Source organism: Alligator mississippiensis, chromosome 16 (genome assembly GCF_030867095.1).
Source record: "Alligator mississippiensis isolate rAllMis1 chromosome 16, rAllMis1, whole genome shotgun sequence".
Lineage (NCBI taxonomy): Eukaryota > Metazoa > Chordata > Crocodylia > Alligatoridae > Alligator > Alligator mississippiensis.
Window position 1 is genome coordinate 7,164,002 of NC_081839.1, and position 251,104 is coordinate 7,415,105.

Consider the following 251,104-nt stretch of genomic DNA (forward strand, 5'->3'; position numbering starts at 1 on the left):
GCTGCTTATGGTGTCTTGCATTTGGGGGAAACTGAGGCACAGAGGAGCCTAGCTTGTGTTCCTAGGGCAGGAAGGCAGGCAGGCTCCCTCCCCCACCCTGCACTCACCACTAGGTTATATTCATTCAACCTGCCACTTGTGTCTCTTGTGTGGTCATCCACAAGGGAATTGCCCTCTCATGCCGCCTTGGCTCCACCTAGGCCAACAGTAGCCATATTGGAGGAGACACTTACAACCAAGTTGTGCCCAGCCACGCAGTGTGGTGTAGGTAGGACTGAGCTGTGCTTGGTTGGGACCCAGTCACGTTCCCACCTTGCACTTCTGTCTTCCTCATACACAGTTGCTTGGAGCAGGAATGGTCTCTGCTCTCTGTTTGTACAGCACCTGGCGCCATGACTGGGCTCCAAGATGGATTGATAACAGCACAAGGTCAGCTTCAAGCCGGCGTTTCAACTGTTGTTTGGTCCCGTGGACACTGCCAGGCACGCTGCCTCGGTAAGTCTCTGCTCCGCCGTGGCACCAGCTCCAGTTGAGTTCAGTTGCTTGATGAAATTAGATCGGTGTGGAGGAGGGAGGGCTTGTGAAAGGCACTTGTTCCCCTTCAGAACGTGCCGGCTCCTTTCCATGTGTCAGCTTTGGATTAGCCGCTCCAGCTCATTCCCCCAGCCCTGTGCAAAAGGGAGCTATAAACCCCTTAGATAGAATCACCTGACTCCCCCCTCCTTGCTATATGAAAAGCACTGGGGCCCCAGGGAGCTGGTCCATCTCCGCCTCCCTCTCTTCCCCATTCCCCAAGGCCTGGAGCTGTTCCACTCCCATGTTCAAAGGGTTACTTCCCAGGGCCGTCCTTATGGATTTCCATCCGGACCCTCTTTTGCACAAAGCAGCTCCCCCTCCCTGCCAGATCAGAGCATGCATTTCAGTTTCCAGATCGAGAATGACCTCATAAAGCTTTTCCCTTTCTGCCATATTATACCAGATTAGGGTTCCCAGGAGAAAAGGCTTGGCTGCTACCCAGAATAATATGGGATCCTGCTCTATTATGGGATTAATGCCAGGGGTAGAGCGAGGAGGAGAGAGCTCCTCCTGCTCCTGTAAAACTGAGCGGGGCTGCTTGCCTTGGGAGAGGGGGACTGCAGCCTGCAGACGTGTGTCCCACAATGGACACCCTTGCCCTTGGAGCGAAGGGCATCTCCTTCTGGAGCTTTTGGTGGAGGAACAAGGAGCTGCTCCAAAGCGTGTCCGGGTCTGCACCCAGAGAGGGAGCAGTTGCTGGCTGGGGGTTACGCAGATTTGCTGGGAACTCCTATGCAGTGCGTCTGCAGGGCATGAACGGGTTTGGCTTTTCCTTGAGCTGTGGATCCAAGCCAGCGGCTGGGATGCGAGCTGGACTACCTGTGCGAAAGGAGTAATCCACTCTGCTGCAACTCGTAGGAGGCTGGTACCGTCCCTGGGGCAGCGGCAGGGGAAGACGTGTCCGTGTGCACTTAGCCAGCGTGTTCCTGGTGCATTCTGGGATTCCCCGGGGACTTGTCACAGCCGCTCAGTCCTGTCTGGGGCACTGAACTGTGATGGTGGGGGGAAGGGGGAGCCAGCTGGCCTTGTTCAGCTTGCTGCCCTGCTGGAGGGCTGGACCCCATCCCTTGGCTTGGAGCTTAGTACAAGGTCTTGCCCCAGGTGGAGAAAGCAATATTGCAAAGCAGTCGGAGGGCTGGGGGTGGTATACGTAGGGAACGCAAGGGGTTTACCCCTTCCCGCAAGGAAGCAGTCGGGGCTCTGTTTCCAGGGGAGTTTTCCTTTCCCAGGATGTCACATTTAGCTGTGGCTCTGTGGGCACAAACCGCAGGATAGAAGTCGACCTCTGATCTGGATTGTAACAGCCCTTCGTGGCCCTCTGAGACGGGGGGTCATTGTGCTAGTCACTGGGACAGACACTGTATAAACCGGTTTGACCCAAATCAGTTAAGGCTGATACTACATTCAACCAGGTTTATCTCAAACCATTTTCAAACTAGTTTACGTGCACTGAACGTCTGTTCTATTACACGTTTAAAGCAGTTTCTGATCACTTAAACCAGTTTACGTGTAGTGTCTGTCCCTAGCCTGTGTGCACAGAGATCTGTGTGCCACCCTCTGTCCGACAGACACCTCCCACCCCAAGGAGCCTTGTCCTTGTCGACAGGCTGGACAAAGGGCAGGGGACGACCCAGGTGAAATGATTCCTCCAGGTCACCTTGCAGGTCAGGGACAGAGCTGGACTCAAGCCATCCATGCCGATTCCCAGCCCGATGTCCTGGCCTCCAAACCGCCCCTACCACAGAGCTCTGAATGCAGGGGTATCTAGGGCAGGGCTCAGACAGCAGCTTGCCTTTAACAGCAGAAAAGCATCTCCCAAGAGGTCTCTCCAGCCATTAATTAGGGTAGCTGGGCACGGGGCTGAGAGGGAAATTGCCTTGCTGCTGCTGCCCATGGTAGCCAGTTGAATGATTAGGGAAGTTTGGGGATGTGGACCCTTGTGGCATAAAACCAGCAAATCCAGCATCCAGTGGGCAGTGCTGGAGAGGCCAGATAGGGTCACGCAAAGGTTCAGTCCTGGATTGATAGAGAAGAATACAACCCCCACCTCCCCGGGGTGCAACACCTTTGGTGGAGGACCACGTGCAGCGAATTAAAAAGAGGGGAGCCCTCCACCAGGCCTTGGAGTATAGTTTTAGGAGTCGGGACATTGGTTCACATAAGCTAGATCCAGCCGGCATCCTGCAAAAGTTGCACTGGAGGGAACACACAACACTGAGCACAGCCAAAACCTGGGGTACAGGCCGGGCTATGATTCCACAGCCAAATCTGAGTAGGTGCCAATCCTATCGGCTCTGTCTGCCTCAGTTTCCCCCACTGAGAAATGGGCGAGGCATTGGGCTAGCTCACCAGCCCGAGAAGCACCGATGCTATTGCAGGCTCTTGCCTCAGTGCTGGAGCTGATTGGAAACTTTCCCGCAAGAGTTTTTTTTCCTTGGAATTTGCTGATTTCCTCAAGATGCCGATCAACCCATCTCTGCAGATTTCAGTCCTGTTCCTCTGGAGCCCTGGGGGGTGTTCTGCGGGAAACGCATCCCTTGTCCTGCCAGCTTCCCCACCAGGCTCCCCTGCCGCCCAGACTTGGTGGCTCCGAGGCAGTCCCTCCGAGGCTGCCCCAGCCCCGGGGCTCCAGCCCCTGTTACAGCAAATATCCAAACTGTCAGCTTTTGTTCCAAATCAGAACAACCCAAACGTCAGCGCAGCACGAGCCCTCGGCAGGCTGGAGGCTCCCCCCGGCCCCTGCTTCATGCCAAGCCTGATTTATTGGTTAAACAGGGAATTTGGGCCAGAGACCAAAATAAAGTTGTTCCTCCACCCAACATGGCTCCATTCCTAAAGGCATTTCCCTCCCCTCTCTCAGCCCCTGCTCCAGCCCCTCACTGGCCTGGAGGCTCCTACTCCATGCCTTCCTCGCTTCTCAGGCTATCTGCTCTGCTATCATCACCCAGCAGAAGGCTTTTTCCCCTGCTGTGGAAGAGAGGCAGCAGTTCTCCCTCTCCGCTAAGCTCTGGCTGATGTTCAGAGTGAGCAAGTGCTTCTCTGACCCTCCCCTCCCCAGTACATCCACTGGGAGGCAGCTGACTGAGGGAAGATGGTCCCAGTCTCACCTAGGACTACCCAGCACCCCTGACAGGTGATACTGCTTCTGCTCTGCAGCTCATCCCCATGACTTCTCTTGCCGTTGTCCCTTTAAATTCCTCTGCCCCTTTGCTTTTTCTGACTCTGGCACTCTTGCACGCTGGTTTCTGGCTGCTGATCCATTGAGTTGGTTGTGTGATATTGTCACCAGAGAAGCAGTAAGGGTAGGGCTCCGGGGCTGTTGTACCGTCCTCTCCATTCTACAGATGGAGACGCTGCAGCAGAGAGGGAGCGAGCCATTTACCCACCGCTCCACAGGCAATTTGGGCCAGTGCTGGGAATTGAGCCCGTGTCTCCCGTGATCTGGACTAGACCTTAAAACACCCTCTGTCCGTCTATGCAGAGAACCAGAAATGTTGCCAACAGGAGAAATCATTTGTGCCCTGTCTGGGCTTCCTAATTTAATCCTGCTGGCCCTCTCCAGCCTGAACTCTGACCTGGAGGTGCAATCAAACACGCACCCTACTAGGCTTTCGTTCTCTAAGGAAACCGAAACAAGCCCCCCAAATCCAAACCCAGGCCTGCTCCTTCCCTGGCAGCTAGTACCACCACCTGCCCTTGGGGTGATGCCATGGCAGACAGACAGGTTGACTGAGATCTTGGAGGTGGGGCCAGCACCATTAACATCTGGAGCCAAAAAGCGATGATTGACGTAGCGACAGGAATTATTTCACTGCTGAGTGCTGTAGCAGGAAGCTTCAGCCCTCCTGGGATTGTGGACGGAGCCTGAGCTGCTCCTGCTTCACTTCCTCGGTATTTAATGCTACAATTAATGCACTGCAGACTCCTGCAAGAGTCCCCCCTCCCTCCCCCTTAATGGCAGTGCTGCCTGTAGGAAGATGCTGATGCCAGCGGCATGGGGGCATTTGGGGCCAAAGACAAGGTGCCTACCTCTGCCCTCAGCAAACATGCATTTTTTTTTTAATGCCCACCCAACCATTGGTTTGTAAAGGTTTTCTCTTAAACATACAATAAAACTGTGGGAATCTTAGTACATCTGCCTTGCAAGGACACTGGGCTGAGCTGACTTAGCTCAGATTTATACCTGTGCCTTTGAGGGCTCTCGTGCTTTCAGACCCGATGTGTATTCCACTCTGTCATCCTTTCCGGTACACAGAATCCTTGCCCAGTCACGTAAAATGCATCTCCAGCTGGATCGCTGTGCTACGCACATGCACTCAAGAATAGCTCTGTCATTATGTGTGATCACGATTATTATATTGTTCCGAAGACTAAAAATAACATCAGCTGCTCTCTCCTGCTGCTGCTCCATCCTTCTTCGGAGTATTTTGGCTCTGGGTGTCCTCAGCTGCAGAGTGCTCATATGTGTGCCCTCAGGCAGGCATCGGGCAGAAGGGCAGCTAGCCAGGACTGTTGGCCTGCTGCCTGGAGGTGATATGGAAATAGACCCAGCCTGTCATTTCTTCCATCTACCGCGTGCATGATTGGAAACACTGAAGGTGGTACCACGGATCCGAAGAGCCAGCTCGCCGCAGAGCTAGCAGCAGGAGAGAGTCCCGCTATGCCAGCGGCTCTGGCATGTGTCTCCTTCTCTGCGGATCCGGATGCAGCCAGGCCCATATATTAGAACGGCACAAGTTGGATGCTAACCTATGCAGACAGTTCAATGTACATGGTATTGCAGCACGAAAACACACCGATGATTTCTGAGAGCCCTGCAGGTCAGGGTTAGCAGTCTATGTGAGCTCTTTACATCTAAAATTTAAAAAAAAACAGTGCTCTACACCCTTCAAGGGCTTTAATTGATAGGCAACAGTGAAGCAAGGTTCACAGCATCAGCACTCGTTGATTTTTTGGGCCACTGACAGCACAGTCCAGCCTTGTGCTTTTCTTAACATTTTTAAACCCCCAACTCTTGTGCTACTGCGAACCCTAGGAAGTAACTAGAGTCCCAGGGCAAGCTGCCTGAGGCTTTTGGATGCACTGGGAGATTGGATCCCATCATTACAGAACAAGGGGGACCAACTTTTCAGGCCGCTCAGAGAAGTGCAGAGATGTTTTGCATTTCAGCCTCAGAGGACAGTGGAAATAATCCAATTGCTCCTTGTCAAGTTTCCTTATGCTGGAGTCCTGCGTCATGTCTCTGAAGGCAGGGAGAGTCCCCTGGATTCCCTCAGCTGAGTTTCCTGCACTTTCTTCCTCCGGAAGAAGCAGGAAGCGTAGCCCCCAGAGATCTGCGTGGCCGGCCTGTGCCTTCACCCTAGCACAGAGTACCCCCAGGGCACTGGCACAACACTGCCTGGCATTCACCTGTCACCCGCTGACCCCAGTGCTCTGCTCAAGCCTGGGTGCTCTAGGTTGCATGAACCCTCTGGTTTTCGAGTAGGACAGGCTATGCAGCACACCATGCTTCAGCTTTGCCCCCCTCTTGCACACAGACCTTGGGACACACGGAAGAGGTAAGGGGGTGATTCCTCCAAGGCAGCTGATCCTCCCCCTTCCCTTTGGGTCAGGGAGATTCATGCGCTGCCCGGCTCTGTCCGGACTTGGACTCTGGCCTCTCCCCCATTTCCTTAGGTGAAGTCAGTACCTTATCCCCATGTCCCAGATGGGAAAATCGAAGCCCATAGAGGTGAAATGTCTTGCCCCAGGTGATGCTGTGAGTCTGTGGCAGATCTGGGAAGGGAGCTCATGAGTCCTGTCTCCTGGTGGTTGCTCTAAGCCAAGCAGCCGGGATTCCCACATTCGCCAACAGCGGATTTGATCAGCTGGCATTGATCAAAAAGGCTTGATCAGCTGCTCTCAGGGGAGGGGATTCCTGGGGCTGCTGCAGGAAAGAAGAACTCCCTTTTCACACAGAGCAATGGACCATGCCATCTCCCCCTAACAAAGTGCCACCAGCTGGGGAGCTTTACAATTCTGAGTCAAATCCAGCACAGGAAGGATGTCCAGGTTTCACCCGAAGCACAGGCAGCTCCCTTACTTAAGGAATATAGGAGCACATGCCTGGGAGGAGCTAAGCAGGCCACCAGGCTCCATCCCTTTACCCTCACACTTAAACTTCAGTGCTTTGCTGGATCAAGTCTCTCAGGAGCCCACTACTCTATGGGAAGAGGTGTCCCACACCTGGCCCTGCCACTGCCTCCAGTATGAAGGGACCCGTCTGCCTGCCTTTGTGACCCTGACTCCAGACAGGCAGCAGCTACTGGCAGAAACAGTGGAAGCAGAGTGGCTCTGGCTGAGCCAGAAGCTCCTCTTTGCAGCTTTTCTTTCGCCATGAGCAGCCTCCTCCTCCTCCCTGGCAGCCAGAGGGATGTTTGGATTGTTTCCTTCTGGCTTGGATGGGTGTGGAAATGAGTCTCTGCCCCACGCACTGGGCAAAGCATTCAGCCTGCCTGCTCGAGCTGCAGATGAGAGGTGAAAATGGCCTTGGCTTTCAAAGCCAGGTGCCTAAATCTGTTTGGCAGCCCAAGTTGGAAAGCTAGCTAAGGGAAGCTCTTGCAAGACCATTCTAATCTTCTGCACCTGGATTTGATCACATAGGCCAGAGGCAGCTGTAAGAGAGGAGCAGCTTGAGACTGGGGGGATGGAGAGGGCCTAGGACAGGTTGGGCAAAATGTGGACCGGGGGCCGGATGTGGCCCGCCGCCCATTCTATCTGGCCCGCGGGGCCCCTAAAAAATTTAGAAAGTTATTATTTATCTGCCCCTGGCTGCCTGTCATGCGGCCCTCGATGGCTTGCCAAAACTTAGTATGCGGCCCTCCGCCCAAAATAATTGCCCGCCCCTAGCCTAGGAGCTTGTCTGACAGCTCGCTGCTCTCTCTTCCCTTTAAACCCCTTTCTTAGAGCCTTGGCTATACTAGACAAATGTCCCCACTTAACTGAATCAATTTAAAATTACCCTGTTAAACCAGTTCAGACCTCAAATGGGGTTGTGCCTAAACCAGTTAACCCTTGTTTAAAACAGCATAACTCAATTTGCCCCTATTACTTTGCCCCTTACTCAGAGCTTCCACTGAGGCCTGTGGAGGAGCAGCTGATAATGGCCATGGGATTGCAAGCAGGGCTTTGCAGTTCTTCAATGCCCAGCAGTCCACGCCTGCTGGTTTTCACACTCACTCACTCCCTGGAGTTGACACCCAGCACCTGTGCAGAGAGATGGGATGCCCTGGGCTTAAAATGTAATAGCTGAGCATTGGTGATACGAGCAGTCTTTTATCTCTATCTCAACAACTCTACTGCAGCCCACTGACGGAGGATTCCTGTCCTCTGACGACACTGAAAATAAATATGGAAGCCTTTGTTCAGGTCCCCTTGGGACCACTTTTTCCTTCCCAGGCAGCTGGGCAGGCTCAGCAGAAGGGTTGAGGGCTGAACTCATGCTCCCAGAAGTAAAGGTTCCTTAGCTGGCCTGGGACATGGTAGTAAGGCAATATACCATATCTGGGAGATAGGCCGACTAGCCAGGGAATAGCCTGAGGACAGCTTGCCCTGCTGCCAGCTAAGGACAGATCAGCTTTCATCCCAAGGAACAGTAATGTGCAGGAGAGCCTGAACCCTACGTGCCCACCAGTTCCATAACAGCATTGCTGCTTCAACAGACTGAAGTCTCCAGAGGCTCTGTGCAATCCCTGGGCTCCTCCACGCACCCTTCAGCACTCAACTACCTCAGGCCAGACCATCAGCTGGTGTAAAAGAGGGTAGATCTGTTCAGTTGGATGCTGTTCCTGCAGCCCTGGATCTGGCCTTTTCACTCCCCATGCTGTGCTTTGTCACTGGGCTGCAGCACTTTGCTCTGGGCCACGCATGCGAATCTCTCCCTGCTGTTTGCCACTGACTTCTTTGTGGTTACTCCTGACTTGCATCAGCATGGGCAAGCGCAGCATCAGGCCCAAATGAGCAGGGTCCTGGAGGGAGGATCTCACCAGGTTCTCCTTCTGAATTTGCAGTCGAACGCATGGATCTCAGATCAGCCTCCTCCATCATCTACAGACACACCAACGATTCCCCTATTTACTGTCATACTCCTATGGAGAGACAGCCACTGCCAACAGTTGCTGATGCCAGAGGAAGGGGGAAATGGGGGTGTAGGCTGATTGTGCATAATGAAAGTCACATTCCTGCCAAGAAAGAGCAAGTGCCCCTGTTTAAACACAAAGGAGGAGGCCAGGCCCCTAGCAGAGGGGGAGGGGGGCAGTGAGTGCCATTGGGGTGGCTGGAGCATTTCTCCCCCTCCTAGCTTGGCTGATTAAGGCTGCTTCTGCAGAGCTGTGTGTGCCCGAGGGGGATTTGCTGCCTGGCATTACTGTCAGGGGAAGATGCTGTCATGTGCAGGAGTCAGGGCTGCTCTGTCCTCCCATTTAATAAGGGGATTGTGTGAAAGGGGATCAGCTAAGACAAAGGAGCTGCACAAGGCTCAGCAGAAAAAAAGCCCTCAGTGGCTGTAAGGAGAGAGCAGCCGTGGAGCTGCCAGATTCAGAGTCGCTCGCTGCACAGCTGAGAGCAACACGAAGTCAACTGTGTCCTGCACAGCCCTGCAGTGAATGGGTCCCTTGTACCATGTCCAACTCAATGGGCCACATCCCCCCACCCCCCGCCAGCTCTGCTGATGCATTTTGTTCCTAAGAGACAGCCATCCTAGCCCGACACCTCCGTCCTCCCCCCATGATGCCAACCCTTCTTCTATCATACCGCTCTGCTGAAGTGTCTTCTCCCCAGCCTACAGCCCCCTGCTCCACACAGCCTGGCTGATACACCTCAGTCCTGATCCCCAGCCCTCCTTCACTAGCCCGGTCACTGGGTTTGCAGATGGATCTGGGTCGCAGCCTGCAGCACCCCTGGCTATTCTGGTCTGGACCCACCCCAGCTCTGATCTCTGACACCCCTGCCAGGCCCCCAGTTCACCAGCTAGCCCTGATGTCTCTGGATCAAACACTTCGCATGTTGCTTGGAGCTGTGTGGACACAAGATGTTCTTATAACCATGCTGGAAAGGTCTCATTAGTGTGACTCACAAGGGACCCCCAGTTGCAAAATAGGGAAACTGAGGCAGGGATCCCTACACGGCACTGAGCGCCTTTCAGGGAGCAGCCACTGATTTGCTGCATCTTCTATCTGGCGGGGAGCTCCCCGCTGTGCAGGGCCTGGACAGGGGACAGCTCTCAGCCCCTCCACTGGTGCAGGATCCATCCCCTGAACAGCACCAGTGTGGCAGGGAGCTTGCCCTCTCCTTGCAATTTGGGACAGCAGTGCCATCTCGTGGCCAAGAGGCAGCAAGAGGGGAAAAGTGGAAGTTTCAAGATGGCTGCTTTGGGGGCCAGCGTTTGGGGGGGCGGGGGTTACTGCTGATTCATTCACCTTCCAGCGAGTAGTAAATCTGAAAGAGACGGTATTTTGGAGCCTGCGACTATTTGTGAATTTGGTCAGGTCTAGTCACCAATTTCAGCCCGAACCCGAGACGTTTCCCAGAGTCACGTGGCTTCTTTCAACAGGTGTAAAACAAGCCTTTGCTGTGGTTTTCTAAAATGCATGTTTGGTTTCTGTATTGCTCAATGTTTAATCCTCGAATAGGAAACCAAACTGTTTAATGGCGGGTCAGACCAACTGCTTTGGGGGACCCAAAACTAACGCATGTTTTTGACCAGAAGTCTGTTTGCCCCGAATCAAAAGATGCTTCTTCTTTTGTTAGGCCACTGAATCAAAACATGCCTTATTCACCAGCCACCGAAGCCACCGGGCTCTCTCCGAATGACGTTGCGGCCTGGTGCCCTCCGTATTGCATGGGCTGTCTGATGGAGCCCTGTCCCGTTTCACTTGTATGCTCGGACCTGCATCATCTGATCAGACTAGCAGACTTGGATTTAGGACTCCTGGGTTCGACTCCTGGCTCTGCCACTGCTTCACACGACCTTGGGTAAAGTCACCGCCACCCTCTTGGTTGTTGGCGTAAAAGCTGACATCTGCTTCCAAGACATTTTGAGGCCCTCAGCAAGGATGAGCTGGGGCCATCCATTCCTGCCCCAATGTTTGGTCACCTAATGCTGCTTTGCTTTGGTGTCCCCTCACCTGGTCCTTGCTGCTGTGAGGCCCAGCTGGGGCTGTGCTGGCTCCAAGAACCCTGTTCTCCCAGTGTTAGCCTCTTCCAGCTACCAGGCCATGAACTTCAGGAAGACAGACCTTGTCTTGCAGAGACACGGCAGGTAAAAAACCCCTGCTGAAGTGACCTCCCTATGGTCACCCAGCATGTCCGTGCCAGGGCTAGGACTGGAGCCTGGAGGTCCCCTGTGCACTTAACTCTGGTGGACACCAGCTTCTCCTGTCATTGCAGCACTATCAGTTAAGGTGGGACCCATGGAAATGGTGGGAGCCCATTTAGGTTCTCACGCTGGTGCCTATCACCACAGCCGCTAGCAATAGAGAAGGATGAACGCTTCCAGTGCCCCAGGCCAAGATGAATCACTACCTTTCCCCACCAAGCTGCTGATTTTCAGGGCAGGAAGCAAAATAACTGGGCCAAAAATAGTGTTTGCTGGTGTGAGTCAGTATAGGTCTAAAGGAGTCAGTCGTATTGTGTTGATGTGTGCAAGTGTGGGTTGGGTTGTTGCCTCCGCTGCCCCTTTCATGCTGGCAAGAGTCAATGGTGCAGACACCAGCAGACTGGCAGCTACTCAAACACATGGTAAATGTGTGGAGCAGAGAGTCTGAGGAGCTGTGAAGTGCTGGGGAGTGGGAGTGGGGGGTCCTGAGAGCCAGAGAGCGTGGGGGGAAGCGGAGAGCTGGAGGGTGGGTGTGCATTTGCGACGGGATACTGCTAGCACCCCTCTCAAATCACCACCTGAATGCTCCCCGGGTGCCCTGCTCTAGTTATGCTACTGCCAGGGAGTTTGAGCCCCTGTCTCCCATGATGACTCTGTCTGTGCACACAGGGTCCCAGATTAGTCCAATCCATTCAGTCAGTGAAACACATGGCCAGAGCCATTTTAAACCCTTCTGTGTGCCCATTTCCTCTTTCAGCAGTCACCTGTCACCCCTGGTGCTACTGCCCCAGGTCTCACCTCAGTTTCTTTCAAACACAGGAATCCTTAATTGCACTAACATGTGGTTGGGAAGTGAAAAATGACCCTGGAAGTGGGCTCCAGAGGGGTTAACCTGCTGCTGCCATAGCTCTGGTTGGGGACTCTCCCTTAAGGACAATTTGGAGTGAGGATTTAAGACCAGGACAGGGAGCACATGTGTTTTCAATCATTATAACAGTCCAAGGCCCTGGAATGCACTAATACCCACAGTCTGGGGTCGACTGTGATGCCTCGCAGGTGACAGCTGCATCTAGCCCACAGTGCTTTGAAACAGGAGAGATGAGCCTGCCATTTTAATGCAGAAAGCTATTAGCCAGCAAAATATTAGACATTTACTTGCTGGAGAAGAAAAAGAGAAGCCTGAAACTCTGCTGTCTCATACTGTATGCATGGGAGCGAGTGAGTGTGAAACTGCCAGATCAGCATGTGATATTTTACACCTTTTTCTTGGTGTAAGTGATGACACAATATGAAGACGGCAGAATCAGGCCCTGCCTATTTCCCTCTACCCCTGATGTGTCTGAGACTGGTTCCCTCTGCTCTCTGGAAAATGCTCGCAGGAAATTCTTACGCCAGGTTATTGCAGGGGCTGCAGCGGATGCCAGAGAAAGCTTATCCAGTGCCAGCCCCTTCGCTGAGGGCTGCAGGACAAAATTGAGATGGCTTGCTCAGTCACATCTGCCTCTCAAGCTGTACCAGAAAGCAAGCCAGCATTGCTTTGTTTTTTACAGAAATCCCCGCTAGAGGGCAGATGTACAATCCCACATCCACCCTAGGTGATGATTGATGAGGAATTTGTCAATGGAAAAGCTACCTGTAGTAGTATGCGCCATGTAGTACAGGTCATGATACAAGTATCTTCAAAATATAGATCCTGGGCTTTGGTATGGCTTCATCTCTTTTATGTGGCCCCTTTCCTCCCTCTCCATTCAAACCTGGCTGAGCAGAGACTTTTAGGAAGTTCTCTGCCTGCAATAAAGACCTTTGGCTAAAACAAACCTGACCTTGAGCTGTCGGGGTTGAGGTGAACGGTTGCAGGTTAGGACTGAGGGGCCAAGGGCTAGAATATGGGGGGGAGTCTGTACAGGGTGAGGGTCCCAGACTGGTGTCAGATATTGAGTATTAAAGGAAGAATCTTCTAAGTCTGAGTATCTGGAGCTTCAGGGCTCGGTGAAGAGCCGTGGCACCTTCTGCCTCTTGCTCACTGCCCTGCATGCAGCTTCAGCTTCCAGTGGAAAGTGTGAAACAAGGGCAGTCACACTGCTCGAGGACATCTGTCCACTGTCACTCCTGGTTGGGGCATTAGGCTCCAGTGGGAAGCTGGCCTTCACTGCAGATTCCAGACTCCCTGCTTGTTACATGGGGAAGAAATGGATACCATTGTTTAGTTTGTCCCCCAAAGCTGCAGACTGCTTCTTTGGACACATTCCCTCCTGCTCGCTGCACCTGTGCTAGCAGAAAATGTTGGTCTGGGCTCTGGGGTCAACAGGTTAGGGCATTACAGGGCTCTGAAGGACATCAAACCAAAAGTGGGCCCTACACCCACAGGTGGCTCTGAACCAGATCTGCCAGGAACGGCCGAGAGGAGAAACCCCCAGACCACTGCTGAGGTCCCTGCAGCAAGTCACTGCAACCAGGACAGGGAATGATGGGCCTTTATTGTGCAATAAGAGAAACAATAAGTGGGGTCAGGATTCCCATCTGGCCCTGATCTCTCTGTGCAGGGGCTCAAATGCTGTTTTTAAGTAATGAGCTGTCCCGAAATCCCACTTCACCTTGAAACCCTATGATGTCATAGCCCAGCAAGGAAGGGCTGCCAGGGCTCAACCTGACAATGGGGAGTTTGCCTCTTCTATGGCTATGTTAAAGAAAAACTGAGTTTCTTGCAGCTTGATCTGATAGAAAAGCTTCTTCAGCCTGGTTGCTCTGTGAACTGCTGTTCCAACCCACATCCTGGAGGCCTCTGAAGAAAGCAAGCGCTGGATGCGGGCGCCCACCTGCTCAGCTTACTGTCCTGCTGGGGCTGATTTACTGACCACCACTGGTGGAAGTCAAAAAAAAGATGGTTCACTTATAGCCCAGTTCTTGGACCCACTAAGAAATGCAGCACAAAATGACTTCAAGGTAGCTGGAAATCTTTGGTAGGCACTTCTATCTGCTGGTGAAAATCTGGGTGTGGACAGTAGTGATGGGTCCTGTGCTGGTATGTGATGACTGTGAAGCTTATGCAGAGCTGGGCCTACTCCCAAAAGTTAAAATACAAAATTTTGGTGACAATTGCATAGTGCAAGAGGATGTAAGTTTGTAGCTGCACCTTCTGAAAAGAAATAATGAGGCATCACTTCCAGCTTACCTTACTATACCTATGATGATTTTAAGTTGGCTCCTATGTGTCTGGTATGTGACTGTGTGAAATGTCTCTCCTTGATTAATGATTATAGTGAATGATTTCTTTTTACAATTAACTCGTGTTTATGTGCAGGAAGAGACATTCTCCATGGGGTTTTGATAGGTGTCTCCTCCTGATTTACTATTGCTTTGCCTCAGTGGTTCCCCTGAACTTCCAAGAACAACTCCTCGAAACGTTGTGTTTTTTCTGATCATTAAATCAATTTCTTGATATGTTCCAGCTCAGTAGAGATGGATAACCTCCTATTACTGAGGAAGGTAGTTCAATCAAAATTGGGACTTTCTGATAACCGATAATGAACAGTTTGAGTAACAGGATTTTCCTGTTAATTATTGCTCGGGTTTCTTTCTTGATTTACGCAAGTACAGGAATGCTTTGAAGATGCTGAGCAAAAGGGTATAAAAGAAGAACGAAGCAGATAACAGGGCACACTTGAAAAATGAGAAATCATTCTGACAAGAACCGCTACTGCGCCCGGCTGATCTTCTGGTGAACAGATCCATGCCTTGAGACGCTGACAAGACTGAGGTTGCCTCTTTGCCTGTATGGGTGAGATACTACCACTTTTACAGCTAAATATACTGGACTGTGCTTTGCTTTAGGTTCATTATTTGGGGAATAGTTGTAGTAAATAAAGCCTTTCCATTGTTTATCGAATGAGTTGTCATGTCAATCCTTTATACGCTAGTCCTGAATCCCATCTCATGACTTAACATATGGCAGTGATCGGACATGGGAAGTGGAAGAAGCCAAATGTAGAGGCAGACCTCCGCTGTGCCACCTCCTGCAGTTCTTGGAGGCCAGATGGCTTTGGGTCTGCCAAGGCCAGGCATCTCTTTTAAGCCGCTCCCTCTCCTCTACAAATCACTTTGAGGGAGAAATCTGTCATGTTCCATGAATTGCTGTCATCTACTGGCTTGTTTTCCTCTACATGCCCCATCCAAGGGGCTGTCATCCTGCTTCATTGCTGTTCTAGGCTGAAGTGGCTTGTGCCTTTCCTTAGTTCTCAACACAAGACTGGACAGTCCTGGGTCTGTCATACTCCATTCGAAATGGAGCTTGTGCCAGCAGGGAGTTGGTTTGAAGACAGTATGGTCTACTCTGGCCTCTCCCTCTTCAGAACATCCCATCTTCCGGGCAGAGACTCAGCCTTGAACTGAAAGAGTGGAGGCTCATGCAGCCCTTTGGTGTCTCCTTGGCTATAGCAGCTTTGCAAGAGCAAAGCAATTCAATTAGCAGTGAGTTTAGCTCATTGCTCTGTTGTGCACACTTTGAAAGTGAGATATGAGATCATGAAGCAATATTCCTAGAGTGACTCAGTGAGTCAGCAGCAGAAGTGGGAATAGGACCCACGAGTCCTGACTCCCAGTTACATGCTGTAACTACTGGAGAAGCCTGCCTGCGGGAGCTGGGAGCAGCACAGGCTTCTCTGACTCCCCATCCCACGCTGTAATCAATGAAGACCTAATTTTGGCGGTAGCCCAGCAAACAAAATGCTGAGCAGCATAAAAATCTGGCTGCTTGTTTTAGTGTCTGTATGGCAGCCACACGTCTTTGAAATTCTGGTGCTGAGCACTTGAAAATCTGCCCACCCACACCCCTGATTTCTGCTGGTAAAGTCACAAAGGCTGTCTCACGATGATTGAGGAGCACAGTGCCAGATGCATGAACCTCTCCACTGCAACTTGACCTTGGGCCTGAATTATACAATTGGGATGCTGAATTATACAATTCTTTACCCATATTTTCCTCTTACACCTTTCATTAGGTGACTTTTAATCCTTTCACCTGCAAAAAAACCTGTCCCTCTGAGATATGTCAACATTTCTTCCACTCTGCAAACAAACTCATGCTGCTGTAGAGTGTGACCTCCCCTCCTGACAAAGCCCTTTTCAAACCACAGGCCCTTGTTCTCTCTTTCAAAGCTCAGTTCCCTCATATTGGCTGGGACGGGGGTGACGTTATTTATAACAAGGAATCAGTTTTGTAAAGGTCATCTCTGTGTGTACTGGAGCGAAGGAGTCCTGGAACAGCTTAGCAAGTGATTGTTTGTTCAGAGAAATTAAACTGCACCCTGGCACCCTTTTCCTTATGTAAATGATCCTTCCCCACCCAAGATAAGGGCTTGTATAGCTTTCTTCAAAAATTCAGCCTGCTCCAGTGAGTAATGGTTGAAGAAGTAGGCTGTCCGGAGGAACAAAATGCTTTCAACATGTTTGTTCCTTACTAATATGTACTGAGCCATATTCAGATCTCATTTACACTGGTGTAGGGTTGGAGTATCTTGGAGAGGTAAGTCTTTGCTTCTGTCCCCTTGATGATGAGAACCTATTGCACAGTCTCTTGCAGACCAGCAAATCTGTGTCTATTCCTGTACGACTCATAAAAATGGAGATGGGCTTAGCCATGCAACAACCCAAAGGGGTCAGTTCTTTCTCTGCTGTTAGGCACTGTGGCTCATGCACATCTGTCCCTTTGTGGTTCTACCTCGTGGTCTCCAGGCCTCAGTTTCCTCATGTGCAGGAGATGACTATTCCCCAGTTTATAGCAGAGTTAGATAAAACGAAAGTAGCTGATGGTAGTTGAGAGTTTGGGGGCAGCAGACCATAGGGATGCAGATATACCAGGGGTGGGCAAAATATGGCCCGGAGGCTGGATCCGGCCCACCGGGCCATTCTATCCGGCCCCAGGGGACCCTAAAAAATTTAGCAAATGTAATATTTATTTGCTCCTGGCTGCCTGTCAAAGATGACAGAAGTCTGGGGCAGCAGGACACAAAGGAAGCCGGCAGCAGGACCCAGCAGCAAGGCCCATCTAGCTCTGCCCCACAACCAGAAGCCCCTGCCTAGCGCAGGACTCTGGCCTGAGACTGTGGGGCTGTTCCTGCTTCCTTGTGCTGGAGAGGGAAATGTGGCCCTTGACACATTGCCAAAACTTGGCAAGTGGCCCTCCGCACAAAATAATTGCCCGCCCCTGAGATAGACCATTGCCAAGCAGCAGGCAAGTTCAGTATGACCTACATCACCCCAGGTCTCATGGCAAACAATTACCAAGCCATCTGTGTGAAGCAGAGAGACAAGGGGGGTTTACCTATCACCCCTGTCAGACAGACGTCACTCAGTCCAACCACAGGCAAATCCTCAGGAACAAAACGAAAGAAGTCTCAAAAGCTGGCCTACCTTCCATAGAGAATTGCTTTGCTCAAGGAGAGGCTCCGTCAGACAGCAGCCACTCAAAACAGCAGCAGTCCCACACCTGTCATGCCTTTCTTCAGGGGGACTCTGACTGACAGTTCCTGGGCCCAGCTGTAGGTCTGCTCTCCTCAGCCAAGCACTATTTCCTCTTTTAACCCTTCTATCCAAGCCTGACACCTGTGTAACAGCAGCATGTCTACCTGAGCCCTCAGGAGTTAATGAAACTCTCTTTGGTTAGTGCTAGGTTCCATCACCTCTTCTCTTCTAGTTTGCATATTGCGCTCCTCACTGTAATACCCGAGCACCTTCCAGTACTGGGTAAACTGTGAGACTAACATCTGCCACGTGTCAACTGCCTCAGAGAGTTGGACACTCACTGTTCCTAGAAGCAGCAGACTTTTAGAAATTAACCATGTCATGGTGATCATACAACACATTTTTCAATAGGGCCTATCAAAGGAATTAGGCACTGGACCAGCAAAGCACTTAAGGATGTGTGCATCTCTAAGCAGGGGAGCAATCCTATTGTCTGCCATGGGTCTGCTTGCATTGCCAAAGTTGCTCACATGTTTAAGTGGTTTGTTGGATGACAGCCCTAATGCAGCTTTTGTGGAAGATCACATTTTAACCTTCAATCCTAATATTGCTGCTTTCATGTTCTTTCTTGCACATCAGGTTACGTGGGGATATCAATTTACATAACTGATAAAGTCATCCGGTCCATTTTAAGCTAGACTGGAGAAAGGTCCAGATAGAAAAGTATAGAGAATCATTTTGAACTGGATGAACAGAGGGATTATATGGGACTATGGGTCAAAACATGGGGAAAACTATAGCAGAAGCTATATCTATTCCCCTCCCTTCCCCACTTCTAAATCAAAATAGCAACATTTGAAATATTGCAAACCAATCCAATTGAGACCTCATCAGCCTTTTCTTACGTGAATTTCTTATTTCTAATTTATCTGATCCTTTGTTTTAATAAATCATATATGAGTTATTTGCTCAAATCACTTAGTTAACTGAGTGGTAATGTCAGAGTGATGTTATATGTGTGATAGTCCAAGCAATATGCAAGAGGCCAGGATAATTTGCCTCTTGCCTTTAACTGAGCGTTATTTATTTATTTGTTAAAGACTGGTGTTTAATTTAAATTAAAGCTAAGATCCAATCTGATCTTCCAGGTGGAATTTTCATACTACATACACAATATAAGATACGGCCTTGAACCAAAAGATGGAGGCCATATGTTCCTGAACTTGGGGAAAAAACTGGATTGGGATCTAAATTCACTAACTCAGGCCCATCTCTATCAGAAAATTAATGATTTATAATTGTCATACTTTCGATGTTCCCATTATCCTGAGAAATAGAAAACCAGAACTCATTATGCATTTGGTATTTTTTTCCGTTGAGTTATAACTGCAAGACTCAGAGTCTTCCTACAAATGTTGAATTGCTCATACTGGAGCCTGTAACTGAAATATGAAGAGGATGGGACGGAGGTGGGAGGAGATACTGTACTGGCATTAATGCCTTGCATTTATCTCCAGAGAACGCTTGCTAAAAAGTTATGTCGGCAAAATCAGAAGGTGACATTATTTATAACGTAACATCGGTGCTAACATTAGATGGGTACAACGTGATCCAGAGCTGTGAAGGTGAAGGTCCTTGGATGTTGACAAATAACAATGATTACAGTTAGGATTAGGGTTTTAATTAAGGCTGTTCCCAAGCAGATTTTAAGCCCTCCAAAGTTTGGAGATGGAGGGCTCTAAGATTTTGGTTCTGGCTCAGATCTTTAGAATGGGCTGAAGCAAATAGGAAAGTCCATGGCCCAATTCTTACAGGAACCAAATCCCCTAGGTACTCAAAGTTTGGGGCGTTTGAAACCCAGATTGAGTTCTGCACCTAAATTGTGTAGTCTGCAGTTTATATGTTTAATTGTGATCTACACAACCAAAGAAACACTGGGTTCATTTTATCCCCAACATTGTTAAATATTAGGAATAGCAGGAACGGATTTTTGGGGCTGGTATCTTTCACTGGACCAGCTGCACGGTTAGCGCAGACTTAGAAACCCCTTTTAATGCAATGCATTCTTCTTCAGGTCACGTTCTTCAGGAATGTGAATTCTGACTTTCCTCAAGCAATGGTTCTCTGCATTTTCGAACTTGAGCCACCCCTCACTGGACTTGAAGCACCCCGCTATAACTTTTGTGAATTGAGTGAATTTAAAAAACTAATTTACAGATTACAGGGCTTACTTCCTTGCAGAGGGATCTGGCAGTGAGGATGGGTGGGGATCATCCAGGCAGCAACAAGCCTGAGCCTGTGCTTATCTACTTAATTATCTGCTTATCTCCTAACACCTCACTTATCTCCTCACACCTCACAGCACCCTTTAAAACATCTAGTAGCACCTGGTTGAGAAGCACCATCCTAGAGGATTCACTACAGATTCTCTGCCAACCAAGAGCCTTCACAATCCTCCAAGGCTTGTTTCTCACCCATTCAAATAAATATGAGTTTTTCTTTTGACTTGAAAGGGGGCAAGAGTAATCCTTTACTGGGAGAGGGGTTGTCAAATATACAGCCCATGGGACCGCAGGTCCATCTAACCCAGTCTCCTGTATCAACAGCAGCAAAGAAGAGATGCTGAAAGTGAAATGTAAACTCCATTGCTATACAGGAAATAAGCAGAATTCAACTCCCCATCTGACACCTCCAGGGAAGAAACCTGCTGGAGCTTTGTCCTTGCCTAACCTGCATATTCACAGAGCAACTTTTAAAAAAAGGGTCTTTGAAAGCCAGGGGAACCACACCACCCTTTACCCCCCCTGTGCAACATGAAGTTTCTTTTCTACCTGGGAGAACTTTTACCCTCTGCCTGATGAAGGATGTTTGGACCCGAAAGCTTGCAAAGAATTTTTTTTTGCTGCTATTTAGTTGGTCTAATAAAAGATATCACCTTTAGCCCAAGAGTTTTGTCTGCGTCTGACTACAGGTTTTTCCTATTGTTCCTCTCTCAGTTGCAGCTTCCAGCATTTAGAGTCTAGGAAGTTATGATTCAGAGGTCATACCCCCTCAATAGCAACTAATACCCCTTTCCTCCAAGAACGCACCCAAGTCCACGTAGAATCTGGCTCAATAGTCAACTTCCACCACATCTGGTGGCAATGGGTTCCCCCCTTTAATGACACGCTGGGTGGAAAAAATTCTGCCTTGTGTTTATTTTAAATGGACTGCTTCCTCTTCTGTGCTGTGATTCTTTGTTCTTGTCTTGGGAGAGAATCAATTTTAAATCCATATGAACTTTCTCTTCACTGTTATGTTTGCGCATTGATTATTCTTCTTTATTCAGCACTGGTAAGGCCATATCTGGAGTCCTGCACCCAGTTTTAGGCCCCCCACTGCAAAAAGGATGTGGACAAATTGGAGAGTCCAGTAGAGGGTAGCAAAAATGTTTTGGGGGCTGGGGCACATGACTTGTGAGCAGAGGCTGAGGGAACTGGGCTTATTTAGCCTGGAGAAGAGAAGACTGAGGGGGGATTTAATAGCAGCTTTCACCTCCCTGAAGGGGAGGTCCAACTTGGATGGAGCTGGACTGTTCTCAGTGGGGGCAGATGACCGAATAAGGAGCAATGGGCTCAAGTTGCAGCGAGGGAGATTTAGTTTGGATATTAGGAAAAACTCTCACCCTAGGAAAGTGAAACACCAAAGGGGGAGGTGGCAGAGTCTCCATCCTTGGAGATTTTGAAGACCCAGCTAGACAAAGCCTTGTCTGGGGTGATGCAGTTGGGACTGGTCCTGCTTTGGGCTGGGGGTTGGACTAGATGCGACCCCCTGACGTCTTTTTCTGCTCTTTTTCTGTGATTCCAGGTTGAGAAGCCAATGTTGCCCAAGCTTTTCCTCAGATGACCCCATTTATGACCCCCCTTACTCCCAACCCACAGCCCCATCTGCTGATGTTGCCACCGAATTCAGGGTTGTGAACCCCAGTTTGGGAACTTTTCTGGTTTCTTTTTAAGAATGTTTTCATATTCCAATCCAAATCAAGTCCAAATCCGTGAGGCAGTCCAGAGCCATAAGTGGCCCTACTACTAGCAAACATCCTCCACTCCCACCTGGGGCTTCATGTATTTCCAAAATCTTTTGGCGAGCGTCCTACATGCAGGCCCTAGCCTGGTGGTTCAGATGCCCCCAAGTTTCGCCTGCTCTCAGCCATATGGCCACAGGAGCAAGCAAAGAAGCCACTGTTGTAAGCCCCTCATGCCCCTTCCAGCGTCTCTTTTCCCAAGGGAACAGACCGAGCCCTGCCCTGCCTGTCTCTCCTCAGGAACCCCTGGGCAGCGCTCCTTTTCTGTGGGGCCCAGCCCCGTGCTGGGGAGGACGCGCTCCAGGCGCACGTCTGCACGGTGTCACTGCCCCGGGGTTGCAGCTTCGCGCCACAACCCTGGTGTCACGTGAGCAAACCCCCCCCCCCAGCCACGTAAGCCGGGGCGTTCCTCCAAGCGATCACGTGCCACCTCCCGCGGGCGCCGGCGGCCACGTGACATGGAAGCCAGATTCCCCAGGGGGCGGGGCTACGGGGCAGAGGGAACAGTGACGCCTGCCTTCGTGGAAAAGGGGCGGGGCTATAGGACGTAGGGGCGGGGCTAGAGGGCGCAGGGGATGGAGGCCGGCTAAAAGGCTGCCGGGGCAAGGGCGGAGTGGGTGTGGCTAGGGCTGAGGGGCGGGGCCGAGGCTTCAGCTGACCGGCCGCCATTTTGTTGGGCTTCGGAGGCCGAGCGGAGCCTGCAGCTAGACACCGCGCTTCCCGCCGCCGCCTCCTGCCTCTCCTCCGCCCCGCGGGCTCGGGCCGTCCGGCGGCGCCCGGGATGTGAGCGCCCCGCCCGCAGACACCCGGCAGCAGCAGCAGCAACCCCCGGCCGGGCCCGGCTCCGGCTCCCCCCGCCCGAGCGCAGGCCCCGGCGCCGCCGCGATGGCGTTGAAGATGGTGAAGGGCAGCATCGACCGCATGTTCGACAAGAACCTGCAGGACCTGGTGCGCGGCATCCGCAACCACAAGGAGGACGAGGTGAGCCGGGGCCGGGGCCGACTCCGGCCCCTCTGCAGCCCGTGTCTGGAGGCCTCAGCCCCCCCCTCCGGCGGGTGCGGGAAAGGGGATGTTGGCGGGGAAGATGCAGGCCGCGCTGGAAAGGAGGAAGGCAGCAGAAGGCCGTGGTGAGGGGGAGCCTCGTCCCCGGGAGACCCCCGGGACCGCGCGTGGGGGGCAGGTGGACGCCTGAGGGAAATGGGTTCAGGTGTAATTGAACTGCTTCCGTCGTATCCCCTCGCCGCGCTCCCCCGGGTCTCCGTCCGTCCGTCCGTCGGTTGATTTAAGGTGAAAAGGACTTGGATGTCACCACTCGATATTTTCTGGTCGATTATTGATGAGCCGTCTGGGGCGGGGGGGAGCCTGATGGAAAGCCAAGAACGAGGCACGGAGGACGGGCTTATCGGAGAAGAAAATGGTCCGGTCGAATTGTGGGGGTCGGGATGCGGAGGAAGCCGCTGGAGTCCAGACGTAGCTTTAGAAAGTTTCTTGTGAAGCGTTTCCCTGAGTGATGGCGCGTGAACGAGCGTCTAGCCGGGGAGCTCGGGATGTCCCGGAGCGGCGGGAGGAAGGCAGAAGTGTTTCGTTGTAACATCAGGATAGAATGAAATCTCAAGGTGGTCTCGGCTGTGGGAAAGCTGTCGCTTACACGCAGTCAAATCATAGGTTGTGTTCGTAAGTCGTATGTTTCGGTTGGGAAAACTACAGCTGGGTTGTGTAGGATATTGTTACCTCGCTGCCGCTGTCAGGATGAAAGGCGGTATACCTCTCCGTAAACGTTTGACTTTCAGATAGCTTCAGACTTGATTGTCACACGCTGATATGTTACAGTGTGTGACGGTGTCTACCGGAGGTGTCTACGTCTGAACATTTCCATTTCATAATGCAGTTTAAAGGCTGTTTGGTATTGAACTGATAGCGTAAGAAGATACAGCTGTTTTTTTGTGCAGAGCCCCTCACAGCAAAACAACCAGCAACCTCTTGGATTTAATGAAAGCAACAGCTTTCATTAAATCACGTCAAAAATATATTTAAAAGTATGTTATGTGAACACATACCTCCTTACTGTGCTGGTGCAGTTCATTATAGAAATTGTAGCAAATCAGGGTTGGAGGTCACAACCCCCTGCTCAAAGCAGGACCAGTCCCAACTACATCATCCCAGCCAGGGCTTTGTCAGTCTGGGCCTTAAAAACCTCCAGGGATGGAGATGCCACCACCTCTCTAGGTAACGTGTTCCAGTGTTTAATCATCTTCCTAGTGAGAAGCTTTTCCTAATATCCAACCTAAAACTCCCTTGCTGCAACTTAAGCCCCTTGCTCCTTGGTCTGTCATCTGTCACCACTGAAAACAGTCTAGCTCCAGTTCGTTGAGCCTTTGTTATTCCATTCAAAATTGAAGATATACAGCAGGTGCTTGTCTAATTCTGTGTGGATTTCAATGTCCTAGTGTATAGTTAGGCCCAGTAAGGTACTGAGCACTGTATACTATATATGCACTGTAAATTTTTCTCTTAGCTCTGGGGGGATAGTCTGAAAGCTCGTAGGATCCTGATGCTGCCCCTAGGCCAGTGATTCTCAACCAGGGTGTTGCAGATTCTGTGGTGCTGCATAATATTAAAACTGTTAAGCATGCAGACGCCTACATCTGATGCACCAGATAAACCCAGAGATTTCAGATAGGAATCCACAATGTCAGAAACATCCTCATCTGTTGTGGTCTTCTGAGTTCTTTGCAACAGAAGAATTGCTTCTTTTTTTCTGGACTCAAGAAACAAGTGAAAGTTAAGAGCTGGTATTTGCCAAGGGGAGCCTTTTTTTGTTTTTTAACATAAAAGTCAAAAAACACTGCCCAAGACTTTATGGCAGGACTGAGTATTGTTTTCAGTTCTGAAATAAATATTTGGCAAGTAACTCCTTTCACTGGCATCTGTGCGTTCAGTATAAAGCCACATATGTTGTGTGGATGCATGATCAGTTGAATTGTGTGTTTCTTAATGGTACTGTGTTTCTTTGTGTATCCTCCATAATATATGCTTCCTTTGGACACTGTTAAAGATGCTACATAATCATTCCGTAACTCTGGGCTGAACAGTGCAAAGCATTTTGTCTTCCTTCTCCCACTTCAGGTGATTTTAGAACAGTTTTACCCAAAGCTAAGTGGGGCTCAAATGCTAGGGACTGAAACAAAGTTTCACAACTGGCAGTGATATGAGTGATTTTCAGTATTTAGGTGACAATGCAATGTAATCTAAATTTAATAATAGTAGCCATGAAGGCTCTTCCTTTATTTATAAAGTTTTAGGAAGTATCCCTGAGACACTGATAAGTCTAGTGGTAAATCATAAGACTGTCTTGTCTCAAAACTCCTAGTCTAAAGGTCAGATTGAAGATTGAATCTCTCCAAAACACTGTCAGTCATTGTATTTGCTGTTTGATAACATTTAGCTTTATAAATAGAGGTAATTTCTTGGCCTTGTCTAGGATTTTTTCCATCTAACATTTTTCATTACTTGTCTTCTGACTGTTGCTGCTATTTAGGGGCAGAACTGGTAGGATATGTTAGCAAAAGTCTTTATGTAGAAAAAGTAAGGAAATATTTTAAAATGGCTTTTCCTTCTTTCTTTGTGCAGGTTTGTCTAAAGTCAGGCTGTCTGTACTAATCATAATGCATGGGACCATTAAACTTTCTTTACTAAAATACTGCTGGACAAAACTCCCTAGAAATGGAGTTCACTAGGTCTTGCTCTGCGGGGACTGAAGAGATTTCTTCATGGTTTTACATCATGCTTTTGCAAGACTAGAGCTTAGGCATCCAGATCTCTTGGAACATCATTGGGAGTTAATTGCCTGTATTAAACAAGCTTCAAAAATCTCAGTCATAACTTAAGCCCCTATTTGCACTGGGAGTAGTACTGTACCAGTGGCAACCATGAAAAGAGATGTTAGGCAGTGACCCCTTTAAAAAATGTCTAGCAAGTATGACTTCATCATTCAACATAAGAGATCTTTCTATCTGCTGTCCTGCTTGATAAAGCTGTTTTGTTTTTAGAAGCCAGTTTCATGGGTTTCCATACAGTATTTTGAACTAAGTATGCCCTGCTCGGTTATTTGGGCTTTACTTATCTCATTACTTTTCAGTGAGATGCAAAACTTAGGAGAACTGACATACTGGCTGTTCCCCTGAGCAGGCTTCTCACTGCTTTGAGCAGGAACATGAAAGTGCTTCTATTAGAATTGAAAGGCTTTCAGAGCTTAGATTCCCTCTGCCTTCATTGTGTAGCATTAATGACTGGCATCATGTTATTTTCCTCCAGTTCTGCCAAAGCAGGACCTGTGTAATAGCAAACTGTTACCAGCCAGCTACTTCCTAAAGTTGGAGTCATTTTATTTTAAATATGTAAGGAAAACTTTGGTGAAGTTTGCAAGAGAATGTTGTGGGGCTGGTTACATTTCCGCCTGTCTTCGTCTTTCCATGAATTAGCAACTTCTGTGCAGAGCGTACTGCGGATGTTAAATAAAAATATCTGAATGAAATGAAGGAATTGTCTTGGCTGTTATCTGAGTGCTTCGATATACTTTCTATAGCACAATCCTTTCTTTGTTAACTTCTATTATGTGCACTGATACTTACCTTCTAGAGAACGAGTTACCTTTAAGATCAATCTACTGAAATGCCAGGAAACCACATTTTTTTTTTTTTTCTTGTCAGGCTGCACAGCATCTTCTGGTTAAAATAAACCTCATTAGCTCCTTTCTTTGACTAGGGCAGCTCCGCATTTTGCAGGAGCTGTCATCTGCCATCACTCACACAGGCTAATTAAACTAGTATCTCTGTTCCCCTGACAAACACCAAGGATACGTTTTCACTGCAGGGTTAGCTTGGGAGATTGGCACTCACATCTGGGTGTGAGCAGCCCCACTGTAGTTGGGCTTGAGTTATTGTGTTCTCATTAATACCACATTCACCTGGTATTGCTAGTGCGTTTATGAGCACACTACATGGTGCTTTATCCTGCAAGAAACTGAGGTATTGATTATTTCCCAGTGAGAGCATCTGTCCTGGGCAGGGGGAGAAGTTGTGGGAAGGTTTGGGAGGGCTGTCGGCACTCCTGTGATAACCCTACATCCTAGTTACAAAGGGGGTGGCTCTCTCCTGAAATGCAAACAGTCCTTGAGTTCTAGGCTTTGTCCAAAGCCAAGCCAGGTAGCTTGGGCTTACAATACCACCAAATTCAGGTGTGTGGTTTTTGTATTTGAATAAGGGAGGGGGGCAGCACCCAAGTCATAGCCTGAGCTACCTCTGCAGTGAAGACATACCCCAAATCAATGGCTACTCTGGAGACTCTTGAGCAACTTATTGCAACAGCACGATTTTTCCCCCCTGTGCTGGGATGAGGTGGCATAAAGGTATTAGACACTTTGCTAGTTCAGCAGGTCAGCTTTACTTTTAAGGAATATATGCAGCTATGTTCTAATCCCTGCAGTTTTTCTGTTTTACCAGTACAGCATTTTAGGAAAAAGAAGACCTGCAAACAGGGAAGGCAAATAACCTGCCCTGTTCTGTCTTCACGTCCTTTCGGCCTCTCTTGGCTCATTTAGGAAACGTGTTCTTCAAGTAGAAGTTGTGGCTAGAATAAAACTTTGTGGTACTCTTTGCTAGGTAACCTTTATGGTATACAGAGTAAGTTCTCACAGTAGGTTTCTGTTTTGTGTGCACTTGCAGTACACCTGATTAACAGGAGACGTGGAATTGATCTGCGACAAAAACATACGATGCAAGTGTATCGTGTGCCTGTTCTGGGCCATCATAATAGGGACCTAATTATTCCAGACACGTGGTTCTGTATCTGGAGTCTGCTGAGCAGGAAGCCTTTTAAAAAACAATATTATTTAGCTCTTGCATAGATTTTTACACTCTTATTAGTCCCTTTGAGGCAAGTATTGTCTAGTACTGTGGGTGCAGGGTGTCTTTAGAAAATGCAAGGATTTGAATAAGCTGGGTCAATGAGGTGCAGTGACTTTTGACTTGAGAATTTGATGCTCTGCCTCCTATTCAGACCATGCCTTTGTTACAGCTAGCTTAGATTTATTGGAGGTGGCTGTTATGTCTAGGACAAAATCTGCATAAAAATGTATGAATACTTGCAGTATACCCAGATGATAAAATTATTCTTATACTTTTCCTTTGATCAGGACTGCATTTTTTCCCCTGCCAGTTAATTGTTTTTCCTTAAAACTGTCATATAGTAACTGTCATGTAATCATATGTCTTTGGCCTTGGTCATACTTTAGAAGTAGTCAGAAGCCTATCTTTTCTTGTTCCAGCATGAATTTTAATTGGGCAGAAATTGAATATGAAGTCTTCATGGAATTTTTACCTTGGCCTAAAAAATATTGAAAAAAAATGCATCTTTTCTTCATGCGTAGTGTATAGCAATAAATCTAAATCAACAGTAAGAAATGTGGACAGGTGGAGTTCCACAGAGAGAAAGTATACCGAATAAGAAGGCCTTTATTTAACTATCTTTAGAGGGAGGGGAATGATCCTCTTATTTCTGACTGGAAAACATTTACATATCAGTAGTAATGATAATAGGCTGACCCAGGGGCCCAGTGTAGAAGTCCTCCATACTGTAGTGTGGGGAGGTAGTTTTAACTGCTGAAAGGAGCTATAGATGGATTGAATGAGCAGCTGTTCTCCCTTTTTTTACTATTACTTGAGACAAGAGATTTACATTGCTCAAATTCCACCTTCATTGCTGAATAAGTGACTATTTCCTTATTGCAAATTAAGTCCTCTTCAGCTCCAAAGGAAGTCATTCTCAATAGAGAAATCCGAGGAGTGTCTGAGGTTTGTACTTTCTTCCGAGCAGGGACTGTAGGCAGTATCAGTTGCGACTATTGCAAGGGAAATATTTAAAACTAAAGGGCAAATGAAAAACAGGAGTAACTTGAAAAGTACTAGAAATGTAACTAGTGTAGAAGACTGGAGAAACAGCCTTACGGGTAAGGGAATATGGAGTTTTAATTGACAGGACTGTTACTGTTTGTCATGTGCCTGTTAAGATCTTTAAAGGAGATCATTATTCCACCTACTTTTGAGTGCATTGAGTTGCTATTGTTAATTTTCTTTCAGTGCCTGAATCCCTGCAAAGGCAAAGAAGTTACTTGTCAAGGACTTGGTGGAACTAGAAACAATACACAAAAGATGGTCTGATAAGGACTGTGCGCTAACCAAGAAGGAGAGCATGCTGATCAGTGCTCTCCAGAGAACAGGGACAAGTAGAAAGGGCCCCTGGCATACTGTCCTATTGCACAGGAGACAAGGGAGGGTGTTGAGGTTTGGAATGATAGAAAAAACAGTTTAGCCTCTTATAATTTTGTTGCAGTGAGCAAGTTAGGCTCTCCCTCAAAACTGACTTTCATTTGCTTTCTGCTTTCAGTCTGTTCAAACAAATCCTTACAGAATAGGGCATATTTGGGACAAATGACTTGTTTTGGCCACAAGGTAAATCAGGCATCTGCCAAGGTAAAAGATCTTTCTCTCTTCTGGGGCTTTAAAACAACCAACAGAGAGAGACTTTCCTTACCGATGTAAATAAAGATTCTTCCTAGGAAAGCTGATAATTTCTTAAAACAAACTTCTGGAAAGTCTTGCAGGACCTGAGAATCATTTAAAGCCACATTTTGCAAGCTTGAGGGAAGAGCTTCAAGAAATTTTGAAAGAGAATAAAGATGTCTGTAGAACTTACCTGCCATTTACTGGGTCAGGCCATAGGTCCCTCTTGCCCAGTAGCTTGTGTCATTGAGGCTGTGAACATCTAATGCAGGGGCACTTCATTAATTTATGCTTTGGTTACTCCCCCATTATTAAAACTAACTTCTAGAAGTGTGATTTATCAAACACAGGTCTGCAGGATAGTGCTGGGCCCAGCATGGAGCGTGGCTGTATATAGGAGGCCTTTGTCAGAACGCCATGCTGCTGAGTATACTCCTCCCCCATCTGAAGCTATAAAACAGGGTGATCTAGATGCTGCTTCTGTATCACTAGTCTGTTCCCTGGTGTTGCTGAGACATGCGGTACCCATGACAGCTGTTAAGGAGAAGCTGGAGAGAGGGGAGCCTTTTGAAAGGCTGCTGACACACTGCTTGGCTCCCCCGAGAGCTGTTCTTGTGTTCCTTGCTGCTCATTGATGCTGCCACAGGGAGAGATTAAATAAGACAGCCTCCTCTGTTCTGTGCCGTAGAGAATGGCACCATCACTATTGCCCTTTTCTGGCAAATCACTTGTACACAAATCGGCTCCTCCTCTTAGTTACAGATTAGTAAAGATTTTCCCTGTACTGAAATGACTTCAGGGCTGTTAGTGCAGAAATGTTGTTCAGCCTCTTACTGCATTTCATTTGTGGCATAATGAACAGCAGGGGTGGCATTCAACTGGATACATGCATCAAAAAGACTGAATTGTGGGACCAGTTATGAGGCGGGGAGACAGAAAATGGGGGGGGGGGGAAACTTGTGGTCACCAGTTTATTAAAAAATGGCAGTATCTGTTCTGAAAAATGAGGTTTTTCACAGCATCAAGGTCCATGCTAAAAGTGCTTGTAATTCAGAGAAGTGTGGTTCCATAAAAATATCGGGCATTAAGGATGTGCTTTAACAAGGAGAAGGTACAGGAAGCATGTGGCTAGCAACATCCCAGTGGAGGGAATCTATACAAATGGAAAGAGGTAATTAGCTGTGTTAGTCTGAAGATAGGCAGAAGTCAGGGCAGGGTGGCACCATTATAGCACTGATTCTCAACCAGGGTACTATGGCACCCTGGGGTGTCTTGAGATCCTTTCAAGGGTACTGCATGGGACCACATGATGTTAGCGGTGTTAGGTTTACAAACATGATTCACAAGATAAGCCCCAAGAGTTCAAATAAAAATCCATAGTCGTAATCTTTCTGAATTCTTTACAACAGAATAACTGCTCTGTTAGTTTATTTTTTTAAGGCAAAAAAGTGAGAGTAAAGAGCTGGCATTTTCTAAGGGATGCAAGATCAAGAACCACTGCCTTATAAACTGACTCATTAGTCTATAAGGTGCAGCCCTGTTCTGCCTTCTTTCTACCTGTCCTGTCACTGTGTTGACAGTGGTGTACTATGAGCTGACAGGCTAAAAATGAGCAATATTTTAGAATCATATTAAATGTTTTTATGGGAAGCTTTGTTCATTACATAGGCAGTGGAAGCTCATCTGGTTAGTTGAGGTTTTCCTTCACTGTCAGTGTTGTTTGCAATTAGTTCATAAGTAAATTGCCCTTTCCCCTCCAGTGTTGGATATTTTTGTGTCTCAAAATGGTTAGTAAGGAAATTAAGTGGGTGTTAATATAGCTGGAATGGAGCACTCTCCAATTGGTTGTGTTTCTCATAATAAACAAGTGTGACTCATAGCTGGAAGTGATACAGCTGACGTCCTGCCCTTTGGGCGGGGGGCTGGACTCGATGATCTTCCAAGGTCCCTTCCAGCCTTAATGTCTATGAAATCTATGATATCATTCAGTGTGTGACTGGCCTTCACTATCATAAGGATTATAAACTTGGTTTAAGTTGATGGTATACAATGTCCTTTCTGCTGTCACGCAGACTTGCTTTAATTACTGAAGGTAACAAAAGAGCACTTAGATTTGGATTAGAAAAAAAGCAAGCAGTGGGTTATTATATGAACAACCATTATTAAAAAAATATTTTGAACCACAGTACTGTCAGGCATAACAAGTCTGGGTTCCTGTTTTATGGAGAGGTCCTCAGTGGGATAGTTTTAATGTAGATCTTCTCCCCAAGTATGTTAACCTGTTGACTTGCGTGTTTTTAAACACAAATTTAAAAAGTACTGCTGGTAACTTCTTTGTTAATATTCCCCAGTCACCTGTCTCTTTCCAGGTAAAATGAAAGAGAAGAAAACTTTCTTTCTGTTTTTAAAATGTAAGTCCCAAACATTTGGATTTTTTTTTTTTTTCATTTGAAAGAATTGGGTCACCTTTAAAGTCACCTTCTGTTGCCTGAGGGAATTGACTTCTGTTCTTGATTTTGCTGTCAAAATACATACCAAAATACATTTCTTGGAGTTGCCATTTTGACATGTATTCTTGAATTATTCCCCCCCTGAGTAGAATGAAGTTTCTTTGTGATTAAACCCATGAAATTCTTGAATGTCACTTGCCAAGCAAAACTGGTAAATGTGTTTTGCTTCCCTGGCACTCTTCCTGGTACAGGTCCATTTTGAACAAATGTACCATTTGAGTAAAATATACTTAGCAGTTTATAAATATAATGTTTCTCTTTCTGGACACATCTGACCACTGCAAATAAATACAAAATTTACAATGTATTTTACATTTGTTAAATTCCTCGTAGCTTCTTTCAGAATACTGTTGTGATCAATTAAAGGATTGAAGTGTGTTTTACAGTGTCGGATGCTTTAATTTGCTTTGTATGTATATTCATACTAATGCAGCTGCATATCATGAAGTAAAGAATTTGGACTCTTGAGGATTATCTAATTCCTCTAAAATCAAGTTGATAACTGCTGTGATTAAAGTGGTACTTCCTGGTAATGCAAATACTTTGCTTAGAACAGGCAAGTCTTGATCCATAGGATCATAGAAAATGAGGGTAGGAAGAGACCTCAGGAGGTCACGTCTAGTCCACCCCCCCCGATCAAAGCAGGACCAGCCCCAACTTCATCATCCCATCCAGTCCAGTGTATTGATAATCTGCATCTGAAACTGGACTTCAGCGTGGGGGTTGGCAAGCTGGTCAACTGACTGATTAAATGATGTCAGTGGATTGACTGCCTGTTATTTGGCCCCATTCAGAAACTGCCAAATATTCCATGAAGCAAAAAGTTCCCTTGTGTTGGGTGTCAGCCTACCTTTTCTGTTGCATCATAGTGTCATCTGTTAGCAAGGGCAGGAGTATGGGCTCCTTGGCCCTCAGCAGCCCCCTATTTCCCCAAATGCTTCATTTAGGAACAGGTATTCCCTGCCCTGCTCCTTTCTCCTGAGCTATTCTAGCCTCTCTTCCCTTCTCCATCCACTGTTAAGGAACATGGGGAAAGAAAAACCCAAACCAGCTATTTTTTATATATATATCGTACACTTTTCCCCTGAGAATTGGTCCTCCAAAATCAGGTTGTGTGTATTAAGCAGGAAAGCTGATTTCTGCTCCCCCCCCCCCCCCTTGCTTTGAGTCTTGCCCTTTGGTACAGTAGCTTTGGCATTAAAATTCAGGCAGCTGAAGGATTCAGTTGACTTGATGGCTTATTGTTCTTCATTCCACAAGTGTTAATGATTGTCTTTTTTTTTTTTAATGGTCTTGATGTTCCACTAGCCAGCTAAACTTAGGATAATATTGCTGTCTTCTAGTTGCTTCTGGTTTCTCTCTTCCTATTTCACAGCCCTGGAAATACTAGATCTTTTCAAAATCATAGCTCCACCCTTGATTCTTAATCAGCACTTAAAATTTCAGCTTTAGTTAAGCAGGAAAGGGAGGGTGAGTCAGTGCTGGCCATGCTCTATGTAGCCATAACTCTGGAAAATGCTTTTTTTATTTATTTATTTTATTTTATTTTTTTTGTCAGTCATTCTGCTTTTTAAAAACAAGGCTCATATTATCTTTTGAGGCTTGTGGAAAAATGATACTCGTCCTTTGGAAAGCCAGTATTGAACGTCTATTTTGTAGGTGAAAGAAATCAGTTAAACTTGACTTAAATTCTGGTACACAGGAAGCAATGATTCAGGATGTGGATGCAATCCTGAATGCTATTTAAATATTTCAAATTTTAATTCAAATACATTTAAATGTAAGCAGTCTTGCAAGTGTTGACTTTATAAAGAGACCTCCGAAATATGCAACAGAGCAAAGATGGCATTTTTCTAGGTATTAGTGCAATTGTTTTTTGCAGAAAAAGTACTTGATAAGCTCCCTATTTAACAAAATGAACTCTTATGGGATTTAGATGCATTGGAAGTGACTCGGTTATACTGATTTTTTTTTTTCTTCATTCCTTATAATTCTGTTCTATTTATTTAAAATACTTTTCATGACATTAGGTGGAAAATGAATCTAGACATGCCTAAAGAATATTTTGGGGACTCTTATGGAGCTACATTAGCATACAAGGTCAAATTTCAGTGTGTATAATTTGGTTGTAGTCTCATCAGCTAAAATCAGAAAGCTTCAAGAATACAAATGAAACTGGTTTCTCAATTTCCTTCACCGATTACTGAGAATCTCAGTATCTGTGTTTGCTAACTCTAGCCAGGAGGAAGTATGTGAGTGTATAATGTATTATGTTTGCAACACAGACCGGAATAAAACTGCTGCAAAACAGAATGACAAAGATGATCTTTTAAACATCAAATATTGACCACTGAATTATAATTTCTCAGTAATGAGAACAATGTATTAGTCTAGAATATTAAACTTCATGTAGGGTGTGCAAATATCTCCCTGAGATTATAAGGATTAATTTTAATGGCAAATTAAGACCTGCTAAAAACTCTAGAACAAGAAGGTATTCCACCTTCCTTCCCTCCCCGTATAGAATAAAAGAAGTTTGATACTCTTAAGTAAATTGTTAAGGAAGGATCCTATTAACTTCTGTTGAAGGGTTTTTCGCAATCTTTCACAGTATAATATTTTACACTGATGTTTTAACACTGAAATACTGTATTGTTACCAGTAACTCAAGTTATTAAATCCTGATTTACATATTAATGTTTATGCTTTTATTTTATTTGGGCAATGAAAATATTCTAGCTGGGTTCATGTTTCTAGTTCCTGTCATGTTCCTGCTGTCATGCTGGAGTAGTTGGATTTTAAATCTATGCAGTTTATTAGTTTAGTTGAAATTTTCCACAAACCCTAAATTTTGGATCTAAATCCAAGTCAATTCTGTCCATTTCCAACCCTCCTTCATTGTAGTACTGGTCAGCAAACAATCTCCACTATAATTGTAACTGCTCTCTGTTTAAAGCAGAAGCAGTTTTGGAAATTGTGTTGCATGAAGCTCTTTGGTAATGTTAGCTGGCTTGCATCCCAAAAAAAGTGTTCTTGAACTCTAACAAATTGAGGGAACAGCTGTTACTGGTTTCCTGAAAGTCATTGCAATAGATCAGTGGTTTTCAAGCTGTGTTCTGTGGAACCTGGGGTTCATTGATGGGTCATCGGGGTTTCACAGAAGGATTGGGGCTAATAGAAAAGCAGGCTGAGAGGTGGTGTTGCTGGGCTAGGTCTCTTTGGCTCTGTATCAGTCTTTAGGGTTGAGGTAGGGGTTTTGCAACACAAGTAATCTGAAAGGATTCTGTGATCCTGGGACAGGGGCAGGCAATTATTTTGGGCAGAGGGTCGCTTACTGAGTTTTGGCAAGCCATTGAGGGCCGCATGACAGGGGCAGATATATATTCATTTTCTAAATTTTTAGGGGCCCTGTGGGCCAGATAGAATGGCCTGGCAGGCTGCATTTTGTCCACCCTTGTCCTAGGAAGTTTGATAACCACTTTAAACAAACTTTCAAAACATTTTGAAATTGTTCAGGAATTCTGAACTTTTAGAAGATGCAGAGATTAATTTTTTTAATGTGGAAATAAAATGCTTGCTACACTTGTTTTGCGGAGTACATTGGGGCATGCCTGCTTTGACCTTCTGTTCTGCTGAATAGACTCTTCAGATCTGCTGAGAGACTGATCCAGTGAATACAAGCTTGCACATTGACAAAATCCTGCTGAATTCAACTTCATCTGGGTCACTCTAGATTTTGCAGGGAAGTTTGCAGACCTTTTAGTATGCTTGAAAACAGGCGAAAGCTGAGGCTTTGTAGCTGACCTCAGTTCTTTATTCCTATCTCCTTGCTTAATTATCCTTCTCTAAATCATCATCATTTAATCGCGGTGAGTGATCCACTTATTTGAGACAACCCCTTCTTCTGTGCTCCATCCATATTAATTAACATCCACTCTGCAGAAATGTTTCCCCAAGCAGAGTTTTTAACTGTGATAAGGCAGACAAGCCAGAGATTCCATGAAGCTCATTGGGACTTTGTATTTGATCTTAAATAGAAAGTGTTTTGATATTGCAGGGATGAACAGCACTACAATGCTGAAGATAAGTGAATGGTGATAGATCTAGGGGGATGGGGTTGGACTCTAAAGCAGCGGTGCCTTTTTAGACTCAAGGCACCCCTTAAAAATGCCAACTTTTAGTTTTCACTCTTTTTTTTTTTTTTTTTTTTTTTAACTATAAAAAAAAATTGAGCATTTCTTCTGTTGCAAAGGACTGGGAAAGACCACCAGGCTACTAGGGACAGAAATTGCTGGTATAATAAACCAGCATAAATGATTGGAAACTGGTTCAGATCCATAACACAGCAGAAGTTCAGTGCGCACAAACCATTTTCAAACTGGTCGAAACTTGTTTAAGATAAACCTGGATGGATGTAATATCAGACTTATCTGATTTCGGTTAAATTGGTTTATTGAACTTCTGTCCCAGATACCCTCCAGATTCAAATTAACTCAGTCCTCCAGCATCTCCGGATGCTTTGCACCACCTCAATAAACCCCTCCTCGCAGGGTAGGTGGGCTAGTCTTGGCCTAAGCTGTCTGCTCCAGCCAAGCAGAGAAGCATGCTCTACCATCCCCTGGCTTCTGGCTTGGGACACCTGCAGGCATGTGACTGCATTTCCAGAGTCAAAAGTGAATGTCTGTTCACTTGCTTAGTGGTTCAATCTGTGCAGCTTAGACTAACCTGCCAAGATTGACTCTATTCAGCCTTGGGCTTTTTGACTGTCTGTACTTAGCCAATCGGGTCAGAATGGCTTTGACACTCTAGATTCCTGTTAAATTTCTGGATTTATCTTCTGAGTCATGTACGCACACTTAACAGTGCTAATATTGTATGGTATCCTTGAAAGGATTTCAGGGCACTCCAGGGTGCTGCAATGCCCTGGTTGAGAGTTGCTGCTTTTAAGGATTTGTAGGTAGTAGGTCTCAGTGAGGGCCTTGACATCAGAAATTTTTCCACCTTTGGGGTGGCAAAACATAGCACCTTTTAGCGTACGTGTTTTCTTGATTTACCTTTAATTTGATGATTTGTATGGTTACTCTAATGATCCTGTTTAGACTTTCGGAAAATCAGTAGCATTAATGATGATTTTTATCAGAGGAATGGATGTTCTAAACGTATTAGTCCTTCTGTATCCCCCTGAAATGCCAATCTTTAAACGAAAGAGATCAGAAATAAATTTAGAGAGATGCGTGTTCTGGAGAAGTAATGGTTATTAATCTTTCTAATAAATGTTAATTGGCTCGATTTCATCTGTGCATTGGATGCTTCAGCCTTATCTGGGTGAAGTGTAATTTTGCAAGAAATGCATAATCTTTGAGAAGATGAAAGAGTGAGGAAATCAATCTCAAGCTTGTGCTTTTCTTTGGCTTACATAAAAAAATAAAACTATTTTGAAGGTTTTGAGACGATCAAGGTTTTATACCATTTATGCTACTCAGATTTCATCTATCTGCCTTTAATATGAAACACACTTTCAAGACAAATTTTGAAACTCTCTTAAGGAATTCAGAACTTTTTAAAAATCAATCTTATGAATGTGGAAATAAAAATGCTTACCATATCTGTTTTGCAGAATACATTGGGGATGTCTGCTGTAACTTCCATGTTCTATCCACAGCTCTGCTAAGTAATTACTGCATAGATCTGCATTTTTTCAGCTATATTGCTTTGAAATTGCTTCTGTAATCTTTTCCTCTTCTGTTTTCTCTCATAGTTCTCAGTCACCAGGTGATTGCACTGCTGTTTTACCTAAGGGAGCTTTTCACCTTTACTTGGGATGCAAGCCAGAGGAAAGGATCATAAAACTTTCACCTTTCTCTTAATTTGGAGGCTTTTTTCTCTCCCCTGTGTAATTCTATCCCTTTCAAGTTTTAAATTTAGTGTTCCATATTTCATTGTATGGCAGTGGTTAGCAGCTGAACTGTGGGGTTTTTTAATGACTTTGTATATTCTTTTCTGCCTTTGGTATTGAAAGATTCATTGTAATTGGCCTGCCTACTAGTCCAATGTAAAGTCATTGCGAATATATTTAAAGGCAAGAGCTGCAGGTCTCATAACTTAAAAGATATATTTGCTCAGTTAATTAACCAGCATGGATGAGTAAATTGCTTGAAGTTTGGGATCCTTGAAATAAGAGGCTATCATTACAATTTAAAAAAAATGGAACTGGTGACCATTGTTGAATCTGATATTTAAGAATTACATTATGTTCTTTATATTGGGAAGCAATGTACTCAAAAGGAAAGTGTTTTTAAATGAACTGCGCATGCCTCTTTCTGAAAAATACTCAACTACCCTGCACTCTGCGCCACAAAAATACTGTGTGCTCCGCGGCGGCGGCTCCGCACTCTGCTCTGCTGCTGCGAGCCAGATAAAATGGTTTGGCAGGCCATATGTTGGACAAGCCTGCTCTAAAACCTGTATCAAGCACTAGATGTTGTTTTGAACTGGAAAATAGGGCATGTTCTCTTCCTTCCCATTTATATTGCCAGATGCAGTTGGGTATGGTTGTTGGAGTTCTAGATGTCATGGAAAGCTTAACAGGCTAGCGTTTTCTTCAAATTCCTCATTCTTAGAATTGTAGAAAATTAGGATTGGAAGGGACTTTAAGAGGGCATCTAGTCCACCCCCTTGCTCAAAGCAAGACTATCCCCAACTAGATCATCCCAGCCAAGGCTTTGTCAAACTGGGTCTTAAAAACCTCCAAGGATGGAGCTTCCACCACTTCTCTGGGTAACCTTTTCCAGTGTTTGACTTCCCTCCTCGTGAGAGAGTTTTTCCTAATCTAACCTCAACCTCCCTTGCTGCAACTTGAGACCATTGCTTCTTATTCTGTCATCTGCCCCCACTGAGAACAGTCCAGCTCCATCCTCTTTGCAACCCCCTGCTGGAAGTTGAAGGCTGCTGCTAAATCCCCTGTGTCTTCTCTCCTCCAAACTAAATAAGCCCTGTTCCCTCAACCTCTCCTCATAAATCATGTGCCCCAGCCCCCTAACCATTTTTGTTACCCTCTACTGGACACTTTCCCAGTTGGCCACATCCTATCTGTAGTGGGGGGCCCACTTGGACAGTGGTATTCTGTAGAGATTAACAAATATTTAATACCCATTGATCCCTTAAAGCTTTTTGATGTGCATATATTTTGGAATGTGTTCTTTGACTGCTCCAAAAATATCTTGAGTCTGACTTAGGTTAGATCTTTTTCCTGGGCCCCTATTGCATATGCATTTTTTTCTGCAAGGAATTTAATAACTACCTGAGCTAGTCTTGTTTTGTGGGCAGATAACAATTTGTGAATGGATCCAATCATTGGATCCCTATGCTAGGTTCCCTGGGTTTGGATAATGGCAAGCCAGAAGGAATGATCAGTGTGTCCCAGGTGTGTATTCCACATAGAGGCCCATATCTGACACCCTTCTTTGGAAATAGATCCATAGTTCAGCGCTCTCCCCAGAAAGTTAGATACTTTCATGTATACAGGAAAGTTAACGTTGCTTAACTATTCTGGTATAACGAATGCGGTACAATGATATGAGCACACTTGTACCAGGATATTTTACTCCCATGTAGAAAATTTGTCACTTTTTGATGAGAAGTGAATGGTAGTAGAAGTTGTGACAAAGTTCATAGAAAAATAGGGCTTGAAGGAACCTCAGAAGGTCATCTAAACCACCACCTGCTCAGGATTTGCGTGGTTTAGATCAGTGATTCTTAACCACAATACTGTGGTACTCTGGGGTACCTTGAGATCCTTTCAAGGATGCAGTGCGGTATTACACTAGCATCATTAGGTGTGCAATAGGATTCACAAGATAAATCCGGAGACTACACGTGGGAATCCATAACGTCAAAACCATTCTTTGCAATAAAAGAGTTGCTCTTTTACTTTTCTCCACTCAAAAATGAGTGAAAACTAAGAGCTGGCGTTTTTTTGAGGGGTCCCTTAAATGTAAAAACATTTGAGGCCTACTAGTTTTGATAGCGTCTTACAGTTCCAGTGATGGATTTCCCACAATTTATCTAGGTAACTTCTTCCAGTGCTTAATCACCCTCATTGTTAAAGCTCTTCCAGATCTCTCTAGATGCGGTTTAAACCCAATACTACTTGTCCTGTTCCTTGTGAATGCAGGACAATTGATTGTCATCCTCTTAATTACAATCCTTTTTTGTATTTGGATCTTAACAGATCCTCAGTCTTCTCCTGAACTAAATAATCACAAGTCTTCCAACCTTCCATTGTATGGTCTGCTTTTAGGCCTCTAATAACTTTTTTTGTTCTTCTCTGGATTCTTTCCATTTTGTTTCTATCTTTCTTAAAGTCCCAAAGTGACCTCTGTACTCCAGGTGAGGCCTCACCATTGCTGAACGCTTATTTTTGTGACTCACGCACATTCTCATACTTCTTTCTTTTCTGCTGCAGTTACACATCCTCATTCCTTACTCCAACATGTCTGCTGCCCCACCCAGTTTGAGATCATATACCTTCATTATATTAGTTTCATTTAGACTATATTTTCTCAGCTTTGGGTAGTGTGGGATATACTGTCGGAGTCTTAAATTTGATGACGTTTGTGAATGACGTGTGCCTCCGGCAGCTGGGGGGGCACGGCGGCACTGGCGGGAGCACAGCAGCACTAAGTGGGGAGCTCCCGCAGACATTGCCGGTGGTGTTGGCAGTGAGATGGGGTGGCGAGCAATGACCACCTGTAGGCACTGCCAGCACCCACTATGCATCGCCAGTGATCATGTTTGTTCTCCAAAGCCCATCGTCTTGTTATAGAATGAAATCAGTTTGTTTAGGCATGACTTAATCTTGACAGATCCATAGTGCCATTCCTTGTCACCTTGTTATTCCCTAGGTCAGGGGTGCTCAACTCCCAGCCCATGCAGCAATGTCATATGACCTGCAGGGCTTCCCATGGGCCTGAGAATTGGGCCACAGAGAAGTGGTGGCAGCTAACTCCTGCTTCCCTATTGTCAAACCTCTTGACCCAGGGGGAGCCCTGTGGGGTGCATAGATTGAGCATGTGGGTCCAGTTGGGGCAGCACGAAGCTGAGCTAGTGGGGCTCAAACCAGCTTGCACAGTGGCCCGCACCACTTACCTGGCCAGCATGGCCAAAAGATTGACCACCACTGCTCTAGGTGTTCACAAATTGTTTGACATATTCCAATATCCTTTCTATTATTGTAGGAATCCTGGCTGCTTCTTTGAAAAATGGGTACTGTTTGTTCTCTTCTGTTCATCTTGGACCTCACCTGACCTCATATGCTCAGAAGAAATTGCCAGTTGGTCTGTAGTTACATCAGCCAATTCCTTGAGTGCTCTAGACTGAGTCTTATTAGGCCCTCCTCTTTTGAACAGTCCCTAACCTCTTTTCCCTGGTACAGGTTATCTACCCCCCAGACCTTGCTGCTGTGTTCGCTACCGGAGAGTTGACCTTTTTGTGAAAGTAAAAGTGTAAAAAAAAAAAAAAAAAAAGCATAAAGCACTTCAGCCTTCTCTGCCTTGTCTATTATTAACTACATCTCCCCATTCAGCAAGGGACATTCACTTTGCTTTGTCTCTCTCCCTTTAATGTATTTCTAGAATGCTTTTTAAATTGCTTTTATTTCCCTTGCTAGCTTCCTCAGTTTCTGTCTTGGCCTTCCCCATTTTTTTTGTCTCTCCAGGATCTTATACTTACCCGTATGTCCAAGCTTCAGCTTTTTGTGAAATTCCTTTTTAAATCACTTAGCAGGTGTAAGAAGTGGAGCAGGTGTCTGGCTACACTTCTTGCTCTCCCTCCAAATTGGGATAGCATGCTCTTGTGCCATTTAATATTGTCTGTCAAGAAACAGCCCCTTCTCCTCGACATGCCTCCCATGCGATCCTGCCAACCAGTTCTCTGCATTTTTGGGGGTTTTTTTCAAGCTTGCTTTTCTGAAGTCCAAACTTCTTATTCTTTACCTTAGAATCAAGAATGCAGTTATTCAGAACCAACGAATTGCCCATCAAGGATGACGGCTGAATTTCAAGTAACAAAAACAAACGGGCAGATTTTATTTTTTATATTTAATAAAATTAATTAAATATTTATAAAACTTAAATAAAATAGGCTGAACATTTGAAGATGCCAATCCCTTCCTGCAATTGCTCTTGTCCAGCGGGCTAGAGGTGTGCCCACCCATGCTGCTGCCCGGCCACAGCCTGCGCGCCTCTGCTGGGCAAGGGCAAGTAAGCTCTGCACCTTGCAATAGCTGCCCATGCCCCAGGGCTTCCTCTGCACCGCCCCTGGGCGCCTCCTTCCCTGCTCAGGGTTCAGGATGCGGTCACCGCTGCTCACCCGCTGCCTTGTGCCTCCGCCAGGCTCCTGCTTTTCCCTGGCTGGCCCCTCCCTGCCATGCTGGGTTCCTGGCACCATCCTGGGAGGAGCTCAGTAGAAACAGCCCTGGACCTTGACTTTTTTTTCCCAGTTCTGGAAATTGGGATCATCCTTTCATGGTCACTAAACAAATGCTAAGGTTTAGCAAAGACGTTTCTCGGAAGACACATGTTCCATCTCTTAAAATTTTTGAGCTATTCCCATTTAAAGAGCGTTATGGACAGACAGACCCACAGCCAGACGGGCTAAGTCCTTCATGTATATTGTTCTTCACTGTTAGGTCATACATATGGCAACAGAGTGGATGGGTAGCCTCGCCCCGGCCCTGTCCTGCTCCCTGCAGGTGGTGACAATGGGGGAGTGGGGAGAAGCCAACAGAGCTGGCCTTGCTACCCCCCCACCCCACTTGCTCCTTGGAGTTGATGGTGGTGGTGGCACAGGGGGAGAAGCGGGGTTGGGACGCCATGGTGGGGGCAAGGCCACTGGCACTGGCCTCAGACCGTCCCTCCCCCCCTTGTCATTCTTGACAGGTTAGTTGGCTAGTATAAAGATATAGATCTCTAGATTATATATAGAGTCAGTCACCTAACCTGTCTTCTACCTTCAGATTCCTTACTTTTTAAATGGTATTTATTAACAAATCCAATTTATTGAATAACACGCTTAACATATAAAGATACAATCCCCTAAAATACACCTGAAGTCAAATGTTTATCTTTCATTAACTGTGCTCCCGTAACCTAAATCAGTATGCACAGAGGAGTCTTGTGTTCTCTTCTCCTCCATTTAGTCCAAGGGTGGGCAATTATTTTGGGCAGAGGGCCACTTAATGAGTTTTGACAAGCCATCGAGGCCTGCATAACACGCAGACCAGGGCAGATTAATATTAATTTTCTAAATTTTTTTAGGGGCCCCACGGGCTGGATGGAATGGCCTGGCAGGCCACATTTGGCCCGCAGGCCGCATTTTGCCCACCCCAATTTAGTCTCTGACAGCTACTTTGTCTCTGTACATAAACAGCTTTATTATTTACTCCTTTCTTGCTCATAGCTCTGCATAGTACAAAGCTCGCTGTCTTCTATTCATCTCTGATTTTTAGATTTCAAATTTATTCCAAATTTGTTCTTAACTGTTAGGTCATAGAACTTGCACTTTCCTTCAGGCTTCAAAAAAGTTTCTCAAACTTTCTAGTTTGGAAGCGGCACAAGCCTTTTTAAGGAAATATCAGAAATTTCCACCAGATGTCCATGGAAACATCTTTGTTCCCTTCTCTGTAGAACACTGACTTGATAGGTAGTTCAATTACAAAGGCTTCCCAAGCCTTTTTTGAAACCAGTCGGGGATTTTCGGTGTGTAACTTCTCTTCCAGGCTTTTGTAGTTATAGCTGCTAGAAGATGAGCAGTCAGTTCCTTGTGACTTAACTTGCAGAGTTTGCAGAAAGGTTCAATAAGAACGCTTAGAGGTTATTTGATTGATAGGTGGCATCCTGGGAAACATCTATCATATGTGAGCTGACCACACTGTCTAACATTTGCCCGTTCCTGTACCATAAATACATTTAGTTCTAAGCGGCAGGAGTTGCAACCTATGTAGGAACTTAAAATTATTTTCTTTTTATTACTGTGCAGATGGATGTATAAGGACTATTGTTTCAAATGGTCTCCTGTTCTTCAGCACTAATTTCTGATCCGCTATCAGTAGCCCATTTTATCATCAACAGTGTTTTTTTTCTTCTATATGGCTATTTAAAATTGCGTTGTATAACACAGGAGTAGGCCTGTGTGTTCCATTGGCATGACCATTATTTTCTCAAATTCTGTTCACTTTCAGATTTTTCAACTAATTCCTTCTATTCTGGAGCCACAAGTTAAGGGCCTCCCTCTGCCCCTTTTGGTTTCTGTGCTGTAGTGCAAAAACTTGTCTGTTTGTGCATTGCTCTGTTAACCACCCCCTGGCTTGCAGACCTAGCAGTTAAAGTTCCCCATGAACCAGGTCCTGTGGGGTTTTTTTTAAAAGCCTCTTTTACTCCCTGCTTCCTTGACTGGTGGTCTGTAGTAGGTGCCCACCATGGTGACATTTCTGCCTTGCTGTTTTCCCAGTTGACCTGTAACCTGGACACTTTCAAGCTATCTACATTCTACTTCATTCTGGATCGCAGAACTGATGTATAGATCTTTATATATGTAGATTTCCCCTCCCTCCCTTCCCCACATCCCCCAGTCCCTCCTCAACAAGTCATACCCCTTCATGTCAATATTTCAATCATGTAAATGATCCCAATTAGTTCATAATTTTGGGTGCGTATTAGAGCTTGGCTTTCTTTCTCCACCCTCTCCCTTCCCACACTGATGAATCTCATTGTGTTCCTTGCATCATCCTACTCGCTCTTAAAAGTCAAAAGTTTATTAAAAGACTTTCTCCCCAACCATGAGTCTTAAGTTTTCACACACTGAGTTTTTCCTTGTTTTGCTGTTTTAATTTTGAGTTTGTGAAGTTTTGTTAATTAAGGTGAATACCTAAATCAGTTCAACAAATTAAAGGTGAATTGATCAGTTTAATTGCCTTGCAGTTTGGCAATTGATTGATATATGCCTCCAGTAATGAACAGCCTTTTTTGGTGATCTGTGTATGCATAAATGAGTAGCAAAATACACTACGTGTGGTATTTATGAACAGGTTGGTAACCTTTATGGAGTGGTAGGTCAAAATAACGCAGCTTGGTCTGAGGTGGGCCAGCTCTGCTTATAATGTATGCAGCCTGGGCGCTGCCATATGCTGCAGAATCCCCCTACTGCCAAAATACTACAGATATTTGGGCTTCGCAGGCTAGATGAAACTGCTTGGCAGGCTGGATCTGGCCCATGGGCTGTAGGTTGATCCCTGTATTAATGGACACTTTGAGCTTTGAAAACAGTGTTGGAGGCAAGGCTGCATACACCTTATTAATGGCAATGAATACATTCCTTCACTCATTGTCTTCCGTTTTATGTCACCCTTTCACTGTTAGATGTGGTTGTGCAAGAGAGGCTGAAGCAGTTTTGTAACAACAAAATCTGTAACCGCAGATAGGATGTGCAAAGAAGAGACTTGATTTGTATTCCCAGATAAATTTTGAGCTCCAGGAATAGTCTCTTTTTAAATAATGAAGCTTTTGCAAGGTATCTGTAATTATTTTTCCCTCCCCACCCCCAACTAAAAAAACCCAACATACTGTTTCCTTGATTTAAAAAAAACCCTACATAAACCAATGGATGGAGGTTGGGGAAGGGGAAGCTTGCAATAGTTCTGTGCAATGCAAAATGCTTTGCAATAAGCTCTTTGGAGCAGAGACTCTGTAATTATGATGGAGTCCTTGCCTATGATAGGGGTCCAATCTAAATAATTTACTTAAAAGCATATTTATTCCTGAGATGTGGAAAGAAAGACATGTGTTGTCTAAAATGAAAAGCTTGTAATTCTTTAAAAAAAACAAGCATCAGTCACCAAACTAACTAGTTAAGCCTAGGTCTCTCTTGTGCTTTCAGTTGCATCTTATTATCCTTCTTACCTTGAAAAATCATACAGACCCAGAGCCATTAAAATTTCAACCAAGTGAACCCAGGTGTGCCAAGACGCTTTAGGTTATAGGTAGATGTCCCCAAATGAAGTGGATCAGGTATGCTGGGTTGTGTCCCAGCCCAGCTAATGGATGAGCCTCTTGCACTCAATGAAGTCCAAGAGGTGTGTGGGGGGGTGGGGTGCAGATCCTGTTGCTACCCTCCCCGCCCCAGGGGGAGCCATGGAGGGGTATGTCCTCTCCAGATTTGTGTGTGGGTCAAGGGTGGGCTGCTGCTGGGGGAAGGGGTGGTGCTGGGCTCTTCTTGGTGGGGGGGTGGGAGCTGGGCTACAGGGGGGTCTCTGGCGAATTCTGGCATGGCCACAGCCCACCCTGTAGACCCTCCCAGCACGGCTACTGCCTGCCATGGAGAGTGTGTAGTGGTGGAAGCTGTTTCCCAGCTGGGCAGCATATTCCCCTGCCCCTCTCCCTCCTTCACTGCAGGGGTCTCGATCTGCCCTCTCCCCCTCCAACGCTTACCAGCCAGATGCTGCTCTCCAAACTGCTGGGCTGCATGTGGGCAATTGGATCTTTATCTGCTGATATGGCTCATTAATCATCGGCCATTGATTCTGGCCCAAAAAAACCTGTATTGATGCACCCCTACTTCCTATGCCTTGGTTCCCCTGCTGATAAAACAGGTGATATTGCTCTCATGACTTTTATTATTTGATTTATTTTGAAGCTTAATTTAATATCTATAAAGAGTTTTGAGAGGTTGATTGATAGAAAGTTGGTGGTAGGTTTTCTTGGCATGAGAAATGAGAATCTGCATTATAGTTCTGGCACTGAAAGGTAGTACTGATGTTTCTGGCCAAGATGTGGAAACAGGATATGCATGTGAAGGATTCTATGACACCTGTTCCAGCACACTGCTACATGATCATAAAATATTTAATTCAAGGTACAATGTATTGCTAAGAGATCAGCTGCATATTGTATAAGAGGTTCTTTCAGTTTCTACTATCAAGTGTATGTTTTTAATATTGGAAGTTTTGTTAGCTGAAACTCTTAGCGTTGTGGCTTTTTTCCAGCCTTTTTGAATAGGATGAATTTTGAGTTTCCTGTATAGTCTTTTATATTCTGAAGATTTTCACAAAGCAATCATTTTCACACTGGAGATTCAGTGTGTAAAAGCAAACAAGGCTGTAAGTCTCAGCCTGTGACATCAAAACCCTAGGTGAGAAAATATTGTTCTATACTTTAAATTGTACCTGAATACTCCTGTGGGTAGTATCGGGGAGTAAGCGGGGGGACCCTCCCACGGTAAAAGCTGTATTTGAAATTTGTTCTTTAAAGCATGGTCGATTCCCTCTGTCAGAGGTGTAATGGTATCTCTGTGCCATGGGGCACGGGGCAGTGCTGGCTGTTATGCACTTGCCCAAAAAGTTGCTCCCAATGCTTTTGCCTTGGTTATGTTGCCATACCCACCCCCCGTGCACCTTCTCCTACTGTGTAGTTAAGCTGCTGCTCTAGTGTGCATAGTCCCTGTGTTTTCAGAGAGAAATTTAATTTTCTAGGTTTTAAAACATTTAATGGGAAATGAGAAACTTAAAAAATGGCTCACTTCACATTTCATGGAACTTCTCTGCTTAAGCAACAATAGGTCTGCATGTTGCAGACTTTCCCCTTGCTTGCTCTGATATTATCCCAGATATTTTAGGATATTTAACTTGTAAGGTACTAAATCTTTTTGGTCTTAATTCCAATCCTGACTTTTGTCAGAAAAGTTCATAGAATTGGAAGAGTCCAGTCTCCTGTCTGTCACAGGCAGTCATATCAAATAACCCTCTCCATAAATTAAATCCTCCAGTGTAGCAAAGGTTTTTTGTCCTTGCTTTTTCTATCACAAAGCTGTTCTGATACATGACTGCTGTCATGGTTGGGAACAAGCCTAAATTTATTCAGGGCCAGTTTACATCCATTTGTTCGTGTATCACATCTTTTAGCATATATAGTGCTTTTCCTTCCCTGGGATTCATAGTCCTAGTATAATCATAGTGTCATCACAAAACAAAGGATAAATAAGCCAAGCTTTTTGAATTTCTTCTTTTAAGAGAAGCACTCCATCTCCTACTGATCATCTTAGCAGTCCTTCTCTGTACCTGTTCTGGCTTCAATGAATTTTGAGCATGAGTGATCGGAATTGTACTGTATTCCAAATGAGGTTACACAGCAATACCTTCTACAATGCCTTTGACTGCAGCTGTAGTACAAAGATGTATGATTTCATGTCTGCATCCCACTGGTTACTCTTGTCCTGTCTTAAAAATAATGCAGAGTGGTATTTTCCCCTCCTCAGTCACTTTTAACTGATGAGTTCAGAGTTTATAGCAGAAATTCTTATTTCTGCAAATTATAGCAGTACAGTGACCTCACTTTTCAGGGTCTCCAAAAAGTGCAAAAGTCTCCTGGCAGGGAAAAGGAAATGAAAATGTATTACTTTTATCTGTAAAAGGAATTAAAGTCTGAGACTGCCACTTGTTTTTAAAAAACTAAGCAAAGCACTAGGCTTTCAATTTGATTTTTAATCTTTTCTCATACTGTTGACTATTTTGCATTTATTTAGATCAGTTTGTAAGCTTTTGGGACCCACAGACCACTGGCAGTCCTCAGTATTTCTCATGGCCAGCATGAATTGTACCAAATTTTTAATTGTAAACACTAAAGAGGTACATGGAATGATGTTTGGGCACGTGATTTAGAGCAGTGAGGGGCAACCTTTTTGACAGTTGTGCAATAAATAAGCTCTGCACCCTCCCCAAGTGCCACTCTGCCCACTTTGTTGCTGTACTTTCTGGTTCCTTCCCTGTGCTCCCTGCCTGGCTTGCTGATTTGCTGTATGTGCCACTGTGCTGCCTGCCTCCTCCCTGATCTGCTGCATGCCATACACACAGGTTATCTGTTCCTCAAGTTGGCAACACTTGATTTAGATTATGAAATTGCTCTTGTTTCTGCTTAATTAGCTTCCCTTTCAAATTTTCACTTCTGTCCCGAGAATACAGCAAGGGAAAAGCTCTTTAAAACCAGCTATTTGTATCTGGGCATCTTAAAAACAAACCAGGTTACACAAATGCTAGTTTTTACAAAAACTACATTTTTAGATCATACTCTGTCGCACAATAAATTCTTGTTTTTAAACTTTGATTGTAGTTAGTTACAGTCGCATTCCACCAATTCTTTTTGTGTAAGGCATAAAACTTCTGGAACTCTGCCACAGGAGGTTGTAGAAGCAGATAGCATAGCCAGGTTTAGACGATTAATTCACCATGACCAATTCATGGATGGTAGATTGTTTAATAGCTGTTAAACAGAGCTGTTGGAGACGTTTCCTTTGGCATCTCTAAACCAATGATGGTGGCTGCCAAGGAGGGCAACAAGTAGGGGATAGATTGCTCTTGGTATACCTGGTTCAGTGCTCACCTAAACCAGGGGTGGGCAAAACATGACCCACAAAGGGATTTTGTCCAACCTGTGGCAGGTCCCTTGGTCCTGTCTGACCCATGGTGCATCCGGCTGCCCCCTGGGCATCCAGCTGGGCTGAGGCAGCTTCACAGCTGGACTTCCCTTTCGAGGCAGCTGAGGAGGCGGCGACTTCTTCCAGCTGCCACCGTTGCTGGCCCAAGCCCCATGGTACTGGCAGGGACCCATGTGCCCAGTCCTGACCTCTGCCCACCCTGCACCCACTTCAGACTCAGCCCAGCAGACTAGCTCGGCTCTGGACCAGGCAGAACCTGTGTGCACAGCCCTGACCCTGGCCTACCCCAATCATGCTCCAGACTCGCCCGCCCATGCTGAGCAGTGGCAGCAGCTGTGCTGGTCAGGCAGAAGCTGCTGCTCGGCATGGGGAAAAAACAGCCGCTGCTGGGCCCTTGTTGCTGCAGCCACCCGGAGCCTGTGCCTGGGCTGCCCTGTGGCTTCTCTGTACTGCTACTGCTGCCACCCCGCTGGGTGGCCTGGAGGTGACAGCGGCAGAGAAGCTGCGGGGCAGCCTGGGCAGGTGCAGCAAGAAGAGCCTGGCAGTGGCGAGGGGGAGAGGGGGCACCCCCCCACACACACACCCATACCCCCCACTGCTGCTGCTCAGCATGGGGTGGGCTGCATCAGGGCTGTGTGAGCAGCTTCCAGCTGGTCTGCTTGGGCCAGGGCAAGTCCAGAGTGGGTACGGGGTAGTCTGGGATCAGGGTTGGGGCTGTGTGCTGTTGGCAGTGGCAGGAAGTAGCTGCAGGGCACATGGGCCTCCAGGTTGTTGGGGGTGGGTGTAAGTGTGCTGCACTTATATTTTGGGAAAATTAGAAATGCGTTTTAGATTACTGCATGCGTCTTAAACAGTTGGCTTAAGTATAGGGCAATTTTACTGAAGTGTATTGTACATTGCTTTTTCCCCCCTTTCCCCCCCCATGGGGATGTGTGGGAGGGAGAATAAATTTATTTTCATTCTCCCCCAACTTCTCGTTGTGCGGTAGCCAGTGGCCAGGGTCTAATAAGCTACAAAACTGTGAGGCTTATTGCTGACTAGAATCAGAAGCAATCAACTTCCATTTTTTCTCTTCCTGTAATATAAAGTTTGGATTCTCATTTCTTCTTATGTTGAGAAGGGTGTTGAGCCAGTGGCAATATTCCTGTGCTACAAATGTGTATCTTTACTTGTTCTGTCATTTAATAAAGAAGAAAACTTCTGTGTTTCAATGTCTAATGGCTATATCCCATGACTTGTAGCATGAGTATTGCTCTGGCACATCCTAAGAGGCCAAAAAACAGTCGAGATAATACAGTCATTCGTTGTTTAAAAAAAAAGGGTGTGTTGCAGGGGAGAGATGTTAAGCAATGTCAGAGTATTGGATTTCCATATCTACTGTTGCTACTACCAATAGTAAGAAAAACATCCAGGCAGAATTGCACATTCAAATTAGATAATTCAGCTATTTCTGACCAGGTTTCTCAATCTGTTTAATTTATTTTCAGTTGTGAATAATGTGGTACATCTGTCATGTTCTAAAGATTGTTCTTTCTGCTTTAAATATTAGAAACACCCTAAGGTTTAATCAGTAAGAGCTTATCTTCCTATAAACAAGTATGTGAGTAACATACCTAAATTATAGCACAAACTGCTCCAGCTACGGGTTCTACTTTAAATCAAAGTCTATGTGCATGTTTGTGGTAGAATAAATATAAATGGGTAAAGAGGAAGAGTAGCCAACTGGATTGCTGGATGGATTAAAAACATTTAAAACCTTCATTTCATTCTTGTTTAACACATTTTAAAAACAGGGTGGCTCTGGGTGCAACTGACTGGCTTATCAGGAATTGAAACATATTGTTAGACACATTTCACCATATTTTTCGTTGTAATCTTTAGCATAATGGTTTGTTTAATGGTAAGGTGGCTAACCCGTAGTATGCACTCCAACTCCACAAGTAGCACACTCAGCCTCAGCGTGTGCAGTGCAGCAGAGAGAGGGGAGGGAGCAGGGAACTCGGCTGGGGATAATCGAGCAAGGAGCAGAAAGCCGAGCAACAGATTGGGAAGTGGATTAGTGGTACTCGGTGCGGGGCTCCCTTTATGGCACACCTGCCAAAGTTTGTCCCCCACTAGTTTAATGATTTTTTTTTTTCCAGTAGTAAATGTTTGTCCAGTTTGCTACAGATTACAAATAAGCAAACAAGTTAAGGTAGGATCCAGCTAAAGTAATGGAAGAATGCAAAATGAAGTAGTCCCTAATAACAGGATGTCACTTCTTTTCCCTCAGGCAAAGTACATCTCCCAGTGCATCGATGAGATCAAGCAGGAGCTGAAGCAGGATAACATTGCAGTGAAAGCGAATGCTGTCTGCAAACTTACATATGTAAGTGCCTTGCTGAGGCAAAATGTACCAGTACCTTTCATTTTACTCCCTTGTTAACTTCTGGCTGCTGCCTGCCTGAATTATATCTCTCTTTACTTAGTTTTACTAATGTTAATGATAATTTAATCATAGTATGTTCTGAAAGCACTTGAGACATCAGCTGAAATACCTGTTGAAAAACATTTACCTACTGTAGTTTCTTGCAGCCCTTATGAAAACTGTACCTGAAATGTTAGAGAGATCTTTTTTTGACTGTTTAACAGTCCTTTCTACTTTAAATTTTTCTGTGCAGGCATTTCAGGCAGTTTTGGAGGAGGGGATATATTTTTGGGAAAAGAATTGTTAAAAAGCACAAAGCAGCAAGTGTAGCACATGAAACTGCTTTAACACTCTTGAACTTGCTCGATTTTAAAAAGGATTTTGCCTTGGAGCTTAATGCTTTTTTCATTTTCTGGGGTGGGGGAAGGTGAAATTAGTTATGACTTCTCATTTCTACAATACTGTATTTTAAAGTTTCATTTCATTTCCTGGTAGTATTGGGTCTTGCATTTTGAAAGAATGATGCTTTGCCTTCTTTTCTAACAGTTACAGATGCTGGGCTATGACATCAGTTGGGCTGCTTTCAATATAATTGAAGTGATGAGTGCATCAAAGTTTACATTTAAAGTAAGTTGGCTGTGAATTGAAGACTATTAAAGCCAAGCTGTTTCTGTTGCTCTGTTATGGATATCCTGACATCTTTCTATAGGTGGCATTTACCAATACCAATTAAAGTTATCTTGCATTTGATTGCATAAGTCATCCAGGAGCTATAACCTGTCAGCATTACTTTCTACCACTTATGCAGTGTCTGTTCTTGTTTTATCATAACCCAGTGTGGGGTTTCTTTTGTTTTGTTTTTTAAAGGCTGCTGCTAGCTTCTCTGCTGTTGTATTTTCTTTTTGATTTGGGATTGTTTTCTGTGGGTGTTTGTCCTTGCCCTGTGTCATAGATGCTTTGTTGAAGGGGGACTGGGCATCTTAAGAAAACTGTGAGAGGCCTCTAGTTTTGGTTAGAAGTTAATGCATGAGAGTCCAGAACATAGGTCCCCTGCTCCCAAAAGCCCCTATCATTCTGTCTGGCATGAGGCAAGAACTAAATATAATTTGCTGCATAACTGAGTAGCTAAGGGGACCTTTCCCTAAGAATCAGTTTACTATTTGCAAATGCTCACGAATTCTGGCAGCCCTAAAATGTTCTTCCTCATTCCACAAAAATGCAATCTTTTCTTCCTCCTTGATAAGCCTTCTCTTCCCTTGTGGGGAAGGGGGGACATCAGTCCCATTACTTGTCCCATTAAACTGTTGGTCCTTCTAGCGAGATTGGCACCAATTGTCATCTTAGTTTATTGTATCAGTGGCTTTCAGACCCTTTGGAAGGAGCTAAATATTGCGTCCTTTTTGTACATAGTAAAGCCGCTTGTTCAAGACCAAACAAGGAGTCGGTGCAAGGGCTAAGTACTGTCTCAAGTAGGTTGTTTCATTCCTTGGTAGATGGACATTCTGTTGGCATAATTATTCATCTTTTTTGTATTGTTGTATTATCAGAGCTACCACTTGATCATCTAAATACACTGTGGAAAGCTGATGTGCATACATGACTCACTTCCCTCTGCTTTTCTTCTCTGTGTAGAGAATCGGTTACCTAGCTGCCTCTCAGTGCTTTCATGAAGGGACTGATGTAATTATGCTGACGACCAATCAGATCCGCAAGGTAAGCTGCTACTTCAGTCTGAATTTTTTCTGTTTCTCTAAGGTATTTAAATTATCTCCATCTCTAGGCTAATGCAGAACCTGAATTCTTTATGAGCCTAATCCAGTTTGATATCAAAGTCTGCGATCAAAAAACTTGACTGCTGTTCTCCAAAGATTTTGCTGCTATTTTTGTCCAGCTATCTATGCCTTTGCTATGCTCAGCCTTTGGACTGCTGAAGGCCACAAGTTTTTGCAACAATCCCAGTCTTGGACAATGTCACAAGATTACTGAATAGTCGGAATGTCTTAGTACAGGGAAGGAATTTGGGTGAGGACCCTGACTACAATAAATCTGCTCTTTGGATTTGTGTTTCTTCCAGTACTATCAGATCAAATCTTTGACTGTCACTTGCATAATCACTTGGGTTTTTTTCAAGGGAAAAAACAGCCGTGTGCATCAGTTACTTTTTTTGTACTCATCTATTCAAGTTTGTTCTGTTATTTTTCAGTTGATACAGCACTAAATTTTGTCACTTGCATTCCTTTCCTGGTTAATGCAGTTTCATGTTTCCTTATCTACCTGCTGAAAACTTAAACCAGTGCTACCTTCATTTTACTTTTTAATATACTTTTTAAATGGCTGATTATTTTAAGTGATTGGGCAAATTGATCAGGTCCTAATCTACACTGCCCCATGTCATACAAATGGCTGAACATGGCTTTTACTTGCTTCAGAGAATCTACAAAGTATGGTTGTATTAAATCTCTAATTTACAAACCCAGGGCTCTTTTCTTTTTATTTTATTTGAAACTATGCTCAGGTCTGGCAAATGCTTCCTTTTTAATAGTCAGACATTTAGGTTATTTGCTATAGGAATTCTACTATATTTTTAAATATAATCACAGCTTGTGTTATCAGGCTATTCCTTTTTTTGTGGATGCTTGGGCACTAAAAGCATCTTTAGGCTCTTGCATGCTTCATTGACCTAGCAGCTATGTACTTAAGGGACCATCACCTCCCACAACACATTGAATTCAGAACAAATTCTAGAGCTTTCACTTATTCAAAAGGTGGATTTCCTATTCTCATTACAGAACCTAATCTTTTTCTTCCACCTGCAAAAGGCTAGTAAAATGAGATGCAAATGTCATGCTGTCCTGAAGATTTAAGTGTGTTTGACACTTCAACCCCAGACTATCATTAGACATGGAAAACTTGAACATTAAACCTGCAAGTTCATATAGCAAAACTTTATCCATGTTTATTAACACTTTCTGTTCCCTAATTACTGTAATTAAAGGTTGATCCTGCAATACTGCCTTTTTCCAAGATTGTTTTGTTTTTATCATCTTTGTATGTAATAAATTGACAGAACTATATTATTAAACAATCATCTAACAGCTTGGAAATACCTGAAAGATGATATAATACGTTGAATTCAAACAAAATACAGAGAAAATTAGATAAAATGCATTCTACAGCTTAGTTGGTAGCTTGTCTTTACTGAGAAGGCAAAACTGTATTTAACAAAAACTTTGAAGACAACCTTTATTCACAAATCACACAGGAAGGTTAAGGCAGGATACAGTCTTGAAGAGCAGTCAAAGCCTCTTCCCTAGTGAAGTTGGTGATTAAAACCCCTGTTGTAACTTCAGTACAGTCTAGATTTTATCTCTGCTTTTTAAGATTTTGAATATTCATAAAAACTCCCATTTTTTTCCAGAGGCATATGCCACTTCTGAAGTGCCACAAGAGTGTGATGTTTCTAAATACTTTTATTTCAGTCTTTGCATTGGTAGTTTATGCAGACTATAGTCTGTTTTAAACTAGTGGCTAACTATATTTTGATTCAAGGGAGAAGCAAGGAGGGCTTGGGTGACATTTTTGCAATAGATAGAGTAAATAGTTGGCACAGATATCCCAGTAAAATGAAACTCTTGGTTGGTATGTGTTAAATGAATACAAGTGCCCTATTTTTAGATGTTCATACCTCTTAATCCTAAATTACCTTTGAATAAATCAGAAGTTTTTGAGCCTCTCTCTCCTTTTTTAGGATCTGAGTAGCCCTAACCAGTATGATACTGGAGTTGCACTGACTGGCTTGTCCTGTTTTGTTACTCCAGATCTTGCCAGGGACTTGGCAAATGACATCATGACTCTGGTGAGTTGAGACAGATACTAGCTCCCTATTTCTGGATTTCTTGGGGGCTAGAATGTGTTTTAAGCTGTTTTTATAAATTTACTGTTCCCAATAGTATGTAGGACTACAATGCCTGAAACAGTTGTAATTTTCATTTTAATACTTCTGGTGTTTGAGAGCTGTGCTGCTATAATTTGCATTAATCTCTGGCAGTCCAAGTCCCAAATCAGCAAACTAATTGTGCTCCCTGCGTTCAGTTTAAAACATTTTGAAAATGGGACTACTTCCCATCTGAATCAAGTACATGATGCAGTTTTTTAAGCATGAATTGCTTGGACCTGGTAATACAGCTTTCCACATCACTTCTGTCACCTTACAATGATCAGATTGTTTTCCTCCTAAAAAACTAATCTTGAACCTAACAGATAATGTTTCTGCTCCAGGATGTGTTCTCTGACACAAGTGGGGATTTTTTGGTACTTTCCTCCTTTTATTTTGTGTGCCCTTTGAAGTCTTGTCTGCACTTAGATGATTTAGATGGGTTTGCAGAACCAAGATGCAATTATATTCTGACCCAAACCAGTCGTATAGGGTAAAGTAATACATATAAATGAACTCTGGCTTTTATACATCTTTAAAATATTATCAGCATAATGGTGAAGAAGTTATCCATGTGTTTAATGAAGATGTCGATTTAACCAGATTTTTCTCTAGAATATTTTATTCCCCTGTTCTCAGTCATTTCACTGCGGTCACTAATTGATGCAGCATGCTTGACTGAAAGATAGTAATTGAAGTCTTCATATTCTACAAGGTGAATGGCAAGCTAGAGGCAGACCTTCACCATACATTCAGAGTGGGGAGTTCTGTTGCTGATCCTTGAATACTGGTCTCCTGTAAACTGCATCTCCTTGGTCAGCTTAAAGGGACTACTTTCATTATTTGTTTTTAACTTGTGTGACAATACTTTGTTCTCTTTAAATGGTAAAAGTCTTAAAAGCAGCTTGCAGAAAGAGGCCCTGCAGAACCAAGTTTTGTAGGTGTTGATGTGAAAACATCAACCACAGAAGGAACGTGTGGGAATATGAACATGTTAGGAGTCTGATCGCAATTGCTTCTCCAACAGATGTCTCACACGAAGCCTTATATCAGGAAGAAGGCAGTGTTAATCATGTACAAAGTGTTTTTGAAATACCCAGAGTCCCTCCGTCCTGCATTCCCTCGCCTTAAAGAGAAGCTGGAGGATCCAGATCCTGGTTGGTGAATTTTGATAAATTCTTTTTGTTTAAAAGGAACATGTATGTCGTTGGTTCATGTCAGTTTTTATAGGAAGTAAAGGATGGTGACTGCAGAGCTGATTGTTTTTGAACCAAGCCAAAATTACTGAAACTGAAATAGCGGATTTAATCTTAATGCAGAAAAAGTATTTATACTTGCTGAGTGTTATGCTCTATCATTTATTTGCTTGGTTAATGAAAAGACTCTTAAGAATTTAAGTTTTTGATGCTTATTCGCTAGCACAAAATTGTAGTGATTGGGTTGCAATTTTGAGGGATAAAATATAGTTAAAAAAATTCACATAGCTCAACAGAAATCTCTCTCTTTTTGTATATTTAATTCTAAATTTTGAGGCCTAAGCTGCCTCTTGAATTCATCCATACTGTGTCACACATAGTGCAGCTTAAAAGTGGTGGAATGGAAAACTTGCAGTTGCTGGCCATAAATATTCATTTTCCTATAGTCTTTCCAAAACACATAGTTAGGATGGCTATCTTTCCTTGCTGAATTGAAATGCGGTTTGTCTATTTAAAAAGTTCCACCTTGTGTGCAAGCCAGCAAATTTCAATAAAGTTTTAGTTAGAGAATGAAAGCAGATTCAGTAACTTGGTTGACAAACTGTATAAAACCCACTTTACAATGAGATGTAAGAAAGCTGCTAGTAATGTTTTATAAAAGTAACATCCAAAGAGAGGAAAAATCTGCCATAATGCTTTATTATGAGGCTTTTCAAAAATGTGTTTACTTGTGTCTTGCATTAGAAAACTGCAAAGAGTATGAACTAAGAAACAGGCAAGTGAGATTTGAGCAACTGAGAAGGAAAGGATTTTAGTTGGACTGTTTTACAGCTAATGTTTAATTTTAAATGAATAAGGAACACTCTAGAGACAGGAAGGTTTTGTTGGGATCTTTTATGTGGGAGTACTAATGGTGCAGCATCTTTCTTGCTCCTTCCACTCCAGTAAATTCTCAAACCAGGGAAGATGGGGAATTATGTCCCTGGTACTTCCAAGCAGAAAATCAGACACCTGTTTGTCATAAATGAGTTTGTACCATTTTTTCAGCTTTAAAACATCTCTTACAGATCCATCTTAAAATACAGAAGCTCAGTTCATTCCAGAGAATTAGTGTCTTTGGAAATGAGGCAAAGCAGTAACCACAGCCCCATACTAGCGCAAGGCTGTTCTTGTTTGGGGGCTGAGTCTGGAAAGCAAATGGCAATCAGTTTACTGATTGGATCTCCTTCTCTCCTACTTTTGTTTCCCAGGTGTACAGTCCGCTGCAGTAAATGTTATTTGTGAGCTGGCCAGACGCAATCCCAAGAATTACCTTTCCCTCGCTCCGCTCTTTTTTAAGTTGATGACATCATCAACCAATAATTGGGTCCTCATTAAAATTATAAAATTGGCAAGTATCCTAGTTCTTCTGTGTTTTCAGGGCTGCATTCTAATTAACAGCAGTGTGGGTGTGAAAATAAAGCTATCACTTGGAGGCATGATTACATGTACATCTGAATAAAAGGATGAGAAGCAGACATTTCTTATAATGGGAGGGAAGATGAGAGCCAATGGAAAACACATCTTCCTTAATGTAGATTTCTTATCAGTTACAACGCAAAGTATAATAGCTCTTGTCTTACTCTACTGAAAATGTGCTGATAAATTAATTTTTCCTTCTTTTTTTAACTTCCAAATAGTTTGGTGCTCTTACTCCATTAGAACCTAGACTGGGAAAAAAGCTGATTGAGCCACTGACCAATCTCATACATAGGTAAGTTTTAAAAAGATATTGTTTTCTTCTCCTTAGTTCATATAGCTCGGCAGCTACTTTGCTAGCACTTAAAGAGCTTGTGTTTTTGCATCTGGGAAGTCTTGGTTCCAAGCATCAAATTAAAATTACACTAGAGCAGCTCTTTTTTGAAAAGTTCTAATGAAACTAAATATCTGTTTAAAAAAATATCTTCAAGTCATTGGAAATGCAGGACTTTAGCCAATGTGCGAGTGAACAAAAGGTGAATTTTAATGTAATCCACTTTGTTCCCTCTTTACCTGAAGCTGGAGGTTACTTTTGAGTGTACAGTTAAACTCTAGGTTATAAAAGGCATGTACACAGCACTCAGCCTTTTTTTTCACTCATGTTCCTATGGTTCATAGCTTTTTTTGGTCTTATAAGTAAACTTCATGTTTTATACTCCTAAAACCATTATTGCAAGGCAGATGAATGTATCTTGTGCCCAGGCTGGAAAAGTTTCGTGACAGTTTTGTAAGATTTGACTTTAATGTTTTCCCCAGCTGGTGTCTAATAATAAAACATTAACAGGCTGGACAAAGGAAGCAGAAGATGTCTCATTGTCATTAAGCTCCCTTTGCAGTCCCCTCTGCTTTGGCCTATGAGAGTTCTTAAATTTGGTATCCAAAAAAGTGGCTGCTTTAGGAAAGAAGTCCTTAACTCTAGGAACCCTAGTCATAGAAAAAAAAATCCGTTAAGCTTCACATACGCATGAGGAGCAGACTCTTCCTGTTGAGAAGAAAGATGGGTCAGGCAAGCTGTTGTGTATATGCTCAATATCTTCCATGACTGGGGACAGAGAACTGCTCAGACCGTTTTATGTCCACTCATTTAAGTCTCCATATCTGCTCCTGAACAGAAATATAACAGTTAGCCAATTCAATAAATATAAAATTAAAGGCATACTAGTTACTAACACAGTGTTAGTTAATAACATGATTAAGATGGGACTTTGCCAGAATAATTGCACAGAGACCCAAATTTCATCTTTGCTGGGGTTGGAAGTCCTGACCTGTATCTTTTTATATATAAAGACGGTTGAATCCTAAGTAGATTCTTCCCTCGTGAGGACAGGTGATGTTGCTGTTGCCATCTTCCCTCAGGAGTACTGCAGATTTGACTTTAGTTTTGAGCACTGTATACCAGTCCCCAAGTGATAGTTGCTGTAGTGATGTTTTGCAGTGGTTCATCTTTGCCAGTGTTGCTGGCTTTCTGGCTTGTCCTGGCTCTCTAGGTGGTCCTCCTACTTCTACCCAAGAGAGGAGGGCTGTCACAGTGTGTCCCTTAGGTGGACTTTGTCCCCAGGGGGTGGGTCAGGCCCCAGAATCTCAGGGTTGCTTTGGAATGCATTTGCATCAAATTTGCCTTGCAGTTGCTAATTAAGGAGATATACCTATACCATAGGCTTCAGGCGAACTATGGGTAAACCACAGGTATGTCTGGAATATCCAGACTGGCATGTATAAATCAGATGACTCAAGTTAACTCCCATTTGATTAACTCAAGTTTAAATTTTTCGAGTGAGGTCAGGCCGTAAGTGTTGAACTTTTCTCTTGATGGCTAATTCACTTGCTGTTACTCTTACATGTGGTTAATAACTTTAATCGAAAACTACTTTAGTCTTCACAGTTGATGCTGCTATAAGAGAAGCCCATTTGTTACTAAGTGTAGGCTAAGGAAAGAAAATGTCTGCTGTAACCCATCTTTCTCTCGAACAGCCAGCGGGCTTGCATCCAAATACCTAAAGAGGGTTCAGTTCATTGCAGCACTGGCAAATATACAAATTTAGTACTTCTCCAAGAAAAGCAACGAGATGGACAGTATGTATATCTGCACCCCTCTCCCTCTCACCTCCTCGCCCTGCTCCCACACTAGTTACTCATTTAATTATTTGTGAGGACTGTAACCTAAAGTCTGGTTGGTTCCCATCTTATCAATCATGGCGTTTCCTAGTCTAGTGTCATTTAATTGAATGCATGTGTATAACTGGCTGGGTAATTGTGCTCAGAGTAGTTATCAACAGCTCAATGTCTTGCTGGGAGGAGGTATCAAGAGAGGCTCCTCAAAGGTCTGTCTTGGGTCCATACTACTCAAAATCTTCCTTAATGATTTGGAGTCTGGGACTGAATGTACACTTATTAAATTTGTATGTAGCACCAACTAGGTGGAGTAGGAGGTACTTTAGAGGGCAGGAGGAAAAGTCAAAGTGACCTTGATTTTAAATTAGAAAAATGAAATATATTGGTTGACATTTCAATAAGAAAATGTGCAAAGTACTAGGCTTAGGAGAAATACACAAATACGAAGCGTGGAGCAGTTTGGGTTGGCTGCAGTACTGCAGAGAAGGGGCCGGGGCGTAGTTGTCTCGTACTGAATGAGTTAGCAATGTAGTAGTGTTGCTTTAAAAAAAATGAGAAGCTAATCGCATACTTGCATATAATGCTCCTGTTAATATATCCAAGTCATTGGAAGTGATTCTTCCACTCCGTTCAGCACTAGTCAAGCCTCACCCATGAGAATTTCCTAACCGTGAGAGTAGTTGAACACTAGAGCAGGGCTAGAAACTCCATCATTGAACTTTATAACTTCAAGTTAGACAAATATTTGTCTGGAATGGTTTAGATAGGGATGGTCTTGCTCTGAGCAGGATTGGACTGGATGACCTCTTGAAACCCCTTCCAGACTTATTTTTTCCATGATTCTGTCCATCAAGACACTTGCCACACACCACTAACTATGCAGAAAAAATAAAATAAAGTCCTAATTTTTATCATACCGAGTGGCTAGAAACTGTTCCGACTCACTTTCAGTATCGTTTGTGACTGCTAATTCAGGAATTGTTAGCCCAATACCTTGACGGATTGTTCCTCTGCATTCTGCTCCTGTATCACTGTCAGTCATGGTGGGTGCATCTACACATGCAGTTGTTAAGCTGCAGGAAGCTAATGAAGTCCACAGCAGGGTAGTACTTGCAAATACAAGTACTATCCTACTGCAGAGTTATTTACTGTGCAGTAGTATATGTGTAGACTCTGTGCCTGGGAGCAGTTTAGTGTGGAACGTTTACTCAGTCGCATTAATTCCACATGTAGATGTGCCCGCTGTGCGACTGGCAAATCACTTCACTTCTCAGTCTCGTTTTCCTCGTAGATAAATGAGGACATCAGCATTAAATGTTTTTGAGATCCTCAGAACAGCACTTCCTGTGCAGGGTGTTGAACAGACTGATGTTTTATGTTGGGAGTTTGGGAAGATAAGGTGCGTTTACCAAAAAAAAAAAAAAAGCAGACTGTTGCCTTGTAGAGGTGAGTAATGGAGATATACTAGTGAATGCATGAAAGAATCAGCTTCTGAGCACTGCAGATTTGTCTTGGAGGAGAGATTCTTTGGGATTCTTCCTTATTATAGGCCTTGGATATCATGGATTATTGGATGAAGGATCAAATTGTCATTTCAGTATTTTGTTCTTGATGCTGAGCCTTTGAGTCATTGCTTCCCTTTTCACCTCCTCAAATGATGTTGCTACTACTTCCTTGTTTTTTGAGAAGAAATGGTTTAAAGCAGAACATGATGAATGTGTCAGGGATATGGATCGAAAGTAGCTTTTTACCATCAATGTCTCCCCAAGTTTAAACACATTGGGTGAAGATTGACCACTGAACACCTTGGAGAATAATAATTATTTCATCTAGTTTAAAGGTATATAGAGAAGAGAGAAGATTGGCAATTTCCTGTGTAATAAAAGGTGTTAACTAGATCAAAGATGTTGCTGAGAACGCTTCAGAATGTGATATATTTTTTCTATTTCTCTAAAATACTTGATTTCTGTTTCTTCACTTCAGCACCTCAGCCATGTCTCTTCTGTATGAATGTGTGAACACAGTAATAGCAGGTGAGAACTGAAATTAACCCAGAAAAGAGCTTTATTAACTTCAGTAGCAATTAACACCACTTCTAAAATCCCTTTTTTACATAAAGTCTATTCATTAATTTTTATAACTAAATTAAATTGTGTTAAGCAGTCTTTTCAGTGTGCTTCACTACATAAATGAAACCCTTTACTACCAATAGGTAGTGGATGCACTTTGAAAAAGTATGTATCTAATTTGCTCAATGTACAGAAAAAATTAAAAGGTAGCATTAATAAAACTAATATGCCAACTTTCAAGTAATGCCTAGGATTTTTAAAATAGTTCTGGTTTCATAACCTGACTGCTGAAAACAGGAGTTTAGTTTCTAGCATGTCTTTTTAGGAATATAGTTCAGTGGTCTGCTTCAGAAAATCTTTAAGTGAAATTGTTTTATATTTAATTGTGAAGCGAGTTGGGATCTGGTTTTACTCTGAAATAACCTGTAAAGAAGGCAGTGTGGGTTTTCCCAGCTGTTTCCAACTCTGGCTAAGATCCTCTGATCTTTCTCAAGGGTTTTTCTAAATGTCAGCCCCTTTAACCCAGTAGGCTCTGAAATTTTAAGCATGGGATCCTGCAGAAGGGTGGCATAGAGACCTGGCACCCTGAGGCAGTTCCTCAGAAGAGAGGAAACATCTTTTTCAGCCACTCTGCCAGCTCTGCTTTGCAAAGTTTTGGTGGTAGAGAATGACCCTGGCAACCCGATGTGAATTCTATTGCCGGATACGAGAGTGCTGTCCTGAGACAAAGAAGATAACTTCCCACTGTGATGCACCTTGCTGTAGTTAAAAGGGAAATTCAGACTCGCAGAAACAATTCATCAAAGCCTGTTGAACGTTTGAATTACAATGAGTTACAAAACCGTAACACGTACTTATGATGTAAAACCATAGAGCTGCCTCTCAGGCTGCCAGACTAAACCAGCGGTCCTCTTTATGCATCAGCCAAATAGAATCCTGCAGACTTCTGCATAAATGTGGCTTAGCAGGGTTATTAGGGGGGAAAAAATAATAAGAATTAGTAAGTTCGGAAGATGTGATATAGAAAATGTGTTGTCCAGCAAGGGAGGTGGTTTCTGTCTGCCTTTTAATGACCTATCTGTTGCTATAGAGAAGTCTGCACTGTGATGGTGCAAAGCACGGTGTCTCCACCTTCTCTGCCAGGGAGTTGCACACTGCCAGAGCTACACAAAGGCTTTGGCCTCTAAGACTTTCTAATTTGATTGGGTCTAATATAATTACTTGGAGCAGGATTCTGTGTACACCTCATTCACTTAGGAAACTAGGCTTAAAATTCAGCTGTAGTCACTGATGACCAGGGATCCTGGTTTTCTCTGGTAAAAAAACAAACAAACAAAAAAACACAACTAAATGCCTATAATTTTTGGCATTTTTTTTTTTTTTTTAAATCATGGAAAATCAGAGCTCCCCCTGCCCCCTTTGTTCACCAGGACCTGGGTCCAGCTGCAACTGCCCCTTCCCTCCCCTCCCTCCCCTGCTGCTTTGTGGTGCTGAGCAGCCGGTCCATGATGTTGCCCCTTGTTCCCTGCCCGCCCCCAGACTTGCTCCCCCCTGCACCAGGTGGGTGTGTGGGGCAGCAGGTGGGTGGGCATAGATGATGCCATTGGTGATGCATTGGGGGTGGAAATGGAGAGGGGGGCACATGCCTCCCTAGATTTCTACACCAGCAGCGGAGCATGGGACACAGGCTGCAGCCTGGCCAGGCAGGAGCCTCCTCCATGGCCCAGCAACTGGGCAGGAGCCACCTCCATGGCCCAGCAGCTGAGATTTGGCATGGGAGACTTGGTGCTGCTGCCAGGAGCCCTGTGCCAGCCGTTCCACCATGGTCACCGAGATGAGGCACTTTCTGCATGCCTCCACAGTGTGTGTGTGGGGGGGAGGGGGGGGAACACGGCACCACAACTCTACACCACCACTGCCCCCACTGCTGCCAGGTGGGCAGGGGGCACCTCACCTCGGTGGCTATGGTGGCACAGCTTGAGGGGCTCCTGGTGACTGCAGGAGCATTGAGTTTTCCTGTGCTGGTCTGGCCAGGCTGCAGCCCTGTGCCTTGCTGTCAGTGCAGAAACCCCCTCTCCCTTCAATGCATTGCCAGTGGGCGTGCCCGGATCATCTCCAAGCCCTGGCCCTCCAACCCCTTTCCCCCTCCCATAGTCTTGTATCCAGCTGCAGGGCTGTTCCCACCTCCCTGCCTGGCTTTCTTGCCAGCCACGTGTGTATGTGCATGCACTTGTGCACATGCACATGGTGCCCCCTGCCTCCATTTGCCTTCCTCCCACTCCCCACAGCTCTGGTTTCCTGCTTCAAAGGGAAAATCTGGGTTTGTCCTCCTATAAAGGGGAAAATCCACATTTTTCCATGGGAAATGGAAAACACAGATCCCTGCTGATTTATAGTGTTTTGGCTGCTAGATGGAAAGAGTTAAAAACTAAGAACCTTAGTAAGAGCAAAGCAGAATGAAAAGGTGCACTGTCCAAGCTTCCCCAACTGTCTGTCTGTACAGCTCCCCCTTATTTTATCAAATGTTATTTTTGTCTTGGGGCCTTGCTTGATCTGAGACATGATAGCTGTTAACATTGTACCCAGCCTGTGATTTTTGTCTGTCAGCTAGAAAGCTCTGAAGTGAGACCATGAATCCTTTTTTCATATGACTCTTAGGTTGGCTACTGTATATTAAATTTTACTTAATTTATACTTGGCTTTTCTAAATAAATATAGCTAATTTTAATGCGGGTTTTTTTTGTTTTTCAGTTTTGATCTCTCTGTCTTCTGGGATGCCGAATCACAGTGCCAGCATCCAGGTACAGCACTTCTTTCTTGAATGGATGTTTTTGCTACATAATTCCTGCTGGTTTGAGGGAGAGAAGCACTCCAGATGTTTGAATGAGAAGCTTTCCGATGGTATAGTTCTCACTTACAGTGGCCCTTAATGTCTAGTGCATTCTTAGAAAGGTTCCTAAACTTCCCTTAGTTTCCCTTCTCTCCCTGTCTTCTGCTTTTTGTTTAACAGGTGTGGGGGGCAGGAGAGGACAGGGCACCTGAAAACCTGAGTCCGTTTAGGAAGCTTTGCTCTTGCTTTTGATTTAGCTGTCACCAGAAGTACAGTCATGAGAACGTTGTTCCCTTCATTTTACCTGTTAATAATGCTCTCTCACCAGAAGTTGCACACCCTGGTTACGCTGCTTTCTCACATATTGAAGGCAACACTAACATAAGGAGAGACCGCTATTTGAAAAATAGCTTTACAAACTATTCCAAAACTGATGTTAATTACAACTTGCACTTTTTTCTCCAGCTCTGCGTTCAGAAGTTGAGAATACTAATAGAAGATTCTGACCAGAACTGTAAGTATGTTGTTTGTTGCTTTAGAGGCTTTCATTAAGCATCCTGATGGGGCTAACTGGCGGAAGTATTAAAGCAACAAGGACTTCTAGTAAAATTATTCAATACTACACAATGCCCAATACTTTGCAAAGAAAAGCTGGTATTGTCTAGGTAGTAATTTTATGTTTTTGTATAGCGTCACATTTAAACGTCTACTTACCACCAGCTGCCTTTTTTAAAAATGACCTAGCTGAATAATTGGTGCTATTTGTTATATGGTAAATCTAAAAGTAGAATGTTCTGGTTTTTTTCCTTTCACATTTTCCACTGAGGAGGCACATGCAAGTAATGTTATTATATAGAATAAAAAAACATAATAGTGAAGTACAAGAACACCTGACTTGCTCATGGTTGGAAATATGGTAATACGAGTTACCATTTACTAAAACTTAAATCTTTTTTCGTGAAGAACCTCTTCTATCCATCTGTAGAGAGAATTTTAATATGTTCAAAAGAGAGTGGGGCCCCTATTCAATATAGTAATTCCGTTTTGCAATGTTAGAACTATTTGCATACCAGGAGCTCAGAGCATTTAACATTTTGATTAAGCTCCATAACATCACTGTGAAGTAGGCAAGTGGTGTTCTTGTTGTCTTTGAGTTACTGTTCACAGGTGTTTGTGTAGTGTTCGGAGCATTTATTTGGTGTCACTTGGAAATGGCAGTCCTAATAGTCATGGGCAGTATGACAACAGCGTTTTGTCAACAGTCAAGGAGCACTGACATCCCCTGTCCTCTGTGCTAAGAAGTTGTTGATCTCGCACAGATCCGTGTGTCACACCTATTCTTCAGTACCTACCACACTAGTAAACCATCTCAAAAGGCAGTTCATAGATAACCATGAGCAGATGGTCAGGGATTTGGTCTTGTAGAACGTCATTTTCTGGCAGGGATAGCAATCGATAGATCTTCAACATTAGTCTAGAACAAAAAAGTCCAGTGCTTACTAGGTTCCTCAATGGCCCTATTAATGTGTGTTCTCCCCACTTAGTCCAGTAGTCCACTACTTTTCTAGGACACCTTAAGACTAAAAATATCATTTTAACCAGATTAATGCAACCTTTATTTGAAGTCCTTCCTAGCAACTGGCTGTCTCTGCTATCTATGAAGACAGCCTGTTTAGTAATCATAATACGAGCTTTAAGTGTAGGAGAGATTCAAGCCTACTCTCATTGCTGGTCTACCTTACATGATGTTCTGTAGAGAGAGTGCAACTCCTTTAGGTCTCACCCTCCAACCCCCTTCCCCCTCCCATAATCTTACCTGTATCCAGCTGCAGGGCTGTTCCCATCACCCTGCCTGGCTGCCTCATGCACTTGCGCACGTATACATGGCACCCCCTGCCTCCGATTGCCCTCCTCCCACTCCCTGCAGCTCTGGTTTCCTGCTTCAAAGGAGAAAATCTAGGTTTTTCTCCTTTAAAGGGGAAAATCCACAATTTTCCATGAGAAATGGAAAACGCGGATCTAATTTCCATTTAAATAGGATAATTCACCTGCCAGTTTTCTTTTCCACGCTGCAACTCCAACCAAACTCTGCACACTTAGTGTAGTTAGAACTCTTTTATCTTACTTTGAAAGAACAAGAGTAACATTGTTGCTAGATTAGATCCTTGAATTAGCTCGATTAGATCCAATTATACAAATTAGTGATTATTTCACTAGGGTTCTGGTATTGTCTCCTGGGGAGGCTGAAGAAGTTGTCAGGATCTTGCATGGTAGCTACATGATTCAGTCCACGTTTTCACACAGCAGTATTCTAAGTTGATGTTTTAAGGTCTGTAGTTACTCTGGCATACTAGTTCTGCAGTCATTACTTAAATAAAACTGTCAGCACAAACTGTGAGGTTCCTGCCTGCTGGTCTTTAAAATTTGAGTCCATGTAGACAATTGCTCTGAGTGAGTGCTTCATTTGTTAATCTTTGACTGTTCTGGAGCCTTATATCAACTGGATTTTAAATTGATGTAGGAAGTGAGAGGCAGGTTGGGTTTGCCCCGTTTCTGATCCACTCAGGTTCGAGAGCCCAAAGGCATTCCGGGCAGAATTGGGGTCCTAATTAGATGTTGCTAGCCAAAAGAATCTGAAATAGACCTTTTGTCTCTCATCAGAGAGCTTTTATTTCAGCTTATTAAAAATTTGAGGTTTGAATAGAAAGTCTGTCTACCTCAGAATCTTACTCAAGACCATACAGTATTTCTATATTTGGAAAGAAGTTGTATTTTGTCTTTTTTCACAGTGAAGTACCTGGGATTACTAGCAATGTCCAAAATCCTGAAAACCCATCCTAAGTCAGTTCAGTCTCACAAGGATCTTATTCTCCAGTGTTTGGATGACAAGGATGAGTCTATCAGACTCCGAGCTTTAGATCTCCTCTATGGCATGGTACGTTTTATTGTATATCCTCTCTCATTCCCCCACCTCCAGGCCCCTTTATTTACAACCCCTAAAAAAACCTTAGAGTGAGATCCTCACTCTGATGCCTTTTATGCTGTGTAAAAGGGCTAGTCTGATGCACACAAGCTTTTAAAAGCTTCATTTGTGTGGAGAAAAATTCCTGGTGGAGACGCCATGAAAGACTGTCATAAGGCTGCTTTGTGAAGATGCCCTGACATAGTTTACCACACTTACGCAGGATGGAGAAATAGCATACAATGCTTTCAGAATTCCAGATAACCCTTCAGTCCTTAATGTAATATAACATGACTTGGACAGGCCCGGAAGTCTGTGTATATTAAACCAGAATGACAGAGCAGCCCAGGATTGGACAGGCACAAAGGTTGCTTAAAGCCCCTTTTACCTTCATTTTGGCTGTCTTTGCTCTACTGTGGCACAGCACAGAATTGCACCTTGGGTGTTTGCCTGTGTGTGTTGTGTGCCTGCATTTGTATGTGTGGCTGCTGTCCAAGGAAACTTTAATAATGCCATGTATGCTAAGCAGCTTTATGGACAGAATCTTGTTGATCTTTGAGGGGGCTCTAATTATAACTTTGTATACAAAAGGTCTTTCATTGAAAAGCCTCAACTCCCTAAAGTTCATCTGTGTGGGATGGTTCATGGCAGATTTTATCATTCCTCATCATTGAAAAGCTTGAGGCACTGAAATAAAGACTGTTGTATCAAAGTTTGGGGGGGGGGGAGTTCCTGGTAGTTTTGTAATTAGGCTGCTAACCCTACAATAACAAACCAAACCAAAAGTAATGAACTGAACAAAATTTTATAGGACTTTAAATATTTCTTTTTTCTGAAAAATGCAGCAGGTATTAACCTTGATTACAGGATGTGAAAATCTGTTTTCACACATTATGCAAAAGATGGTTCATCAGACAATGATGTATAGCATCCTCCTGGAATGCTGCCTTAAAAGGAACCGTGCTATATTCTGATTTCTAGCAGCATTTCCATATTACCTAAACTTCCTTGGAGATCTTTCCATCTACATACTGACAAATAGAGGATATAAGATTAGCTTGAGACAATGTGGTCACTGTGCTTTACAGTACTCTCAGGAGGTCACTGTGTTCCAAGGTACACTCTGAAAAGTGACTTATAAACTGACAGCATGAACTTGGCAGACATTATATTTATGGTCCAGTTCTGTTAATCGCAGCATACATTGTAACATGCCACATTCAGCTGATCTGTGGTGTGACAAAACAGCAAATCACACTTAATGTGGAACATCATTGTGGTTGGTTTGTATCATGACTTAAATTGAGCGTAGCATGTGTCCCAGACCCAGGACTGCTCCATGCTCCCATCCCATCTCTTAGCTGAGCACTACAGGGGACCATGGGGCAGTTCGGGTTCAGCACGCAGGTTGCTCCATCCCCCTGAAGCAGTGGTTTTCAACTTGTTCCACAGACCCCTGGGGGGCTGCAGACTGTCTAAGGTGTCCGCAAAAGATGACTTTGATCAATGAAAAGTACGTGACTGCCCCCACTTAAAATTCCAAGTTTCCAAAGGAGTCAGCACCTTCATTCAAAATTGTTTAGGGGTCTGCAAATGGGAAAAAAGGTTGAATACCACTTCCCTAAACAATTCCTGGGATCAGGTTGGAAGCAGCTGCAAGTCCTGGTTTGGCTGGTTCAGCCCTGGCAGTTGCCCTGTTTTAATTTTGAGGCGTTATATGCCCTGTTCCAAACATAGTTTGTTGTCCTGTCATACACAGGGCTTACAATTTTGGGGATAGAACATATCCTTGGATCCAAATCGTGCCATAATTTTAATATTTGCCAGGGTCCTGTGGAGTGTGTATGTTAATGACTGTCAAATCAGCTCAGAGTTTTCAAGTTGGCCACATGGCAGGCTCTAATCGTGAGCTGAAAATTAAACTCTATTCTTGTAGGTTTCTGTATTATGGCCAATAGTACTGGTTCTGAGCTTTAGCACAGTTTGCTCTTGCAGAACTGTAGTGATGCTGCATTAATAATAAGAGTGGAAAGTAATAACATGCTTTTTTTTTTTCCTTCAGTGCAACTCTGCGTGCATGCATAGAGCAGAGCTATGAGGCCAGAAAAGGTCTCTATAGAGTTTTTCCTTTGACTGTGCTGCATTTTGAGGGGAGATCAGAATGACTGGTTACTGGGGAAAGTACTGAAAATTAAGGCACATATTTGAAATAGTGCAGCTAGCTTCATAGTTGGTTGCATAGTAGGAGCCAGATTTTATCACCATCATCCTTGCAATTAGGGAATGAAAATTCTGAATTTAGTTGTCAGGTCTCATTAAAATGCATGCTGGGCTGATAAGTTTGTGCTAAATCAAGAAAGCAGTCAGAAGTATTCATTTAGCCATTTGACTGGAACAAATGCACTCAAGACCAGGTTCAACTAGTTCAACAAGAAACTGTCCCAGGCTGCAGATGAATTGTACAGTAGTCCTGGTCTAGACTTATTTCTGCCTCCCTGTGTTCCAGTATCTGGCTTACCCAGAAGCAGACATAGGTGCATCTAATAGCAGGTGCTTCTGTGAGATGGAACTAAATTGGCAGGAAGCATGTTGTGAAGGCTTTTTGTCTCATCTTTCTAACTCTCTTGAACAGGTATCAAAGAAGAACTTGATGGAGATAGTGAAGAAATTGATGATTCACGTGGATAAAGCTGAAGGGACAACATATAGGGACGAGTTGCTCACCAAAATCATAGATATATGTAGCCAATCCAATTATCAGTACATCACAAACTTTGAATGGTCAGTGCTTTTACCTGTTCACTTTGAAAGAAGCAGTGGTGGTGCTCCTTGCTTGCCTCCTATTAAGAATGTTTCACTTCCACTTCCTGTAGGTACATAAGCATCCTGGTAGAATTGACTCGTTTGGAAGGTACTCGACACGGTCATCTCATAGCAGCTCAGATGCTGGATGTGGCTATCAGAGTTAAAGCTATTCGTAAATTTGCGGTTTCCCAGATGGCCATGCTTCTAGACAATGCCCATCTAATAGCCAGCAACACCCAGAGGAATGGGATCTGTGAGGTGCTTTATGCTGCTGCCTGGATATGTGGGGAGTTTTCAGAGTAAGTGTAAACGGTATTTTTAAGTGACCTCTGTCTTTCCCATCAGACTAATTCAGCTGTTTCGAGCCAAAATGGGAACTATGTTTGGGCTACTCTTGCATCTATATATATAATATATGCCATCTCAGGGAGTAAGCAATAGTGTGTCCCTAAGGCTTAGGAGTGTAAAACATAGGACTGGAAGGGATCTCCTGGGTCACTGAGTCTATTCCTCTGGTGTCACAGGTAACCATATCAAATACATCTCTTCATTAACTGATCAGGCTCCATCTTAAAAGTAGTTAGTTTGCTCTTCTTGGAAGCTTGTTAAAGAGCCTCACTCCTGTTAGGGTCAGAAAATTTTTGAGTTCCAGTTAAACTCACTCACAGCTGGTTCCTACCTAAGTGTTCTTTTGCCAATATTGTCCTTTTATCTTAGATAAAGCTTCTCTCTCCTTGGTGCTAAACCCCTAGATGTGTATACATATTATTTTGCTAGGCTAAATAAGACTGACTTTCCTTTCCCCTGCTCATCCTGGTGTAGGTCTCTTTGCTTTTTCTCCAGTTTCAACTTGTGTAGCAGAGGCAGCAAGTACTGTCCCTCCAATAACTTGATCTGCTTTGAAATGGAAACTGTCAGTTTGAATCTCGGGAATATAAGAGGCGAGAACATAGTTCCCTCTTCAGTTGTTTTGCTTTCTGCATTTGACATCATTTTGTGTATGTAATTGGCTAGTTTCCCCATTGTGTAGCTTTAAACCAGTAGTGGGAAAAATGAGAAGATTAAAACCACAAAGACTGGCAGAGTGCAAGTTGTATTTTATTACTGCTTGTGCTTCAGCAGTTTCACTTGCCTAGTTCTGTTCCGTTTCAGAGCCATGCAGAAGTGTAACCGAACTTTTGTTCTTGGCAGCACAGAAGATGGAAGGAATCTCATTTGACTATTTAAATTCTAGATTAAGCCTTCAGTGCTTTATATTAAAAAATAAAAGCTTGTAACTTGAGGATATTTTAATAGGAAGATCATGGAGACAGTAAGCATGGAAACCCAAAGTGTTGCTTTGCCAGATGGAGCAGTATTAATGCCTACCACATTGTGGTATAGTAAAAGTTTGTACAGTCCAAGTATTTATTGTCCTTCTACAGATGTGTTATTGCTGTGCTATTTTCTGTATTGCTCATCTTCAAAAATCTATGTTATAGTACATATCAAAACAAGAATGAATTAAATGCAGTCAGTCAAAACAGAATTGAGGGGAACTTACAGAACAGGGAGATCTTAATATCATAAAACAAGTTGATAAGAATAATTTCTTGTGCATCTCTTTACTTTTCTCAGGATCTAAGGACAAAGGACAAAATCCTGTCCTCATTGAAGTCTGTGGTAATAATCCCAATGATTTTCAACGAGGATAGGATTTTTACCCAAAGTTTCTAGACTTCCTGGCTAGGAAGGTGGCCATGGAAATTGAAACAAGAACATTCTTTGGCTTTGGAGCAAAGTTAGACCAAGAGTGAGAGGTGGTAAGAGGTCCACACATAATACCTAAATTTGTGTTGCGATATGTGAAACTCAGTAACATATCAAGCTTCCTAAATTGATTTCTCTTTCATTTTCTTCCATCAATCTTCTAGACACCTTCAGGAACCAAACCAGACCCTGGAAGCAATGCTGAGGCCTAAAGTTACCACTTTACCAGGTCACATCCAGGCAGTTTATGTGCAGAATATGGTAAAGCTTTATGCATCCATCCTACAACAGAAAGAAGAAGCTGGTGAGAAGGAATCATCCCAGGAAATTACCCAGCTGATGATTGACCGTTTGCCTCAGTTTGTACAGAGTGCAGATCTAGAAGTCCAAGAAAGGGTAAGAGAAGAACACCTCTAAATCTGTTGTACTTCAAGCTTCTGATACTAATACTAATTATTTCTGCTGTCTGGTTGCATCTACAAGAGATGCTGATTGCTCAGTCATTCCTATGCAGTCATTTAGTACTTGCATAAACAAGTACTAAATGACTGCTGAGTAATTGGAGTTACTCCGCATTAGCACTGCCAAACAGCCTCTTTTGTGACCCTGACTGCACAGTAGCCCGAGATTACTGCACAGTAGCGTCGTGTCATGCTTTCTGCCATGTGATGCTGCTGCGCAGTCTTCGTCTTGTGTAGATGCAGCCAGTGTTTGTGTGACGCACACACTGCAGAAATAACCCCCAAAATAACCTCCCTTAAAATGTTTGTTATCAAAGGATCATGTTTGCATTCTGCACCTTGCATGCCTCAGCAATGTAGAAAGTGAGAAGCAGTTTGAGTAGTTTTCCCAGGATCACTTGCAAGGCAAGATCACGATGGAGCCCAAAGTTGACACCCAGTCCTGTTTCCCTAATCATTAGGCCAAATATAGAAATAAGTATGCAGTTACTGGCATGTGATTGCAAAGTTTGAATCTGTAAATGCTATATTAATATTTGCATATAAAGTAGCATCAAATTATTTGCTTCCATTACTGTGCTGCACCATACCATGTAATTCACCTTTTGGAGTAAAACTTTTTTTTTTCCACAAGAGGTAATTCAAAATTATTCAAGGTGACTGTCAAGTGTTACGTGTTAGCAAGCGATGCAAAGAATGAGTATAAAATTTGATGTTTGAAATGGGTTCTCAGGGGAATAGAATCAGCACTCTAAAATAGCACAAGCACTCCCAGCTGAATCATAAAAAAATGTTATAGGGGTGCGGAAAATGAAGGGAATGAAAGGTCACTAAAGTGGGAGCAGGAGACATATTAGAACTGGAAAGCTAGAACCATATATTACTCTCATTTCTCTGTTCACTTTAAACCTTTAAAGCTTTTAGTTGATTTTGGTACATGTAATATAAAATAAAAACAGCGAGCTTAGTTATGTCCATAACAAAATATGTTTAAAACTTCCTGACTCTTTGAACCTGTGCAGTCTAATTTTGGCAGCTGAATATCACATCAGAGTAAGAAAGGTAAGGCAATGTTTAAAAAAAAAAAAAAAGTACTAAAAGCCCCATGTAGACATGTCTGTGTGGTTTTACAAATGTTTGTCTCGGGGAAAGGCATACAAAACCACATTTTTGAGAAGGCACACAGGCATTTACATTTAATAATTAGCATGCTTGGATTTTAGAGCAGGGCCTGAATCATGAAGCAAGTTCTTTTCTTGTATCATCCATTGACTTGCTTCCAGCAGCAAAGACAGGATAAGTAACTTTCCTACTTCCACAGTAACTTCAAATTACTATCAAGTTTCCCTGTCTGTTAATGCCAGTTTCCCTATTTGTAAAGGGGTTGATGTTTCATTTTTGCCCCTGTTTGAAGTATTGTGCAATTGCTTGATTAATTGTGCTATGAAGTACAGACTGTGGCTGTTATAAGGCTAGGCAAGACTTCTTATGGGTGATTATCTTTCATTGGACCAACTGTATGGTTGGTATAGACATAGGCAAGCTTTTGAATATCACAATATCTTTCCTTAGGCCTCAGCCATTGTAAGGCTACTCATTTTGAATCATTAACACCATGATAAGCTGAAGGAATGAAGCAGTTACTCAGGAGCATGGGTCCTTATTTTGATTTTTACATTCTTAGGAAATTTAAATAACGCATACACAAGTCAATCAGTGCTTTTTTTCCCTGAGACTATCTTGCTTTATACTCTAACTTCCTTTAAATCGGAAGCCCCAAGTAACTGACTTTTCTCATACATCCTGACCACTTCCTTGAAAAAATCAGTGTAGAATCCTTTGTAGCTGAATTTGGTTACCCGTTTTGCATATCTGGTATTTAATTTGCCTCTCTATTTGGGGAGATGAAGAAACAGAACATACATATCATTGGGATATTCCCCGCAGGAGCATTCCTGATGGGTAGAGGCTCGCTATTTAGAGCAGTGGTTCTCAACCTTTTTGGGGGGGGGTTCTGCGCCACACTCAGCGGCGAACCCAGAAGCACCGCACACAAGTGCCAGTGGCAAGCCCAGAAGTGTTCTTCTTGAACCCTCCTGAGGACCCCCTGCACAACTCTGATTTAGGTTGTGACCCTAGGTTGGGTACTGCTGATTTAGAGACAGACAAGGTTCCTGATTTAGCAGAACACTTCAGGACCTAATTCTGAATTGTGTGTGTTGATGTATGTCATCTTCAGGCATCAACGATACTTTGTCCATGTAGCTCATCTTCTGCTTTTAGCGTGGCTTGGTCTCCCAACTCCATTAAACACTTCTGAAAATTCAACCTATAATATACTTCATTTTAGGATCTGAGGGAATCTGAATGTTTTGTGAGAATGATCTAGTTGGGGATGGTCGTGTTTTGAGCAGGGGGTGACCTCCTGAGGTCCCTTCCAACCCTAATTTTCTATGATTCTATCTTACTTGATAGGGATTAACCATGTGTTACAGATGGGAAACAGGCACAGATTTGGAAGTTTATATAACCAAGGTTGGAGATTGCTGAAAGAGGAATCCCATCTTCCTTAATCCCCCATTGCCAGTATCTGCACAGTTAACAACGTGCTTCATCTTACTGTAGTTGTTTAGACAGGGTTCTTATTCAGCAACAGTCGGTGCATTGACACTGTTTTTTAACTTGTTTTTATATTTGGCTTTCAGGCCTCCTGCATCTTGCAGCTGATTAAATATATTCAGAAGCTACAAGCAAAAGAGGTGCCTGTAGCTGAGGAAGTGATAGCATTGTTTGCAGGCGAGCTGAACCCTGTAGCTCCTAAAGCACAGAAAAAAGTGCCGGTTCCAGAAGGGTAAGTTCTTTTATCCTTACAATATTGCTTTAAATGCATAAGTAGTAGTTCTGTAGCTAAATCAAAATAGCTAGAAATCCTACATATATGTACATGCATGGAGAAACAGAATTAAGCTGTAAGTAAGTAAATCCATCTGTTGCCATTCTTCCTAGCTTGGATCTTGATACTTGGATCAATGAGCCTCCCTCAGATAGCGAGTCTGAAGATGAAAAACCCAAAACAATCTTCCATGATGAAGAACAAAGGCATTCTAGACAGAGACAGCCAGAGATGGATGAAGAGGAGCTTGCCAGGGTAAGTGAATGTTGACATGCACGTACTACTAATATAATGGTACATTCAAAATCACTGAAGTAGTTGCAATAGTTTTTTTTAATGCAGCTGAGGGCATGTACCTTGCACAGCTTCCTGAGTTGGAAGTAGAGTGAGCAAGGATGCAAATCTTTGTATATAACTACCTGACTATTCCATTTTTGTGAGAATCCATACTGATAACAATGTTGTCTTGATTCCCATTGCCTTTGTCTTTGGGATGAAAGCCAAGTACATGGGACCAGGTTTTCAGAAGTGCTCAGCATCCAACTTGCAGAGCTCTTCTTTCCACTTCCTTTTTTCCTGAAGTGGGAACTAAACCTCTTGAGAACCTGGTATCAGCAGGGAGAACAGCTCTTCTGAAAATTTGCCCCATAAACTCTCCAGTTGTTCTGATGGCTGCAAACACGGAGACTGTTCTTTACCAAGTGCCACTCACTTAACTTTGATTTGAAGTAAATGTGTGGGTTTTTACTTACTGTTAGTCAATCCCTAGCATTTTCTGGCAGGGAACACGCAGTTTGCAATGACATTTGGGGTGCAGGGTTAGACACAGGCATTTCTTTGTTGGGCTTTGCGCCTGTGTTTTTCCATGAAACCCATGAATTCCCCACCTCTCCCATCCCCAGCTTGGAAGAATAGACGGGAGGGATATTATTTGGTAGTTTTTCCTTAACAGCTGTTTGCCACACTTCCTTGTAACTATGAAACTTGAAAACTGGAGCGGTTTAATCAGCCGTTATTTCCCTGTAGCCTTTTGTGAGTTGTTCTCAGAGCTCCAAATATACCGTGTGATCACACTTTGCAGTGTCTGGAAATAAAGTGGAGAGTGAGCTTGAGTCAGTGCAGTAACTACAAATATCTTCCTTTTTTTTTTAAGCGCCGAGAAGTCCGGAAGCAAGAACAGGCAAACAATCCATTTTACATTAAAAGCTCTCCGTCTCCACAGAAAGTAAGTCTGGCTTGCTTGAAACCACTTTCACTATCTAGTAGAACAAATGCAGGGGCTCTCCTCTAGGCAGTTGGACTGACTAGTGCTCCTTGTGTTCAGCCATTGTTTTGAGGTCTCTTTGTATTGAAGAGCTGGAAACAAGTTAGCATCGTGTGACCAGTCTGCTTTCTGTGACTCTCCTGTTGACCTGAAGTTTGGGAACCATTGTAACAGTAATTGTCGTGGTCCTTTTTTAGAAGAACGTGGGGTATAGTCTTGCTCATATGAATTATGAATTCATCTCATAAAGCCTAGTATTTAATATTCAGCCTGGGCTCCAAGACAGCTAAAAGAGCTAGAAAAAATAAATACATAAGTAGCTGGAAAGAACTTAAAATACAACTTTAGGTGAATCCCCTGGTCCGATAATGTGAGTAAATGTTGTACTTCTTTTGCGGTTATGATTTTTTTTTTTTATACTCATTCCCTCCCATATCCCAAGACTTTCTGTGCCATGTAGACATTCTGTTGAGATCAACGGTCTGTTTATGATGCAGCAGATACACTTGGCAGGTGGGAGCTATGCAGATTGCCTGGTATACTGAACATAGTGAAAAGCAGAGACAGGATAAAGTACTGAGAGCACCATGTGTGGACAGTCAGTGTGATGCGTCAGCTAGTTTAGTGGCTGATTTGAGTGCTCCATGTGTCTAAAAGCCTCAAATGAGCATTTAGATTATTGTACTGTTGTTTTCTTTTATTCTTCATCTCTCCCAGGATTAGGGCTTTCCTTATCCCTATTACTTCCTGAGACTGCCTTGATAACTTAAATCTTCATTGTTTACCTTAGAAGAAGCAAGCCATAAATGTTTTTCAGGCAGTTTATATATGCGCTTTTCTTGTCTGAAACAAATAATGCTAGAACACTGTAGCTAGAAGGAAGGTCCAGATCAATAATGATCAGTTGGTGGCAGTGTCTGAGTGCTAATCCATTTTTCAGGTTCTCTAAATATTAACGTATCCTTTGACATACTAACTACAGAGATTACACTTTGATTTTAATATTTTGAAATATCTCCATTATGAACATCTCCATCAGAAATGTTTCTAAATAATATAACTAGTTAACTGACTGCGTATTTAAAGTGTTAATGTAGTTAATCAAGTGTTGAACTGACGCACAACAACTCGCTGCGCTGTGAAGTCTACACTAATACAGTTTTTCTTTCACTTACCCAGCGATATCAGGACACTCCAGGTGTGGAGCATATACCTGTAGTCCAGATAGACCTTTCTGTTCCCTTGAAAGTTCCAGGTAAGTACATCAAAGCAGTTTCAAAATGGAGTTGAAGCTAATGATTTAAACAGAAGTAGTCATTTTCTCTGTTTTATGGCATGAGCTTTTACAGTCTCTCACATAGTTCCCATATTGGTTGTCACTTTTTAGTGCACTAAGAAATACAGCTGTTTAATTCAGAACTGTTTGAATTACTCTGTTAGTCTGTTATTCTGACTATGAGGCCCACTTTCTTTTAAGTGTGCTCTAGTTCAAACAGCTTAGCAGGTAAATATAATACATATTCAAACATGAAAAAGAACCGATATTGTTAGGAAGTATCTTCAGAACATAACCAAGTTCTGCGGTACAGTAAGGCAAAAAGTTGATGTCAGAGACCAGTGGATGGGGACACTAGAGAATTTAGCAATAGTAGTGACACTATTTTAATATGCTGCTTTCTGGTTAATGGTAAGTTATAGATCTGAAAAATAATTGCTCAGGAGTAATATGGGGTTGAGCATCTCTTAACATGCATCTCTCAGGAATCAGTGTCTTCACTTGCAGATTTACAGCCATCAACGTTTTGTCTAAGATGTATAGTAAAGGGTTTCCCCAAAACATGAAAAAATATTGTCAAATATTTATATCTTTGTAGCCTTGGAGTCAAATTCTTCCGTTTAGTGTCAGTGTTCAACCCATGTTAAGTCCACAAGATGCAGGCAAGAATCAGAGCAGAATTTTGTCTGCTGGTTTCTAAAGGGATATGGAGTCGGGCAGGGGAAGCTTTATTGAGGGGCTGTAGTGGGGAGGGTTAAGAAGTAGAAGTGTAGTGTGCTACTCTCCATCTGGGAGTCTGGATGAGGAGTTGGGAGGAAAATAAATGTTTGTTCTGAAGTGACTACGGAGATGGTTAACCTCAGAGTAGACTAGCCTGAGAGCAGTTTGGGCCCTTCTTTACAGGAATGCCTATGTCTGACCAATATGTAAAACTGGAAGAGGAGCGGAGGCATAAGCAGAGGTTGGAGAAAGACAAAAAGAAGAAAAAGCAGAAAAAAGAGAAGAAAGGTAAACACCACCGCCATAACTCCCTACACACGGAGAGTGATGAAGACATTGCCCCAGCCCAGCACGTGGACATCATCACGGAGGAGATGCCAGAGGTCAGTTGTTTGCTTAATAGTCTCAGGAGTCTCAGCACATTGCACTTGGTTTTGTGACCCTCCTAGTGTCCCAAAACACTGTCAACCTCAGTTGGGTCATCATGGCCTGAGACTCCTGAGTATTTCAAAACTGCCTAAGCAGCAGCATATGGGTTCCCTAATTGAGAGTCTTTTGACCTGCCCTTTCAAGGGAGAGGGAATCGTTAACTTTTGATGCAGAGAGCCAAAGGCTGCAACCAGAGCAAAAACAAAAGACTGGTAAAACTTATGATATACATATCTGCTATGAAAATAATGATAATCACATAGCTGCTTCATTTATACTTTGTTGCTTCACTGTGACTATAACTTGCATTCTGGTCAGCAGATTTGCAGCTAAAATGAATTGTACATGCTAATTCTGTACATGCTGTACAGTCCGAATTTGTTTTGGAGTAACATGAATCTTGGGGCAAATAGTGGGAATGCAAATCCTGGGGATGTATGAGGAATACCATTCTCCTTGTAAATTCATTGATAAAAGACAGAGTGCTAGATTAAGTTTGACAGGCCGTGTGACTTCTCACACCTGATTGCAAGGAGGCCTGTTTTCAGGTGGAGTTTGGGATGTTCTACCTGTGGCTTGAAATTGTGCTGTCAGCTCATTTCCTTAATGAGTAGCCTGTTTCTCTCACCCTAGAATGCACTGCCCAGTGATGAGGATGACAAAGATCCCAATGATCCATATAAGGCCCTTGATATAGATCTGGATAAGTAAGTACAAAACTATATTATGTATGGGTTTTCTTGCTTGTAAACCAGAATGCACAAAGGCTCTGGGCTACAAAAGTTAAGATGATTTAGAACTTATGCTTTATAAGGTCATAATCCACCTTGCACAAGGTGAGATGACCAAACTCATTCTGTACTTTAGTTCTGTTTTTGTAACAGTTGTGCCATCAGACCGTGGGCTCCATCTGGCTCCCTTCAGTCCTTTCTTCAGCATAGTGACTAAACCCAAGCCCCATAAGAAGCAGTCTCTGCTGGGTTTATGGTTGCACTTATTCCTTTAATTCTGGGCTATGTCATTTCCTTTCTTCCCTCTCACCATGATCAGGTAAAGGTTACTAATGGTTTGTAGTGGAGGGACTGATTTTTCTGAGGAAGAGCTACAGTACCTAACACTACCACCCACTCATCATTTCTGCAAAACACATTGTCCCTGTTAGACCAGGAGTACATCTGTTATACCCCACCCTTTTTCTGGTCACTTAGGCAGGGTAGATTTTTTTCCCTTTTAGAGACTGGTTTTGTGAGTGAGGCTGGAGCCCCTGAATGAAACTAAGGGGACCAATCATCTAGATAGAATCGCACATACATGAATGAATCTAACAAGCTTCCAATGCATAGATTTACCCAAATCCATCAATTCTTGCCTGCATTTGAGGGACTGCCACCTTCTCTGTTCAGAGTTTTCAAAGCACACGTTAAAGTCAGTTCTTGGTATGGCTCTATTGGCATTTGGGGTTCTTGGAGCAGCCAGAAATGGCGAATTACACTTAACAGCATCATATGCCCTAAGCAGATGCTGTTCCTTTAGGGGTTTTCAGTCTTTCACAACTGTTACTTTGTCTGAATTGCTTTCCAGTGGAATTGTTTAAAAGGGCAACCCTTCTGCCAGAAGATCTTCTTGGGTTGGGTGTGTTGGAACTCCAGGAACCTAGCATGCTTTCCCACAGACCTTTAACCTCTCAAAGGCCTTTTAATAATTACAGTCAGCAAAGCTCTGTGCGCAGATTTTTCTGCTCTTTGACAAAATGCTGATGTATTAAATATAGTTGCTGGTTTATGACCCACTGATGCCTCCTGCAAAACTATGAAGACTGTTCTGTTTAGGGCCAGTTCTTCATGTCCCTCAGCTGCATAAATGTGCTTTAAAATATTGGCTATTGTCATACACTCCCAGAGAAACTGGATGAGTATTTCACACCTAAAAATCTTGACTGCTGTCCATTAAGTATGAGATACTGAAAACCCTGTTCTGATGTAGTTCATCTGCTCATTCCTAAAATACTCACCTGTCTGTTTGCCTCTGCAAATGAAGAGTGCAAAGAGGAAGTGAATTCCTAACAGATGTCCTGTTTGAGCTAAACACACCAGTGTAGAAAACACTACACCCTTGCCTTAATGCAGTAGTATTCCAGGAGGTATCACTGGACTTCCACACTTCTGTCCATGCTCTTCCCCTTTCCACAGTCATTGCACTCTCCAGTCATGTTTCTCATATCTCTATCCTTTCTCTCTCTGCTTGCACTGCTATGTCTGTGTCACTCACACACATACAGTCTGGTTTCAGGGAAGCCTTCCAGGTAAGAATATCATTAAGCAGTTGGCCGCCTTTCTAAGGTTGGCTGGTTTTTTGTTTTGTTTTTTTTTAGTGGGACAGTGTAAAAGTGTGCAGGATCATGGATATATTAAAAAGCAACGAATCCAGTTATGAGCAAGATTCCTTCATCCTTACTGGCTTGCTTTGAGCCTTGACTGCTATCACCACTCAGGAGCACATAAAACAAATCTAAAACTGAGATTTGCCATATGATGAAACTAGTATGATCCTGTTGGTTTTACAGTGTCTGTTTTTTGAAGTAAAGTTGGATCAAGTCCAGTTCTTCGTACTGTTTAAGCAAAAAACTGAACTGAATGAGAACAATAAGTGTCTTCATGAACTGATGATGGATGCCTGCTCAAATGCGAGAATCAGCATTTGAACAGAAACTCATCTGAAAGTAACAGTTAATGGACTTTGTCTCTCTTTACTTTCTGGCACCCCAGTTTGCCAACAGTGGGGCAAGCTGATGGATGTTTGTTTCTATGCTGCTTATGTCCAAGTAGGGGTTGCCAGCATAGTATTTATTGCTACATTATTAAGTACTTTTTTTTAATTAGGGTGCGCTGATATAGTGGAAACTTATTTTAATGGAAAGCTGGGCTATTGACTCAGCACAGCCTTCCAACCTGAAACATAGAAACTCAATATTTATGATAAGAAATCTTAAAATCCATTAAACTTGGAATGGTCCTATCCAGGGGCAAGATTAAGAAAGAATTCTTGTTCAAGGATTTAAGACAAGCTGTCACCTCAAAAGTTGCAGCGTGTTGCTTGGCTTGTGACATTTATTATTGCAAATATTTCCTCCTGTTTTACACCTACCCTCAAGGGTTACTTTATAGGTTTGCAAGAGTGCAGGGAGTGTGCGTGTGTCTTCTGTAAGCGTTACTTAATCTGCAAGTGTGTCATTATCAATTGATGGGTGAGTGCCAGAGGGATCACAGCTCACAGTTGCCTGCAGAATGATTTAATTTATCTTCTGATGCATGGGGGCAGTGTCTGTTGCTGCAAAACTGAGCCGCTCCTGGGATACTAAAGTGTTTGTGTGGGTGAGACTAGTTCCATTCTGAGGAGAAGCTATCATCTGATCTTTACCAACACAAACTTGTCTGGGAATCCAGCAAGTGCTGTGGGCAGCTGGGAAACGGTCTTCATTGAAGGTAACTCATCATGCATTTTTAAGACCCTTAGCAGATAGCGAGAAGCTGCCAGTGCAAAAACACAGAAATACTGAGAACCTCAAGTCTCCAGACACAGAAGCTCCCTTAGTAGAGAAAAAGAGTAAGAAACCCAAAAAGAAGGAAAAGAAGCACAAAGAGAGAGAGCGAGAAAAAGAAAAGAAGAAAGACAAAGAGAGAAAGGTGGATGAAGAAGAAAAGAAGGTAATTCTAAGGCATGTCCTGTGATTAGATCATTGTGTTGCAGCTAATATACTTTTATGGTAAAAAAAAAATTCTTATATTTCAGTGGTCAAATGTGGCTGCTAATAAGACACCATCAGATGATTATTTTTAACTTATTTTTTTAATTTCCTTGAATTTTTACAACCTTAAAAATGCCATGTGTCTAGACCCCTCTGCTTAAACACAAAAATAATAACCACTTTGTCCTGAAAGCCAGCAAATGTCAGATCCCAGCAGAACGCTCAGCATTCCTTTCCCACAGATCTAATGAAGGAATATGTCAGTAATGTCCTTGAATCAGCTTCTGAACCAGGGAAATCCTCCCTACCACATATGGTTCTTGAACCCCCCACCCCATCTTTCATCTTGTAGCAACACTTTTTATTTAAAAAAAATAATTTTCAGTTAATAAAAGTTGTTGGCTATGTTGAAGTCTTGAATATTTTCTCTGCCGATCAGTTTACAAGGAGAATTGCACTGTTACAGGCTTTCCCGTATCTTGTATAGCTAGTGTCCTGATTGCAATCTAGTGACTATTTGAAGGGGCTGTAGGGTACTTCAGCCATCATATTGACTCCATTCTTAGTGTCTACACTGTTTTGCTGAGCCTCAATGCAAAGGTGCTAGTTAAAGCTAAGTTTGATGGCTTTATGCAGTAAAAACATGCTTCCTGTGCTTCTGAAATTATTACAGTAACAGCTTGTTTGGGCAGCAGTGAAATCCAGATGCTAAAATAAAGTCCAAGAATAATGTAAAGCAGCTCTAAAGGTTTGTTTGTCCTTGGATTTCAGGGGGAAGACTTGGATTTCTGGCTCTCCCCTGCCCCTCCCCCTGTCTCCACTACACAGACACAGGTATGCCTCTTATTGGGTCACTGCTGATATTACTGCTAGTGTTTAGTCCAGAGGGAAGGAGCTGAAGGCCCCAGTTCTGTCTGGTCATATGGGTTCCCATTACCATGAAGCAGTGGAAGTTTAATCTGTTTGCTCAAGTCCTGCTGCTCAAGAGTGATCACAAAATTTGAAGAGCAGGTGTTAAGTTATACCCAGAAGGAAAGGAGTAGAGTGAGGTCTGGAGGGGTTTTCTGTTAAACTGTTGTCAAAAGCATTACTTCCAGCGTGAACCAAGAGCTAGCAGTACTAATGGATCCAAGGGTATGCATAATCTGAAAGTGCTCTAAAAGTACTCTAGCTTTCAGTACAAACTTTGAAGCAGAAGCGTTGGGGATCTTTGAGACGTGTTCCTAGGATGAGCTTTTTTGTGTCTTGGTCAGTGCACTTGTTCATAACCATTTTATTTCAGGAATAAATTGATGATCCTTTAATGGTGACAGCCCTAAAGTGCTACAACAGTAATTGTTCTAAAGCTGTTTCCATTCTGTCCAGGATTCAGTTGTTTTGCTTTGTCCATATTCAAGTTAGTGTCATAGCCTTCTGATTTGCCTCCTTATCAGAGTGAGCCGGAGGTGAGCACTGCCATAGCTGAACCTGAAGACCATGAAGAACCGAATAAGGAGGACAGGGAAGAGGAGGAAGACGATGAAGGAAAGGTCAGTGGTTATAGTTGAGCCCAGTAGTCATGAGTACTAGAAGATTATTGCATGTGAAAATATAGGAGTTACAACCTAGATCAAGCAGCGTTCTACCTGTCACTAATGATGGCCAGTACTGACTGCTTCAGAGGGGTTCAGAAAACCCTGCCATAGGTACTGATGAGAGATCTTGTCCCCAGGGACCTCTGAATACTGAGTAATAAAGAGTGGGTTATGTTTTGAGCCAGAGGGGACAATTAGCCAACCATGGTCAAGACATAACTTTTGCCCTTAGTCAAAGGGGCCAGGAGGCTTCCATGGCTGACCAGAGAAATCCAGGGCAGCCTAAGGGCCAAAAAGGGAGCACATAAAAAGTGGAAACAGGGTGAGATCACTAAAGATGAATATACCTCTTCTGCTCGTGCTTGTAGGGAGGCAGTTAGGCGGGCCAAGGCTACCATGGAGCTGAGGATGGCAATCCAAGTAAAGGACAATAAGAAATTGTTTTTTAGATATATTGGGAGTAAAAGGAAGGCCCAGGGAGGAATAGGACCGCTGCTAAATGGGCAGAAACAATTGGTGACAGACAGGGGGGACAAGGCTGAACTCCTCAAGGAGTTCTTTGCCTCAGTGTTCCTAAGCGAGGGGCACGACAAGTCTCTCACTGGGGTTGTAGAGAGGCAGCAGCAAGGCGCCAGACTTCCATACGTAGATCCTGAGGTGGTGCAGAGTCACTTGGAAGAACTGGATGCCTTTAAGTCGGCAGGCCCGGATGGGCTCCATCCGAGGGTGCTGAAGGCACTGGCCGACGTCATTGCAGAGCCACTGGCGGGAATATTCGAACGCTCGTGGCACACGGGCCAAATCCCAGAAGACTGGAAAAGGGCTAACGTGGTCCCCATTTTCAAAAAGGGGAGGAAGGAGGACCCGGGCAATTATAGGCTGGTCAGTCTCACCTCCATCCTTAGTAAAGTCTTTGAAAAAATTATCAAGGCTCACATTTGTGAGAGCCCGGCAGGGCAAATTATGCTGAGGGGAAACCAGCATGGGTTTGTGGCAGGCAGATCGTGCCTGACCAACCTAGTCTCTTTCTATGACCAGGTTACGAAACGCCTGGACACAGGAGGAGGGGTGGATGTCGTATACTTAGACTTCAGGAAGGCCTTTGATACGGTATCCCACCCCATACTGGTGAACAAGTTAAGAGGCTGTGATGTGGATGACTGCATGGTCCGGTGGGTGGCAAATTGGCTAGAGGGTCGCACCCAAAGAGTCGTGGTAGATGGGTCGGTCTCGACCTGGAAGGGTGTGGGCAGTGGGGTCCCGCAGGGCTCGGTCCTTGGACCGATACTCTTTAATGTCTTCGTCAGCGACTTGGACGAGGGAGTCAAATGTACTCTGTCCAAGTTTGCAGATGACGCAAAGCTATGGGGAGAAGTGGACACGCCGGAGGGCAGGGAACAGCTGCAGGCAGACCTGGATAGGTTGGACAAGCGGGCAGAAAACAACAGGATGCAGTTCAACAAGGAGAAATGCAAAGTGCTGCACCTAGGGAGGAAAAATGTCCAGCACACCTACAGCCTAGGGAATGACCTGCTGGGTGGCACAGAGGTGGAAAGGGATCTTGGAGTCCTAGTGGACTCCAAGATGAACATGAGCCAGCAGTGTGACGAAGCCATCAGAAAAGCCAATGGCACTTTATCGTGCATCAGCAGATGCATGACGAATAGGTCCAGGGAGGTGATACTTCCCCTCTATAGGGCGTTGGTCAGACCGCAGTTGGAGTACTGCGTGCAATTCTGGGCGCCACACTTCAAGAAAGATGCGGATAACCTGGAGAGGGTCCAGAGAAGGGCAACTCGTATGGTCAAGGGCCTGCAGACCAAGCCCTACGAGGAGAGACTAGAGAAACTGGACCTTTTCAGCCTCCGCAAGAGAAGGTTGAGAGGCGACCTCGTGGCTGCCTGTAAGTTCATCACGGGGGCACAGAAGGGAATTGGTGAGGATTTATTCACCAAGGCGCCCCCGGGGGTTACAAGAAACAATGGCCACAAGCTAGCAGAGAGCAGATTCAGATTGGACATTAGGAAGAACTTCTTCACAGTTCGAGTGGCCAAGGTCTGGAACGGGCTCCCAAGGGAGGTGGTGCTCTCCCCTACCCTGGGGGTCTTCAAGAGGAGGTTAGACGAGTATCTAGCTGGGGTCATCTAGACCCAGCACTCTTTCCTGCTTATGCAGGGGGTCGGACTTGATGATCTATTGAGGTCCCTTCCAACCCTAACATCTATGAATCTATGAAAGGTGCCACTTAAACAGATTCTGACCTCTTCTTGTACTGGACTGGTTTGGGTTCAGAGCATCTGCACCCAAGCAGGCGACAGTCTGGAGTAGCACGCTGGGGCCCAGCATAGAGGATCATTATTGAGGTATGTAGAGTGGGCTTATATGATGTAGTTGCTTGTGTTAGCATAGGATTGAACACTGGGCATTGACAAAAGTGATGATGTCGTGCAATCGACCCTCTGAAAGCGCTCTACAGCTGTGGCCTAACAGAAGCGTGTGGCTGGAGAGGGCTTTAGAATCATAAAAATTAAGGGCTGGAAGGGAACTCAAAAGATTGTCGCACTCCCCTGTTCTGGGCAGGAATACTGCTGAGATCAAATGATCCCAGCAAGGTGTCTGTCCAGTCTCTTCTTGAAGACTTTGGAGGTTAAGGACTGTACCACCTCCTTGGGAAGTCTTCCAGATTCTGGTCACCCTTACTGTAAAGAAGTTCTTCCTTGCATCTACACATGTTGTCGACGAATACATGGTCAGGTGGGTGGCAAATCGGCTTAGGGGTTGCACCCAGAGAGGGTTGGTGGACCAGACAGTATCGACCTGGAGAGATGTGTGCAGTGGAGTCCCGCAGGGCTTTGTCCTTGGACTGGTGCTATTCACTGTCTTTATCAGTGACTTGGACAAGGGCGTAGGGGCAAAGTTAACACACCAGAAGGTAGGGAATGGATCCAGGCTAATCTGGACAGGTTGGAAAAATGGGCAGAATGAAATAGGATGCAGTTCAACAAAGACAAGTGCAGAGTGCTGCTCCTGAGCAAAAAGAACTACCAGCACACTTACAGGCTAGGGGATGACCTTCTCAGCAGCAGAAAGGGATCTTGGAGTCATAGCTGACTCCAAGATGAACACTCCAAGATGAACATGAGTCATCAACGTGATGAAGTGATCTCAACAAGGCTAACCGTGCTTTATCATGCATTAGCAGATGCATGACGAACAGGTCCAGGGAGGTGATGCTTCCCCTCTGTGACACTGGTCAGGCCACAGTTGGAGTACTGTGTCCAGTTTTGGGGGCTGCACTTCAAGAGGGATGTGGAGAATCTTGAGAGGGTTCCAAGGAGGCCGCTTGTATGGTCAGTGGTCTGCAGGCAAGGCCCTGCGAAGATAGACTGAGGGACCTTGATCTCTTCATCCTTTGCAAGAGAAGGCTGAGAGGTGATCTTGTGGCTGCCTGTAAATTTATCAGGGGAGGGCAGCAGGGAGTAGGAGATGCTCTATTTACTAGGGGACCCCTTGGAGTAACTAGGAACGATGGCCATGAGTGATGGAGAGCAGATTTAGGTTGGACATTAGAAAAAACTTCTTCACAGTAAGGTTCGCCAGAATCTGGAATGGGCTTCCTAGGGATGTGGTGCTCTCCCCTACTCTGGGGGTCTTCAAGAGGAGACCGGACAAACACGTAGCTGGGATCGTCTGCCCAGGGCAGGGGGTTGGAGTCGATGACCTACTGAGGTCCCTTCCGACCCTAACATGTATGAATCTAACCTGAAACCATCCTCTAACAGTTCATGGTCATTGATCCTTGTCCTCCCCTGGGGCATCCTAGTGAACAGTTTTTCTCTGAGCTCCCAAAATTCATCCCTTACATACTTATAGACAGCCACCAAGTTCCCCTTCAGTTATCTCTTCCCCAGGCTGAACAGTTCCAGCTCCCTTAGTCTTTCCTCATAAGGTTTGTCCTCCAGGCCCTTAATCATTCTTATGGTCCTTCTCTGGAACCTTTCAAGATTCTCCACATCTTTTTTGATGTGTGGCACCCAGACCTGGACACAGTGCAGCACTGAGTCTTGGGTCTCGCCAGCACTGAGTAGACGGGAAGTATGACTTCCTTAGCCCTGCTTGCAATGCGTCAGCTAATGCATTCCAGTACACTATTAGCTCTGACTACAGCATCCCACTGGCAGCTCATGTTCATCCTGTGATCAACCATAACCTCGAGGTCCCTTTCAGCCAAAGTACTGGCCAGGACATCTCCTCCTAACCTATATTCATGTTGCTGGTTACTTCTCCCCAGATGAAGCGCTCTGCATTTATCCTTATTGAGCTGCATCCAGTTCCGCTCCACCTACCTTTCCAGCTTGTCCAGGTGTGCTTGAGTCTGCAGCCTATCCCCTAGCATGACTGCTTTTCCCCATAACTTAGTACTATCCACAAACTTGGCCAGCATGCTTTCCACATTCTCATCCAAATCATTGATAAAGATGTTGAACAGCACGGGGCCAAGAAAGGAACCCTGTGGGACACCACTAACCACCTTCCACCAAGATGATGCAGTCCCGTCCACTAACACTCTCTGGGTTTGACCCCTTAGCCAGTTCCCAACCCACCTGACTGTGAACTCTGCCAGCCCACTATCCCTTGGGTTTTTTTTATAAGAGCATCATGGGAGACCATATCGAAGGCTTTTAAAAGAGCGTCTGTTGGGTCAGGGGGTTGCTGTAACTCATGGTGCTTTCTGTGAAGTGCCATGAGTTACAGCAGGGAGCCGCACGTCTCGGCGCCATGCGATTCAGAAGGTCCCTTCCAGCCCTTTATATGAAGTTGAAGTATCAGTACTGGGAGAGGTGTCTTAGTGGTAGGTTTTGAGAGAATATTGCTGACTCATTTAAATTCCATGCTAGAAATCTTCCAAGCATAAGAAGAAAAAGCACAAGAAGGAAAAGGAGGAGAAATCCAAGGACAAAAAGAAGTCCAAGAAAAAGCATCATCACAGTGAGGAGGAGCCAGTGGAGTCTGTACAGAATGGAACACTAGATGATGAACCACTACCGGTAAGGAGTTGTCCAAGACAAGAGATGCTAGAGCTGGTGTGAGATGGGTTTTTGCTGCATACTTTTGAGCAACTCTTGTACCTTAAGTCTCAGGACCTTCCAAATTATTTCATACTACAGGCTGGATCTTAAACCTTCCTAGTAACAGCTGCAGAATTCACTGTAGAACAAATAAGGAGCTTTAACGTTAGGGAAGGATTTAATCTATTGTTAGCTCTCTGAAATGCACTTGAGGTGCCACCAAGTGACCACCTTCTCCACACACCATAGCTTAGCAGCCACTCCTGGGACTTTCCCAGCCAAAGTTCTTTTCTTTTCAAAAGGTAAAGGGGATGCTCCAGCTGAACAAACTTTTGCTGTTTAAATTAAATGGGAAATGGGTTTAAAAAACAAACAAACTAAAAAACATCAGTGTTTGGGGCTCTACAATTGTATGTTGAAGTGAAACGGCAACTGGGGTTGTGCACAGAGTTCACATTAAGTATTTTAAGCCCTTCTAGAGAGGCTTTGGTGACCTGTTAGGTGAATTGACTGCTCATCTCTGAGTAGGGTAGATAAGCTCCCACCTCCTCCTTCAGCCTACTGTTTTATCTCTTGCATCCAGTTGTTATAAACCATGCTTGAGCTGGTGTAACCTGTGTGTAAGAAATTGGTTTCTTTACTTCTTAAAGGCAAAGAAAGGTCTTTGTGCTGGGCTTTGAGGGTTAGCACATACTGTTGAGCTCAGTAAAATGTACTTTGAGGTCTTAGAGTGAGAAAACGTCCCTTGCATATAAGTGAAGGGCATTTGCTTGCTGCTTCAAGATATGCCTGCGATGAAAGGCAAAGCCCATGTGCTTTGTGGGGTTCATTACCCTCCAGCCACATGACTCTTTATGTAACATCCTTCTTGTTTTTCAGCCTATGTCCAGTTATCACCTTCTTGCTGAGAACCCTTACATTAAAATGGTGAGTACATTGCTCATATGTCAGTCTGTATGATCTCCCTTCTTGAATTTTCTGTGCATAGTGAGATATCCCTTTCATAATCTACTAATACTGTACAGAGGTTACTTAGGCAGCATTGTAATGGTGTAAATTATGCTAGTGCCAGTCGCTAGAAATTACTAGTCACACCCATATAGCAGGATCCATTCCCATAGCTTTTTATCTATGGCCAAAAGCTTAATTAAATCTACATATACCATCCCAGTGCTTGGTTGTCCTGCTGTGCAACTTAAAGACTAGGAAACAATATTGAACTGTCTAATCCACTGCCGTCTGAAGCTTGGCATAGTCTCATTGGGTACTCTGAGTAGTTGTCAATGCCCTCCTGTGATGTCTTCATTTGCAGACATACGATATTCAAGGAAATCTCCAGAATGACAGTCAAGTCACTGTCTCGGTAATCTTTGAGAACAAGAGTACCAGCTTCGTGAAGAGCATGGAGTTAAACGTCCTGGACTCTCTCAACACTAAAATGATCCGGCCAGAAGGGTCATCAGTCCATGATGGGATACCTGTGCCCTTCCAGCTGCCCCCTGGTATGGTCAATGTACAGCTGCAGTGGGGTGTGGGTCTCAGTGCATGTCTAACTCCACATTGTAGAGGAAACTAAGTTGTTTGCTATTTGCAAAAATGTGTCCCGATTGTGTGAGGACATTGCCTAGTCTGCAGTCTCTCTAGACTCTTAGATGAGTGATTGGAGATATAGCCATCCTTCAGGAACCATAATTATTTAGAGATGTTTTTCATGTTGGCATAGTAAAGTAGTAGCTAACAGTAGGACTGGGAATTAGGCTATCAGGATTTCTTCCCAGTTGTGCCCCAGATTGAGAAACATTGAAATTGCAGTCACCAGTGCTGCCAACTTCAAGCATGCAAAAAACATGAGACTGGCTTAATAATTAGGAGGGCTTAAATTATTCCTTATTTGCCTTCTGTTTTCTAAATGTCTAGCATGCACTCTGGCTGGGGAGAAAAGTTTGAAAAAAAAGAAATGGATAGTGATAACATGTATTGAAAAGCAGATTTCCACTTGATTATTAGAATGCAGGAGTTGAGTCCTTTAAACACCGAATATTACAAGGCACTGATTGTTACAGTTAGGAGCACTGAGTTACTTCACTTTTTTTACCACATTGTTTTTTTCATTTTTAAATTGGGATTGATACTGATATGTACCTCAAAGGAGTGTTTTAAGGCTTAGTGACTTCACTGTACTTTGAAATGCCTGGATGGGTACACCGTTGAAGAACAATTGGTGATATAATTTTAAAGAAACCTGGTACATGCCCTTGAATGTTAACAGCAAATCATTACAAGTGGGAAAACACTTGAATGTTATGTAAAGCTCTTTTGCTGCAGAACCTTTTACATCTATTGAAGTAAAAGTGATTTAAATATATCTCCACTTAATGCATGCTCTTAGTTAGTTCTAAGTTGTGGTTTTCAAAGAGGCCCAGGAGTCGCATGCCCAAATCTTGCAGTGGGAATTGGGCATATGGCTCCTTTGAACATTTCAGGCCTAATCTAGTTCCAAACATAGATGAGAGAGGAGCTTATTTCCTGCTTCAGCACCACTGCACATTGCCAGTGGTCGAAATGTGTTTAAGTCTCATAATCAGATATGAAGCCTTTCCTCATGACCTTACTCCCACTCTCTCCTTTCTCCATGCTAGGAATCTCTAATGAAGCCCAGTTTGTGTTTACTCTTCAGAGCATTGTTATGGCTCAGAAGCTAAAAGGAACACTGTCCTTTATAGTCAAAGTAAGTGCAGTTTTGAACTCTGTGGTCTTGCCTTCCTTTGGGACTGCATAAGGCAGCTTGACTTGGGTAGAAGGCACTGCTTTGGAGCTTCTCTGAGGCATCATTTCATCTCTGCTAATCAGCCCATTCTGCAACGTGAGAAGTATTTTACATGACATCTTGTGCAAAGAGCATCCAGAGCATAAAATGAGCATGTCCAAAGGTGTCACTCCATCAGTATGTGGCAGACGTTTCAGATTCCATTGCTCTTTATCTGTTTAAGGATCACTTTGGGGAGACATCTGCCTGGGAAGGTGGGGAGGTCATCTACGATGTTGCTGCCCAGCCAGCTGGAAGGAGAAACAGTGCAGAGGCTGTTCCTTCTGACCCCAGCCCATCTGGTGATCCGTTCACTACTGCTCTATAGACTCCCTGTTTCTGGAAAATGGCAATAGGAGTTGGATGTTATTAATGCAGGGTAAAAGCTAAGAGCAAGATGAGGCCATTTAATAAGGACCAAGGTCTGGTTTTCAAAATATGCTGGTTTCTAGTGTTGTTTAAATTGTCTGAACATTAAATTTTCTGAACCTAAAGCCACAACCTGAGCTGCAGGTAAATGGCTGGCTTGGAGGGGGCCATTATCATCTCAGCTGTTTTTCATTTTTGATCAGTTTTATAGCAAACATGTTCCTAGGAAAGACCCAGGAATTGGTAGCTTACTCCACAAGCTACTTCTCAAGTACAAGCTTGATGCAATGAGATGTAGTACTCCATCTTGGAAGATAACAGGACAGATTCACTCTGCTCAGTACTTGCTTTAACCAAACACAGGTTTAAAACTTGGTCAAAACTATCTGGCTACCTCATTTGTAAAATGTGTCCCTTAACCCCTCTCTGTGTGCATGTCCCAAAAAATGCCAGCTCATCCCTAACGCCAGGGTGGCCCCTTATCCAAATGCCCAATACCCAAACATGGCAGGTACTCTGCTACTCTCCTTCCTCAGAACCAGATCTTCAGGTCCATTAAATGGAATGCTTAGACTGAGAGTCAGTGGACTTTCGACCACGTCTCTGTTTGGTAGATTGGGGTGGGGGCCTCCTCTTGCTGCCTCTGGGCTCCCATTCATCTCCTCTCCTTTGACCTGTTGCAGAATGATGAAGGTTCAACCCATGAAAAACTAGATTTCAAATTGCACTTCAGTTGCGCTTCATACTTGATCACGACGCCTTGCTATAGGTAAGTGCCACCTAAGGGGGCTCGCTGCCTTACCTGTGCCTCACAGCATTGATGTCTTTGCCACCCACATGAAGCTGAGCTTTGGCTGTGGGCTGCCTTTGCAGGATGTGCAGCATGTTTCTGACTTTTCCAGCTGATTGCTTCTGTCTGCAGTTTTTCTGTTCCATGAAGGAACTGTGACCTACTTATTAAAATGTCTGTCCCTCATTTCCAATTACCTCTGAAACCAACTTGAACAGTGGTGCATATGATGGGCTAGCAGAGGTCGATGAGGAGTCCACAATTTTTTTTTCTGTTACGGAGATACTGTGATAGTCTGGAGTGTGGATTCCAGTGCCTCTCCTAAGCCTCAGTGTCCCACTAGATTTTTAACAGCACCGGGGCTGCTGCGTCATTTAGATTCGTTAAAGCCTGCATGGTGTTGTCAAGGCCAAGATCAGCCTGAGTTCATAGCCAACGGTTTATTCTCCTTCATGTTTTCACAGCGATGCTTTTGCCAAGCTGCTGGAGTCTGGGGATCTGCACATGAATTCTATAAAAGTAGATGGAATTAGCATTTCTTTCCAACATCTACTGGCAAAGATTTGTTTTCACCACCATTTTTCAGGTAAGTTCCCAGTGTAGAGCTGTCTGCAAGTTTTGTTGAAATACCTAGAGGGCATGTCTACATGAGATGCTAAGCAAGTAGTAAACTAATTCTACTGTGTATTCGCGTGTCATGGCAAAAGCCGTGCTGTTGCACTAATGCGCAATAGAATTAGTCTACTATGCATTAGTATCACTAAAAGACTGCGTCGGCGCTATTGTACAGTAATGCCAGTTACTGTGCATTGAGTTAGTACCCATTATTACAGGTACTAAACTTAATGCACAATAAGAAGTGCTCATTAATGCGTGGGTAGACATGCCCAGAGAGTAGCTCAGCTCAGGGAATGGAAGTACTCTTAGCTTGTGATCACAGATCAAATATAGTCCATATGAAATTGGTTATGGGTGGAAGTGGTTTTGGCTGAGTTTTGGAATGGCAAGGTGTCCCCATCAAAACCTAAGACCACACAAAATGAGCACCCATAAGGATCCCAATAGATCGATGGTTCCTTTTGTTTGGTGGGGCAAGGGCAGCTTGCACTGCTGTTGCCTGTCACTGCTCTTTGCACAGTTGCTTCAGTCTTCAGTGCTTTCATTCTAACCCTTCACTAGTACTACATTTAATTACTGGGGGTGGGGAGGAGAGTTGGTACTTTAACTTGGAAGTGCTGGCAATTCTCGGGCAAAGATGTGGAGTGTGTTTTCTCCTGACTACACAGATGGGTGAGTTGAAATGGCTTTTAGAGGGCTTTTCTTGGCTTTTTAGAATGGCCAGTGTTTGATTTTTGGGACAAATAATTGTTTCCTCGCAAATAGTTCTTGCAGCAAAGAAGGCTTTGCAGTTTTGTGAGAAGGCAATTTGTGAATTAATCTCAGTGCTCCAACATCATTGCACCCATTTGAAAAAGCAAATAGGTAGGAAAGGCATCCAGACCACATCACTCCTCCCTCCTGACTGTAATGATGCACTGGCCAGTCACTGTTAACAGCATGGTCCTAGACTAATATACTGTAGTGGAAGCAAATGGTGGTAGAAAAGGCTTTTGGATAAAAATGACTTCTTTTTTTTTGTAGTTGTGGAACGAGTTGATTCTTGTGCATCAATGTATAGTCGTTCTATTCAAGGTCATCATGTTTGCCTACTGGTAAAAAAGGTAAGTTCTGAAAAGGGATAGGCAGGTAGAGACTGACTTAATCTGTACCCTTTTTAAGGGAAAAGTTGGGAACTGGGGATGTCTCATGGTGAGTTTTCTAGATGGCTTCTGCCAGGCTTGCTACCTGGTGGCCCTCCTGAATGCCTAGATCTGGGCCGACATGGATGAACCTCAGTTCGTGTTGCCCAGGGGTTCAGAACAGACAGAGGTACTAGAGCACTGTGAGCTACACACAACCATATTGCCCAGTCTGCGCCAAGGGAGAAGAGCAGGGTTCATGGCCGCTGTCCCAGTCGGGCTTCTCCTTTGCTGCTTTGTCTAAGGGACTGTGCAGGCAACTGTCATAGTTGCAGTCCCTGGTGGCAGAGCAAACCTTGGGTATGCAGCAGCCACTGTTGGGTGTAGAACCGGGTTGTGATCGAGGAGGAGCTAACAGCCTTGCCTTTCTCTTTTCAAGGGAGAGAATTCCGTCTCTGTAGATGGAAAGTGTAACGAGTCCACCCTGCTTAGCAACTTGTTGGACGAGATGAAAGAGACGTTGTCGATGTGCTGAATATCCCTCCTAAATACTGCAACGACAAGAGATGCACTTAAAACCACATAAAGACAAACCAGATCCAAGTGTTAAGTTTCTCCCTCGTACGCATGTACTATCCTGGGCACGTGCTTTTCAGTTAACTCCACCATTGTTTGCAGTTTAGACATTTTAAGGCTGTCTGTTTACTTTTTTTTTATTTCAAATTTTTTACCAGTTGTGGTGTTAACCCTTTCCAGTCCAGAGAGATCCCGACACGTTTCACGGGGGGGCATATTTATTCAGCGAGTCATGGTGATCCAATATGCCCTGCCTCCTGTGTGGGATGGTGGAGTGAAGCAGAGTTTTATCAACAGTATCATCTGGTGATTGCACTTGTTACCAAGGGAGGTGGCCTTGGCCTGTCGGGGGAACTTGTTCTCAGCTCCACTGTACTAGAGATGATGTGCTTCTGGCAGAGGCTGATGTGTGACATGGAGGCCTTCCTTTTGAATCTCAAATTCAGTTGTTCCAGAATATCTACATTGTTGATCTCTTAAGAGTTAATCCACATGAGCCTGGTAAGAGTTGGGATGTTACTGAATTTCCGCTTGTGACAGCTGCCTTGGGCCTTAAACCTTCAGTTATTGACAATTGAAAGGATAGAGGATGAACGTACAGAGTATATCAAGCACAGGCTGAAAAGCGGTACTGCTCAGTCCTCTCTGCTGTCGTTGGTCCCCACAATGAGGCCTGTTAAGCCTCTCCCCTTCAAGTGATCTCTGCTGATCTGCTTTGTAAAGTCCACTGAGATTTCACATTCCTAAAAGGTTAGAATGTAGCAAAGAAACTGGAAATCCAAAGGTCTTTTGCTCCTGGGTTTTTTTTAACTGTATTTAATTTCTTTTTTTTTTTTTTTAGTAATTTGGTTCTCCAGATGAGGTTGACCACTACCAGCTTGGAGAAGTGTGCCCCTGAAATACTTCCTATTCTGAAACATTTGCCTCACCCCTGCTCTTGTGGTGAGGTTTGTCATCCCAGAAGCATTCTGGTGGGCCTGCCTTCCTGATGGTGGATTCAGCCTTAGACAGGTGCTGGCAGCATAATTGGGCCATCCCATCAAAACAGCACCTGCCCAGTTGGGAGAGGGAAGACCAGGGCTGGCCAGTGACAAGTTGACTCTGCTCTGTGCTTTTTGTTAACTAATATCTGGAATCATTGATTGGAAAGGGACAGCCTTCAGTCTGTGTAAAACAGATGAGCAAAATAGACGTAAGTGGCATTTTTTCCCCACAATATCTGCCTCTCCTAAAGTTTTCTTTAAAATTTGTGTTGCTCTATACCCAATAAGATAGCAGCCTGTTAGGTGACTATTGCTTGGAGTTGTGGGGTGAGAATTGCCAGTGGCTCAAAAAAGGAGGGGAGAGAATTGAAACGTCTGCAACTTTTTGACGATCACACTGCTTCAGCAGGAGTCCTTATTGCACAGTAGGCTTCTACAGAAAACCCTACCTGTATGGGACAGGGATCTTTATCCTTTGGGTTAATTTAATGTACTATGTTAAACATAGATTGTGCTCTTTATACTTTACCCCATACTAGGTTGGTTTTTAAAGGCTCTGCTATGGTTTTATTGCTAGGACCTGCATCCTGTTCTGTCTGTGCTTGAGTACGGCAGGAACCCCTTTGCAGCAGGCTCCTCTGCTGGTGAAGTGGTAGTGTCTGGTATTGGTCAACCTCCCTTGGTTAGCCAGTTCATGTATTAGAAACTGAACATATAAAATTGTCTTAAAGGATAATGTTCCTTAATTAGTGGGGTTTTTTTAAAAAAACAAAATTCATGGATGAAAATTGTCACTTTAGCATGTAGTCTCTTCTCTTACAGAATCCTGTGCGGTGATTCTAGAATTTTGAAACTGTATGATGTGTTATATTAAAAGAAATTTATTTGCTATCAACATTCCCTTACAAAGAAAAGAAAAACATACCACAAGCTGCTGTAACGATTTTGTGTCAAGATGATCCAATAAAATTTCAAAAAAGTTCATTTTGATTATTATAACACCTTCCTATTCCTACTGCCTTTTATTAAGAGGGAAACCCGACTGTGGGGCCAAACTCTACTAAATGCAGTTTTGCACAACACCAAAGTGCAGGCAACTGTGGGATGGAGCCAGTAGTTCCTTAGGCTGCCCGAGGGCTTAGCACAGGGAAGTACAAATGGGCTCTCAACCTAAAATGGCAAAGGGCAAAAGTTCACGAAGGCACAGTGTAAGTGCTCCAAGACCAGAACTGATAAAGTGGGGCAAGACACCCAAGTGGTTTTTAAGAGCTGGAATGTGCTGAGTTCCTGAAGTAGAGCATCTGACATAGCTTCCTGCAAGAGCTGAAGACAGGATTGACCCAGGAATACCTCCCAGTTCTACCTTTCTAATACATATTAACAAGTGATACTTGACTGTCAGCTCTCTTGATGGGTAGCAAGGGCTCTTGACTGAAAGCTGTGAAGACAGCATACAGAAAGGAGTCCTCTGGTGTGAAGGTTTGAATTTATACTATTAATGCCTCTTGAATTAACCCATATTTATTGCCTGATTTAACAGCAACCAAAGTTCCTCTCCATACTAATCGTTAATGACCACAAGAGGTCAGGACATCCATTTTAGGTCCCTTTGCTAAAAGACAGTATTGCAAATGGTTCCTTCAACCCAAACAGTGCAGGGAAAAGAAATTATTCAGCTGGCCTAAGTGAAAACTGTATCTTCACTCCTGTTTAAAGCTTATAGATGTCTTTCTGTGTGCTCTTCTTGGAACTGGAAGATGTGTGTGTTGTCAGGAAACCCCACCACTGCACAACAGTTCTGTAGCCCGAAACCGCCTGCTTTTGTGGGGACCCTTCATATCTGACCACATGCAAACTATGTTAAAGGAACATTGATTTTTTGTATTGCCGCCTCAATCACTCAGAAGTTGGGAAAGCTGAAAGTGTTAGCCTGAGAATTCAGGCTCCTTTTGTGTACATATGATTGTCTAATTACACAGTCCCATTTAAAGCATAGAATAAATGGTACTGAGTAATGAACAGCTGTTCGATATTTTGTCTCTGTTCATTGTGTCTGATCTATAGCACCACATTCAAACTGTTCTGAAGACAGTTAATTATGGCCTTTCATACATTTTCTCTGCTGCTCATCAATAAAAGTTTCTGTTACAGTCTCACAAACATTGATTTTTATATTCACATCACCCCTGGACAGGGAGGGGATTGCAGGTGAGAATTTTAGGCACAGGTGAGGGTTGTGTTCTCTAATTTTCAGTGCCCGCTAGACACTTAGCAGTGGGCATTTTCTGAGTACTTGGCATCACGTAGCATTTTTGCATGTTGAAACCATATCTACAAGCCAGCAGCCAAGGTCTTGAGTCAGGCACTGAGAATCAGAAGAAACCTTTGGTGTCCACTGTTAAAAATCCCAAGTGATTTGCCTAGCATCATGTTAGGAGCCTTGGGTAGGAACAGAATCTGGGTAGAAGCAGGGACAGAATAATCTGTTCTCCACAGCAATATTCATGTGTCTTGGGCATGAAGTTTTTCCTTGCAATCCCCTGCCTCATTCACTCCACACCTCATTTCTGCAGTGAATGGGGTATGGGGCTTAAAAAAGAGTGTTGTCCAGTACAAAACCTGATTAATTCCCAGTACAAGCCCAGCCTTCCAGGAGAATGGTCATGACTGGACTGTTATGCATATGCATGTGGAGACTTGAGGATGCATGGGCCATCTAAATGCAGTCTGAATGCTAGTGTCCTTTTTAAGTACCCCTGTAGGACCGGACTGATGCCTAGTAATAGATTATATTCACATATTGACACCCACCTGGCCATTAGACCCACTGTTTGGACCTTAGCTGACAGTGGGAACAAATTGCATTAAGTGAATTAACAGGGAACATGGGATAGATAACTCATGACACTAACCCTGTGTGCCCACAATTATTCCATGGTTTAAAAAAACAACCCTGAGTATGTGGCAACTTAATCCCATTTCATTCAGGTTGAACTGCGTTTAACATTTCCTACTGGGGGGCAGGGGCAAGCATGGCACATACTGTGGTAAGTCACTACTGTTAACTAGCTTTAATTGCACAGCCAGAGGAACCGGTGGCAGAAGCAGGATGTCATCAATGAAAACCAGCCTGAGAGAGAGAGAAGGCAACTAAAAATGGTATGAAAACTAAAAAGGTCAAGAAGACTTAATAGGCAGAGCTACCAGCCCTGCTTCTGGAGCCCATCGTTGGCTCTGCTGAACTTTCGTTCCCCCTCTGTAGGTCTTGCAGTTCATTCCTGTTTTAATGCATCAGTCTTACCCTGGCACCAGTAATTTCATAGTCCCTTCTGGTGCCTGGTGGCTTTAAATGTTGGTCTCGCTGTATAAGTCCAACAGGATAAGGCTGACACTTGGGAATTCTGTGTATAGAAATGGCTGTGGAGACCAAAGGTATGGTAAGAAATGCATATAGTGATTTAAGACTTGAGGACAGAGCCTGACTAGCACCCTAACATGAAAAGAAATGGCAGCATGTCCCCGAGATGCATCTGAAGACTGTGTTGTACTTGGGTGCCTGCTTCATGTTTTACAGGCAGCTGAAAATGTGCTGTCTGGGCAAGCAGACAATCATTTCCTTCCCAAACATCTCTTTACCTAGGTATTTAATTTTACTGGACACCAGGCTCTGTGCATGTAATAGAAAAGTGGCTCAGCAGTCAATTTTTCTTTCTGGGAGACTCCTGTCCATTTGCTGTCCTTCAGTGCTGTTCTCAAGCATGGTGTGCCAGGTCTCGGACATGGTGGCATTTATCCCTTGGAGACAGAGGAAACGCAACAGAGCATGAACATTTTTTACTGTCCTGAAACGGATGAGCATTGTGTAAGCTCCTGCGTTTGGGGAATGGAGCTGCTGCAACCTCTGAACTCAGAGGAGCTTGGTGTGGGCTGGAAATTAAACAGCCTTTGAAGCAAACAGCCAGACCCAGCTGTTCTACATTAAAACCCCAGCTGGGAGAAGTGTGTTGTATTTACATGTGCTCCTTGTAGTAGCAAAGGGAAGCACCAAACAACTGGAGCCTTTGTAATCACTATGCAGAAAGGGCACATCTCTTTACTGTGGCTTCAGTTTGGGGATGAAAGAGCAAAGGAAACAGATCAGAGTTCACAAAAATGTGCCTTAGGTCAGAAGTGAAGAGTCTGGCCAGACATCCTAACTTCTAGGCAGCATTTGTCCACATAGAAGTATGATTTCCAGCTGTGGCAAAGCTAGGACAGGGGCAGCAAAGCAGCATGGCACATGCCTGCCCCTGGCATCTGTCCCTTGATTAATGAAGCAGTAATCCTCTCCTTTTCCCTTGTTGACAAAAGCTAAAAAACAGCATGTGCAAGCCTGGCGTGAGGGTGGGCAGAAGGCACGAGCCCTCTGCTGCCTACATTGGTTCTGGAGGGGGGGGCTTGCCAACTTCTCTGCACTGGAAATACAGCTTGTACCTTCCAGACATTGTTCCACACCCTGCTCAGTTGTGCAGTTTAATTCCTCTCTTTTGAAATACCTCCTTTTTGCCCTGTTTCTCCACCTGCTGCTTCTATAGATGTCAGCTACAGGTAAGGTCCCAACAAACAGCGTAAAAGCAGGCGGCTACCTTTGCGGGCTATCAAAAGAACCCCAGCTCTCCTATTCAGATGTCTGCAAGCTGCATCTTCCATCGCGTGATGGAGATAAATACGTTCAGGTGCATTAGCCACACTGGAAGCCACTTGCCACCCTGGGCTGCCACCCTTTGTCCTTGGCTCTGTTTTAGGCACTGCTACTGATGCATCTACTCCATGGCTAAAATGCTGTCTATGCTACTCCCTGTGGGGCTTGGAGGCGGGGGAGCCGAACTGCTGCCTATGCCCCAGTATGCTATCCTCCTTCCCCCTGAAGCCAGAAGAAAAGCCGTTTTATCAACTTACTTTCAAAGTTGAGCATTGCTGGGCTGTAGGGAAGCAAGATAAAAATCAAGATTATATAGTTTTAGTAGCAAACAAAATCCTGCTGGATCCGAAAGGTTGCCTGCTGCTTGGCAGGTGCCCACGCTAAATGGCCAGCATCCAGCGTCAACTATGCAGAAAACACTGTATAGAGCCTTGAGTTCCTGCTCTGCCTTGGCAGGGGGTGCTAACATCAAGCCAGTCCGGCTCCGATGGGTGCCAGTAGGTAACTGCTCCTGTTGCTGCTCTTGGTGCGTGGTGCTAAGACCTACACGGACTTAAGGGTCTGAGAGGGAAATCTTAATGTGGTTATGCAGAAGATTGTTTTTGGCAGGATGCCTTGATGCTGGGAGCACAAGAAAAAGTCAACAAAAAATTCAAAGTTGCATAAACTATGTCTATAGCCCTGGAGGCAAGCCCTGAACCCAGCCTGCTCTTTGTTTGCCTCTGCTGGTGGGTCATTTAGCCCCTTGATGCACCTTTACAGCAAAGCAAGGGCATGGTTGAAGTGTGAGGGTGAGGTTTTCAAGCTGAGGGTCCATGTTCGATACCCCGTGATGCTCGTGGCATGATTTTGTTTCCATGTTGGTTTTGTTGCATCCCAACAGTATAGACTGCTGGGGTTTTGAGTCTTCATGTACCAGGACTCCAGCACTCGGGCAGCTCTGAGCTTTACTCCCAAGGGATAACCTCTTGCCTCCCTTTCCGCTCCCCTGCAGACATAGGAACTGCTACCGACTGCAAAATACTTGCAACAGGCTCGTGAGTGAAATTAGGCCTGAAGGGCAGGAAGCTGAAGGGACAAGAGTTTGTTAACAGCCGATGAAAGGAGATGCCGGTCTGAGAACAGCCCATCCAGCACTAGAGGCCTGGGAGATTTGGGGTTTACTTGTGATTGAAATGCAGAAAATATTTTGGGTCAAAGGAAAGTTTTTGGCAAATAAAGAAGTCAGAATAGTGCCCAGTCCAACACTGTTTCAATTGCTCAGTTAACCTTTTTAATACAGCTTGGGGGCATCTTCAATCAATAGAATAAAAGTTAAAATGCTTTAAATGGTGAAACAATGTTGGGGTGGGGGGCGGGAAGTGCTCAGCAGTTTGGGATTTCTGAGATTTTCACCTAAAGGTAAAACCCCAACTTTTTGGACATGTGAATTCCCAGGTTTTAGTGTTGTGGAATTTGTCTGTGTTGGTGATTCTCAACCAGGGTGCCCCCAAGGAGATCAGTAAGGTGTAAGGTGGTAAGTAGATAATCACTGGCTCAGGCTTGTCGCAGCCTGGACCATCCTCTACCCACTCTGCCTGGCCCCTCTGCAAGGAGATAAGCACTGTAATGCTTTTAAATTGGGTGCCACTCAGTTCACAAAAGTTATGGAGGGGTGCCTTGTGTCAAAGGTTGAGAACCACTGGTTTTATATGCACCCGGGGGGGTGGGATATATAGGTGTGTACATATATAGTGTGTGTATGTATGTATACACACATGCACATATGTATATGTGGGATGGGGGAATGAAAACCATCTGGCTATAACATTTGTCCCTCTGTCTCATCTTAAGAGACTAACCCATGAAGCAGCAAACAAGGAATCACCGCAGCCAGTCAGTGCTGAGAGCAGCCAGGGAAAGCCGCCCGGTGCAGCGCAGCACTCTGAGTGATCAGGATGCCGGTTACACCTCAAAGTAAAACGATCCATTGCTCTCCGCCGTGCATGCTTACCTGGTGGATGAGCAGTTGCTGAAAGACAGAGAGTTGGTTGTTAGAGAGTGGTGTGATACCCCAGCAATGAAGCCATACCCTACCCGCTGTCCTTCAGAATCAGAACATGGCCTTGCTGTCACTAAAACAGGATCATAGGATTGCAGCAAAGCCTGCCGGCCCCAAACAAGCATGAGCCTCCCTTGTGCAAGGTGTGCACACAAGTCATTTGTTCAGAATAGGATCTGGATGCACAAGGAATGGAGAGAGGCAACAGCCCCCAGATCACATGGCCAGTCAGTGGCAGAGCCGGGCTTCTCAAACCTCTGACCCCTGATGGCATGCGCTTTTGCCACTGGTCATCCAGACTCTACAATCATCATAAAGGTTAAAGAGTCTGAGCAGGCTGGGCTAAAAAAGGCACATCCCACTCCCGGGTCCCAAAGCAAGTGGTCATTCAAAGCACCACGCGGGGACATGGCTGCCAACAGGAGCCGAATCCTGGTCCATGGTGCTGAACATTAAAGGACCTGTCCATCCAGTGAGAAGTTGGGGACAGAAGTTAAGTGCCTGAAATACATCTCTGAATCGGGCCCGCTTGTCTAATGAGCTGGTTGTACCCTCACATCTGCAGTGACATACGGGCCCAGAGCCTGGGATTCCCCTGGCAGATGGCTTCCCAGACTGCCTGCGGGGAGCCTGCTGCAAGGCCCGGTCTCTTGAAGCAAGAGAAAGAGGAAGCAACACTCACTGGAAGCCAGGGATTCGTCTCAAGGTAACGGCCCAGTCTTCTGATTTCCTGATTAGAAAATAAAAGCTGAGATGACCTGCCGGAAAGCTGCTGAATGCATTGCTGCAATAGGCACTCGTATGCCCCAGGAGCAGCTCCAGCCCACCCCTCCCTTCCTCGCCCATGAGAAAGGTGGTTGCTTGGGTGAACTCCCCAGCCAGGATTGGAGGCCGAGTCCTAAGCTGGAGGCTTCTCATCCGCTCGGGCCTAGCTTGATGCCCCGTTTGGAGCTGTGTGCCTGCAGGAGATCTTGCTGCCTGCAGCTGTTTAATGCCCGGGCATTCAAACAGCTGATGGTCGGCAGAGGCAGATCCTGTCACCTCAAGGGGACCAACATCTGCACATCTTTTCTGGGTAGGACTGAGGCAGCGATGCTTCTTTCCATGCCACCCTCCCACTCCAGAGGTCCCAGGAACAGCCAGAGGTAGCAAGGGAGCAAGTTCCCCCTCTGCTTGGAGGGGAAACTTCCAACCGTTCTCCTTCAGGCAGGTGAGATGAGGGCAGGGAGATGCAAGCCCGCTGTTTTCTTTGGAAGTGCTGGGAACATCTCCACCCGCCAGGGAAACAGCTGGACGGTGACATTACTGCCCTCTTTGCTGCCAGACCTTTACAGCAATGAATCCCAGCCTGGGTTGCCAGCACCCTGGGCGATACAGCACCTCCTTCCTGAGCAGGGACTCCATTGGGATCTCGCTTACCCCGGTGTAATGCCACTGATTTTTCTGGGGTTACTGTGGATTTGCAACCGTCAGTGGAATGAGACCCTGACCCTATGGGAACAGACCCCCTCCCTTTCTGCTAGGGGATCAGAAACCCCCTGGCTGGGACTCTGGCAAAGGTCTGGAGCGTTTCAAGTCCCTCTGTCCCAGCAGTAACAGAAATTACTTGCTCCTGGTCCCACCGCCAGAGACTGCCTCCAGTTGGCAAAGACAGAAATGGCCAACTTACGTAGGGATATTTTTTCTGAAAAAGAAAAGGGGGAAGAAAAAAAAAAACACAATAAAAATCGACCTGCAAGAGTTCCCCCAGTAGCTCGATGGCTTTTTCCTTGTCTTGTCCTGCTCTGGGACTCCTGGCTTTATACAAGGAGGCTGGGAGGTGCCCAGCACAGGACCAGCCTGAGCAGAGGGCACAGACACCCCAAATCTGCCTTCCCAGCTGCCTTGTTAGCCTGAATGGCAGCCAGCGGTGTTGGACCTGACTGACCCCAGGGCAGCAGAGATCTGAACCCGGGCATGGATTTCCTGACGCAAATGCAAAACTAGCACTGTCGTTCTCAGAGCTGACAAAGAGGAAAGCAAGAGTCCAGCTTAAGTTCCCTCCGCTTCCCTTTCTCCAAGCCGAGTGTAGTAGGTGCCGTCTGCCAGCCAGGGGCAGAAGACACCAGCCCACCACCTCGCACGGCCTGGGAGAGTTTCTGGTAGAAAGTGTCACCCCTTGCTAAGGCAGTGCTTCCACCATGTCCTTGCAGAGAGGGGCCTCAGCCTCACCTCTCCCACCCCCAATTAAAAGCCTGACCACAGGGGGTCAGAAAGCTTTAATACATTTTGGTCTGGGAGGACTCTAATTTTCTTTACCCCAACAGAGTCATAGAAAGTGAGGGCTGGAAGGGACCTCAGGAGGTCACATCTAGTCCAACCCCCTGCTCAAAGCAGGACCAGCCCCAACTAGATCATCCCAGCCAGGGCTTTGTCCAGCCGGGTTTTGAAAACCTCCAAGGATGGAGCTTCCACCACCTCCGGGGGTAGCCGGTTCCAGTGTTTTACTTCCCTCCTAGAGAGAAAATTCTTCCCAATATCTAACCTAAACTTCCCTTGCTGCAACTTGAGCCCGTTGTTCCTTGTCCTGTCATCTGCCCCCACTGAGAACAGCCCAGCTCCATCCTCTTTGGACCACCCCTGCAGGGAGTTGAAGGCTGCTACTAAATCCTCTCTCCATCTTCTCTTCTCTAGACTAACTAAGCCCAGCTCCCTGAGGCTTTCCTCATAAGCCATGTCCCCCAGCGCCCACACCATTTTTGTCGCCCTCCCCTGGACTTTCTCCAATTTGTCCACATCCTTTCTGCAGTGGGGACCCAAAACTGGACCCGGGACTCCAGATAGTGTCACAGCTCCACGTTCTTGGTAATGGGGCAAGCAAGCAGCCACCCCTGCCCTACTGCCACTCTGCACCCATGCTGTGAGGACATCTCAGAGCAACATCCTTTCCCCATGCACTTGAACTCTTAGATGGGACCAAAAGGGTTAAAGGTAGGTTTGCAGACCGGATTCCCGCCCTGCTGCACCCCCTGCAAACCGCTGAGTCCGAAACTTATGGCTGGACGAGCATTTCCGCAAATGCCCGGGCTTGGAGTCATTCCAGTTTACACACTTGCTCACATGAGCAAAGGTTACAGGATCAGGGTCCTATGTTGGAAAGCTGATCAAAACCCCATGGGTTGAATTAACAGCACAAGCCCAATCCTTGCTCTGAAGGGTCTGTGTTCTCTAAGACAACGCTGCATGCATAACATATTAAATCTTTTCTCTCCTAGTGCAGACACAGCCTTCGAGACTGGCTTGCACAGCTGAGTGCTGAACTGGCACTTACATGTAGGCAAAAAGGCCTTTCAGAGCCTCTTCCCACTCCTCTGATGACCTAGCAAAGAAAAAGAGGCTGTGAATACGCCCGCGGGTGAAAGATGCTTAGACTTGCAGTAGGGACATTGCTAGGGAGTGTTTGTCTCTTGGTGCGGGGGAAACAGAGAGCACCTGGCTAATCCCCAGCATGTGTAATGCTCTGTTCTTATTGAATATTAATTTCCTCTCCCCCTGCTTAGACAATTATGGTGATAGCTGGGCAAAGGCTGGGGAGGGTTGCTGGGCAGTTCTCACTCGGACGCATGCTCCATATAAAAAGTGCTCCCTACTCGCAGTTATATCCAAAGCAGGGCGTTGAGGAGAAGTCGCAGGTTGTGCACGAGACCGTGTCATACTGGGCAATTCCTGCAGCGTACAAAAAGGAAAGTCACTGAGCAAGATAGACCTTGATGACAAGTATTTGCTGTGCAATAACATCTGGCTCAGGTGGAGCTGAGCAGGGTGGGCTCACGCTGCTGCCCTATGGAAATCAGCACAAAGGTGCCACTGACTTGGGCAGCCAGGAGTTGATTCACCCTGGGTGACCTGTGGATTCACCCCTGTTGCACTGGCTGGGTCAGGGATTCCCAACCTGGGGTTGCAAGGAGGTCTCGGGGGTCACCACGGCCTTGCTTTGGCTACCTCCAAGGGAGGTTGCTGCATCGAGGCCCCGATCTAGATCATTAGCAATGAACTCCCCTCACTTACCGCAGTGCCGCTCACACTTCATTCTGCCTAGGGAAAGCAGAGAGAGCTGATCAGGAGAGAGGAGCCTTTGTTTCATCTTCTCTCCTTCAACAGCCTGCACTAAAGGCACTGTCTATGCATGGTGCCTACCTCACCAATATAATCCCTGAGCACCTCTCCGCCTTTAATATGAGATCACCTTGCCAGGTAAGGCAGAGCCGTTATCCCCATGCCACGGACCTGAGGTACAGGGAGGTGTCAGGTTTGTCTGCTCTGCAATCCAGAGGTGTGATTGCGGTGTCTGTGCGCGCTGTCAAACCGCCTTTAGACTAGCTCAGGGGTGGGCAAAACGCAGCCCGTGGGCCAGATGCAGCCTGCCAGGCTGTTCTATCCAGCCCATGGAGCCCCTAAAAAATTTAGAAAATTAATATCTAGCTGCCCCGACTACCTGTCACGTGGCTAGTCCAGGGGTGGGCAATTATTCCGGGAGGAGGGCCGCTTACTGAGTCTTGCCCCTTGCACTATTTCCCTCCCTGTTTACCCCCACAACCACCCACCAAAGGTGTGGGCAACTAGAACCTCATCCCATGACCTGACCCTGGGCAAAGGAACCGGGAAAAGCTCACTTTCGACTATGGCCTTCCGCAGCATCTGGACCTGCTCCCGAAAAATGGAGCGGAGATCTTTAAGGAGAACAGCTGAGGGAGAGGGAAGAAGGAAGATGCATCAGTCCTTTTGAGCAGGGGTAGGCACCACTACTTGTGTGCACAGCGCCGAGTGCAGCACGGCCTTTATCTGCTTATGTCCTAAGTGCTCCTGCAACATAAGCAACTAAGGGCCCAAATTCCTGGTAGCAATTTTCCCCAAGGTTTGGCTTCTCTTCTGACGCCAAACATCTGCCTAGAGCTGCCTTTAGTTATTCCACAGGTTTGTTGCAGGGAAGCAACCAATGCCTGTACATGTCCTTGGCAGCTATGAGAAAACTGGGTTTGCAGATTTGCTTGAATCCACCTAAAGGAAGCGACCAGTCCCATCTCAGTGGTCTCCTGTGCTCTGCTTTCAGTCTGTATGTGTGTGTCGTCTTTTGTCGGAGAACGTAAGGGCTGGGTTTGGAAAGGCAGATGCAAATATGTGATTTGTCGGGGTTTTAAATCTGCCTGGCCCCTCTGTCTCATCAGTGGATATTGGATGTCTGGGCTCTTTGAGAATCCACTAGGAGACCATCTGCAGTCGGAGGGCCCCAGATACCTTAAATGTGCCCTTTAGCTGTTTGGGGCAGAGACTTATTCTGTGTTATTTTCAGCTCTTAGCACAATGGGGCTCTGATCCCTGGCTGGGACTTCTGCAAGATAGTAATAAGGATCTCGACTGCAAGCAGGACAGTAGATGAGCGTTTGCTGTAACCCTTGCCTGGATCCCAATACATGGGCATGACTTTCACTCCATGTTATAGGGAACCTGCAGAAAATAGGCCTGTGGCTTATTTGTTTTGCTGCTCTTTGATGCATATTGGCAGCCTGAGTGTCCATTCTCAGAACAGGAGAAGGGGGGCAGTTCCTGCTTGCTTATTTTTTCATATTGGAAATGCAGTGTCTTGCTAACTTGTTTTTTTCCTGGAGGATCTCAAGGACATCTGGATTGTAGCATCACCAATAACACAGATGTGAAACCTAATTAACTGAGAAGACAAAGTGATATTCATCTGGGGGGTCTAGAAGTCTTAGCTTTCAAATCTCCGTATTAAAAACCTATTTAACGCTCAACGTATAATTGGGAAGAAACAAAGATTTAATTCCCCTCTTTTGCAATGAAGAGCCAAGAAAGCTCCCAGTTCTCCCAGCAAAAAGAGACTTGGTGTTTTGGATTTTTTTTTGCTACAGAAAGCATTTTTATGAAACAGAGGCAGAAAAAGAAGCCAATTTTTTTCTTTTTTGGGGGGGAGGGGAAGGTGGGGGGCAGGCAGGGAAATAATCAAGTTGTCTCTGAACACAGGAAGTGAGTAAAAAGAGCATAGATCCATGCTCTCATCCCCAGTCTGCAGATCCTCTATCAGCATGGGACTGAAATGTTTATCACTTGACTTGTAAAGCTAATGCTTCTCTTGGGTTGCCAGCAGAGCTCTGAGGATGCCACTTACGGAACATGGCCCTGATCCTGGGCGGCCCATGGGAGTTTTATGCATTCAGCAGTTCTCAAAATCAAGTCCCAAAGTCTAATTTTTCCACTTCAGTTTATTTTCTCCAGATTCCTTCCCATGCAGCTGCTGGCAGCTGCCGCCCAGCCACATTTCCTGACTTCAGGGCAAGCTTTGCCATTTTGCTTCCTGTCGAGGCAGCAAATTCCTGATCACTGACACTTCCCCATGACCCAGCCCGCTCACCTTTTGAGTGCCGCTTGCTCTGCAGCAGCTTGTCAAGTCTCTCATACACCCTGACTGCAATATGATGCAGGCAATTCATAGCTGAAAAGGCAGAAGAGAGAGAAGGGAATACCATTTTCAATCCCTCTTGCCACTAGAAATGACAAGTACCTGTTTCAGCAACTACGCCTTACTGTTCAGAGTGAGATGATCGTGGACAAGTCAAAAACAAGTTGGAGACGCCCTTCGTCTAAACACCTATTAAAACACTGTGTTTGGGGCTAAGAGGCCTTAAACTAGTTCATCTGAAAACTAGAGCAAACTGGGTTTCAAATATATGCTCAACCTGTAGTCTCCCCAGCCCTAAGCATTAAAAAACAGGCACGTAAAAGTCACCGGTCTGCCTTCAAAATCAAAATATTCAAATGCAAAAATATAAAGGGGGTCTTCTTTTTTAATTTCTTTTTTGATTTTGGGACCTGTAGAGTACAGGACACATTCTCAAGCTTTTCTCTGCTGTCATGAAAAAGAGTGAAAGCTGAAAATCTCCCATATCCATCTGATCCTGGGAGCTGGCACAGAGGATTAACAGCAAAAATAAGTTGGCAGTACTGCTTTTGGGAACATGCTATTGCCTGACATCAAGACCAGTAGGCCAGGATGGAAATGAGTGGCTGACACTGAGACTATCACAGAAATCAAATCACCATTATCAGGTGTATTTTCAGAGAGTGGCCAGCTGCTGCTTTGCAGAGTTACTTTCTGTTGCCGGGTATTTTTAACACGACTCGTTTTCACCTTGGAGATTATAAAGCAGCAGGAGGCTCCAAGTTTGCTATGTCAACAACTTATTCCATCCATATTCCTTAATTGAATTAAAGTTCCTAAAAATAACTGCTGTTTCCTGATCTCAAGAAGTGTAGATGTTATTGGAGGAGCCCCTGGAAAGCAATATTACAAGTGCAATTTAGAACAAAAATGTGCAGAATGCTGGAATTCTCTAGGAGGGACCCTGCAGTGCTTAGCAAGTCAACTTTTAATAAACCAGTCTCCCTTTCTGGAGTCAGAAAAAGTTTCCAGATGCACTTATTTCTATGGGATCCGTGCTAACAAAGGACAAGCACAAGTTGGCGAATTCAGACAAAAGTAACCACAAACTAACTTTCCTCCCTGATGTGTTTTTCACTGATGTGTTTCTTGAATTCGTTTTCAAGGTACCGTTAGCTGGAATAGGAAGGACCAGTGCTTCTGATAGAAAACTAACTGGAAGGGAAGGGATCATATTCAATCAATCAATCAATCAATCAAAATCCTCCGTTCTTGGAGGCTTTTAGACCTGGCTAGACAAAGTCTTGGTTGGGATGACTTAGCTAGGGGTGGTCCTGCTTTGAGCAGGGGGTTGGACTAGATGTGACCTCCTTAAGGTCCCTACCAGCCCTCCTTTTCTATTATTCTATTTGTGGGCCCAACGATCAGGTTCCAAGTGATTCTCATTGATTTCAATGGATGTTACCCATAGGAGCAGCATGAAAGCATAGCTTTAAGGGTTTGGTTGTCTCAATTCCATCTTGCACTTTCCTTCTAGCTGCTTCTGGGATGTCTGTGAATCCCATCCTACAGCTGTGCCTTACAGGAACAACCATTTACTCCAAAGAGACTAAATCCCTGTTAGATCTTGCTCATTTGCACTATGAAATCTAGGCAGAAAGCAGGGCACTGTGGCATCTTATGGTAGCTCTAGATCTTATCCCAATCGCGGCATTGCTTTCTTTATGCAATGAAGACATTGTGCCATGCACTTGGCTACACGTGCATAGGGCAGGCTGCCAGAAGGAGTGGAAAAGGAATAATAGCTTGCACTGCTGCTGCTAACTAGCTGGGGGAGCTCTCGCTGGTCAGCGGCAACACTGAAGGAATTGCTACCCCTGGGGTTAGCAAACCCCTGGGGTTTCCCTGGAGGAGCAAGCTTGGGTTGGGGGGAAGGGGAAATCCTCCCCCCACCCGTGCATGGAGCCTGGGACACCCTGCTGGGCTGGAGCAGAGCCCAGGTCTCCTGCACAGCAGCAAGTGGGGGGTGGGGGGCAAGGGAAAATTCCCCCCACTTCCCTGCAAAAGTGCAGCAAGCCTCTGGTCTCCTGGGCAGCAGCAAGCACAGCGGGATTCCTTGCCCCTGCCCTGCTCCTGGGTGCTGCTGGATGGGGGATTTGAGCCTAGGACTCAGAACTACACCGGGGCAGGGGTTTCCACGTTGTTCTTTTTCAGAGATGGTTGCACTGGAGATGGAGCAATGCACCCTGGGATGCTGGAGGACCTGCAGATTGCTATCACTCAACGTATTTCTTGCTGCACAAGCGGGATAGCAACCAGCTAGAAAGTTAGTCCACATTTTTTAGGTCCAATTTATAGCTGGTTGGAGCTTTGAATTGTGAATAGTTGCTTTGCAAGCGTAGCTGGTCTCAGTTAGTTGTGGAGTCAACCGGTTCATTGCACAACAACTAACCTGTAGGGGGGGAGTTATAAACTAACTCATTCAGAGTTCTCTAAAAGAGTTTATTTGTAAGTTAGATTCGATACCCCCTTCAGAGAATGCCAGCTTTTAGCTTTCATTTCTTGACTACAGGAAAATAATAATGTGATTCCTTGGCCAAGAACTCAGAAAGACCACAACGGGTCAGTGTGGTTTTGACACTATGGATTCCCATGGGAAACTCTGGGTTTATCTTGTGAATCATGTGTAGGTGTTTGAAGGCCTAATATTGCAGTGCCCTGCAGTGCCCCAGGGTGGTGCGGCACCCTGAGGTCTGTACGGGGCCACACTGCTCTGTCTTCTGCCTAACTTCACATAGACATGGCTAACTCCTGTACTTCTCAGTACAACATTTCCCAGGCTAGCTTTGGAGTATTCAGTCATGTAGTAAGGGAGTTTGCTACATGTTTCACTGAAGTATTTGAACTCTCACTGAGTTGGTTCCCAAATCCCCTTCCATCAAAGTGTCCTGGCATAACCTTGGAGCTTCGTAACTCCTGGAAAAAGTTACGTTTCGGGTGTCATCAGTTGTCAATTCAGCATTTTGCTTTCCCTCCTTGCAGAAGAGACTGATCTTTCCCCTCCCTGACATTTCAGAGAAGGAAAATCATTTTTAAATAAGCATTTTTAATATGCCACCTCCAAATACTAGCTCGCTTTGCCCTGTGGGAAAAGACTGCTCACAGCAACAGAACAAAGCACTTGCCCAAGTGTTGCAACCTCAGGGTTTTAGCCGGTAGGCCTCTTATAGCAGAAACCACATCTCAGATGTTGCTAAGATAAATAATACAGCAAACACAGACCACTGCGTCTGTGTTCAAGATCCTCCTTCTACTAAGCGATCTCCTTTCCCCAGAATAGTGAGTCCTCTTCGGTCGGGCAAGGGAGATGGGAAAGCAAGGGGTGCATGACAGGTACAAAGATCATGTTCTAATCCATCCAAATGAGCTGACAAAGCAGGTGGAGGCTCAAAAGTGATCAGTGGAGAAATGAGTCAGACGGGGATTTAAGAAACTCCGCATGACATGCACCCTCAAGACTCGGGCGGCCACAGAGTAAAGCCTCGCTCCTAAGACAGGATCTGCTTGAGTGAACCCCAGCACACATGAGAAGCCTACTGGGTGTCCGTGGAGATCCACTAAGGCACCAGCTCTGCTCAGCTGCTGGATCAGGACCAAAGATAGGCAGAAAGTGATATTCTGGCAGAAATCTGCTGAAAACCAGGGGATGAGAAATGTCCTGAGTCCCCTCCATCCTGGCCCATCTCTGGAAAAGGGGAGCACAGGCTGAATCACAGAAGGATCATGGGGATCTTTACCTAGGCAGCCTTCCCGTATTGCCAACTCATCAGTCCTGGTCTTAAAGCCTCAGCTCCTGCAATCCTGTGATTGCAAGAGAATTTGGGCGTTCGTGCGTCGCTAGCCCAGCTGCTTGGGGAAAACTCCTGAGAACATGGCACGCAGGCAAACCCCAGCAAGGGAAACGTGTTATGGTTCGGACGTGGTGGTTTTTAATATGCCACCCTCGTGATTTGCCAGGACCTGAGTCACTGAACGCCTGGCGCTGGCCACGCGGCTTCCTGGTGGGGGCAGATGGAGTCACTCCCAGGCTGGTGCAGTGCGGGAGGGAGGCTGCCAACAGCACTGTGGGTCACTTGTAAATCTGGGGGGGGCTCATTCCTGTCGAGGACTGAGCTGTTCTCAGAGCTTGGTGCACAGGGAGCCTCCTCTTGCTGATAGGACCAGAGATGCCCTGGAAGCTGGGCACTGATGGGGATGGATGGGCAGGAGCGGATCCAGGGCAAGTACTTGATGGCTCATTATAATCTCTCAGGTTCAGGGGTGCTCAACCTGTGGCCCGCAAAGCCATCGCATCTGGCCCGTGGTGGTCCCTAAGGGTCAGCGAGTTTGGCAGTGGAGGTTCAGTGGCAATTAGTATGGCCACAGGCCACCCCCCGCCCCTGCCAAATTGCCAAACACCATGTGCCAGGTCAGAGCCAAGCTATGCCCCCATCCCACCTGCAGCTGGATTGGGGCCAGGCCATATCCCCTCCTCCCCATGGCCGGATCAAGGGCTGGGCCATGCCACCTCCCCCTCCACGGGGCTGAATCAAGCCCCAATTGCCCCCTAGGCCAGGTTGGGGCCAGGTTGCTTCTTTGCCCCCCTCCACACAGCTGGATGGGACCTGCCTGCCCGCCCTGGGTATTGTCTTAGCTCGCTGGGCACAAACGTTGAGCATCACCGATATACCACATCCCTCTTTTGCTCGCCATTCCAGGGGCATGAAAGATCCTCTCTGCTTTCTAATGGCCTGGCTGCTCCAGCAGTCCAGCTAGCCTGTGTGCTCCCCTCCTGCTGCCTCTTGGCTGCTCCTGGATGCTCTTAGGGCCTTGATGCTCCTGCAGTCCAGCTAGCCTCTGTGCTGGCTGCTTGGCTGCTCCTGGTCACGGAGCTCCTATTCCGCAGCCCCACAACCGGGCACCGAACTCCTTCCCAGGATGCCCTGCTGGTTTGTGCCTCCCTCTTAAGCTAAACAGCTCACCCCCAGGCCCCTGGCTGGTGACAGCAGCATCTAGCTTCTTTTTGCCTGGAGAAAAATGTGTGCTTTCCTCTGGTGTGATGCCTGTGTCTCCCGCACCCCCTTCCTACACTGCAGACCCCAGGTCCTGTGGCAATGGGGCTGTGTTGGGGCTGATGCCCGGGGCCGAGCCACTCGCTTACGTATCTCGGCGGGGATCCTGAGTTCCAGCTCCTGCAGCGTGTCACCGGGCCAGGTCTGCAGCAGCTTGGTCACCGCCGACCTGCCGCCCAGCCCCCAGGGCCACAGGCTGAAGCGGGGCTTGTAGGTGGTGAAGTGGGTGGTGAAGCCAGGGTCACACTGCAGGCAGCCCCGCGTCACACCCAGCGCCAGCGCCGCTGCCACCCACAGCCCCAGCAACCACTGGGCCGTGCCCATCGCCTCCGCCGGCCCCGCCGCCGCCGCCCACGGTTCCGGGCGTCACAGAGCGCGGGTTCCGGGCGGGGCCGGGGAGACGCCGCTGGGCCTGGCTCAGCCCCTTCCTGGGGGCAGCCTGGGCCTGGCCGCCCCCACGCTCACCCCCCTGTGAGCCCCACCAGGGGATGGGCGACTGGTGCCTCCCAAATCTGGGGGGGCACCAGATCGCCAAAGGGGGGGGCGTTCCCCAGCAGCTGATCGCCAAGCCAGCGATGAAACCGGGCACCCCCTGGCGCTTCCAGGGGGTGCCCGGCCGACCTCAGGGGGTGCACATGCACCCGCATGCGCCAGGGGGTCATTGCCTGGCTTCATGGCTCCTTAGCATCTCTTTGATTCCCATGACCACCAAGGTGGTTTTCCTACCAGCAGGGGAAAACCACTTTCTTGGCCTTGACCGAGGGAGTGCATAGCTAGCCTCCCACTGTCGCTTCCAGTGGGACGATCTCAGCTACACGCCGACTTCACGGAAAAGGGAGTCTGCTCCCTAGCTTGTCCCTGCCGCCGTACGGCCGAGGGCAAGCAAAACTCGGGGCATCCGAACCCCCAGCCTCCGGGCTCGGGCCTGCACGTAGGATGCCCGCCAAAGGGCGAATCCCTGGGGAAGCATCTGAAGCCCCAGGCATGGGTGGAGGATGTTTGCCGGGAGCAAGGGCCACTTCTGGTTCTGATCTCCTGGATTTGGATTTAGTTTTGGCTCATTTGGCCCCGGATACAAATTAAATAAAAAACAAAACCCAAAAGTTGATGAACACCGGTGGGTTTGGCATACGCCGCCTCCAAAATTATCCTACATTTTGCACACTTTTCCTATTATTAAGGACTCCCCCAAACACCACGTACATACGACCATAACGGCAACACGTTCGAACAAAGTAACTGAGCTACTTTATACGAAAGACTATATATTATCCTGTACTATACTAGATATTATACTAAAGTAGAGCCCACCAACGTAAAAACATTACTAATAGAAATATGGTAGTAAATCCAGACATGAATCGAGGGCAGTGTCGTACATAAATCCACACCAAAATCAAATCTCATGTGAGCGTTTACTATTATGGACTGTGCAAGGGTTGAAATGATGGCCCCAACGGCCCTTTTATTAGACCAACTAGATATTTGCAACCAAAACCAACAAAAAATTCTTGATTTGCACGCTTCCCCCCTGCATCCAGTGGAGGAGGTGGCAAATATGGTGAAAGTCCTGGGCAGACGTGACCATTCACATTGCTACAATGTAACAACAGGCGGTTCGCAAGAGCTCATCGTCATTGCGCTGCCCGCCCCGGGGAGGAGCCTGCGGGCGGCAGCGCGGCCCCTTTAAGAGGAAGTAGGGCCGGCCCCGCGCGGCGAGGCGGAGGTGGAGGCGGAGCGGCGCGCGCGGAGCGGGGGGCGACACGCAGAAGTTGTGGGGCGCATCACGGCGGCGCGGAACGGCCCGGGACTCTTCCGCCAGCGCCGGGACTATCCCCGCGGGCAGGTCAGGGCAGGGCAGGGCAGGGCAGGGCGGGGGGGGGGAGGCGGGAGTTGCGCCGCACGTGTGTTCGCTCCGCGCTTATCGCGCTTCAGCGCTTATGGCGCTTGCACCATGTATGTAACGTGTGCCTGAGGACAGAGCGGCAGATGGGGTTGCTCCATGTGGGGACGTGTGGCGGGGTGGTCCGTTGCGCTGGCTCGGGGGAGTTGGTGGTGCCACGGGCGCGCCCCGCGCCGAGCGGGTCATGGACGTGGTTCGGGAGGAACCCGCAGGTTTCCCGCTTTGCAATTCTGGGCACCGGGCTCCATGTACTTTTCCATCGGGGAGAAGCAGAGGGGGAAAGGAAGGGCTGGTGTTTTCCGCGGGGCGCCTGGGGCCCAGAAGCGCTGGTCCACGCCAGAGCGGTGCCCGCCGGACAATAAGTGTGTCGGGCGGGTGTTTTGGGGCCGTCCGCGCGTTCGTATTCGGTTAGCTGCAAACAAGACGGAAGAGCCAGCGTTTCGGACGTGGTGAGCACAAATGCATCTGCTCGATTGTGTTGAGCTCGGGGTGTTTAAGGTGTGCCTCGAGCTGCCGTACCTGCAACTTGGGTTCGTTCCTGCCTCCCCTTCGAATGTGGAGCGGGCAGAGACGGTGCCCCCGGCACTGCCGGTCAGCGGGAGGAGCGCTTGCTTTTAAGCTCAGGATTTGCGTCCAGGCGAGTGTTGGCTACCTCGGTAGAAGATGCTTTCCAGGTGTGTCCAGGGGTCTTGGCTCCTCCATCAAAGTTTGGGACAACTCCCCTGTGTAATGATCAAGAAGGAAACCTTTCTTAATACCCCATGCTTTAAGATTTCTTTATTTAAAAAGAAAGAAAGAAAAGCCACTCTCCAGGCTGTAATTTTCCTTCCCTGCCAAGTTACGGCGCAGAGGGGATTTTTACTAGGAGATAAAATTCCCCGAACCATCTGTTTTTATTGGGCCCGAGCGATAGTCTCTTGCTTTCTTCCTGGTCAAAGGTTCGGGCTTTCTCCCAAGTCTCTGTGTGTATTTATGAACCAGTTTCTCGGAATAGCGTAAATTCCATATCTTAGATGAATAAAACAGAAAGCAAATCAATCATCAGGCTTGGCTTGGGACGGTCACGCGCTTTTAACATTTTAAAATAAAGCGTTTCGTCTGCATTCCTGCCAGATTGGCTCGGGATCGGCCTCCTGCATGCCGGGGTGGGGGGGGCTTCCTCTTCAGCTGGTGATTTCTTGGCTCGGGCCGAAGAGCTAAGTCGAGATCCAGGCGTGCCGAGCAGGAAGTTATTGCACCGTCGTCTGGCGCGTGCATCGGGATGGGGGGGCCAGCGCACAAAGCGATGTGCTGGAAGCTGTGCGATCGCACTTGAGCACTAAACTAGTTCGCTTCCAGCTTAACCCCTCGACTTTTTCTCTGTGTGTAGGTTTAAAGCAGACTCCACATAGCGGTTAGTTGCCAGGTTTCCCGGAGTGGCTCGGGCTGTCGAGCAGCACAGCATTTTCCAGGCTCTGTTTGGCTCCCTGGTGCAGCCTCCTCCCATCCCAGCCTGGAAAATACCCCCGGTGTCTGGTTGATCAGAAAAACGCTGAGTTTCTGCACAGAAAGCATGTTTAGCCCACTTTAAGAAGTTCGGTCTGTATTGATGGTTCATGCTATTTTGTAGCTAATGCTTTTTTTGTTCTTTTCTATAATTGGGCCAGAGATCTCTAGGGCAACAAGTGAACACAGAGGCAATCTTTAAAAAGCATCTTGTTGGGGTCATCTGGTCCCAGCGGTTTTTCCTGCCCATGTGCAAGGTCCCTTCCAGCCCCTAAAAACTACAAAACTATGAAAAGAGTTCCCCTGGTCGGGGGTGAAAATAAGCCCTTCCTGAAACCTCTCTGCACTGACCCCAGGAAGTCCAGCGCTTGAAGTTCAGACTCCTGAATTAGGGGGTCCATATCCAGTTGTGCTGGAGGTTTAGGAGATTATTTTAAAAAATAAAATAATCTGGGCGCAATCCAGCTAATGCTTTCAGTAAAGAACGCACCGTCGGCTGGGCGTTTACCTTCATTCTCTATGGCCCTTGGAGGCAATTATGTGAGACTTTTGTTGTGAGTGTGTCTGAACCTCCCTCCAGAGCTCCTGCTGTGCTAAAAACACCACCCTGCTGCTGATGAAATGACAGGGGACCCTGGATAAAATTGCTGCTTTCTTCCTTGCTGCATATCTGAGATGCGCCGGGGGCAGGAGAGGTCGCTGTTTGTTGGATCCGCTGGAAAAGAGCGGACGCTGCGGAGACTGTACGTGCGCACTTCGAACAGTAGCTTTGTAGAAATGTGCTTGACTTGTGCTTCTCCTAAGTTGTCCGTGCTTAAAAACATCCAATTAGTTAGAGTGGCAAAAGGTCTTCATGCAGATGAGCTGCATGTGTTGCAAAGCAGGGCGGGCAGAAGCGTTAATAAGGACCAGGCTTTATGCCACAGTTGTGCCACAAGGTAAACCCTCCCCCGGTGCCACTCCAGCCCCTTCCACTGCTGCTCTGCTTTCAGCTTCATGCTCTGAGCTCCCTGTCTGATCTACTGCTCTCTGCTTTATCTGTTGCTGTGCTCCCGGCCCCCTTCCCCGATCTCCTTCATACCAGACACAGGCTGTGCCACTTGTACGTGTGCCACAAACTGGGCAGTCATGAGCCAAGTGATACCAGCAGACGCCCTACCTTGCACTGTTGCAGAGAGCCCACGGGAGGGGTTTTCAGTGATGTCATTAATTACGTGGTACATTGGTGCAAATTTTCTTTATGTATTCAAGCCATAAGGTGCCTTCACCCCACTCTGGCAGCATAAATGGGTCTGTAAGTGTGGACAAAGGTGGTGCTCAAAGTACATCCTGTGCTGGTAGCCTCCCTGGCTGGTATAAAGGTGATGCTCCATTGTAGCTTCCAGCTCTTGATCTAGGGAGTGGATTCGGGGCATGTGCCATTGTACCATGACTATATTTGGATGGGTATATTGGCTTCCTAGGATGCGTGGAAACCAGAACATTAAAGCAGCCTAAATGTCGCACTGCAAGCCACCTTCGTTTTTCCTGTCCCAGTTGCAGTTTCCCATTGTGCTGCTGCTTTTGGACTCTTCATATTGAATTGTTTGGTAGGAAGTCTGATATTAATTGCTACAGAAATTGTTATAGGCCTGGTGGTACTTCTGCAAAACTCTGCCTAAAGATATACAGCACTGACCTCATGCATTTGTGGTGATTATAAAGGGGAAGGAGAAGAGCGGGCGACACAGGGATATTTTTTCTTTTGGGGAGAAACGCACAATATCATGCAAAGCGCTATGAACCAAGGAGAGAGGAAGGATTGTCCCTGTGACGTAAAGGGGTGGACCTTGCTGCTGGTCTCTTTCTGAGCCTGGTCTGTATAAGGAGACTAGTTCCAGTCTGAGCAACATATGAGCCTGTGGTATTGGACCGTATTGACTAGATCAGTGTTTCTCAATCCGAAATGGGTCACAAGAATATATGAAAGGGTCACGAACAAACTGAACAAATGGATTCTCTTGTAAAGGGGGAAAATGGGAAACCGTGGCTTTCCTTTTGCAGGCTGGCAGAGTTCCAGCCTCCGAGGGGCTGCTTGGGGTCCCCCCTGCCCCATACACTGGGGGCTGGGGACTGGGCAAGACTGGCTCTTGACATTTAAAAGTGGGTCCTGGTACAAAAAAGGTTGAGAACCGCTGGACTAGATGGGCTTAAAATGAAGACCTTGGGCATCTATACGGGTGCCCAGCACCTGCCTCGACGTTCTAATGGGAATGCGTGGGCACAAACTCAATTAATCGAGTCTAATTAATGTGTTCCAGCAGCCTCCGCGCCAGGTATTCAGGGTCTAAATGGTAGCAGGGGCGCTTTGACTTAACTAAAGCTCGTCAAACAAGCTTTAGTCACAGTGCCCCCCGCTTCCATTTAGAAATGTGGGATGCTGAATATATGGGGTACTGCGGGTGTTTTAAATTGAGTGGCTCCCAAGAGCCACTCTAATTAAAATGCCCTTCCCCCCAGCATGTATAAAGATGCCCATTATGATGGAGAAGTGTGATCCAACCTAACTGCTACTTGAAGAAAGAGTTTAGAGTTGATAAAACTATGCTGTTTCCCTAAAATCATATTACCCGTGGCTACTGAGAACAGTACAGTGACCCATGTCTTCTGAAATCGGCTGCAAGGCATATGTATATCATTTTAATTGGGCATTTTGCCTCTTGAATCCTTCAATGAGGGACAGAGCCAGGTTAAAGGAGAGCAAAAATCCTGTTTGCTCACAGGTTTCCAAAAGGTGGATCATTTGTACCATGAAGGGACAAATGTTCAGAGTGCGGGAGGCCACCACCTGCTGTTTCTTGCCCTAGAAACATGCGCTCACATAGCACACCTGTCCATCTTCCAGTGTCGTGAGCCAGTCTGCCAGCTTAATTTTGCCTCTGCGAAGCCAGCCACAGCTTAGCTGTGCCTTCCCACGTAGCCACGAAACAGTCACTAACACACAACAGGGGTTAATTCAGCTTTCCCGAATGTACACGCGTCTAACCTACCAGGGGATGCAAATGTTAGTTGATTCAAAATCCTCTTTGTACATGGCCTTAAGTAACAATCACAAGTGCAGCAATCAACATTTTCTTTCTTTTTTGGGGGTTTTGAAAGGAAAGTTAAGTTAACAGTTAACATTTGAGCTAAGCTGTCCCCCTCCACCTTGCAAGAACGCTCCACAACCTCTTGTCACTCGGTCTTGATCCAAACTTGAGAGCCTGGCGTAGAGCGGCTGTGATACGTTTACTGTCCCGTGAGCTCTCTATCCATCCCGGCAGTGTGCGAGAGTTTTAAACAACTCTCACTACTTCATGGGGGTCCTGCTATCTGTGCAATGCATCCACAGATCCAGCATGAATGGAGTATCGCAGCCCTTACTCTTGTGACGTAGGGTTGCTGGAGCTGTTGCCCTTTGCTACAGTGCGTGGCAAGGAGTTCTGCCCCAGGTTATGTCATAAAGTCTCTCCTAGCCGCACCCTGGTTTGATTTTTGTCGGGCATTTTTTGCTATTAGCAAAACTAAATCGGTTTTACAATTTGTTTCAATGCCGTCACCTTTCAAGAGGAAAGGGAAATTTAAATTGCACATAAGATCATGGTGTTACTTCCCCTTGTTTGCGTGCAGTTGGAGCAGTTCTTCATTCTTGTGGTTCAGAGGACTGTACTGATCCTAGGAGACCCCTTTCCTTGGAAACCCCAGAACAAGCATGGGGTTTTCATGATTTCCCTCTTGGGCTGTCCAAAGAGTCATTGCTTGGATCTGAAGGGGAGAGGGGGACACTCTGGACTGATCGTGAAGGGGCTCTTTGTTTGATTGAGCATTGGGGCTGAGCAGGTTCACAGATCTCTGGTGTAGCTCCATTTATTTGCTACTGGTGTCTCCTAGAAAGAAAGACGGGAAATTGCAGCGGTGAGTAAAGCCATATTTGTCCCTGTGTTTTTAATTGCTGTATTACCAGCCGGTGCACCCACGCAGACCCCAGCGGGCAATAGTTGGAGCAGCACCAGGCCAGCAGTGAGTACCTTGGCTCTCCTCGGTTCACAAACCATATAGTGATGGCTGTCCCTGTCTGATTTTTGTTGTGCAAGTCTTACAGGCTACTGGAAATATAATAAGGCTTTCCTCTTTTTTTATTTGTTCAAAATTTTGAAATGCCATAAAACTTTTTACCAAGAATTAAACAGAAAGAGATGGAAATGTCTGTGCCTTGGAAAATCTACTCCAGACTGACACTGGCGTGGTTATAAAGGTTAGAGGAGTTGCAACAAGTTTATAGGAAAATACTGGCATATCTCCAGTTAGAAGTAAGGGAATTCCTGCCAGACAGGAAATGAACCTGGGTGGAGGTATCATTTAACAAAGATTATGAATGGTCAGATTTCTGCCTTTCTGAACTTTTTTTTGGCTCTGCTGCCTCCATTACTGTGTCTGTATTCTGTACTGAATCTTGGTTTTGGTCCCTTCCTCGTGGCCAGGTTCATTGCTATATTTGCATAGTGTTGCTTTTAAACCCTGCGGAAGAGTTGTGGGTCCGCTCCGTTTAGCGTAGTTGTGTAGCGGAGGAACGAGTCGGCTTCTGCTGTGGTCAGCGCGCCAGATAAAGCCACGGTCCGTCCTCGTGCACGCTGTCGCCTGATTTAAAAGTTGCCAAAAAATGGCGATGGGGTAAGTTATTTCTGTCGGTGTTTCTTGACTTCGAATGAGCAGCTTCAGACTCTTTGGGCAGTTGTGCAGTTCTTCACTAGATATGATAAGATTTTTTGGATCTATGCAGTTATGGGCCCTCTGATTATACCTTTCTCATGTTCAAACAGGACCTCCGGTATCCCTGCCGCTTCCTGGTTAGAATTGGCAGAGACCTTCTAAAACTTGTTCATCCTAACCTGAAAATCTCCCCTACCCCATGATGATCTAACCTGAAATCCTTCCCTTCCTCCCACGCTCCTTCATACAGCAAACGGTTTGAAATTTCCTGGACTTTTTTGCATGTATATCTGCCGATTCACTGGGCTGGGCGAAAAAGTACTTTTTCTTCTCTCTGCAAGTGCTGCCCAAGCCTGGCCTGGGCACGGATGGATGGTTAAATCACCACAATTGTGACCTGCTGTGCAGGGATCATAACTTTTGGCTGAGTTTTGTATACGTGTTAAATCTAAAATGCTTGTACAGTGGAGTAGTTTTCCCTAAAGGAAAATATTTCGACCAACAACCTTACTGTAAATCTGTTACTCACTGGGAGATTTACTTGAAGGGCTCCTATGTGAGTAAGGCAACAGGATGTGAGCTGCCTGAGCGGTCGGGTCACTTGGAAAGGAAGGGAGGGGACGCTTGCAGCTACTATCTGCCTCCCGCAGTCTGAACTTATGTGGTAGATAGTGAATGAAACAACCCTTAAAAAGGGAAGCTTTCGTTTTGGCCCTTAAAAACACTAGCATAAGACTGTTCAGCAAGCAACCGAGGAGCCCCACAATGCAGGTAGGAGCTTGCTGCATTTCTTCAGGTGCTTGCTAAATCTCTGAAATTTTAATCCTGCGTGGGGACGGTGCAGGGGGGGAAGACGGCACTGTATGTTGCTCTGGATGGTGTTCAGGAACTGAAGGAAACAGTCTGCTCTGGGCAGAAGGTCCTGTGTAGGCGGTGGAGTCCTTAAGCACGCCGGGGGAGCTGACTTCCTGAGCTGATCTGATTGGGGCGGGCGCTTACCAAGAATACCACCCCTATTTCAGAAGGCGGAGGAGGTGCTTTCCAGGGCGCGATCGCTGAACCTTTGCTATTGACATGTGAAGGTGACGGTCGGCGAGTTTGAGAAGTATTCAGACTATGGCAGCGGTGGCTGCTGCTTGCTGACTTCTCCAGGCTGGGTAGCGGCCGGCCATTCTGCACTCACTAAGGCGCAGTCGTTACTGGGATGTATTTGGTAGCCAGGCTGGTCCGAAACAAAAATGCAAAACTCTTGGTTCAGAGATAATGCCTTTTATTAGACCAACTAAGAAATCACAAAAAAAAAGATCTTTGCAAGCTTTTGGACACCCCCCCCCCCCCCCCCCCCCCCTTGTCAGGCTGAGGTCAAATCCAAGATGGTAAAAACCCTTAGGTAGAAAATAAACTTCATTTTGCACAGGGGAACTTGGAGGCTGAAAGTCTGTTCCTGTGGGTCTGTGAGTCTTGTGCGAGTTGCTCCTTGATGCACATTTAGTTCAGTAGTTACTGCGCATTTAGTTAGTACAGTTACAGCGCAGTAGTGCTGGCGCAGAGCGTTTTTTGTGAGGCTTACTGTGTAGTAGCCTAATAACACTGCGCAGTAGCATATGCTGACGGTTTTGGACCGGCATGCTACTGCGCGGTGTTATTGGGCTACTGCTCAGTAAGCCTCTCGTGTAGACGCACCCAGTGCGAACAGCCTCATTTAGAGCAAGGCAGCGCTGCGCTGTCTTCAGCTTAAACAAGAGCAGAATCTGGCCTCGACGCCTAGCAAGTAGCTTTCTGCATCTGTCTGGCACAGAGTCCTTTATTTTATTTTTTTTAAAACCCTACCTCTCCTTTCCCAATTAATAATTGCTCACCTGGGAGCATCATTTTCTTCCATCGTTCACTGCTTATTTGTCTGAGTTCATGCTTATGCTGGCTGTTCAATATACTGAACTCGCTGTCTCATGCCCCCGACTGTGGAGACGGTGCCATTCCTCCAGAGAATGAATTTGAGAGCTTTGGTTTGCTACTGGGCTCTGTCCTCCACCGTGTAGGATGTGGGAGGCACTGGGATGCTCCTTGATAGCCAGGAGGGGGGATGTCTAAGCAGGTACGAGCTTGGTGGCTAGCCAGGCCATTTTGGAAGAAAGTGGTGCTGGCTGTATTGTGCTCTTTGTGATTTTTGGCAAATTGTATTTGGACAAATGACATCAAATTCTAACTCCACTTAATCTTTCCTTTCTGTTCTGCATACAGGATGATTTATTGCTGCTTGTTCAGTGGATGGGTGGTTGTGGGGGGGGGGGAAGTTTGATAACCCTTACATCATCTTTAAGCAATGTCAGATCCTGCTTTGGTCTGTGTCTCTCTCTAACAAGTTTTCCTAGGGCCAAGTCTTTCTTTTAACCGAGCTGCACATCAAACCCGTCATTAAACACAGTGCATCTGTTGGGAATTTCAGCTGAGATTTCCATGTCCCTAGTGTCTTTGGACTGGTGGCAGGTTTACAGTGGCTGGGTAAAGGAGCCAGTTTGTCATGCAGTCTTGCCAGTCGTAAAAATAGAAAGAGGAAGCTGCAGAAGGAAAATGGCATTGCTAATATAATGCAGTGTGCTTGAGTGCTGGTCCCCCTGCTCCTGTGCTGGCCTTGTTGGCACGTCCTCGGGCAGTGTGAACAGGCAAGGCATTAGGGGAGCTATACTGATCCACACCAGTCTAGGATCTGCCTATGTAAATGCTTATTGGCTTTGCTGGCTTGCTTTTTTTCAAGCTGAACACACAGGGCAGTCCTTGCCATTGTTTTCTATGCATATAAAATATATGTCGCTTTTAATTTGCACCAACATGCATAAATCAAACCTCAGAGCAGAGGTGACTCGGAGCTCATCCTCCAGTCCAGTTCCATAAACCAGCTCAAACAGATTTGGCCAAAAATCATTGTCATCAGTCGGCTTTTGGACATTGTCTCTCTGTTTCATCACCGATAACTTTTAACCCTTAGTGCTGTTGGCAGCCTCAGCAGAGAAACCAAGAACTGACTGAGCCAGGAAATCAAAATTCCCTCTAATCCCCTTCCCCATCCCTTCCACCAGAGGTTGGTACTGAGAGAAAAGGAGCTCCCCATTTGCTGCTCATGCATAGGTTTGCTGAAGGACTTCAGTCTCCTGCTTGGTGAAGCCTCAAACGTCCAGAGGCCTTGCATGCTCTCAGACCTGAAACACGTGCAGCTCTGCTTGTAATAGAAGCTGTGTGTCAAGGGATGCTAGACCTCTTAACAGCTAATTAGCAAATAAACCCTGTAGAAACTCCCCCTTGGTAAGTCTGGTTTGGCTTTTATTAATTCATAAAACAATAGGGTCGGAAGGGACCTCAGGAGGTTGCATTTAGTCCAACGCCCTGCTTGAGTCGGGATCCACCCTGATGAAACCATGCCACCAAGCCCTAGGGCGATTTCTTGGTGTTCAGCATAGTGTGACCAGCTTTGAGAAAGCAACTCTGCTGCTGCATTGCAGTCGGTACTGCCCTCGGCCAGCCAGGGTCTGTAACCGTCCAGTGGGGAGGTGAGGAAAGAGGCTGCTGGACATAGGAGGAATTCATAGCTTCGTAGATGTTGGGGACCTCTCGGGATCGTCAGGTCCAGCCCCCCCTGCTCATGGGCAGGAAGACTGCTGGGGACGGGGGACCCCAGCAAGGTGAGCATCCAGATGTTGCGTGAACATCTCCAGAGTAGGTGATTGCACCACCTCTGGGGGGGAGTCTAGTCCAGACCCCAGTCACCCGAGTTGTAAAGTTTTTCCTTACGTCTCATCTAAAGCGGTCTTCTAGCAATTTAGGACTGTTAGTCCTAGTCTTCCCCTGGGGAGACCTGAACAGTCGTTCTCCCGGTCCCTGATATGCACCCCTTATATACTTTATAGGCTGCCACCAAGTCCCCTCTGAGTCTTCTCTTCTCCAGGCTGAATAGACCCACGTGTCTCAGCCTCGCACCGTACGGCCTGCTCTCCAGACCTCTAACCATACGTGTCTTCTGACTTATTCGCGTTCCAGCATCAGTACTATGACTTGGAGTTGCAATGGTGTAAAATGAAGGAAAGTAAAAGCAGCATTGAGCAGAACAGAAGTCTCCCCTCTCCTCCTGCCTGGAGCCCAGAGCAGAGGGCTGTTGCACGGGTGCGTGGTGACGCTCGTGCAAGTCTCCAGTATTCATTCCTGCGACTCCAAAGTGAGGAAACAGTTGGGAGCCAGTATTTCTCTGGAGCCGATTTCCTGCTGGAAGTCGCTGCAGACCCAGCAGCTGCCCTCCACATTGTCACAGAGGCTTGGCCTTTGTTCTGGCACCGACTTTGAGGCAAGAGCGGCCTTTGTTACAAGCATGTTACGGGAGAACTCTGTGGGTGCAGAAGGATGGGCACAGCCCCTTGTGTTTCCGCTTTGCAGACTCAGTGAAGTGTTGTGCTGCAGGATGTGGTGAGGCTGCGACTCGCTCATGCTAACCAGAGCTGCCCTCTCTCCACATCTGGCTTCTGGTGTCACTGCTAAATGCATGCTACTTCCTCTTCACATCTATTCGTCTGTGTGATTAATCGCATCTTGAACTTGCTTCTCTTCCTATGGCTTAAACTAGTCAAAACACTGCCAGGTTCTTCCAGACACTTCTCTTAAACATGTTCTCCAAAGCAAAGTTTGGGGTAGTCACGTGGCTTTGCATAGTCTCATCTCGGGACGTGGCCTGGTTTACTTGATACCCAGCGAATCTCTCGCCAAATCTCACGTGCTTACATTTTTCTTGCAACCTGGCGTGTCCTAGGGACCCGTGCACATCCGTGTGCAGTCCTGTAACAAGCCTCTGGCTCTGCTAAGGCTAATGCTTATGTTAAGCAACATTTAGGGAGGTCTCTTACGCATTCTTGGTAGGATTGATTTGCTTTGCAATTATACACAATAAATATTGGTTAGTTAACTTAAATAAGCAAGCAAGAAACCTGGCTCTGTGGATGTGCTCTGTCATTTTGTGTGTGCACCTGGTCTTTCACTTCTTTTTCCAAAGGACATGCTGATTCCTAGGGGTTGTTGACCATCAGGACTTGTTGTTTTATAGTCCTTGTAGGCTAAAATTGATGCTTTTTGCTGGTCAGGAGGATTCAGCGCATATTTCCCCAATTTTCTAGGCCAATATAAACTTGTCACTCTCACCATTTTTTTTTCTAACAGTGTTTCTTACGTACCGAGTCGTTTGGTCTGCCTGTTTTTAAGTGCGACTTTGGTCAAGCTGTTCATGAGTGGAAACCAGAATTCAGTTTAGTGCAGAAAACCAGCCTTTTCAAAAATGAGCAACACCGTTTAAAACTCCCTGCCACGTTAAACAAAGGCGTCCGTAACTTTGTAGACCATAAATTGTACTGAGTATTGAAGCACGCAGCAAGCAGAAACAATTTGGAGGGTTTCCATCTCTGCCTCTGCTGCCTAGGTTTTAGTCCTGCATGGAGAGAGAAAAGGCAGGAAAGCTTGTTTTCAAACTCTCAAACCATTTCATAATTTCTGGATGAGGCAGTCATTGAGCTGCATTAAATCAAAGTGAAAAAAAGAAATACTCTCTCTGCACCTGCAGAAGAGGCTGTAGCTGTCACCGGCTGTTTCATCACTTCAGCAAGCTCCGGTTCTGGGCCGGGCTTGCGACTTCCCTTCAGTTCAGTGCTAGACTTCTCTTTTTTTCCCTCCCCCAGACTTTTGAAAGCGAACGTGTAACGCTTGACTAGCTGTCTAATTAGCATGCTACAATAATACATTATGCAAATTTGGGCCTTTAGAGGTTGTCATAACCTGCAATTTTCAATTGGCCATGTTTTAGAAAGAAAATTGCTTTCAGTTTTTCAACACAGACTCCATCATAAAGGACACAAACACTGATCTGCCCTGATTCTTGAACCTCCCTAATGCTGCCAAACACACGGGGCACTTTTATACGTGCAAGCGCTGATCCCTCCCTCCTCTTTGTTCCATGCGACCGGCTGTCTCCTGCCTCTCGAGTGCCTCGCAGACCATCATTTGGCCACCAAGAGGGTGCTTGGATGTCTGAGGACACCGTGGGACTACAAGGATGTTTCTTTTGCAGGCTGACTTAAACTGACCTGTCCATGGTCTGGTCAGCAGCTCCTGCAGTGTGATACCAAAACCACACCACTCCTATTTCACATAAGGACTCCTGCCATACGGGGCTATATATGAATACCCACGTAGAGTAGCACCTTCCTACTGGAGCGGTCTCATTGACCATAATGGGGCTGTTCCTACCATAAGGTGCTTTCCAGTGTCTCTTTGGTTATTAGTATCTGGGTTTCGAGCCCGTTCAAAGACAATCATGTTGACCGACGTTTGTGAAGGTTGGGTGATGTTTTTCTTATTCCATCCAGGAACAAAAAAGCCGTACTGGTTTCTGAATGACTTCATAAAACAAGAGCTGTCCTGGCGTCCGAGTGAGAAGCCCATCCTCCCTGATGCCTGTTTTTGAAAAACCTGTCAATTTAGGTGCAAACCGTCCCTCGCTGCGGGTGAATCCTGCAGGCCCAGCTCTCAAATGTTCCTTTTGCTCCAGCCACCTCTTCGAGAGCTCTGCCCTTGCTCTCTATTTAAGGACTTTCCTTTTAACAAAACGATCCATAGCCCCTCTTGAAGGCCTACTATAGCACCCATTCCAGGTCTTCACATTTTGAATTGGGGGGGAGGCAGAGAAAGTGGTTTCTAAATCTTCCTACTCAAGAAGTGCTTCCCAAACTCTTAGGGCCAACAGCGGTGCGTTGGTCCGTACGATTCCTCTTCAGTGCACTTTCATGATTAAACTTGTATTTGAAAAGCGGGAAGAGTCTGGTGTGATGGTGTCGCCCACCATCAGTAGTCTGTAGACCACAATTGAGGAACCATAGTACTAATGAACTCAGTGTTGCTCCCAAAAAACAGCTGCTCCTCTAACGTTTGTTTGTAATTCTCCTTTTTGTGTTACAGATCAGAAGGCCCTTGGGGAGCCAGATGAGCTCAGAGAGATCTTGGTGAAGATTAGAAGCCCTTGCAACACTGTCACTGGACACGGTCCAGTAGCTGTGTGTCTCCAGCTGTCATCGCTGCGGACTTGGAAGAGAAAGAAGAGAAGAAAAATGTCCAACGCCTTAAAGCAAGTGTTCAATAAGGACAGAACCTTTCGGCCCAAGCGCAAGTTTGAGCCCGGGACTCAGCGGTTTGAGCTGCACAAGAGAGCTCAAGCCTCTCTCAATGCGGGGCTGGACTTGAAGCTAGCGGTCCAGCTGCCGTCTGGTGAGGAGCAGAACGACTGGGTAGCAGTGCACGTGGTGGACTTCTTCAACCGCATCAATCTGATCTACGGCACCATCAGTGACTATTGCACGGAGCAGTCCTGCCCCATCATGTCTGGTGGACCCAAGTACGAGTACAGATGGCAGGATGAGCACAAGTACCGGAAACCCACCGCTCTGTCTGCACCCCAGTACATGAACCTCTTGATGGACTGGATTGAGGTGCAGATCAACAATGAGGACATCTTTCCCACCAATGTTGGTGAGTTGAGTTTGGTTGGTAGGGGGAAAATCTGGGGTTACAAGGAGTCAAAGAGCAGTTGGGGCCAGTGGCAAAGACCGTCTTCCCATCTGCTTTGCCACAGTCACCCAGGCTTGCCTCTTCTACTCCAGCACAGTTCAGGAGTGCAGCGCAGTGTGGTGGCCTGCGCTAAGAAACATGTCAGAGCAAGCATTGTGTTCCTGCCCTGAGAGTTTCTCTTGCTTCTGACTTCAGGTAAAACAAGAGAGGAGATGCTTTTCCCAATGGCCCAAAGCCTTTGGGATTGGTTATGGAGGGTGTTTTCAGCATCGAGCTCCAAGCACTGATGCTCTTGCTCCCTAGAGCAGCGCATCCAAGTCTGCATCAACTAAATTCATTCTGTAGCACACGGTGCTGCTTGGTTGACTGCTTTGATTTCCTATGATGTTGTACTAGGTTACTTATAACTGGCTGAAGCAGTTCAAGAAAAGGGCATGATGGAGAGGGCAAGAAGGGATTTATTTCAAGGTCTAATAGTTTCAATCTCCCAAAGGTTAAAATCAAGAGCATGAAAGCAACCTAAAAGCCTAATTCTCACTGTTTTTCTTACACAGGCTTTTTCTGTACTACTGTGGCCTGTTTGTATGGATATAAATATAACTGATATGTCCAGTAACCCCCACTCCACGCTGCCAGGGCAGTAGAAATGCGGGTTGGGCACCTGAGCTTGGACCTTTGTACCCAAGGGTGAGCACTTCAACACATGGCTCAGTTCCAGAGACCGCAATTCCCAGTGAAGTCGGGATGTGGATGCTTGCCTCTGAACACGGGCTTTAAGATACTGGCCTAATGCTTTGTGCCTGTGTGCATCTGAAACGAGCTTCTGTTGTGCCAGTGAGAGCTGCTTTTCCAGCTTCTGTAGCAGCTGACATTTTGGACTGTTTTAAAACTCTCTCAGCAGCTTTTTAGCTCTGGTCCAGGTCTGACTAGACAAGTGCAATTGAATGCAAAAGGCCAGTGTCTTGGATTAGTTCAATTTAGTTCTCACTTGCCTTGGCAGGGGAAGGGGCAGCACACCAGAGGCTGCTTGCTCGATCTCCGGTAAAAAGTTGGCCTCCTTGCACTCTGCAGTGCTCCTGGATGATCTCTTGGGCAGAGCTCTGGACAGTCAGCATGATGCAAGGCTGTGTGTCAGGAGAGAGAGAAGCTGTGAAATACGGGAGAAAAACAAATCTTTCACAACCTTCTGCTGTTTAAATGCCTGGTGTCGTAACAAAGCTCTGGGAGCGTTCCCTTTTTCTTTGGGTCTGTCAGGGAGGATTTCTTCTGAGCTGGATTGGTGACACCCCATACCAGCAGTCTGTTTTCATCCAGAGTTGCGGGGAAAGCTTATAGCATCAGAGATGTCAAACTCTTGGACGTTGCACTGCAAGCCTTTTCTGCACTGCTGTGGCCTGGTTGGAAATGCGCCACTTCATACAGAGCACTTGTGGACAAAGAGCCACTTAGCTAGAGAAAGAGATGTGTACTATTTTTAATCCCCGTCTGTGTTGTTTTTTTTTTGTTTTTTTTTTTCCCCACAATCTGTGTCCAGTTTTAAATTGGAGTCTGGTTTTGTAAAGACCAAATGGCCAAGCGTTGTTCTGTTACGGGTTTCATGCACTACAGTTGTCTTTCCTTCTAACGGCCTTAATTGCAACGTGCCAAGAAGTGACAGAACAGAACATACTTTTTTTTAACTGTGCAGGAAATGAGGTTTTTGAAACGTTGACCCAGTGCTAGGAGGGAGGGAGGTCAGTCAGTCGGTAAATTATTCTGGATGAAACTTTTCTGTCTGTTCAAAATGGCCTGGGCTTGTGTTGGTGCTCGAGGAAGAGGGCACTGTACCGTATCTCTGGCGCTGCTTCGGCAGCCTCTAACGCCCACATGTCTCCTTGCAGGTACTCCTTTCCCCAAGAACTTCCTTCAGGTGGTGAAGAAGATTCTCTCCAGGCTCTTCCGGGTCTTTGTCCACGTTTACATTCACCACTTCGACAGGATCACCCAGATGGGGTCAGAAGCCCACGTGAACACCTGCTACAAGCACTTTTACTATTTTGTGAAAGAATTCAACCTAATAGACACCAAGGAGTTGGAACCACTGGTGAGTGAATGCAAAGATGATGGAGTCTGCCGTTTGTCTCAGTGGCACTCTGGCATGTGGGCTCCCCCACCCCTGATTGCCAGTTTGCAAGGCCCAAGCAATGAGAGAGAGCCCTGAAGAGGGCAGCTGATACTCCCACTATACCTGCTCCATTCCCTTCCCTGGTGCATCACGGGTTCCTCTTTGCCTTGGTCTTGTCCACGGGTCGCAGACCCCAGCATACCCCGTGTGACTGAGCAGAGCCATTGCATGCGTGGAGAGGGGAGTTGATGTGTTGTGTGAGCTGTGCCCAGCAGCCCCCTAATGCTTTGGGCTGCCAGCTTGTCTGTGGATGGTGTCTACTTCATTTCCTTCACCCTCCTGCTGCCTCCCCGGGCGCCACCTCCCTTAGTCAATCAGTGACTGTTGCATGCATCTGCTGTTCTTCAGTCTGGATGCACTGGCCGTAAGGAGCTACGCATCCCTTGCTTACAGACTTGATGTGACTTCCCAACAGTCTGCCCTGGTGCCTTTGCCCCTGTTGCCCGAACGCTGCTCAGGAGCTCAGGGTCCGTTCCCCAGCTGTTACTGCCTTGCTGTGTGACTCTTGCAGAGTCAATCTCTTCTCCCCACACTTTTATTTCTCCTTGTGTAAAATGAGTGCTTTCTACCATCAGAAAGAGCTGGCAGGCTGACAAGTACTAATTATTAGAATGGGGTGGTGGGTGCTAATTGATGCACTGTATCAAGCAAAGGAGATTTTTGCTGTATGGCATCTGGGGTGTCCTGCCTGGTCCTGGTTGGGGATGTGGAAGCAGAGGTAAAGATGACATGGTGCACTGTTGCCCGTCATAAGCATTCCAGTTTGGATGCTTCCTGTTTTAATATCGTCTTAGAAACCTCAACCTTGACTCTCTTACTGAAATCTCCCCCTCTTGGGTTACCGGTACTGTGACACTTACTCCCCATTTCCCTTGACAGAAGGAAATGACTTCACGGATGTGCCACTGAGATCCAGACCTTCCTGCCCTCACCTAGTCACTTCCAGGACTACAGATGCCCATGATTGCAACAGAGATGCTCTTCAAGGCAGTCCAGAGACATTTCATTAAAATATATATATTTTTAATGAGTTTTCAATGTAAAATGGAGATTGCAGGAATATTTTTAAAGATGTTCTAGATAACTAGTTTTCTACAGTAATTTCTATAACTTTGCTACTAAATGGAAATATTCTCATTCTCAGTCAACTTGGAGGAGGGAAGAAGGCTTTGTGATGCAGCCACCTCGCACTTCCTCTCCCCTGCCAGGTTGTGGAGGTGGTACTCGCTCGACTTCTTCAGTTGCTTCAAGTGCTTTTTTTTAAGTGGACTGGCTTTCAACAGAGCCAGGACATGGAGTTGGTCTCCAGATTGCTGTGGTGCCTTCCACTGAATGTGCTTGTATACTGAAGCCCCAACGGTATGGGGATCCCCTGGAGCCTGGTTCGAGTATGCTCCTATGCACAAGGGCATTAGGGATGCTCAAGTTTTAACCTTTTCTCATCTAGAGAATCCATTGTATGTGCAGGCTCAGCCCTTTGCATGCTTTAGTATTTTTGCACCTACCTTCCTTCTTCCTGAAATCCTTACTGCCTTGTCATGGCTAGACCAAACTTGCCATGTCTGGTCTAAGGCAGCTTATGCCTGTTAACCATTGAGGTTCTTGCTTCAGGAGGAGGCAAATATTTAGGTTTCCCTCTTTCAAAGCATGTTGTGCCAAGGAAATAGGTGCCGTATGAGTAAGCTCCGCTGTGTGTCTGAGCACCGAGATGGGTGAAAATAGATGCAGCTGCCTTTCCTGCTACATCTGTTTTTAGCTGTCTTTCTCCTTGTGGCTGTAACATAACTTCGGTTCCAAGTGGCACCGTATGCACGAGGGAGGGAGCTTCAATGCTGCTGCCCATTTACATAAGCATATATGTGGCCTTTGGGAGTAAAAAGGGCAGGAAAAGCTGCTGGGACAGAAGTTGGAAGTATTCACCTACACTTAGCAGGCTGCTTTGACATCTTTCCTGGAGCCCTGACCCTACACCTCAACATAAAATGAAGCCAGTTGAGGCCACCCAGTCTGGCCCCAAGTCACTAGAGGTTCTGTTCCCTGCTTCCCAGGAGCTGGAGCAGGTAGGTGGAGGGATCACTTTTACACACCTGCACCCTTTTTGACCCATGCAAATTTACAGACTCCAGTGTCTGTGAGTGATCTATACCACTCTCCCTCTTCTTCCTCTGTCGTGTTTCCCATCTGTGTATTTCCCGTTCTGTCTCTTCCTGTCATCTACTGTATATCTTGCTTGACAGACTGCATCTCCAGTGCATAGTCTTGCTACTGTCTGGATGAGTAACTCTGTAGAGCTGCCTGTTGTGGAACACCTGTGAGACGTGGCTGACAAAGGAGTGACCACTGGATTTGGGGTAGGGGGAGACTGGAAGGGGATTTTCTGAGCAGTGACCAAGTTGTTACCACTAGCCACTTTCCTCTAAGGGTTTCCTGTGTTCCGAGTCTTGTACTCATGTGTGTCATTTCTCCTACTATAATTGGGATACTTTTGTTTTTACAAATACCACTATCATTCCTTGAAATGGAAGCAATAAATTATGTTGAATTTGCAGATTCTGCTTGTATTGCTGTGACTTTTTTTTTTCCTAAGAAATCAGCACTCATACCATCACAGCAAATGACTCGCATCTGGAAATAACTGAGACTATTACATAGTGAGTGGAGGACCCATCTCCAAAAGCTTCTTAAAAGCTTAAAGCTTTCTGGTCTTAGATCCAGCTCTTATTACTGTGGTATTGGAGCACTTTATGTTCTTTAATGTAGTTATCCTTGTAATACCCCTTTGAGATGAGGCATCTTCCTACTTCATAGGTAAGTAACAGAGAAACCAGTGACCTTACCAATGTCACGCAGGACCTGAACATGGGTCTCTGAAGTCAAAGGCTCGTGGCCCAACAATTGGACCATAATTCTTAATGTCTTAATTGTCCTGAAAAGCACAGTTGCCCACTTTCATATCTACGGCTGCCTTATAAGCCTGCCAGGAGCATGAGGGTTGCACCTCGCCAACCCAGATCTGTTGTGTAGTTCCAGCCAAAAACAAGTAGTCAACCATCAAAAATGTGCTCAGGCTCCCGCAATCCTGGCTTGCAGGATCTTGGAGGAAGGGACACAAATGAGTTTCAGGCCAGTGGGAGAGGTCTTGGGGTAGATCCTAATTCATGCCCTGATAATGGGATTCACTTTGGAAACAGCTGAGAGCTCTGCCCAGAGCAATGACTGGAGACAGCACAATGTGGCTTTTATGGCCATGTGCCTGTCAAAGGAGAAAGTCCAAGGACCCAAAACTGCTCTATATCTGTCATCTACGACAGCTTGCTGCTGACTTCACCTATGGAGTTTGCTTGTGTCGAAGGCTCACAACTTCAGGTCTTCTTGGCTCAGCTCCCAGGATCCAGCCAAGGCCCTGACCCTCTTCCCTCCCTGTGAAGTTTCTGGATACAGAGGACGTGTCTTAGATAGCAGGGTAGTGAGAGGGGTTTCGGAGAAACACCTGCTACACGCACAAAGAAGAAAGGTCTTCCATTGTCACAGGGACTTGACCAGGTGCTGAGTATCACTAAGATAGCCTGCTGTGTGTGCATGTTGGAAAGAGGCTGCCCTGCTCATACTCGCGTATGAAGAGTAATCCATAGGCCTTTAAAACAATTGGCTGCTTGCTGGGGTGTTGCAGCAGAGAAAAGCAGAAATCTGTATGCAGTGCTATGGGTAGGAGAGAGGAGGATGTGCAATGTTGTCATGCAGCTGGGGAATGGTGTTCTGCCAGCGACTGCCTATGTATTGTCACTAGAGGGTGCTGCCTTCTCATAATGTATCAGCAATGAGCTTTGTGCTCTCTCTGGTGTGGGTTGGACACCGAACTGAGCTGCCTGAAAGTCCCGTCGCAGAGAAGCTGGTGTTGACCCTGTAAAACTCACCAGTGACCGGGGCTGTCTAAATCTCCATGCAAAGAGCTTCTCCCGAGAAGGCATGTTTCTATGTGGAACATGTGGTACTGATCAGTCTTGGAGAAAAAATACAGCCCCAAATGAGCCGTGCGGCCTGAGGCAAGTCCTTGGTGTGGAAGCGCAATCCTGGGTCACAGCTATAAGCACCATCAAATCTTAGTGCGACTCCACTATGCTTCTCAGCTAGCCCCCACTTCGAACCTGTTCTTGCATTTCAAACTAACTTCCCCTTAGTTAAAAGTCAAGTCTCAGAGGCTGCAAGAACTACAGTGATTGAATGCACTATGCCACCAGCTAGGGTCCTTTAATCAAGCTAGGTAAGGCCTTTGCAGCACTTTATTGTGCAGCCTTCAACTCCTCATATGGCTCATTTCATCCCCCCCCTGCTCTTCCAAAACATCCCTGTAGTCAGTGAGGAGTGGGCTAGCTGTAACCGTACCATGGGCAGGGAAGGACTGTGGGGCAACAAACCGGTGACTTGCAAGGTAAGGCCTCCTGTTTTTGCTGTATGTTTGTACAGTGCCTAGCACGTGCCCATACGGTGCCCGCCTGGCGCTGCAGTTCAGGTTAGCCCCGTGCCTGCACGCAGCAGCTGAGGAGGCTGCCAAGGCAAGTGAGGACTGCCCGCTTGCAGCATCCAGACCTCCTTGCTCCTCTGCTGCCTGCTAGATGCACCCTCAGCCGCCCTCTGGCATGTGCACCTTTGGTCTCTGCTCCCCTGACAAGGCATTTCGGTTGCTCTCCCTCCTTCACCTGCGCAGGGATTTATTTTCTTGCAAATTCCCCCTCCCCTGCCAGGACTCAGCAGACAGCAGATTGAAGGATTGTAGGAAGCCTTAGCTAAGGCTGCCCAAGGAACATGGAGGTGGATTACAAGTGACCTGGAGGTATTGTTCACTTGTTCCCTATTGTATTAAATAAAGTCAGGTTTTGGGGGTAGCCACTAGTAAGAGATACAGCCAACTTTCTCTGCAAGAGTAGGTGCCCATGGATGCTCCTTATTCCCCTTTGGTGTGTGGCCCTTAACAACTTAATTTAGCAAACAACAGAGGCCTCTCAGCAGAGGACAGTCAGCAAAACACCTTGGGAGGAGGCCAGGCTTGGCAAATGGAGCATATACAGTAAATGCCACTCTACTTGCCCTACTAGCTCCTCCCTGATAAGAGACTTACAGGTAGCAGCTCTCCAGCTGTGTGCAGCAAGTCGGGGCTGTTCACGTGTGGCCAGGGAGCCTTGCCAAGCACAGCCCTTGTCGGTGCTCTGATCGAGTCGTGAGGGGAGCAGCAGAGTCCCATGATAAAGGGGAAATATTTATCTTATTGCGTCGCCGTTGGCTTGGGGCAATGCCGCCCGCTGGGGCTACTGCCATTTGTCACATGTCGGCTGTGTGCAAGCGCTCCCATTTGAGCACAAGCCATTGTCTAGCCACGCGCTGCACTGGGCTGAGATGGGGGTGGCAGCCCACGCTGCACTACCTGCTGTGCTAGCCAACAGCATTGGCTGTATGGGCCATTCCCGCCTCTTCAGTCTTATCCGAGCACAGAGCCTGCTTCTCCTTGGCTGCGCTGAGGGCTAGCAGGCCTGTTGAGCACGTGCCCATTGACTTGGGTTAAACTGGGGCCCTAAAAGCTTCAGCGGGAATGACCCTGTTGTCTTTGCAGTCCCTCCAGATCTAACTGGCCACGTGGCAACTTGTTTCGTATCATCCCTTAACCCCCTAGACTGAAGGGAAAGCTAGTGGGGACTGAGTCTGTGCAGATGCAAGAGCACCGTGCGAGCGGTATAGCTCAGCCTGGCGGACCAAGGGGACGGAGCCGTACAAGGGTGCAGCTGAACAAAACCTTCAATGTGTTGACGGTGCTGCTGTTGGTGGAGGCTGTTTGCAAGCAACGGGGGATAAGCCAAAAGAGAAGGACCTAAATGGGGCCTCATGTATGACTGATGCTAATAAAGCAATGCTGGGTGCGAAGCGGTCGAGCTGCTGCTTGGTTTTGCTGACCCCATAATGCTTTTCTGGTTCCAGCTGCCCCCTTTCCTCCCACGGTGCCGGTATCGCTCAGATGGACTGGAAGTGAATTCACAATTCTGACCGCTCTTCTCCGCCCCAGCAAGACTGGATTAGCAAGACTGGCTCTTCCTGGGATATATCCAGTCCATTGCCCTTGGCAGTGATAGCGAGCAGGTTGCCAGCACTGCAATGGTTAAATGTGGACCTTTCCTCTCTCTGATTTGTAAATCACCTCCTTTGGTGTCACAGCACTCCCATCCCTGTGATTACCAGCTGTGTTCGGTTGCTGAAAGGTTTTGCCCACAGATATTATACCTAGTGAGGTCAGGCCTCTAGCTTGTGACAGTGTGTCATTAAGAGGGTGACCCTGCTGGTCCTGCTTGCTCTGGATGATCATTATCATTAGGACACGGCTTAATCTGCCAGAGGTGGAAAGAGCCTGAAGTGGGGTGGCTGCATTGGCCGTGCCCTGGGAGTGGGTTTCTGTAGCGAGCTGCAGTCGACGTGCACGGTGCGGGGCTGAAATCCCCTCTTACCCCCCTGTGCTCCGTTTGCACACGCGTGGAGAAGACTCCGCTCAGCACAACCTGTTATAGAAGCGGGATGTTGGCTGGTGTGGTTGCCCTGCTTCACCTGTGGCTAGGGTACAGTGAATTGGGGTGACCGCCCCAGGCCCTGTGCTTTGGGGGGCCCTGCAGAGCCGGGCAGAGCGGCCACGGCCCCTCCTGCGGTGCCCGCCGGGTGCTGGCGGTTCTGCCCCGTGCCGCAGAAGAAGTGTGGAGACCTCCCTCCCATGCACAGGGGAGACCCCAACATATGCCCTGCCTTTGCAGGGGTCCCACGGGCCCCGTGCAATGTTAGGGGGATGATTTGCCCTAGGGTTGGCCCCGCCAGTGGCAGGCTAGGGTGTGATGTCTTGTGTTGCGTCAGGGTCAATGGTAGTTTTCCTAAGAGCTTAGCTAATAGATTTGTGCAGGGTGGTTTGGATGGTGATGATCCGACCTCAGGCAGCGGGATGGACTAGATGTGACCTCTGAGGTCCAGCCCCGCTCCTCTCCAGCTCTGCGACTGGTTCCAACTCTCTCAGCAATGCAGCAGCAAAGGCAGGAATAGACCCCAGGCTTTGGGAGCTAAGGCAGGCTTTCGAGCGGTTGTGCAATGCGCTGTTCCAGGGCTGGAGTCACGCACACCTCTCTGGAATGACGCTGAAGCCCTTTCAGAAATGCAGCTGGCCAGAGGGATCTTGGATCCTTTCCCCTGCAGACCTAAAATCTCCATTGTGTGGCACAGAGCCAAATGACCCTGCGGGGCTAAAGATCAGAGCGCTGGCTCATTTTAAAGGTGACACCCCCCCCCCCCCCATTTTTGGGTCCCCGCTAGCAGGTCAAGTGCTGCAGCATCCTATTCTGTGGGGTGGCTGCTGACTGCTCGGTGCCATGCAGCCAGGGTATGAGGCAGCTCAGCAGCCTTTTGCACCATGTATGGAGAGTCCGGGCTGCTGGCTGGTGACCCCAGTGAATCTGACCCTCTCCGCATGGCTCATGTTTGCTTTCTGAGAAAAAAGGCAGGGCCGGGTGCAACTTCTGAGAAAGAAAAGGACCAGGGAGGGCTGAGCTGTGCCAGGCCGAGGGAAGGGGTTTGGTGGGCGTTGCACTATTGTGCTCTTAGTGTTGGGAGGGACGGTGGTTTTTCAGGCTGTTCTACTCCCATCACTACAACGGACCCCCGGATCACCCCACACTTGATCTTGCCCCACTGTTGGCAATGGTTCTCTGTAATTGCTCCTACTTTCTCTGTGTTTCTAGGACTGGGTCCAGATCCTTCAGGGATGCAGCAGCAGAGGCAGGAATAGCCGCCCCCGAGGCTCTCCAGCCCCCTTTGCCAGCTCTGGGAGCCAAGACGGGCTTTTGAGAGGTTTGAGCAGGGCTGGAGTCGCGCGCAGCTCACTGACGCTGGTGTCCTGCGGTACCGCTGATAGATAATCCTCCACGGGGCAGCGCAGAGGATGGTGGGACGCCGATCCAGAGGGTGTTGTGCTGATGCCTTGGCGGGTGCCCGAGTGTGAATGCCCGTCCCCCAAATCCTTGGGGCAGCAGCCCTTTCTGATGCAGCCTCCTCGTGCAGACAGGCCTCGACCTATGTGAGCAAAGGGGTCGTAGCTCACGGACAAGCGATGAGCACAGCCACGTGTGATGATCACTGTTCGCAGGCCTGAGCACTCCCCAGCATCGTGCCGTGGCTCAGCTGCTAGCAGCTTGCGCCCTGAGTTTAGCTGGTAGGAGGCAGGAGGGGAAAGCCCCTGAGGTCCCATTAAATGGGGAGGGGGAACCAGCTCTTTTCCAAGTGCTCTGCGCAAGACCAGCCCCTGCATCAGCAAATGCATGAGGCAGAGGACAACCCTCAGGTCACTGCCCTGTCCTGACCCCGCCAGGTCCTTTGATCTGCTTGGGTCGTTAACCTCCAGGGTGCCTGCAAATGGTCCTGGGGAAGACAACACCCTGCAGAGGCACCTGTTCACTCCTATTGGCTTTTGGGGAGGGTTGTCCCCCCGCCCTGTGCTGGAGCCAGGGCTGTGGATGGCAGCAGCTTGCCGCAATGTTGGTTCGCTCAGGGCTGTCACTGAGTTGGGAGAAGGGAGCTGAGGGGTTAGCACCAAGGAGCAGCAGAAAACACCCCTGGGCACTGCTTTATGATCTAAAAGTTGGGTGGGAGGAAAGGAATTCCTGCCTGCTTTTATAATAGCAAATCAGCTCCTTTTCCCTGAAAGTTTCCATAGATGCTGGGGAGAAAAAAATGGGGGACTCTGCTACTGACCCCCTGTGTGACCTAGGGCATGTCACTTCAGCTCTCCCACACTCTGATAGATAATAGTGATGGCAGCTCCCTTTCTCAAATGCCTTGACATGAAAGGATAAAAAAGGCTGTAAAAGAGCTAGGAATGATTGCCCTGTTAGTATTACTCATTGCATAATGGCTTCAGACCCAATTGAGGTGTGGCCTGGTTACTTGAGAGGTCAAGCATCTCTTAGTTTAATATATTAACTGGCTTGTCTGGAAGGATGAGGTGTAGGTCTTGAGTCCTGAGGCCCGTCAAACAGCTGGGGGAAAAGAGCTCTTTGCCAAACCTGTCTCACGCCCTGTCCTGTCCCGGTGCAAGACGTCAGCAAGAAACAAGCTTGATGCTCTTGTTCAGTCCAATCTGTGGGTTGTGGGAGCAGTGCCCAACTTCCCATCCGCCGTGGGCCTATTGGGGAGCAGGGGAGCCACGAACTCCTTTCTGGGGCTATACGGGAGGGCCCGGCATGGAAGAACCAGGCTGCAGCTTTCCCCAGGCTCCCTTCACCAGACTATGCCAAGTCAGGGAGCCGTACAGAGAGGTGTTTAGAGCAGGGCCAGGCACACACACATCGGTCCACCCCAGGTGAGTGTCCGAGGTCCAGTCTGGCGGGGGGGGCTGAAGAACAAGGTGTCGTTGGCCCCTCCCCACCAGATCAAGCGGGGTGCATGGCTCTGCTGCTAACCAGCAAGAAGAGAAGACTAAGGTAACCACCCCCTGGGTACCAAGCCAGAGCTCCCAACCCGACTGCTCCGCGAGGGCCCTGCCAGGGGGATGACGCAAGGCGGCCGCTGCTTGGGGTTTTAATGCGATTTTCAGACCAAAGCAAAGTGTTTTGTTGCCTTCTAGGAAATTGTGCAACAGTCAGAGCGGGATCCTCGCCCAGGCATGGCAAGAACTCCCAGCCTTGCTGCACCGCATCGGACACAGGCATGTGGCTCCCAGCGCCCTTGTAAATCCCCTGCTGGGAAAGGCAGTGACGCGGCTGCTGTTCAGCCCTACAAACCGCAGGGCTGAACGAGTCCAGATGCAGGCGCGTGGGGGGGGAGAAGGGGAGGGCAGCGTGCCACTCTGCACGGGGCTTGCCGGGTGGGTGATGGGTCCCCCCCAGCTGGCAGGGAGCAAGCAGGACTGGGCGGGGAAGTGAATTTGGTGCTGGTGAAAGGTGCTGAGGCAGGCCGGGCGCGGGGAGGCATTTGTACTGTGCGTCTTCGCTCGCCTGGAAACCCGCCTGCAGACTGGAAGGGAACCGGAGCCCGAGTGGGAAAGCAGACTCCCCCTCCGGGACTCACCACTTGCCACCAGGGCAATGGAGTGAAAGGAGATTTAATGGGGAGACGGATAAGCTGGTGGCAGCAAATGTCTCCAGTTTCAGAGCCACCTCAATTAACCCCTTCTTTGCTATGCCTCCGTGCAACCTCTGCTCAGCAGTCCCCAGCTACCAGCTGCTGCCATTTGTCAATGCTCACAGCCCTGCCTCATCGTCCCTCCTGCCCTTCCTCAAACCCACAAGCTCTGTACACGCCTCGGTTCCTCTGCTGCTCCAGGCCTGGGTCTCTAGTCTGCAGCGAACATGGGGGGCAACCCGTCTGCTAATGTGCGGCAGGGCGTTGGGTCAACAGCCAGCGCCAGCTCCGGTTCCCTGGGGGTTTCAAGGGAGTGACCAAGAGCCGGGCCTCCGGGAAATGCTTGACCCTTGTGTTGCATGTGTCCTTTAAAGCTAGATCTGCTGCTCTGCCGCATGCATCCTTCCCAGCAGCAGAGGCAGAGGAGCCCTCTCCCCTCCACATGCCCTCCCTGTCCCTAAGAAACTACCAAGTTCCCTCTCTGCTGAGTGCTGGTTTCTTTTCATCAGCGGCAGGAATTTCCCTTCCCTTTGTGATTTTTCTTTCAACACCACAAGCCCTCTATGGGTGCAGAACAAACCGCCCAGGGCTTCTTGCCGGGGTCGCTCCTGCCAGCTCATCTGCTAACCTGGGACCTGTGTCTGTGCCCAGCCCAGGGAAAGCGTTGCATTTGGGAGGTGCCCGCACAAGCTCTTCCAATTATACCCATCCCGTTTGCACGGGGCGAGGTGGCGATTGGGGCTCTGTCATCACCGTGTGGGACCCGCTGCCCGCAGCAGCAGCCCCGGGTGGTTTCCAGGAATCAACAAGAGCATCAAGCTTGGCCCTCTCCCTTGGCCCCGGAGGAAGTTTCTCGCCGTGGTGAGCCGCAGGCTGCGGGAGATCCCCCTGGGCAGGGGAAGGCCCGGAGAGATGCAGCAGCTGCCCCGTTCCTGCTCTCCGCAGCGCTCTGCCCGAGGCCCCGCTTGGATGCAGCCTCTGCCCCTCCTCGCCGCAGCCCCACATGGAGGCCCGGGCCCCTGGCCAGGCACTGGGCAGACAGCGGAGAGCTGGGGCCTGCCCAGGGAGCTCCCGGCTGCATGCGGCAGCTGAGACCTTGCGACCTCAGCCCGAGTGAGCACCCCCGTGGGGTTGCTAGGCCAATTGCCCCATGCCTAAGGTCTATGTGCCCCCACCCAGTGCTCCTCCAGACTCCCCCACACCTCCTAGGGTCTCATCCGCATCCCTTGCTCAGGTGGGAGGAGACTCCTCCTGCACTGCAGCAGCAAAGGGGTTTAAGTTCTTGGGCAGACAGTCCCGTGTCCCCCTGTAGAGGGGATCCCAGTCTTTCCAGCCTTGGCAGAAAGGATTCCCCCCACCCCCTGCAGCCCATCCAGTCTGCCTTCTGCACTGCCAGGGGCCACAGCCTTTGCTGAGAAGCCCAGGAGGGAAAGCCAGGCAGAGCGGAGGGAAGGGCACACAGTTCATTTGTCAAAGTAGGAGGGAAGAGTCCGGCAGGAAGGGATGGAGCAGAGCAGGATCCAGGGTGAGCACAGAGGGGATGAGACTCCAAGGGGGGAAGGAAGACAAGTCCCTGGCTGGACAGAGGAGCTGATGTAACCCTAGTGCAAGTCTCCCCCACCCTGCCTGACTCAGAGGCTGTCTCTGCCACTCCAGGGAGGAGAGAGCAATGAATCAGGACAGGCTGCGAGAGGAGGCTGCTGCGGCCCATAGTAGAGACCTGACTACGACCCCTGTGGCTTAGGTCACTGAGAAGGGCTCATGGTGCAGCCATTGCCTACAGCACCCAAGGGAGTTGGGAGCAGAAGTCCCACTGACTTTCAAAGGGACGTGTGCTCCTGAATCCCCTGCCCCTCCTCTCCCAGCACATGGGGGATGTCCAGCAGGTGACCCCCACAACGGGTCGGGCCCCTACTGTCCTGTCCTCACTGCTTAGGTCAAAGCCTGTTGCCAGGCCTGCCTGGCTCAGTGCACCGCTGCTGTGGGGCAGGGGCAGGGTCAGGGGCAGGGACACTGAGGGTGGCAGGGAAGGCACAGATGGCCGGTTCTGCATTCAGCAGGGCTCCCTGGCTCAGTCAGAGCCAGAGGCTCAGGAGTTTGTAGCCAGAAGCCGGGGTGAGAGAGGCAGGGGCAGGGCAGCACTGAGACACTGGCAGCAATCGATAGCAGAGCAGCCTGCAGATTTTGCTGGCTGACTGGCTGCGGGGCACGACACGCGGAAGCGACTGCCGGACCCTGCCTGCAGGGCAGAGCCACAATTGCTAAGTTTGCAACAGCTGCTGCTGGGAGATGCGGGCTCAAGGCCTCTGTCAGCAAAGCTGCTTGACGCTTGCTAATGAACTTCCTGCCCTGAGCAGTGCGAACCCTGGCTGACGCCACATGCTAGCACCTACACCGACAGGAGCCTATAATTAGCTCCCCAGGCTGCTCTTGCCCAGCGAGACGGTTCACTGCACACACCGCAGCACTCCCAGCCCTGGCCTGCACCCCCGGGCACCGAGACCAGCCCCCCAGGACAGGAGCTCAATGCCAGACATTGCTGCTTGTTATCCAGGGCAGCCATTGTCAATCCAAGCTGCCCTTGGGGATCTCACAGGCCCTCCTGAGCCCCTGTCATGGCCACAACACCTGCAGGACCTCCACTTCCAAGGTGACCCCTTTGCCCTGGGGTTTGTTCCACCCTGGGGATGTTATGGTGGGTGCAGGGTCTGGGCATCCCTTGGCATCCAGTCCAGTTCCAGCCTTAGCCTTCAGCTCCTGAGCTCCCTGGTGCACTAGCTCTGAAGGCACCCGTGACACCAGCTCTGCCCCAGCCTGGCTCAGCCCCTCCAGGTGACAGTGCTAATGCTGCTCTGCCTGGCACCCTGACCCCATGCTGGGGCCAGGCAGTCAAAGCACGCTGTGGGCATCACCCTGCCCTGCCCTGCCCTGCAGGCCCAGGCAGCTGCCCCGCGCCTTTCCCAGCTTTCCCTGACTGACCCCCTGTCTCCTCTCCTACCCCCACAGCATGGGTTACCCATCTCCCTTGTACCCATCTCGTCATCAATGGCTTCTCTGTGCAACCAGCTGCCAAGCTTTCATCAGCTCTTCCGGTGCAGGCGGCAACAGGTGCGGGGCCCCTCCCTGGCTGGGCCCCGTGTCAGATGTCTGTGGCTTGGGTGGGAGCCAGAGGGACAATTCCCGCTCCTCCAAGGGTGTGCTCTCGCTTCAAGCCAAGCCGGCTCATGCTCCGGACCTGAGCGCCGGCAAAGGCAGTCAGGGACCCCACAGCAACTCTTGGGACAACTGCAGGGTCCATTGATCCAGTATGGAGCATGGTGAAGGGGTGCCTCCCTTTCCAGGCCCTCTGATATCAGGGGGATGAGGTGGGCACAGCTGCACAGACTCAATGACGAGTGGTCTCCTTCCAGGAACCCTGTCTCCTGGCACAGGTGACAAGCTCCTGGTGTGCCCCTTGCTGCGGAGGAGAGAAGCCAGCCCAGGACATCCCGCTCGGGCAAGGATTGATGCTGCTGACTGCACTGCGACACGGAGCCGGGGAGCGTAGAGGCTGGGGTTGAGCTAGGCAGGGCAAAAGGAGCGTGAAGGGCGTGTGGGAGGTTTGCAAACCTGTCACTATGGCTCTGAGCTCTGGCTTCCTGGGGACCGTGGGTTATCTGAGCCGTGAGAAACCACCCCGAGGAAGCCTGTTCCCAGCAGTGTCAGCACGAAGCCCTGACTCGGCTCTGGGTGCGTCTGGCTAGTGGGGGGGCAGAGGTGCAGGGATGCTCCAGAGGCAGCGGCACTAATTAACCAGGGCTTGTTCGTGCCTGTGCCAGGCATGGACTCCCCTTGCGGGCACTGTGTATCCCAGCGCACCCTCTGGGTTGCACAGGGCTCGTGGCCCTGAGCTGGAAGTGCCTGTGTGCTTCAGGCCTGGGGCCCGTTCCCGGAGACAGGGGGAGGGGATTTGCCTCTTTGTCTTTGCTCAGCATCTGGTCTCCTGCTCCTCAAACAGATCTAATCTGCAGCCCCAGCTCTTGGCTACCCAGTGACAGGCGCTGCCGAAAACCTGGAGTCAGGTGGGGAGATGGGTCAGCTAAGGAAGAGAGCTGGAAACCAGGGGCTCCGAGGACACAGGCATAGGGAGGTCTGGGTGGGCGGTTCTGGACTCTGGGATCCAGACTCAGGAAACCATGCAATGAGGGCCCATCTCTCCAGCAAGCTGGGCACCCGTGGCTGGGGTTGGCTTAGCCCACGTGGGCACACATTCGCATGGAGCAGTCAGATCCAAGAGGACTCAGCCCCCAGCACCACGGTCCTGGTCTGGGAGGGGTTAAAGGCCACAATCCTGAGCCTCTGTCTTGTTCTGGGCTTGTGCAGCTCCGAGTGCAGTGGGGCACCGCTCGGTGGCTGGCACCCCTAGCTCTGCCCTGACACAAGGAACAGCACCCACATCTTGTGAAGCCCAGAGAGTCTTACCATGAGGGTCATTGTCCAGGTGGGGAAACTGAGGCACAGAGTGGGAAAAGGACTCGTTCGAGGTCATCAAGCCAGGCAGTGGCACAGCCAAGGGGAGAGTGTGGGTGCAGCGTGGCTACCAGCTTTGCTTTCTCCCTACACGGGATGGGGGAGGGCTTGGGGGGACGGGATTTAGGATGGTGTATTTAACACAACAGTTTCCTACGTGATTTCCTTCCATCCTGCCAGCCAAAGCCCTCCCAGCAGCTGGGACTGCAGATAAACGCCCCGATGCCAACACAGATCCACCCTGGTGCAAGTGAAGTGAGAGGGTGGCACTGCCAGGGCGGCAGCTGGGTCCTCTCTGCAGAACAGCTGCTGCAGCCGAGACGTGTCTAGGAGAAAGTCTTCAGTTCCCTGCCCTGTGCCTCCAGCTTCCTGCCCTTACCGAGTCAGCTGTCTGGAGGCGGCCTAACGTTGCACAAGCTTGCACTTGTCTGTGCTCACCTTGCATCAGCCAACGGCCCCAGGAGCTGTGTAACGAATGTTAATATGGCCCAGCCGATGATCTCCAAGCAATGAACCAGCCCTCTGCAAAATAAGTCCTCCCAGGTGAGGACGGGATCTCTTTCCCCCACACCCCAACACACCCAGGCTGTCTGCCAAGAAGGGGAAGGAGATGACAGGAGTTTGCTCGGTGAGGCTAGAGCAGAGCAGGGCCTGAGCCTCCTGCCTCTGGGTCATGTGTCCTGTACTGCTAATGGGGATTCTCCGTCAGTGCAAGTTCAGGACTTTTAGAGGAGGGTGGCCGCTGCTTTGTCTTTTCGGGGAGGTGGTGGTGCAGCCTTGTAAGACTCTAAGACTGGGCATGAATGGGTTGCTGTGAATTGTTGTTACTCCCTTCTCCTTGGGGAGGCTCCTGGGCTGCAGCCACTGCTGTAGTGCTCAGCCCCCCTTGTTGTAAGTGCCCCATTGCTGGGGCGGGGGGCTGGAAAGCTGCAGTTCCCCCAGCATTGAAAGGATCAAGCAGAGGGAAAGGCTGATGCCAGCTGGTGCCTGCATCCAGAGGCAGGTCAGATTGGAGTAATGCCCTTTCCCACCCCTGAAAGGTACCTTCCCCTTTCTGATGGAAGACCAGCCCAGGCAGGACAGTGGTCTGACTCAGAGCCGTGTTGTGCAGCTCAGTTCTGGGCAGCGTGAAACGGCCTAGACTCGTGCAGGTTTCCACCAGCAGCTCTTGCTCCAGCACTGGAGACCGCAGGGCACCCCAGTGCCTAGATCCTCCCCAACTCCCAGGACCATCAGGTCCCAAGGGCTGCGAGCATCGCAGTTGGGGGAGCCTGGGGCCCCTGGCCGTGGGGCCGGCTGCTGGGAGTGCTGCCTCGGGCTCGAAGACACTGGAAGTTCAGAGGTCTGGAGTTGCTGAAGAGTCAAGTGGGCAAGCTGGGGACAAGCCCTCGCTGACATGGGCAAGCTGAGAAACTCTTCCTCGTGGTTTTGTGCAACGTCCTGTTGTGGACAATTCAGTGTTTTCTCATGGGGAAGCATTAAATTCTCCCTCCTCTGCCCCCACCCAGCCTGGGAGCTCTGCAATCGTGTTACTGGGCTCCGTGCTGAGCCTGCCATTACTAAGCAGCGTGGCCCCTTGGGTAGCAGGATGCCAGCATGTCAAGCAGGAGGCCTGGTGCACTCTTGCACATAGAGGTGCCCAGCTGCTGAGCTCTGGCCCAGAAGTGGCTGCATTTCAGCCCCTTCAGGGGAAGGGGGCTCCAGGCAGCATTGCTTGCCCGGAGCAGCAGGTTTTGTACTCGCCTTCCTGTTCCCTGGGAAATCCTTTCTCCAGACCCTGCGGCCAGCTGGGTCTTTGTTAATGCTTGTTTGTGCTTCCCTCTCACCTTTGCCCTCGCCCCCCCCACCCCAGGATATCTGCAGCCGCAGCTGGGACGTGCAGGACATGCCGGACATGTCCAAGCAACTCCAGAGCCCAGCTCTGCCCTGGGACCCACAACAACCCCCCTCTCCTGCTTGCCAGCCTCCTCCCTCCCAGGGGTGCCAGGCAAAGCCCCAGGTCCCCTGAGCGGGCAGAGGCTCTTTCCATTCTCCTGCCCCTAATCCCAGCAGGGCAGTTTAACCCCTTCCCTCCCACCACCTTAAGCCTGCCTTCAGCAAATGAAGGAGTGAGCTGCGCCAGGGTCATGCAGCCTACTGATGCCTGGCAAAGGAGACGGGCGGGAGGGGAGGCAGAGCCTCGGTACCAGTGCTCCCCTTGTTGCTGAGGCATCAAGGAGGGATGCGTGTGCCTGGCAGCACCCCGAGCAGCAAAGTGCCCGCCTGCTGAATCCGTCACCGAGTCCATCAGCTCTGTTTACGTGTCTCTGGACAGCGATTAGACACAAACACACGGGCTCTCTCGGCCTCCCCTGCCAGGTGCCAAATGGCAGGCGCCAAATGCCAGCGCTGTTGACATCGGGCTGTTTGCGACCTGACACCAGGGCAAAGTGGTAACGGATCGGGGCTTGGCAGGACCCGTCCCACGAGGGGCGGGGGCGCTGACCCCAGCCCTGCGGCCCGCGCTGCCTTGGCCGGGCAGAGGTTGTTGTTGTTGCAAGCCTTAAGGCTCCTCCAGGATTTGATGCCTTCTATGTATATATTTTCTGTCCTCTGACGGGGCAGGGAAATAACAACCCCCCCACCTCTGGGGGACATTGCCCAGCAGGTCGGTGCTGTGGGCTGCTCCCTGCTGCTAGCATAGCTCAGTGCAGCATCTGGCCCTGCCCAGGGTTCGGGGATCTGTGGTTTGGGGACCGCCAGTGCCCAGCCAAGGAAGCCAACACCTCTGCACAGGGGCTTGTAGCATGGGGTGGGGGCCTGCCTTGGCTGCAGGTGGTGAAGCCTCCCTGTCTGGGCCAGTTGCTCACCCTGATTGCTGTTCCTCGCAGGCCTGGCTCTGTGCTGCACAGTGGGGTGGCCTTAGTCGGGACCCTGAGCAGCGCTGGCATGGAGCACCGTGATCAATCCCCCTCCGCCTGCCCTGGCTGCCCTTCTGCTGGGGTGGGGAGGACAGAGATGCCAGGGGTCTCTCGCCCCTCTGCTTGGGACATTAGTTTGGGGCCACTGTTGCCCCTGTGCCCATGGAGCATCCGAGTTGTGGCCGTTTCTGTTGGGGGCACCAAGCCCCCAAAGAGCGTTGGGTTCCCCAGCGGGGACCCAGGCAGACAGATGGACGGTTAGAGGCTGAGAGCATCCTCCAGCCATGTGTCTGCAGTTAGCTTCACCCCTGGGTTTGGAGCGAGTGGGTCTGAGCCCTGTCCTGCTTTCAAGCCTCTGCAGAGCCAGCTCCCTTGGCACAGCTTCCTAGTGCTGAGCCACCTCCGTGCCTGGGCCGTGGTCACCCAGCTGCATCCGCACGGCCTCCCCCGCTCCTGTCTGTATAGCAGAGGCCAGGTGCGGTGGGCAGCTGGGAGGGGGGACACATGCGGGGGTGCTACAGTGGAGCTGTCTGCAGGGGAGGGGATGCTTGCAGGCAGTGTTGTGGGACGGATCTCAGCAGGCAGCTGGGGCCAGGCATGTTTGGTGCATTATGGAGGGGCTGCTCTGCCGTACTGGGGTGGGATGGTAGCAGTGGAGCAGGCAGGCAGTCCGGGAAGGGAGTGGGGCTTGGACAGGCTGGGGAGGAACGTAGGAAGGAGCCTTGGATAGGCTGAGTGGGGGGTTGGTGTTGGCGGGGTTGGGGCTGTGCAGCTGTGGCAACCCCCCGCATCCGACCTCAGCTGCTCCCCCTGTTTGTCCAGCCACACAGCAGCCTGTGCACCAGCTCCTGGACCCATCAGACATGGATAGGAGAGCAGGCCTGACCCTTGGCAGCCCCTGGGAACCCCACTGCTGCTCGTGACAAGGGGCCAGTAGCGTCACTGAGCGTGCTGCAGCAGGGATCAGCTTGGCCCCTGGCTTTTATGGGCAAAGAGGACACGAGATCCCCGATGAGGCTCTTCTGAGCTCTGGATCCCAGCTCCCCATAGCTGCCAGGGGGAGTGGGCAGCCCTGCAATGAGCCCCAGCTCCTCCTGCCCCACAGAGAGAGGGCTGTAGTCCTCTTCCCAAAGGTTGTTTCTGCGGCCAAGGGAGTGTTTGTATCACATGCTCTGGGAGCAGCAGGACTCGGTGCCAGCTGGAGCGGGGATGGCATCTCGCCCGAGTCACAGGATCCAGCGCCGGAGGAGACCTACCTTGTACCCAGAGCTGGCCGAGCGTGGGCCCCCAGGTGGGGCCTGCGTGACGGCCAGCGAGCAGTGCTGGGAGCTGGCCAAGCTGCTCCCCAGCTGGGTTTATACACCACGAGTGAGCTCCTGGGCTGGGGAGCAGGCACTGGGGGCAGAGGGCAAAGACACTCCTGCCACTCAGAGGGGCACCCCGGGAGAGGCAGACCCCTCCCGAGCAGCACGGACCTGTCCTATGTATGTGTGTGTCCAAATGAGCATATGACATGTGTGCATTTTGCTAAGTCCCAACCCTGTGGCCTGTGTGACTGGATCCAGGGCTGTGCATGGTGCTGGGTTATTGTAGGGTCTCTTGCAGAAAGTTGGGCTTGCTGCAGTGGGGTTCCCGGGGGCCAAGGACCAGGCCTGCCCGTGTCTGACGGGTCCAGGAGCTGGTGCACAGGCTGCTGTGTGGCTGGAGAGCGTATCCTTGGGTCCAGTCTCCTTGGGCTGTAGCCTTCCCTGCTTCGTTATCATGGGGCAAGGGCTAGGGGCAGCACCCCTTTGCTTTCTGTTCTTGGGCTGCTCTCAGGCTTGAGCTGCTGCCCCTGTTTCTTAGCAAGAGGGAATGGGCTGGGACGTGTGGAGACAGCCCTGAGGAATAGGGTGGCCTCCCAACAGCATTGCAGTGGGTCACATGCTGGGGTCACAGCCCTGCCAGGGCCCCTGCCAGGAACAGGACAGGGCACTCCATGTACAGGGGGCGTCACGGGGCCAGGGGCGCTGGGAGTTCAGCAGCGTTTGAAAATGTTCATTGTCCCGGCAGCAGCCAGCTCCTCCCAGAGCCCTCCGATCACACTACAGCTTGGGCACACAGCTGTGCGTGCGTGCATGCATGAGGGCTTGATGAAAGTGTGTATGCGTGAAGCTGTGCAAGCTGTTTGTGTCCGTGTGTGTATGCATGCACGTGCAATGGACCTGTGCATCTGAGCATCCTGCCTGTGTGTGTGTGTGTGGGGGGGGTGTCCTGCATGTGTGTGCGTGTGCAAGCCCCTGTTGTTTCCAACTGGCGACCCCACCTCGGAGCCAGGGAGCGTTTCTGGGGGAAGTTCAGACCCGCTCAGGGCCTCCTGTGTTCCTCAGAAATCCCAGTTCTGTTCTCGCTCTCCCTGCAGGAACCGGCAGCAAAACATGTTTGCGAAGCTGGGAGAGCTTGGAGCCGGGATGGAGCCGCCCGCCGGGCTGGGCTGGGCCTGCCGGGACCTTGGTTTGGGATGGGATGGGAGCAGGATGCTCCTCGCAGGCTTGTGGCAACAGAGGGGTGTGCGTGCACCCAGCTCCAGGCACCTCGCCCTGTGCCTGGGTTGGAGCTGCCCAGGGGAGGGGAGGAGGCACCTGTGAGTGCCAGACCCAGACAGGACGGGGGATCACGGCTCTGTGTGGCATACACATGCGATTCGTGGCACTGTTACAGCAGGGAAGATGAGGCAATGGGAACTGAGCAGTCTGGTACAGCTCACGGATGAGCCCAAGGAACTGAAGCCACAAGCCCCGACTCCAAAGCCCTCCCTTCCTTTAACCACTGCACATCACTTCCCTGGCAGAGCTGGCCAGGATGCAGAGGTCTGGTGGCTCAGAAAACATTTCTCTCCATGTGGGCACGGATCAGGGATACGTGCCAGGCAGGGCACCGGGACCTTTTCTTTGGTTAATGCTGAAATGTTTCAGTTTGCAGCCAGTGCTGCCTGGGCTGCAGTCGGAGAGTCCGCATCTACCTGGCGTGCCCCTCTCGGGTGCAGGAGATGGAGCTGCAACCCTGAGGGGCAAGGCCCTGGGGAGCTGCCTGCCAGGGGAGCTGCTGGGAAAGGGCTGGGATCCCACTGCCCATGCCGCGGGCAAGTTTCATCCCAACAGAAGCTGCCTCCACGAAGCTTTGTGTCTTGGCTGAATCAACAGCATCCACCGGAACCTGGAAAATCCCTTTGCAGCTCCCCATTGTGCCGCCCTTGCCCTCCTCTGCCCTTGGGACATGCTCCTCACCACCCCCCAGGTAAAACTCCACCTGTGCCACGCCTGGGATTGCAGATCAAGGCCACGACTTGTGCAGCACCGAGCTGCTCCCTTGGGAGCAATGCCACATGCATGGGAGCAATGTGCCTCCCCTCCGATTTGCTTGAGAGCCAGGGGTGTTGTTTCCTCTGGGGCAGCTGCCTGAGCAGCTGGTGCCGAGCCAGCCTCCACCGGCCTGATTTGGGCTGGCTCCCCCCAGAAGGGCTTGTGGGGCAGTGCCACCCTTGCTGTGACCCCCCCAGAGCCTGTGGTGCTTTCCAAGGAGGAGGAGGTTCAGAGCCCAGGGGGACTGGGACTGTGATATGCTGAGAAGAGGCTTGGGTGAAGTGCCAGGCTGTCAGAGGACAGGGGGACTGAGGATGCCAGGAAAGCCTAGGCACCCGCCAGCAGCGGATGGAGGGTTTCATTTGAGGTGCCGTGAGGAGCCCCATGGCTAATGTGAGGGAGCAGGGTTGCACAGCCCGCTGCGGGCATGGAGGACCCCGCTGTTTGCAAGGCCGGTGCCCGGTGGTGCAGAAGGGTGGTCGTCCCCGGCCCCCTGCACTGGCATCAGTGCAGCCAAGCAGTGGAGGCTGGGGCCTGGAGAGGTAAACTCACTCACGTGTCTGCAGCTGCACGGGTCTTGGCCCCTGCCAGTGACTTGCTTCGGCTGTGATCCTGCGCCCGGGGCCCAGCTCTGGCAGCCTTCCTGCTGCTATGGGGGCTAAGATGGGTGTGAGGCACCCCGCAGGCAGTAGGCACTTCTGTGAGCATCATACCCACCCAGGCCAGGGTGGGGAGGTCCCTTTGGGTTGACACCAGACAGCTGAGACTACAGCTAGCCAGCCTCCAAGATGCACAACATCCGTTGGCGCCCAGCGGGCTCAGCGCTGGTCCTGCTGCAGATTCATGCTCTCATCTCTGCCTCCTCTGTCTGCTCCGCTGAGACCTCTCCAGGCAGGTGCTTGCTCGTCGTGTGGACACACAGTGCCGGGCGCCACGGGGCCACGCTGCATGCACTTCACACTTTGGTGTCACTGGAGGGCAAGTGGCTGCCTGCGGGAACTGCTGAGCCAACACCTTCCTCCGGAGCAAAGCCAAGCATCTCGGTGGGAAGCTGACACACTTGCTTGGGGTGACGGAGGTGGGAACGTGGCCCTGTTTTCTCTTCCTGGCCTCCCCAGCTGGTGCTTGCTCCTCCCTGCCTTCCCCAGTGCCGGGGTTTATGGCAGGGGAAGGGGACGGGAGCTATCTCGGAGCCGAGCTTTCCCTTCCCCCTGTGCCCTGGCTGGCACTGGCTTGCAGCCCATCTGCTGTCCGCGCCTGCGAAGCACCCAGAGCAGGCGGCCGGGCAGTGGGAGAGGGAGGGAAGGGAAACCCGACAGCCTCCGGCCAGCCGAGCGCCCTGCACGTCCCAGCCCACACATGCTCGGTGGCTGTGCCTTTGGTGTGTTAATCACAGTCCCCTGCCTGCTGCTGACACATTCCTGGATGCCAGCCCCGGCCCAGGGCAGGCTGGGAGAAGGGCCACCGTGGGGTTGACTCCAGGACAAGACTTTGGCTCCATTGCCCTCCCTCTTGTTTATCTTCCCAGGTGACTCATGCCTCGTGCTTTCACCCCAGCTCCTGCCTGGGAGGAGAGGCAAGGTCTGTGCCCTCCCTGCCATGCGCGAGGTACCTGTATCTCACAATCAGCTGCTGCCCTTCATCACCCGGGCCCTGGGGATCCTGGCTTTCTGTTGCTGGTAGGCGCCCTGGGGCATTGCTTGTTTAGCGCACAAAAAAAAGGGAGCTGGACCGGGTGCTGGGGCTCCTCTGCTGCAGATGTATGTGTGTGTATGTGTGTAGCTGTTGTGTGTAGCTGCAGGGACCCCCAGCATGTGCAGGCTGCTGCTCCAGGGACAGGGTGCAGCAGGGATCCTGCAGCAAAGGAGAGTGCCCCAGGCCAGGTTGCAGCCCTGTCTGTCCTGCAGGGCAGGCGTCACCCCAGTGTCTGCATTTGCTTGACGGACCTGTTCAGTATGGGCCTCATCCGGCAGGGTGCTGAGCACAGGACTAGGCCAGTGGAGCGCCCAGGCTGCTCAGACAGTGCTTCACCCCCTCCCTGGAAAGGCTGAGCCTGCCTGTGCCACGCAGGCACTGAGCGCCCCGGGGCAGGGAGTGGGTGCCCTGGCTGGGCTGTGTGTGGTCCTGGGAGAGTGCTGAGCCCCAGCCTGCAGCACTTCCCAGGTTGGCTGAAAGGGAACCCGCCCCCCCGCTGAGCCAATAGGAGCCCTGCCGAGCGAGCATCCCAGGGGGTGGCCCAGCCCCAGCCCCCCACACCCTCTGCTCTCTGGGCCTGCCTGGGTGCATTTAACCCAGATGGTGAAGCTGCCTGCTGCAGCTCCAGCTCTGCGGTACTCTCGCTGTCTGCATACACGTGTGCTTGCAGGGTGCCTAGCCCCGGTGGGGTCCTGGGTCCTGCCTCGGGCTCTCTGCCCCAGTGCTATACACCCAACGCATCCTCACCACCGGGAGTAACAAGCACGCCCTCCAGCACCTCCCAGGTGAGGATCCCAAAGCCCTTGCAGCACGTTTTACTTGGACGCGTGCCGGAGAGGTGCATCCTGCGCTCTGGTCCACAGCACAAGGCCAGTCCCCCCTTTTCACCTGTTGCCTGCAAGCACCAGTTGCTTGCACTTTGGTTGCCTGTGCAACTCTTAACAACACTGCATTTTTAAGCCCTCTCTCTGCCTAGGGATGTGATTGCACCCGTTTGTGTAGAGACAGCTGATGGGAAGCTGCTCTCCAAGGGCTACTAGCAGAAGCCTTGAAAGTGGTGGGCGCTCGTAGCTGCAAGGAGCAGGGTGCTAGCTGTGCGATGTGCTCAGTGCGCGCCCCAAGTGATGCACTTAAAGGAAATAACCGTTCTTATTGCAGCCCCCTTTTGGCTGGAGGGAATAGCCATCTTGGGGAGACTGGGGGATGGAGTCTGGTATTTCTCTGGTGCGACTGTTGATTTACAAAGTCCTGTTTTTGTGAAAACCACAGGGCTCGAGCAGCAGGAAGCAGCTGCTCTGCTCGCAAGCCGAGGCTCCTTTCCAGACTGCACGCTGCCCAGAGCTCCCTGAGCCGTGTCTTAGGCTTCTGTGGTTGTATCTTGAGCTTCCAAGCTGTCGTCTCTGCTTGGGGTGGAGACCGCTAGTGTTTCAGTTGTCTCCTGATCCGCTCGGCGTTGTCTATCTGGTTTATCCCCAAGTGCAGGGGTCTCGCGCCCAGCACCTCCGCAGAGGTGAAGCCTAACCCAGAGCAGGACTATTGAGTACCTTAGTAAGACGGTGTCCAGGGGCTGATTGAGAATGGTGTCCCCAGGAGCCGGGTACTGAACAAACGGTGTCCCTGTCCTGGGAGACTTCCAGTCTGTATTGATCAGAGAGGAAAGGGTGGGGACGATGGATGTGGCACAACCAGGGGGGCAGATGTCAGGTTAGCAGCAGTCGGCCTGAGCCATGGCTTTCCCTAGCTGAGGCCTGCGGGCAAGCGGAGGTAGCTCTCCCAGCCGGGCCGTGGGTCTGCAGGGGGTAGTTGGCTGCTCTGATATTTAGTGCAGTTGCCCTGTGGCTGATCACCATTGAGCTTGATCACTGAAGGCTTTTGGTGTGCTTCTTGGGGGCTCACCCTTGGCTTGTGCCCTGACTGCTGCCCTTGCTGCTAACCACTGTCCATACACCCCTCCTTTCCCCAGAGTGCAAGGGTGGCTCAGTGTGTGCCTGTGGGTGTACCTTAGAAGAGCTAGCTACAGGAGAAACAGGGAAGGGAGCCCAGGAGGGGATGTGGGGGGGACGACCCCTGAGCACAGGTGTGATAGGAGCAGAAGCAAAGGCCCTGCAAAGGAGGTGCAGGAGCGCGTGTCTGTCTGGGAGTGGCAGGAGGTGTGTGAGTGTAGCAGGGCACGAGGCTGTGCTTGTGGACGGGCAGCCATGCATATGGGTGGTGCTTTGGATGAGCCTGGAGCCTGTTTAGCGAGGACATGCAGAGCTCCAGCCTGCCCGGGGGACTCCCTCCCACTCAACCACCTCCTGGGCTAGTTCGACCAAGTGGAGCCGCAGCAGGAACCGGGCCCAGCTCTGCCCTTGGTCTCAGAAGGGCTGGCAAGACTTGGGGTGGGAGGGGAGGTTGTGGTGGCGGGGGGAGTATGGCAGAGCTGGCAGGGTTTAGTGCCAATTTGCCAAGGTCCTTGCTGGACGTGTGAGCAGAGGAAAGCTGCCGTGCTGCTAGGACAGCGCGGCAGAGGAACAGGCTGCTCGGGGAAGCTGCAGCTCTCTATGAAAGGTGCCAGCGACCACCCGTTAGGGACAGAGTCCCATTCTGCTTTCAGTTCCTTCAGGACAAGTTTGAGGTCAGTCCAGCTTTGCAGGTGTCTCCATAGCTGGGTGTCCACCCGCTCCCGCTCAGTAGAGACGAGGCACCAGCGAAACAGGAGGGTGTCTTCGGTGCCGGCGGACGGGTCTGCTCCGATCCTGCCCTGGGACTACCTTTGCATCCGTCTGGCCTCGCTGGCATGGGCAGAGCGGCTCCTGCGGGGCAGGGATCAGAACAAGCTCTGACGCCGCAGACACAGGGGGTTGGGAAGCAGGGGAAAGGGAGCTTGGGTCAACCTCCCTTACCCGGGTGTCAATCAGGAGTAAGTCTGCCCACTGCCCTCAGTGGGAGGGTCACTCCTGACTTCTGCTGGAGTCGCTGGAGGAAGACTGGAGTCCCTTGTATTTGAACAAGCTGATTCATCCATGGAGGGAGGGAGGTGGCTCCAGGTCTGTGGCTCATAGATCAGAGCAGGGGAGGTGGTGACCCCTGCAGTAATTTGATTCTCTAATGCCCTGCTCCGCAGGCTCCTTTCCCCTGACGGGCAATAAATCCTGTGTCACTCAGTCCTGAGTCTCTGAGAGCTGCTTTCCCAGTGCAGGGCGGCTCTAATCCTGACGCTCCAGTGCGGCGTGTGTTGGGGGCGGGGGTACAGGGCAAAGCATCTTCCAGTCTCCTACGAAGCACAGATTTCTAAGGCCAGATGGAGCTGCCCTATCCAGTCCAGGGATAATAATCCACAAAGGATGTTAAAAACTGGAGGGATGTTTAAAGACAAACAGTGAATATGAAAAAAAGGACACGGGAACAAGGCTTACAGGGGGAGAAGGCAGGAGTCTGGTTGGCTTTGCATATCAAAAGACAGATTTTTTTTTTAAGGGATTATCAAGGGACAGATCAGGCTGTGACCCAGTCACCCCTTATCTGCAGACTGCACCTGCAGTCTGCCTGGCCCACGTGTAACAAGGTCCAAAGGCTGGGAGCTGCAATTTAATGAAGTGAGGCAGGAATGCATTAACGAGGGCAATTAACCATTGGCACAAGCTGTGGAGGCGCATTCACAGTCAACAGGAACCACCAAACTGAGATGTGGGGCTTTTTTAAGGATCTGCCCCAGCTGGAAGGGGATTAATCCTGGGAAGGCCAATAGCCAGGGGTAGGTGGGAGGTCAGCAATGAGCAGAGCCCTCCCTTGTAGCCTGAATCAACCCAGGCCAGAGAACCTCATAAGAGTCCTGCTGCGGAAAGGAATTGGCCTGAGTGATGCTCTTGAGCCCTGAGCTACTGTCTGTCTGGGTGACCTCCAACCATTATTTAGAGCCCACCAGAAGGGTGCTGCATGGTGTTTAGAAGTAGCTGCTAAGGCAAGATCTTGGTGACTGGGAAACCCAGCGTTATAGGAGATGCTAAGTACCCAGAGCTCCAGCTGAGGCCTGGGCATCGTGGTGCTGAGTGCGAATGCTGGGCTCGAATATGTCTTGCATTGGCCACCCAAGAACGGAGACATCCAAAGCTAGCAGGCGTCATGGAAGAGGGGTGCATGATGGATACTGCTGAGGTCTCGTCAGAAGTCAAAACCCCTTATGAGGCAGTCAGCATCATCTTTCCATTTTAGAGATGGGGAAACTGAGTCACAGAGCAGTTTAACCAAAGTTACCCACCCCCGGCTTTCTCTGCTAGGCTCTCCTGCTCATCTCGGGAGCAAATAGCTTCTACACGGAGCGCAGACCGCAAGGCTGTTATCACAGCCCCCGTCCTGCACCTGCTAATGAGGAAGAGAAACCCCGATGAGCAGTGGAGCAGGTAAGATGTCGTTGGAGAATCTTTGCAACCTGGAAAAGCAGCTATCGGGGTTTTGAGACTGGGGGAGCAAAGGCAGCTGGAGAGGCACTGGGGTAACCGGTCTCTGGGGAGGGGGTTCGCTCTGGAAGCAGGTTGCCCATCGCTCGTGCCGTGGTGAGCACAGCTGAGTGTCAGGCAGTCGCTTCCGTAGCGTCAGCACCCACGTTGCCAGGCCTCGTGATTTCGCCTGCATCTCATGATGGCTTTTTTCAAACCCCTTGCTCCTGCAATCCTGGGAGTCCATGAGACTCGGCTTTTGTGCACTGCTTTTTGTTTCCCAGCTTTTTTTGCTGGAACCTACAGACCAGCTTGAACGTGTGACCTGCCCCGAGGGCTCTGAACCCAGTAGGGATCGAGGCGGGGGGAAAAACCCATCACTAATTTGATTTATTTTAAACCCTTTTTTTTTTTTTCTAGCCAACACCTGAGCTTCTTCAGGGCCAGACTCATTACAGTCATGGGGATTGGCCCCACTAAGTATGTTGAGTATTTGTATTCTTTGTGGCAGTGACTTTTTTTCCCCAATGCTGAACTCACAGCCCAAGTCTGGGGAACTTTCCCTGTCTTTACAGGGCTGGCTAGATCACTAGAGGCCTGGATTCACTGGCCCATGAAGACCTGGCCAGGCACATGTCCCTGTGGCAATTATATGGTGTGGCTGCTTTCTGCAGAGAAGGGAGAAGGAGATGCTTTCACAACGAGACATCAATGCCTTGAAACCCCTATGGCCCGATTCACATCCCCTTGCAAGTGGTAGGAATTTGGCTGCAGTGAGAACAGGTTTGAGGCATGTATTACCTGGTCCTTCCTCCTCTTATTTATGCCCATCCATCTCCCCTCCCTTTCTGTCCCCAGCCACTTATTCATCTAATCTCCCTGCTTCTCTTGTGCGGGAGGATCCTGTATAGGACACCTGGGCTCCATTCCCAGCTCTGCTGCTTTTACCCGGTGACTTTGCACCAAGTCATCAAATTGCCCTGAGCTTTAGTTTCTCCACCTGCAAACCCGCAGACCTCCAGACTCCATCCTCCAGTGAGGAAGTGCAGACGCAGCCGCCTCCCCGCCGCCACCACCCTTGGGGTGCAGGGAGCTACCATCAGCCCCAGTCGATAGGCTGGAGAGGAAGCACAGAGATCAAAGGACTCGCCCAAGATCACAGTGCCAGAGCCGGGCGCTGATAGACAGCAGGCTCGGCATAGTCCGGGCAGGGCCTTGTGCCTCCTGCCTGCCTGCCAAGTGTTGCAATCTTCAGCTGCCCCAAGCACAAATAATCAAATGGTGAAAATGGAGCAGGGACACCAGCTTTGGTCTTGCAAGGCAGTGCCAGACCTGCAGGCCTGGGGAATCTGTCTCTCCTGTTTCCTCTTTGGTTTAGGGACTATTTAATCCTTTATTCAAAGCAGTGCAGGAGGCACAGGCTGTGGGAGCATGACAGGCTGAATGTGTTTCCCTCGCACCCGGGGCCGTTTCCTGCCGGCGCGCTGTGCTCTTCCCCAGGTGTGTCCGTGGCTTCAGCCAGCCGTCCCATCCTGCCAAGAAGAAGCTGGCCGTGATCCCCCTTGGTCTGTTCAGCAAATAGCTTTGCTTTCACTGAATTGGTATTTTCGCGGGGCCTGGGCAGCAATGCCCTGCAGCAGTCTGTCTAGCTCCTTCCACCAAGAGAGCCCAGTCCCTCGTGCTCCCCCGATCGATGCACTTGCATCCATCATTTGTTCCCTTCTCGGGTCCATCATCTGCTCCCTCCTCCCTGCCCCAGCAGGCCTCCGCGAGCTGCTAGGACGTGCTTGTGATCTGCCTAATCCGACCCCCCCGAGCGTGACCTCCTCACCCGCCAGAGCCGCGGTCGGCGCAGACAAAGGCCCCCTGTGCGCCCCGGCGCTCTGCGGCAGGACGCTGTTCTCTGTCTCCGCTGCCTGCCGGAGCAATAGATTTGCAGGCGGCCAAGGAGCGGGAGCCACAGAAAGGAACCCACCCCCCCAAACGCGCACACACCCTGTAAACAGGACCTGAGGAAAATTACAGGAATTCAGCTCTGGTTTGGCTGCCGGCCTTGCTGGCTGGCTGCTGGCCAGGCAGGGTGAGCTGGGAGGGAGGGTGGCTGCAACACGGCCCTGATTGGAGAGTCCTGCCACACGGCGTCCTGGTTCCACTCGCATGTCTCGCTACGTGTGCACGCACACACAGATACACGCAAAGAATTGCACAGGCCAACCCAAGAGTGCGGCCCGCCAACACGCATGGGGTGCGCAGCCATGAATGAAGGCAGGGACAGGAACTGCACAGGGCAAATGGGCCAGTACATCCAGTGGTGCAAGAGCATGTGCACCAACTCCATGGGCTAATAAACGTTCAGCCTGAAGGGTATGTGCATGGTGATGCATGGAGCTGCAGCTGTAGTCATATATGCGCAGCCGGCTATTACACCCATGTCCATGCACACACGTGCAGACGAGCACTTTAGCACATGCGTCTTGTACACGTGAGCACACACATGCATGCAGACCCCCGGACATAAATATGGTTGCAAATGTTGCACGCACACGCAGGTGCAGAAGAACGCGTTAAGTTTGCACACGCAATGCGTGTGCATGCATGCACGCAGCCTGTGCGTATGCCAGTCTGCAAGTGTGCATCTACGTACAGGGATGCACATAAATGCTGCCCTTCCTGTGCACAAAAACACGCACAGGCATGCTGCCTGGCGTCGCCCACGGGCCTGCACCCAGTCATGCAGGTCTCTGCTCAGGACCGGCCGAGCCTGCGCAGACCTGGGCACCACAGGCAGGCTCCTCTGCTACGTGCCCCTTCCCTTGTCCCCTCTTGCTGGTGCGTGGTGAGCCTGGCAGGCTCTGGGGCTGGGGGTTTCCACGCCAGCCCATGCTCTGGTTCAGCCTGTCTGCAAGCTGCTGCAGGTCGGAGCAATCTGGTGCATTCCAGACCTTGAAAACCGGGCTGGGCAGTCCCCTCCGAGCTAGGGATGCAAGGCGGGCGGGTAGGGGGAACCACTGAGGTGGTAGATGGCTCTGTGCCTGATGCTTAGCAATGCGCTGGCAGCCTGGAAACAACCAGGAGGCACTGGCAGGGCAGGGCACCCCCAGGCTGGCACAGGGGACAGGGAAGGAGAAGTGAGGCTGCTACAGGCACTTCCCCTTGGGTTGGCCTCCGTCCACATCAACCCCAGGAGGAGCCCCTGGAGACCCAGCACAGGCCCGGCCTGGGCACAGCGACTTCCTGCCCTGCAGTGCTGAAAGCCGCCAGGGCAGTAGGTCTCTGTGTCGGGGCTGCTGCCTTGGGTTTGGTCCCAGACCCTGTTGCAGAGGCTGTACCTTGGGCACCTCATGCAGGGTGCCATGGGCCCATTATTCCCCTTTGCTTTGCTCAGCTGCGATCATCATGGACCCATTGTGCTTGGTGCTGTACATAGCAAGAGACAGGCCCTGTTGCCCAAAGAATACCTTATTTCTTGTGTACAGCACACTGCTGAAAATAGCTTGCCTTGAAAATACCGGTAAGTAGCAGCTGCTGCAGCAGGAGCCTCTGCCTGGGAAAAAGAGAAAGTGCCCGCAGCCAGCAGCCCAGCCTCAGTTGTGGCATTAGTTTTGCTTTCCCCTGGTAGAGGCGGAAGCTGCTATTACTGTATTTCCTCTTGTAGTGCACACCCCAATTTCCAGCAGCTGAGTTTTGGAAAATAGGTGCATGTTGTATGCACAAAAAAGCTAAGAAATCAAGGGGGAGGGAAACTGAGGCACAGGGAGGAGCGCTGAGCTCCTTGAGTCCCATGGAGCTCAGTGGCAGAGCTGGGAGTGGTAATCCAAGGCCCTCCTGGCTCAGCACAGTGCTCTAACCACCGGACCGGACTGCCTCTCGCACAACAAAGCCCCCATAGAGTTCAGTGCAAGCTGAATAGTGAAGGCTGTGGGGGTCTGGTTCAGACCATTAGCCCAGCTGGTCCTGAAAGACAGCCCTGCCTCCTCCCTCCACCCCCTGGGACAGGTTCTGGGCCAACCGTGCACGGCAGGAGGTAACATATACCCGCTCCCATCTGGATCAGGCCATGCCCTGCACCGGGGTCTGCCTGTCCTTGTCAGGTAGCAAACGTGTCTCCCTGCTGCACTCACTGGTCCCATGACAGCTCTCATCTGGCCTCCCAGTCCTTGCTGCATGGGGCTGCTGCTGCCCTGGGGATGCTGGGGAGACCCCCTGCCATCCAGCCAGAGGGGGTCCCTCCCACTTCTAAGCAGCAGGATGCAAAGGGAGCCCTGGGGCCCGCTCTGCTCCTCCAGCCAGGCTTCCTTCACCCCACAGCATACTTGGCCGGGAGCAAGCAGAGCCGGGTGTGGGCGCCTCGCTATCACAGTACTCCTGCGGTATCACAACTGCAGGGGAGTGACAGGCAATGGTCCCTGATTAGATATAGTGTCACCCAGCAGCTGAGCAGACGCTGAACCTATAGGCTAAGTGCAGCACCTAGGGCAGAGGTTGCAGCAGGGTTGGCATTTGGAGGGGGTGGTGGGACAGCTCACAGGGGACTTCCTAAATGACTCGGTGGAGCCCTGAGTTGCAGCTCAGGAGCCCTGGCTTTAGTTCACAGACCTGTTGGTTGACCTTGGCCAGCCCATGGAACAGCCCCATGCCCCAAAGCCTCGGCAATGCTGTAAAACATAATGTGGTGCTGCCCCACCCTGGGATGGGAAAATGCACGACGGATTAGGAGACGTTTGTGTGCTGCAGAAGGGAGGACCACGGATGGTCCCTGGTCTGAGGAGCTCCCGGTCCAGGCGAGAGCCCTGTTTTCCTGGCAGGCAAAGCTGGATGTGACCCAGGTGGGTAGGGGATGGATGGAGATCTGTCAGCGGGGTGAGCCTTGGCTTTTCTGGGGATTTGTTACGGCACCTCTTTCCTGCCAGGGGAACTGGCTCTACAGGCGTTTGGTTGAGGGCAAGTGAGACTCGGGGAGCATCCAAACCCCAAGCCTCCAGGCCTGCACGCAGGATGCCGGCCACAGGATTTGGAGGCATCCAAAGCCCCAGGTGGGGGTGGAGGATGTTTGCCGGTAGTAGGGCCACATTTGGTTCTTGAGTGAGTCACAGATTTGGCATCGATTTGGCTAATTTGACTTGGAACATGAAAAATTTTCCTTTAAAAAAAAAATCGCAGCACAGCGGGCATTGGGAGAGCGCTGGGGGTGTGTCTGCAGCATTTGTGCCCAAGGCAGGGCAGGGCAAGGCAGGCCGGGCACAAGTACCATGAGGTTTCTGCCAAACCTGAGAGTAGCAGCCAGAGACTGCAGTCTGCCTCCCCGCTGCCCAATGCTTCCCCCCCACATGCCTCGGGAGCGCAGGAGGGGTCTTTCCCAGCACTCGGTTCCCTCCATCAGCGTGGGAGCAGAGCCGCGGCACCCTCCTGGCCTTGTCTGCCTGGAGCCTAGGGACTGTCCCCATCACGCCTCTTCTTCCCCTTCGGGGAACATGACTGTTTATGCGCTGTACACTCTGCTGCACAGCTCTGCTCACGGCCTCCTGTTTATTGCCCTGTAATTGCCATCCAGACGACCTACATAGAGCCTTGCTCAATCTCTTCTGCATGGTGATTTGCAGTCCATGAAGGAGACACCCAAAGAGCTTGGGTGTAATGCGGAGTTCAACTTACCATGTTTCCAACCCCCTCCCCACTCCTGCACATACCTTTCAGGTCCAAGGAGATGCTGTCGCTTGCAAACACAGATCCTTCCACTGATCTGAGACAACTGTTGGCTACAAATGTCCAACTTGGGATCCTTAAAATTCTAGTTTATTAGGCGGATTGAAACACTGTAATCATAAACCTTGGGGCTGGTCCCCACACACATACATGCACACATGCACACACACACACAGTAGCAGGCTACGGAGTCAGGTATACCTATCCTACAAGCGCTGGAGTCTGTCATTGAGGCTTCTTTCAGCGTGGTGTTACCTTCCAGAAGGGGGTCGCTGGCTGGTCCTTCTGGCTGGACAAGTCTGGTCGAGTTGGAGATCAAGAGCACCCACTGAGGGTCACTTTTCACTGCCTTTTATCTGTCCCTGGTAGACTTTGGTGACTCCCCAGTTTTGTGGTTTGCCCAATCCAGGGGTCATTGACCCTCGTGGGACTTCCCCCCCTCGGTGACTACCGGACAGCATCTGTCAGCCCCAGGGGTCGTCCGCATGTACGTGCAGGTTTGGGAGTCCGTTGATGAATTTAGAATAGGGCTCTGGGAATGGTCGATCTGGAGATATTCAGCCCAAAAGTTGGTCTCTGGTGTTGATTAAGTCAGGCCAGGGCTTCTAGCCCTTGATCAGTGAGGTATAGAGATTTCCTGGTTGTTACATTGTCTTCTGTTGAGTTCAGCTTCCAGGTGATAATTGCTGCCTGCTTCCATGTTACACATTCAATCACTGATTCACTCACTCTTTCAGAGGCCAGCCTGATACAGGGGAGGGCAGTTTGATTGTCAAACTGCCCTTGTTAACAATGTTACAATGTATAACTTACTAAAACACATTTAGTTGAAAGTTGAAAGGTGAGGAGTATAAAATATAAGCTACAAATGCCATGGCACACAAATAGATAAAAATACCAAACTACAAGGGGAGACACAAAATGCACACATACAAATTTTAAAACACAATTCCTTATCTTAAAGTGAAAGAGAGAGGAAGGAAGAAAAGGTAGGAAAAAGAGAAACGTATCCAAAGAGGGGAGAGCAAATGCAGGCAAGAGGAAAAGGGGGCTTTCTGCTACATTAGAGGAAAAGGGGGCTTTCTGCTACACAACGGCCTTGCACACTTGAGCTAAAGGGAAATCTCCACCAGTGGAACAGGGCCTTTGACACACAGTCACACAATTCTGACTCCATCCAAGGAAGGGCAGCGGTATGCATGTACCCCACTGAGAAAGCTGTGAATAAAACACGTGGGCTGGGGCAGCTTTGCGGTCCTGTGGTACATTGGACAGTGATGTCACTTCATCTAAAGCAGGGTCAGGATGGTTCACAAGTTTAATTATCCAAAGCAAAGATGCAAGAACTTGGGGACAAAGAAAGACAGTGACGGAGAACACGGGAAACGTAACTAATTGTCACTTTGAACAGACGCGACACCCATGCACCGATTGCAGCGCAGCGGGAGCTGGCTGCAACGTCCGCAACAGTTCGGGGGGGCTGGGTTTTGTCGTTTGTCTCTCTAACGTGTGCATTGCCGTGCAGACATCTGGAAGGGTCCAAGCTTTCAGCAGATGCTTTCGTATAAAATCACATCAACAGCATGGCTAAAACCTGATGCAGTGTTGGACTCGGAGGAGCCCTGTGCTCAAGGCTGGACCAGCCCCTTTCCTGGACAGACCACAAGATACCGCGATGCCACGTAGACATCGATCAAGATAAGAGCTGTGTAGTGCTGGGCACTGTGTAAACCCATTCACGGACAAGATCCTTGCCCCAAAGAGTAGAGAATGCAAAAACCATCACACAGAGAGTGTGAGTTGCTGCTAGGCCATAGCCCTTTGGTGCTGAGCTGAATGGGCAGCACAAAGGATCCCTGGCTTCTTGTCCTCCTCTCCAGCTGCTGTCCTGTATTAGGGAGAGCTAAGAATACACACGATGCTTTCCATAATGTGGCTTTTCCACGTCAGCAACAGTTGCCATAGGGATGTACATGACTGGATCTGGCCAAAAACATGCCAATGGGTTTGCCTGCTGGGAATTTTGGAGCCGCCTCAAATTTCCCCCTCCCCTAAATTTCCTGTGAGATGTTTTCAAGTGAAATCTTGGAAATGCTTTCCATGAAAAAGAGTTGGTTTTCAATGGAAAGGCTTTCTCCCCACCCCCTCCTTGCTTTCACATCCTCCTGCATTTTTTCTAGTGGCCAAAAGAATGAAAATGACTGGGGTCGGGGAAGAGAAACATTTCAGTTTTCAGGAAATTGAATGAAAAAATTCAGATCATTTGCAACTGACAGCAAAGAGCAGCTGCTCGGACATTTCTGGCCTGTTGGGCCTGTGGATACGATGGGAAAGGAAGTGCCCAGGACATGGTCTCTCCCTGCAGATGTGGTCCACGCGGTGGAAGCGCTCGAGGACCTCTGGCTAAGACCAGCCTCGGTTCCACACTGCCCGTGTACTTCATCAGCACGCTCTGTTGCAGGAAAACCCTTTATTAATATGGCAATTATATTAATAAGGGACTGCTAACGTGGTGGGTGGATAGATTATCGGTTAGCCAAGCTACCAGGAGTCCGGCTTGGCTCAATTGGTTTTATTAAATCGACATTAACTGGAGTGTAAGCCCAATAACAGCAAAGCAACAGAACTGGGACCAGAGAGACAATATAGGAACAACACGGTACAAGGTGATACTTTACAACGCCGAAGTCGTCTCTCTCTGATCTCCGGTGCTGGACGTCTCAAATCACTTCGGTGACTCCAGGGCCCAGACCTGCTGGGGGACTGTTGTGCTGACCGCTCTCTCGCCACAGGGATCCACAAGACGGTCCAGACACTGCATCTACCATGATACCGGTCTGGTCCTGGAGTGATCTAGCCACTCTCACAGGGACCAACCATTCAACACACACCCCAGTAACCATACCCCACGCTCAGCCCAACATCATAGGCTTAACACACCCGCATTCTCCACCAGGCAGCCTCCAGCACCACTCACGCTCACTGACACACCCCAAGACGTGCCATACACACATGCCAGTGCACTTCTGCGGTGTTATTTTATATCAGTGGGTGCTTGGTAACACACCACCTCCTCCTCCTCCAATCAGGTGCTGAATATTCCAGTCTCCTTGGTGACGGTGCCTGCCACTCATCCAAACTGCTACAATCTTTTACTCAAGGGCACTCATTTCTCCCTTTTAAGGACTGTCCCTTGCACACCTGTCAATCACACTACTTTTCCCACCAACACGCTCACTCATGGAGAAGTAGCACAGGAGTCAAAAGTTCAATGGGCATGCTTCACCATGAACAGAGCAAACCAAAACCGGAGATCTGCACACTCAGCGGATCCAGGATCCTCCTCCGGAAGAAACAAGGGACCACCGCCCATCACCTGGCTCCAGTGCCACTCTTCCAGCCCAATGTTGCATGCTGAGTGGTGGCAGGGGCAGTCCCTGGAGGCTGGGTTGTCCTTGTCATCGGTGGCTGGGCCAGCCATGGCAGTGGCTGCTCTTCTTGCCCCCTCCCAAGCTGGCATGTGGGACTGATGCCCTGCACCCACACCCTAGGTATGTCACCACATCCTTTCTCCAGCTACAACCCACTTCCACGTGTCCAGGCCCAGCAGATCCCCCACCTTCTTCTTTCTGCTGTTTTTCTCACTGTCTAAAATCTGCACTTAGCAGTGAGACCTGAGAACTGGGATCTAACTGCTCAGTGTGGATTTGGATCCAGCCAGGAATGGGCTCCAGGCTTGAGATTTGGATTTGGATGGGGTTGAAGGATGGTGGGCATTTGGATCAAGTTCATCTTGAGGTTTGTTTCACAGAGGTACAGGACAGTAAGTGCCAGGTTTGTGCATCATGCCCAGGCCTGGGGAGCCCAGATTCAAGGCTCGGTCTTTCCGCTCTAGAATCCTGCACCTTTCCCATGTGGGCAATAGGATGTCTCCCACTGTCAGGAGTCACAGGTTTCCTATCCTGTTTATATGCCTAGTCCCTGGGGTCCGACGTCACGCTTCCTGATATACACAAAGCCTGGACATCATCAAAGGCAATTTGTGCAACCCAGGTACTATTTGGATCACACATTCCCATTGTTTCCAGAAGAACAATAGGACGTAAACCTGGCCGGAGAGCGCACCGAGCCAGGCATTTCATTTCAAAGGCAGCGTGCATCTGAGCGTGCGCAGCCACACTCAGCCTTGTGCCACCTCAAAAACCAAGCGAGCCCCATGATGCTGAGTCAACCACCCAGAAAATGTACATCTGGTAGGTATACACTAAACTAGATTTGGATTTCTCTCCATCCCAATTGCCTGAATCGGTAGCAGATGACCTAAAATTGAAAGCTCCATAGACGGTGACTGGGAGAAGAGCACTTGAGTCGCATTAAGGGTGGGCTCTTGGTTCAGAGTCACGGCTTTTGGCTTGGATCACAAAAGTCAGGACTAGATTACTTGTTTCCCTATCGTTAAATGGAAGGAATGTCTCAGCTCCATGGAAAGGGCCTGTCAGCCTGAACACATGAGAAAGCACAAGAGACTGAAATAGGTGAAGGACAAATACTGTAAGCAGCCCAAACTGCCCTAGGGCAAAGGGCTCATTTTGGAAGAGGGCAGTCTATCATGGTGAATATTCCCCAAATGGATATTTCTGTTCTTTACCCACAGGCTTTTGACACTGTCTCGATCTTGCTCTAGCAGTGTATGCTTCTTGAGAAGCAGCCAGCTGATAAGGGAAAGTTAGGAGCTTTGCACCTAAGTGGGAACTGGAGCTGGGCCAGCTTAAACTACTCAGCTCTGTTTTGGGTTGATGGTCGCCTCTGGCACCTGTGGTACAGAATTAGGAAGGATGCCTAGATGTGCTTCATCCAAAAAACTAAGACTCTTGGTTCCAAAACGATACCTTTTATTAGACCAACTGGAAAATGGCAAAAAAATTGTCCTTTCCTGCAAACTTTTGGGATCAAAGTCCCTTCATCAGGCTCTGGGAAAAGTGTAGATGGTACAGAATGGTGAAAAGTCCCCTTAGGTAGGAAATAAACATTTTTGCACAGAGGGAGCTGAAGATGGAAGGCTGTCCCTCTGGGTCCATGAGAGTGTCTTTGTGATGTGCTTCACACACTTGAGACTGTAGGGTGAGAAATATCATGCTGGCTGCAAACTTGGCAGAGACGCACCCACAGCAGCCAATCCCAAATCTGGGGGCAGAGCTGACCTGGGTCATCAAGGGGGTGTGTCGAGCCGGGGAACCACTCCTGTTTTGCACTTGACACTCCAGCAATTTGGCAGGAATGCTGCACGGTGTTCGTGTTGTTCTCACGGATGGTGCAGCCTCTTAGAGCCGAGAAGCACGCATCCTGTTCCCTCCTGGAGCTTTGGCTTCTAGCCCCCAGTTTCTCCATCAGCTCTGCCCCTTCTGCAATCAACTTACCCCCGCCCAAAACGAGCGGACAGTCCTGCTGGTCTGATTTCGGTCTGTTTTGCACTCACCTTGGCAAGGAGAAATGACCCTGCAGGTTGCAAGGGCAAGAGGAAACCAGGCCAAAGGGCTGTGTTTGCTCTTTGTTGGAGAAAAACAGAGCGCTCAATACATTCAACGTAAAACAAAAACAGTGCAGGAAGATAGCAATACACACAGATTGCTAATGGGCCAATGGCAGCTCATTCCAATGATGTAATGCTTCTTTCTTGTGTTTCATTGGCTGGGTGCGTTGCCACTCTTCCTCCTGCAGTACTGGCAGTACCTTGGAATAAGAGTGAATCCCTTTTTAGCTTGCTGGGGCGCTTGACGTAATCTTGGTTGGAAGAGCAGCTGTTTGCTTTCCAGGTCACCTCCAAACACAACATTAGCCTTGCTCTGGAACCAGCAGGAGTGGGGGGAGGATAGTCAGGGAGACCCCGGCTAACTTGGGAATCGGAAGGAATGCAGGATGGGCTGCTAGGAAAGTCAGAAATGCCCCCCCCAGATGTATTTCGGATCCTCCTTCCTCTGCCACTTGTCAGCTACTACCAGGTTGCATCTGCATGCGACGAGAAATTTCTTCCTGACCCCTGCTGGTGAGCAGCCCCTGACGCACGAGGGTTGAAATGTTTTATTCTAGGTAGCCTGACGGTGTTATTCCGTCAGGCCTCATCTTAAAGTGGTCATTTGTCTTGGGAAACCTCCTGGGGCAGTGAAGTCCACAAGTTAATGACATAGCTGTAAAAAGCTGCAGTCCTAAATGTCCTAAATGTGCACACCATAAAGTCCCTTCCCTTCTAGTGGAAAACCACAATCAAGAGTTGAGCTGTGAAACCACAGACTTATACCTGCCCGTTCTGTGCCCTTTCAGTCTCATGCTTGCGAAGGGACGAGCGAAGGCTGCGCTTCAAGGATCAAGACAATCACTGTCTAGGTCAAGGAGGAGTTCATAGAAACACGGAAAATGATGGCTGGAAGGGACTTCAGGTCGCATCTGGTGCTTGTACACGCCACGGCGTTTAATCCTTGTTAATTTAAGTCCAACCCCCTGCTCAGAGCAGGATCATCCCCAATTAGATCACCCCAGCCAAGGCTTTGTGTAGCTGGGTCTTAAAGACCTCCAAGAACGGAGACTCCACAGCCTCTCCGGGTACAATCCCCTACTGCAGCAGTTTACTCCCAATCCCTGCATCCAGAGCCGAACAATCAGGAAGTGTGTTAGGGTGAAGGGCCTTGCTTTAGCCTGAAGCATCACGTACTGGCAGCTGCTGTAGGCAGGATACCAGATGTGGTGATCTGATCTAGGCAAGTCCATCCGCACCCCCTGCACCTCCTCCACCCGGTACACAGGGCCTTGCAAAATAAAAACAGAGCTGGTAAAGAGAGGCAAGGAAATAATTGCGGCAGGTCACGGCCCCACATTTGCTACTGAAGTAGGTGTCACACACAGGCATGAAAGGGTAAGAACAATATATAGATATATATTCTTTTGAGAGGAGTGGGAGGCATGACTTTTGCAAAGTCTGCTAGCTTCCTTAGGAAAGCACTTGCACCGGCTTCAAAACCACCACCAAGCACTGAAGCGAGGACAACAGGAAAAGTCTGTGCAGAAGCGCTCCTGAGCGCGCGCGGGTGCGAGGTTAAAGTGTGGTTCCCCTGCCGGGCAGCAACACCAGGGTGGCGTGGAGGCAGGGGGAGGAAAAGAGGGTGCTTTCTGCAGCGGTGGGGGGGTGCGAAGCAGGGAAGGAGGAGGCAAGTGCCCCTGACTGCTGCGGGATGGTGTTTAGCGGGGGCTGCTTTGCCAGGGGAGGGGGGAAAGGCAGGAAAAGGGGGTGTCTGCCCTTCCCTAAAGGGGAGGCTCGCTGTGGCGCGGGTCGGGGCCAGGGGAGCGGGAGGAGCGCGCTGTCCCGCGGCCGCCGCAGCGCGGGGCTCACCCGATCTGCAGCAGCGGCCGCGGCGCCGCCTCCTCCCGCTCGTCCCGCCCCAGCGCGGGGCCGGGCCAGCCGCGGAGCCCATATAAAGCCCCCGCGCGGCACAGCCGGAGCCCCGTCACTCCCCCCTGCAGCCGCAGCGGTCCGGGCTGGGCTGGGCTGGGCGTACCATCAGCAGTGGCGGCAGCACTGCGGAGCCCGGCCTCGGTAAGGGCAGCGCCCTCCCGCCGCGGTCGCGGGGCTGGGCGCTGCGCGGGCCGCGAGCGGGGAGCGGGCTCCGCGGGCAGGGCCCCCCACCCCGGCGGCGTCTAACCCCGTGTGCCCCCGCAGGGTCTCCAGCCAGCCGATCCGGACTAGCTCTCCTGCCTCCCAGCACCCCCCCCCACTCCACCCCCGCTTCGCATTTGGAATCGTTTCCCGTTTTCTTCGTGTCAAAAATCCTCAGCAAAATGGTCCAGAAGAAAACAGAAGTCAAAGGTTTCCACCGGTCCTTCAAGGTAAGGCGGCGGGGCAGAGCGGAGGGGGCGTGTTGGGGATGACATGTCTGCATTGCCCAAAAAAAGCTCCTTGCCGTGGGATGGAGTTGGGGGCTCTTCTTGCTGCCGGGCCCGCAGTGTGTTTTGCAGCGGTGAATTTGTTGTTTCCAGGGTGGGGGGGGGGGTTTGCACACCCACGGGAGGCGCTTGTGTGCACACGAATATCCCCGGCTGCCGGAGAGCTGGGCAGGGCTGTGTTACTTTCGTGCAGCTCGGTTGGGTGGCAATGAGACGTCGGAGGACTGGCTGGCGTTGAAACAGCGCGGTGGGGAAGCAGGGGGCTGCTTGCCGGTTGGTCCCTATGTTGGAGGAGTCCCCTTTCAGTGCTGATGGGAGGGGCGAGCTGCAGCGGGGGGATGTGTGTGCCGCACAAAACATCACGGGTCTCCTTGGCGGTAGCAGAGCATTAATTTCTGTGGGAGTTTCGGAGGCTCTGTGCCGCTCTGCGTCACTACGTGCTCCTGAGAGCGGCCCCGTCGCGGCACCCCTGAACGCTGCCTGTGATGCAGTGCAGTGTGCGCGTTGCATTGCCTGCGCGCTGCGGGGCCAGCTTCCTTGGTTGTGGTGCAGCCTTCCCACGACGCCTCCTGCCCCTGAAGCCACCCAAACAAAAGGCAAGGCCTGCCCCTCCTCTGAGACCCCAAGGGACTTGATTTTTCCTGAGTTCCTCACCGAAAGGATATAAAAAGGTCTCCACCAACGTCCCATAAAGGATCAGAAGGGAAATAGGAAACCTTCCTGCAGCCAGCCAGTAGTTTCTGCTGCGGGGAGCTGAGCCGAGTGATGTGAATACCTGGGTCATTGATCAGATTGTATTTAAAGATAAGAGGGGCAGGATTTGACCCTGTGTTTCCTTTAGGACTGACGTAGCGTTACCCCACTCTGACTCACAATGTCCCGTATAAATCTTCCAACTAATAAAGATGCTTCCTTAAAATAAAATGACCGGACCTGGCTTGTGGAGTCAAGCTTTCCACCCCTTTCATTGAGTCCCAGGCGTTTAGGACCTTCATTCCCGGCCGTAGGCAGCGTCAGGGCCCCCGGTCTGAGTGACAGTGGGGTGGCCACCGCCTGTTGCTTCTGTGGGGGAGCTGGCATCTGTCGTGGCTCTTGTGCCAGCTTCTGCCTTGTGGGAGCTGGGTGGGGAGGCTGGATCCTGCTCTGTCCCGCAGGCAGTGTGCGGGGAATAGGTGCAATTTGGTCCAAGGCAGTCCACTCTTGTTTAGGAGACATTGGCACCGAGGGTGGAGGGGGTGCATGGCTGCCGCTTCTTGGGTCGGGCTGGCAGGTCCACCACGGAGGGTTGTGCAATGGGCACGGTCTTGCAGCCCCCTGGGCACAGGCTCTCTGTTTACTTCAGGGTATGTACTGTACTGTGCCCTGTCCTGGGCTTACGTTAAGGCCAGAGCTATCCTGTTGCTGATGCAGCTCATGATTATCTGCTATGAAACCCATACCTTCCCCAAGGCTTGGCTCTGTCCCAAGCCACTCTCTGTTACCAAGCTCCTGTACCTGGCCCCACTAGACTCGGACACAAGCGTCCTTCCTGTTGCTTTGCCTCCAGCGTTCTCTCTTTGCTCAGGAGTTACAAAAAGGGTTTGGGTTTATTAGGACTTTTTTTTTCCCTGGAGCCCACGGGAGCTGCTGGGCGTCTGTTGCAGCGTCGGTGTTGGGACTTAATTTATTCAAGCCATTTGCTTGATCTTGGTTTCAGTTTTTTAGGCCGTTAGTGGCTTTCCTCTTGGGACTCCATCTCGCTTGAAATTGTGCTGATGAACACAGAGCCGGCGTGCTGCGCTGCCCCAGCCACAAGCTTGGCGTTAAATCGCCGCCCCCCTCCCCTCGCGCAGGTCACGCGTGTTGTGGATACAGCAGCTGGTGCAAGGGGTTGAAGGACCCATGAATGGCTCATTTGTTCAGGCATGTGCTTTTCTTTCGGAGCCGGGGGGTGGTCTTGCGAGATGCCGAGGGACCCTCTGTGTCTCTTGGCCTGGAGTTGTGTTTTGTTTCTGCCTTCTCTGCATCACCCACGGCTCTGCTGCAGCCTGATGTAACCGCTCTCTCGCCCGGTGCCGGGGTGGTGTTATATAACGGCATCATGCCACATGCAACCTGTTGCTGGGGGAGAGGCTGAGAAGTTAGACATTTTGAACAAAAGACCTAAGTGAAAAAATATGCGGAGGAGGGGAGAAGAAGCAGGGCGGGGGGGACGGACCACTTGAAAAGGAGGTGGAAGGCTATAGGAACACTTAAGGGAGGGGAAAAGGAAATGCTTTAGAAGTGTGTGTCGAAATTCCCAGTTTGACTTTCAACGCTGCCTTTGGGTTGCAGCCTTTTGCTGGTGCAAGCCTCTAAATAGCTGCTAGTCAGTGGCATCGGGGCAGCGCGGGCTAAGGGGCAACGAACCCTTGCATTGTGAGCTGCCTGCGGCGCTTACTTCCCGAGCTCTTGCAAGAAACACACTCCTGGATCCGGCCGGCTCCTGTCTGCAGTGCAGGCTGGCTTCCAGGGGCTCCGCGCTTCCCTCTCTCGGGCCGCCCAGCCCAGCGTGGCTGGTGTCCAACTTGCATGGAAAGTAAACACGCGATTTCTAGCTGGTTCTAGCTGTGAGCGAGGCTCGTGCCAAGCCCTGCTGATTGGCTGCGGGGGAGCTGCTCCCTGAGATCCGATACGGTCCAAGGGCTCTGGCTTCCTCGCCGACATGGCAGCGGGGCATGTGTTTTCTTTTGAAAAAAAGTTCCACCTCCACCCAGGCAGATTTCATAATGCTGGGGAGGCTTGCCGTCGCTCTCTGGAAGCCGTGGGGGGAGCTGGCCCGTGGGTCTGTAGCTCTGTGCTTTCCGTTCCAGCAGATATGGGGGGGGGGTCTTGCCAGAAGCGGAGGCAGGGAGGGGTAAAGTTAGAGCTGGAGGCAGGGAAGAGACCAGGGCCCTGGCATCCTGGCTCTTGGCTTCATACCTATCACACCTGAACATCTGTTTTCCCTTCATTTGAGGCAAGTGGCTTCCCTAGCAGTTCAGGCCAGGGAGAGTCCCCAGTGTGATGACCTGAGGCTGGAAGAGCCTGGGCGAGGCAGCATGGTGCAAACTTCCTGCTCTTCTCCAGCTCGTCTTGCATTTTATTGCTGAGTGCTAACCCTCCTTTGTTGATCCTAGCCGCCTTCCAAGGAGGCCAGTTTGTAACTCTTCACTTCCTGGCTTGAACTGGACCAAATGCTGTTGCTTTCTGGCCCAGGCTACAGTTGACTTCCAGGGCTTTGGAAATGTGATCCAGGCTGGCTTCCATCCTCTGGCCCTGCCATCAACTTGACAGCTCAGGGTTCATTTGGCTAGGCTGGGCTACACCTTCTGCTGCAGGTCCGCTGTAGGCACTGGTCTGGGCTGCAGGTCTGCTGCCCTTGGCTCCGGTCCCCTGCCTGTGAATCGGGGAGCCCTTCCAGCCAAAGCTGTGCATAAAGGACTCTCTCCAGGCCTGGGGTGGCAGCACTAAACTGTGCCCATCCCCGAGATGAGTTTGCAAACAGTGCTTAGCAATCCCTGACTCTTCTTCCGCCCCTTTCCAGGCCCCCTGGATGATGCTCAGCTCAGCTCGGTTCCCTCCCAAGTCCCTGCTGATGCAGGGGGTGAGTGAGTGTCTGGGTTCAGGCTCTGCTGCTTTGCTGAGCCAGCCAGGTGATATCTGGGAGGAGGCCTGAACTGGGAACCCTGAGCAAGTGAGCAAACGGGGCGTAGGAGTGCACAGAAGGAGAGGATGGTGCGAGTGGCTGGGCCTGTTGCTCTAACCCTTACAGCAAGGAGGCTTTAAGCTTATAGGAGCTTAGTTATACCTGAGCAGTCACCAGTCCCTCTTGGTTCAGCCACCTGCCCTGCAGTTCCCTTATGCACGAACACTCAGATACAGCTCTGGCTCCAGCTGATTTGGGGCCCTGAGGTCATGCACGGTCTGGTTCATGCTCTATTTTTGCTCCGTGTCATTGGTATCAAGGCAGTCGCTGGGCAATGAAGCCGCACACTCTGACATGTCTGAAGTACTTGCACAGATGTGGGCTGGGGAACTGGGCAGTTGTGAGGCAGGATGCCCAGGCCCTGGTTTTGCTCCTCTGACCTAGAGGAAGCTGAACTGAGGAGCCCGTGCCTCGGTTTGCTGCCTGTGAAATGGGTAGAATGCTGTCTGCTCAAGGGTTCCCAGGCCAAATGCCAAGAGTGAGGTTCTCCAGGGTGGCTGGAAAGCTGGCAGTGGATTTATATGTCTCTGGCTTCCTTCCCATTGTGGCCTAGGTGGAAATCGCAGTGGAGGGCAGTGGGGCTGGGGGAGGGGTATGTCTTCTCTTTGGCATGCCCCAAGCAACCCTGCACCTTCTCATTGCTGGGCTTGGGTCAGCACTGCTGACTTGCTGAGACATGGCTCCAGTCTGGCAAACCCACTCTTTGCCAGGCAACCCATTCTCTTGCTTCCAGCGATCTGGCTTCCTGGCTCCTTGGAGCTGTTCTGCTTCCCGAGCCAGAGACCTGTACGGGCAGGGTGCAGGGGAGGTCTCGCTGTCATCCTGCCTGGGCATCAGCATTGGAGCTGAGAAGGGAGGAACAGGATGACAAAGCCACTTTGGAGCCTGTTCCCTGCTCGGACTCTCCCGCTTCATGAGTGGAGACTGGCAGCTCTGAGACCGTCTCCTCCAAGTGCCAATATTTGCCTCCAAAAGCAAGAATTGCTCCGACTCCCTTGATTGCTGGGTCATGGCGGGGTTGCCTCTGTAGTGCAGCCCTGGTTATTTATTGGGTATTATGTGAATCCCAACTCTGCCCCCAAGTTGGCTGCAGCTTTGGGGAAGGCTATTTCTAGCAGACTCTGAGACTTTCTCTAGGCTGGTCTGTAAGGGAATAAAAATGTGTGTGCACGCGTGTGAAATGAGGTGCTACAGCAATTCCTGGTACAAAGCCAGGAATTGGGGTGGGTCTCCCTGGGGTTGCAATTCTGGCCCAGCTAATGGAGCCACCCCATCTCCATAGGGACCTTGTTAACAGGCGGGGGTGGAGATGCCCTAGGGGAGCAGACTGGGATGTGAAGACCTAGGATACTTGGCACAGGCACCCTGGGGTGCTGCCGGCTTGTTTATGCACCGGTCTCACTCCGTTCTCCTCTCTTCTCTTCTGATCCTCCAGGGGCAAAACCCATTCGACCTGGAATTCACCCAGACAAGCCACCTGGAATCTGTCTTCAACTTCGAGTGCCCAGCCCGCCCCGGTGAGCAGCTCTACAGACAGCGCCTTGCTTTAATCCCAGTGGGGGCAGGGGGTAGAGGTCAGCATGTTGTTAGCTCTGCCTCCCCTCCACCCTCCATTGGGTTTCTTCTCGTGGTCCTTTCCTCCTCCCTCTTGAAAACCACTGTCCAATACCAGTGTGGGGCAGCTCCTGGTGGAGGTACAAATACCATCTGCCGTGGCGCTCATACAGGAAGGTGCTTGAGCATGGGCCAGACCTCCAGGTGCATGGCATCCTTGATGTCCCTGAAGTCCAGGGGCCCAGGCATTCGCTTGGACACATGCCAAAGATGCATATAAATCCCAGAAGGTGTGGCAAGTGTGGGTGCCACCTTGCGATTCATCAGGACCTGGCTTCCTGTCTAACCCTTCCAAAAAGCCCCATTGGGTCCAGAAGTGTCTGACCCAGCCTCTCTCCTCACCATTCATTAAGCTGGTGTCTTGTTTGCCACTCACTAAAGGCTCCTGGGAGCTGGGTCAGTATTTCATGCCGCATGAAGTGCCATCTGTTCTCATATTCCTAAGCGAGAGGTAAATGCAGAGGTGAGTGTTGGGCTGTGCGACCACTTGCATGGTGTTAATGCTGTCTGGATGGCTTTGGTTTGGGACAGACATGCCTTCAAGTCAACCCATCGATATCCCCGACGCCAAGAAGAGGAACAAGAAGAAGAAACGGTGCAGAGCTACAGACAGCTTCTCAGGGCGTTTTGAAGGTGAGCGGTGCGGGGGGTCCTGGGTCTGGGCTGCTCTTTCAGCTGTTGCTCAAGGCTTGGGGGTTTTGAACTTGGAGAAGCTGAGGGGCAGAGAGATGCATTCAACAACAGCTGGCTTCGGGTGGGGGGCTGTTGTAATCCCGTGTCGGGGTGTATGCACTGAACACTGGGCTTTTGCAGCTTGTACAGGTCTTTCCCAGAAATTTGCACAGGAATGAGAGCCTTTCTCTTTTTCCCCCCCCCCCCCCCCCCAGATGTTTACCAGCTGCAGGATGAAGTGCTCGGGGAAGGAGCCCACGCTAGAGTCCAGTCCTGCGTTAATCTCATCACCAACAAGGAGTATGCAGTGAAGGTAAGGGCTTGGAGAGGCCTTGGGGTTCAGGGAGTGAGTTTGAACTAGGACTTAGGGCTAGAGCCTCAGTCCCCATCAGTGACACTTGTCCTATAGCTTCCCCTGTTATCTTCGTGCCTCAAGTGTCCGCTCTCCCCTACCTGTCTTGTCTATTTAGACCGCACCTAAGTGCAGAGGGGTGTCTGGTCCATACAGCACCTGGCACAGTGGAGCCCTGAGCAGTCTATAGCTGTAATACAAGTAATGGCATAGGAATGGTAGCAATACCCCTAGAGTAGGAGGTAGTTATGTCTCTGTAGGGCTGGTAGTCTCCAAACTCAGGGCTGCTGGTAAGGGCCAGTCCTGGGCACCAAACTCCTGTGTAATTCCGCTGTTGTGCCCTTGCTTCTTAATGGGGACACCAGTGATGGAGAAGTCTGAGCCAGGCAAGTGTGACGGTCAGTGCTGGGACTGGCCCTGGTAAAACAGGCTGTAGTGCCACGGGTCAAGAGGAGAGCTGGCTGTGCTTGAGTGGTGAGTGCCCTGTAGGAACGGCTTTACTGAGAGTATCATTTGCACTAAGGGGAGATCCCGATGATACTTGGAAAGGACCCCCAGGATGAGCGACTGGTCTGTGTACATGGCTCAGGGTTGTACCTCCTATGAAACCACAAAGCCAGCCTGTGCGCGGAAGGGGCACATGGCCTGATCTTGGCACGATCCCGAAGAAAGCCTCATGGTGGGGAGAGCTGGATTCAGAACCACTGCAGCTTAGTAAGAGAGATGGTGAAACCCAAATGTTACGGGCGGGACAAGGGGTCAGTGCAGCTGTCTTCCATGAGGTACCCCAGCTTGCAGGAGAGGGACAGAAACCTCCCAGCTGCAGTGCATGAGTTAGGAGCCATGAGACCGTCTAGCCTTGGCTCTGCTACAGACTCACTGTGTGGCCTTGGTCAAGTCACTTCATTTGTCGTCTCAGCAAAGTGGGGGGCTGAGACCTACCTGGTTAAGGGAGTTAGGCAGGCTAATGTAATGTCTGCAAAGCGTGTTGGGATTTCCAGAGAGGCTGGACATGGAAGCAGAGGTGATAGCAGGCTGGTGCGTCTTATGCTTGCTTTGGGCATCTTGACACAAGGGTGCAGCATCTGGGCAAGGAGGTGGGAACCAGAACAGGTCTAGGCAAGCTGGAAACTGCTGACGCTGCAGTGTCTGGGCTTGGGAGACACCGCGCAACATGGAGTTTGAGCTTTAAAAATCATCCTGGTAGACTAGAGAGTAAGGATATTGGGGCTCATGCTGACCCAGCACTTACGGGCTCCCAGCTTGGTGGTCACAAGAGCTCTGGCTTCCAGTGCTTTGCAGTACTTCCACGGAGTAGTGCAGAGGAGCAAGTGAAACGCTTCACCGGGGCACTGAGCAGAGCTGGCACTGCCCCAGACAAAAGCAACTCCTGTTCTGTGTAACTGGAGCAGCAGCAAGTCAAGAGGAGCTGGCTGGTGCGCCTGGTACCCAGCTCCTATTGGCCTCCCAGTGTGGGGCTGCAATGCGCTAGCATCCGGGTGGAAAGGACGGGACTTGGCTGGGCGCATGGGGGGGGGGGGGCAGAGCCGTGACCTCCCGAGAGGGGGAAGTGCGTTCTGTTTTGGAGGAGAGCAGCTGTGGCTGTTGGCGAGCGGCAGTCTCTTGGGGACGTCCTTGCTTTGACTGGAAGCCTCAAGCCAAGCGGCTTGGAGAGGAAACAATGCAGCCCTTCTCTAGCGGCTCGGGTGCTTCTCATGCCACGGAGCGCAGAGGGCTGTAGTCACGGACCCAGGAATCTAAGCTTCCCCCTCCAGCTTTTTTTTGCCCTGCGAAAGCCGCACCCTTCTAGCTCGGGCTCCTGCCTCCTGAGCCTTCCCAGGGAGCAGCTCTGCTGGAGTGGAGCAGTGCCTGGAGCTGCTGTCCAGCCTGCAGCTGAGGCTCTCAAGTCCCCCTGCAAACCCGAAATGTCTTCGGTTCTGGGGGCTGGGAAGCCGTCTTCTCCATAGCGCAGGTGGGGACATGGAGACTCTGTGGGAAGGGACTTGTTGGAGGTCACAGAACAAACCAGTCGCTGATAAGAAACCAGGAGTCACCCCCTCCTCCTTGAATGGAGGGTTTACACAGTCTTCCCGTAGAGCTCCTTGCACTGGAACGGCTCTGCAGGAAGCTGGATTGCAACCTCTGTCCTGCTGTTGTAGCCGTTCCCTGCACCCACCGGCCGCTTTGCATTTAGTCCGGCTTGGCTCATGCTGGACTCTGGCCCGGATAATCTTGTGCCTGTCTGGGGGCCAGCACTTTCCCCTGCCAAAGGAGGCCCTGGCAGAGCAGGAGGAGGGAAGGGCCCTTATCTCTGCAGCCTGGCTTCCAGGTCTGGCCTTTGAAGTGTGCTTTGCGCCCTTGTCGCATGAGTCTTTGTTTGCCTCTCCCTGGAAGGAGGGTGGCTCCTCCCCTGTGCTGGAGGGTGGGGAGGAGAAGCTGGCATGCCCAGGGCTGTCATCTCCCTGAGGGGTGGGATGGACCTAGGCTGGAAGGAAAGTAGCCTCCCCTGCAGCTGGTTAACCCCTTCATGCAGCCATCACCTTGCATCCCACCTAGCACTAGGGAGGGCAGCTTGCTCCAGGGATGTGCTGCCAGGCTGTGTGGAGGGGGATGCCACGTGGGCTGGTAACTGGCAAGAGGCTCTTGTCTAAGTTGTCTAGCATTGTCTGGCCTGCAAAGGGAGAGTGCTGCAGGCAACGAGCTCAGGGCCTGAGGCTTGGTGCGGTTACCATGGGACCCCCTCGTTTCCCTCGCTCTGCCAGGTCTGCTGGGCTGGTCTGAGCCTGGCTCCCCCGTGCAGTGCAAAGGGCCCCGTCCCCATCTCAGCCTTTCTCTTCATTTCTGTTTCAGATCATCGAGAAGCGCCTTGGACACATCCGGAGCCGTGTGTTTCGAGAGGTGGAGATGCTGTATCAGTGCCAAGGACACAGGTGTGCTGGGGCTGCTGCACTCATGCTAGGCTGGGGACCCCAAGGGTTTGCTGTTCCTGGAGCAGGGGGAAGCCTTCACCAGCTAGCTGAGATCCTCCATGTACCTGCCCATTCTCTGGAGGATCAGGTTGCCTCCAGCCATGCCATTGTGGGCTCTTGGAGAGCATTCCTGGGCTCCTTCAAACTTTTCCTATGGGTGCAGGGATCAGTCTTGCTGTAGGAGAGCAGCTGAATGACATTAGGCTGGGAGCCGTTGCTCAAGATGAGTCTGAAGGGCTCCCGATACCGGGGCATACGGTCTTTGGGGAAGTGGATACGCTTTGTGGACAGTTTGGTTTAACTGCTGCAGAATGGGGAGAGTAGCCCGTGGCTCCATGTTAACTGTCCTTCCTAGGAAAATGCTGAGCGGTGCTGTTTCTCAAAAGCAGCTTGTTGGCTGAGGGAAGTGTCTGCTTGCAATTAGGGCTGCGGTAGAGATAAGCCATCTACCAGGACACTGGGAAAATGCTCCCTGCCCAGCTGCGGGTCCAAGCCTTCTGGTTCCAGTAACTGAAACCCAGTTCCCTTTTGGCACGTGTCCCGTGTATACATGTCTGGGCGGCGGTCCCCTGGGAAGTCAGCTTTAGTGAGGAAGTTAGTGATACAGCAGGCCCCCGTCAGTGGCTGGGCAGCAAAGGGTGGGAAGCTTGTTGGCATAGATGGGTGGCTTGATCGTCCCCTTGCCACTTTTCCAGAAACGTCTTGGAGCTGATAGAGTTTTTTGAAGAGGAAGACAAATTCTACCTGGTGTTTGAGAAGATGCGAGGAGGTAAATGTCCCAGCAGGGTTTGCCTTAGCTCCTATAGCGCCATTCACCTCTGTCAGGGGGGGAAGGTGGGGGAATGGTGGTAGGTAGCTACTGGTGCACTGCTGCCCAGGCATAGGTCCCTTGTAGTGATCAGTGGCACATGAAGCCCTCCAAGCTCGTGCCACCTGCTGTCTCCCAGGGCTGAGGCTCTTGGCCATGCAAAACCCCTGATCCCAGCTTTGACGGGTGTTATGGGGATGGGCTCTGGAACCAGAGCCCAGGCGGCAGCATCTGTCTCTGGTGTTGGGTGGTGGTGGGAGACCGGTATGGAAAGGTGCAGATCTGTTGTGGCTGACTCTGAGGTATGTGCCGCAGGCTCCATCCTGACCCACATCCACAGGAGGCGCCACTTCAATGAGCTGGAGGCCAGCGTGGTGGTGCAGGACATAGCCAGTGCCCTTAACTTCTTGCACAACAAAGGTAGGCAGCACACGAGCCGCGCTCTGGGACCTGCCTTCTGGGAATAGGCAGCGGCGAGGGGAGACCAGGGCTAGAAGGACACTTATTCTTGAGCCGGACGCCAGTGCTCTCACCTGGCCTGTGAGATCCTATCTGCCTCTGCCCTTCAGCCATTAAAGCATGGGTTTTATCAGAGCATGGAGTGGGGTGGGGACTTGGTTCAGTATCAGGCCCTGAAGAGATGAGGCATTGAGCTCTGCCAGCTGCTTGGAGCACCGAGGGGGCTCAGCCCCCCACACCAGTCGCTGTTGCACCTCCTGGAGAGCCCCAGAGCAGTGATCATGGTCGCAGAAGGCAGATCCTGGCTTCCTGTTACTAATGCTTTTGGGGGGGGGACCCTGGGAAGCTGCTGCCCCTGCTGACCTGGGATTTCTCACCTGTAACAGGGATAGCGCACAGGGATTTGAAGCCTGAAAACATTCTCTGTGAGAGTCCCGATCAGGTGAGTGGCAGGCATGAGCACTTGGGCACGGGTGGCAACCATGGCCAGATCCTTTTTGTTCTGGGCCTGGCTGGAGTTGGGACAGGCTGGGAGATGGCAGCTGCCTCGTGGAGGGGATAGGGGTGGTCAGCTGCCTGCTCTTCCCCTGGCAAGATGTAGCTTGAGGCCTGCAGAGAGCCCAGGTATACCTTCACCACGCAGGGGGTGGGAAGGGGGATGGACTCGGGAGTTGGGGAGATCACGATGCTTTATGGGGCAGTAGTTTAATTTAGGTCTTCATTTGTTAAGATGGGATTTCACAGGGGAGGGGGGCATGGCTGGGACCAGGCACATGAGCTCCAGACTTGTGTAACTCGGCAGGTCTCCTGGTCCGCAGCCTGGATCCAGTGGGTCCCTTTTTTAGCACTGGGGACTCCACCGACACCTTCCAGGTCTCTTTGGTAATAGGCTCCTGTGCTTCTTCCTCCTGCCCAAGGTTTCCCCAGTGAAGATCTGTGATTTTGATCTGGGAAGTGGTATTAAATTAAACGGTGATTGTTCCCCCATCTCTACCCCGGAGCTGCTCACACCAGTAAGTATGCTTGCCCCGGCCTTAATCTGTGTGGGGGTGGAGGGGTGGGAAAGTGGGCTGACTTCCAGGAGTCTTGGGCTGCTTTTATAGACTCCTGGGAAGGCGACGAGCATGGTGCATTTGTGGCAGGAGGCCTGACCCAATACAGCCCCCCTGGTCCTTCGCTCCTCTGCTGGTCCCACCCCCCCGCCCTGGAGCCCCAGCTGGACTTCTGGACCCGCCTCTGCTCTGGCACCAGCGTTCACAGCCGGTTATTTTTAGTCTTGGTTGAACTTGTTAGACAAGGCTCCATTTGCAATCCCTCCCACTTTGACTGGCCTGCACCAGGAATGCGGAGGCCTTTTCAGGGCTGGCTCGGCTCCAGCAGATTCCTGTTGCTGTTTTCCAACCAGAAGAGAGAGCATCCAGCGGGGGGTTGTCTAGAGGGTCCCTGGGAACTCGAGGCACAGCGAGGCATGAGGTTAGCTGGAAGAATCAGCCCTCACTTAGCCTGAGGGCCTGGGGTTGGGCTTCTGTAGGCTTCGGTGAGAGGTCTGCAGGGATGGCCGTGGAGCTGAGGAAAGAAACCCAGGCGAGGGGGGTGATGGAAAACCAGAGCTTGGAAAAAGCAGGACTGCTTTTAAGCCCCCCACAACCATAGGAGAAGGGGAAATCCGCCAGCTGCTACATGGCTGGAAGCCCTGAAGGCATTAGGCAGGGTGGGGAAAGCCTCTGCCCACCATGGAGCGGGCTGGCATTACAGGCGCCCCTTGCGGGAAGCCCACCAGGTGCTCAGGGCACGGCTCACCACCCCAGGGCCTTGCAGGAGGCTCGGGGGCTCCAGTCCTCAGCAGGCTGCTGCATTATTCATGGCTCCTGGAGCCTCTGCAGACGGGAGTGCATTCTAGAAAGGGAGACTCGGGTTACATAATGCTCTTTAGCAAGCCCCGCGTGGCTGCTCATTAGCTGCTTCTAAGTTGGGGGGGGCGGGGAGGGGGGTGGCACACCGCCAGGCCAGCGCTGATAAGTTAAAATCGAGCCCTAGCAACAGCTGGCCCTATTGGCGGTGGGGGAGGAGGCAAGGGAGGGCGGGAACTGTTCTTCCCGGTGTAAGCTTGCAGAAGTGGGTCAGGCGCGGGGATGTGGGGGGTGCGTGGGGGAGGGCTTTCACAGCAGCAGTGTGTGTGGGGGGTGGGATAGGTGCGGAGATGTCTCTTGTCCGGTCAGACTTTTAAGGGCAAAAGGGCCTGGTCTGGTCCCATCCCCTGCATAGTGCAGGCTGGAGATAGCCACCAAGGGAATCACCACCTCCTCTCGGCTCAGAGCTGCAGCCGCTGCTTTGAGCCAGGCTCTGAGCAGCTGGGTGCAGGGATGCCAGAAGCCCCCCCGGGTAGCATTAGCGAGGGACTTGCCGGATCTCGCTCGCCTGAGCAAACGCCGCCGGCTGCATGTAGGCAGGCGCCTGGGAAGCGCGAGGCCTTATCGGGCGGGAGCAGAGGTTTCAGCTAGCAGGGGTGTTGCCACCACACCCTGGTGTTTACTGGCGCGGGGGTCAGGTCAGGTTCACGTGCTGAGGCTGATGCAACGCTTGCATGGGGAAGCGGGCGCTGGGATCAGGGCGCCAACTTGGATGAGCCGCCCAGCTGGGGAAGCTGGGTGGGGGTGGGAATCGAGCAAGCTGCTCCATGCCACTTAATCCTGAATCCACCCAGTGCCCGTGGGAAACTCCCTGGCATCGCTGGGCCCTGCGCGCTCGGCGCTGCTCGGCGCTCTGCTTTGCATTTGCCCCCCCCAGTGCCATTTATACCACCTCCGCTGCAGCTTCTCAGCAGGAAGTTCTGCTTTCGATTTCCTCTGCAAAGGGGGAGCGGTGGTGGGGGGTAGGGAGCTGGTCTGGGCCCCGAGGCCAAGTGCCAGCGGTGGTGGCAGCTTTGCCTGTGGGGCTCACGGTTTGGAGAGTTTGTTTGGTTTTTTTTCCCCTCCTTTTTCTGTGGCATCAGCTGTTCTGCGCTGCCGAGGCCTCTCCTGACACACAGGCGATTATCTGATCCTGGCGGTTTTCTTTCTCTTGTCACAAGGCCCGTGTGGGCTGATGGGTCACGTGAGCTGGAAAGCCCCAGACAATCCCTGGCAGGGATGGAGGGCTGGGGGGGGGATGGGCCGCAGCAAAGCAGGCCTTGCAGACATCTGCAGCTCTGGTTACATCAGCTGATTAACTCCTCCGCTTCCTGCTCCGTCTCCACCGTAGCGCACCGGCCGCGGGGCTGCTCGCTGCGCTGAGTTGTGGTGCCCGCCGGGTGCCAGGAGCAGCCCTACCAGCCTTAACCCTTTGTTGGCTACGAGCTGCCTGACCTGCCCTTGAGATGGGAGGTTTTGCATCCCCATGACGGCAAAGCGCTGGCCTGTGGCCAGAGCCGCGGCCTCCCCGGGGCCAGCCAGCCCGGCCCATTTGTGGGAACAGGTGGAACAGGATTGTCTTCCCAGTCCAGGAGCTTGTTATGGGGAACATCATCCCCGCCCCGGGCAGGGCGTGTTGTCCTCGTCAGGGTATTAAAGCCTTTGTGTCCTGGCGAGGGTGCTGCAGGGGATGTGTGATCCAAGCTGCCACGTCGGTGACATCCACCTCTGGGAGATCAGGTGGAGGGATCACACGGGAGAACAGAGCTCTTCCGTCTCCAACATCCGATTCTTGGGTGAGGGACGCTGGGCGTTTTCCTACAACTGCTGCTCCACGGTGGAGAGCTCCTCGAGGAGGGAACATTTACACTGGGGGTGGGGAGGACGAGTGGACTGACAAGGCAGACCTTTAAGCCAGGATAACTCTGCCCCAGCTGCTGGAGAATTACTCTGAAGAATCAGAGGTAAAATCTTCCCGTGCAAGCTGTGCCGCTGTCTGCTCCTATCGGCCTGCTCCCTTACTAAAGGCGAAGGTGCTGTCATTGCCACCTACTGTGTGAGCTACCCTGGGATAGTTGTGCATCTGTCCATTCCTGATCCTGGTGTCATTTGTAGCAGCCTACAACTTCATATACATGACAGTGGGCACGTCTACATGTGCACTTTAATGCATATTAACTTAATTCTAATGCGCATTAAAGCATCACAAAAAACATGCTCTTTTGCTAATGTGTATTAAAATAGGCTAATGTGCATTCTTTTCACTATGGAGGTACTAGATTTAATGCGCATTAATGAACTTGTAGACGCGCCCACTGGGTGGCTTCTCCCTTCTCCCCATTTGCCGTAGTCAGGAGGGCAACAGGAGCCTGCAAAACGAAGGTGCTAACTTCAGGGAGAAGGGCTGGGCATGGATGGGATGGGCCCGATTATTTTTTTTTTCACCCCGTGGAAAGTCGGGCCCTCCCAGCGCAGCGCCCACTGAGGCATGAAATCTGCCGGAAACCTTCTGTGACTTGATCCGAATTGTAACAAGCAGGCACAAGTAGTTTGAGGAGAGGAGGAAGGGCCGAGCTTGTGGTTCAGGAAGTGGGCAGCAACTTGGGATCTGGCTTTGATTTCCCAGCTCTGCCATAGATGTCCTTGGACAAGTCATTTTCCTTCTGTTCCTCGGTTTCCTCACCGGTGTCATCAGGTCAAATACTGCCTCGGCTTCACTTGCTCTGGGGAGATGCTCCATTACTGTGGTCGTGGGGTTGGACCTCAAGGTACCTTAGCTAGCTTGTGGCCTGTCTTTGTGTGCACGGGGTTGACTTACAGCTGGAGAGAGAGCCAAGTCTAAGACTGCTCATTAATGCCAGGCTGTGTCCAGGGATGGATTTGATGCATCCTTTGTCTCTGTTGGGGCACCTGGGTGTCTTTGCCATGTGCTCCCTTTCCCCTCGGACCACAGGGCGGTCTCAGAGCCGTGTAACGTGCTCCTGTTCTTTGTTGGCGTGCCTGGATCCCAGGAGACCCTGTTTACAGCCCTTCCAGGAAAACTGGGGCTGTTTATAGCTTCTGGTCGTCATCTTCTGCCAAAGTCTCTTTTTTTTTTTTTTTTTTTTTTTTTTTTTGGAACGAAGGTCCCAAAGGGCAGAAAGTTTGCTTTGGGCTGTCTCCCTGTGAGCCTGCAGCTGAAGCCCCACAGCTCTTGGCACCTTGCACTGAGTTTCCTCTTGCACTTGCTTGTCTTTAGCGTGGACAGCAGACAGGTTGGGATTGTGCGTGCGTGCGTGCGTGCATACATGCTTTGGAGACTTCAGAGGTAATCTGAAAACCTAGAGGCTTGTGTTTTACAAGTGCAATTTTGAAGGGTCTGGAGAACAAGATGCAGTAGTTTTCAAGAGGTCCTGAGATGCTGCATCACTCTGTGCCTCGAATCTTGAGTTGTGGGAGCCCATCGATGACCTTCAGCTAGACGCCTGCTGTTTTGGCTGCAGGAGAATCCCAGTGTTTGGCCAAGAGCTTTGCCCTTCAGATCTGTAGGCACAGAGATCTGGTGCCCTGCACCCTTCAGTGGTTTTTTCCATCTTCCCTTCAGCACAGATATTTCTTCTGGCTGGTGCAGAGTGGCCTGCTTGGGCCTTGCTTCACTGCTGGCTCAGGTGTAATTGTTGTTATGAATATGATTAGTATTATTATGCATTAGGGTGGACTTGGCCTTCGGGCAGTCTTGTCCACTGATTGCAGGGTTTGGAGCCGGGTGTAGCGATGGGGAGTGCTGCAACTCCTCTCTGCTGATGTTTCTCATCCACCTGAGGCCTCACCTGCTGGTTCCCGAGGGCTGATCACCCAGGGTGGGGAGAGCTGTGTCCACCCTGGGCGCAGGCTGTCTGATTTTTAACTCGGCTGGGTTCTCATGCCAACAATAATCGCGAGTCACTGGTGTTTGGGTTGCAACCTCCCAGACATGGGGCTTGAAGCTGGAGATCTTAGTTCATTAGCATCTGACTAAGCTTTGGTGCCTAAATAGCATGGGGCAGCTGCATTCTGGATTTGACCTTCACTGTTCAGTAGACCCAGCAGCCAGGGCCTGACTCCGAGTAACCTCTGCCCTGTTCTCTTCCTCCGCAGTGTGGCTCAGCAGAGTACATGGCTCCTGAAGTGGTGGAGGCCTTCAACGAGGAGGCTTCCATCTACGATAAGCGTTGTGACCTGTGGAGCCTGGGTGTCATCCTGTACATCATGCTGAGTGGCTACCCGCCCTTCGTGGGCCATTGTGGCACCGACTGCGGCTGGGACCGTGGTGAAGCGTGCCAGACCTGTCAGGTGAGCTGGAGCTGGTCATTGCAGTAGCAGGTCATTGCTTTGCAGGGCTCGCAGTACTCGCCACAGCCCTCCAGCTAGACTCCTAGAGAAGTCGGACTGGAAGGGACCTCCAGAGGTCAGCTAGTCCTTAACCAGGGTAGTGAAATATCCCCCTGTGGCTTCCACTGGTTGAAGAACTGTCTCACCTAGGCATTAAGTCTCGCTGGCTGCCTAGGGCAGGTTTTGTTGTACCTGTGGCATCTTCATTCCCTACACACCAATACCTCTCAGCAGGGCTAGGAAGACTGCTGATTCTCTGCAAAGCTTCAGATTTCCCAGTCCCCAGGGGAGAGGCCACGTCCTGGGTCTAACCAGACTGAAATAAACACTTCATTTTTCTAAAAATGAACTTGGATCTCTTCTCTCTTCTCCTCCAGAACATGCTATTCGAGAGTATCCAGGAAGGGAAGTATGAATTTCCTGACAAGGACTGGGCCCACATTTCTTTTGGAGCCAAAGATCTAATTTCCAAGCTGCTGGTTAGGGATGCCAAGAAACGGCTCAGTGCGGCCCAGGTCCTGGAGCATCCTTGGGTGCAAGGGGTGAGTGCTGCCTTTCTCCAGTATCTTGGCTAGGGTGGTTTCTGCAAGAGCCTTATTCATGCAGAAGGCACAGTTGAGGAATGTCCCAAGAGGTTCCTGTGTGGCTTCTTAAGAGCTCTTGTCTGTCTCCTTCCCCTTCCTTCCCTATGAGCTCTCGGCCTGCTTGACCATCAGCCTCCTGCTCCCCTGAGGGAACAGTGGTCAGCAGTAGAACAAGGGTAGAACCGGGGTCTCAGGACTCCTGATCCTGGGCTTTACCACGAGATTGTCCCTGTCTCGTAATAAAGAAGTTAGATTGACTGAGCCACCCTAAATGATGAAGCTTTGCTAATGCAAGATGCAGATACGTCTTGGGTACTTGACTGGCCCTATTATAAGATCTGAGTGCCTCGTGGTCTTTAACCTATTGATTTTCATAGCACCCTTGTATAGGAGGGCACTGCTATTATTCCTTCTTTGCCAACGGGGACCTGAAATGCAATGAGGCTAAGTGATTTGCCCAAGGCCACATAAGAAACCCATGGCAGAGCAGGGATTTGAATGTTGGTCTCTTCTGACCCAAGCTAATACCCCTGTTGCTAGACTAGCAGTTTTCTAGGACAGCCCCACTTCACGGGAGGCAGGATCATGAATCTTGATGTTCCTGTTGCCCACAGGCTTCACTGCCTGGCTCTAAATCTCTATTTCCTCTGACTTTCAGTGCGCGCCGGATAACACCCTTCCGACCCCCATCATCTTACAGAGGTGAGTGCATCTGTCGGCTGCCCTTGCTGAGGTCGGGGCATTATGGAACCACCTCCCTTGGTTCTGTTCAGCTCTGATGCGCATGCAGGAGACCAGGCAGCTGTGCAGTCACTGTTGCAATAGCAGTGTAGCATTTCAAGGCATGCTTGGTGACCTCTGCCATTTGGCTGGGAGAGACTAGCAGGGCTTTGGTCTTGCCCAGGCTTGCTCTTGTAAGGCGCTGCATTCCTTGGAGAGGGCTGTGTGGCTATCTTAGTTGCTAGCCTCTGCTGGGCTGATGAGGGGGTCCTATATGCAGGAAACCCAGGTCCCAGCCAGGCACAGGGCTGCAGGAGAGCAAGACACTGGGGTGGTTTGGAGACTGACTCAGGGCCATCAAGGAGACAGACCTGGGTTGGGGTAGCAGCTGGCTGCGGATGCTGACGTGGGGCACTGATCAGTTCTCCAGCCCCTTGTGCCCCATGAGCTTGGCAGTAAAGCTTGCACACCACGCACCCGACTCTGTGCCCCGGTTCAAGGAGCTGAAGGGAACCAGAGTCCTTTTGTAGAGAAACAATAGCATGAGAACAGATCCTGTCTAAAACACCCCAGAGCCCAGCACCTGCTTTGTCCCCGGCAGCTGGGACACGGCTGGGAGCACAGACATCTGCAGCCCATCGCTGACCTCGCCCTGACCGCCGCGCCTCCCCACTGTCTCCCCTCCAGGAACAGCAGTGCCAAAGAGCTCACCTCCTTCGCTGCCGAGGCCATTGCTGTCAACCGCCAGCTGATGCAGCATGACGAGGACGAGGAGAAGGAGGAGGCCCGACCAATCATCATCAAAGCTACCTCATGTTCGATGCAGCTGTCTCCCCCTTCGGAGTCCAAGCTGGCCAAACGGAGGCAGAAGAGCAGCATGACTAAAGGGGTGGCTGCAAACCAGCACCTTGTCGCTCCCTTGGTCCTGGTGGGTGACCAAGCGTGATCACCTGCCATCGCTGCTCCCTGCTCTCTGTATATACGTATGTGCTGTATCTGTATGTCTTTTTTTTTTTTTTTTCCTTTGAAATGCTGTTGCTAGCTAGCAACAAGATCAGGACTCTCTCCTATTGGCTGGTTTCCAAGGTTACGCTGATCTTGTAAATCTGTTTTGGGGTTTTTGTTCTTTTTTTTTGTTTGTTTTTTGTTTATAAACAAAAAAAGGTATTAAGTCAAGCGTGAGGTTCCTTCACCCAGGGCACATTCAAGGACATTGAACAGATGATAGCTGAATTTTCTCTCTTTCTCTCTCAACTCTTGATTTCTCCTTTTTCTTTTCATTTCTTTTTTTTCTACACCAAAGGACTATTTGTATATGCGGCTGCTTTTACAACTTCAGCTCATTTCATACTGTGAAAAAAAGGCAAAAAAAAAAAAAGAAAAGACCCTTGGTCATATTTTCAACAGCAACAGAAAAAAACAAAAGTAGCATTTTAACCTTTATTTTCCTACTTTGCTGCAGGTTTCTCCCTGGATTTGGACTTAGTAGATTCAACCATGGGTAGCTCTGTCTTGACTTTTTTTTTTTTTTAAACACAAATTCATTCCAAAGCTGAATTGGACTGATCTTCAATAGCCTAACGAGAGGATTCTCCATGCATCTTAGCCTAACGAGAGGATTCCCCATGCATCTGGCCTCTCGAAGGAGGGGTAGGGAGAAGGATAGTCTTGAATTCAAGAGCATATTTCCCCCGCCCCTACCCGTGCTGTGTTGACTCCAAAACACAACGAAACATTGCAGTATTTCTCTTGTTTTAAGGGAAGAAGTCTGACAAACCATCATTTAGGAATTAGCTGGTGTAGATAGATAGTCTCTGCTTGGCATTGCATGGTGGTTCCCTGTCCTTGGAAGGGGATGTGATGGCAAAGGCATGTTTTCTGGTCCTGGGGATGAAGTACCCTTGGCTCTGGCTGAAGTACTTAGGAGCTGGGGGCGCTCAGCATTGTACAGGATTGGGCCTGAACTTTGGAGAAGAGCGTTGTTGTGCTGGCAGATGGATTTGTGACTCAAAGGGAGCAGAGACCTGTTCTGCCAAGTGTGACTTTTTTTTTTTTCTCTCTGCTTGGATTTCAGCTCTGCTCCCAAGTAAGCTATTAAACCACTTTTTTAGTTTTGTTTTTTTGGTTTTTTTTTTAATTTAAACGGCCTAGTTGCTCATTGCAAAAGCAAATCTTGCTTGATTTGGGCATTTAGAAATGTCTTCCTCTGCTCCCCTTGTTCCTGCCCTGTCTTCTAGGCTTGGGGTGGAAGCTGAGCTGTACCTGCCAGATACTTCCTGGGAGTTAGATGGTTTGCCAGGTTACAGCTCAAAAGGGGGAAAGAAATCCGAATCTCTCCCAGGCTTCTGAAATGTTAACGTTCAGAGTTGGGAAGTAACTGCATTTTGGATCTGACTCTGCACCACTGACCTCCACAGAGGCTTTGCCTTGGACTTTGGTGGGAGCAGGACTCAGCCTTATCTGAGGGGTGGGAGTGCACATGTGTTTGTGTGTGTGTGTTTGTGCAGAAGGTGATGGTGATGGATCTCCAGGAGATATTCACTTCCTTTGGAGAAATCATTAAAAATGGCTGGACTCACTGTAGTGGCAGGATGGGCTCCAGGCTCCTGATTATTTTATTTTTAATGCAAGTGTGGCTGGCAAAACCCCTTTCTTTGTAATATGGTGCTTTTCTAAAAAAAAAAAAAAAATGTGCTTGCTTTCCATAAGTGCTCCAGGGCAGTGAACTGACTCTTCAGCAGTAGGATCTGAAATGGAAATCTTGAGTTTGAGGTGCTTCTGCTTCTTGGGAAGGTAGAAGTGAATATAAAGAGATGTTTCAGCATGGGCAGTGTTGCTGATGGGGATGCCATGCCTTGGTTGATCTTGCCAAGGTTTTCCCTTTACAAGGGAGGAGGTGTGTATTGAGGTGTGATCACAATTCAGGTCTTAAGCAGGCATAGAAATCTGTCCAGGACTTGGCTGAAACAACTGAATGGAGAGGATTCCCTTGGAGAGGTGGATTCATGCAGTCATGTTTCACCAATATGGTGGGCGTGATGGGCAAGCGTGTGCCCGTGTGCTAAAGCAGGTTCAGGCTCTGGGCTTGAGGTACCGTGTACTAGCAGGAGGAGGAATGTAACACTAATACCTGAAGGCTGGAGTGGCAGGGGAGAACAGACTCAGGAAAGGCTCTGGGTGTGTGGACATTGAGTTTTTGGGTGGAGGAACCTAAAAATAAACGGGTCAGGCCAGTGGACCTCCCTCTGTGAGGTCTGAAGTGGAGCCAGGGAGGAGGGTATCGGGGCTCTAATTCACCACTCCATCTGCAGGCTGCTTTTGGTCTTTGGGTACAGGGAGGAAAAAGTTCCTGTAAAAACAGGACTTTCCAACTGATCGGCCTGGGCTTGGGAAAAGGCTGCTGGTCATGCCACGACAGGGGCCCTAGGTGAGATGCAGAAACCATCCTCTCATTGAAATATCTTGTGCTTCCATTTATTGTGAGGTCTCAGTCCACTGCCCTGGTTCAGGCCAGCTTGGGGCTCTTTCCCTTCACTTGCTTTCTTCTTCTTGAGTATGATGGACCTCCTCTTCCAGAAGCGTTGCCACCAGAAAGGGGGTGGTGGAGGATGCGTGTGGCTTGGTGGAGGCCGCGTGCGTGCCCAGCACTTCGAATCGAAGCTGCAAAGCATTGGGCCTGGCTCGCCTCCTACTGACACCAGCACAAATGGGGAGTAACACCACTGGGTTCACCCCGTCTACTATCGGAGTGAGTAAAATGAGTGGCTTCTTTCTGATCTCCTCCTCCCAACCCTGCATCTCCTTCTGGAGCAAAGATTCTGGCCTCCAAATTCAAGCTGACTGTGGGGAAGATGCGCCCCTGTTAATCAGTGGTCTCCCCACCTTTTTTTTTTTTTTCTTCCCTCCCTTCAAAACTGGATGCTTCAATCTTTATACATTAAAAGCAGCCATAAGCTTGTATCATGGGCACAGTTGGAAGTTACTGGAGCCTTCGCTTTGAGTAGAGCCCAGCCCTTCTCCCCCGAATTATCAAGTCAAGCTCAATACTTTCTCTGAGAAGGAAGTCCTGTGTCTTTGAAGACTGCTGACAGCAATACTATGCAATACATGTTTTGTTCATTTAGGAGGGTGATTGTGAGTAATGCAGGGATAAAGTAATCCTTGTGCTTTTGGATCTGGATGATGCTTTGGTGAGGGAGGGGAATGTGAATCGTGACCCCTGCTGATCTTTTTCGGCACAAGCAGTTTCATTTTGTCGGGAAGTGAAACATCCAGCTCCAAAACCAACACCTCTTCTCACTTGGGATTTCCAGCACGTGAGCTCTCTCGCGGGTGCCTGATTCACCTGCTTCTAGGACTCTGGGGTGACAAAGGGATTTGAGGGAGAGCTGCATTGGAAGCAAGGGGGGGGGGTGTCCCACACTTCAAAGCAGGCTGCAGTACTCCGAAACCCTCTTCAACAATCCATCTTGATTGTATGTTGTTACTTTTTAGAGCTTATTTTTGTTTTTATCAGTTGTAGATAATTCCTTGTTGTCTTATATTAAGAAATACTTGAATGATGTACAGTATGTGATGCCTTGAGCTGGTATTGTGAAAGCTATTGTAATGCTGCAGGTTGCAGCTTTTTTTAAGGATCTTGGGAAGGGGATTATTGGGTTTTCCAGGATTTTTGTTGGCAAACAAAAGTTTTCCCCAGTTCCCACTTGTGAGACTTCTTCTTCCTTCCTTTTTTTTGTTTTAATTGGCACTCCTGAAAGGGGCCTCCAAAGGGAAGTGTACTAGGTTGGTTTTCTTTTGCTTCTCTTGAAGGGCAATGAAGCCTCAGTGCTGCCGTAAGAAAGATCAGGGATGTCAAGCCTGGTTTTCCTTTCATTTTCTTGCTAGAGGGTTTGTTGAAGATCTCGACCTATTCTCGGTTGATCCCACTGAGGTCATCAGACTTCTAGCAGTTGACAGCTTTTGAGGATCCATGTCATGAGCTTTGCTTTCTCTTAAGCGGGAAAGATTTTCTGTGTCCTGGATAGCCAAAAGTCGTCTTCTGCTATTCAGCACAGATTTGGTACTTAACTCTCTCACAGGCTTGTGAAAACTCCTTTTTTTTTTTTTTTTTTTTTTTTTTTTTATAGATACAACAGACCCATTTTTTGGCTCACTGGAGACAGTGTCTAGCAGCTTGTCCAGCTGTTTATTTTAACCCCACACCTGTTGAGCTGAAAGTTTTTAAATGTAAAAATCAATCCAAAACGATTCTGCTGACAGTTCCTCTTGCTCGGCACATCTTCCCATTCTCATTAAAAAACTAGAGGACTGTGGCGTCGACACCTACACAGCCAAATGGGTCGCTAATTGGCTGGAGGGCCGCACCCAGAGTGGTGGTGCACAGGTCATTTTTGACCTGGAGGGATGTGGGCAGTGGGGTCCCCCAGGGCTCGGTCCTCGGACCCGTGCTGTTCAACATCTTCATCAGTGACTTGGACGAGGGGGTAAAAAGCACCCTGTTCAAACTTGCTGATGGCACTAAGATGTGGGGGGATGTGGGCACGCTAGAAGGGAGGAATAGGCTGCAATTGGACCTAGACAGGTTACAGGGGTGGGTGGATGAGAGCAGGATGGGTTTCAACTCTGACAAGTGCAAGGTGCTGTACGTAGGGAGGAAGAACCAGCAGCATACCTACAGGCTGGGGAACTCCCTTCTTGTCAGTGCAGAAGCAGAAAAGTATCTTGGGGTCATTACTGATGCCAAAATGAACATGGGCCGACAGTGTGGGGTACGCGGTCAGGAAGGTCAACCACACCACACCATCCACAGATGCTTCTCGAGCAGGTCCAAGGAGGTGATCCTCCCCCTCTATGCGGCACTGGTCAGGCCGCAGCTGGAGTACTGCGTCCAGTTCTGGGTGCCACACTTCAGGAGGGATGTGGACAGCATTGAGAGGGTCCAGAAGAGGCCACCCGCATGGTCGGGGGGGCAGCAGGGCAGGCCCTACGACGAAAGGCTGAGGGACCTGAACCAGTTCAGCCTCCACAAGAAAAGGCTGATGGGGGATCTAGTGGCCATTTACAAACTAGTCAGAGGGCACTGGGGGAGTCCCTGTTCCCCTGAGCACTCCCAGGAGTGACTAGAAATAATGGTCACAAGCTGGCAGAGGGTAGATTCAGACTAGACATCAGGAGGTGCTGCTTCACTGCCAGGGCGGCTAGGATCTGGAACCAACTTCATAGAGAAGTGATGCTGGCTCCTAGCCTGGGGGTCTTTAAGAGGAGGCTGGATGAACACCTTGCTGGGGTCATTTGACCCCAGTACTTTACTTTTTCCTGCCATGGCAGGGGATCAGACGTGACGATCTGCTCAGGTCCCTTCTGACCCTACCAGCTATGAACCTATCTGTCACAATCCCTGCCGTTCTCCAGACAGCCACAGTCTTCCAGGAAAATCTGTGTAGTTGAGACCTGACTTTCCAATGAGGAGGAAATGCTTTTGAAGCCATCCTTTGAAAGAAGCAAATAGACCAATCCAGTTACATTTCCCTTTGCAGGTTACCTTTTGTAAGAAGAACACTTCTTCCGAGAAAACGTATGGGCTCTGGTGGCCAGGGGGCATGTTCGGAAGAGAGATTATTTAAAAGCCTTGTACACCAAGGACCAGGAGATCAACTCTCATTTGGATATCTGGGCAAAGCAATTGCCCTTCCAGCAGTATTCAGTACCCAGTAGCTTTCATTGCAAAATGCGGCGCCTACATGGGAGCTGTCAGGTGCTCAGCTTTTTTGAAGACTCGGCCCTTGGTGTGTTTTATGTTGAGGAGATGGAAAGGATGCTCATGGAAGGTCCCCGAAGGGGATGCCTCTCCCTCCCCCAGCTGTTTACTCTCCCATGGTTGGTTTCCAAAGACAATGATGCTGAACCAGAGTCTTTCTCTAGCACTTAAATTGTTTTAACCCATATCTTGTCAACATCCTTTTTTTTTTTTTTTTTTTTTAATTTGTACTTTTCCTCATTTTATTTTAAAAGCCTTTGTTTTCTTCTAAAGCATCTGTCTTGGAGACTATCGTCTTCAAAAAGTTTTTAGCTGGAAATTAAGAAAAAGAAAAAAAAAATGTTTTTTGGCTTCCCCCCGAGTTCTGTTCCTTTTGAATGAATTAACTCAACTTAGAACTGGTTAGAAACTTTTACTGTGAATCCAACTTTTTATCAATCCAGGAGAAACGCTCTTCTCCACTTTACAATTGATGAAGACTGCCAAAGCTGGTTTGACATCAAGTCACATTAACGCACTGCTGGTTTGTACAATGGAAGCCTCAAGCCAGGGGCTGGTTTAAAAAAAAAAACACAAAAAAACAAAAAATAAAAACAAAAATATTAAAAAAACAAGCACTTTACTGTATGTACCAGGTGACCTGATACAGCTCAATCGAAGTTTTCCTTTATAACAATTGTTGATGCCAGAATTTTGTATTCTGTTTTGTAAGAATTTAATAAATGCGTTGAAACCTTCCAGAGCGCTCTGTTGTCGGGCTGGCTTTTTGATGCGTGGTTTGTGCTACTCGAGCGCCTTAAATGCCTCCGCACTGTCTAGGACTCCGCTGTGCCAGGCACCGTACGATCAGAGCAAGTCCCTCCTCCAAGGAGCTTGCCGCACAACCTTATTTCTCACTGTTAAAAAAATATACCTAGAAAAATGTGCTGGTGGAAAGGATATTCACAGCTGTCTCTCTATAGTTCAGCATCTAAATCCATGTGCAGGAGGAGGGCTTAGTGGTGCGATGGCCTGTGGTTGGCCGCACAGGGACCCGTTGAACTAAAAGCACAAGTGTGTACAGCTCAAATTAACCGAGTTTTGTGCCAGGGGCTGCAACAGAGTCTCGTCCACCCTGGGGGGTGCGCTTCTGCTGGCTGAGTGCTGGTCTCATCCCACTTGTATATCCTGAATCTGAATATCAAAGACAATGTCCCAGTTTCTTTCTTCCCCTGCTCCTGCACTCATTTTTGAAGTCTGTGGGAGTTGTAGCTGCTTGGGTCTTTCTGAAAATCCATTTTCCTAAGCAATCGATGGAGCTATTTGCCTGCCTGGTGGGAGACTCCTTTTAGAGGTCCTGATTTTTCTTTCAGTGAATGGCTGTGCAGCATTTGTGTAAACCCGATCCCTTTGTAGGTTCAATTATGGGTATCTCTTGTTTGTGAGTGACGGCTCATAAATAAGAATGGGCCTAAATATGGATCTTGGGTGGCAGCCTAATTTAGATGCCCAGGTTTGCTGCCTAAATCATTCATCCTCTCGCCTAAACCACACTTTTATAACTATTGGCCTTTGGATATGTGGCATTCTGAAGACTGTCTCTTCCAGCACCTACTGGCATATAATGCTTGCCTACCGCTTCCCCTTCCCACCAGTCAGCCTCGTTTTTATTAACTAGTTAACAGAGCGTGCCTTCCATCAGGCCTGCTAACTGACCTTGCATTTAAACTGGTTCAGAAAGAAGTTGACTAACAGTCCTGCTTCTGCGTTCACACGGTCAGGTCTTCCAGTCTTTATCCTTGAGCCGGGGAGAGGTGAGTATGTTGTACAGGCCCCTTGGTTTCTCCAGGCACTAGTATCCCTTCCAACTTGTCCAGCCAAAAAGTTGGGACAAAACAGAGACTCCAAAGCAAGGCATAGTAACAATTCATGCAGGAAACTTGCATTGTACTGGGCTTTCTCCCTCAGTGCTAATAACTCCTGTTGCCTCTAATCCATGTTCTTGATTTCTGATGACCATGTTCAGTAGCCAAAGTGAGGATGCTATGGAAAGGTGCCAACAGGGGCTACAAGGGATGATGATCTTCCACCTGAAGGATGTTTGAGAGGTGGGAGTGAGTCTTCTTGCTAGACGGTGCCCCCTGCCGGCTTTTTTTTGCAGCACTCAGGGATGCCATCATATGAGAGCGTGATTTCTACATTTCCCTGGGACTCTGAATTTTAATTAATCCCCACAGCCCTCCCAGGAGTGATACATTATCAATTTGCAGCAGGCGAAGCTGAGGCTTGAAGAGGAGAAGTTAAGTTGCCTACTCTCTGAGCAACAAGTCGGTAACAAAGCTGAGCTCGCATCTTGAGCATTGCTAAAGACGCTCGGTTCAGTATCTGATGCGGTGGCAGGGATGCAGAAGTAACTAGTTGGAAGCGTAGGGGAGTTCTTGGCTCCTTTCCTCCCTTCCTTGCCCCCCAAAGTTTTTCACACATGTAGAAACTAGGTATGGACCCAAGTGGTGCCCATATCTAACAGTGAGTGGAACCGATTAATCGTGCATCCTGATCCTTCTTCCTGTCGGCTCTTCCCTAGCATCTCTGCGAGACTGAGGACCTAGCTACAAGTTGAGTGCGTCTCCTTTCCGTGTGCTGCCTTTCCGCCTGTATGCAATTGTGTTTTTTCTCTCAAGTTTTTGGGGCAGGGACCATCTCTCTTGTTCTGTTTGCCCAGGCTCTAGTCTATAGGCCACCAGCCAGGACTTCACACCGTGGTGTGGCTGCGGTGTGCAGGGCAGTTAGCCAGGCTGCTGTCCTGAAGACCTGGCTAATTTCTATGTGAATGACACCACCGGTTTTGAGAATGAGGATGTGACCTCTGTTCTGCACCGTCCGGTGCTGTTTCCAGGCTCATCTGCACTCCTCTATTTCCAGTACACAGCATCCCCATCACAGCCAGGGGGGCCATCCATTCAAGAAACAAGCAAGTTCAGAAAAACAAAGGCCAGCCTGAGGCTTGCCAGAAGCACCCGGCAAGCTGATTTTCTTGATGTCTCCTGTCACAAGCTCCAGACTAGGATGAAAGCAAGGGGTTGTGTTCCCTCCCTGAAGTCACCTTGTTCTCCTCCTGAAGTGGATGCTTGTGGACATCACCTGGTGGTCCAAGACCCTGGAAGTCTTCAAGGTATCCATCCGATACAGGTAAGCTTCCCTATCATGTCCTACCAATGGTCGCTCCTGATTCAGAGATGCAGCTGAGTGGGGAAGTGTCTGTGGCCTGTTCACTCCTTGGTCTCTCCTAAGCATTGCTGCTTCAGGTAAAACCAACAGCCCGTTGTGCTCAGTGTCCCATCTCTGATAGTGGCCTGTACCAGCTGCTTTAGATGAAAGGGCAAGAAATCCTTGAGTAGGCTACTTCAGCTAAAACTTACCCCATGGGAATTTATTTCCTCATCCCATATACTTTTTAAAACCCCTACTAAGCTGTTGGTCTCGATGTCTTGCGGCACTGAAATCCATTGGTTACTTAAGCACATTGAATCAATTAAGTCGCTGTCATCTCTGTGCCTCCCATGCTGTAAAAGGGGAACAACGATATTATTGCCCTCTTTTGTCAAGGATGTTTGAGCTCTACAGATGAGGGGTGCTAGGTAAGAACTCAGGTACTAGTATTACAATAGGAAATATTTGCTATCAGCAGGAAATGACTGGAAAATATTTGCTGCAGTAGTCGATAAAGGCTGCCCTCCCTGTTTTGGAGACAGGCAAATCAATTGAGTCATGCCGATCCAGTCGAGATTATAACCCAAGTGAAACTCTCTTTCTAAGCTGTTTGGCAGGCTGCGGAGCTGGGCCGTGACAAAAGCCAATGCGGCATCAAAGCTACCTGGATACATAAGGACACGAGCTCTCACACTCAGCACCGTACCTAGACTCCTGGTGGCCCCGGGTGAATTTTTAGTATCAGGCCTCCCCTTTGCCAGAGATAATGATAGCTGGACAAAAAAATTACCATTTTGGGGCCCTCTTTCTGTCCAGGCCCTGGGCAGCCGCCCGGTTCACCCATGCCTGTGTCCGGTCCTGCTCACACCTCTTCTTGCCACTGTTTCTGCATTGCACTTGCCAAACCTCCTTATCCCCTGCATTCCTTATAGTAACACCACTTCCAGACCCCTCGTTGGCTTGTCATAAACCGAGATGTACCTTTTAGTCTGAAAGTTCACTTCCTGGAGAAACCCTTCCTCTCTGGGTCCCCTCATAATCATTTCACACTTTCCAGTCCATAACTATTGCCCATTTTCCATCTATATTTATCCCAGTCAGGTCGTGCCCTTGTTGAAGTCACTGGGAGATTTATCATTGACTTCAGTAGCAGTGGGATCCAAGCTAAAACTGTAGGATGTCTTTCTTTCTTTCTTGTTTTTCTGCTTTCTCTCCCCAAAGCTTCCCATCTCCACAGGGGCTGAGAACTTGGGAACCAACTCAAAGCACAGAAGACCAGGACGGTCCCGAAAATAGCACAACGCTAAATTGAAATCCTCTGCAAAACTCAGCAGCTATAGCATCACCTCAAAATAGGCTCCCTCTCTGGGAAAAAAGCTATAAATAAGTGTACAGTAGTTTGCATAATAGAAACCTTCTCCTGCAGGAATGGGAGAGCTCGGGCTCATGTAAAACCTGATCCCTTTTCACACTTATCTTGAGGGTGCATGATGCAGCTAACTGGCCTATTTATAATGATAGCACTAAAGAATGTAATTGGAGCATGGGTCGTTTTAAGGGCACGTTGTATACAGTTACTAGATTAGTTGACCATCACAGGTGACAATGGAACATATAACTTGTCCCCATCAGGTTTTATCACGTTAATGCAATTAAAATTCTGCTGTGCACATGAGCGGAGTCAGAGCTTGAACTGAGAAGAGGTTATGGTTGCTCTGGTTAAAGTGAGTAAAGCATCATGTCAAGGATAGGCCGACCCACTCTTGTGTCTGCTCACCACAACCTAAACTGGTTCACTTTAGGTGAGTTTTTCAATGGGAGTATGGCTGTATGAAGATAGGGTTTTTTTGGTGCACTGGACATGGCAAAAAAATTAAAATAAAATAATTTCTGATACTTGTCTTGTCTACATTTTCCAGCAAACAGAAAACCCCAAGGTGTGTTGTTTTTATTTCCAAGATTTTTTTTTTTTTTTTTTTTTTTACATTTTAAATTAAAAGAAGAAGAAAATCACAGGCGAATTGTGAAAAGAAACATTGTTTGAAAAACCAAAAACAAAAAACAAATAGGATTTTTGTATTCTTTTCCTACCTGAAGCAGTTTATTGAGATGAACATGAGTTTGAGATTGTAAAATGTTTTATACAGCCTGAATAAATGGCTTAACCTTTTCACCAAAAAACACCAAAAATGATGGGAGACCTCCAAGAGATCAGAAGACTGGGGCCCATGCTACCGTATGTCCGGGCATTAGCTCCACCGACAGGCTCAGCAGCTCTTGATGATTGTGACCAGATACCAATGAACACTAGACAGTCCCCACTCTTACAAGTTCACTTAACAAGAGCAGATGCAAAGGGTGGGATTTTAAAATATTCCTGAAGGACTTGTTTAAATCAAACTGAGATTGATGTCTACCTACACTGTTTAGTTGCTCTGGAAAAATGTGGTCAGAGTAGGTAGGAAGCACTAGGGACTCCAGGGAGGAAAAGAGTAGGAGGTATATTTATTACTACTACTACTACTATTATTATTCAGCTAAATATTGTGATTAGTTTGGTTTTTTTAACTGGATATGTTGGTCTTTCCTTTCTGTTGTGCTAGTGGTACAGAGTGGCCTCTGTGTTTCCACCCCAGAGGTGGCTGCACTGCAGGGGTGGGGAAGTAAAACTGCTATCTCATGGCTACAGATAGCATTGATTCAGCAGAGATCTCTGACAAGGAGGATTTGGGAGAATGAAGAAAAAAAATCCATAGGAGGATGAATTGTGGCCCGTTCAGCCTGTCCCAAAATGCTGTGCGTTATGGTACGTGCGCTATACTGCATGGTGGGTAAGTGCCACCGCTGCCGTCTTCCCCTGGATGGAATATCAGACCTGCTTATCTGGATTATCCCTGGCTCAGGGGCTGGAAAGCTTTCTTCTCCTGCAATGATTTGTGTTTCAGTTTGGTGCAGCAAAGGAGGATCATGTTCCAAAGGTGTTAACATTAGAGAGTTGTTCGGCCGCCTGCGTGCAATGAGTTAGCGGTGATGGAGTTCGTGGAGTGACCTCCCTGCCCTCCTTGATTCGTCGCTGTCAGCAGACAGGAGGCTCCACGTGACACGGGATGGAGAGCTGGGATCAGGAGAGTCTCTGGTGCTTGGGGAAGGGTGGTAGAGTCTGGCAGTTAGTGAAGGGCGCTGGGGAAAGGCTCCTGCAGCAGAGCGGTCCTGACGGCCCCGCCGGGAACCAGGCAGGTAGCCGGGGAGAGAAGCAATAAAGGCAGGCAAAGAGACAAATATGAGAGAAGGGCAGAATCAGGGGCTAGCAAGGAAAATAAAAGGGAGTGTACAAAAGAAGCAAGAGACAAATGAAAGGAAAAAGAAGCAGAGTGAACGGCATCTAAAAGGAGGAGCAAGTCTCTGGGGTCTCTCTCCCACTTGGTTGAATTGGAAGGGATGGAGCTGCCTGCCTGGCTGTTTCCTTATCTGATCCTAATTTCTGCTCTCCAATGAGTACATTCTTAAGTCAAGACTTTCATTTAGAGAATGAGGATCTGAGGAAGGAGCTAGCTATTCTGGACGCCAGCCTGAGTTATTTTAGTAATGTCGTATGGGGATTTGAAGTGACAACCCTGACTAGCAAAAATTGGGTCGTTCTCCATCTTCCTCAATGTTTCCTCCTCTTTCCCAGCAGAGAGATGTCCCCATCACAAAATAAACACCGTTGCAACTGGCACTAGCCACTGCTGCATTGACGACGGGCTTCAGAGCCTCAATCCTTCTCCCACCTCAAGAGGAGGTTTCCTCCAAGTCCGAGGCCAGACATGGCGGCAGCTTTTCCCTGATGCTTCCTAAGCTAATCAAATAACTTGAGACACCAGAGCCGTTGATTGCACTTGGTATTACCCAGAAGTCAGACAATTTACTGTTGGGAGCTGTTCCTCTCTCTGGTCTTTCTGAGTTTGAGTCCAGTGTCTCCTCTAACATTGTGGAGGATTATCCAGCTTGATGTCTCTCTCCTCCCTATTACTTTGATATTACATGCCTGATTCAGCATTGGGTTGTTTTCCTACACTTGCTGGGCACGTCTACATGAGATGCTACGTCGCTGGGTAAAAACCGTGATGCCACAGCTATGTTGCTGTAGCAACATGCTCCTCCAGTATAGTTCATTGCTACGGCGATGTAGCGGCTAAAAACAACAGTGCGCTGCACAGACAGTGCAGTCCAGGCTGTCAGTGTGCCGTCATATAGCATTTCCAAAAGGAAGTACGAAATGACAGTGTAGTAACAACGGCGTGGCAGGAGCACATGTAGATGCGCCCACTGTGTCTTGCATCTGTAGTGGCTGAAAAGATGGACAGCGAGAGCAGGGTTGGGCTCAGGGCGATGTAGCTAACACAACGTGGCTCATTGTTCTCCTGCAGTGACTGGTAAAGGTCTATGAGCTGTTGTTCAAATGCATGTCCTTTGGCTGAAGTATTAAACCCACAGGTCATGGGTTCAAATCACTAGATAGCTTCCGTGGTATTTAATTTCATACTAAAAACAGTAGTTAGCATGCAGATAATGAGCTCATTAAAAACAGCCTAGATTGGGGGGTTACTGTGGGTTTTCTCAAGAGTCCTGGAAAGTAATTCCACCAGTTTCTTTTTGGGGTCTCCACATCTGAATATAACCTCGATGACACAGAGTGCAATAGCTGATTTTGTCTGCCCTACACTGCTGATCAACTTGGTGGGAATGTGCATTTGTCCTTCCTGGCATGTGTCACTCACTGAAAAGTCTCTGTGACTCGAGCTGATTGTGTATCACATGAGTCATTTTGGACATGCCTGCTGCTTCCACCATGCGCTACATGTCTGGCGGCTTACGTGTGTCACTTGTTTGAATGTTTAAGAAATCATCTGTTCCTTTGCCATTAGTGAGACAGCCTGCTTTTCACTGAATAGAAACATATTTTTCTAATTGGTTACGTACATTTATTTTTAGCTGTTTTGTTCCATAATGGATGTATGTGATTCTAGATATTTGTAGACATGAGTAGTGTACAGTAGTCACCACTGCCAACTCAGCAGACACCACACCAGGCAGTACTGTCATGACTATACTTGGGAGCTACCTTTTTATACCATAATTACTGGGAAGGAACAACTACTGAGTTCTTTTATAGTACCTTCTGTAGTATCTTCTCATTCATCTCTCTTCAGATAACTCATTGATCTGCCTCAAGATATCCCACGTGGACAAGCACTATATGAAGTTGTCTGATTACTAAAGTAATGTGTTGTGTTTTGCTTCTGTTTAACTTCACATGCAACACATGCAAACGTGCCTTTAGTTCTTGGCTGATCTATTAAGAGAGGCAGCACTCTTCAATGGGCTACTGTTAGGCCACACATTGTAGCAGCTGCACCTGTGTGACTGAAATAATTAGCCTAGAAGTACTGTACATTTAATTTACTCTGATTTTATCATTTGTTTTGTTGGAGTGAGGAAGGATCCTGGGTACCCTGGAAGCAGAACAACCATCATGAAAGTGGACACAAGACTCCTAAAGACTTCTAACTCTCTTCCTAGATTTACCAGATCTTGTTGTGTAGGGTTGGAATTGTACTTAGGTTAGTCTCGCTCTGCCTTTTCCCCCACCGCCAATGGAGATAACACCACTTACCTAACAATCCAGAGAGGAGGAGGAATACTGTGTTGATAATGTTTGTTAAGCATTTCTGAGATCCTCAAAAGAAAGGTGTTCGAAAAGGCAAAGAATAAAGGTAGACAAAGTTCTTTGGGTAAATCTGATATCTTTTATTAGATCAACTAAAATAGTTGGAAAAGTTCTTCTTTGCAAGCTTTTGGGTACAACCATCCTTCTTCAGGCCTGAAGAAGTTCCTATAGGAATAGTTGGAAAAGTTCTTCTTTGCAAGCTTTCAGGTACAACCATCCTTCTTCAGGCCTGAAGAAGTTCCTATAGGAATAGTTGGAAAAGTTCTTCTTTGCAAGTTTTCGGGTACAACCATCCTTCTTCAGGCCTGAAGAAGGATGGTTGTACCCAGAAGCTTGCAAAGAAGAACTTTTCCAACTATTTTCCTTGATCTAACAAAAGATATCAGATTTACCCAAAGAACTTTATCGGCCTATGTCCTTAGACCAACAGGGCTACAACAAACACCCCTGAAAGAATTATGGTAGTATGGATTATTGTCCATCCAAAAACAGAACTAAAAAGATCTTGTTAACATGGTTTCCAGCATGGAGACATCCATGTGGTATTATTCTTTACCCTTGAAAGAGGCAGGGGAAGCGGGCAGTGGCACAGCTAGCTTCCTGGCAGAGAATTACTGGGGTAATTCCTAACGAGATCAAGAAGAAAAAGGTTGGCAGTATCATAAAATATAGGAATAGAAAGCTAGGACTGAAAGGGAGCTCTGAGTGCAGTCCTGTGTTATTGCCAACAGCCATGCTATATCATACTTCCAGAAATGCATCTAGGCTCATCTTAACAGCTGGTAGGTTTTTGTTCTCACTACTCCTTTTGAAAGACTGTTCCAGAACCTCATTTCTCTGATGGGTTAGAAACCTTCTTCTGATTTCCAATCATATTCCTGGCCAGTTTATATTCATTTGTCCTTGTGCCAACATTGCTTTTAGCTAAAATAGTTCCTTTTCCTCTCTGGTGTTTATCTTTCTGACATATTTATAGGCAGGAATCGAATCCCCTCTCAGCTAGAATGAACATGCCATTTCCTTTGAGTCTCCTTTCACCTGATCATCCTAGCACTGCTGTGCACATGTTCCCGTTTCAATTAATCTTTTTTTTTTCTAACATTGGTGGCCAGAACTTTATACAGTGTTCCTAATGAAGTCTCGCTTAGGCTTGTACAATGGCATCAAACCTTCCCTATTTCTACTGATCCATCTTAGGAAATCACATCTGTCTTTTTCATTCTCATTGCACTGGTGGCTTATAGTCATTTCAAAGACTGACGCGTTCATCCAGGTCTTTCTGCCCCCACAACCAATTTTAACTCATGAGCTCCTAGCTGACATCAAAATCATACTAGCTACTAAATGAATGACCTTGCAGTTTACCCTGTTGAAGTTGATCACTTTTCTCTTCCTCCAACTCTCCCTCTCTGATATTGTGATCCTCCTTAGCGCTTATATCTCCAACTTTTGAGTTATCAAGACATTTCATTAGAACACTTCTACTTTTTGTGCTCAGATCATTAATGGAAAGCTGTAATCAGAGCAATCCCAAGACTAGTCCTTGAAAACTCTCTGGGTAATATCTTTTCAGCCCAGTGGTTGGTTCCCTTTCAACACCACACATCATTATCACCCCCTTAGGCAGTTCCTGGCTACTTGTTACAATTTTTGTACTAATCCCCACCTTCCACATTTTAAATAACCCCCAATTTCTGCATCTTTTGGCACCATATAAAGTGCTAAATTGAAGTCCAGATATATGAAATCTTCTGCATTTCTTTCCCTAGAAAATCTCTTATCAACAAAATATATCAGGTTAGTCTGGCATAATCTACCCTTGGTAAATCTAAATTATATTTTGTCCCATTTTCTCTTTACCACCATGCCTTTAATTATTCTTTCCTTCAAAACTTGGTCTACTTCTTATATATTATGGTGGTCACACACGCAGGCTTTGGAGCTGCCTGGATCACTTTTGCCCTTCTTAGATATACCATACACGCATCTGCTATTCTATAGCTACATGGTACTACTCCCAATGTGATCAATCTATTACAAATCCTTGCTGCCTGAACTAGGATTTCATGTACCAGTTCCTTCAGAAGTCTGGGGTGGAAATTATCTAGTCCCCCCGACCTAAGTACATTATACTCTGAGTTTTGCTTCCACTCCAGGTACGGTAATTCCTAAATCCCTGCTCTCATTCCCATTGGCCATCCAATCTTTGTTCCTATGTTCACCATTGTTCTTTACTGAAAACTGAGCCCTACTGGAGCCTTACCACAATACAAATTAAGATTAATGAGTTTTGTTTAATCATACTGTGAATGGATGTGATCAGTTTAATCTTATGTAAAATAGAGAAAATTATATTTAATACAATGTTTTGCAGATTCACAGACGTTTAGGGCTGGAAGGGACCTCGTGAGATCATTGGGTCCAACCCCCTTGCTTTGGGCAGGAAAGACTGCTGGGGTCAAATAACCCCAGCGAGGTGTGCGTCCAGTCTCCTTTTGAAGATCTCCAGGGTAGGTGCCTGCACTACCCCCCGCTGGGAGTCTATTCCAGAGTCTGGTCACACGAACGGTGAAAAAGTTTTTTCCTTATATCCAATCTGAAACCTTCTTCTAGGAGTTTACGACGGTTGCTCCTGTTTTCCCCTGGAGCGCTTTGATGAATAGTTGTTTGCCTAGTTCCTGATGCTCTTCCCTGATGTATTTGGAAGCTGCCGCCAAATCCCCCCAAAGTCTTCCCTTTTCTTGGCTGAACAGTCCCATATCTGTCAGCCTTTCCTCATATGGCTTGGTCTTCAGGCCTCTAATCATACGAGCGGCTCTTCTCTGGACTGTCTTAAGCTTCTCCACATCCTTCTTGAAGCGTAGTGCCCAGAACTGGACGCACTACTCCAGTTGCGGTCTCATCAATGCCGAGTAGAGCAGGAGAATAACTTCCTTAGTTATGCTTGAGATACATCAGTCGATGCATGCCAGCGTATTGTTTGCTCCGCTAACCGTAGCATCACACTGGTGGCTCATATTCATTTTATGGTCAGTTATGACCCCCAGGTCCCTTTCAGATGTGGTGCTAGCTAGTGTAGCACCACCGAGCCTTACTAAATTCACTTGATCCTGCAATGCCAAAAAGGAAGTCAAAGGGAGTATTGCCTGAGTAAGGGACTGCAGCATAGACTCCAACAGAGGGGGAGGGATCATCTTTGATCTGACGCGTGGCAGATACCCTCAATAAAAATCTTTTCTCCTTCCTGCAGGTAACTAGAGGTAAGGGTGAGCCACCTCTGTGACACCATCTTCTTTTGAGGATTATCCCTTGAAAGAGTCGGGGAGCTGCAAGTGGATGTGGAAACAACGCACGTTAGCTTCCCAAACAACTCCTGGGAAATCAACACAAAAAGTAAGAGCCAGACTCTTGAAAGGCGGCAGAACTCCACTGATCCTAGTTAGCGTCTCTACTAGTTCCCCTTTCAAGGCCTTGTTATGGCTTACGCTTGAATTCATGCGAAGGTCTTTAGCTCCCCCTAACGTTTGTCTAACAGAGCACAAAGATACCTCTCCGCAAAAGAGTCCTGCCCAGAAGAGCCCATTTCTCCACCCTTCTGTGAAATACGAAACATCATAACCAGAAGGAAATATGATTCTACATCCCGCTTACCGCCAGGCAACTGCAAGGTAAAAAGATATTTCCAACTTTTCTTTGAGCCTAATCTGCACAAAATGAACTGTCCCAAACAGGAGACTTTACCACCCCTTCCGCTCTCCTGGGAAATATGAATTTTTCATTTCTACCTAGGAGAACTTTTATAGTCTTTGCAATCTCCTACGCCTGATGAAGGGTGCCCGTGCCCGAAAGCTTGCAAATAAGGAATTTTTTTTGCAAATATCTAGCTGGTCTAATGAAAGAGATCACCTCTGCCGCAAGTTTTGAGTCCTTTTGCCTCTAGACCAATACGGCTACAACCTGGATACCTGCCGCATGGCAGATCTTCTGCATGGAGCATTCAGAGCGATAATGCCGCTGCTTTATAAATTGCTAGCTGCATCATGCAGAGTTGAGATTTATTTTTGTGGCTAACGGTACATAAAAACAACACATCCAGCCATGTGTCCTGGGCAAACAGTAAAGAAAGAAAGCGTGCAAGAGTTTAAAGAAGGGGTGGGCAAAATGCGGCCCGTGGGCTGGATGTGGCCTGGCAGGCCCCAAAATTTAGAAAATTAATATTTATCTGCCTGACTCCCTGTCATGCGGCTCTCAGCTTGCCAAAACTCAGTAAGCGGCCCTCCACCCGAAATAATTGCCCGCCCCTGGTTTAAAGCATATTTCAGTTCTTAGTTCTACCAGTTGATTATTAGTAGAAGAAAGATTATGTTTTAAATAAAAACAATACCCCTTTAAAACAAGGCTGCTTTTAAGTCACGCTCATAGATTATTCATAGATTCATAGAGGTAGGGTCGGAAGGGACCTTGTAGATCTTCTAGTCCGACCCCCTGCATAGGCAGGAGAGAAAACTGGGCTCAAATGACCCCAGCCAGGTAAATGTCAAGCCTCCTCTTAAAGACCCCCAGGGCAGGAGCCAGCACCACTTCCCTTGGAAGTTGGTTCCAGATCCTAGCCACCCTGACTGTGACGTGGTGCCTCCTGATGTCTAGTCTGAACCTACTCTCCAGCAACTTATGGCCATTCTTCCTTGTTAGTCTGGGAGGTGTTTGGGGGAGCAGGGACTCTCCTGTTCCCCGCAGGTCCCCCCTAGTAAGTTTATAGATGGCCACCAGGTCCCTCCTCAGCTTCTCTTGCGAAGGCTGAACAGGTTAAGGTCCCATAGCCTCTTCTCATAGGGTCTGCCCTGCTGTCCCCGGATCACACGAGTGGCCCTCCTCTGGACCCTCTCCATGTTGTCCACATCCCACCTGAAATGCAGTGTCCAGAACTAGACGCAGTACTCCAACTGCAGCCTGACCAGTGTCGCATAGAGGAGGAAGATCACCTCCTTGGTCCTGCTTGTGATGCATCTGTGGATGCATGACAAGGTACGGTTAGCCCTACTGACCGTGTCCTTGCATTGTCGGCCCATGTTCATTTTGGAGTCAATAATGACTCCAAGATCTCCTTCTGCCACGGTGCTTTCAAGGGAGTTCCCCAGCCTATAGGTATGCTGCTGGTTCCTACTGCCAAGTGCAGCGCCCTGCACTTGCCAGTATTGAATCCCATCCTATTTTCATTTGCCCACACCTGTAACCTGTCCAGGTCCCACTGTAATCTGTCCTTCCCTCCTAGCGTGCCCACCTCACTCCAAATCTTGGTGTTGTCTGTGAATTTAAACAGGCTGCTCTTCACCCCGTTGTCCAAGTCCTGAATAAAGAAATTGAACAGTGTGGGCCCAAGGACCGAGCCCTCAGGGACCCCACTGCCCACTTCCCTCCAGGTCGAATATGACCCGTCCACCACCACTCTCTGAGTACGACCCCTCAGCCAATTTGCGACCCATCTGACTGTATAGGCATCAATGCCACAGTCGCCTAGCTTTTTAATGAGATTGGGGTGGGAGACAGTGTCAAAGGCCTTGCTGAAGTCCAGAAAGACTACATCCACTGCGACACCTGCGTCCAGTGATTTTGTGACCTGATCGTAGAAGGCAATCAGGTCGGTCTGACAGGACCTGCCCCTAATGAAACTGTGCTGGTTGCCCTTGAGCATTATCCCTGCTGCTGGCCCATCACAGATGTGCTCCTTGATAATCTTCTCAAAGAGCTTCCCCAGGATCGAAGTAAGACTAACAGGCCTATAGTTGCCTGGGTCCTCCCTCTTCCCTTTTTTAAAGATGGGGACCACATTGGACCTCTTCCAGTCGTCTGGCACCTGGCCAGAGCACCACGAGTGCTCATAAAGCTGTGCCAGGGGCCCTGCGATAACCCCTGCCTATTCCCTCAACACCCTGGGGTGGAGAGCATCTGGACCTGCCGATCTGAACACGTCCAGCCCCTCCAGAAGTTCCCTAACTCGGTCCTCCCTGAGCCTAGGCTTGGCGGAGCTTCTCCTGAGTCCGTCCTGAATCTTGGTAGGGGAACACCGGTCCCTGCACAAGGAAATAGAGGCCAAGGGATCATCTGCTGTGAAGTCCAGTACAACCCAGACTACTGGGATACAGAGATGTGGGAAAAATCCCACTACCTCCTTTGGCCATGTTCGGCATAGGGCCTGGTGTGGTGGGTGTGGGTCTGAGAATGCCTAGCAGATCGGGTCTGTACACAGGATAGGCAGGGGATGAAGTGTGAGCAGAAGACCTAGCTGATCAGCATTTAGGCCGTTCTGAACATGCCCAAAAGCAGACATGTAGGTGCTTTGGGAACTTCACAGGTGGAAATTTAGGGCTTGTCTCCACTATTGTGGAAGTGGGTCCTGGCACCACAGGGCTTGAGCACCTTAGTCTGTGGGTGTGATCCAAGTCAGGAATACATCACAAGGCTGCCTTGGACTTGTCCCTCTGAGACTTTTGTGTCTGATAGCGGGGTGATGTGCTTGGAGCTTCACTAGCGAACTTCTGGATTTGAAGTGTGCCTGCAGACTTGGCTGGACGGGGCATGCTCACACCCTGCAGGGCCCACACCTGCTGCTGCTCTGTTGTAGGCAAACCCTTAGATGCTTAGGGCAAAGGCCAAATTGGCTACATAGGACTTGTCTTCACTATGAAGGTTGCACATCCTGCCCAGGGCCTATTGTATAAAAGGTGGGTGGCATCACCTCCACCCCCTCTGGCTGTATATTCCAGCAGGTGTGACCGTGGCTGCTGTGCTTCATCGTGAACGTGATGCTGTCACGTGTGTTAGGTTTATTCAGAACATGCCTCGCGCAACCTTACCTCCTCTCTGAATTGCAAACAGAGCTCACGTGGGAGTTTGGCACTTAACTGCTTAGACCGGGACACTTCTGCATGTGTGAGGCATAAGATCAGACCCCTTTTTAAGACAAATGTAGGTGCCAGATGAATGTAGGTGCTTAACGAGTTTTGTGACTGCTGAAGTGGAGCTGCTGTTGTGACTTGGTGCCTGAATTCTGCTTCAATTCTACTCAGGCCCTTGTTTACCAATCTCCTTAGATGTCTCCAGGGTTAGGAGGTTGCTAAATGTGAGTTTGAAAATTGATATTTTGCCCTTAAATGTTTACAGTGGCAGCTAGGCAGCACGTAAGTGTAGAGCTGATCCTGTTATAGGTCTTACTGTGGGTCCTGGAACCACTAACTTTGATCGCACGAACAGTTCCACTTAAAAACTAGGACTATACATGTAAAGAACCTGATGTTTTTGTAGCCAGGCATTCGGGAGCATCCATCTGTGTATGCCACACACTTTTTGTTCAGTGTCAGTATATGTCACACAGCAGGATTAAACAGCTACTCCTAAATGGCATCAAACCACTTTAACCTTGCTGGACATTCATGCCATTGCTGGACTTGACTGGTTTTTTAGACATCAGAACTTTAAAAACGAATGTGAACAGAAAACGGTGGAACAAGAAATCATCCGCAGACTGGATTGCTTTAAATTGAGACTACAGAGTTTTATCCCTTTATCTGGATTAGCTTTTATAGGCCCGACCTCCCTCTGTGGGTTAACTCTTTTGGCTTTCCCTCTCCTACTCACCTTGCCTTTCTCAGAAGTGCCCCTACTGTTTCATCCCCACGTCCCTACCCTTTGTATTCAAATCACTGCTTTTGTTTAGTAGCTCGGCTTTCTGCAGTCCCTTATTCATAGATTCATAGATTTTAGAGTCGGAAAGAACCTATTAGATCATCAAGTCCAACCCCCTGCCCCGGGCAGGAAAGAGTGCTGGGTTCAGATGACCCCAGCTAGGTGTTTGTCCAATCTCCTTTTAAATACCTCCAAGGAAGGGGACAGCACCACCTCCCTTGGAAGCGTATTCCATATTTTGGCAACCCTCACTGTAAAGATTTTTTTCCTGATGTCCCATCTAAATTTGCTCTCCTTTAGTTTGTGGCCATTGTTTCTAGTGACCCCGATGGATGCCCTGGTAAACATCATATCCCCTATTTCCTGCTGTCCCCCCCAATGAGTTTGTAGACGGCTACAAGATCACCTTTCTCTTGCGGCTGAGAGGTGATCCTTCACAACCTCTGATGAAGAAAGGCTTCTGTTTAGGAAAGCTTATACTATAATATACTTCTCTGATTTAGTTAGTTTATAAAAGTGAAAATCTACCCTGTCTTCCGCCTGATACAGCTAACTACCTCTCTCTGAAATGATACTGCCACAGTATTCCTTGGCAATAGCTGCTTGTAGTGATGTCTGTCTGAAACGCCTAAGCCACACCGTTCTTGCAGCTCTGGGCCAATACAAATGCCATGTCAGGATGTATTAGGCAAATGATAATGAAAGCCATAGGAAAACAGTACAGGAAGATAATACATCCCCGGGGGCTGAGCAGTTTCTGAGCCAGTGGAAGCAGGGATCTAATGCACGGGCATACACATCTGAGGGTAGAATAGGTAAGAGAGGTGAGCAGGGAACATTGATCACATCTTGATGAATAATAAACCACCCTGCTTTAATAGTTTGGCCGCTGAATTCAGACCTGTGCAACTGTCTTGTCTCCTAATGAATTTCTCCACCCATCCTCTGCCTTTCAGATTCATCCTGACCTTCAAGCCATTTTCTACCTAGCAATAACAGCTGGCTCCAAGACAAAAATCTGTTGTTATCTGCCAGTCAGTGCCCACAGCCTGCTGTTATCCCACAGGGCAGCAAGGAGCAAGCTTGCTAACATTCCCACTGGGAGGTTTGAGGGCCACAGTGAGATGGCAGCAGCATGTGATTAGGGGAGGTACCAGGCTGGTGTGAAATACCCTTTTTCCCACAACAGCTGTGAAGCTTGGAAAATTGTTTGGTGGGGGGACAGGGTTTTCCAAAACGATCACTGTGAAGCTGGCTTGCATCTGCATAGAGGTGTAGTTAGGTGTTAGTCTGCAGTCAAGGAGCAGGCAAGATAGATTTGCACCTTATAAACTAAACAAAGTAGAAGTAAATGTATATTATCACAGGCTTTGGTGAGCTGAAACATTTGTTGAAGTGAACTTGAAAGCTTGTGCATGTGTTCTCTCTCTATGGGTCCTGCCACTTGTTCAAATTAAAGCTGGATAGAAACCTGCTAGAGTTGTTACACATTTTCAAGCGCTAACTTGGTAGCTGGTTGACTCTCTTTGTACCTGGATGGGCAAGTGATAATAACTTTGCAAGTGAAGGTGGTCTAAATTCATTGCGCCATTGACCAGTTAATTGCATGATAACTACCTTACATCTGTGGCCCATCTAAATTTAGTGCACAATTAATCAGTCAGTAGTGTAATATCTGTACATGTAATGTGTAGCAGGGTCCTACAGGTACACAATCATCCACCTGAAGGCTGTGCTGTGCTTTGCATGCCATAATCCCATGCCAGTGCTGGATCAGAGGCCACATATGCAGATCCCAGCAGAGGGCACAGTAGAGTTGCACCTTAGATACTAACCAAGCTAGATATCTAGATAGATATGTGTGGGCATCTATATCTATACTACACGTCTACTTTGGTTATATATAGTAGATCCAGAGATACCTAGTGAGACAACATATACTACACGTATAGATCTACATTGGTCTCCAAGGTGCAACTCTACCCTGCTTTCTGCTTGCAGATGCACAGGTGGATCCTGACCAGCCCTGGTAGGGGATACTCAGGTGCCAAGCTGCTCCCCGGAGACTGCCAGCAGAAGGCAAGCCGAGGCACCGCCTGTGCCCACCGGTCTCTCAAGCTGCTCCCTCCCCACAGCCCCCCACTCCCCTCCAGGCCTCTGCCCTGCCAGCACCCCAGGGCACTGTCTCCCTTGCAGTGACCTGCACCTGTGTCCTCCCCCCATGCAGCCTTGCCAGCTCTTAAATATGAAATCATCATATTGGAAGCTCAAAATTCTTGTATTTGCTGCAAAACTATCATACACTGACCGCCCCCCCTGCAAATAAATAAGTATGCACATAAATCTTATTTAACTCTGCAGTGAGTAAGTGAGAACTGGGTCATCCAAGCAGAAGCATATCTTTATTTTGAGGCAAGTCGTCATAAGAAAGTGCTGACGATTCTCAGTGCCAGGCAGGGGAAATACCAGGTTCACCATGGTGGTTTTCCTACTGACAGGGGATAACCATGAATGTGGCACGGGGGTAGTACCCTCACCGAGGCAAGGCATGGTTAGCCTCCCACTGTCACTTCCAGTGGGAAGATCTCTGCTACACGCCGACTTCATGGAAATAGGAGACGACTCCTCCCTAGCTTGTTTCTGCCGCCGTACGGCTGAGGACAAGCAAAACTCGGGGCATCCGAACCCGCAGCCTCTGGGCTCAGGCCTGCACGTAGGACGCCCGCCAAAGGATTTGGAAACATCTGAAGCCCCAGTCGCGGGTGAAGGGTGCTTGCCAGTAGCAGGGCCACACACGGCTCCTGAACGATTCACGTGGATTTGGGATTGGTTTGGCCGACTTGACTTGGGACATGAAAAGGGGACTCTCAGCGCCAGGGCTGGATTAACCCTTTAGTGGGCCCCAGGCAAGCACGCTCGTGGGCCCCCAGCCGAACTTTTTCTATTACTTTTTTTCACTTAATAATCGTAATATGTAAAATAAGCACAACCGGGCCCCTTCTTCACTTGGGACAATAGGCACGTGCCTCGTTCGCCTACGCACCGCTCAGAGCCGCTTGGGGTTGGCATCCGCCGCCTCAGAAACGATCCCGTGAAGCCATCATGAGTTATCTTTCTCTGCAAGCTTTTGGCCACACGCGGCCTGCTTGAAGCAGTCTTTTTTTGCAAGCTTTCGGCCACACGTGGCGTCCTTCAAACGATCTATTTCTGTAAACTTTCGGCCACACGCGCCCTTCAAGCTTTTTTTTTGTGCGTGCAAGCTTTTGGCCCCCCGCGCCCATCTTCAAGCGATGTTTCTGGCCCCCCGCGCCCTTCCTCAGGCTCAGGGGCACGGAAAGGCGGTCGTTTGCACCATCTTGCATTTTCCCTGAGCCCGAAAGCTGGCAGAAAGGGATCATTTTTGAGTTTATCTTATTTTTTTTTAAGGTCAGTGGGGCTCATCGCTTTTTGCCTCTGCCAAACAAAAAATAAATGTAAAAGCAATGAACATTTTGGGCGCTCCGAGCCTGCGCGGTGCAGCGCCGCGACCCCATCACGCCTGAGGGGAGCCCGCTGCTCCCGTCGTGCCCCGCGCGCCGCGGCCCCGCCCCCTCGGCCGGCGGCCCCGCCCCCCCAGCGCCGCGGCCCCGCCCCCATGCGCCGCTGCTGCCCGGCGCTGTGCGCGCGCTGCCCCCCCGCCCCGCAGGGGGCGCCCCCCGGCCCCGCCCGGCCGCCGCTGCTGCTGGTGCTGGTGCTGTTGCCGCCCCGCCCCCCGCCCGCCCCGCGCGCGCCTGCGCCTGCTGCGCACAAGATGGCGGCCGGTGGGAGCGGCGCGGGCCCCGGGGGCCTGTCGTCCTCCTGCCCGCAGCCGCCGCCGCCCCCGCCGGGCAACGGCGCCGCCGCCGCCCCGGGCCCCCCCGCGTCGCCGCCGGGCCTCACCTACAACCAGTGCGGCGCCGCCAACCCGGCGGCGGGGGGCGGGGGCGCGGGCCCGGCGGCGGCGGCGGCGCTGTGCGGGGCGGGCGCGCTGCAGCGGGAGCCCGTGTACAACTGGCAGGCCACCAAGCCCACGGTGCAGGAGCGCTTCGCCTTCCTCTTCAACAACGAGGTGCTCAGCGACGTGCACTTCCTGGTGGGCAAGGGCCGCGGCTCGCAGCGCATCCCGGCCCACAGGTGCGCGCCCGCCCCCGCCCAGCCGGGACCCCCAGGGTGGGGGTGGGGCCCTGTGCTGAGGGGGGAGGGGGCTGTGTTTGTGGGGGGCAGGGGCAGAGCCCCATGTTGTGAGGAGGTGGCCCTGTGCTGAGGCCAGGGGGAGACCCCCATGTCGCAGGGGGGAGACCCCTGTGCTGAAGGCGGGTGGGGGGGAGCTGAGGGCTCCTTGCGCTGAAGCATCATGGCTCGCTTGAGCTGCTCTTTCTGCCTTGTGCGGGCTGCCGGCGGGGTGAAGGGGAAGCGGGGCCTCGCAGGCTGGAGCGGGTCCCCCCGCTCGCTGCCCTGGCGTTCTCCTGCTCACTTTTTTTGCTTTTATTTTCCCTGTTTTCATCCCTCCGGCTTAGCTGTCAGGTGACCCCTCCCGGGGCGTGCCCGCGGGTGGGAGACGCGTTGTCTGCCTGGAGACCCGGGCACACGCGCAGAGCTTCGAAGACGTAGGTTTAGCCTCCTGCGGTGTGAAACCCTGTGGGATGCGGTGGCAACACGCGGGTGCCGTAGCGGAGCTAAAACGCTAACGTGATGCCCCTTCAACTCTTTTGGCTCACGCGGCTCTTAAGTTTTTAGTACTGGTGTGTACCCCTGCGTTTCCAAGTGATAGAGAATTAAAAACAAAATTTGGTCCCCGCAGATGTGATGTCACCTCTACAGCAACTGAAGGAGAAAGACTGTAGACTTATTTTCTTCCTCCCTCTAGTTCCCTTGTACCCGTTGACATTTCCCTTTCCCTTGTTCTGCTTTCTTGTTCCTCTCTGTAGATGAATGATTCTCAACCGGGGCAGCATGGCATCCTGGGGTGTCCTGAGAGCCTTTTGAGGGTACAGCAGGGTGCCGTGCAGTGTTAGCCCTGTTAGGTGTGCAGACACAATTTTCAAGATAAAGGCAGGGATTTCAAATGGGAATCCAGAGTGTTTAAGAATATGCTGACTTGTTGTGGTGTTTCGGTGTTCCTTGCAGAATAATCGCTCTATTCTTCTGTAGTCAAAGCACAAGTGAAAATTAAGAGCCAGTATTTTCCAAGGGATGCCTGTCATGTAAAAAGGTTGAGAAATGCTGTTCTAGACCAGTGGTTTTCAACCTTTGTTCGTGTGTGGACCCCTTAGGAATTTCTGAGTGGAGGTGCAGTCCCGTTGAATGGTACGTGTGGGTTTTCACAGACTTTTGATTGATCATAGTCATCTTTTGCAGACCCCTTAGACGTAGTCCACAGACCCCCAAGGGTCCATGGACCACAGGTTGAAAACCACTGCTGTAAATGTTTGCCATTTACTGTAGCTTGACAAGCGCTGCGCTAAGACCGTGGCAGTCTTACTGTGAAGTGTAAATCAAGCTTCAGCAGGTTTGAGCAAGGGCTGCTTAGGTCTAATGTGCAAAACAAGATAAAGTCACAGTTTAACAGCAATGTAGATCTGTTTCAGAGTTAATGCTTCTGGTTTAAACACTCTTGGAGATTTTGGGGACTTGTTAAATACTTGACCTTAGACAGCAGTATGGCGCTCTCGCTACACTTGAGCTGTAGAATGGGTCTAACTGTTGCAGTTTTCTACCTTTGAGGAAAAGAAAAAATGTCATTGAGGAGTGAGCCATCTTGTTTTGATCAGCCTGCAGAAATACAGCAAACTAAATAGTTGGTGGATTATACTTTGAAGCAGTCCCAGATTTTATTTTTATATGTACATATGTACATACATACATATTTTCTTCTAGCATCAATGTGTTAACCTGTATCTTCGATGAGCAATGAAAACTGTGTGTTGGCTAACATGTAAAACATCTAAGTTGGTATCTATTTCCTTCTTTTTTTTTTTTGTTTTAAAGAAAGGAAACAGCAATGATTTTTCTCTGAAGTGGAGCTTGAGCTATTTCTAAAAAACTGGTTAAGGCAGAGTGGGATGTACAACTAAAAAATCTGAGCCTAGGAAAGAAATAATATTTTCAACTGGATATGAAACAGTTTAGACAGTTACTGTAGTGATACTTACTCTGTTCACCCTTAAGAAATTGTAGTTCCCAAACTGCGTATCCCTGAAGAGTGTGAAATTGCCTTGTTTTCAGTAATACTCATTTGGTTAATATGACGCTGCTGATTCTTGTGGCAACTCCTTTTAAATATAGGGGTGCATTGATGGACATCATTTGTCATCTGCTGTTTGGGGGGACATCTGATAAGTTTCTTTCAAATGACCCATGGATATCAGTGCCCCTTATATAACCACAGTGACCAGAGCAGCCAGGGATTCATTGAATTTTTAAGATAAAAAGTTTTAAGTGGTGATTTACCAAGGCATTCTCACTTGGAACTTATTATCGTATTTGCTTTATCTAAAATATGCATGCAGTTACCTTGACTAGAAACTTTTTTTGTCAAGTACATTGGTTTCTAGTTTCTCATTTTAACGAAACTTCTTCTGTGGTATTAGGAAAATAGGAGGATTTTTGTGTTGCAGTTAAGTGCCCTTAAAAATAAGCTTGAAAACACTAGTGATATTTGAGTTGATCACATTCCTGTTCTGCAGTTCTGAATGCACTGCTAACCAGGCAGTGGCAAGTGGGGAGGGGCACTTAGCCAGGAATAGGTTGTAAGGAACTTTTTAAAACCATTTTCTTGATTTCTGAAATCCACACGATGCTTTCTGGTTCATGGAGAGCATACCAGAACGCATTATACTATGACCCAATGTGTGTACATTTTGTAGATTGTATTCAGACTTCTGGTTCTCTGATAACTGCATTCGGGGATATTTTAGTAATTCATGAAGCACTGAGCGGGTTTCAGAAAAAAAGTACTTTTAATTTTAAGGAATACTTTGTTTCTGCAGCAGCCTGGCTAGTAGATGGCATTCAGCATTCAAACTGAATTAATTTGCTTTATGGTTGGTTGATTTGTTTGGAACAGAGCCTCACAGCTGGGCTAGTTGTTTGTTGGTTTTTGTTTTGTTTTTTTTAAAAAAACCCTCTACCAGGGTGTTAAAGATGTACTGAATATTCAACAGTTTGAGATTGTAGAGGAAAAGACCCTTGAATCTATTAATCTATAAACAAAGCCACATTTGAAAAGTTAATATGTTAGGGCAGTACCCTAATGCAGTTATTCTCAACCTTTGTGGACTCAAGGCACCCCTTGGAAAATGCCAGCTCTTAGTTTTTGAAACTGTGAATTCCTGCTTAAAATCTCTGGATTTATCTTGTGAATCCTGTTTGCAAATCTAACAGTGCTAGCACCCTGCAGCACCCTTGAAAGGATCTCAAGGCACCCCAGGATACCAGATCACCCTGGTTGAGAATCGCATCCCCCAGTACAAAAAGTCCTCAAAGCTGGTGCCAGCAGAGACACTGAATCTCTGTGGTTTTTTTCCCGAAACAAGCATTTTGCTGGGTAAATTGGGAGGTTTCAGTGAAGTCACTGTGATGTGTTTCTAGTTCTGTCTTCATGGCACTTCTGGGAGTACAAAGCCGCCAGCCGCCTGCCTGGTACAGTTAAGAATTTGCCAGTGATTCATACTTGAGGAGTTTCTGTTGTAGGCTTAGAAACAAAGCTCTGATCAAAAATGGTTGCTTACAGTCTAGATGAAGCTTTACTTTTAAGGCAGCATTTGGCAAACATTCAGCTATATTGCTTCGTTCCGAGTAGTCTTTGTAAAAATCTGAATGACACAGAGGAAGATAGTGCAAATTTAAACCTGCACCACCTTGTACAGCAGAGTGAATGAGGCAGGGGAATAGTATGAAGTGATGTAATACTCCTAGTTCTCAAGGGGTTTTTGTCGTTTGTGATACTTCAATTTGTTGGGAATCAAGGCCCATTGTGCTTACTGTGCAAGACAACAGGCAACAGGAGATAACCGTTGAGTACAAGGGAAAAAGACTAGTTTGTACTGTCATAGAGGAGCTTAGAGTATTACAGAAGCTTTGTGGAAATTAGTAAGTTAATTTGGGTTCTGGTGAAAATGAATACAACCCTCAGTTCAGACCGTTTGATGTGCTGCATTCTTAAAAATCCGACTCTTGTCTCCCAACTTCTGTTTCTCTTCATATTTTACTACTGAAAAGTCTCGACTGTTATCATTCACTTCCTAAATGCCTTCTTACTGCTTCTGTTGCTTAGTTACTGAATTCCTACATTAGCTCACTCTGTTTTGGCTACCATCTTTGTATGCAATGCATTGTGTAAAAATAACCCCATGACTTCACTGTGCTAGAGGGATGTCATGATCCTGACAGATAAGGACTTTGGGATATTTTTCCCTTATGTGAACACATTATTTCATTGAATTGAGAAGTAAGAAAGACCCGTTGGATCATCCAGCGCATCTTCCTACCCAAGCAATCTTATTCCCTGCAGTTAACTTATCTCATGCTTCGTCTATTTGACTTTCAAGGAACATCAACTCAAACAACTCTCTTAAAAATAGAGTTAAAAATAGTCTTAGTGCTGCCCTTGTCCTTGAGTTCCTGTGTAAATCTGGTTTATTCCTCCTTTCTCATTTTCAAAAATCTTTCAGGCAGCCATGGGGACAAGACCCGTTCAAACAGGGAAATTTGACTGTGCAGGGAAAACTGTGTAAGTGAATATATGCATTAGAGCAATCTCTTGCTGCTTCTAGGTATCTCTATAGTCATCTTCAATTTTACTGGTAAAAATAGAAGATGAGTGTGAAGTATAATGCTTATGTTGTTGGCATCCCTTCAAATTACCATGATTTTTCAAAAGTTTTTTTTTTTTTTTTAAAGTAATGCTTTGGGGTGCATGTAGTATACAATCTGGTGAGTTATCATCAGTCTTGGCACGTTAAACTAGTCCACTGGGTGAAAGGCAAGCAGAGATTGTGAAAAGTTAGGTCTAAAGCTCTTATCCTTTGCCAGTTGCTTATTTCCATACGAGTAGAGGAGGTACTCGCATCTCCGGCTGTTAACTTGGACCCCTCCAGTGCTGATCTGTATTATTTTTACTAACAACCAAGGCATTTATTTGTAACTCACCTATCCCATGAAATTACCTCCTTTATGTAAATAAGGGATTTTATTTAATTTAGCAATTATGGCATCACAGAAAAGTTCCTTGATTTTGTTCTTGTCTCTTCTAGAAGTACCTAATCAAAAAAACTTTCTTTGGTGCAGTTTTCCTTATATACTGCTTTGTAGGCTTTTGAAGCGATTAGAATGGTAGGTAATAGGTGGAAAACCAATGCAGCAACCAAATCAGACTTCCTCCTGCCTTTAAAAGGAGGAATCTTTAATGATCATGTCCTTGGCTGACAGCTCGCTAGAGTGTCACACAGATTTGCTAGCTGAGACATGATGTTGCCTGCCTTGATTTAAAAAAAAACGTTTTTCAGGCTTAAATAGAAATCTTTTCAGATAAGACTTTAGCTGAATTTGCTGAAAGAAACATTCTTCGTTTTACTATTAGGTAAATCTTCTAGAAGTTACTGAATGGAAAATAAGGCTTCTTCAGTGATGGCATAAGATGCCCATCTTTTGCTTCCTGCCATACAAGAAACTCCTGTAGCTCTTGAAACTTCTGGTCCCTTATGTAGTCTGGGCTGACAGCTTCTCCTTTCTAGACATGCTTCAAGTTCGGATACGTGAGAGACTCGCCTAGAATCAGTTCCCAAATTGATCATAAAGGGACCAGTCATCACAACAGTGCCTAGGGATTGCCACCAAGCTTTTTGGTTGAAAGATGATCTTGCTGCAGTACGCATATGTAATTTAAGGGTTTTCTCTGCTTGAATTTTCAAGGTTATTAAACTGTCTATAGACGCCTCCTTTTTGCTGGATGCAAACTTGTCTAAATTGATATGGTAAAGTTTACGGCACAGTAGCTTTGATATATATGTGTTTACTAATGAACCGAATTACCTTATTTTTAAATATATGTAGTAACTAAGGAAAGGTTGGAAGACTTGGAATTATTTAGTTTAGAGAAGACTGAGGGAGATTTTGATAATGATCTTCAAATACAAAATGGATTGCTATGACAAGGATGACTTTAATTGCACTGTGTCCATAGATGTTGGGTGAACTAGTAATGGGCTTAAATTTGATTAAAGGAGAATTAGGTTATGTATTAAGAAGAGCTTCCAACTCTGAGGGTGGTTAATCTGTTCCAGTGCTTATTTAGAGAGCTTGAAAACCTGTTGGAAGCTTTATTGCTGGTGAGATGCACATGTTTTGTGGCACAGTTTAGCAAGGGGTTGGACCTGCCTTGAGCAAGAGGATGGGCTGGTGACTCTTTGAGGCTTCTTCCAGACCTGTTTTTCTACGATTCTGTCAGTGCTTTTTAACAGGGGCGGTTTCTTTCTCTACATGAGAAACCTGAAGAAGTTTCTGTAGCACTTTTATTATTTTAAACACTATAACCTGATTCTGTAGGGCAGAGAATGGCTTTCTTTTCAATTTCCATATCAACTTATGGCAATGTACACCAGTGTTAAATGTGCCCACTATCGCCCTTTGTATTTTTAAGTTTAAATTGTATTCATCTTCCAGGCTTAGTGTCTAACTGTGGCTAGAAGTAGAAAATGAGACTGAAATGCTTCTAAGAGAGTCATGCAAAGGATTTTTTTTTCTCTTGGACCTTTGTGGTGCTTAGCCAGTGGTCCCCATTTTTGAACACTTTGGGAGGGTTGTGTACAACACGGGGGCGATGAAAGTACTTCAGCACTTGGAGCTGGATGCTCCGACCACTGTTGAGGAAAGCTGCGTGTTTAAGTTTTAGTTCTGCTGTAGCTAAAGTAATTTTGATGGCACATTGCTGGTGAGGAAGTAGGGACAGGGTGGAAAACTTCTTCACATACCAACAGGTTTTTGGGAACTATTTGGTATTTGAGTACAGGAGCCAGGATACCTGTCTTCTGTTCCCATCTCATTCAATTCAGTGCAGGGGCTGGGCTTAGATAAATGTTGTATCCCATTGTCTCAGTCTGTAAAATGGGCACAATGCAGTGAACTAGCTTATGGGACAGATGTGTAATGGGCCTGAGACCTTTTAAATGAAAAACCTTATGCAAACATCGCAATCAAATAAATACGTGTGTTCACTCATAAGTTATACAGCATTTGGCTTCAACAGCCTTCTTGATTTCTGACTCATGATTGTATACTGGGCTGAAAGGAGAAGAACTTCCAAATAGCAACTTTCGGTGGTTTTCGCAGTAAAGAGAAACAGGGATTTGATGGATTCCTTCTGAGCATACTATACAACAAGGACGTTCCCTTGAGATGGTTCTGGGGGGCAGAAATGGGGATTTTTTGGAAGCTGAATGTAGTTTAACGTAAGGTTTTTTTTGTTTTGTTTTGTTTTGTTTTTTCCTCCCATGTTAGGTTTGTGTTGGCTGTAGGCAGTGCAGTCTTCGATGCAATGTTTAATGGTGGAATGGCCACGACTTCTACAGAGATTGAGCTGCCTGATGTGGAGCCTGCAGCCTTCCTAGCTTTACTAAAGTAAGCCTCTTTTAATGTACAGTTTCACTTTTATAACTGGATAGAGATTATCGTGGACAAAAACATTTCCAATATAATTGAACCTTTTCAGGGTGGATTGATTTAAATTACTGAGAGCACTTCTGAAGACCTCTTTAATCAACCTTTCCATTTGTACTTCAATTAATTTTAACTAAAGAAAGCTGCAATCTTGTTGGTTGATGTCTCCCTCAAAACACGTAGATTTACAGTTAGGTAGAACTTTAATGTTAGATTGATTGTAACATATACTCCTACAGCATATGTTATTACACGTTTCTAGCATGTGAACCTAAATCATAAGCAAAAAATTATCTAGTAAATAAGCAGTTGCTACTAGATCTTTTTTTTTCGCTTGTGCTTTGGGTTAAACTGCTACCTTGAAAAGGTAACTAATGTAATCCTGATGGGATGCATGATGGCGTCTCTTGGAGTCTGGCAATCACAATGCTTCTGATTTGCCTGGCATCTAGTGCCCAGTTGTATAGCCCCTTTGATCCCGTAGGATTAGTCCCTTAATATAGTACATTACATGTTGTGCCTTTGTTTATAAAACTTGACCTCAAGAACTTAAATGTTTTTTCTCTTCCCCACCCTCACACCCAACATGCTGTCTGCAATACAGTTTTAGCTAAAATCACTTGGGTTTAGCATACTTTTTATTTAAATAGTTTTGAGAGATCAAAATAAGTTAAGGCCCCATAATGAAACCAAGCTAAACTAGCATATCCTCCCTATGCCAGTGTAGGCAGAGTGATGTAGTGTATTATTCCCGAATCATGCTGGAATAAGCACCATTGTACCAGTATAACTCAACAGTAAGATATTTATTATTTTTTTTATTATCAGTATAATATCGCACCTTTACTTGCAAAGGTTAAATTGTACTAAGCCGCGTTTAGTCTAGTTCTGTTTCAAGAGCAGCTTTGATGTGGATTCTGGTGCTCTTTGAAAGGAGTGGGAAAAACAAGTAGGATGTTTAGTGGCTTAAGTCGCAGACACTTAAAAGTTCAGTTATGGATTGGATGAAAATCTGTTTGCCAAATGAAAGGGCTAAACTGTTTGGAGGGGGAATTTATGAGCTGGTAGAAATTGGTGTAGTTCATTTGACATAAAATGTTCCAGTTACACAAGCTGAAGCCGCGTTCCAAGCCTCTGAACTTGAGCATTTAGGCGGTGGGAGAAGTTTCTCCCCAGATCAGTGGGGACCCTTTGGGTCCATTTGCAGGTAAAACTCGGTTCTTTAGACATTTTGGGCTTCAGCAAAATGCCCTACTGAATGATTCTCTTCACAAACCCTAAAATACACAACAGCAATCTTAAATATGCAGTGAACAGCCAGGTCTTGCAATCTGACTCCTGAAGCTACGACCCAGTTTTAATGGCTCCCAAGATTTCATTGTTGATGTGCTTCCAGGTCCTTAGTTGTCAGGAACAGTACGTATAGCTTTGAAATGCATCATTTTTTGCTTTTTTTTCCAGAAAAAGCCCTTCTGCCATTAACTGAGACAACTTAGGAAACAGCTTTAAAGGTTAAAAATTATTTCCCTAGAATGGAGGGGGCTGGAAGCTCTCAGGAAGCTGTTTCAGCTGACTCATCTTAAATTAGATGCAAGCAAGGGGCATTTGCTGATCTTGTCTAAAAGAGTGAGATTTTTAGTGTGGCTACTCAGAGGACAAAATGGTCTTTGCTTAGAGGACAAGAAAATCATAGAAATATTCACCCCTTTTTGGTTAATATCAGTTAAGCAACTAAAAGAAAATTAGGCTTTACCAATTTGGCTTAGATTGAGGGCGTCAAACTCAAATAAGTTGGTGGGCTGTATCTGGACTGCAATGCTTCTTGATGTGGCTGCTGGAGCCACTGTGTTGGTGTGGCCAGCATGCCAAGGAGCTAATTTTGCCTGTCATAGATTCATAGAAAATGAGGGTTTGCAGGAACCTCAGGAGGTCATCTAGCCCAACCCCCTGCTCAAAGCAGGGCCAGCCCCAACTAGGTGATTCCAGCCAAGGCTTTGTGTAGTTGGGTCTTAAAAACCTCCAAGGATGGAGCTTTCACCACCTCTGTGTAACCTGTTCCAGTGCTTTACTACCCTCCTAGTGAGAAAGTGTTTCCTAATGTCTAACCTAAACCTCCCTTGCTGCAACTTGAGACTGTTGCTCCTTGTTTTGTCATCTGCCACCAGTGAGAACAGTCCAGCTCCATCCTCTTTGGAACTATGCTTTGCTTCACTGTTCCTTATTTGTATGTGAACAGTGGCTGAAAATGAGGAATTGGGTCGTAGGTAATACTGGGATGTGGCATTGACTCCCTGGGTGTAGGCCTTGCCAGCACAGCAGCCCTGGGAGCTGCGCAGGGAAGCTCATAAGCTGGATCTAGACGTGGATTCTTCAGTCAGAAAGAAGCTCTATGGATGTGATGAGCCCATCATATCTTTCACACGTCTAGCTTAGATAATTTCTAGCACTTGCAGAAATGCTAAGATATAAGAAATTCATGCTTTACTTGGGTGCTGCAGCAGTATTCTGTATACTTCTTACTAGAGGTGCACTGATATATATCGGTCCATATCGTATCAGCACTCATAAAAGGAAATTGGCTTTTTTTGGCCAACGTGGCTAATAATGTCACTGATAAATGCCGCATGAATGTGTGCAGCTGCAGCATGCGTGCAGCCAGGAACACAGCCCAGCAGCTTGGAGAGCAGCATCTGGCTGGTAAGTCTGTTGTGGGTAAGGGGTGTAGGGGTGGGAAGGGTTGTGTGGAGCACAGATCAGGGCCCCCATGGTGAGGGATGGAGTGGGGCTGGGGCAGGCGCTGCCCAGCTGGGGCAGGACAGAGTGTGGGACAGAGCGGGGGAGGAATGGGGGCTGACTCATGCACCCCCAGGGGAGGCATGGGGGGGATGTGCCCCCCCCACCTCTGTATTTGTGTGCAGGGCAAGGGTGGGCTGCCCGCAGGGTGAGGCTGGGGGCTGTGCTGACCACTTCTCAGTGGGGGAGGGGGGCGGGTGGCAGTGGCATTGGGAGGGGGAACTACAGGGGGCGATGTGGTAAATTTTGAGGTGGCTATAGCCCACTCTGTAGCCCCCCCTTTCAGCATTGTTGCTGCCCGCCCTGAGCACAGCCCCAGCCCAGCCCAGCCCCACTGGGAAGAGGCCATTGTGGCCCCAGACCACAGTGGGCAGCTCATCCTGCACACAAATCCAGGGGGCACGTGCCCCCCATGCCTCCCCTGGAGGTGTGTGCAGCAGTAGGAGCTGCCTGTGGCTCTGTCCTGTGCCCTGCCCTGGCTGAACAGTGCCTGCCCCTGCCTGTGCTCCAGCCCCGCTCCCTCCCTCACTGCAAGGCCCTGATCTGCTCTCCCCACACCCCTTCCCCCGCATAGACTTATCGGCCAGACACTGCTCTCCAGTCTGCCGGGCTGCATATCAGGAGTCTGATCGGTATTGGCCAATATGGCTGGTGAATAATCGGGCATCGATATCGGCCAAAAAAATCTTTATCGGTGCATCCCTACCTACCTCTTGCGCATTAGACAAGGTTCCTGCCCTTCCTCTTAAAGTGCTGTTGTCTGGGATTATCAGTGTTGTCATTGCTGTTGTCCTCATCAGGTATTGTACTTGATATACTGTCAGTGTTGAAGTCTTAGAAACTGCAGTGCTGGCAAAGTTGGAGCCCGGAGATCCCAACAGTAAACTCGTCTTAAAGAATGACCACAGGCTTGGTTCGGTGGCAAAGATTTGGCCAGGTTTGTCTACGAGCACAGTCCTAACACCTTTTGGCCTAACAAGTACATCACACCAGGAGCTAAGGCATTTTGTACCTATGACAAGGTAGTCAGCACAATACCACGCAGGCTCCCCCAGGCTGCTACGAATTTCCCACGATTTCCGATTCTTCTTTTATACGATGTGCAAAACAAAGGATGTATTGCATTCCTTCGGTATCTTGAACGTCTCAAACAGTCCTGCATCAGGGACTTGTTTCACATTCTGACCTAGGTGTTCCCGTTCCAGCCTTATCATCCTGGTACTGGACTATCCTCCCTTGTACCATCATTTCTCCCTCCTGTGTCTTGGCAGGAGGTACATCTGTCCCACGTGCCCATTTTGTTTATGTGAGGAGTTCATGCATCAGTCAGGTTTGCTAGTGAGGTTTACTCTGGCCAGTGCTTTAACAAAGCCCTTGTGTGAGCAGCATGTATTGATCAGTGCTCCAGTGAGGCTTATTCCCTTCTTTTCTTTTTTTATCTTTTGTCTACCAATCATCCTGGAAAAGCATAATTATAGGTAGAGGGTAACTCAGTGGGCTAGACACTGTTTTGAGGTTACCTTGTTCTACCCTTCTATACATTCATGCCCCTCTTGCCTGCACACTGGTCTGCACATTCCCTCGTATGACCTGTAGACAGTGTTTTCTAATCGTTTGTCCCATAGATTGGGCCTGGGAATGTTAGGTCGGGACTTAGGTCGAGAGGAGTGTCCTGCAATGATAATAAGCCATATATGATGATGACGGATGATTGAATATATACGTATAACATGCGGAGAGACCCAAAGTCAGACACCCAAGAAACCCAAAGTTCTAAGGTGTTTTCCTCAGTTATATCTTCACGCATCTCAGGTGGCATTCCAGTTGCTGCCAATTCCTGCATCGGTTTCCCTTGGTTTATATTGTTCCAGATAAACTCCATATTCAGGCTCTGGTAGCAGAGCAGATCCACTTAAACGCTTCACCGGAACTGGATACAATACTAATTTAAGTCCCATCTTGAATTTTCACTGAAGTCCCACAGTTTTGGTTGAGCAGTTAAATGTGGGATGCATAACACCCATTTCTGCAAACAAAAGATTTTGCTGGTTTTGGCGTAGCTGATTCCTTTAGAGGAAGGGGAGAAACTTCATCTAATATATATAATTTAACTGAGTAACAACTGGTGAAAAAATGCCATGTTATACTTCGCATTAGTATAAAGCATAGTACAATAAAATTGGTTAATGACTAAGTAGTAGTAGTATTGGGTAAAGGGAGTATCATTAGTTAGTGCAGCCTTATAGCTAAAGTCAGTCTCTTTTCAGTCTGGTTTCAATCTCTTTTCAGTCTGGTTTTGCATTTTTAGCATTCTTGCGTTGGTGATGTAGATAACAGCACATTCCAGTTAGCACAGTCATAGTTGCACCTTGTATTATTGTTAGTACCAGACTTGGTGTTTGGACTATTAAGTGTAAGGTGTTGTCTTCCAGGATAGCCCACCCGGGTGTCTTTAGTTTTTCCCCACATCTTTTCTATATCCTGGATTTGTTGTTGTGTGAGGTCAGTTATGGGCATTAAAGCTGTCTTTGTGCGGTTTACTAGGCCTTGTATGTCTAGGTATAGTTCTGTGGTGGGGGAAAGTAAGTCAGCCATCAAATCTCTTACAAGGTATTGTCGGAAGGAATGATAAGCTCGGGTAAAGTGCTTAGAAAGCAAGAAAGCGTGAGTCCCTATTTGAATTGTACTTATGTTCAGGGAGAATCCTTCCCAGTTTCCCCCTGATACAGTCATTCTTAATTGTGGCTCAGAACACGGTATGATGAATGATGTCTGGAACGAATCTTTCATTTACATCCAGGATTTCAGTTTTTGCCATTAAGGTTCAGTTGCTGGCCACTACCAGAAGATGGATTCCAAAGCTGGTGGATCAGGAGTTTGATTTTTGATGGTGTCTTTTGTATCTGTGGCCCTTCTCCCTTACAAACTTGTATGGGGCTCTTGGTTGTCTAGGCTTATGTAGCATCAGCCTTCCTCTAGGAATTGCCAATATCCTGCTAAAAAGCCAAGAAAAAAAATCCATTTATATAAAATTGCAGCCATACATTTTTTTATAGGCCTGTTATGAATTCTTGCTTTAACTCCATTGCTTCATGCTCTTCCTGGGTCTGGTATTGAAACAGACCCCAAACCAGACTTGGATGCTGCATGAAACAGCACAGCATTTGTGGTACATACTATTAGTTTACTTTCTAAAGCTAGCTTGCAATAAAAAGATATGGTAACCTAGTAAAAGTAAACCTTTGCAGTAAGGAAAAGGGCTGAAATATGTTCACAAAGCTGTGGCTACATAGTGTTAATAATAAATATTTCATATCTAGAGTGTCACTAAAAGCCTGCTTGGAGTTCATTACTCCCTTTCCTAGAAGTTCCCTCACTTGTCTCTTCCCTGAAATGCATTCTGGTCCTTCCTGGGAATTAAAGGATCAGGAACTCAGTAGCCCCTCAACAGTAAGTTCCTGAAGATGGTGAGCATGTCTGTTTGCACAGTGGCCATAGAGACATCCTGATGCCGAATGGGCTGCCTACAGCTGTGCCAATAATGCATATGATCTCAGCATGGCCCAGAGCCTTTGGGGGCAATATTGAAGGACTGAGAAGGAAGCACTGAAGTCTTAAACTTCAGCGGGAGATAGTTTTAATGCCGGGGTGTCAAAGGTATGGCCTGTGCGCTGTATCCAGTCCACAGAGCCCCATGATCTGGTCCACAGTGCTGCCCCTGGGCCTGGACATGTGCCATACACAGTGTCCACTTCATCCGTTCCAGGTTCCACGCAGTACATGGCTCCCGTTCTGGCTGGTCTGGGATCTGTGCTGTGTATGATGTCCTCTTCCCAGCTGTTGCGTGCCTGTCCTGGACCAGCCAAGGCTCTGGGTCCCCAGGCATCACATGTCCTGGATGCAGCATACAGGGGGGTTGGGGAGGGGAGGGAGGTCTGTGGGCCTGATCCAACTTGTGGACTGGCCCTGCACCACTCATGTGGCCTGCGTGGCCACGTGAGTTTGACGCCTGTGGTTTAATACATGTGCAAGTAATTATTTTGTACTGAATATATTCCACCTCTTCAGAATAAAGTAGTAAATCCTGGGTGAAAGCAACTAAAGCTTTAAGCAAAAATGGACTGATTTGTAAGTCTTAATTGGCCTCCTAGGCCCTATCCTGTGCAATTCGCATACAAGCGGGTCTTCCTGAATTCAGGAGAACTACTAATTCAGGGACTTTAGGTTGAAGACCTCCATCTCCTGTGGTATGACCAGCACCAGGTTGGAGCCTTGCCTCACTTAAGCAACCTGTTTCAGGTGGTGATAATCATATCTCTAGTCAGCATATTTGTGTGGGGAATGGGGGAAGAGTCAAAGTCAAGCCTGGACCCTTATGAAAGATTTTTATTTCCAGTTTTTATAAAACTTCCTAACTCCCCTCCTGGGAGTTTATGGGAAGTTAGTTGGGGGACTGAGAGGGTGGCTGCCCTCCAGGGATGTCTGAAGCGTAGTGCCCTCAGCCTTTGCTATCATGAAGAGTGAAACCAAGGCTGAGATTTGACTTAGCTTCACTTACCCTGAAGCCAGCTGCTTTATATTTATAGACTGATTGATTACTTTGATGGTTACTATATTTAAAACTGTTTTGATGCTCATTATTATTCAACTGGAACATGAGCTGTTTCATTGGAGAACTATTTCAGTAAAGGTAGAGATGTGAAAGTATGTGGAAAAATGCTGATGAAAGGATCTCCCCATCATCCCTACTAGATGTTCCTGATCACTCATGATGCTGGATACATCGTAGCACCTTAATTCATGACTCATCAGACATGAATGATGAAGCCAGAGGTGGGAAGGATAACAGTGGATACTAAGAATAAATTGGACCATCATAACAGGGAAATAACCTTTAATGGTTCTTGTGAATTGCAGGGATTTTTGTCCCTATTTTTCCTGCTATCTTACTGGTTAAAGCAGGTTTATGAGACAGCCTTTTTTTTGTATGCTTCCAGGTTTCTGTATTCTGATGAAGTTCAGATTGGACCAGAGACTGTGATGACAACACTTTACACAGCTAAAAAATATGCTGTTCCTGCCCTTGAAGCCCATTGTGTGGAATTCCTAAAGAAAAACCTTCGAGCAGACAATGCATTCATGCTTTTAACACAGGTACGTTCCCGGCCCATTTGTGTTCCAAGTCGCTTAGAACAAATCCAGCAGTTCCATTAGTATCAATATTGCTTATGCTTTAGAAACGCACCATAGAAGGGTTACTTTTTCAAGAGCAGTATTGCTCTCTGTGCCCTGGAAGGTGGGGGGTTTTGTGCTCTTGATTCTAGAAATGTTGTCATGACCTGATATGATAGGTTTTCCCTCGCTGATTTAATGATGGTCTACATTGTTCTTCATTAAAGCTTGAATTACAAATACTTGCAACTCTTCTCGCCTGTTGCATTAAAATATAGTACTTGGGGTTCTTTGGTGGGGGCAGAACAGTGGGAAAATGTGAAATTGTTCGGTGGTGAGGAAGGCTTCACTGAGCTTCCTGTGCTCGAAAAGGTTCATGCCTGCAAAAGTAAAATGAACGCACTTGTTGACATTTAGGATGTCTCACAATAAGCACTGGCTGCATTAGAGACAGGCTGTCTGCTGGACTGCCCCTTTTTTTGCAAGATTTCCCCTAGAGTAGGATTTCCCCCGCACATACTGTATTGAAAAAGTGAGCCTTCTCTTACCCTCTAATGCTGCAGGCTGCCCTCTTTCCTTGGAAGGGAAGAGATGACAGATGTGAGGTGGAAGAGGTAAGGTCCCTGTTTCCAGTAACTGGAGAGAATCTTTTCCTCAGGCTCTACAGCCAAGATACCAGGGTAGGTGGTGTACAGGGATGTGGAATTTCTTGAGAGTGGTTCCCCTGGTCCTGTCTTTCTCTGTGCAGTTATTTATAAGAGTTGTCCACGCAGCTGCCATTCTTTCCAACTGCTGTAGGCAGCCTACGGGGGTATAACATTGGGAGTCCTCCATTGGGAGCCTATGGGAGTCCTCTCTTGCTTCTGCTTGAGTTGGGAAAACTTAGCCTTTCTGAAGCTTGTTAGTACTGTAAGTGGCATTGCCTTTCCTTCCCTGTTTTCATCCCTATTAGGACTTCTGCTCTTATTTCAGGCCTTTCCTGGGTAGTGCCAGCCTTTGTAGTCATGACCGAGGGCAGATCCGCAAGTTCCAAGCTATAGCCGTTCTGTCATGGCACGCTGCCTGTTACAGTGCCTACATGTCCTAGGTGTGGACTGGGGCTGCATTGTAGTGGCATGCTGCACAAATGAAGGAAGAAAACTAGCAAATATGTTCTCCCCGTTCTGCTGCAGGGAAGGGAATGTTGTTCAACTCCCTTGCTAACAATACATGAACACAATGGGGGAAAGGTGCCTTGAACTATTGCAGTGGTACTTGTCTTCTAGAGGAACGAGCTCAGTTTCCATTCCTAGTTCAGACTTGAGTTGCAGCCAGATGGGCTACCTGCCTTGGGGCATCCTGTCCTGTGCAGTTCATGGCTGTTGCTTCCTACGTGGTTGTTTGGATGGGTGCTTTGATTCGGAGATTGGCAGTATCTGGCTTTGTCATTTTACTTCCCAAAGCCCCTCAGTGCCTTAGTGTCTTTTTGAGACGCTTACTTGGGGGTATATTGGTGAGGGGCTAATTTAAAGACCCCTTGCTTCAAACGGTACTCTCAGTTCTCCAGGAATATGAAGATCAAGCTCCAGCTACTTGTATCACAAGCGTAGCAGTTTGGAGGGTTACCTGCAGAGCTGCCATCTGTGAAATTGTCTCCCACAAAACCGGTTTCAAACCAGGCTCCGATTCTGGAGCCCCACTCCACTCCTCAGATAGCTGACGTTCTGTGCCTGACTGTTAGGCTGTACAATCCTTTCACTGCTGGCCCTCCTGACCCATTGAAATCACTGCAGGGCTGACTGAGATGAAATCCTGCCAGTATGCTGCCCCTGAACCTCTTGCAGAAATACCAGTGATGGGCAACTGCCTTCATTGTCTGTGCCTCCCTAGTTCACGGTGCTATGCTGAAGTGATGTGTGTTGGCAAGTGTCACTCTGATCAAAGAAGAAATGCTGAGTAACTACAACCCGGGGATCTAGAAGTCTGGCAGGAAGCGACTTCGTGGGCATCAAAGCTGAAGATTCAAAGCTGTATAGCAGTGATTGTCAGCCAGGGTGCAGCAGCATTGTGGCACGTCTTGAGATCCTTTACAAGGGTGCCACGGAGTACTGCACAGTGTTAGCACGGTTAGGTGTGCAAACAGGAGTCTCAAGAAAAGCCCAGAGATTTCAAATAGGAATTCAGTGTTAAAACCGTTCTGACCTGGCACAGTCTTTCCGAGTTCTTTGCAACAGAAGAACTCTATTTTTTTTTTATTTTTTTATTACAGAAAAAGTGAGAGAGACTGAAAACTAAAGACCTGGTGTTTTCAAAGGGGTGCCTTGAGTGTAACAAGGTTGAGAGAACCACAACTCCTGGGAGCTAGGAGACTATCACCGACAGGGCTCAAGCAGGAAAATGCCAGTACAGGAAGGGAGGCTCAAAACAGCAGTTTACTAGATCAGAGCCTCTTGGGTTTTAGTGATAGTACCTGGAGGTCCTAGCCAAAGTTGTAGCACCATTGTTTTGGACATTATATATGCAGGTAGCTAGATAATTGCTGCTCTCAAAAGCTTATAGTGTCAGTGAAAAAGAGGGAGGGGGAGGGGTGTCAGCATGCTCAGGGACAGGCTCTGCATGGTCCCATCTCTCTGGATGACTTTCAGTAAACTAGTGTAAGCCACAGGGAGATAATATCCTCCAGCACTAGACTTAGTAACCCAGGTGGAGTTTGGATCCTTATGCCACTTTGAGCATCTTTCTGAACTCTGCAGGAGTTACACAACTCTTCATGAACCTCAGTCTGTGTAGCTGCACCTGGGCAAAATGTGCAAGCACTTTGCACCGGAGAAAGGCAGGACTTGCAACAGGACGGCTTGCTTTGGCCTATTGCTAGATTGAGCTGTATTAGTGCAAGTCTCATTTTGCATCGCAGAGGCCTACCTACTTCTTGAGGTTTGCACTGATGCTGTGGCATTGATGTAGTTAAATGCTGCAAATGTCCTTACTGCAGAGCAAGGTGTTAGTCAGCTGCATTAGGCTTCCTCTGGTAACATAAAAATAATTGGTATGGCTTACCTACAGTCAGCTGACGTGCTGAGTGTCACTTGTCCTGGTCTATGGTTGTGGTCAACACGGTGCTTTTTCTAACCCGATGTAACCTTCCAGTAAAGATGAGCACGAGGATGTATACAGTTAAACGGAATTGATGCAACTGTTAAGTTTGCAAGTGTTTGCATAGTCGCACTCAACTCCTGTGAAATGTTGTCTGCCTGCATCACTAGTGCCCACGGCTTGCAAACCAGTGGTATAATAAATCCGTGGAGTAAAATCAAGATTGGGCAAAAAGATGCAAAGTGTAAACAATTATTTGTCTTTGTGTTAATGATGCATACTTACTTGTTAGGCAAGACTCTTTGATGAACCCCAGCTGGCCAGCCTCTGCCTAGAGAACATAGATAAGAACACATCAGATGCCATCAATGCTGAGGGGTTCACAGACATCGATTTAGGTAAGATTTTTTTTTTTTTCCTTTTTCTCTGCAGTCACTCGTTACATGCTTGACTTTTAGATCATTATTATGCAGGTTTGTATTCACTCGGTGATTTCTCCCTGTGGCTTTGCACTCACTACCTGGAAGCAATCTCTGGAGTGTTTGAAACAACAGTCTCCGGATCAGCTGTTGGAGGCAGGTTGCTCTAAATAGAACTCTTGAAACTAGACTCTGGAACTTGCTTCCCTCAGTGTAATGACAATTTTGTTCTCCAAGGCATGATAAAAGAAAAGGCCCATCCCTTCTGTTGCTGTTGGCAGGTTGAGGGCGGGTGTAACTTACCTTCTGTGGGAAGGGTTGGCATTTGTCCCAGGTTTCCATTAGATGCTTGAATTAAAAGGTTTTGCATTTTGAAGCAAGAGTCAAGATATTAAACACTGCATGCATGTCCACGGACATCAGGGACCACTCCATAAACCTAGAACAGTACTTGAAAGGTCCTTTTTTAATAGAATCCCTTCTTAAAACTGGAATTAGAGCATGGATAATACAGTGCAGCCCTTTTGGCTTTTCCACTGTTTATCTTGTTCAGACTTGTACATAGAAATTCCTTCTGCTGCACCTAGTAAGCATAACCAATATGTGGGCCCCGCTTGCTATTGCGATGGCATACCTCCTCGTGGAACGTGCCAGCCGAATTGTCAGCCATGCACACAATGCTTGGGAGCAGCCTCACAGCTCCTTTGCTCCCCTCGGGGTCATTCACGGAAAGTTTGGACCATTTAAAATCAGGACATTCGGGTTAGTGCCTAAAGTCGTTGCTGTCCTGCCTTACAGACACCCTGGTTGCGGTGCTGGAGAGGGACACCTTGGGGATTCGGGAGGTTCGTTTGTTTAATGCAGTGGTTCGCTGGTCGGAGGCTGAATGTCAGCGGCAGCAACTTCAGGTGATTCCAGAGAACAAGCGGAAAGTACTGGGCAAAGCACTTTCTCTTATTCGCTTCCCATTGATGACTATTGAGGAGTTTGCAGCAGGTAACTGAATCAAGGAGCTTCTGGGAGACTTGGTCTCTGCTTTCTCTCTCTTGTAGAGGATGAAGTATGTTAAAGTCGGTTTTGTCTGTAAGACTGTCCTGTGCTATTGAAAATGTTTGACAACAGAATCTGCAGGGTAAATCGGTCTTTTCTAATCCATTTCAGGAGACTGAATCTGTAGTTCTCCAAGTGGAATCTCATTGTCACTGTCATTGTCTGCTTTCAGTATGTTTTATTTTTTTTTATTGTTGATCTGCATGAAAAAGCCAATACTTGAGCAGGGCTATCCTTCTGTGTTCCAGCATCATGTGCAAACTACTTTTTTAAGAGTACTAACAGTATTAACTAACTGTGATAATAGTCATATCTTATTCCTAAGGGTGACTTAGGGGGAATTGTTGGTTGTCGATTTTTCTAATTGCTCTTCACTTTGAAACTGCCATCCGTGTGACCTTTGCCAGTCTATTGTATTAGCTCGATACAAGATAATGCATCAGTTCCTGATCTGGTTTGGCAGCTAGCTTGATTTAGGTAGCCTTTTTCTGGTGAGTGTCGAGATTTGTTGGGAAGGCGGGGAGCAGGAAATGTCAGCTGTTTCTGCCTATCCGCATCTTTCCTTTCTGGAGGTGTTTGGCTTTTCTTCCCCTTTAGCTATGTGGGAGGTTTGCATAGCTTTGTGATGTTTATGAAGCCAGCTCTTGAGTCTGGGAAAGCCAGGACTTACTGTCTGATGTTCTGAAGACTGCTTGTTTGATTCACGGTCCCAGTCATCCCAAAATCAAAGGTGGCATCTTGCTTAGGGGTTATAATTTCTTAATGGGCACATCTACACGAGACGCTTACCGTGGAGCTGACTAATTAGCTCTGCAGTAAACGTCTTGGGGTCTACACTTGTGGCCCTGTTAGGGCACAGGGAAATGATGAACTCCGCAGCAGGGTAGTACTTGTAAATACAGACGCTACCCTGTTGCGGAGTATTTTTTGTGTGCAATGTGTAGATGCTGAGTTGGCTGGTGGGGCATGAGGGTGCTTCGGTATGGGGGCTTGCCTGCCGGCTGGCCCTACACTGAAGCACCATTGAGCCCCTACCAGCCCCTCTACAGCACATGGAGCCTGGTTGGAGCAGCCCTGGGCTGGCGGGCTGACCCCTGTGGCCCCCTTGCCAGCTGTGGCTGCTCCAGAGCTGATTGCTCTAGAGTTAATTGCCCCTGGGCGCGCATTCAAATGACAGTAAGCCCCAGAGTTTATTCATGTGCACTAATTGCACATGTGGATGCACCTAATGTGTAGTAAATGTGCCTCCAACATTCATTTTAGCTTTTTTAAAGCCTAACAACTTACACTTTTCATCGTTCCCTTAAGCACTAAGGATGGGATCTTGGGTTTTTTTCAGCTTTGTCCTCGCAGCATTCCCAGAGCAAAGTCTTCGGCTTCTGTTCTGTGGAGAGGTAGGAAATGGGAACTGGGCCCACGCAAGGGGGTGTGATTTCAGTAAAAGCAGCTTATACGCTAGTGCCGAAGTGGAGTTTCACACGAACGCCTCTTGCCTGGCAAGCAGATGTGTCGCACCTTTCCCGCAGGACAAGTAATTTGAAACGTTCTAGAAGTAGAATTGCAGCAATGCTGGGTCTGTTGAGACACGATCTGTTCGTAGTCGCTTCTTGCGGATAGTTTCCATAAAGCCATTTCACTGTTCACAAGACCTGTTTCTTCAAATTATGAGTCTTTTGATCCTACTTAAAGGGGATGCTATTTAAAAAGCTGAATGTCACCAGCTAGAATTACAAGGAACACCTTAGATGCTGAAAACACTTCTGTTAGTGTGCGTTGGACACAGTTTGTATGATCATTTTCGTTGTTTCTCATTTCAGTATTTCTCATGCATTGAAAAGCCTCCTATAAATGGAGAAGCAGAACAGCTTGTAAAACTACTTTCTAAAGGAATTGAGGCGTGCTGTTTAAATGGTGCTTTGTTAGAAACTCGGACGGTGTTTTAAAACTTAATTAATTTCCAAAAGTTTGCAAGTAATGTCCCTTTAGAAGAAGAAAATCTAGAATAAACACTTTCTGAACAAAGATGAGACAATATTTTTGCTTAGCTCTTTTTTTAACATGATGTGTTGCTGTAATTATAATCTGATCCCTCTCCCCCTCACCCCCCCACCCCAGTTTCCCCCCAGTCTGTCTTCCAGACAGGAGCAGGGAGAAAAATGGTTTTCAAGAAAGTGAGAGTCAGTTTCCAAATAGTGGGAACTCGGGAGCAGGTGTTAATGCCCGTAACAATATCTATCTCCACTGTTAAAGCTACCTACCTTTCAAGTTGATTGTCACCCTCTGACATCTGCTTATCTTCCTCCTGCACTTTACCCCACCCAGTGTCTCTTCTGTAGTGTTGAAAACTAAGTGAATGTTTAGTCAATCTAGAAGTACTTGGGACTTGCATAAAATATTAAGGTAACTTAAGCGGATGGGAAATCGGAGGCATGCCTTTGATTCTCTAAATTGTGGTCAAAGTTAGCCAAACGCGCTTTGCGTGCGTGGAACTGCATTTACGATGCATCCGCATCTGAAGTGTCCCATACAGAGAAGCGTTGAATTGAATAGCTTGATGTACAGGGGAAAATGTGGCCAGGTCTTCCGTGTTCTTGGTGAAGTTGAGTGAGTGTCTTGCAATAACTTCTGCCAGATCCCTTGCATACATCACGTAGGACTGACCTATTTCCAACAGAGTTGCTTCTTGCTGTAATACTTGCGACGATTTTTGCTTATTAATCGGTGACAGGGTTGCTGTCTCTGTGCTCCTTTCCAGGTCCTGCCCAGTCAGGAATCCTTACCGATCGTGAAGTGGTGAGCCTGTTTCTCCACTTCACGGTAAATCCCAAACCACGGGTGGAATTCATCGACAGACCGCGCTGCTGCCTGAGGGGGAAGGAGTGCAGCATCAATCGTTTCCAGCAGGTGGAGAGCCGCTGGGGGTACAGTGGGACTAGTGACAGGATAAGGTCAGCCTTAATGCCAATTCTGCTGCTGATAGGTTAACGTTCTGCTGAGCTTTGAGAGTCCTAGACCTGGCCTAAACAAGAAAATTAGCATTCAAAAAGGGTCCCCTCCCAGCCAGGACCCCCAATATACAGGCACATTATATTGTGAAAGAGTAACTTGCTTCCTTAACAAGGCTAAGCCATGCCTGTGCAATAAACGGTGCCGGTATCAAGTGGCAAAACTGCAGAGTATCGACAAAGCTCTCGATCGTGCCAGCTGATCTTGCTCGAGTGTCAGATCCCCTTCCAATTGTTTCCTGCAGCCTTGTATGCTGGAAGTAGATAGCAATCAAATCATGACTTATTCCTGGATGACTAGATCTCTCGATCCACTGGTGCTCTTGCATCTGTTTCCCTTCTGTGTGAAGGTGGTAAATAACGGGGGCTTAGTGTTACAGGATTAATAGTATTTTAGGGGAGGCCTTCGGATATATGCACTTGCTGTACCTGCTTTTCTGCTTACATCAAGTTGGTTTCTGTAGTTTTAAGTGTCCTGTGGAGTTTTGCAAGGTCACAAATGGCTGCGGTGATGTGATTGTAAATGCTGTGAATTAGTGGTTAGATCAAAGGTCTGGGGTCAGCAGGCCTGGGCTGTTCCCAGATTTTCTTGCCGTGTAATTTAAGCGAGTTGCTGATGGAGGAAATTACCTGGAAAGTTGCTTTGAAATTCTGGAGTATCCTTGTTAAGTTGCAGTATTTTACATACCCGTAGAGCTGTCAGTTGGCTGTTCCGAGCAATTGATTCTCCTTCCTTGAGAGCTGTGCTGGAGAGGGCGTTGGACTCGAATGTTATAGAGCAAAGACTGCTCAGAGACTTGGCAGCTGTCTGCAACGAAGTGAAATGTTGACAGCCGATGGTTTCAAGGTACATTCAGAGCAAGGCTAGCGTGAAAATTGAGCGCTGAATGTTTTGCAATGGTCTCAGCTGGTCAGCTCCGAACATGCCACCGATCTGTGTTTTTCAAAGCACAGCATTGAAACAGTTGGCAAAACTAGTGGGCAAGGCAATGAGGGTTTTGATAGGCAGGAGTGTGCAACGCAGTCTGGTTTTGGGCAGCCAGAGGGCAGCTTGAGGCTTTCTGTGGATTAGGACAAAGTGCTATGTGTCTCTTCCCTCCTGTCTTGGAAGATGGAGCTCTGCATTTTGCCCTGGGGGTGGGGAGGAACTGCTGAGGTTGTTCTCTACCCAAGCAAATCCAGACAGCAGCTGTTCCAGAGCCTGTTGTGTAATTGCTGGATTTAGCTGCAGTTGTGTCTACGGGCACTATCTAACTGGTCTCTGCTTCAGTGAGCAGCAGTGAAATATTTAATGCTACCATTTAAAGAACTATTAGGGCGCAGTGTTACCTACCTTGTTGCAGGAGGTTGGAGCAGTTCCTCCCTCCCTGCTGCATGTCAGGCTGCCGTGACTCGGGTAGGTCACGCTGCTTCAGTCCATTCAGCTCACACCTTGGAGGCTGTCTTCTGATGAAAAGCCAGCCTTTGAGTGCAGCTGTTGTAGCAGTGGGCCACAATCTCATTCTGTGCTGGGCCAAACTGGGTATGTCTGTAGCATCCAGATGCATTTGTTTGTGGTCACGGGGAAGTTGAATGCAGTCATTTTCTCCTGTGGACATTCCTGCAACTCTACAAGTTCCCAGTTGCTCTTCAGACTCTGCACCCTTAAAACTGCAACGCGTGCTTTGCGAAAGCTTGGGTGTGAAATAAACTCTGCTAAAGTAGCCACACATCCTTGTTGTACTGCAGCAGGCCAACTCGCTGCTGTTTTGCTGACATTTGTATTTAATTTCTCTATTTTGCAGGTTCTCAGTAAATAAAAGGATATTTGTAGTTGGGTTTGGATTGTATGGATCGATACACGGGCCGACAGATTACCAAGTAAATATACAGGTATTCTTTTTTACTATGTAAATGCGTCTGCCATTTGCTTCTATACAAACACTTACAGATGGTGCGTGTTTCACTCTGCACTACGTCTCCTAGGAGTTGTTTTAGAAAGGCCACGTTCATGCCTTACAGAAGTATGGGCCAACAGGATGGCCAGGGTTCGGAAGCACATTTGCTTCAATTTTGGTTCTTTTTTGCTCAGTTCGTTCCATTGTACTGGTCACTGTGGCATTGCCATGCTTCTGCATCTTATGACGTTTGTAATGCAGTGCTTTCACAGCAGTACTGCACAGACGTTCCCACACAGCTATGTCCTTGCTAATTTTGGCATGTAGCAATGGTACTAGCTAGAGCTCCAAGTTAGGCTGGTACCACATTGGGCTCAATGCTTTACAAAACGCAGTCAAGCATGATCCTTACCCCAAAGCAAAATTCACAAATGGATATCACAAATGGGAAAGAAATGAAGGGGAGAGAGAAGAAGAAACAAGCACGTGTATACAGTCCACATGCTTGTAGACAGCCTGGCATACAGGCTTTCCTGTTTTCTCACGGGGGGGTATTAAAAAAGCATGAAGGAAAAAGAAGCCCACCAATCCAGCTCTCCCCACGGAGCGGAGGGGTTGCATGTTCATGAAGCCAAAGTAATGAGTGAAAGCAGCTGCCTTCGTTTAGCTCCGTTCTGTCTTCCACAAACCACTTTATACAGAGGCTTTTACCAAGCCGTTGTTGTGCCTTTGCTCAGCACCTGTACACTTGGGCAGCAGTCACCCTGTCCTTGAGGGGGGCACATACCGCAAACTAAAGCTATTGAGAGCTCCAGGCTTTTTTCATAAAACGAGGCATAAACCAAGTGTGCAGCTGGGATGGTGAGTCCATATTTATGGATGCTTGTTTGGAGCGAGACGCGCGGCTAAGCCATAAGGAATGCATTGGCCTGAGGTCTGGAGTGAAACTCTGCTGGCAGAAAGCTCCCTCCTCACTTAGTCCGTGCTGTTAGCGCAGTCTGCTTGCTGTGCTCTGGATCCACTTGGCAGCGTGGAGTGATGCAGGATCACATGGCTTGGGGAGATTGAATGCAGCTCCTCCTCTGGATGCCTGGGCACTTAATTCAGATCCAACTCCATGAACCATTCACAACAGGCTGCCAATTCAGTGACTCTTTCTGAAGAGGTTGGCCTTTTTTGAGGGCCTCTTTCTGAGGACACTGCCTTGGCACTCCAGAACTTAAAAGACCTGAGCAAGAGTATCCCCCCATGCAATGGATATAAAATCTCAGTGAAAGGGAGTCAAGGTCTCAGAAGTTGCTGAGATCCAGACTTCTGTAGCTGTATAGATCCAAATCGTGTGCAGTTGGATTTGAGATGACTCGGATCACTAACTTCCCTTAACCATCTTGACCCCAGCTACGATCTTGGAGCAGGCCACTGAGAGAGAGGAATTGCCATCCCTGGAAGTTTCAGGAGCTGTTTGCACAGACACTAGGCTGGGATGGTTTAGTCAGGGATCATCCTACCTTGAGCAAGGGGCTGGATTAGATGTGACCTAGTTTCCTATGATCTCTTGACTCCACTTGATTCTGATAAGCCAGCTCTCCTCCTTGACAGGCATTTCTGATTGGTAAACCTTTGTTTGCCTGTGTCAGAATTCATGATAATGTCCTGCTGGTTGGTTTTGGCTTTGAGAGGTGTGTCTGTCTCTGAGTACAAAGCACATGAGGGTTCAGCACCTCTGCTGCGAATACTAGAGAGCTGACTCCTTGCAGTCCCCCCTTCTTGCTCTCTGTCCTGACCTCACGCACTTGTGCTTTGGTGTAGCTGTAGTGTTCAAAGCACTTGTGCAGGAGGGAGCCAGTGGACGTAGTGCAACTGGTGAGTGTGTCCCAGAGACGCCAGTGAAACTGCTGTGCACCTACTGAGCAGTGCAGCAGTGTCAGTGTTTCCCCCATCTGACTTGCACGTACTGGGCCAGTTAGTGGAATGGGCAATGATCTACTATGTTGGAAGACACATGAGCGTATTTAATTAAGACTCTTGTCTGTTGAATCTACCTTCCAGATCATCCACACAGACAGCAATACGGTCTTGGGCCAAAATGACACTGGGTTCAGCTGTGATGGATCCTCCAACACTTTCCGGGTCATGTTTAAAGAGCCTGTTGAGATTTTGCCCAACGTCAACTACACAGCATGTGCTACATTAAAGGTGCTGTAATGGGTTCTGTCCTCAGGTTTATGGGGTCAGGAGGGAGGATTAATGATAGACCAAAGCAGCTCAGCCATCATAGATCTTGGTTTTAGATCTCCCAAGGTACCTTGATGCCGTTTCCTGAGATGTCACTCTGTAGCCCTTAACTCCTGAGGTGCCTGTTAAAGTTGGTTAGTAAATGGTTTCTACAAAGTTTGCTAGGCAAGTGCAGCTTGCTGCCTTAGTGCTGAAGCAACGGTGTCTTCCTGATGAGACTAGGAAGGGTCTTTGAATTTTCTAAACCACAAAACAGCTGGTTCCTTTCTGTATTGGTTGAGAAAGTAGCATCGGTGTCTCTCTGTCACTAATGGGGTCAGTGTCTAGGGCAGAGGTTGCCACTCTGCAGCCTACGTGCCGCCAGTGGCATGGGCAGCTGGTGCATGTGAGCTTGGGTGCTCAGTGGGGCTAGAGCATAGAGGAGTGGAGCAGGGCAGGAGGTTGCTACAAGAGGAGATGTCGGTTGTTACAACCAAGAGCTGTTTAAACTTTCCCTGGTTCTGCAGCCTCTATTGAATTCAGGGCTTTGGAGCCTCACCTGCCGTATAAAACAGTGGTGTTGGGGGTGGGGGCCCAACATGTTGAAGGGGAATGTAGAGTTTAAGTGAGCTATTGCTTGGACTGTAGAAAATGGCATCCTCTAAAATACCTGAGACTTGGTAGGCAGGGCAGCACTGAGCCCCTTCAGGTCCTGTGCTTCAGACGGCGGAAGGGTGCGTGGTCAGGCCCTCGGCTCGCAGCCTCACGGTGCGAGTGAGCTGCGTGGTCATCCTCCACTGGCTGCATTCTGCATTTCCCATCTTACTCATCCATTTCCCCTTGTTTTCGGTGACTCCTGCAGGGTCCAGATTCCCACTATGGAACCAAAGGACTGCGCAAAGTGATTCACGAATCGCCAACGACGGGAGCCAAAACCTGCTTTACTTTCTGTTACGCGGCTGGGAACAACAACGGCACTTCTGTGGAGGATGGACAGATCCCAGAAATCATCTTCTACACATAGTGCAGCAGTTGGAACGGGCTCGGGATGGACTTTTTTTGTTTCCCCCCCACATAACCTTCCCACCAAAATCTCTGGCTGAGTTCGACCCTGCCAATGGGAGCCATACTAGCCAAAGGTCTCAGTAAAACCCTTTTAAAGCTCATGTTTTGCCTTGTGCTCGTGACGCTGCTGCTGCCACGTACAGACTCACTGGGTCGCCAGTCTCATTTGTAGATTGCCTGTGGCTAGGGACTCTTCTCATTTTACTGATGATCCATCTAATGTCATGGGTTGTTTTGTTTTTTTTTAATTGTAATGAATGTAGATGCTTTTCTATCAGAAGCATGGAAACAAGTGGCTCTGGGTATGGTTCAGTTCCCAGTGAGGAGACAATCCTACGAAAAACCCAAAGGGTCACTGATTCCCCATCCCTCCCCCTTTTTTTTTTCTTTTCCCTTTTGCCCAACTTTGCCTTCTGGGGGGCGGGTTTGCTGCGTTGCTCCCATAGTACCGCGTGGACAGCGCGGTCGCCCGCAACACGCAGCCCACCAGAACGGGCCTGGCACGTTTATGCCGTTAGCGAGAGCATAAGGGAATTGAGACTTCCCTGTTTCAGCACTACAAGGCCTCGAGGGCGACCTCGAACCGGAGTTGTACGCTCCAAGGAGGCCACTTCTGCAGGGTCCACAGCATTTCCATGCTCTTCTCACTAACTTTGAGACAATCTTTTACTTTAGGCAGTTGGTGGAAGCGAACTGAAACCCCCTGTGGATAGGTGGCCATGTACGCTTGGAGAGGACCAGATTGGCTTTCAGTAGAGCTCCATCGTGACCTACGTGCAGGCTCCCCTGCTCTGTCGTGGTGGCGCTCTTTTTTTTTTGAGCTTACTCTGTATCATATGTGAACAAACAGGCGATGTCCCTGCTGCAGCACTGAGCGGCAGGGAATCCCTACCAGGCTAAGTGACTCCTTTCTGTTGTAAGGTAGTTTGTCAGGTAGAAGCAACCAAGGTACCTCACCTGGCTGCCGTTCCCCAGCGTGCTGCTGCCCTGCTTTTCACACAAGCTCCAGTGCATCCGACTGGTTTGTTCTCTGTGCATCGAGGCTGTTCACTGGCCGCTCCAGAGCGCTGCCGCTCTGATGCAGAGTAGGCAGAGGTTTGGAGCGCAAGTGCCTGTTGTCTGGGAACGCAGCAGACGGATGGGGAGTCGGAGCCAGTTAGGAGAACACTGCGGACATAATTTCCCACTTGTCCACACACATTTCTCTGTCCCCGCTTGCAGTCAGGCCAGGCAGTGACTGCTTGGACCGACTCGGAAGGAATTCTAGCTTTAGCACCAGACTGGGCAGGGGGGCAGCGGGGGTTAATTGCAAAGTCATCCCCCTCTTTCATCCCCTTGAAACCAGTTGCTTTTCCCCATAAGCAGGTGTGACTTCAGTTAAATATAGTATTGCCCTGCTGCGCAACTTTACTTGCAGCCATCTGAATGGTCTCAACCTTGCCCCCCAAATTAAGGGGCATTTACCACTGTGTTGTGCAGAGGAAGCTGTTTGAAATACAAGCTTTTCAGCATACGTGGGGCAAGCCATTCAGAAGTGCTTGCGTGAGATTTGCCGGTGCTTCGCGGCGCCTCCTTGAAGTGAAGGTTAGCGGGTGGAGGTGACGTTTTCCTCTCCCCTCCTGCCACAATGGCTCTTTCAAGTCGCGTGCGAGCAGTCGCCTTGCTGGGTTCGCAGCATTGGCATCTAGTCAGCCTTTACTGAGGTGCATGACTTAGTACCTGGTCCCTGCTGGGGAAATAGTCTCTGATTTTTCTCTTTCTTCTTTTTTCTCTCCTCTACCCTCTCTGGTCTGGCCTCATGAAGTAACTTTATTTTTTTTTTTGTCCTTGTTCTGTGCTATCTGGCTAACTTCCATCTGCCAGACAGCGGTAATATTATCAGGAACAGCTCTCACCTAGTACTCAGTAGATAGTAGATACTGTTTGACAGCGTGGCGTTCTCTAGGAAGACATTATAAGATGTGTATATTGTAAGCCTGCTTCAGAGTAGGATGATTTTTAATATGGCCAGTACTAAAAAATGATGGGTCCATGACTTATTGAACCTGATTCTGTGCAATGCAAACCATATTCTGAAATGGATGAACAGAATGGAGATGCTCCTTCCTCTAAGAGGGAAATTGCCTTCTGTTGGAATGTATATAGCTGCCTCTCCCTGCTGAGCCCGCTTTTGCACTCCCATTTTTTCACCTCTCGTCCAAGCTTGTGCCACTGAACCGCATCCGGGCTTGGGGCATCTTTGCCCATTTGCTCCCTTTAGGTGTAAATTCTCTTTGCTGTGGATATAGCGCTCCTCCCTCCCTAGCATTTCTGTATATAAGTGGTGATCGCTGAAGTAATTGGACGATGAGAAGCAAATCTGCACACTTGGCCATGAAAATAGCAGGACTTGGAAGTAAGCAGTTGTCAAGACCTCGTAACCTGGACGCGCTGAGAGGTAGGCCTCCCTGGTGGCTTTCTCCTTAAAGCATTTTTTAAAAATCCTACTGTAGGTTTCCTGTGTCGTGTCCCCCCTTCTCCTTCTCCCACCCCATCCTTTTCATGCCACCAGGCAGGTCTCTTCTTCAGACTGTCCTACTGGGGGAGAAGTCCTGTTTTAAACTGAACTACATCTAAGCGACCTTTTGTTTTATGGCTTTATGCAGTTTGATGCAATTCTGGCTTTTGTAGATAGTATGAATGTAATGCATTGTGGAACATGCCTGTCTCCAAAAGTTTGAGACCATCCTATTGTATCATGTCACCTTTCCAACAGAGCTGGGAATGTCTAGACTCTAGTGCTTTATTGATGAATGTATCAAATGCTCTCATTTAGTGTTCGCACTCTGCTTTGGGCCAGCTTTGTGATTTGTAAATAGGAAATCAATAAAGGCATTCAGGGTGTCTTTAACACAGTTTCTTTGTGATTTGAAGTGAGCAAATGGCAGGAGACTGGCAGCATCACCGAGATCCGTTCTCAAGCACAGTGTTGGGAGCTGCGCGGAAAATACCCGCTGCCGAGAGGCTCTTTAATTTCAACACTCCCTCGGTTCACGGTGAGATGCTCTGTAAATGATGGTAAAGCCTCAGCCACGAGGGGCCCAGGTACTTGCACATCTCTGGTCCTTGGGTGGCTTATAAGCCAGGAAGTTCATGTGAGCATCTGCCCTGAGGAGGAATACGTGCTACTTGCTCTCAAATTAGTTTGGGGAACTGCTCGTCTTACTGAGCCAGTATTTTTAAACGTATGGTTGAAAGAAGCAGGCTTTAATTG

General features: G+C 48.2%; 5 protein-coding genes and 2 long non-coding RNA genes across 13 annotated transcripts; 5 read left to right on the forward strand and 2 right to left on the reverse strand.

Moving 5' to 3' along the window:
• The first annotated feature begins 385 nt into the window (after window positions 1-385).
• Window positions 386-14,816, forward strand: LOC132246491 (uncharacterized). 2 transcript variants are annotated; one of them, XR_009457809.1, is made up of 2 exons: window positions 386-495; window positions 14,523-14,816. It is a non-coding gene; the product is annotated as an uncharacterized LOC132246491 (long non-coding RNA). The 2 variants fall into 2 exon arrangements; XR_009457810.1 differs by having other exon boundaries at window positions 14,528-14,816.
• A 7,304-nt stretch (window positions 14,817-22,120) lies between these two features.
• AP3D1 (adaptor related protein complex 3 subunit delta 1) lies at window positions 22,121-98,262 on the forward strand. 2 transcript variants are annotated; one of them, XR_001372377.3, is made up of 33 exons: window positions 22,121-22,433; window positions 51,275-51,370; window positions 51,956-52,036; window positions 53,042-53,122; window positions 55,158-55,265; window positions 56,371-56,500; window positions 57,790-57,929; window positions 58,219-58,292; window positions 62,153-62,202; window positions 64,990-65,039; window positions 65,534-65,582; window positions 67,858-68,003; window positions 70,663-70,811; window positions 70,904-71,134; window positions 72,749-72,980; window positions 75,751-75,896; window positions 76,052-76,193; window positions 77,092-77,163; window positions 78,382-78,457; window positions 79,382-79,581; window positions 80,261-80,334; window positions 83,133-83,331; window positions 84,144-84,206; window positions 84,806-84,901; window positions 89,845-89,994; window positions 90,895-90,942; window positions 91,328-91,517; window positions 92,655-92,743; window positions 93,874-93,959; window positions 94,445-94,566; window positions 95,622-95,701; window positions 96,159-97,045; window positions 97,137-98,262. XR_001372377.3 is itself a non-coding variant. In XM_014599820.3 (32 exons), the coding sequence occupies exons 1-32, from the start codon at window positions 22,338-22,340 to the stop codon at window positions 96,252-96,254; spliced, it is 3,642 nt and encodes a 1,213-aa protein (XP_014455306.1). In that variant the 5' UTR covers window positions 22,121-22,337; the 3' UTR covers window positions 96,255-98,262. The 2 variants fall into 2 exon arrangements, 1 of the variants encoding a protein (XP_014455306.1); XM_014599820.3 differs by having other exon boundaries at window positions 96,159-98,262.
• A 2,625-nt stretch (window positions 98,263-100,887) lies between these two features.
• IZUMO4 (IZUMO family member 4) lies at window positions 100,888-115,868 on the reverse strand. Its single transcript, XM_006259030.4, has 11 exons — window positions 115,634-115,868; window positions 110,407-110,487; window positions 108,653-108,724; window positions 108,048-108,074; window positions 107,630-107,705; window positions 107,311-107,358; window positions 105,670-105,684; window positions 104,683-104,730; window positions 103,953-103,970; window positions 102,217-102,239; window positions 100,888-101,073 (listed from the first exon to the last, which is right to left on the reverse strand). Exons 1-11 carry the CDS (start codon window positions 115,866-115,868, stop codon window positions 100,970-100,972), a joined length of 747 nt encoding a protein of 248 aa, XP_006259092.2. The 3' UTR covers window positions 100,888-100,969.
• Window positions 115,869-117,256: 1,388 nt separating this feature from the next.
• On the forward strand, window positions 117,257-135,962 carry MOB3A (MOB kinase activator 3A). Of its 3 annotated transcripts, none has more exons than XM_014599868.3 (4): window positions 117,257-117,390; window positions 130,645-131,211; window positions 133,131-133,333; window positions 134,294-135,962. In XM_014599868.3, the coding sequence occupies exons 2-4, from the start codon at window positions 130,794-130,796 to the stop codon at window positions 134,321-134,323; spliced, it is 651 nt and encodes a 216-aa protein (XP_014455354.1). In that variant the 5' UTR covers window positions 117,257-117,390; window positions 130,645-130,793; the 3' UTR covers window positions 134,324-135,962. The 3 variants fall into 3 exon arrangements, with proteins under 3 accessions (XP_014455354.1, XP_019345496.1, XP_059575468.1); XM_019489951.2 differs by lacking the exon at window positions 117,257-117,390 and adding an exon at window positions 122,763-122,865; XM_059719485.1 differs by lacking the exon at window positions 117,257-117,390 and adding an exon at window positions 123,539-123,621.
• A 37,655-nt stretch (window positions 135,963-173,617) lies between these two features.
• Window positions 173,618-199,672, forward strand: MKNK2 (MAPK interacting serine/threonine kinase 2). The gene is made up of 14 exons (XM_059719834.1): window positions 173,618-173,699; window positions 173,823-173,989; window positions 179,188-179,269; window positions 179,898-179,999; window positions 180,254-180,351; window positions 183,241-183,320; window positions 184,055-184,128; window positions 184,483-184,587; window positions 185,013-185,068; window positions 185,544-185,639; window positions 190,632-190,826; window positions 191,243-191,407; window positions 192,108-192,151; window positions 192,857-199,672. Exons 2-14 carry the CDS (start codon window positions 173,942-173,944, stop codon window positions 193,113-193,115), a joined length of 1,404 nt encoding a protein of 467 aa, XP_059575817.1. The 5' UTR covers window positions 173,618-173,699; window positions 173,823-173,941; the 3' UTR covers window positions 193,116-199,672.
• An 18,222-nt stretch (window positions 199,673-217,894) lies between these two features.
• On the reverse strand, window positions 217,895-219,493 carry LOC132246492 (uncharacterized). Its single transcript, XR_009457812.1, has 2 exons — window positions 219,430-219,493; window positions 217,895-218,964 (listed from the first exon to the last, which is right to left on the reverse strand). It is a non-coding gene; the product is annotated as an uncharacterized LOC132246492 (long non-coding RNA).
• BTBD2 (BTB domain containing 2) lies at window positions 219,287-250,741 on the forward strand. Of its 3 annotated transcripts, none has more exons than XM_014599853.3 (9): window positions 219,287-219,663; window positions 227,026-227,145; window positions 234,975-235,131; window positions 238,514-238,619; window positions 239,439-239,636; window positions 242,446-242,638; window positions 244,480-244,567; window positions 246,622-246,768; window positions 247,649-250,741. In XM_014599853.3, exons 1-9 carry the CDS (start codon window positions 219,302-219,304, stop codon window positions 247,808-247,810), a joined length of 1,533 nt encoding a protein of 510 aa, XP_014455339.2. In that variant the 5' UTR covers window positions 219,287-219,301; the 3' UTR covers window positions 247,811-250,741. The 3 variants fall into 3 exon arrangements, with proteins under 3 accessions (XP_014455339.2, XP_059575607.1, XP_059575608.1); XM_059719624.1 differs by having other exon boundaries at window positions 244,480-244,555; XM_059719625.1 differs by lacking the exon at window positions 239,439-239,636.
• The last annotated feature ends 363 nt before the right edge of the window (window positions 250,742-251,104 follow it).

Bases quoted from the DNA above. Each gene is read 5' to 3' on its own strand.
- MKNK2 (XM_059719834.1), top strand. From the start codon at position 173,942: ATGGTCCAGAAGAAAACAGAAGTCAAAGGTTTCCACCGGTCCTTCAAG. The intron at 184,129-184,482 runs GTAAATGTCCCA...TATGTGCCGCAG, and splicing joins GTTTGAGAAGATGCGAGGAG to GCTCCATCCTGACCCACATC. The intron at 190,827-191,242 runs GTGAGCTGGAGC...CTTCTCCTCCAG, and splicing joins AAGCGTGCCAGACCTGTCAG to AACATGCTATTCGAGAGTAT.
- MOB3A (XM_014599868.3), top strand. From the start codon at position 130,794: ATGTCCAACGCCTTAAAGCAAGTGTTCAATAAGGACAGAACCTTTCGG. The intron at 131,212-133,130 runs GTGAGTTGAGTT...GTCTCCTTGCAG, and splicing joins CATCTTTCCCACCAATGTTG to GTACTCCTTTCCCCAAGAAC. The intron at 133,334-134,293 runs GTGAGTGAATGC...TTCCCTTGACAG, and splicing joins CCAAGGAGTTGGAACCACTG to AAGGAAATGACTTCACGGAT.
- IZUMO4 (XM_006259030.4), bottom strand. From the start codon at position 115,868: ATGGGCACGGCCCAGTGGTTGCTGGGGCTGTGGGTGGCAGCGGCGCTG. The intron at 108,075-108,652 runs GTGAGCTTTTCC...TGCTTTCCCTAG, and splicing joins GCGGAAGGCCATAGTCGAAA to GCAGAATGAAGTGTGAGCGG. The intron at 107,706-108,047 runs GTAAGTGAGGGG...TGTACGCTGCAG, and splicing joins GAAGTGTGAGCGGCACTGCG to GAATTGCCCAGTATGACACG.
- AP3D1 (XM_014599820.3), top strand. From the start codon at position 22,338: ATGGCGTTGAAGATGGTGAAGGGCAGCATCGACCGCATGTTCGACAAG. The intron at 89,995-90,894 runs GTAAGGAGTTGT...CTTGTTTTTCAG, and splicing joins TAGATGATGAACCACTACCG to CCTATGTCCAGTTATCACCT. The intron at 93,960-94,444 runs GTAAGTGCCACC...ATGTTTTCACAG, and splicing joins ATCACGACGCCTTGCTATAG to CGATGCTTTTGCCAAGCTGC.
- BTBD2 (XM_014599853.3), top strand. From the start codon at position 219,302: ATGGCGGCCGGTGGGAGCGGCGCGGGCCCCGGGGGCCTGTCGTCCTCC. The intron at 239,637-242,445 runs GTAACTGAATCA...GCTCCTTTCCAG, and splicing joins TATTGAGGAGTTTGCAGCAG to GTCCTGCCCAGTCAGGAATC. The intron at 244,568-246,621 runs GTATTCTTTTTT...TCTACCTTCCAG, and splicing joins ATTACCAAGTAAATATACAG to ATCATCCACACAGACAGCAA.